This window comes from Myxine glutinosa, chromosome 1 (assembly GCF_964187855.1).
Source record: "Myxine glutinosa chromosome 1, kmMyxGlut1.1, whole genome shotgun sequence".
Lineage (NCBI taxonomy): Eukaryota > Metazoa > Chordata > Myxini > Myxiniformes > Myxinidae > Myxine > Myxine glutinosa.
In genome coordinates, this window is record NC_136261.1 from 151,105,500 (window position 1) to 151,359,873 (window position 254,374).

The 254,374-nt window shown below is 38.2% G+C and overlaps 1 protein-coding gene and 77 non-coding genes across 80 annotated transcripts; all 78 read right to left on the minus strand.

Annotated features, from left to right (window-relative positions):
* Window positions 1–2,669: 2,669 nt before the first annotated feature.
* Window positions 2,670–52,274, minus strand: LRRC41 (leucine rich repeat containing 41). Of its 3 annotated transcripts, none has more exons than XM_068119963.2 (9): window positions 51,853–52,274; window positions 46,374–46,460; window positions 45,872–45,942; window positions 33,474–34,344; window positions 33,089–33,328; window positions 30,644–30,811; window positions 25,936–26,148; window positions 10,434–10,509; window positions 2,670–3,381 (listed from the first exon to the last, which is right to left on the minus strand). In XM_068119963.2, exons 1-9 carry the CDS (start codon window positions 51,932–51,934, stop codon window positions 3,162–3,164), a joined length of 2,028 nt encoding a protein of 675 aa, XP_067976064.2. In that variant the 5' UTR covers window positions 51,935–52,274; the 3' UTR covers window positions 2,670–3,161. The 3 variants fall into 3 exon arrangements, with proteins under 3 accessions (XP_067976064.2, XP_067976073.2, XP_078634351.1); XM_068119972.2 differs by having other exon boundaries at window positions 45,872–45,955; window positions 51,853–52,100; XM_078778225.1 differs by lacking the exons at window positions 2,670–3,381; window positions 10,434–10,509; window positions 25,936–26,148; window positions 30,644–30,811 and adding an exon at window positions 31,890–32,624 and having other exon boundaries at window positions 51,853–52,080.
* Window positions 52,275–72,247: 19,973 nt separating this feature from the next.
* TRNAC-GCA (transfer RNA cysteine (anticodon GCA)) lies at window positions 72,248–72,319 on the minus strand. Its single transcript has one exon. It is a non-coding gene; the product is annotated as a tRNA-Cys (tRNA).
* Window positions 72,320–73,208: 889 nt separating this feature from the next.
* TRNAC-GCA (transfer RNA cysteine (anticodon GCA)) lies at window positions 73,209–73,280 on the minus strand. Its single transcript has one exon. It is a non-coding gene; the product is annotated as a tRNA-Cys (tRNA).
* Window positions 73,281–74,172: 892 nt separating this feature from the next.
* On the minus strand, window positions 74,173–74,244 carry TRNAC-GCA (transfer RNA cysteine (anticodon GCA)). Its single transcript has one exon. It is a non-coding gene; the product is annotated as a tRNA-Cys (tRNA).
* An 890-nt stretch (window positions 74,245–75,134) lies between these two features.
* Window positions 75,135–75,206, minus strand: TRNAC-GCA (transfer RNA cysteine (anticodon GCA)). Its single transcript has one exon. It is a non-coding gene; the product is annotated as a tRNA-Cys (tRNA).
* Window positions 75,207–76,096: 890 nt separating this feature from the next.
* On the minus strand, window positions 76,097–76,168 carry TRNAC-GCA (transfer RNA cysteine (anticodon GCA)). Its single transcript has one exon. It is a non-coding gene; the product is annotated as a tRNA-Cys (tRNA).
* An 889-nt stretch (window positions 76,169–77,057) lies between these two features.
* On the minus strand, window positions 77,058–77,129 carry TRNAC-GCA (transfer RNA cysteine (anticodon GCA)). The gene has a single exon. It is a non-coding gene; the product is annotated as a tRNA-Cys (tRNA).
* An 889-nt stretch (window positions 77,130–78,018) lies between these two features.
* On the minus strand, window positions 78,019–78,090 carry TRNAC-GCA (transfer RNA cysteine (anticodon GCA)). The gene has a single exon. It is a non-coding gene; the product is annotated as a tRNA-Cys (tRNA).
* Window positions 78,091–78,979: 889 nt separating this feature from the next.
* Window positions 78,980–79,051, minus strand: TRNAC-GCA (transfer RNA cysteine (anticodon GCA)). The gene has a single exon. It is a non-coding gene; the product is annotated as a tRNA-Cys (tRNA).
* Window positions 79,052–79,940: 889 nt separating this feature from the next.
* Window positions 79,941–80,012, minus strand: TRNAC-GCA (transfer RNA cysteine (anticodon GCA)). Its single transcript has one exon. It is a non-coding gene; the product is annotated as a tRNA-Cys (tRNA).
* A 1,874-nt stretch (window positions 80,013–81,886) lies between these two features.
* Window positions 81,887–81,958, minus strand: TRNAC-GCA (transfer RNA cysteine (anticodon GCA)). The gene has a single exon. It is a non-coding gene; the product is annotated as a tRNA-Cys (tRNA).
* A 917-nt stretch (window positions 81,959–82,875) lies between these two features.
* On the minus strand, window positions 82,876–82,947 carry TRNAC-ACA (transfer RNA cysteine (anticodon ACA)). The gene has a single exon. It is a non-coding gene; the product is annotated as a tRNA-Cys (tRNA).
* Window positions 82,948–83,837: 890 nt separating this feature from the next.
* On the minus strand, window positions 83,838–83,909 carry TRNAC-GCA (transfer RNA cysteine (anticodon GCA)). The gene has a single exon. It is a non-coding gene; the product is annotated as a tRNA-Cys (tRNA).
* An 890-nt stretch (window positions 83,910–84,799) lies between these two features.
* TRNAC-GCA (transfer RNA cysteine (anticodon GCA)) lies at window positions 84,800–84,871 on the minus strand. The gene has a single exon. It is a non-coding gene; the product is annotated as a tRNA-Cys (tRNA).
* A 14,179-nt stretch (window positions 84,872–99,050) lies between these two features.
* Window positions 99,051–99,123, minus strand: TRNAS-GCU (transfer RNA serine (anticodon GCU)). The gene has a single exon. It is a non-coding gene; the product is annotated as a tRNA-Ser (tRNA).
* An 891-nt stretch (window positions 99,124–100,014) lies between these two features.
* Window positions 100,015–100,086, minus strand: TRNAC-GCA (transfer RNA cysteine (anticodon GCA)). The gene has a single exon. It is a non-coding gene; the product is annotated as a tRNA-Cys (tRNA).
* A 9,044-nt stretch (window positions 100,087–109,130) lies between these two features.
* TRNAC-GCA (transfer RNA cysteine (anticodon GCA)) lies at window positions 109,131–109,202 on the minus strand. Its single transcript has one exon. It is a non-coding gene; the product is annotated as a tRNA-Cys (tRNA).
* An 888-nt stretch (window positions 109,203–110,090) lies between these two features.
* On the minus strand, window positions 110,091–110,162 carry TRNAC-GCA (transfer RNA cysteine (anticodon GCA)). Its single transcript has one exon. It is a non-coding gene; the product is annotated as a tRNA-Cys (tRNA).
* Window positions 110,163–111,076: 914 nt separating this feature from the next.
* On the minus strand, window positions 111,077–111,148 carry TRNAC-GCA (transfer RNA cysteine (anticodon GCA)). The gene has a single exon. It is a non-coding gene; the product is annotated as a tRNA-Cys (tRNA).
* An 888-nt stretch (window positions 111,149–112,036) lies between these two features.
* On the minus strand, window positions 112,037–112,110 carry TRNAC-GCA (transfer RNA cysteine (anticodon GCA)). Its single transcript has one exon. It is a non-coding gene; the product is annotated as a tRNA-Cys (tRNA).
* An 889-nt stretch (window positions 112,111–112,999) lies between these two features.
* Window positions 113,000–113,073, minus strand: TRNAC-GCA (transfer RNA cysteine (anticodon GCA)). Its single transcript has one exon. It is a non-coding gene; the product is annotated as a tRNA-Cys (tRNA).
* A 2,933-nt stretch (window positions 113,074–116,006) lies between these two features.
* On the minus strand, window positions 116,007–116,078 carry TRNAS-GGA (transfer RNA serine (anticodon GGA)). Its single transcript has one exon. It is a non-coding gene; the product is annotated as a tRNA-Ser (tRNA).
* An 890-nt stretch (window positions 116,079–116,968) lies between these two features.
* Window positions 116,969–117,040, minus strand: TRNAC-GCA (transfer RNA cysteine (anticodon GCA)). Its single transcript has one exon. It is a non-coding gene; the product is annotated as a tRNA-Cys (tRNA).
* A 3,779-nt stretch (window positions 117,041–120,819) lies between these two features.
* TRNAC-GCA (transfer RNA cysteine (anticodon GCA)) lies at window positions 120,820–120,891 on the minus strand. Its single transcript has one exon. It is a non-coding gene; the product is annotated as a tRNA-Cys (tRNA).
* Window positions 120,892–121,781: 890 nt separating this feature from the next.
* TRNAC-GCA (transfer RNA cysteine (anticodon GCA)) lies at window positions 121,782–121,853 on the minus strand. The gene has a single exon. It is a non-coding gene; the product is annotated as a tRNA-Cys (tRNA).
* A 2,819-nt stretch (window positions 121,854–124,672) lies between these two features.
* On the minus strand, window positions 124,673–124,744 carry TRNAS-GGA (transfer RNA serine (anticodon GGA)). Its single transcript has one exon. It is a non-coding gene; the product is annotated as a tRNA-Ser (tRNA).
* An 893-nt stretch (window positions 124,745–125,637) lies between these two features.
* Window positions 125,638–125,709, minus strand: TRNAC-GCA (transfer RNA cysteine (anticodon GCA)). Its single transcript has one exon. It is a non-coding gene; the product is annotated as a tRNA-Cys (tRNA).
* Window positions 125,710–128,530: 2,821 nt separating this feature from the next.
* On the minus strand, window positions 128,531–128,602 carry TRNAC-GCA (transfer RNA cysteine (anticodon GCA)). Its single transcript has one exon. It is a non-coding gene; the product is annotated as a tRNA-Cys (tRNA).
* An 887-nt stretch (window positions 128,603–129,489) lies between these two features.
* On the minus strand, window positions 129,490–129,563 carry TRNAC-GCA (transfer RNA cysteine (anticodon GCA)). The gene has a single exon. It is a non-coding gene; the product is annotated as a tRNA-Cys (tRNA).
* Window positions 129,564–133,348: 3,785 nt separating this feature from the next.
* TRNAC-GCA (transfer RNA cysteine (anticodon GCA)) lies at window positions 133,349–133,420 on the minus strand. The gene has a single exon. It is a non-coding gene; the product is annotated as a tRNA-Cys (tRNA).
* An 893-nt stretch (window positions 133,421–134,313) lies between these two features.
* Window positions 134,314–134,385, minus strand: TRNAC-GCA (transfer RNA cysteine (anticodon GCA)). The gene has a single exon. It is a non-coding gene; the product is annotated as a tRNA-Cys (tRNA).
* A 3,778-nt stretch (window positions 134,386–138,163) lies between these two features.
* Window positions 138,164–138,235, minus strand: TRNAC-GCA (transfer RNA cysteine (anticodon GCA)). The gene has a single exon. It is a non-coding gene; the product is annotated as a tRNA-Cys (tRNA).
* A 2,815-nt stretch (window positions 138,236–141,050) lies between these two features.
* TRNAC-GCA (transfer RNA cysteine (anticodon GCA)) lies at window positions 141,051–141,122 on the minus strand. The gene has a single exon. It is a non-coding gene; the product is annotated as a tRNA-Cys (tRNA).
* An 891-nt stretch (window positions 141,123–142,013) lies between these two features.
* Window positions 142,014–142,085, minus strand: TRNAC-GCA (transfer RNA cysteine (anticodon GCA)). Its single transcript has one exon. It is a non-coding gene; the product is annotated as a tRNA-Cys (tRNA).
* An 892-nt stretch (window positions 142,086–142,977) lies between these two features.
* On the minus strand, window positions 142,978–143,049 carry TRNAC-GCA (transfer RNA cysteine (anticodon GCA)). The gene has a single exon. It is a non-coding gene; the product is annotated as a tRNA-Cys (tRNA).
* A 1,850-nt stretch (window positions 143,050–144,899) lies between these two features.
* Window positions 144,900–144,971, minus strand: TRNAC-GCA (transfer RNA cysteine (anticodon GCA)). Its single transcript has one exon. It is a non-coding gene; the product is annotated as a tRNA-Cys (tRNA).
* Window positions 144,972–145,884: 913 nt separating this feature from the next.
* TRNAC-GCA (transfer RNA cysteine (anticodon GCA)) lies at window positions 145,885–145,956 on the minus strand. The gene has a single exon. It is a non-coding gene; the product is annotated as a tRNA-Cys (tRNA).
* A 1,852-nt stretch (window positions 145,957–147,808) lies between these two features.
* TRNAC-GCA (transfer RNA cysteine (anticodon GCA)) lies at window positions 147,809–147,880 on the minus strand. The gene has a single exon. It is a non-coding gene; the product is annotated as a tRNA-Cys (tRNA).
* Window positions 147,881–149,737: 1,857 nt separating this feature from the next.
* Window positions 149,738–149,809, minus strand: TRNAC-GCA (transfer RNA cysteine (anticodon GCA)). Its single transcript has one exon. It is a non-coding gene; the product is annotated as a tRNA-Cys (tRNA).
* Window positions 149,810–152,624: 2,815 nt separating this feature from the next.
* TRNAC-GCA (transfer RNA cysteine (anticodon GCA)) lies at window positions 152,625–152,696 on the minus strand. Its single transcript has one exon. It is a non-coding gene; the product is annotated as a tRNA-Cys (tRNA).
* Window positions 152,697–153,587: 891 nt separating this feature from the next.
* TRNAC-GCA (transfer RNA cysteine (anticodon GCA)) lies at window positions 153,588–153,659 on the minus strand. Its single transcript has one exon. It is a non-coding gene; the product is annotated as a tRNA-Cys (tRNA).
* An 892-nt stretch (window positions 153,660–154,551) lies between these two features.
* TRNAC-GCA (transfer RNA cysteine (anticodon GCA)) lies at window positions 154,552–154,623 on the minus strand. Its single transcript has one exon. It is a non-coding gene; the product is annotated as a tRNA-Cys (tRNA).
* A 1,850-nt stretch (window positions 154,624–156,473) lies between these two features.
* TRNAC-GCA (transfer RNA cysteine (anticodon GCA)) lies at window positions 156,474–156,545 on the minus strand. The gene has a single exon. It is a non-coding gene; the product is annotated as a tRNA-Cys (tRNA).
* A 913-nt stretch (window positions 156,546–157,458) lies between these two features.
* TRNAC-GCA (transfer RNA cysteine (anticodon GCA)) lies at window positions 157,459–157,530 on the minus strand. The gene has a single exon. It is a non-coding gene; the product is annotated as a tRNA-Cys (tRNA).
* Window positions 157,531–159,382: 1,852 nt separating this feature from the next.
* On the minus strand, window positions 159,383–159,454 carry TRNAC-GCA (transfer RNA cysteine (anticodon GCA)). Its single transcript has one exon. It is a non-coding gene; the product is annotated as a tRNA-Cys (tRNA).
* Window positions 159,455–162,274: 2,820 nt separating this feature from the next.
* TRNAC-GCA (transfer RNA cysteine (anticodon GCA)) lies at window positions 162,275–162,346 on the minus strand. The gene has a single exon. It is a non-coding gene; the product is annotated as a tRNA-Cys (tRNA).
* A 913-nt stretch (window positions 162,347–163,259) lies between these two features.
* Window positions 163,260–163,331, minus strand: TRNAC-GCA (transfer RNA cysteine (anticodon GCA)). The gene has a single exon. It is a non-coding gene; the product is annotated as a tRNA-Cys (tRNA).
* Window positions 163,332–165,183: 1,852 nt separating this feature from the next.
* Window positions 165,184–165,255, minus strand: TRNAC-GCA (transfer RNA cysteine (anticodon GCA)). The gene has a single exon. It is a non-coding gene; the product is annotated as a tRNA-Cys (tRNA).
* A 1,858-nt stretch (window positions 165,256–167,113) lies between these two features.
* Window positions 167,114–167,185, minus strand: TRNAC-GCA (transfer RNA cysteine (anticodon GCA)). The gene has a single exon. It is a non-coding gene; the product is annotated as a tRNA-Cys (tRNA).
* Window positions 167,186–168,073: 888 nt separating this feature from the next.
* Window positions 168,074–168,145, minus strand: TRNAC-GCA (transfer RNA cysteine (anticodon GCA)). Its single transcript has one exon. It is a non-coding gene; the product is annotated as a tRNA-Cys (tRNA).
* A 2,818-nt stretch (window positions 168,146–170,963) lies between these two features.
* Window positions 170,964–171,035, minus strand: TRNAC-GCA (transfer RNA cysteine (anticodon GCA)). Its single transcript has one exon. It is a non-coding gene; the product is annotated as a tRNA-Cys (tRNA).
* An 893-nt stretch (window positions 171,036–171,928) lies between these two features.
* TRNAC-GCA (transfer RNA cysteine (anticodon GCA)) lies at window positions 171,929–172,000 on the minus strand. Its single transcript has one exon. It is a non-coding gene; the product is annotated as a tRNA-Cys (tRNA).
* A 28-nt stretch (window positions 172,001–172,028) lies between these two features.
* TRNAC-GCA (transfer RNA cysteine (anticodon GCA)) lies at window positions 172,029–172,100 on the minus strand. Its single transcript has one exon. It is a non-coding gene; the product is annotated as a tRNA-Cys (tRNA).
* A 7,627-nt stretch (window positions 172,101–179,727) lies between these two features.
* Window positions 179,728–179,799, minus strand: TRNAC-GCA (transfer RNA cysteine (anticodon GCA)). Its single transcript has one exon. It is a non-coding gene; the product is annotated as a tRNA-Cys (tRNA).
* Window positions 179,800–180,692: 893 nt separating this feature from the next.
* On the minus strand, window positions 180,693–180,765 carry TRNAC-GCA (transfer RNA cysteine (anticodon GCA)). Its single transcript has one exon. It is a non-coding gene; the product is annotated as a tRNA-Cys (tRNA).
* A 1,853-nt stretch (window positions 180,766–182,618) lies between these two features.
* On the minus strand, window positions 182,619–182,690 carry TRNAC-GCA (transfer RNA cysteine (anticodon GCA)). Its single transcript has one exon. It is a non-coding gene; the product is annotated as a tRNA-Cys (tRNA).
* An 894-nt stretch (window positions 182,691–183,584) lies between these two features.
* On the minus strand, window positions 183,585–183,656 carry TRNAC-GCA (transfer RNA cysteine (anticodon GCA)). The gene has a single exon. It is a non-coding gene; the product is annotated as a tRNA-Cys (tRNA).
* Window positions 183,657–184,549: 893 nt separating this feature from the next.
* Window positions 184,550–184,621, minus strand: TRNAC-GCA (transfer RNA cysteine (anticodon GCA)). Its single transcript has one exon. It is a non-coding gene; the product is annotated as a tRNA-Cys (tRNA).
* An 893-nt stretch (window positions 184,622–185,514) lies between these two features.
* Window positions 185,515–185,586, minus strand: TRNAC-GCA (transfer RNA cysteine (anticodon GCA)). The gene has a single exon. It is a non-coding gene; the product is annotated as a tRNA-Cys (tRNA).
* A 3,787-nt stretch (window positions 185,587–189,373) lies between these two features.
* On the minus strand, window positions 189,374–189,445 carry TRNAC-GCA (transfer RNA cysteine (anticodon GCA)). Its single transcript has one exon. It is a non-coding gene; the product is annotated as a tRNA-Cys (tRNA).
* Window positions 189,446–192,263: 2,818 nt separating this feature from the next.
* Window positions 192,264–192,335, minus strand: TRNAC-GCA (transfer RNA cysteine (anticodon GCA)). The gene has a single exon. It is a non-coding gene; the product is annotated as a tRNA-Cys (tRNA).
* An 893-nt stretch (window positions 192,336–193,228) lies between these two features.
* TRNAC-GCA (transfer RNA cysteine (anticodon GCA)) lies at window positions 193,229–193,301 on the minus strand. Its single transcript has one exon. It is a non-coding gene; the product is annotated as a tRNA-Cys (tRNA).
* A 1,853-nt stretch (window positions 193,302–195,154) lies between these two features.
* TRNAC-GCA (transfer RNA cysteine (anticodon GCA)) lies at window positions 195,155–195,226 on the minus strand. Its single transcript has one exon. It is a non-coding gene; the product is annotated as a tRNA-Cys (tRNA).
* An 893-nt stretch (window positions 195,227–196,119) lies between these two features.
* On the minus strand, window positions 196,120–196,191 carry TRNAC-GCA (transfer RNA cysteine (anticodon GCA)). Its single transcript has one exon. It is a non-coding gene; the product is annotated as a tRNA-Cys (tRNA).
* An 893-nt stretch (window positions 196,192–197,084) lies between these two features.
* TRNAC-GCA (transfer RNA cysteine (anticodon GCA)) lies at window positions 197,085–197,156 on the minus strand. Its single transcript has one exon. It is a non-coding gene; the product is annotated as a tRNA-Cys (tRNA).
* Window positions 197,157–198,049: 893 nt separating this feature from the next.
* Window positions 198,050–198,121, minus strand: TRNAC-GCA (transfer RNA cysteine (anticodon GCA)). Its single transcript has one exon. It is a non-coding gene; the product is annotated as a tRNA-Cys (tRNA).
* A 2,821-nt stretch (window positions 198,122–200,942) lies between these two features.
* On the minus strand, window positions 200,943–201,015 carry TRNAC-GCA (transfer RNA cysteine (anticodon GCA)). The gene has a single exon. It is a non-coding gene; the product is annotated as a tRNA-Cys (tRNA).
* Window positions 201,016–202,873: 1,858 nt separating this feature from the next.
* TRNAC-GCA (transfer RNA cysteine (anticodon GCA)) lies at window positions 202,874–202,945 on the minus strand. Its single transcript has one exon. It is a non-coding gene; the product is annotated as a tRNA-Cys (tRNA).
* Window positions 202,946–205,769: 2,824 nt separating this feature from the next.
* Window positions 205,770–205,842, minus strand: TRNAC-GCA (transfer RNA cysteine (anticodon GCA)). Its single transcript has one exon. It is a non-coding gene; the product is annotated as a tRNA-Cys (tRNA).
* Window positions 205,843–207,700: 1,858 nt separating this feature from the next.
* Window positions 207,701–207,772, minus strand: TRNAC-GCA (transfer RNA cysteine (anticodon GCA)). Its single transcript has one exon. It is a non-coding gene; the product is annotated as a tRNA-Cys (tRNA).
* Window positions 207,773–208,665: 893 nt separating this feature from the next.
* TRNAC-GCA (transfer RNA cysteine (anticodon GCA)) lies at window positions 208,666–208,738 on the minus strand. The gene has a single exon. It is a non-coding gene; the product is annotated as a tRNA-Cys (tRNA).
* Window positions 208,739–210,596: 1,858 nt separating this feature from the next.
* TRNAC-GCA (transfer RNA cysteine (anticodon GCA)) lies at window positions 210,597–210,668 on the minus strand. The gene has a single exon. It is a non-coding gene; the product is annotated as a tRNA-Cys (tRNA).
* A 1,857-nt stretch (window positions 210,669–212,525) lies between these two features.
* On the minus strand, window positions 212,526–212,597 carry TRNAC-GCA (transfer RNA cysteine (anticodon GCA)). The gene has a single exon. It is a non-coding gene; the product is annotated as a tRNA-Cys (tRNA).
* Window positions 212,598–214,454: 1,857 nt separating this feature from the next.
* Window positions 214,455–214,526, minus strand: TRNAC-GCA (transfer RNA cysteine (anticodon GCA)). The gene has a single exon. It is a non-coding gene; the product is annotated as a tRNA-Cys (tRNA).
* An 893-nt stretch (window positions 214,527–215,419) lies between these two features.
* TRNAC-GCA (transfer RNA cysteine (anticodon GCA)) lies at window positions 215,420–215,491 on the minus strand. Its single transcript has one exon. It is a non-coding gene; the product is annotated as a tRNA-Cys (tRNA).
* Window positions 215,492–217,347: 1,856 nt separating this feature from the next.
* TRNAC-GCA (transfer RNA cysteine (anticodon GCA)) lies at window positions 217,348–217,419 on the minus strand. Its single transcript has one exon. It is a non-coding gene; the product is annotated as a tRNA-Cys (tRNA).
* Window positions 217,420–219,273: 1,854 nt separating this feature from the next.
* TRNAC-GCA (transfer RNA cysteine (anticodon GCA)) lies at window positions 219,274–219,345 on the minus strand. Its single transcript has one exon. It is a non-coding gene; the product is annotated as a tRNA-Cys (tRNA).
* An 893-nt stretch (window positions 219,346–220,238) lies between these two features.
* On the minus strand, window positions 220,239–220,310 carry TRNAC-GCA (transfer RNA cysteine (anticodon GCA)). The gene has a single exon. It is a non-coding gene; the product is annotated as a tRNA-Cys (tRNA).
* Window positions 220,311–254,374: the final 34,064 nt, after the last annotated feature.

A 254,374-nucleotide genomic window follows, 5' to 3' on the forward strand; every position in this document is an offset into this window, starting at 1 on the left:
TTATGTAATTTAAAGATCCACATCATAAACACATTATCACAGGTGATCTCAGAACAGTGAATATATAGAAAGTTACAATGCCTTCAGAAAGTATTCACACCCCTCAACTTTTGTTCACATTTTGTTGTGGTGCAGCCTGAATTTAAAATGGATTAAACTGAGATTTTTTTGTCACTGATCTGCACACAATACCCCATAATGTCAAAGTGGAATTTTTGTTTCAAAATATGTACATATTAATTAAAAATGAAAAGCTGAAATGTCTTGAGTCAATAAGTATCCAACCCCTTTGCTATGACACTCCAAATTGAGCACAGGTGCATCCAATTTTCTTTGGTCATCATTGAGATGTCTACAACTTGATTGGAGTCCACTTGTGGCCAATTCAATTGATTGGACATGATTTAGAAAGAAACACACCTTTCTATATAAGGTCCCACAGTTGACAGTGCATTTCAGAGCAGAAACTCTACCATGAAGTCCAAGGAACTGTCCGTAGAAATACGAGATAGAATTGTGATGAGGCATAGATCTGGGGAAGGGTATAAAACAATTTATAGAGTGTTGAAAGTTCCCTAGAGCACAGTGAGCTCCATCATTAGAAATGGAAAAAATATGAAACTACCCAGACTTTTCCTAGAGCTGGCCATCCGACCAAACTGAGCAACCGGGCAAGAAATCCCTGGGTCAGAGAAGCGAACAAGACCCCAATGACCAATCTGACAGAACTACAGAGTTCCTTGACTGAGATGGGAGAACCTGCCGGAAAGACAACAGTCTCTACAGCACTTCAGAAATCTAGGTTTTATAGGAGAGTGGCCAGACAGAAGCTACTCCTGGGAAAAAGGAACATGACAGCACTCCTGCAGTTTGCAAAAAGGCATGTGAAAGACTCCGAGCATGAGGCAATGGATTATTTTGTCTGATGAGATGAAAATTGAACTCTTTGGCCTGAATGCAAAACGTTACATCTGGCGGAAACAGTGCACAGCTCATCACCCATCTAACACCTTCCCTACTGTGAAGCATGGTGGTGGCAGCATCATGTTATGGGGATGCCTTTCAGTGGCAGCAACTGGGAGAATTGTAAGGATAGAGCGAACAATGAATGGAGACAAATCCTTCAGGAGAACCTACTTCAGAGTCCAAAAGACCTTAGACTGCGACAAAGATTTACGTTCCAACAGGACAATGACCCCAAACATACAGCCAAAGCAACAGGGGATTGGCTTCAAAACAAGAACGTGAAAGTACTTGAGTGGCCCAGCCACAGCCCAGACTTGAATCCCATTGATAATCTGTGGAAAGACTTGAAGATTGCTGTTCACCGAGGCTCCCCATCCAACTTGGCTCCCCATTTGTGAAGTGTTCTGTATGCCGTATTCACAGAACTGTAAGATCGGTCTCAAGATATACATGAATATATACGATATTCATATATCTCTACTACAAGAGAGATGTGTGTCTGTGTGTGTTTAGCGTGGAAGAAAAGATGTTCGGACCCCGAGTTAATTCTCTGAATTCAAACCGCCACAACTGACCCACTCGTTCACTTCCGGTTAACCAGGTACCAGAAATCTCTCGATCAACCAGAACTCAGGCATATTTACATCTTACTATAATTCACCAAATGTCCGTCCGTCCGTTCGAAGGTACCGCAAAAACGGCCAAACCGATCGCAACGATATTTTGGGTGCGTATTCCTGGGACCCCTGGGAGTAAAATCGGCTATATTGTTTTTCCAATTTTTCCAATTTTCCAGTTTTTCCAAACACAATGGAATAATATTTACCGATATGAACAGTGATGTGGCTTTTGTTGAAATTCTACATACCAGGAGAGAGTAGATAGACTCCTAAAGAACTCTTCCTATAATAGAAACGTGCGGCTCCGAAGTAACACGGCAGTGTGTGCAAAGCGAATGAGAAACAGGTGTAGCGGCCACTTCCGTGTTACAGATTTGGCGCGCACTCTTCACACATAAACGTGCGACTGAGAAAGACGTGTAGCGGCCGCTTCCGTTTTGCAGAATTCAATCTTTTTTCAAAATGGGCGCCATGTACTGTTTAGATTTTGATGATTTGCATGTGATATGATTCAATGGATGTTTATATGAATCGTTTAAAATAAAAAAAGCCTTCTGATATTTTGCCGTTTCATTTTGGCCTCCCAATTGAAGCTCCGCCTGTAGGGCGGGTACCATTGCTAGTATTAAAAATCCAAGGTAAAATGATGCCGCTACAGTACTCCCCCTCCAAATGCGTTAATCGAACGGAAGATACAAAGGCAATTCATGATGTTATGGAATAAGAGATGTTGACTGTCCATGTAAAAATAAAAGTCAACAGCAAAATGCTCTGTCGTAAATATCATGCTGGGAAGTGTACAATAAAAACCGGGCATGATGAAGGCGAATGTGTTTGTGTTGCCCTGCACATACATTACAATTGAGCATGATAAACCACACGAAGTTGGTTGGCATAGTTGCTGGCGACGGGCATTGGCAAGGTATAAATTAGATTGATATTGAAAAAAAACAACTACATAGGGTTAACTATTTTGTGTAGTGCAATAACAATGAAAATTGTATTAGCCATTCCCAGATCTTGCTTTGATAGAAGAGCTATTTATTTTCAACAACAGCAAAGCTCATGAAATAATCAACAAAACCATGTCTGGAGTGGTTTTATTTGTAAAATTCACAGCAAAAGTTAAAATTCATCTTGAAAAAGAAATAATAATTAATCAAGAAACAATTTTATTTACAACTTTACTGTGGGCAACCAGACTTGGTGGCATAATGGTTAGAGAGCAGCCGCTCCGAGTCTGGGATGTTGGCAGTTCGAACCCTGGCTTAGTCATACTGAAGACTAAAAATAGTGCATGGTGCTTCATTGCTTGATGCTCAGCATCCAAAAAGGATAGAGCATTGACAAACAACCATAGGTTGTCAATCATTCAGTTGGCTTGATGGGTCAAATGGCCTCCTCCTGCATTGAAGTTCCTTGTCAGGGAATATATTATATATTTACACACATATGCATTATGCATCACTTTTTATGACTGTTAATGTTTTAATGTGCTGCTGGCAAATTAACTGTCAGACAAGAGAACTATGCAAATGATTGGCAAACTGGGATCAGACATCGTGAAGAAAATTGTCACATGGCTGCAACATGATCAACAAGGGGGCTTTCTGCACTCCAAACATTTGAACGAACACACCGCACATGGCGCCTCAGCGTGGCAAGAGCAGCAAGTGTGGGTGAGGCTGATGGAGAAATAGGGTTTCCGGTGATGTCCAAAAGGAGTAAGGAGGTGTGTGTCACAGGCAGGTTTGTGGCAAATTTTTGCAAACCATCTGAGTGGATGCAATTAAGGCTGGAAGGAGTAGGTAAAAAGAAGGACATTAGAGTGCGAGGAAAAAAGATGAAATGATGATCACCACAGCAATTTAAAAGCAAAGTGTACATTCATCTATTTTTTAAGTGGGTTGGAGGAGGGGGGTGGGGAGGAAGGGTTAGGGGTGAAGGAATGAAAATAAGATTAAGGAAGTGGCCATCTATTAATTATTGATGGCTCCGAACATGATGGAATATTTGATCTCCCCCTATAAGTGTGTGAGTATGTATACATATATCTGTCAAACATGCATACATGCAACCAGGTATCGTCTCCATCTAATACAGTCACGTGAAAAAGTAAGAACACCCCATGTAAAGTTTTGACTTTTTCAACATATTTCAACATACAGCTATTTGATCTTCATTTCAACAATATTGATAGATAAAGGTGATATAATATAACAAATATCATGAAACATTTACATTTTGTAGTCCTGGTAACTGGTAATTCCCTGTTTATCGTAAAAAGGCGACAAACAGGGTTGGCGGCAGGAAGGGCATCCGGCCGTAAAACATTGCTTCAAAAAGGGGACCAAAAAACAACAACAACCACAGTCCCCAAAAAGGCCAACCCCGGCTTTGCGGGGAAAAATGGCCTCTAAACGGTGGTTTATTTACATTTTGTAGTCCATTGTATAATTTAAATAAACATAAATGCAAATTTCGCATGTGGAAAAAGTAAGTACACCCCATGAAATGTTTTTTTTCTTTTTAACATATGTGGACATATCAATATTTGATCTTCATTTAAACAGTATCTATAGATAAAGGTGATCTAATTGAACAAAAAACAATGAAAAGTTGACTTTGCAATAATTTATTCAACAAAAAATTAACAGAGATGCCATTTCCTTCTGTGGAAAAAGTAAGTACACCCTTGGCTCTAATAGGTGGTATTGCCCCCTTTGGCAGAAACAACCTCAAGTGGGCGTTTCTTATAACTGTCTACCAGTCTCTAACATCGACTGGGAGAAATTTTTGCCCACTCCTCCATGCATAATTCTTTCAGCTGTGCAATGTTTGAGGGGTTTCTTGCATGCACAGCTCGTTTCAAATCCCCCCACAACATCTCGATGGGATTTAGATCCGGGCTTTGACTTGGCCATTCCAGAACCCTCTATTTCTTTCTTTTCAGCCATTCCTTGGTGGATTTACTGGTATGTTTAGGGTCATTGTCATGTTGCAAGGTCCACGTTCGGTTGAGCTTCAACTTTCTGACAGATGGCCTCACATTATCCTCAAGCACCCTCTGGTACAATGAAGAATTCATCGTGGATTCTACGATGGTGGGCTGCCCAGGCCCTGATGCAGCAAAGCTGCCCTAAACCATAATATTTCCACCACCATGCTTTACAGTTGGTATCAGGTTCTTGTGGTCAAATGCTGTCTTTGGTTTTTGCCAAACATGTCTTCTGGTACTGTGGCCAAATAGCTCTACCTTTGACTCATCTGTCCAGAGCACATTATTCCAGAAGTGCTGGTCTTTGCCTAGGTGTTCATTGGCAAACTTTAGTCTTGCCCTGATGTTCTTTCTGGACAGCAAAGGTTTCCACCTGGCACATCTCCCATGTAGATCAAATTTGTGCAGCCTCTTTTTAATGGTAGACTCGTGCACTTTGACATCAACAGTGGCAAGAGCTACCTGTTAGTCCCGTGATGACATTCTGGGGTTCTTCGAGACTTCTTTCAGCATCTTGCGGTCTGCTCTCGGGCTGAACTTGCTGGGGCGGCCTGGCCTGAACAAGTTGGCAGTTGTTTGGAATCTTCTCCACTTGTAGATGATCTTCCGGACAGTCGAATGATTGATTTCAATTTGTTTAGAGATCTTTTAAAATCCCTTCCCAGACTTGTAGGCATCTATAACCTTCTTTCTGAAGGCCTCAGAGAGCTCTTTTGATCTTGGCATGGTGACGCCGCACACTTCAACAACAAAGAGCAAACCAAACGAAATGTCTGAGGTTTAAATAAGACAGGTTCCTCCAAGATCCTCTCTAACGATGTTCTAATCATTTGCACCTGAGCTGGTGCACCTGATTCTAATTTTAGGTATTTGAAGTAGTGATAAATGTAAGGGTGTACTTACTTTTTCCACGTGCGAAATTTGCATTTATGTTTATTTAAATTATCCAATGGACTACAAAATGTAAATGTTTCATGTTATTTGTTATATTATATCACCTTTATCTCTCAATATTGTTGAAATGAAGATCAAATAGCTGTATGTTGAAATATGTTGAAAAAGTCAAAACTTTACATGGGGTGTACTTACTTTTTCACGTGACTGTATATAAAGCTCGTTCAAACCATTGACCGATTGAACGACTCACTCATTCACTGATATAAATGTTTAGTACTTTATAGGAGGCCTAGAGCGTTGATATTTGGCATACTCTTGTAACTCGAAGCCACGTTTCCAGTAGAAAAACAGAATCACAAAAAAGTCTGTAAATGAAAATATCCGTTAACAAAAGTCTGCCGATGGAGCCTTGCTCCAATTCATGAAGGGCCATGTGACCAAAGATAATGGCCCATCACAATCGATTGAGCATGATAGGGAGTGGGTGTTTCTAGGTTTTATGTCGGTATGATTTAAGAAGTGTCTGTGGGTTTTATTGTTTGCAGATTGTTACAGTGGGAGTAAATAGTAAACATTTATTGTTTATGGATGGTAAACAGTAAGTGCAGAGTGGTAAGTGTTCCAGTGCATAATTTTAAGTATTGCCTGTTTACATATATTTCGTTATTTATATAAACTATATCTACTAATGTTATTATTTTTAATTAAGCTAATTAATGGATAACCAACATTTACAGCTTAAAGTTTCTGGTGATAGGTAGGTGTCTGGAACCGAACCTATTTTTCCCATAATGAAATGAAGTTTGCAAATTGCAAGTTTACTAGGTTGTTTGGAGAGCAACTCTGGCATGCATGCCCAGGATGTGCTCAATTGATCATTGCTACTTGTCAGGGCGACTTTACATGGAAGAGGGAGAGAGTAATCTCTCTCTCCCTCTTATCTTCTGCTCCACACGTGGCTTGCTCTTTGCCTCGGATCGACAAAGGACAGACATGGCGTAGCTCGCTCATGCTCACCATCGCCGGTCTGTTTCTTAATATACAGAGCCATGCCAAAGACCTCGAGCTGCATGCCAGTAGCTGACGTACCACCACCCAGTGGGCTCTCATACGCAACCTGGTTCGATTTGTATGAGTGAGTAAACATGGCACATATTGTCCCTTACTTTTATTCGATGGATTATTAAGTGTATTTATTTTTGTTGCCAGGCTTTCTTTCATGTGGCATCTCCATTTATGTTGTCCTGTGTCTCAATAAACCTTATTATTTTCTGGCAAAGGTACTCGGTGTTGCCAATCAATGCAGGGTCGCTTCACTGCTGGGAATATTAAGAGGGGGGAGAGGAGGGGAGGGGCGAGAGAATAGAGGAGGGGAGGGGGAGGGGAGAGGGAGAGAAGGGGGGAGGGAGGAAGGGGGAGGGAGGAGGAGTGGGAGAGAGAGGAGGGTAGGGGGAGAGAGAGGAGGGGAAGGCAGGGTGAGAGATGAGGGGGGGGGGGGGGAGGGGAGGGGCGGGGGTTGCGTTGCCATGGAGCAGGAGTGGGTGGCAGTTTTGACTGTGTAACAATTGTCTTTCTTCTATCTGGGTTCCATTCTGTGTACTTATGTGTGAATTAATTACTTATTTCTCAAGACGGTATGCACATAGTGTTCCCACCATTGTGCTGTACCAACATTTTGGTTCATTCTTGGAGAGCGAAATTAAACACAATCCTGATTTATAACAAGTGAGGTATTCGACCCCGACAGACAATGGGATGATGTTCAACCGTTCAGGCATTGGTCTTTGTAAAACCTTAATAATAATAATAATAATAATAATAATGCATTTATTTTGTATAGCGCTTTTCAGGAAGCCCAAAGACGCTTTGACAGAGTGCAAAACATAACGCATAGCAAAACATAAAGACAATTGCAAAAAAAGAAGAATCAATAGGGAAATATTCAAAGCACAAAGGAGGGAGAAGGAGAGGAGATAGTCAGGGGTTAGATGCTGTGGGTTAAATGTTGAATGCAGTGTTGAACAGGTGGGTCTTGAGTGATGTTTTGAATGTGGTGAGTGAGGAGGAGTCTCTGATGGTGTGAGGTAGCGAGTTCCAGAGGGTGGGAGCAGCGATGGAGAAGGCCCTGTCCCCCCAGGATCTAAATTTGGTCCGGATGGGGGGGGTCAGGAGGTTGGTACCAGCAGAGCGGAGGTTGCGGGTGGGAGTGTGTCTGGAGAGGAGGTCAGCCAGGTAGGATGGGGCCAGGTTATGGAGGGCTTTGTAGGTCAAGAGGAGGATTTTGTACTGGATTCTCTGGGAGATGGGGAGCCAGTGAAGCTTGTAAAGGACGGGGGTGATGTGGTCACGGGTCCGGGAATGGGTGAGTAGACGGGCAGCGGAGTTCTGAATGTATTGGAGTTTATTGGTGATTGTTGAGGGTGAACCATAAAGGAGGCTATTGCAGTAGTCCAGACGGGAAGTGATGAAGGCGTGGATGAGGGTTTCTGCAGCCACAGAGGAGAGGGATGGACGGAGACGGGCGATGTTTTTCAGGTGGAAGAAGGCTGTCTTTGTGATCTGTTTAGTGTATTTGTCGAAGGAGAGGGTTTGGTCAAAGATGATGCCAAGATTCCGGATGTGAGGGGAGGTGGACACTGGGAAACCGTCGATGTTGAGGGCAAAGTTATGGGTGGACTTGGTGAGCGTTTTTGGGCCAATGATGATTATTTCAGATTTATCACAGTTAAGTTTGAGGAAGTTGATTTGAAGCCAGGATTTTATTTCAGTGATGCAGTTTGTCAGGATAGAGTGGGTGGCGGTGGAGATGGACTTGGTGGAGATGAAAAGCTGGATGTCATCGGCGAAGCAGTGGAATTGGAGACCATGACGGCGGATTAAGTGACCGAGGGGGGACAGGTAAAGGATAAAGAGGAGGGGGCCAAGAACTGAACCTTGGGGGACACCTTGGGGGAGGGGAGCAGTGGGGGATTTGCAGTTATTGATGGAGATGAACTGACGTCTGTCAGAGAGGTATGATTTAATCCAAGAGAGGGCAGTGCCGGTAATGTTAAAGGTGGTTTCAAGTCGGGTGAGGAGGATGGTGTGATCGATGGTGTCAAAGGCAGCGCTGAGGTCGAGGAGGATGAGAATGTTGAGGTTGCCAGCATCAGAGGAGAGGAGAAGGTCGTTGGTGATTTTGAGGAGAGCAGTTTCAGTACTGTGGTTGGACCGGAATCCGGATTGGAATGTTTCATACAGGTTATTGGCAGAGAGGTGATGCTTGAGTTGAGTGGCTACAGCGCGTTCCAAAACCTTTGACAGAAAGGGTAGGTTGGAGATGGGTCTGAAGTTATTTAGGGTGTCAGGGTTTAGTCCAGGTTTTTTCAGAATGGGGGTAACAGCAGCAATTTTGAGGGATGGTGGGACGATGCCTGTAGACAGGGAGGAGTTTATTGTTGCAATGATAAGTGGAGAAAGAGCAGGAAGGGAGGCCTTGACAAAGCTGGAGGGGATGGGGTCAAGAGTGCAGGTGGCAGTTTTCATTCCGATGAGGAGTTCAGAGAGGTCAGTAGGGGAGACTGGGGAGAATTGAGACAGGGGATGGCAGGATAAGGGGGGGCAGGTGGTTTGAGGGGGAGCGGGTGCGGCGGTGGTCAAGCTGTTGTAGATGTTTTCAATTTTGCGTTGGAAGAATGAAAGGAAGGAGATGCAGTTGTCTATTGTGAATGACTGGGTGGTGGTGTTCAGGGGGCTGAGGAGTTTGTTTATTGTAGAGAAGAGTGCTTTTGGGTTTCCGGAGCCAGAGTGGATAATTTGAGAGTAGTAGGCGGAGCGGGCGCGGGAGAGGGCATCTTTATAGTGTTGTATGTGGTCCTTGTAGGCCTGGGAGTGAACTGTGAGACCTGTTTTATTGCGGAGTCTTTCAAGTTGGCGAGCACGAGTTTTCATTAGGCGGAGCTCAGGGGTAAACCAGGGAGCAGAATGGGTGAAAGAAACTGTTTTGGTTTTTATAGGCGCAATTTGGTCAAGGCAGGAAGAGAGAGTGTGGTTGTAGTAGTCAGTGAGGTCAGAAGGGGTGTGGAGGTCAACGAAGGGAGAAGTGGACATTTTTTCAGAGAGGGTCGATGAGAATGAGGCAGGTGAAAAAGCGTTTAGCTTACGGAAGTTGATAGTGCGATAATGCCTTGGTGCTGGGGTGGGGATGTTGATGGTCAGAGTGATGGCTAGGTGGTCAGAGAGAGTGAGGTCGGAGCCAGAGAGATGGTGCAAAATTAGTCCAGTAGAGCAGACAAGGTCCAAAATGTGACCACGGTTATGGGTAGGAAAGTTGACATGTTGAGTGAGGTTAAAGCAGGTGAGTAAATCAGTGAAGTCAGTGGTTAGCGTGGAGTCAGTGGAGTCCATGTGGATATTGAAATCACCAAGGAGGAGGATTGAGGGGGAGAGGGAACATAGCTGGGTCAGAAAGTAGGAGAAGTCAGACAGGAATGATGGGTGTGGTTTGGGAGGGCGGTAGACAACAGCCATGACTGACTGTGTGTGACCAGAGAGTTTAAAAGCCAGGTGTTCAAATGATGGAGCAGATGAGATGGAGATGAGGTTGGTCTTGATGTCTTGTCGGATGTAATAGCTTGATTATTCTTGGAACTAGCCTCCAGTGTGGTTGGTAACTGTTTTAATTGGGGTTATCAGATGGTTTCCATCCACACCACAATATAATAATACCAAAAAAAGAAATTTCTGTGGCAATGAAGGTGATCAGCTTCCCACCATTGGTTGCTGTCCAATTGGTTGCATTGGTTGCAATCCAATGATGGATTCCATGACGATGGATTCCTAATCACCTCAAACATTACCTAAAGGTGGTAATGAAGGTGATCAGCTACGCTTGCTCAAACGTCAAATGAAAACCATGAAAAAAGAACACCAACACCAATCAGCTTTGGTGTCTTTTTCATATTATTATTTACCTGACATCGAGGTGTGTGAGGAAGCACAAAGAATCATGTAAAAACAGCTCAGCCAGCATCAGCAAGCCCTCGTCTCCTGCAAGACATTAATTTGCATACCTATCACTAGCAACCACAAAAGATATTGCTGTAAAGCTGGATAGTTTGAATAATAATCAACCAATTCGTCAAGTTGGTCTAAAAACAAACAAAAAACAACAGGCTGTTGAGGTTATTGTTAAAGCAAGAACTTTCAACACCAAAAGACAGAACCACAAATACACACACACACACACACACACACACACACACACACACACACACACACACACACACACACACACACACACACACACACACACACACACACACACAGAGAAATATATATCCTTTTAATCCGGGATAATTACAAAGCAGATTTACTATGCAAAGGCTATTTTATTTCCTCCACCACTGTTTTCACCCTTGTCTGTCTGGTTGTGAACAGGATATCTCAAAAAGTTGTGGACGAATGCACACGAATTTTGGTGTCGAGGTTGGGTATGCGACATGGCCGAAATAATTAGATTTTAGTGAAGATCTGGAGCCGGAGCCGGATATTGGAATTTTTTTAGGTGAATCTTTACCATTGAGAGAAAGGGCCAAAAATGATATAGAGGATATCTCAAAAAGTTGTGGACAGATAGATTCGGATGAAACTTGGTGAACAGGTTGGGTGGTTGATAAGGAAGATTCAATTTTGGTGAAGATTCGAATCTGGATCCAGATCAGAGAATTTTAAAGTGATTCCTCACCATTGAGTGATCGGGCTAAAACCGATAAATAGCACGATATCTCAAAAAGTTATGGCCGGATTCGGACAAAAACTTGGTGAACTGGTTGGGTGTGTGGCATAGATTAATTGATTCGATTTTGGGGAAGATCCGAATGAGAGAATTTTTCATAAATTTTAAGTGATTCTTCACCATTGAGTGATTTATTTATTTATTTATTTTTGAATACAAAATCGAGGCTCGTGAAAGAGCTAACATTAATCACCATTAATCACACAAAATCACACACACAAATCACACAAATCACCATTAATCCATTAATCACACAAAAAGTCAAACAGACACATAAAACACAAAATAAGGGGAGCGGTAGACAAGATGGGGAGAGAGGGGGACAGCCACAAACACAACATTTGAGAGCAGGGACATTGAGAGAACTGTGGGAGGGAGAGGGCTTGGGGGGAGGTGGGAGAGGTATAAAACATATGGACACTGCAAGGACTTCCAGGAAAGAAGTTGGAATTTCAAAAAAGTGTATCTGGGGTGAATTAGCAAGGGCAGAAAAGATCAAGGTTTTGGATGGGGGAAGATAAGAGATGGTGGTGAACAGCTGTTTTCTGAACAGAAAATACCTGGAGGGAGGACTGGGGTTGAAGGGAGTGGGGGAGTTTGTTCCAGAGGCGGGAGGAAAGGGGAATGAAAGAGTGAAGGTGAGCAGAGAGCCTAGATTTTGGCAATTTAACCATAAGAGGGTTGTTGGCAGATCTTGTGCAACCTGTAGGACTATTTGGGGGACAGAGCACAGAGAGAGCTGGGGGAGCAAGGCCGGAGAGGAGTCGGTAGGAGACAGAAAGACCACTGTGGAAGTGTAATTCAGTGTAACTTATTGATTGGAACTGGTAACTTATTGATTAAGACTGGTAACGAAGCAGATACATTTTACCTGCAACCTCTGTGAAAGCCGAGTTCGTAAATGAGTGTCAGGAATGTGCCCGAACATGGTAATCTCTTGTCCACCTGGTCACAGCCCCAGGCTGGAGCACCCTCCTACTGTGTAAATGGAAATCACAGCAGGAGGGGAGCGAGTTGATGCCAGGGCTTGGTGCAATACATGACCTCGGGGCATCAGCGGAAGAAGGATTAACGTTTCAGCGGACAGAGGATTAAGTCCAGTTCGTCCATATAAACTAGAGCAAATGTGGAGTCGACAGGACTTGCTACGTGAAGCGCTGACCGAACGGGAGTGTCGGATGAACGAGAAGGACCAGCGAAAAGAGTTAACCTGATCCATTATATTATGCGGTATCATTTTGGTAATTGGAAATGAAATAAATACAGTTAATAAACCAGACATTTTGTAAACCTGTGTGCGGTCATTGGAGTCCTGTGAGTCATACACAAAATTCTTCCACAATCTTGGAGGCACCGCTGGGATCAATTGTACAAGCAAGTAAAAGGTGAGTGTGTCTTGTCTTGTCCAATATGATTTACGAACTTGGAAGTTATGTGTACATACATGGGGGAGCAGGTGGTCTGGGGCTTCTTTGCGCACCGATGCCGCGATATAGGTGGCGTGAGCCATCACGAATGGGATTTCGATAAACGACTGTAGCAATTTATTCGTTTTTTTTTCTAAATGATTTCTGTAAATACGTATTTTTGCGCTGGTTATTAAAGGGCCTTACTGTGACCTGGAAGCAAACGGAGCAAGTGTGCACCTTGCGACCGCTTGCTTCCAGGACGTGTAAGGCCGGTACACTCGTTTACCCACCCGCACACGTATAAAGTACTACTTTTTTTTTGCACTTGTTCGAAGCACTTGACTTGCTCGGCGCTCGGCGAGCGACAGGGAACCGGGAAACGGAATTATATTTATATATATATATATTTCCAATATGGTACACCGGCCACAACGATTTTAGCGATTATCCGAGTTTTTTTTTTAACGATTTCTGTAAATACGTATTTTTCCTGCGCTGTGTAATTCTTCTGACACGCGCCACGAAGAAACGCACCACTGATGTGCATGAAGCGACTTGTTTGCCGGTTCGGTAAGGTCCGTACACGTGTACAATCGTGTACACCCGTTTTAAATAGAGAATTTTTTTCAGTTTTCCCGCCATAACTAAAACTCGTTCGATCAACAAATAAATTCATGACAGACAATCCCACCTCATGCCGGTCCAGAATTACTGTGAAAGATGGCGATTGGGAAAAAAAATTGCATACCAACACTCCCTCACTGTCCCTCATTGTCCCTCATGTCCATTCCGGCACCCTGTCTCTTCCTCCCGCTCTTTTTCCCTCCCTTTACTTCCCGTTGGCGGACGTTTTGCGAGAAGCAAAGCGTTTTGCAGGACGCTTCCACGGAACCAGTGCTGTTGTTTTTTTTTGACGAAATTTGCTAGATAAATAGCATGGGTGACACGGAACCAGTGCTGTTTTTTTTGACGAAATTTGCTAGATAAATAGCATGGGTGACACGGATTAAATGATTTTATGATTATGAATTAATGAGGAAATGATTTTATATTTAAATATAAAAAATTGATCTGCTTGGTGTTAGTTTAAGGGCTGTTCCAAATTTATCTTGATTATGAGACAAAAACAGCAGAATGGGAATCAACAGACAATGGAACAGCTCGCGACGAGTGTTTGTGGGTGACAACCACCCTCTGGTCGAGGCTCATAGAAGGGGTGATGCTTACTGATTCGGCACGCTTACAATAGGTGTTAATGGTGGGATGTCAGAGGTTTTGGTGTGGGTTAATGTTCACACTGTTTTGGAAAATAATGCTCGATGCAACATGATCCTAAAAAAAGAACCCAGCCCTACATCGAAAGATCAGGAAGGGAAGGAATGGAAAATTTGTCAAGGTTTGAAATTAATCGGACAAGGGGGTCCCAAGGTATGGTCACCGTACTCGCAAGCCGTTCGCTTTGGCTCTGCGGATGGACCGAACCATTGCATGTAAATAGAAGGGGGGGTTCTGTGGTCGTTCGCTTTGGCTTTGCGAATGGACCAAACCATTGCATGTAAATAGAAGGGGGGTTCTGTGGTCGTTCGCTTTGGCTTTGCGAATGGACCAAACCATTGCATGTAAATAGAAGGGGGGTTCTGTGGTCGTTCGCTTTGGCTTTGCGAATGGACCAAACCATTGCATGTAAATAGAAGGGGGGGTTCTGTGGTCGTTACTGCCACGTGGTTTCAAAGTTTTGTTGTTGTTGTTTGCACGCATGTTTTTTGCAAGCACGTACGGGCGAGCACGTACGTGCGGGCACGCCCTAGTATATATAAATTGAGGTAATATTAAGTTATGGAATTAATTGCTTTCAACAATGCAAAGGGTGATAAAATATGGGATTTTAATGGGATTTTTTTAATGGGATATTGGTTTAGGAATGTTTAGAGGTCATTGCAATGTGATAATGACTTGTGACCATTTGTTGTTGAAACGTTTGGGACCATTCAAAGGTTGGGTTGTGCTAACGTTTCCACAACGTCGCCACAACGTTTCACTTTCGTTGTGGCAACGTTTTGCTCCAACGTTTTGTGAACATTTAAATGTTGGGTTGTGCTAACGTTTCCACAACGTCGCTACAACGTTTCACTTTCGTTGTTGCAACGTTTTGCTCCAACGTTTTGGGAACATTCAAATGTTGTGTTTTGCTGACGTTTCCACAACGTCGCTACAACGTTTCACTTTCGTTGTGGCAACGTTTTGCTCCAACGTTTTGTGAACATTTAAATGTTGGGTTGTGCTAACGTTTCCACAACGTCGCTACAACGTTTCACTTTCGTTGTGGCAACGTTTTGCTCCAACGTTTTGTGAACATTTAAATGTTGGGTTGTGCTAACGTTTCCACAACGTCGCTACAACGTTTCACTTTCGTTGTTGCAACGTTTTGCTCCAACGTTTTGGGAACATTCAAATGTTGTGTTTTGCCGACGTTTCCACAACGTCGCTACAACGTTTCACTTTCGTTGTTGCAACGTTTTGCTCCAACGTTTTGGGGACATTCGAATGTCAAGTGAATCGAATGAGAACTCAGGAATTATTTCATTATTAACGATTAATGAAGTACTTATTTAATTAATTAGATTGCTTATTAAATTACAGTAATTACATTACAGTAATTACCTGAGGTAATTACAGTAATTACAGTTCCGGTAATTACAGTAATTACAGTAATCATTACAGTAATTGCAGTAATCTTATTACAGTAATTACATTACATTAACTCAGGCACCTTTTGAGTAAGGAAGCTGATATTTGGACATAACACTGACCAAGGGATGTGGCTGTCAAGGAAAATATTAATTTATTGATTAATCATTTAATAAATTAACTCGTTGATTTATAAATGACTTATTTAATCAAAAGTCCTCAGAAATACATCTTCGGATGAAATACTTACAGATTGGTTATGCTATGAGCCAATTGATTAAGGAAAATATTTTGTGATGGCCATATTGGCAATTTCGTGGCCATATTCGTGGCAACTCAGTTAGTGCCACTGCACCTTTAAAATGCATCCCTGCGTTCATTTTTCGATCGATTGAGTTAAAATTTTGAACAATCGGATCTGGACTGTCGTTATTAACGACTCTAGCACGCACCCGTCCAATCAGGATGGAGCGGTATGGTCCCCGGATTATCACTGCCCGCAGTTTTAATTAATTTTACTTTTTCTCTTGGGCATATAATTTTGAAGACATGCATGTCATGATAGAGGAAATGTTTGTTCTGTTAAACGGAATAAATGTTGTTTATTTGTGTGGGTGTGTATTTTTGTGTATTTGGATATATTTTCACGACTAATTCCAGTTATCGTCCTGCAAAAGGTCTGCTCGTTCTTTTCCTTTGAGTCGTAAATTCCTGTTGAACTCTCATTAAAAAGCGGAATTAAGTACGCTGTGTGATGATGGAGATCCTTGATGACGAATCAGGAATAGTGAATGAGCAGACAAATATCACGGATGGTACACCAGATAGGGAAAATGTAGATGAAACCCCTTTTGCTCAGGTGCTGTGTAGCGCTGCACAAAGATCCATATGAGCGGGGCCTGGGTGCTGTGTAATTAGTACACAAAGAACCAATTACTAGGGTGCTGAATAAACACAAAGATCCATTTTTGGAGCTGGTTCTCCCGGTGCTGTGATTTATTCAAAGAACCAAAATCTTGTAAGAATTAAGATATGATTTGTCGACATCATAAATACTTTAATATATGTAACGATTTTTGTAACGATCATCCTGCAAAAGGTCTGCTCGTTCTTTTCCTTTGAGTCGTAAAATCCTGTTGAATTCTCATTAGAATGCGGAATTAAGTACGCTGTGTGATGATGGAGATCCTTGATGACGAATCAGGAATAGTGAATGAGCAAACAAATATCACGGATGCTGCGGCTGGAGCAGGGGAAGCGATTTTTGAATTGTTCAATGATTATTCGATATTGTTATGACTTATTGTCAATAGGTATACTAAGTGGCCATGAGGTAGCCTGTTGCTATGTACAGTTTTATTCTATTGTTGATTATACCACATAGCTGTGGTGATAAAGGAAATGTTCGTTTTAAATAGATGATTATGATAGGACCATGACTATAAAATCATGATGATTATTATGAATGATATCATAGGGTTCAAATGCAGAATGCTGCATGAACTTGGGAAAGAACTTTCAAGCCCTATGGGATAAATTGGGTATTACAAGCGATGGAGTTTCAAAATTTAGCATGATTGAAGAAATTTTACAGTCTTATTTCAGGAGTTTTACGAAATTTATATTGCCAAGAGATTTTGGATACTATTAAAAGAAAAATGATGAGATATTTTTCCCAATGAACTTTAATATCTGCCATCCATTTTGGCTGTCTCACGAATGAAGGATGAGTTGCCTTTAGTGGTTGCAAAGAAAATTTGTGGAGACCAGGCAAAATGGGGAAATATGTCAGATATGACCCTAGGACAGGACGGTGATTCATCAATTAACATGAGGTACGAACCAGAGGTGACGGTCAATGGATGGACCTGTCCTGACATCATTGGGGAAAGGGCTTATGCAAGGAGTCATCCAGAATGATTAATTTAATTTATTGATGAATATTGATGAATTAATTGAGATTGAATCTAATTGATTGAATTTAATAGAATAAATTTAACTGAATAAATTGAATTGAATATATTGATTGTTTGATTGATGAAAATGCGGTCTCAAGAAAGAATCTTTGATATCTTTGCGTGATATTAACAATGTGGAGACAACCTGGGAATATTGAGCAAGGTGGTGAGTTTATATACAGATATATATGTGCGGTTACCATTGTGTGATTTCCCCGTCAACAGAGCGGACACCTGAGGATTCACCCATTTCATACTGACCCTCCGGCTCATCTGCAAATACTGATCTGTGAGATTGGATTGTGCAAAAGCCACGGCTGAGGGAGATTCTCTGGAAATCACCGTGCGAACAGGTGGAGAGACCCTTCCTGGAGGTACGAGTGAAGCTTTAGAGGAACAAACTACAACACATCCAACGCTACTTTGATAAAAGGCAGAATGGGAAATGGAGCCTGCAAGAATACACAAGGACAACCAGAGATTCCAAAAAAAGGTACTTGTACACATCATATGTACGACCGTTATGGTGCAGAAGCTATAAGGCAGGTCGAGAATTGGTATTTGTGGACAAAGGGACATGATGAGGAGTTTCCAAGAGATGGTACATTTGAGCGAAGTCGATTGGAAAGATTGGAACAAAGATTGAAAGTCAGGAAGAGACAGAATCTAACGGTAGACTGGCTTGCATTCCATCTTTGGGATGGTGAATCCAGACAACGGGAACAGCAAGAAAGGATAACGGAACTAGAACTTAAAATAAAAAGGATACAGGATACAGTGGAGGAGACAAATGCACAACTGCCCTCGAAATTAGGAATGAAAGTCACAGTTGTCCCATCTGATTTCCAGTTGTCTCCCCAAAAAGGACGGTACAGAGAATTTTTTCGTGTTTCAGGAGATAACGAGAGATTGCAGTGGCAACTCAGGGATGTAGAGATGCAGCCCAGCAATACAAGTGCACAGGTGCACAGATCAGACAACGACAGAAACAGGTGTTTCGAGTGTGGAAAGATGGGACATTGGAGAAGAAGATGTCCGTATGTCAACAGGAAGACAAGGTCATGGGGCAAACCAAGATCAAGGGTACCAGTGCTTACCGGTACCTCAGACAATGATTAGGCCTTCATTGCTGCAAATCCCAAATGATGATTGGCCTCAACAGATTCGATTACTGGACAAACATGAATAACTGTCGATGATTCTTGTGTCTGAAAAGTTTTCAGAGCAAGAATGATTCATTTTTTCTTTTTGCTTGTTAACAAATTAATAATTAATTGATCAAATGCCAAAATTGGATCTTCTATTTTGGGCACAGCAATTTTAAATTTACAAAGTTTGGAACAATTGCGTTGCAATTTTTGGCAAACCAAGTAACAAGAGTCACATGATGATCAGGTGGGAATTTCGGACTATTGTTCCGCACGATTGATAGGTCAATGGTCGACTGACATGCAAATGGGTGTGTAGTCAAAATTTGGATAGATTATTGTGAAGGCAGAAAGGGTAATTTCAATGTGACATCATAAGGGTTTTCTAAGAATGGACTTTTGGTTTATTTGTCTATAAGCATTTTGAATTTGATTGACAAATTTTATGAAATTGAAATAAAATTGACACCCATCTGATCTGTAAATAATGGTTCCAACGCAAACAAATATGCATAATGCATGTGTGTGTGTGTTTTTGTGTATCAATCTTACAAGATTGTTGACACCGACAGTGTGCCTGTCTGGAAATGGATAGTTATATGTGGATGGGATTGGGATATGTGGATGGGATTGAATATCCAGAGAATCCGTAAAATAAAATAGAAATATAATTTGATTATGAACATTATCTCTTTTGTCAAGGGAAATGGAATATAAAAATTTGATGTGCTGGGTTATGAGCAGCCATTAATTAATAGTAAAATTGTGAGTAATTTTGGGATTCCATTTTTGATAGAATGTATATGAGAATAACATCTATTTATGGATATGAGCTTCATAAAAGGAAATGAGGAAGTACAAAATCATCCAAATTTGGGAGAGGTCTTACACTGACTTCCCAGAATACTCTGCTCATGGATTTTATATATATAAACTTGAATTTTATCAGCATATAAATTGTGCTGTATGTATGGATGTGTTTTAGGCATAGATGATATGGGAAAAGAGTAAAGAAAATTTTGCTGGTTTGAACTATTGTGGGTTTTCAGTTCTGGAGTTTAAACAAAGTCACTGGTTAACAGATGAGAAAGGATAGTAAATAAATTATTCTCTGCTGGGCAAATTAAGTACGATATTACTAAGACTTATGAGAGCTATTGTTCCGCCTTACAGCAGTGGAAAATTATTGGAAAAAATTAGATCCAACATAATGAATCTATAAAAGAATGTGATAGGGATAATATCCTCAATTTGTACTAATTATTTGATTGTGGGTAAAGGAATTAAGTCATCGTAGTGGATTGTTAACAGCAGCCTGAAAATGTCCTGAGAGTGTGCATCCATGTAATCAGAAATCCCAGATTTGTTTTTTACAAACAAAATTTTGGTAGAGGTCTTGTGTGGAACACTTCCTTGGTAGATAAAAAACGGTACTGCATGCTGGCAGCCACTTTTGCGGCCAGTTAGGCCAAACAAATTGAGAGGAAATTGTAGTTAAATACGTAAGTTACCAATGGCTATTTGTAAAAAAGGAAATTTGTTGAGATGGGAAACATTTTTTCGAAGGTTTATTAAGGTGTTATAATATGACATGTGGCAAGGCAAACTATTGGATGGGAAAATTAGATCTGGCTATAGAATAAATTTATTGACCCCTTGAAGTTAATCCTTCGAATCATTGTTTCACTGGCATTTTTGTTCAAATTGGAAATAGTTTGGTAGAGCTTTGGTTAAAACCTTTGGTTGCGGTATCTTGGAACGAATTGATAAACCATAGGAGATTGATAAGAATAGAAACAAATATGGACCCAAAATAGAAAGTTGGATTCATGCCTCTCATTGCAAGCAAGCACATGGGGCTAAGGTGGACGATCCCACAGAAAATGAGGCTGCACCTAGCAGCCCAGCAGAACATTCAGTGGTAGAAAAATGATAGTCGTGATTTACAGTCATTTGAATTACATTTTAACACCCCTTGCATTGATAAACATTACATTTTCAACATGCGATATTCCTACTTGGAATAGTGACATTTATTTGCCTACATGACATACAATTACCTGCTGATATTAATACAGCATGAGTGAAAAAAAAAAAAAAAAATGTATCACAACTACACTCATGATCAGGGGATTGAGTTCAACCCCGGGAGATAGGGGGATCAGGGTAAGACAAATAATCTGATTATGTTACATATTAAGGGATTTTCTTTATTTACCTTTTAGGAAGCTTGTTAGTTTGGTATATAATGTGAAATGTCATCGACATATAACTATGTCATAGGTATGAATATATACAAGGAGTAGCAGACTTGTTTGTTGGTTTTGTAGTTATATTGGCAATTGTTTTAGTGGTGGCTTGCTTGAAAGCCTTAGTGACGGTGTGTTTGAATAAGGTAACCAACAACACGATGATAACGCATGAAGTGACAAATGAGGAAAGAAATGTGGAACCAGAAAAGGAAGACTTTTATGGCGACATAAACAGTAGAATTAAGATAATGGCATAACGACAATGTTATGAGTTGTGTCAATTACAATATCAATGAACTCATATCACCACGAGTGACACACTGTTAGGGAAAAAAAGAGGGAAAAGAAAAAGTGGAGAGGAATTATGGTAATAATACATTATGCTTAATTTGTTGGTTTGGGAAAATTGTTGTTGGGAATTAGGTATTCCCGTTTGTGATTGTAATCATATACAATGCTATTCTTAGTTTAGTAATAAAATACATACCTGATTGAATATTATTTGTGTGACGCATATAAATGAATATAACTTTTTGAGTTAAGGAAAAACAACAAATTGTTGAATGTGAAACTGTCGGAAGATATACATGATTATGCTGATTTCATGGTAAGATGTACCCTATCTGATTCAGTGTGTGCGGAAAGCAGATTCAGATATGACTGAGCATAAGGATAAGACGAGATCACATTTTGGAGGGATTGCTAACGGAATTGGGAAGAAGAAAGAAAGAAAATTTGTGGCTAAAAAATGAAGTTAATCGTGGCATACACCCTCTTTCTCAAAGAATGATGAAGACATTCTCCCGTGTAACTTGGAGATGAATGCTTACCTTCACCAAGGAAATTTATGTGACCATTTGCCTGGATCACACTGCAACATATGAAAGAAAGGCGATCACTTACTCTTGTTCGAAGACTTCGAACATTCACCACATCAGAAGTTGCAGGACAACGACATTTTACCTGCAACCTCTGTGAAATGCGGGGACATATGTTATTACTTCACCAACGTCCGGGGAACCAGCATGGAGCTGCAAAAAAACGGCTGTGCCCTTGTCACAACAGCTGTGCACGATTCTGCTGGTTGCTCCTGGTAAGGACCATGAATGACCTGAACACCATGGTCCCAACATCAGTGTGGATGCATCCGGCATCCCTGTTCCACATCTTGCTGGCCAATCAACGTCACACCAATACTTGCTGCCCACTCACAATGAGGGAGGAGGCAAGTCGACTACAACTGGGTGAAGGCCTTGTTCAAGGAATCATTATGGTTCACAGCAAAAAAGTGGCAAGAATGCTACATGGAGAGAAGGGTCAGTCTATGACTCCGCAGTGTTACCACAACAGCGAAATCCTACACGAAGTAGTGCAGGAGCTATGAAGACATTAGGAGAAAATGTTTCATACCTGGATTCAAACACAAGTGATCAGCCCTTCCTTTCAAACAAAGTCAACATTTGTGTGGAGGCAAACGTTTTTTGCCAGATGGTGCAGATGCTTTACAAAACTTGAAAATGAAGTGAAATTGTTGTATCTTGGTGATGGTGAAGTGTTGTTTTGAAAATATATTTGTGATGCAAATGCAATAGATTGAACAATATGGAAGGAGTCAATGACCAACGAAATGTTTTGTGATTCTTGCAGGATGACGGTGTATGCCTAAGGGAATTTGATTACCAAAGTTATGATTATTTACTTATACTTGTAATGATGTTTACTTGCAGTGATTGATTATTTACTTATACTTGTAATGATGTTTACTTGCAGTGATTGATTATTTACTTATACTTGTAATGATGTTTACTTGTAGTGATTGATTGTTTACTTATATTGATGTTTAGATTAATGGTTAATATAAACAAAAACAAAAAGATGAGGGAATTGTGGAAGTGTAATTCAGTGTAACTTATTGATTGGCACTGGTAACTTATTGATTAAGACTGGTAACGAAGCAGATACATTTTACCTGCAACCTCTGTGAAAGCCGAGTTCGTAAATGAGTGTCAGGAATGTGCCCGAACATGGTAATCTCTTGTCCACCTGGTCACAGCCCCAGGCTGGAGCACCCTCCTACTGTGTAAATGGAAATCACAGCAGGAGGGGAGCGAGTTGATGCCAGGGCTTGGTGCAATACATGACCTCGGGGCATCAGCGGAAGAAGGATTAACGTTTCAGCGGACAGAGGATTAAGTCCAGTTCGTCCATATAAACTAGAGCAAACGTGGAGTCGACAGGACTTGCTACGTGAAGCGCTGACCGAACGGGAGTGTCGGATGAACGAGAAGGACCAGCGAAAAGAATTAACCTGATCCATTATATTATGCGGTATCATTTTGGTAATTGGAAATGAAATAAATACAGTTAATAAACCAGACATTTTGTAAACCTGTGTGCGGTCATTGGAGTCCTGTGAGTCATACACAAAATTCTTCCACACCACCAACCTGCCTGCGGTGAGTGAGTGAAAGGCCCTCGGAGTTAGCTTCATCGCAGGAGATTCCAATGATTCTGAAAGCTTTTCTTTCAACAGCGTGAAGCCGAGCTAGGTGTGAGGCAGAAGCACCGGCCCAGAGGGGGGGGGGGGGGGGGGGGGGAACAGTATTCCATTGAGCTGCAGATGAAAGCCTGGTATGTGGTGAGGAGCTCAGGTGTGCCAAGGAAGGACTTCGCACGACGGAGGATGCCCAGTCGGCGACTGGCTTTGAAGGCCAGCTTGGAAATGTGGTTTTCCCAAGAAAGATCATGGCAGATAGTGAGACCCAAAAGCTTGAGTGACAGAACTTCTTGGAGAGGATTGTTGAGAAAGTAGATGGGAAGGTTTTCCAGTCGGTCCTTTCGGAGTGACATTGTAAGAGTGTGAGATTTGACAGGATTGAAAGACATGTTCCACTTGTTTGACCAGTCTGTGATTTTGTCCAGGTCTGCAGAGAGTGAGGAGGCTGCAGACTGCCAATCTGAGGGAGGAGGAATGGAGCGGCAGAAAGTGGAGTAATCAGCAAAGAGATAGAGAGGATTTTCCAGAGAGTCGGAGAGATCATTAATGAAGACCAGAAAAAGCACAGGGCCCAAAACACTACCTTGGGGAACTCCAACCAGAACAGGAAGGGGAGATGAGAGAAATCTATTCAGGGCCACACGTTGACTACGACCAGAGAGGAAGACCGCAAGCCATGCGTGAAGATTTCCATGGATACCACAGGAGGAGGGTTTGGTGAGCAGAGCTGGGTGCCAGACCGTATCGAAGGCACGTGATATGTCAAGGATAACAGCTCTGATTTCCTGTTTGGCATTGAGGACCTCCATCCATTATTGAGACAGCAGAAGCAAAATGTCCAGAGTAGAATGACCTGATCTGCATCCAAATTGATGATCGGAGATCAAGCCATTGGAGAAGAGGAAGGATTAGACATCCGAAGCAATGATGGATTCCATGACTTTGCTGATAATTGGGAGCAGGCTGATTGGTCTGTAGTTGCAAGGATCTGTTTTTGCTCCTTTTTTGTGTAAAGCGGCAATGTTTGCTGATTTCCAAGATGCTGGCAGATGACCTTGAGCAAAGGAGAGGGTGAAAAGAACAGAGAGAGGGTGAGATAGAGTAGCAGAGCAGGATTTTAGGACCCGTGGGCTGATGGCGTCTGGTCCAGTTGCAGAATCAGAGTCGAGGTTTGACAAAAACTTCTCCACCTTGTCAGGAGAGAAGGACACAGAGTCCAGGAGCAGTTGGGTTTGACTGGGTAAGGTGGGAACAGAGAGAGATGGGTTTGGGACACAAGATTTTGAGGCAAACATAGAGTTGAGGCATTCGGCTTTGTCACGTGCGGTGTCAACTGTGTAGCCATTTGAGATAAGGGAGGGGATGGAGGGGGAACAAACACCAGAAACAGATTTGACCAGATGCCACCAGGATTTGGAGGAAGGAGACAGGTTTGAGAGTTAATTCTTGAGTGTGGAGAGGTAGTGCTTCCTGGCACTCCTGAGGGTAGACACACACTTGTTCCGAGTTTGGTGGAAGGAACTGAGATTGCCTTCAGTTGGATTTGCCTTCCAAGAGGCAGAGGCAAAGGCAAGTCGTTTCAGGGCAACTGCCTAACCACAAGATTCAGTGTACCATGGACGGGAGGAAGGGTAGGACAAATGAAGACGAGATGGGATAAATCTGTGCATGAGAGAGAGCAGTTTGCTCTGGAAGAATTCCCAGGAAGAATTGATGTCAGAGGCAGTAGAGATGGGATACCAGTCCAGATGATTGATGGCTGCTTGCAGACCGTGCCAGTTGGCCTGAGTGAAATGCCAGACTCGTCGATGCTGAGGAGGCTCTCTGAGAATGGCCAGAGAGATGTCCACTTGAACAAGCACATGATCAGAAGAACCGATTGGAGCAGAAGAAGGGCAGCAGACATTTGCAGGGAAGTTAGTCATAACCAAGTCTAGAAGAGAAGATACTCCATTGACTGAGATCCGGGTCGGAAAATTGACAGATTGTGTCAGTCCCAATGAGTCGCAGAAGTCCTTTGCTGAGGTGCCATGGCTGGTGAGAGAGGACGAGGGTTAAATGTTAAAAGGTGATTGGGTTAAATACTAAATATAGCATGATATTTCAAAATGTTGTGGACGGATTATGACAAAACTAGGTGGAGGAGTTGGTTAGGCAACAATAACAGGCCGATTAGATTTTGGTTTAAGTCCGAATCCAGATCCGGCTTATCAGTGGGATACAAAACGTAAACTGTTCAACATGGCGGAGGTATGCTCTCCACTGAGTGCCCTTCTAGTTTTCTCCATATAATGTCAAAATACATTTCAGAGATGGATGGGGACTCAAAAGAAAAATATGGCTGACTTGCAGAAAGTACTGACAAATTTCCAGAAGTACCATCTTTTTCTTATTATTATTTTATTTTTTAAAGTTTCTTTTTAGTATTATTATTATTTTTATTTTTAACACATGGCCATGTCGAGTGCAGACATATAGAATATCTAGTAATTTTTCGTTGTAGTTGGAGTTTAGTCTTTCTTTAAAGGTTGCTACTGACGTATGTAAAATATATCGAACAACAATGTAGCTGTGCTAAAAGTACTCATTCTTCCAGCTGACTGAGCTGTAAGTTATAGGTTAAGGAGGGTTAGGGTTTCGGGGTGAGACAGAGAGAGAGAAATGCTATTACTTATCAACTCAGCTTTCAACAATAACTACAATAATTTAAGGACCCGATTTCTCACCTAGCCGGTTTCCAGACAATGCAAGCTGTTTTAATGCCCGCAAGCCCCTCAACTCTTGCACCAATATCCAGAGCTTATCCATATGCCCAATTCCTATGTTACAGTGTCCCAAATCCAGGTGCTGCAAGGAAGAGAGGCGATGGAGGCAATCAGATAGTAGGCCCAAGGAAGATGTCAGATCAACTCGAGTCAATGCCAGGTTGTGCAGCCCATCTAGAGAAAGAGAAAGAGAGGTAATTCTCAAGATTACGCAATAGCAATGAGTATAAAAAGGGAAACATTCATGGTAAACATTTACAAGTTAAAAAGAAACCTGGAAAAAGATATACCGGCATCAAATCTAAGATAACATATCCATTAAACAAATACCAAATTTTCGTTGTATAATTTTCAGATCATCATTTGAAGATTTGAAATTCAACTCAAGCAAATTGACCTGAAAATAGTCCGTCCTTCGATCATGATCATCTATCTATCTATAATTCCAGTAATCTCTGTGTGTGTGTGTGTGTGTATGTGTGTGTGTATGTGTGTGTGTATGTGTGTGTGTCTGTGTGTTTGTCTGTGACCGCTGTTTCTCGACAACCACGGGTCCGATATACTTGAAACTTGCCAGGTATATTGCTGGGGACCCGAGGATGTGCCTTTTCAAGGTTTCATATTAATCGGAGAAGTAGTTACCGAGCTATGGCGATTTCTTTACCAAACTCCGCAAGCCGTTCGCTTTGGACCAAACCATTTCATGTAAATAGAGGGGGGGGATTGTCACCGTACTCGCAAGCCGTTCGCTTTGGCTTTGCGAATGGACCAAACCATTTCATGTAAATAGAGGGGGGGGATTGTCACCGTACTCGCAAGCCGTTCGCTTTGGCTTTGCGAATGGACCAAACCATTTCATGTAAATAGAGGGGGGGGATATAATTTTAGATATATATATAGTACGGGCATGCCCTAGTAATATACACAAAGAATTAAGTTAAGCACCCCTACACAACGAATTAAGGTAAGCACCCCCTAATATATATTCTTTGTGTATATGTATACATTGGCATATATTCTAAGGTATGTGAGATCAAATAATGATCGGTATGACATTAGCAATTATCCATTGATGAAATTGAGTGATCAAAGTGAAAAAAAGTGATTGGTTGAGTCAGTGATCCGATCACGTGGGTCCTACACACGTTATTGACGCAAAGATCGCTAGAGGTCTTCTCAGAACAATGACTGTACGTTAGAAAACATAAACGTCATCCACACTGTCCGTGATGGACCTATAGCTCCATACTTAAATTGAGGTGAAAATATGCCTAAAATTCCCAAAAAATTTCACCTTAAATTATTCAGAATAAAATATTGAAAACGGCATGATTGTTATGTTTTTATGTGACCATAATATCACTTCTCCAGAAAATATAGCAATATCATGGGTATATTACACTGTTTTGACGACAACAAACTTGTAATGTGCGAGGTTGTAAAAGAACGGGGGGGGGGGGGTGCTTAACTTAATTCTTTGTGTATATAAACAAGAGCAATCAGAGATTGCAGACCTTCGCCAGGATGTGTTTTTAGTGGTTTTTAGGCTTTTGAGTTTAAACAAATATGGCGGCCGAACCACGTGACCGATGACGTCATCATTTTTTTTCTCCACCAATTTATCCCTAGATGATGCTCAAAAAATTTCATTTTGATTGGATGAAGTTTTGTACTTGTCGAATTATGACATCATAATGGAGGCACTTATGACATCCTCATTACAATATGTTATTCCCCATGGAGAGTTCTTTACAATCAGCCAAGTCTCAATTTTTTCTATGCAGCACTTTCAGAGATATGGAGGTGCAAAGTTTTTCGGTTTTTCAAAGATGGCGACCCTATCACGTCATAATTGTCATTCAAAAATTATACAGGAGCATTTGCACCTATGGTGAAAATTTCCTGTCAATCAGACCAACGGTTGCAGGGAAAATCATATTTATTCTGTGCGGACAGACAGACAGACAAACAAAGAAATGGACTCAAATGCAATACCCTTTCCTCTGGCGAAAGTAAATATTGGCCTGAGGATGACGTAGTCTGGTAAACATTGTTCAGAAATAATTGGTGGTTGAATTCAATGACCTGGTATGCAAATCCTCTTAAAATTTCAAGTCAATCGGATGAAAATTGAGGATTTTAGAAATTTGGCCGATGTTGACCTCAAACATAGTTGGTGGTTTAATTCAGTGACCATATATGCAAATCCTCTTAAAATTTCAAGTCAATCGGATAAAAATTGAGGATTTTAGAAATTTGACAAAGTTGGTGACCTTTAGCCTATGTTGACCTATTCACTTTTTGACCCCAAAAACAATAGGCTTCTTGCTTATGACCAACTCTACCATTTGGTGAAGTTTGGTGAAGATCGGTTGAAAATTGTGACCTGTAGGCGACTGACATACAGACAAACAGACAAACAGACAGAGTAACGTACAAGACCAACCAATATACTTGGAAAATCTTCGATTTTCGCAAGTAAAACACACACACAAAAGTCAACAAAATGCTTGCACTGTGAGCACAGCAACCCTTGTGCTGTGGTCTCATCAATGGAAATTCCAATAATGTTGAAAATTTTAGATTCCACAGATGAGAGGCTGGTGCCCCAGCCCATGAGTGAGAGCAGGACTCCATTGAGCTATGCACATAGGCCCGGTTGCATAAAGCATCTTAAAGGAAAGATTTGAGGATTTATTTAAGTATTTCCTAAAGTTTCCCCTTAACGACACCCTTAATCTGAGGGTGGTTGCACATACAAATATTCCATAAGTTTTTCCTTAAACTCAAGGAAGCAAATCCTCCCTCCCCACCCCTCCCCACTTTCTCCCTTCCCCCTTCCCCCCTCCACCTGCCCCTCTCCCCTCCGTCCTTAAACACCAACCTTTTTGAGTTTCCAAAAGGCAACCTTCATGCAAATTGGTCATAAAGACGATGATTATCGCAGCGTGACGCCAGAGGCTGATACAACAACACTTCCGCAATTGAGAAATGATTGTACATTGCAAAACACGCTCTGAGCAGCGGCACAGTGACTTGGATAACACTTTCACTCGATCATGACATCCAGAATATGTTGTTTGTTGTTTCGCACTTGTATTTTACTTTAATAATTTCACACTTTTACCATTCTTGGAAAGTTTCCAAACATTTTTGCACACATTTACAATAAAATGCTCAATGCGAATCAAATAAATTTTACCCAAGAATCATTTCATTCCTCCTTCATCTGGTAGCACGTTTTCCCCATGAAACATATATCAAGCGTCATTTAAAATCACGTGTTCATTACATCTCCTCGCTTTCAAACACCTCTTACTATCCCTAATCTGATTGGTTGCCTAGCATAGCAACGTCTCAAAAGGATTTCCTCAATTGTAAGGAAATCTTTACTTAAGGATTTCCTTAAGGATTCTTTAGGCAACAGCCCTTAAGGAAATCCTTTGCTAAGGAATCACAGTGTACCTCAAGGAAAATCTTTCCTTCAGGATAAAGGAATTTTATGCAACCGGGCCAAAGGCGCCTAATAGACTTTAGGTTGTTCCTCTTTTCTCAAAAAAATACTTGGAATGCCAGAGGATTCCCAGTCTGTGGGAGGGTTTGTGGGGCAAGTTTGCTCCATGAGTGGGCTAAAAGAGTGCATGGCTGATGGTGCGGCCTATAGGTTCAGACACTGAACCCCTTTCGAAGTGGCTGACCACATAAATGGATAGGATTGGTGCGTTTGGCTATCCTTCCGAGGTGATAGAGTGACACTGAGACTTTCTATGGTTGAAAGAAATCTTTCTATTTTACGAAACAAACATCTAATAACTAACACACACGTCTGTGTGTGTGTGTGTGTGTGTGTGTGTGTGTGTGTGTGTTTACGGAGATGGATTCATTGAGACTTGGAAGGTCTGCGTTCCACCTCCTGAAACCCACCACGTGTGGAGATAGCAGCCAACAACAGCAACTTGTGCATGGTAAGATTTGAAATTGAACAGAGGGAATAAATAGACAAACCTTTATGATGATAGATTTCTAAAAAACAACGCCCATGCACAATGAGTAAGTATGGTAAGAGGCACACCAGAGGCCTTGTGGCCTCATTCAATATCACTTTACAGGAGATCAAATGTGCATTAAAATAGTGACATCATTCATGGTATGATGGGAGTAGATTAGGCCTTGCACTATGGATGAGTTAGGGGGGAAGCATGAAAAAGGAAAAATTAACTTAGCTAAAATAATACAATTTTCCCATACATTATTCTTATATTAGACCATTACAATCCATTGCTCGAGAGGATGGCGCTAGGGTCATGAAGTCTTTCTGCAGAATTGAGAAATACTTCTAATATTACAAATAAATTTATTGATAATCACTACTGCCAGCAAAGACGTAAAGTGGCAATTGTGTCTGAGGTCAGTTAACAGAGACAAAAATGTTGATAATAATAGGTTTGTTACTTATTCTATTACACCAAATTCAACATAAATATTTTCACAATGCATATGCACATTTATTTCTAAAACCAAAGGAATACAAAAAACATGCCACATGGCTTTTAAAATACTTGCTATAGCAACTATAGTTTGTGTATGGTTTGGCACAAAATGTATGGAAAGGATGAGAAGTAACCAATATAGGATGTGCTGAAGTTGCCATGTTCTGAATACTTCATACCTGGGATTGCTGACAGCACAAGTCCAAGATCTGTGGGTAGGGCTGTGTCAAGGCCTGAGAGCTGCAGCTCTTGAAGGTACTGTGAGGCACGAAGCAACAGAGCTTGCAGCAGGCTGGCATTGACAGGATGATGTAAAAGGCAAAGTTTCAGGCACTGCAGGCTCAGGGCTGGAGTCGGAGATTTGAGGTGAGGAGGATTGGGCATTGCAAAAGGCAAATCAAATTAAAACTATTTAACCAGGTAGATGGCACATTGATACAACAACAACAATACAACATTTCTGTCTTCTACCGACTCCTCTCCGGCCTTGCTCCCCCAGCTCTCTCTGTGCTTTGTCCCCCAAATATTCCTACAGGTCGCACAAGATCTGCCAGCAACCCTCTTATGGTTAAACTGCCAAAATCTCGGCTCTCTGCTCACCTTCACTCCTTCATTCCTCTTTTCTCCCGCCTCTGGAACAAACTCCCACACTCCCTTCAATCCCACTCCTCCCTCCAGGTCTTTAAAACAGCTGTTCACCACCATCTCTTATCTTCCCCCATCCAAAACCTTGATCTTTTCTACCCCCACTAATTCACCCCAGATCCACCTTGTTTGTAATTCCAACTTCTTTCCTGGTAGTCCTGGCAGTGTCCATATGTTTTATGCCTCTCCCACCCCCTTTCCCATGCCTCCCCCCCAAAGCCCTCTCCCTCCCACAGTTCTCTCGATGTCTCCATGTCTCTCGGTTCCTGCTCTCAAATGTTGTGTTTGTGTCCTTCCCCCTCTCTCCCCATCTTGTCTACCGCTCCCGATGCTTTTTGTTTTATGTGTCGGTTTGTCGGTTATGTGTCGGTTTGTCGGTTTGTCTTTCTGTGTGATAAATGTTCGCTCCTTCACGAGCCTCGATCTTGTATACAAAAAAAAACAAAAACAAAAAACAAAAAACAAAAACACAACAACAGGCATTTTAAGGCCATTTTCCCTGCAAGAGCGGGGGTTAGCCTTGCGGTCCCCATGACAATGTTCTCCATTTTGCCCTATTTTCTGCATCTCCCCTTGTTAAACCCCTTGCCCGCATTTCTTCATCGACCATCTTTAGCCAAGTCTTTCTCGGTCTTCCCCATCCTCTACTTCCTTCTACATTAATTCCCATCACTCTTTTCAACCAGTCACTTTCATCCTTCCTCAACACATGACCAAACCATCTCAACCTGTTCCTCTTCACAGCATCAATCACAGGCTCTATTCCCATCATCTTTCGCAATTCATCATTTGTCTTCCTCTCTCTCAACGATACTCCACACATCCACCGAACCATTCACATTTCCACCCTTTCCAACCTTCGTTGCTGCTCTACGTTCATTACCCATGTCTCACTCCCATAAATCATAACACTTCTCACACATGCAGCATACACCTTTCCCTTCAGCTTCAATGACACTCCCCTCCTCGTCAGCACGCCACTCAGTTCCCGAAACGTCTTCCATGCACATCTCACTCGAGCAACCGTTGCCGAGTCTGATCCACCTTCTGCATTCAGCATGTCTCCAAGGTAACAAAATGTTTTCACACCTTCCAGCTTCACGCCATCTCCAAGATCAAACTCAACATTTCCTCCATCTGCAGCTCCCACAGTGCACACCTTACACTTGAATGTAGCTGCCACACTGGTAAATGACCCTCTCAAACCACTACATTTTTGATGAACCCACTCAACGCACATTGTACATTGAATGGAATTCACTCCGACACCCTTCCTGCACACAGCACAGGGCCACTTCCCAGTTCTTTCCACCTCACCACATGCTTTACCACTTGCCATCACCTTCGTTTTTCCGATATTCACCTTCAGACCTTTTGTCTCCATACATTCCTTCCACTTGTTCATCTTCTCCTTCAGTCCATCCATACTTTCTGCAATCAACACCAGATCATCTGCATACAACAACTCCCACGGTAAACCCTCCTTTACGTTCTGAGCCAGCACCTCCATGACAGCTACAAACACATGATGCACCAAACACACAGCACCTCCATGATGGCGCATTGATACCTGTGACTATATTTTACATACCAAATTAAAACGTGAATTTCAGAATACAGATTAGAAAATATATGCAGCTTGGTACATTGAGAAAAAAAAAATGAGAAAAGGAAGGGAAGAGGGGGGAAATGAAAAAGAGGGCAGGACAATGTGTGAGGGTGAGAATAAAAGGGAAAGGAAGTTGTAAAGAGACCTAATTAAGGATAAAGAATGAAAAATGGAGCGGATATTCTCCCATTTTGCATATCGAATGAAGTGATGGCCACATGCATTAAAGAACAACAAACATTGAAAACATTAATAAGTATATTCGCAAACCAACCGATTCCCACCCAGAATGACAGAGTATGTCAGATCAACATTTAATCTAGCCAATGAAAAGGTTTTAAAAATCAATATATAAAATAAAAATACTCACCACAAGTGAATGGACACAGTTGGTGTATAGGAGGCATGTGAATGATCCCAGGCAAAAAATCTATACCTATATCTAATTTGCGCAATTGTGGCTGAGCCACAAGGACAGGCACAGCCAGGGATAAGCTTGGTAGGGGCAGTGGCGACTCAGCAATAGTGAGAGAGTCAAAGTGGTTGGTTGGATGTCGACAAAGATGCACCACACCATGCAGAACCACAAGAAGCTGGTCATCTGTTAGTGCTTGGGGTTTATGGGGTAGTTAGGTAAATAAACAACCACAAGTCAGTAATGAAGTCGGAATTGTTGTGCTTTCAGAATATAGATATGAAATAGCATCACTTGCATGTTCTCATCTATATCTCCTATTGAACAGGAGGAATCTTACCATTGTAAGTCAAGATGAGAGACTCGAGGGAAAACCACCGAAGAAGCACCATCTCCAGGAGGTGACACGTTTCATCAGTAAATCCCACATGACTCAGCTCCAAAATGGACACATGGCTCAACTTCAGCTCAGGAATCTCAAAAGCTAATTTTCCACTATCACGGTGACACTTAAAGTGACAGCCGTTTGGCTGGTTGAACTCCTCTCCTGCTGTACTGAGACCCAGACAATAGAGCAAGCGTGAAGCATACTCTTCTGATGGAACTGTCTCTTGAGTAACTGTTTGAGTAAAAACAAAGTCAAATAGGTCACCAAATGCATCAGTATTTGAGCTGTTGCAATCTACAACCTCTGACCATGACTTCCCTTCCGCAGGTGTTGTTTCAGAGTTTGAATCAGAGTCTTCCACAAAAATTCCGCCAGAATCCTCAACAGGCTCTGGTGTAGTCGTTTCTTTAAAGCCACACCCGCAAGCTGTGAAAATTGCCTGGAGTAGGGAGGGGTTGGCATTTGGACATTGGGCTATTGACACTTCTTGAAGAATCCCATTGTATGCCAGGGCTTTCAGGAGGCAATGGAGATCTGGAGAAAACTGCACCTCACCACATCTTAGGTGGCGGAATTGCACTCTTCGGACACATGTTGTGAGGCGGGCAAGCACAAATTCGCCTTGGCTGATTGAGGTTAAACGAGCCACTACGGAGAGATCATGACGGAGAATAAGACTGTTGATGTAACAAGAAGCCGTAAGGAATGCAGTAAGAAAGGATTCTTTGGTGATAGATAACAAGTGGTGCTGATGATTGGGATTATAGAGTGCGTTGTGAAAAAATGCCTCCATGTATCTCTGTCGCCAACAGCCATTATTGCTCTAAAATACAAAAGAAAAACTATTACCTGCAAGATATGCCATTTACATTATTTACATTCAATAGGAAAGTGAATACATAATTAATTAGCAGCAGGTTGTTTCTGGGCAATTAGTTCTAGGGACAAATAAAAAAATATGGCAATAGAAAAGGATTAATGGGTATTCAAACAGAGCAAATCAGGCCTTCAAGCATCTGCAAAAATTCAAAGCTTTCTGGCTCAAAATTCAAATAAAAAAAACAACTCAAAGTTGGCAAAGGTATACGAGCTTGTGCTCCGACGATGTGCTAACACTTGAAATGCCAGCGCTACTTTGCTTCTGGCTATTTAGGATACTTTTGCCAATTTTCGGTTGATAAAACATAGCATTCAAGCGAATAATGTGGGCCAAAAAAATTGGACTGGTGCACCACTGACCTGCATGTGATGTGAGAGCAACAGACTAGGCTTGGGCGAAATAATCGATTACCTGATTAGAATCGATTCCCTCCATCGGAACCGGGAATCAAACATAAATTATACAGAGAGAATTACCTGCCTGTAAAAGTTCCAAGTCCCTGAAGTTAATTCCTACTATCCCTCATTTCAATTCGTATGCTGAGAATCTGTTCATTGGTTCAGCAAATTATATCAAAAGCTTCTCCTGTCATTCTTTACAAACAGACAAAGACAAGTCCGTTTTTCTGTGTCTAGTTTGTTCAAGTTGTGAAGAAAATTAGCAGACATGTACTTGCCAACTGTGTGCATGAGTGTCAGACTTTTCCTTCTGGGATCCGACAGACAGCATTCGTCTATTATATCTGTATAGAGTGTTGTGAAATTCGAAAATCATCATATTTCTTAACAGCAAAGATATTGCTGGGGAGCGATTGAGGAGTGGTCTGTTGCCTTATACACCACCCGGATAAACCAGGTTCAATTTTTTATCCAAATGAAAAAAATTACAATTTTCCCAGAGGCTTGAATTAATTTGAAGCAACTTTAACTTCATTTCCCCCCCCCCCCCCCCCCCCCAGGAGCATTTCCGTATTTCAGAGTGGGGCAGAGACAGACCACGGCATTAGCTTTTTCTCTGTGCGGCAAAAATATAATGATTCAGACGAAACTAGTTGAGCAGGTTGGGTGTGTGACAAGGACGAATTGATTCAATTTAGTTAAATAATCGGAATTGATTCCTTTTGGAATCGAGACAGCTGGTCGGAGTCTGAATCAATTCTCAAATTTTAAGAATCGCCCAAGCCTACAACAGACCTTGTGCTTCGGCATCATCACGGGAGAGTCCAATAATTTTGAGAGCTTTAGATTGCACAGACTCCAGGAGATAGACGTGATGCTGGGGCACCAGCCTTTCTCGTTATGCAGCCTTGCACGAGTGGCTTCAGTGTCATGAAGTTGGGCTGCAACTTGCCCTCAACTTCAATCCATCCATATCTGAGAGGGGATGGGAGATTTAGAGTCCCCCTCAATGGCTTGTCTCCATACCATCGTCTGGTAGTTAATCCGATGTATATGCGGTTTTGCTGCGTCGCTTGTTGGGTGCAAAAGGCCAGTTGCCCTACACTTTTCAAAAAGCACTACACAGAGGCCATCACAAGTCTCTGCAGCACAACTGCTGTACATCTTGAGAGGAACTACTCACTGAGTACTCAGTCACTTCGATTGTGCCCTGGTCAATATCACCTTCTCTAAGGTTGCAAGTAGGTCATGACTCTCAAGAAATGTTCTCCATGCAGTCTTCTTTCCTTGCCCATATAGATAAGACAGTGTTGTCACAGCCTGTTAAGGCATGAAAGCCAAAAATTCTGCTGGGTGTGATGTGAAGGTAAGATAGTGTGAACTTAGTCCAGATTCCATGAATAGGTACATACTTTGGCTACTTCTCAGTCCCACATAGTCTGTCACGGTGCAGGTTCTCATAATGAGCCAGTAGGAGCACGAACACATCAGTACCCTGAGAAGAATCTCAAAATCGGCCATTTTGGACATGAAAAAAAAGAGGTCGGAGAGTCTGGCAACTGGGATCGTCGGATTCAGCAGGTCAAAATCCTTTAGAAAAAGTGGTTGCCAGATTTTGGCAAAGAATGCCTACTACTTGAATTGCTAGTCGACTTATACCAGAGTAGGAACTAGTCTATATAGTTGGCAGGTTCTGTTTTTACACCCTTCTTATGGATGGGAGTGATGTTTGCCGATTTCCATGGAGAGGGAGTTAGCTTAAGGAGAAGGACAAACTTAAGAGGGCAGATAGAGGGGGAGCAAAAATGGCAAAGCAAGATTTTAAAACATGGGCAAAGATGCCATATGGGTCTATTGCCAAAGCAAGGTCAAGGTTGGACAGAACTTCCTTTTCCTTCTCAGGTGTAAATAACACAGAGTCCAGTAGACAGTGGGTACCTTGGGGCGAGATTGGGACAGAACAGGATGGGTTTGGTACATGAGATTTCGAGGAAAGCACAGAGTTGATATTGTTATAGATCGCGGTTAGATGTTATAGACCGAGCGGTGGTGTAAGACCGCGACCTAACAAAACTCACCCGATTCACCCAGACTTTGGCCGTATCGCACCGTAGCTGCCCAATGGGGAAAAGACAAAGGCGACGAATGCAAAGAGGAAAAAGAAGGCAAAGAAAGGTTTGGAAATACGACTGAATTTATTGGCTATTTACACACAAGCAAAAAGAAAGCAATCACGTTTATTTACAAGCACATAAGACGCAGGTGACACAGGGAAAATACTAGCTTATACAGACTTAATTAACCCAGGACAGAACAAACAAAAGACGACTCACACGGGGAATTGCAGGAGGTGGATGGCTGGAGGTGAACGCTTGGTGGAGCCAACGCGGAGCTTGGTGGAGCCAACGCGGAGCTTGGTGGAGCCAACGCGGAGCTTGGTGGAGCTGAACGCTTGGTGGAGCCAACGCGGAGCTTGGTGGAGCCAACGTGGAGCTTGGGGGATTGGTGTGACGGGTTCTCTCTCCTTCCTTAGTCCCACCCAGTCCAACAACTTCCTCTCTTGCTTCAGGACTCTTTCTCTCTCTTTCTTGGTCCCTCACTCTTTACCACCGACTCATCACCGCAACCAACGCAACCACTTGACCACCACCTCTACTGACTGACTCTTCACCACTCTGCACTTGACGACCGACTCCCAACCAACTCAGACCAACTCAAAGTCCAACTCCAGGCCTTTCTGTCTTCTGCTCAGTGCTCTCCTCTGTAAAAACGCATCTCCCTCTGGTCCTCTCCACGGCTTGGGCTCCCTTGTGTCTGCCGGTAAAAACTCATCTCCTTTGGCCACACCCCTGCCTTGGGTTATATAGGCCCCCGCCCCTCAACCTTTGCGAACCTCCCCGACCGCTCTTCCTCCGCCCTCTGTAGCCAAACCCCTGGCTCATGGTTGGTCGAGCGGGGCTGGTTCACTCCTCCCCCTCTATGACGAGGTGGAGACACGCCTTTCTTCCCTGACTCGAGCCTCGTGGTCAATGGCGGTTATTGGAGGGGAGGTAATATGGGCAATCGAGGCTCGGCAATGACGAGAGGGGATGTAATATTGGATGGAGATTTTGGGGATGGGAAGGAAAGGGGATCTATTCTCTTTCACTGGTGCAATGGAGTACTTTCAATTAATGGGAGACACAGCCTTATCCTAAAACACAGAATAAGAGATAACTATCGACAGGTATATTCTATTACTTGGCTGACGTGTATGCTTGTGGACTATGGGACGCCCTTTTGGTCTTTACACAGCTCCGGAGGCAGGAGGCACAGAATAAACAATAATCACAATAGTACAGCACACAATCAAAAAATATACAGTCCTCATATCCACAACACTGCACCCTCCTCCTCTTAGGCACTTCCCGGGCCTACAACTTTTATTTAGTGTGACACGTAGGTGTAGTTCCCTCTACTTTTAACCTGACCCTGAGTGCGACAGTTTTAAAACATAAATAAATGTGTCCCGCTGCTCCATTGCACCCTGCCTAACAGACTTACGCCCACAGTTAACCGAATTGCGGAATGGTCTTCAAACTATACACTGACGGTGGGAAGCATTATTTACACTGACGCTATTTTTATTTACAAAACTAACCCAGGACCTGTAATTGTTCTTTCTGGGGGGAGACAGTCTGCTCTGCATCGACGCACCATGAACGCACCCAATAACGCACCAATACACACCCAAGCACCAATCGGTGCAGTCACCATAGTTCATCAGTGTTCCATAAAAATAAACCAACAACCCCTAACCCTGCAGGTGATCTCTTGCTCTTCGGCTCCCTCTGCTGGTTATTATTATTTGTCTTCCAGATGTTGTCATTCTCTTTTGCTTTGCTTACTGGCGGCCTATTTGCAATAAAGTGTGCCCAATGTGTCCTTCTTATTTATTTTATTTATGGCCCACAGGGCCGACTAGTGTGGTTCACCTGGGGGGCATCGGTGCCCTGTGGCCAAGGTCCGCCAGCAAGATTTCGGGCCCTCATGGCCGGTTCCAGCAGAGGGGCCATGCCCCAACCCATGGGGTCCATAAGTGGTGCTCGGCCACAGGCATGTGGTCCATAATGTGGTGCATCGATGCAGACAGCTGGTTCTGGGAATTTCGGGCGCACAATGGCCGACCCACGCACGCTCCCCTCGGCGCCCAACGGCGCTCAGGTCCTCATGTGGGAGACAAAAGAAAGACAATTGAGCGAGGGGTAAGGTCACAAGGGTACACGTCAAAAAGGCAATGCAAGGCGAAATGCGTACGGAGGGCGAAGTGAGAAAGCTCGTCCCTACCGTACGTCACCCCCCTGTTACCTAGCCCACCCTTGCCCTTACCCCATATGTACAAAATCTACACATTACCAAATTCGTCACTACTGTCACGTCTTCCCCATATTTCCCCTATATCAAATTCGTCTCCACAATCCCTCTACTTCAAAAATTTGCCATCATCAATTCATCATCAATCCTCATAAGGAGGCAGAGATGGAACATCAAAGCACAATGTCACACCCACGTCATGATGCGTCTCACAATCCAAACATTTGCATCATAAAAAATAATCAAAACATGGCATGGTGTGGAGTACCTGTCACCTCAGGTGAGTGGATGCAGATGGTGCGAGGAGATCCTTCATCCTAACTATTTCCTAAATGACTTTAACACACTTTACACTACCCGGGGTCTTTCTCCTGCCAAACCATTGGCCCTCTTACACTATGGGTTCTAAAAAACCAATTCCCATTGGCCAAACTGTGGTGCTCTTCAATTTGGGGTCTCACTCCCCCGATTCATCTCCCGGTGCCCTCGCACAATTTCTGGGCCGCGACGTGTAGCTCTCCCAACAGGTCTACCCACCTGCACACCTCCACCACTGTAGTTGCCACCCGAGCTTACCTAGCTCCTCACCCTAACCTATCTAACTGGGGGCAGCCCCTCTCCTGGCTCTGTCACCCCATGGTGCCCTCTGGCACTGGGCTACCCGGGTCCGTCCTCCGGATCCTCGGGCCCCATTCACACAACTACTACCGGCTCCCAGAGCCCACCTGCGGCCTCACCTGGCCTGGCCGACATCCTTACAGTGGTGGAGTGCCCAAACCAACTACACACACTAACAGGCTACACGCCCAGCCATTTCCACAACACTAATGCACCCATCCAAATACCATTCTTTCACCTGCACCACAGATGCCAATATCCAACCACAATTTACCTATACCCTCTACCTAACACTTGCACTACCCGCCCCGGGTATCCGTGATGGGGGTCCACTCTTCCCCCATTCACACCTTCGCACCATCCACTCCACTCCACAATTTCCACCATACTCACTCCACGACCATCCATTCCAATACTCCATACCATTTATTCCATACACCTGTCTTTCATTCACCTGTCGTTGCACACCTGTGCAATCCTACCTGGTGCCACCTGCACCCTCCTCCTCTTCCTGGACCATTTGGTCAACACAACACGCAATCACCACTACTTCCTCATACACTGCTCCATTCACCTGTCAGTTGCACACCTGTGCAATCACACCTGTTCCATTCTCACCTGTCCAATCCTCACACACACGGCATCATCTCAGCTAACTACTCCCCTCTGAAACTTGCGCTTCCCAGTCGTCCCTTTAAACTATTGCGCTCCCACGTCATTATAATCCACACTAAGCTACCTGCGTCCCCACTACAGGTATCAGTCACTAACTACCCTTATCGTCACCTAATGTCATCTTCTAGAGCCCTATCAATATAACCTAACCCACCCGGGCTAGTTTTCACTGCCATACACCCCATAATCTATTGCTCCTTTGCCCCCACCTGTGAGGGATGGTGGATTTGCCATCCCACCACATCGGGGGTCTCTCACTACCAATTTCGCTCGTCCAAATCCAACAATTCAAAAATTTTCCATTTACTGCCAATTCTATTCACTTTTCTAAATTTCGTTTTAAATCACTATCACTATCACCATCACCCGTCTACTTATTACATCCTCTCGGTGCGCCAATTTCCTTCGAAAGCTCGGCTTCGTACAGCCGAGCCATGAACGCGGGTTCTTTTGTGCCAGCGGCTGGATACGTCCCGCATTCGTGGCAGGGATGGGGGCTTACCCGGGCCGAGATCCCACGCACCACCTCGGCGTGGAGCCATCCAATGTCCCGATCTCGACCTGCCGGCACGTCTCAATAGAAAGTGGTCGCCATGACGACCCTTCCTATCGGGCGGCCCGCTCCGTCTAGTGGAGCCCGGACGCGGCCGTTCCACGCGAGGCCCAGCGTGGATCGCGCACGGCAGTTCTTTCGAAACCGCCGTGGTTCGGATCCCCGCTGGTTCTCGCGGCACGCGAAGCCCGGCACGCACCGAGGGCCCGATTCGGCTATAAGTCGTTCTAAACTCTACCCCGTCTAACGTCGATGCTTCACCTGGACGCTTACACCCCGCAGCCCGTTCCTTGCTCACACATCCAGCCGTGCCCATGCTCCTCGTACCTTTCCTTACACACCCAGGTACACCCATTCCACTCACAGCCTTGGTCACACACCTGACCACCGAACACTTTGGCACACATTCGTTGCTCGCACACCTCACCAATACACCGCTTCGCGCCCCCTCCTCGGTCACCTCCTCTGTGACAATCACAGGTGTGCCCTCATTCGCACACCCAACCACGTGCCTCACCACCAACTCCAGCGTGCATTCCCACTCACGCTCTACCATTCCAGGTGTGCATCCTTCCATCCCAGGTGTACATCCTCGCTCACCTGTCACAACCAACTCACTCTCCTTGTCACTCTCAATACTCTCACCTCCATTCTTGCCAGCGCACTCACCCTTACTCTTGACAGCACACTCTTTCCCCATGCACCTGTCCGTCACACACCTTTCTCGCGCACACTCTCCCGTTACACCCTCTGTAACACTCACCACAGGTGGACACTCTTCCTTACTTCTGACAGCGCACTCTTTCCTCATGCACCTGTCCGTCACACACCTTTCTCGCGCACACTCCTGCGCACACTCTCCCGTCACACCCTCTGTAACACTTACCACACCGCGCTTCCATGTGCTCCCTCGCACACGCGCTACGACCGACTCACTCTCGCCAGCACCCTCACTCCTTGGCACACACTTTTTCCTCACACACCCCAGAGTCGGACTTTCTCGCACACCTCCTCTTTCGCACACCAGACCTGTCGCACACTTCACCAACGGCCTTTCACGAACACCCGGATCCAAACCAATCCCCAAGCCGACTGAAGCTTTCCTCACATCATATACATTGCCACTCACCTCCGTACCTTGTCTCCGCACCTCCTTTGCCACCTGCAAACTTTTTATTTGGTTAGTGAGCATCTCATCATGATTTGAACACAGACTTTGTACATTATCCATTTCTCCCTGCAATTCCCGGGCTACCTCCGTCATCTCTTCAATTTCAATGCCCACTTCCGCTTTTTCTGTACTCACCACGACGACCGTTGGCTTTAATAAAATTCCCTCTACCTCATCGGTCGCAGCCCCGGGTCGCGATTTCTACCCCCGTCATTGTACCCGTGCTTTCCTCCGCTTCGCTCAACCAGCGCTTTTCGACTCGCGTTACCTCCTCGTGCACCCCTGGGACCCTTTCGCCCAACTTGCGGTCTCTGTCCCTCTGCTCCCTTTCCTCCCTATCGGCCCTCATTCCGTTCGTTATTTCTTCAATTTGGTTTCCCAATTTGTTCGTTATTGCTTCCATTTGGTTTCCCAATTTGTTCGTTATTGCTTCCATTTGGTTTCCCAATTTGTTTAACAATCGCTCACTGTTCCGCTTCAAATGGGCTTCCATTTCAGCCATAATTAATTGCATGTCTTCCACCGTTGGTACAAAGGGCGCGGCAAAATTTGGTGCCGCTACACCCACATGCGTGAGGACGCCATTTTGTGCACCTGATACACCCTCAACCACACCTTCTTTACTCTCCTCCACCATTTTTTTTCCTAAGTCCTGGGTCGATTCTACCCCGTCTATCTCTCCCACCGGCATCCCGTCGCCTTGAACAGCCATGGCGCGATTTCAAAATTCAGGTTTTGTAAAACAAAACAAATTTCGGCCGCTCCAAATTTTGACCAAATTTTTTTTTTTCCTCTATTCGTTTTTTTTTAAAAAATTTGGTCGGGCCTCGAATCTCACTCCCAGACACCAATTGTTATAGATCGCGGTTAGATGTTATAGACCGAGCGGTGGTGTAAGACCGCGACCTAACAAAACTCACCCGATTCACCCAGACTTTGGCCGTATCGCACCGTAGCTGCCCAATGGGGAAAAGACAAAGGCGACGAATGCAAAGAGGAAAAAGAAGGCAAAGAAAGGTTTGGAAATACGACTGAATTTATTGGCTATTTACACACAAGCAAAAAGAAAGCAATCACGTTTATTTACAAGCACATAAGACGCAGGTGACACAGGGAAAATACTAGCTTATACAGACTTAATTAACCCAGGACAGAACAAACAAAAGACGACTCACACGGGGAATTGCAGGAGGTGGATGGCTGGAGGTGAACGCTTGGTGGAGCCAACGCGGAGCTTGGTGGAGCCAACGCGGAGCTTGGTGGAGCTGAACGCTTGGTGGAGCCAACGCAGAGCTTGGTGGAGCCAACGCGGAGCTTGGGGGATTGGTGTGACGGGTTCTCTCTCCTTCCTTAGTCCCACCCAGTCCAACAACTTCCTCTCTTGCTTCAGGACTCTTTCTCTCTCTTTCTTGGTCCCTCACTCTTTACCACCGACTCCTCACCGCAACCAACGCAACCACTTGACCACCACCTCTACTGACTGACTCTTCACCACTCTGCACTTGACGACCGACTCCCAACCAACTCAGACCAACTCAAAGTCCAACTCCAGGCCTTTCTGTCTTCTGCTCAGTGCTCTCCTCTGTAAAAACGCATCTCCCTCTGGTCCTCTCCACGGCTTGGGCTCCCTTGTGTCTGCCGGTAAAAACTCATCTCCTTTGGCCACACCCCTGCCTTGGGTTATATAGGCCCCCGCCCCTCAACCTTTGCGAACCTCCCCGACCGCTCTTCCTCCGCCCTCTGTAGCCAAACCCCTGGCTCATGGTTGGTCGAGCGGGGCTGGTTCACTCCTCCCCCTCTATGACGAGGTGGAGACACGCCTTTCTTCCCTGACTCGAGCCTCGTGGTCAATGGCGGTTATTGGAGGGGAGGTAATATGGGCAATCGAGGCTCGGCAATGACGAGAGGGGATGTAATATTGGATGGAGATTTTGGGGATGGGAAGGAAAGGGGATCTATTCTCTTTCACTGGTGCAATGGAGTACTTTCAATTAATGGGAGACACAGCCTTATCCTAAAACACAGAATAAGAGATAACTATCGACAGGTATATTCTATTACTTGGCTGACGTGTATGCTTGTGGACTATGGGACGCCCTTTTGGTCTTTACACAGCTCCGGAGGCAGGAGGCACAGAATAAACAATAATCACAATAGTACAGCACACAATCAAAAAATATACAGTCCTCATATCCACAACAATATATTCTGCCTCAGTACTTCCATTTGAGGTGAGATTGCGGGATGGAGAGTGAGCATCGACTTCACAAGGTGCCACCATGACTTGAAGGAAGGGAACTGGTTTGAGAGTTTCGCCTTGAGATGTGCATGATGATGTGTTCTGGCTTGCCTCAAGATGGACGCACGCTTGTTTGCAAGCCTTACGGAATGAACAAAAGTTAACCTCAGTCAGATTAGCTTTCCAAGTTGAGAAAGCAAACTGCTTGACTGCAACTTCCTCCCTACAGGAATCAGAGTACCTGGTCGAGAGGATGGATTGAGAAGTCACAGGTGGAATGGGATTAACTGGTGCATAAGACAAAGTAGACTTTTGTGAAAGTATTCAAATATGAAATCATTATCAGATGATGTGAAGATGGTGGTCCAATAGTTTTGAGACAGGGCAGATTAAAGTCCTTGCCAGATGGCCTATGCAAACAACCATAACCTGTATTGGTGACATTGCACTTTACAATAACCAGAGAGATATTCCCTTGACAAGGAAATTATCAGAAGAGCCCATGAGAGCAGAGGAGGAACAGAGATTGGATGGAAAGTTTGTCATTACAAGGTCCAGGAGGGATGGCGTCCCAGTAGGTTGAGAAGTTTGGGCAGGGTTGGGAAACCAGTCGGTGAAATTTACCGATAGGGTCAAATCCATGGAGTCGCAGAACGCCTTTGCTGCAATACCATGGCTGGTTGTTGCCATGCCAACACCCGGCAGGCTAGAAAGGTGGAAGTTGAAGTCGCCATAGATGAGAAACAGACAGTTGGGATGGCTTATTACGAGTTGATCCATGTTTGAGAAAATAGAGGTATACATAGAGTCATCATCATCGAGTCGATGGTATACCAGACAAACATTAGGTGGATGCAGAGAGGTATACACAGCCATAGGCATTCCAGAGGGCTTGGATGGGGTTAGTGAGGACAATGGAGTTATTGACATATAGCACCTCTAGAGTGGGGGAGAGCAACATCACCTCTAGAGTGGGGGAGAGGCCTGTAAAAGTAGAACAGAGAATAGCTAGGGAGAGACCACAGAGGTATTGGAAACATCCCAGGTGATGTTTCGATTCATCCGTGTTTGAAGACATTTAGCTCCAATGACTCCCGAAGGAACGGGAGAAGCCGTTGTAATGGGTATGTGTGTCAATGTACGTGTGTCTGTATGCATAAAAGCTTTGTTATGGCACCCTCGAGCGGTGTACTTAAATATAGCATGCCCTGATGTGTGAAGGGGTCGCTGAAACAAATACCTGATGAGCTCTGCATTGTTAAATGTTTGTCTTGTTGGAAATCAAGTTGCTGTACAAGGTAAAAGACATTATGGATACCATTTTGCGTGGAGGTGAAACTCCCTTTAATCCCTCGCAGTATACTTTAGTTAGAAGGAATGAGCTGTTTTTTTGCTCATTAGAATTCAAAATCTGAAAAGCAAAGACATCAAAAACTTTTGTTTTTAGGAGAAGTAAATCCTACCTCACACTCCTCAGAATTCCAGCCAACCAGTTTAGTCCAATGGTCCTTCCATACTGATTCGGTAGACACACCTGGCAAAAAAAACTGCATCTCCATTATTAAGCTCCAGTAATTGCTGGCAAAGTTGGTGATACAAATTTGGCAAGGACATTTTAAGCAGTGAAAAACAAATTGGCCAAGGTATTGGCAAGCAATGGCCTACTCTTTTTGAAAGGTACCGACCATCGTATGTATAACATTGCATAAGTAATTGCTAGCAGAAAGGTTAAACACCTTAATGTACTCTCCCGATAGACTGTATGTTCATTGATTGATACAACGTGCTGCCTGTAAATCACCAGGTTGACGGTTGCTCATCAGGCAGAGAAGTTAATCTACACCAGGTAGCTATAGGCAAGGTACCTCAAAGCTATTATGCCAGCCCATTTAAGTACCTGATGCATTTCTGGAAATAAGTCGATGCAAATATCAGATCAAATTCAGAATTTTCTTACGAACTCACCTCTCCTTAAAAAAGTGTTCTCCAGCCTTTCCAGGTGAAAGGCATCCAGCAGTGGCATAAGCTTCCGCAGTAGAGATGTGGGCAACTCTATGCACACACACAATATCGTAGCTATCATATTGCAGCAATGGACCCATGCAACAAGGGGCACAACAGTATTTCTTAGCCAGACCAGGTCGGAGCAGCATGAAGTATAAATGATTGTTTATCGACATTTACGAGCAGAACATGTCACAAGATACAGCTTTGCTTGTTTACTTTCTGGGGCATCACTGCACTATCAGAAACTTTTATTCCATTGTCCTGTACAGCGCAAGGTGAGTGGTCAAGAAATACATGGCACAGCAGTCTCCGGAAGACTTATTCACTCTCAGGACAATGCATATGCTCAAACCTCCATCTAGGAAGTGGGCTGCTGTGTCACATAGGGTGGGGGAGGTTGCCAGACAAACTCTTTGGAGAGAGATAGTGAGATTTGTCAGGATTGGAGGACATATTCGTTTGACGAGCTTGTCACTTTGTCAAGATCTGGAAGACAGGGAAGAGGCTGAAGCCTGTCTTACTGAAGGATGAGGGATGTCATGGCAGAGGTTGGGGTCGTCAGCAAATTGATAGAGGATTTTCCAGAGAGTCGGAGAGATTGTTAATGAAAATCAGGAATAGGACTGGGCCCAGAACATTGCCTTGGGGCATTGAAACTAATGGTGGGGTGAAATACCAATTAATTGCAACTAGGGCATTGCCCGTACTATATCTATATCTAAAATTATATCCCCCCCCTCTATTTACATGAAATGGTTTGGTCCAAAGCGAACGGCTTGCGAGTACGGTGACAATCCCCCCCCTCTATTTACATGCAATGGTTTGGTCCAAAGCGAACGGCTTCCGGAGTTTGGTAAAGAAATCGCCATCGCGTGCACAAACGCGCAGGAAAGCGAATGAATCGCAAATTCGGTTTTATTAGTTTTAAAACATAGTTTAACGCCAACATAGTTTGCAAACGTGAAATAAATGAATACGCTCTCAAATGTGCCGTCCGAGGCAGAGTGTGTCCTCCACGTTCGGCACACGCGATCGTTCGCTGCTCTCTGATTGGTTGAATCGTTTTTTGGACATAGCTCGGTAAGTAATTGTCCGATTAATATGAAACCTTGAAAAGGCACATCCTCGGGTCCCCAGCAATATACCTGGCAAGTTTCAAGTATATCGGACCGGTAGTTGTCGAGAAACAGCGGTCACAGACAAACAAACAAACGTACAGACGTACAGAGATTACTGGAATTATAGATAGACTAGGGCATGCCCGTACTATATCTATATCTAAAATTATATCCCCCCCTCTATTTACATGAAATGGTTTGGTCCATGAAATGTTTTGGTCCATTCGCAACGCCAAAGCGAACGGCGAACGCTTTACATGAAATGGTTTGGTGCATGAAATGTTTTGGTTCATTCGCAACGCCAAAGCGAACGGCGAACGGCTTGCGAGTACAGTGACAATCCCCCCGGGGTTTTTATTAGTTTTAAAACATCGTTTAACGCCAACATAGCGCCAACATAGTTTGCCGACGGGAAATAAATGAATACGCTCTCAAATGTGCCATCCGAGGCAGAGTGTGTCCGCCACGTTCGGCACACGCGATAGCTCGCTGCTCTCTGATTGGTTGAATCGTTTTTTGGACATAGCTCGGTAAGTAATTGTCCGATTAATATGAAACCTTGAAAAGGCACATCCTCGGGTCCCCAGCAATATACCTGGCAAGTTTAAAGTATATCGGACCCGTGGTTGTCGAGAAACAGCGGTCACAGACAAACGTACAGACGTACAGACAGACAGACAGAGATTACTGGAATTATAGATAGATGGTGGAGATTTCCATCACCTATCCAAAAGCAAACTACCTACAAGTCCTACCAATATTGATGTGGCATATACCCCTCTTTTCATATGAAAATAAATAACCCTCCCCTACCCCTGCACCCCCAACACCCTCCTGGTCTAAACAGCATTCAGCAGGGAAACAACATTCCGTTTTTTTAAAATTATTTGGTCTTCTAAGTCAAGGCTTGTACAAGAGCACATATAACATATTGTTGCGGTTTTGCGAAGCCCGTTCCCTTACAAAGGGGAGATGAAGCCCCTTTTTCTCCTTGGGTCTTCGAACCGCGAGACTGAGTCACCACTTCCGGGCAGACGTGGGAAAGAGTCTCGGGACAATTTTTGCACGTACCTTAAGTACCCACGCCGCAACGGAGGCGGGGATCGAGTTTCGCACGAGCCACGCGTAATTGAGTACACCCGAGCGGATGGCGTACCACGTTACCTTGCTATTGGAACCCGATCAGAGAGATCTAATTCGTACCATGCTAAGCCAATGATGGAGAGACAAAAGCAGTCGAATGAAAGGAATAACAGATTTAATTATTATTTACACAATGTACAATGGTAGAAGAAGAGAAAGAGACACAGGGCAGTCTTAAACAGTCTTACTTATGTTACGTGCTCCTCCCCGACCCCCTGGTCACGGTGTACCTCCGAGCCCCGAGAGGAGTCACGGCAGAAAAATGTGTTATTCTGTATGTCAAAGATCAATGGAGAAGCCACCCCAATTGTTACTCACAAACAAATATTGTATTAAGATCACACAAGAATAACAGTACAACAATAATATGAATCAAAAGTACAATCAATATCCTATGATGGTACCATCAGTTTTGTAATATATAACTCACTGTGCTCCAAGTGAGTGAAACAAGAACATTCCCAATGTCTCTTTCCCAAAGTCGATCCCGGCTTCAAGCCAAAGTCGATCCGCTCCAGCGATCGCCAGAACGATGTCCGATCGAGACCAGAATCCCGTTCGGATGGCAAGTACAGTCATACAGCCAAAGCTGCACAAAGGCGCCCTCAAGGCGACTGGGAAATCCAAAGGTGCCCTCCAGGCGACTGAGAGATCACACCCTCGGGTATGGACTTTCACGGCTCACAGTCGGCGAACCGCAAATTAATCGTCAAAAGCCACGGTGCACACACACACCAGATACGTCTGAAAGCGGTGAAAATGGCTGACGAAGCAAAGAAACCTTGCTATACGCGCAAAGCGCATGAGTCAAAATGGCCGACGGCACGTTCTCGAGATGTCACAGCCCTTCGATGATTATCTTCGGAATCCACCGCCAAAAACCTGACACGCAGGTTGATCGGTCACAGCAATGACAACTCTGTCGCTGGAATCCCTTTCCCGGGAAACCCGAAAGTTCGCTAGTGACTCCCGTTCGACAACGTTCGCTTCCGAACTCGGAGCAACTCGGCTTTCTTGTCCGACTCACTCTCTCCGCCTTCTTTCTCTCCTCTTCCTCTTCGTCGCCGTCCGGTTCCTGTTTCATTTAAAACATTAAACTTTTTACCTTTTGACAATAATAATTGCTATTTCCCTCAAACAACAATAATAATAAATAATAATACATGGAACCAGAAATGTTTCAAGTGGATGAAAACCACAACAACGGAAGTGACGAATCCGTAACACATATTTCCCCAGACAATGGGCCCACGCACACACACAGGGAGTTGAAGGAAGAATGTTCACGCGCCGGCTTTGGTCCTCCAGGAACAGCTCACCCGGCGTGGCCCTCTGGCGGTCACCGCACGTATCCCGGCGAAGGCAGGCGGGAAAATCCTCGCGGCGCGTATCTCGGCAAAGGCAGGCAGAAGGTAATATACGCGCGTCTGTGGCCCGGCACGGCTGTCTTTCACAGCGCGATTAATACAACTGCGCGGAGCGCGGGGAGCAGGGCAAAGTTCGTATCCCAACGTTCGTACCAACTCAGAACTCACGTATTCGGCCCCGACTGATAACTCGTCTGCCTCCCTTCTCATAACTGCCGTGGGGGCTCCGGGCACAGGGTTATATTGCCCCGCCCTGGCCCGTATAGAATGTTCCAAGCCCCGCCTTTTGCCGTAGTGGTAAGTCACTCCCCTCGAGCCCTGATTGGCGGCTCGTGCTTACCGTCGGCTCCTCCTTCGCCTTCCTTTGGCCTTGATCGACTTGGTCAGGCCTGCCTCGTGGTATTTCACGCCAACACCAAAAGCATCGAAGCATCGTAAAGGACCTAATTATCATTATTCTACTCAACGCAAAACTAAACACAGGAAAGGTCTACGCTTACATTTACTATGAAATAACTGAGCTTTAAACGAGACTACGTGTTGTAGTGCAACTAAACTAGGAGGGGAAATTAACCTTTATTATAAAAACACAAAACCGCAACAATATAATAATAGCTTGGTTTGTTTTTTAGAGTGAAATGACCGGGCTCATGAGGTATGAGTGCCAAAGGAGTGAATCTCTGTGAGAGGAGGTCCAGGCGTATCTGGGTATGTCCCCCTTTCTTGCCCACCCATCCACCGGAGTTTTTTTTATGGCTTTTGGAATATTCAATGATAAAATCTAGGCCAATCTGAACTGTATCGAAGAACATTAACAGTTGCACAAACAATAAGCATCGATTGTGCATTTTTCTGCAGTACATGTGAAGTTTTGGATATGAAATTCAGCAATAGCAGCAGTAGAAACAGCAGCAACAAAATTGCAGCAGCAGCAACAGTAGCAACAGCATCAGTAGCAACAGCAGCAGCTTTAATTTATATTAAATTATTATTAAACTTAAATTATTATTGAATAAAATTATTATTAATTTTAATTAATTTTAATTTTTATTATTAATTAAAATTATTAATTATCATTATTAAATAAATTATTATTAAATTATTAAATTAATTAAATTTATATTAAACAGCAGCAGCAACCATACCAACAATAGCAGCAGCAACAATAGCAGTAGCAACAGCATCGGCAACAATAGCAACAGCAGTAGCAACAGCATCGGCAACAGCATCGGCAACAACAATAGCATAGGCAACAACAATAGCATCGGCAACAACAATAGCATCGGCAACAACAATAGCATCGGCAACAACAATAGCATCGGCAACAACAATAGCATCGGCAACAACAATAGCATCGGCAACAACAATAGCATCAGCAGTAGCAACAATAATAGCAGCAGTAGCAACAACAATAGCAGCAGTAGCAACAACAATAGCAGCAGTAGCAACAATAGCAGCAGCAGCAACAATAGCAGCAGCAGCAACAATAGCAGCAGCAACAATAGCAGCAGCAGCAACAATAGCGGCAGCAACAATAGCGGCAACAACAATAGCGGCAACAACAATAGCGGCAACAACAATAGCAGCAACAACAATAGCAGCAACAACAATAGCAGCAACAACACACAAGCCAAGGCAATATCGGTCACGGCGGCAGCAACAGTATCAACAGAAGCCGCACGTCACACCGTTAAATATTAGCGCTATCATAACAGCGTCACACTAACTATATACCCCGGCATTATGATTTTCCTCCATACAAGTCCCAATTATCCCTTCCCCCCCCAACAGCCTCCAGTCCATTCCCACCATCCAGGCGATGCTGCACGGTCACCACGTGCCGACTGGCGACTCCCAGAGCGAGGTCACACAACGCAAAGGTTTCTGTCATGTCCGGCGAATCTGGATGCCACTGAACCAAGCAACAAACATCCTTTTGTTTTGATTTGAACAGCGCATGCAGAGCTGCAGATCGCTACACACACAAAACTCAAGAGAGAAACCAACGCAAGCCAAATCTTCTTCCTGTCTTGTGTGGGAAGTTCAATCAGAAGGTCTCGCGAGGATTGTTTCCGTCCGAGATTTCAGAGAAATCTTGGCTTACTCAGGATTAAAACACAAAAAGTACTCGAGCGGATTCTGTTGAGCACAGGTATATCAGTAAAGGTGACTGCTTCGAGCTACAGTCTCCTAGGAATCGTTTGACTGCACAACCACATCAAACTGACGTCACGGATCACGTGATCGCCAGGGGACACCATTGAACTGTATAATAAGACCAGAAGGATTATGACAATTGACGTTACCCGCACCGTTGTGTCACCACTGAACGCCGCCATGTTACTAGGCCCAGTGGATGATTCAACCGCGGCCCGCGTTGCGTTGTTTTATGTTAGAAATGTTCATATCGACTTTGAATTTCAACTCACAATTAACAGTCAGTAGTAACTAATTGTTTTTTTTTGTCAAATATCACTACATGGCCCATATACTTCACCTTGCTTCTCAGGCGCCGTGCCCGACTGATGGTGCGCACAGCGGTCATGTGACCAACGTCTGCTTCTCTCGTGATGACGTCACGGCGCGCTCTTTTTTACCTGAGGAGAGGTCATTGCATTTTCGGCCCGTTTGTCTGTTTGTCCGCAAAGAACACGAGTATGTTTATTAATTACACTAGCCGAAACCCGTGGAACATCCACGGAAGGGAGGATGTGGTGTATGGATAGAGTGTACCATTATGGATGGCATAGGCGATTTACTTGTCCGAGTAAGAGTTAGGAAGAAAGATGAGAATGAGGAGTGCGTATATGAACAACGTATTTATTGCAATCTACATAAATGACAACGCTACGATATACTTTTGACAAATGAATGGATTCGTAATAGGAATCGGCATAGCACCACTCTGGGATTGTCCACTCAGCGGACGGCTTGCTTCGCCTTCGCCCAGCAGACGCCAATACGATGGCGTCGTAAGATGGCGTCGTATCGGCAGTTAATCGGATGCTTTTGGGCCCCAACGTCGGTTAATTCATATTTTTCGAGTATGTCTGTATGTGATAAACAAAGAGCGCGGTTCGTAGATCGTAAATCCATTAGTGCCGTGGGCATCGGGTCACTGGGTGCGGCGTAAAAGGGATAACAAAGTCGAGTCCTTACGCTATTATTATATAGATAGACCCTTTAGAACCCCAAATCCCTTTAGACCCTTTACAAACTCAAGACCCTTTGAGACCAGAAAGACCTCTGAAAGTCCGAAGACCCCTAAAACACTCAAAAGCCCTCAGAACCCAAAGACACTCCAGACTCTTTATATCCCTAAGACCCTTTAAGACCTCTAAGATTCTTTAGAACCCTAACACCCTTAAATACCCTGAAGACCAAGAAGACTCAGAGGACCGGAAGACCCAGAGGAATCAAAAGACCCACAGGACCCAAAATATATCAATGACCCAGACAACCCCAAAGACCCTGAAGACCCAAAATACCCAAAAGATTGTGAGGACCCAAACGACACATAAGACCCTGAGGACCCAAAGGACAAAACCAAACAATAACACATCCTGGCGAGGGTCTGTCTGCAATCTCTGATTGCTTCTTGTGAACAATACGAGCAATACATGTGAACAATACGAGCTTGTACATGTGCACAAAACGAGCTTGTACATGTGGACAATGCGAGCTTGTACATGTGCACAAAACGAGCTTGTACATGTGGACAATGCGAGCTTGTACATGTGCCCAATGCGAGCTTGTACATGTGCACAATGCGAGCTTGTACATGTGCACAAAACGAGCTTGTACATGTGAACAATATGAGCTTGTACATGTGCACAATATGAGCTTGTACATGTGTACAATACGTGCTTGTACATGTGCACAAAACGAGCTTGTACATGTGAACAATACGAGCTTGTACATGTGAACAACACGAGCTTGTATAACTTGTACATGTGCACATGTGCACAAAAAGGAAAAAACTTTTATTTCCTTTTCTCCTCGTGTGCTTTTGTCCCATCGTGTGCTTTTGCCTCTGCCCACATGCGCTGTCTCGCCCCGCCCCCATTATCCCCTTGCCTTGCACCTTTTGCCCTGTTCAAGGGGCTCGTGGTCATCCCTCTAGCCTAGGCTCCCTCTCCACATTGGTATTTTTGTGAATATAAGATTGTTCTTCACGGTTCTGTTTAAATATGTTTAAACTTTCCCCTGGAATGTTTTATTCAGTCGTATGTTACAACAGGCTGTTTTTCTTCCTATTTAAAAGGCTCCTTTCGATTTCCTCTTCAACTCATTCCATTTCAAAAAAATATTCAGTCTCTTATAATTCTTTCTCACTACATGCTCTAAATTCTCATTCATTCCACCCCTCCTCCATCGTTCTTAAACAGATCTCTAACTTGAAAATCACAACAAACCCAATTTGTTATAAATGTTCACCTTTCATTAATCATCCACTTTCTAAACTCCCCCCTTGCTCCTCCCCTCCAAATCTCCCCCTTGCTCCTCCCCTCCTAAACTCCCCCCTTGCCCCTCCCCTCCTAAACTCCCCCCTTGCCCCTCCCCTCCAAATCTCCCCCCTTGTCCCTCCCCTCCAAATCTCCCCCCTTGCCCCTCCCCTCCAAATATCTCCCCTTGCTCCTCCCCTCCTAAACCCCCCTTGCCCCTCCCCTCCTAAACTCCCCCTTGCCCCTCCCCTCCTAAACTCCCCCCTTGCCCCTCCCCTCCTAAACTCCCCCCTTGCCCCTCCCCTCCAAATCTCCCCCCTTGCCCCTCCCCTCCAAATCTCCCCCCTTGCCCCTCCCCTCCTAAACTCCCCCCTTGCCCATCCCCTCCTAAACTCCCCCCTTGCCCTTCCCCTCATAAACTCCCCCCTTGCCCCTCCCATTCAAAACTCCCCCCCAACCCCTCCCCTTCAAATCTCCCCCCCAACCATCCCTCCCAAATTCTCCCTCCTCCCACCTCCTTCAAAAAGCTGCCTCCTCCCCACTTCGTCTCCCTTCTATCTCATACCTCCACCTCCCCAACCTTCTACTTTCCTCTGCTCCCCCTCAAACAACCCCTCACTGTGCCTCATCCCATCACCATCAAACCTTTCGTCTTCCTCATCCTTCCCTTTCTTGTAACTCTTCTATAACCTCTGACACACTGTCAACTGCTCTTCCTACCTCCCACTCTCACCCTTCATCTGACCCTACCCCTCCCCTCCCCTGTCCTGCACCCGATTCTCCCCCTCTCTCCTCATTAACGGTATGGACCTCAAACATCCGGGGCCTTCGCTCAAACCTGATTGATCTCTCCATTCAGGTTGCTTCTGACAATCCAGACTTGATCTGCTTAACAGAAGCCTTCCTCCTTCAAGATGTCCTGATTCCTTAATATCTCTTCCTGGTTACTCCCTCCTCCGGTACGATAGACCTGAGCCTCGTTCTGGTGGTGGGGTTGCTATCTTTATCAAAAACTCTATTCCTCACTCTCCCTGCACTGCCCTCTCTCCACCCACCCCCAGGAGCAGCTCTGGCTACGGCTTCCTCTCCGCTCCCACCTTTTGTTCATATGTGTTCTGTACCATCCTCTAAAGTCTAAACAGTGATGACTCCATTTACATTTCGCTGTCGGACAACATGGACCAACTTCTATCAACACATCCAAACTCTCTCTTCCTCATATGTGGCGACTTCAACTGTCATCATGCCAGCTGGCTGGGTGTGGGTTCATCTCTCACCAGCCATGGCACCTCAGCAAAGACTTCTGCGACTCATTGGGACTGACACAATCTGTAAATTTCCTGACCCGGATCTCAGTCAATGGAGTATCTTCTCTTCTGGACTTGGTTATGACTAACTTCCCTGCAAATGTTAGCTGCTCTTCTTCTGCTCCAATCGGTTCTTCTGATCATGTGCTTGTTAAAGTGGACATCTCTCTGGCCATTCTCAGAGAGTCTCCTCAGCGCCGACGAGTCTGGCATTTCACTCAGGCCGACTGGCATGGGCTCCAAGCAGCCATCAATCACCTGGACTGGTCTCCCATCTCTACTGCCTCTGACATCAATTCTTCCTGGGAATTCTTCCAAAGCAACCTGCTCTCTCTCATGCACAGATTTATCCCATCTCGTCTTCAGTTGTCTTACCCTTCCTCCCGTCCATGGTACACTGAATCTTGTGGTGAGGCAGTTGCCCTGAAACAACTTGCCTTTGCCTCTTGGAAGGCAAATCGAACTGAAGGCAATCTCAGTTCCTTCCACCAAGCTCGAAACAAGTGTGTGTCTACCCTCAGGTGTGCCAAGAAGCACTATCTCTCCACACTCAAGATTGAACTCTCAAACCTGTCTCCTTCCTCCAAATCCTGGTGGCGTCTGGTCAAATCCGTTTCTGGTGTTTGTTCCCCCTCCATCCCCTCCCTTACCTCAAATGGCTACACAGTTGACACCGCACGCGACAAAGCCGAATGCCTCAACTCTGTGTTTGTCTCAAAATCTTGTGTCCCAAACCCATCTCTCTCTGTTCCCACCTTTCCCAGTCGAACCCAACTGCTCCTGGACTCTGTTTCCTTCTCTCCTGACAAGGTGGAGAAGTTTTTATCAAACCTCGACTCTGATTCTGCAACTGGACCAGACGGCATCAGCCCACGGGTCCTAAAATCCTGCTCTGCCGCTCTATCTCACCCTCTCTCTGTTCTTTTCACCTTCTCTTTTGCTCAAGGTCATCTGCCAGCATATTGGAAATCAGCAAACATTAGTGCTTTACACAACAAAGGTGCAAAAACAGATCCCTGCAACTACAGACCAATCAGCCTGCTTCCAATTATCAGCAAAGTCATGGAATCCATCATTGCTTCGGATATCAAATCCTTCCTCTGCTCCAATGGCTTGATCTCTCATCATCAATTTGGATTTAGACCAGGTCATTCCACTCTGGACATATTGCTTCTGCTGTCTCAACAATGGATGGAGGTCCTCAATGCCAAACAGGAAATCAGAGCTGTCTCACTTGACATATCACATGCCTTCGATATGGTCTGGCACCCAGCTCTGCTCACCAAACTCTCCTCCTATGGTATCCATGGAAATCTCCACTCATGGCTTGCGGACTTCCTCTCTGGTCATAGGCAACGTGTGGCCCTGAATGGATTTCTCTCATCTCCCCTCCCTGTTCTGGCTGGAGTTCCCCAAGGTAGTGTTCTGGGCCCTGTGCTATTTCTGGTCTTCATCAATGATCTCTCCGACTTTCTGGAAAATCCTCTCTATCTCTTTGCTGATGACTCTACTATGTGCCGCTCCATTCCTCATCCCTCAGATCGGCAGTCTGCAGCCTCCTCACTCTCTGCAGACCTGGACAAAATCACAGACTGGTCAAACAAGTGGACCATGTCTTTCAATCCTGACAAATCTCACACTCTTACAATGTCTCTCCGAAAGGACTGACTTTTAAACCCTCCCATCTACTTTCTCAACAATCATCTCCAAGAAGACCTGTCGCTCAAGCTTTTGGGTCTCACTATCTGCCATGATCTTTCTTGGGAAAACCACATTTCCAAGCTGGCCTCCAAAGCCAGTCGCCGACTGGGCATCCTCCGTTGTGCGAAGTCCTTCCTTGGCACACCTGAGCTCCTCACCACATACAAGGCTTTCATCCGCAGCTCAATGGAATACTGTTCCTCCCTCTGGGCCGGTGCTCCTGCCTCACACCTAGCTCGGCTTCACGCTGTTGAGGCCAAAGCTTTCAGAATCATTGGAATCTCCTGCGATGAAGTTAACTCCGAGGGCCTTTCACTCACTCACCGCAGGCAGGTTGGTGGTCTTTCTGTCTTCTGCCGAATCCTCTCCGGCCTTGCTCCCCCAGCTCTCTCTGTGCTCTGTCCCCCCAATATTCCTTCAGGTCGCACAAGATCTGCCTGCAACCCTCTTATGGTTAAACTGCCAAAATCGAGGCTCTCTGCTCACCTTCACTCTTTCAATCCCCTTTTCTCCCGCCTCTGGAACAAACTCCCCCCACTCCCTTCAATCCCACTCCTCCCTCCAGGTCTTTAAAACAGCTGTTCACCACCATCTCTTATCTTCCCCCATCCAAAACCTTGATCTTTTCTTCCCCCGCTAATTCACCCCAGAGCCCTTGCAGTGTTCATCTGTTTTATACCTCTCCCACCTCCCCCCAAGCCCCCCCCCCTCCCACATTTCTCCCGATGTCCCTGCTCTCAAATGTTGTGTTTGTGTCCTTCCCCCTCTCTCCCCCATCTTGTCTGCCGCTCCCCTTGTTTTTTGTGTGTCGGTTTGACTTTTTGTGTGATTAATGGTAGCTCTTTCACGAGCCTCGATCTTGTATACAAAAAAAAAAAAAAAATACGAGCCTGTAACTTGAAATGTGCACATTACGACCTTGTAACTTGTGCATGTGCAAAATACGAGCTTGTAACTTGCACACGTGCACAATACGAGCTTGTAACTGGTACATGTGCACAATACGACCTTGTATAACTTGTACATGTGCACAATACGAGCTTGTAACTTGTACATGTGCATAATACGAGCTTAAGCAATTGTAACTTGTACATGTGAACAATATACGAGCTTGTACCTGTGCATAATACTGTACAGGCTTGTACATGTGCACAATACAAGCTTGTACATGTGCACAATACGAGCTTGTAACTTATACAGGTGCACAATACGAGCTTGTAACTTGTACATGTGAACAATATACGAGCTTGGACCTGTGCACAATACTATACAAGCTTGTATATGTGAACAATACAAGCTTGTACATGTGCACAATACAAGCTTGTACAGGTGCACAATACGAGCTTGTACATGTCAACAATATGAGCCTGTTCAGGTGAACAATACAAGTTTGTGCAGGTGCACAATATGAGTTTATATATATGCACAATACAAGCTTGTACATATGCACAATGCAAGCTTGTACATGTGAACAATACAAGCTTGTGCATGTGCACAATACAAGCTTGTACATGTGAACAATACAAGCTTGTACATGTGCACAATGCAAGCTTGTACATGTGAACAATACGAGCTTGTACATGTGCACAATACGAGCTTGCACATGTGCACAAAACGAGCTTGTGCATGTGAACAATATAGGCTTGCACATGTGCACAATACGAGCTTGTACATGTGCACAATACCAGCTTGTACATGTGCACAATGCGAGCTTGTACATGTGCACAATGCGAGCTTGTACATGTGCACAAAACGAGCTTGTACATGTGCACAATATGAGCTTGTACATGTGAACAATACGAGCTTGTACATGTGCATATTATGAGCTTGTACATGTGAACAATGTGAGCTTGCACATGTGCACAATACGAGCTTGAACATGTGAACAATACAAGCTTGTACATGTGCACAATACCAGCTTGTTCATGTGCACAATACGAGCTTGTACATGTGCACAAAACGAGCTTGTACATGTGAACAACATGTGAACAATACGAGCTTGTACATGTGCACAAAACGAGCTTGTACATGTGCACAATGCGAGCTTGTACATGTGCACAAAACGAGCTTGTACATGTGATCTATATGAGCTTGTACATGTGCCCAATCCGAGCTTGTACATGCGAACAATACGAGCTTGTACATGTGCACAAAACGAGCTTGTGCATGTGCACAATGCGAGCTTGTACATGTGCACAAAACGAGCTTGTACATGTGAACAATATGAGCTTGTACATGTGCAGAATCCGAGCTTGTACATGTGAACAATACGAGCTTGTACATGTGCACAAAACGAGGTTACATGTGCACAAAACGAGCTTGTACATGTGCACAATATGAGCTTGTATATGTGAACAATACGAGCTTGTAGATTTGCACAATGCGAGCTTGTACATGTGCACAAAACGAGCTTGTACATGTGAACAATATGAGCTTGTACATGTGCACAATACGAGCTTGTACATGTGAACAATACGAGCTTGTACCTGTGCACAAAATGAGGTTACATGTGCACAAAACGAGCTTGTACATGTGCACAATACGAGCTTGTACATGTGAACAATACGAGCTTGTACATGTGCACAAAACGAGGTTGCATGTGCACAAAACGAGCTTGTACATGTGCACAATACGAGCTTGTACATGTGAACAATATACGAGCTTGTACCTGTGCATAATACGACACAAGCTTGAAGATGTGCACAATACAAGCTTGTACATGTGCACAATACGAGCCTGTTCAAGTGAACAATACAAGTTTGTGCAGGTACAGAATACGAGTTTATACATGTGCACAATAAAAGCTTGTGCAGGTGCACAATACAAGCTTGTACATGTGAACAATATAAGCTTGTACATGTGCACAATGCAAGCTTGTACATGTGAACAACACAAGCTTGTGCATGTGCACAATACAAGCTTGTACATGTGAACAATACAAGCTTGTGCATGTGCACAATACAAGCTTGTACATGTGAACAATACAAGCTTGTACATGTGCACAATACGAGCTTGTACATGTGCACAATGCAAGCTTGTACATGTGCACAATACGAGGTTGTACATGTGCACAATGCGAGCTTGTACATGTGCACAAAACGAGCTTGTACATGTGCACAATATGAGCTTGTACATGTGAACAATACGAGCTTGTACATGTGCAAAATATGAGCTTGTACATGTGAACAATATGAGCTTGCACATGTGCACAATACGAGCTTGTTCATGTGAACAATACAAGCTTGTACATGTGCACAATACCAGCTTGTACATGTGCACAATGCGAGCTTGTACATGTGCACAAAAGGAGCTTGTACATGTGAACAACATGTGAACAATACGAGCTTGTACATTTGCATTTTTTGAGCTTGTACATGTGAACAATACGAGCTTGTACATGTGCACAAAACGAGCTGGTACATGTGCGCAATGCGAGCTTGTACATGTGCACAAAACGAGCTTGACCATGTGAACAATATGAGCTTGTACATGTGCACAATCCGAGCTTGTACATGTGAACAATACGAGCTTGTACATGTGCACAAAACGAGGTTACATGTGCACAAAATGAGCTTGTGCATGTGCACAATATGAGCTTGTACATGTGAACAATACGAGCTTGTACATGTGCACAAAACGAGCTTGTACATGTGCACAATGCGAGCTTGTACATGTGCACAAAACGAGCTTGTACATGTGAACAATATGAGCTTATACATGTGCACAAAACGAGCTTGTACATGTGCACAATACGAGCTTGTACATGTGAACAATCCAAGCTTGTACATGTGCACAATATGAGCTTGCACATTTGCACAAAACGGGCTTGTACATGTGCACAATAGGAGCTTGTACATGTGAACAATACGAGCTTGTACACGTGCACAAAACGAGGTTACATGTGCACAAAACGAGCTTGTACATGTGAACAATACGAGGTTGTACATGTGCACAAAAGGAGCTTGTACATGTGAACAATATGAGCTTGTGCATGTGCACAAAACGAGCTTGTACATGTGCACAATACGAGCTTGTACATGTGAACAATCCAAGCTTGTACATGTGCACAATATGAGATTGTACATTTGCACAAAACAAGCTTGTACATGTGCACAATACGAGTTTGTACATGTGAACAATACGAGCTTGTACATGTGCACAAAACGAGGTTACATGTGCACAAAACGAGCTTGTACATGTGCACAATACGAGCTTGTATATGTGAACAATACGAGGTTGTACATGTGCACAAAACGAGCTTGTGCATGTGCACAATGCAAGCTTGTACATGTGCACAAAACGAGCTTGTACATGTGAACAATATGAGCTTGTACATGTGCACAATACGAGCTTGTACATGTGAACAATACGAGCTTGTACATGCGCACAAAGCGAGTTTACATGTGCACAAAACGAGCTTGTACATGTGAACAATACGAGCTTGTACATGTGCACAAAACGAGGTTGCATGTGCACAATACGAGCTTGTGCATGTGAACAAAACGCGCTTGTACATGTGCACAAAACGAGTTTGTACATGTGCACAATATGAGCTTGTACATGTGTACAATACGTGCTTGTACATATGAACAATATGAGCTTGTACATGTGAACAATATGAGCTTGTACATGTGCACAATATGAGCTTGTACATGTGTGCAATACGTACTTGTACATGTGCACAAAACGAGCTTGTACATGTGAACAATATGAGCTTGTACATGTGAAAAATATGAGCTTGTACATGTGCACAATATGAGCTTGTACATGTGTACAATACGTGCTTGTACATGTGCACAAAACGAGCTTGTACATGTGAACAATACGAGCTTGTACATGTGCACAAAACGAGCTTGTACATGTGCACAATACGAGCTTGTACATGTGAACAATATGAGCTTGCACATGTGCACAATACGGGCTTGTACATGTGCACAAAACGAGCTTGTACATGTGAACAATACGAGCTTGTACATGTGCACAAAACGAGCTTGTACATGTGCACAATACGAGCTTGTACATGTGAACAATATGAGCTTGTACATGTGCACAATACGGGCTTGTACATGTGCACAATATGAGCTTGTACATGTGCACAATATGAGCTTGTACATGTGCACAAGACGAGCTTGTACATGTGAACAATACGAGCTTGTACATGTGAACAATATTCCGTGCACCAAGAGGGTGTCGGCCACGCCCGAGGGGTAGGCGTGGCCTCGGGATATACACGGGGCGCGCAGCCCCGAGCACCTCAGTGCTATAGTTGAGCTTTGCAAATAAAGACTCTTTTTTGGTTACCTGCGTTGTTGCTTCTCTTCTTGGCTAACAAGTCGTGCGCATAGCACCGCACTTCACTGGTGACCTCGACGCTGGTTCAGCCGCCGCTGACCAACAGAACGCGCCATGGCCAACAACGCGGTAGCAGTGAAGCTCCCCGAGTTTTGGGAAGCTCAGGCCGAAGTATGGTTTGTGCAGGCCGAGGCACAGTTCCGACTTCGAGGCATAACGGCAGATGAGACGCGGTATTACCACGTCATCGCCGCCCTCGGGCCCGGCACAGCCGCCCGAGTCGTGTCCGTCCTGCGGAACCCACCGGCCGACCACAGGTACGAGGCGCTCAAGCGCCTCCTCATCGCCACATTCGGCCTCACGGAGTGCGAGCGGGCCGACCGCCTCCTGGACCTTCCCGAACTCGGCGACACACGACCATCGGTCCGGATGGACCACATGCTTTCACTACTGGGTGACAAAGCCCCGGATTTTTTATTCCGGGCGCTCTTTCTACGCCAGCTGCCGGCACAGGTACGCCTCGCGTTGGCCAGTTCCAAAATAAAGGAACCCCGCGCTCTGGCCATCGAGGCCGACAAGTTTTTCGCGGCTTGTGAGACGCGGGCGAGCTTCGGTGCGGCGTCGCAGATCTCGAGGCTGATGCACAGGCACACCTCGTGGTTCCCGAGGCTGATGCCGATGCACACCGCGTGGCCGCCGCCACGCCCCACCCACCACCACCGCGAAAACCGCGGCCTCCGCCTTCGCCGCAAACCTGGTGCCATTTCCATGCCAGGTTTGGCCACAAGGCGAGGAATTGTTGCCCGCCGTGCTCATTCGGCAAGTCGGGAAACTGCTAAGCCGGCGCTCGGTAGCGGCCCTGAGCGTCGGTCATTCCGGCAGCCTCCTGTTTGTCACGGACACCTTGTCCGGGCATCACTTGCTCTGGGACACAGGCGCACAGGTGAGCGTTATCCCCGCCTCCACATCCGACAAGCGAACCGCGGGCCGGGGCCCCGCATTGCTTGCAGCCAACGGTACGCCCATTCACACATTCGGGAAGCGCTGCCTCTCCCTGCAGTTCGGAGGGCAACGCTTTCAATGGACGTTCGTAACCACCAGCGTGCCCTTGGCATTGCTCAGTGCGGATTTCCTGTGTGCAAATGGGCTGTTGGTGGATGTAAAGAACAGGCGCCTCGTCCAGGCGGAAACGTTCAGCTCGCTTGCTTGCACGCTGAGCAGTTCGTTGGGCAGCTCCCTGAGCGGCTCACCGAGCGGCTCGCAAAGCGGCTTGCTGAGCGGTTCGATCCCGGCGAGGTTGTTTGTACGCTCCCGGCAGCGGACGAGTTCACCCACCTCCTCGCCAGCTTCCCGGCCCTCATGCAGCCCACCTTCTCGGCGGTGGCCGTCAAGCACGGGGTGGAACATCACATCCCCACCGCCGGGCCACCGGTCTACGCCCGGGCACGCCGCCTCGAGCCGACGAAGCTCGCGGTGGCAAAGGTGGAGTTCGCTACGCTGGAGCGGCTGGGCATCGTACGGCGCTCCAATAGTGCTTGGGCGTCGCCACTGCACATCGTGCCGAAGCCCGGTGGAGGATGGCGGCCGTGCGGGGACTACCGCCGCCTCAACGATGCCACCACCCCCGACCGCTACCCGGTCCCTCACATTCAGGACTTTTCCGCCCGGTTGGCGAAAATGTCCTTCTTTTCTAAGGTGGACCTCATCCGCGGGTAACACCAGGTCCCCGTTAGGCCGGAAGACGTACCGAAGACGGCCGTCATTACACCATTCGGCCTCTTCGAGTTTCTTCGGATGCCCTTCGGTTTGAAGAATGCGGCTCAGGCATTCCAACGATTGATGGACAGCGTCTTGCGCGACTTGGATTGCGTGTACGTCTACCTGGACGACATCCTCATCGCAAGCGCGTCCCGCGAAGAGCACCTCCGCCACCCCCGCACGCCCTTCGAACGCCTGGGCCAGCATGGCCTGATCGTAAACCCCGCCAAGTGCCGGTTCGGCGTCGCCGAAATCGACTTTTTGGGGCACCGCGTCACCAGGCACGGGGCCACCCCCTTGCCGGCAAAGGCGGAGGCGGTCAAGGAGTTTCCGCGCCCCTGCACGATCAGGGGGCTCCAGGAGTTCCTGGGCATGGTAAACTTTTACCACCGTTTCCTGCTCCGCATCGCCCAGCTCCTGCGCCCCCTGCACGAGGCCCTCCGGGAGAAGCTGGGCAAAGGTGACGTTGTTTGGACCAAGCAGATGGACGCGGCGTTCGCGGGCACGAAGCTCGCCTTGGCTAACGCCACCATGCTCGCGCACCCGGCGCTCGATGCACCGATCGCCCTCACCACCGACGCGTCAGACTACGTGGTGGGTGCGGTACACGAGCAATGGGTGCGTGGTGCTTGGCAACCGCTGGCGTTTTTCAGCCGGCAGCTTCGCCCGCACGAACGCCGGTACAGCACCTTTGACCGCGAGTTGCTCGGGCTCCACCTGGCGGTCCGGCACTTCCGCCATCTGCTCGAGGGCCGTTCGTTCACGGCCTTCGTCGACCACAAACCCCTGGTTTTCGCGATGGCCAAGGTCGCCGAGCCATGGTCGGCCCGGCAGCAGCGTCACCTCTCGGCCGTGTCCGAGTACACGATGGACATCCGGCACATCGCGGGAAAGGACAACCCAGTGGCGGATTGCCTTTCCCGGTCTGTCGCCCACGCGGTCCACCTCGGGATCGACTACGCCCGGATGGCGGCGGACCAGACTGCCGACCCCGATGTCCAGGCCTTGCGGACCGCCGTCACGGGCCTTCGCGTCACCAAGGTGCCGTTCGACGGTGCAGGCACGGCTCTCTTGTGCGACGTCTCCCTCGGGCGGCCTCGCCCCATTGTGCCCGCGGGCGGGTTTTTGACGCCATCCACGGCCTGTCCCACCCGGGCACGAAGGCCTCCCAGAGGCTGGTCGCCGACAAGTTCGTCTGGCATGGCCTCCGGAAGGCCCTCCGCGATTGGACCAGGATGTGCCTCGCGTGCCAGCGCGCGAAGGTGCACCGCCACACCCAGGCCCCGTTGGCCCCGTTCACGGTGCCCGAACGTCGGTTCGACCACGTTCACGTGGACTTGGTGGGACCTCTGCCCCCCTCGCGGGGTTTCACCCACGTCCTCACCATGGTGGACCGCACCACCCGGTGGCCGGAGGTCGTGCCTTTGGCGGCGACGACGGCGGCGGACGTCACGCAGGCGTTCATCGCCACCTGGGTTGCCCAGTTCGGCGCCCCCTCGGACATCTCGTCCGACCGCGGCCCCCAGTTCACCTCGGAGCTCTGGGGGGCGGCCGCGCGGGGGCTCGGCATCCAGTTGCACCGCACCACGGCCTACCACCCTCAGGCCAACGGCCTGTCCGAGCGCTTCCACCGCTCCTTGAAGGCCGCGCTCCGGGCCTCCCTCCGCGACTGCGGCTGGGACGACAGGCTCCCCTGGGTCCTGCTGGGCCTCCGGACGGCGCCCAAGGACGACCTGCGTGCATCCGCGGCAGAGTTGGTCTTCGGACAACCGCTGCGGGTGCCGGGCGAGTTCCTCCCCGACTCCACCGCACCATGGTCCGCGGCGCAGCAGCGCTCCGCACTGCAGGAGAACGCCCGGAGGTTCGCCCCGGTGCTGACGGCGCAACATGGGTGCCCGCCAACGCACGTCACCCCGGAGCTTCGCACGGTGGAGTACGTGTTTGTCCGCCACGACGCCCACCGGACACCGCTGCGGCCCCCGTACGACGTGCCCTTCCGCGTGCTGGAGACCGGAGCGAAACACTTCACCCTCGACATCGGCCGTACTCCTGACCGCGTTTCTGTGGACCGCCTCAAGCCGGCCCACCTCGACGTGGACCACCCCCCGCCAGTGGCTCGGCCCCCGTGGCGGGGCCGCCCCCCGGCGGGTGGACCGCCGGCACCGCCCGGCCCCGCAGGCACGCCCCCCCCCCCCCGGTCCTGCACCCATCCCAGGTGCCGCCGGAGGCATCCCAGATGACATCCCGGCCATCCCAGACGCCGCCAGCCGCCAGAGGGCGCTTCGGCCGGGTCATCCATTTGCCCCGCAAACTGACCCTTCAGGTGCGTGGGAATTCTGGGGGGGCGCGTGTGGCGGACTCGATGGCGCTGGCGCGGTGTCATCATTCCGCGCACCAAGAGGGTGTCGGCCACGCCCGAGGGGTAGGCGTGGCCTCGGGATATACACGGGGCACGCAGCCCCGAGCACCTCAGTGCTATAGTTGAGCTTTGCAAATAAAGACTCTTTTTTGGTTACCTGCGTTGTTGCTTCTCTTCTTGGCTAACAAGTCGTGCGCATAGCACCGCACTTCAGGTTCACCTTTTGCCATTCTCCGTTTTTTTAACCCAAGTCATTCACGAACCGGCTCTCCATGTCTGAAGTCAATTTTTAAAAATACTGAAATCACTTGCTAACTTGTGACAACTATCCCCTCCCCATCCAGGTCATACGACAACTAAAGTATCAAACAAGCCCGGTTAATCCATTGGTACTCTATCAGACCTACCGCTTTGACAGGCCCCACCGTTTTGGAGAGGGGGTGGGAGGATGGTTTTGGGGTGGGGAAGAAGGGAAGAAGGGAAGGTGGACAAATTGAAACGGTAAAAAAGAAAGAATTTGTAATACCCCTACCACCACCACCAGGTGGCGATGCATGGTACACATTGACATATAATTTACGGTCCACTCCCCTGCATGAGGCAGTGGCCACGCAGCCCATGCTACCTCCACACGATGTTGTATTTTGTACCCAGAGGTTGGAGTTTCCAACTTAAATGATGCGGCCGAGCATAAGGAACAAAGCCACAGAAAGAGAGAGAGAGACAGACAATGGCATATATATATATTGATATTTTGATGAGTCCAATTTGCATCCGTGAACACCAATTAAGGTTAACTAATTTTAAATTGCCACTCCTTCGTTTAAATGCGGAACATTATGTTTAAATGATGATTTTAATTCCGGATTTCCCTGAGCAACCGAAGATTAAAAGTTCCCCTGCCAGCAGAATCAAACGGCAGGCTAGATACTGCATTGGCGTCATGAGAAAGAACCAGAATAAGCAAATAGCAAAGATGGAGTCATCAGGAGGAACCTGGAAAGAATCCTCTCCTTTCTTTTTCGTGTTTATTTTTGCCTTTTTGCTGGTTTCTTTGTTGGACTTTCCTCACGATACTTTTCTTCCATTTTAGTTGCTTAAAGTGCATTCTAATGTTTATTCATTTTCGTGAAATCATTTCCATTGTAAGATTTGGAGTTTGATTTTCATATTTTTTTTTAACTCCACAGCTCTCAAAATCTATTTTTATGTTCCCTTCATGGGAGATGAGTTTCTGAAAATTCCTTCGTTTATCCAAACAAATATGTGTTTTGGAAAATGTTTTTTATGATGATAGAAACACGAAAAGATAAGACACCAGAGATACAGAATTACATCCACAGCAGTCACATTCTGTTTCTTTAACTGAAAATAAAATGTTGTGCTGCAAATGTGTTTTTGAGGAAGAAGTTGGCCAAACAATGACAAATTATTTCAAAAAGTGGACTCCTCTGTTTTGTTTTTTCTTCCCTTCTCCATCGTTGTCATTCAAAAATAATTGTTCTTCAAAATGCACACCAGTCTTTTGATGGACACATTGGCAATAATGAGTGACATTTTCATGAAGAATACAAAAGTCTCCATTTAAAAATAAGCTGCTGTTGATCTCTCAGCAAAAAAGTCAAGTTGTCGACATCAGTCTTTTAATCATTTGCATAAAATTTGTTTGTTTTTAATCATTTGCAAATACAAAGCCACATTGAAATTCCAATTCTAGCCTGGTTTTGGCTTTGCGGTTTGGTTGCTGGCTTGGTATCCAAGGATCCTGGGTTTGAGTCCTGGTCATTGCTGAATTAATGCCAGGGGGGTTGAACTCAACCTGTTCATCCTTCTGAGGTCGGCCAATTGAGTATCAGCTTGCTGGGATGAATGATCCTGGTGTGTACCCTGATTTAGAATAGGTACACTGCATCCCTGTGCATCGCAAGAGGTGATTAAGGGTTTGTGTTGGAAAGGGCATCTGGCCATAAAAACATTGCCTCAAACAGGGAACCATGATTGTCATGGGGCCTGCAAGGCCAACCCCTGCTCTAGCAGGGAGAAATGGCCCCAAAACGATCATTCATTCATTCATTCATTGCAATTCCAATTCTGCATATTCTTTCATTATTTATTTTGAAAAGGTCTTAAATGAAGCTAGTGGGGCGGCTTAGCCCAAATATTCAAAAGAATTGTGCATTTTGTGATACAAGCACCAAATTTGGCACAAATGTACATTAATATGTTGCGAACATTTTCAGATATTGGGCCACTTGAAATTCTCTCTTTATGTCCGCCATATTGGATTTCAAAATGGCCGCCACTTGAAATCTACATTTGCTATTATCTCTGGACGTAATGCAGCTATTGACTTGATTCTGGTATCTAAATGTATGTTTTTGGGGGCAAGGAATCCAATGGTACCAATTTCAACTTAATATTATCTATCACAGTCTGTTATATAATTTTATTTGGAAATTATCTAGGCAAATATTGGATTCAACACAATACTTTGAAAAGAATGTCTTAGTTCTGTAAATGTCTTAGGTATAATACTGACATGCTACATGGTCTAGTATTTGAGGCTAGGTGTACTGGTATCTGAGGCTAGGTATATACCGGTACTGAAGATACGTGTACATAAACAGTGTCATGTTAACAAGTTCAGCATTGCCACAAGTACATGTATGTTGTTGACTCATCGTCATGTGCAGTCCCCTTCACACACACAGAGGGCTGTGCACTGAAGGGCAGCCTTTTTGCACTTGCAGCGCCTCACACACCCTTTCTTGCACTTGCAAGAAACCAGCTCAATGCAGCTGTGAGCTGCCTCAGTTAGCCTGGTCCAGTAAGGTGTGTACTGTCCTTCTCCAGTCCTTGACCAACCCCAGTTGGTTGCTGGAGGGAGCTCTGGTGCTGGCAGCAGTATCTGACCCCACACATGTCCACCTTGATACACTGCCCTCTTGACATGTTCCTCCAGAGCTGCCTTCGTTGGAGGGATGAGCTGCACATTGTTCTTCCTTGCGAAGAGTTTCCTCCTGGCCTTGTCAATGTCTGTGCATTTGCTGGTTCGATCATACAACAGGATCACGAACCTCTCGATGATGCGCATTGCATCGTCTGGTATGTCACGAGGTGCAGAGGACAGCAGCAGCAGCGCCTCAGTGAGTTCTGGCAGTACCGTCCAGACTGCCCACGCAGTGTTCTTGCCATGTCTATGAAAACTAGACACAGTGTCGCATCCAGTTAGAGCGTGGAACATTGGCAGTGCACGAGCCTTCTCTCGTCCCAATCCAGCTGCTATTTCGTGTGCTGCTAGGTATCGGAAACTCTGGCCTGTTCCGAATGCCAGCCACAGTTTGTCTTCTGGTTGCAACTCCTGTGCCAGGGACACTGCCAGCACCACAACATCGGTGTCTACAGTCCGGATGAGTATTGCATGGTGTCCATGCTGGACTGCGTGAGATGCATGCAGCAACATCCGACTGTCAGCCTCTTCATGGTTACATGGGGCGAGTGAGGTCAGATCTGGCAGTAGTGGCTTGCTGAGCACTGCCTCTCCATCAGTAATGACGAGTTGCTTGTCCTCCTGGTCAAACCATTCCATGAGAGCTGCTGAGAGGAACCTGAACAGCTCGGTCTTGTTGCTGTCCACTCGTAGGAAGTTCTGCCAGTTTCCTGGTATGGCTGCGGCAGCCACCACACGTCTCCGCACACCTTGTCCCCACTTTGCACGTGTACTACCTTTCAGTGAATCAGCAAGGTAAATATCCCAGACCAGATCCAGGCGTGACACTGTTTGCAGCTTCGTGGACATATATGGGATGAAGATCTGTTGTGCATACTCTTCAAAGGTCTTTGATGCAGCCGGCTTCAGCATCTGGACGATGGCTGCTCCATCAAGCACAATACAGGTCGTGACAGGAGTCTCTGTCTTTGCGTCCGAGACTTCTTCCAAGCATGTGAGGAGATCACTCTTGGTACCAGTGCAGAGGCTTCCACCATCAGACAATGCAGGAGGACATGCCTGATTCTCGTGACAAAAGAACTCCTCAAGGTTTCCATCCCTCATCTGGCAGCCAATGTACAGGCGTGCGAAGAGTTCACGGTCATTCTTGATGGAGGCGAGCTGTTGCTGACCTTTGCTCTGGCTTCTTGGAGTGGAAGTGCTGAACACCTTCAGCTTGTTACGAGGAATGGGTGCGTCCACTGCCTTTGTTCTGTCCAACAGACACTCTCTGGTGAAAGGCTCGAACTGCTCTTGGCCAATCCTCTTGGCATTCATCACGGTCTCCACAGCAGCAGGATCTGCGATCTCCTTTGTGTCCAGTTTGACTACATCCTGACTCTCCTCCTCGAATGGGTTGCCCATCTCCTCTATGACACCGACGAGAGAGCGAACATCTTTCACAAATGAGGCCTGTACACTTGGCGTCTGATCATGATGACGTGTGTCTGCTGTTTGCCGTCTCCAGTGTTGGTTCCCATCCTGGAATTCTTCGATCACCCTGGCAACTTCTGGTCCCGCAACCATCCAGCAACCAACTGGGGTTGGTCAAGGACTGGAGAAGGACAGTACACACCTTACTGGACCAGGCTAACTGAGGCAGCTCACAGCTGCATTGAGCTGGTTTCTTGCAAGTGCAAGAAAGGGTGTGTGAGGCGCTGCAAGTGCAAAAAGGCTGCCCTTCAGTGCACAGCCCTCTGTGTGTGTGAAGGGGACTGCACATGACGATGAGTCAACAACATACATGTACTTGTGGCAATGCTGAACTTGTTAACATGACACTGTTTATGTACACGTATCTTCAGTACCGGTATATACCTAGCCTCAGATACCAGTACACCTAGCCTCAAATACTAGACCATGTAGCATGTCAGTATTATACCTAAGACATTTACAGAACTAAGACATTCTTTTCAAAGTATTGTGTTGAATCCAATATTTGCCTAGATAATTTCCAAATAAAATTATATAACAGACTGTGATAGATAATATTAAGTTGAAATTGGTACCATTGGATTCCTTGCCCCCAAAAACATACATTTAGATACCAGAATCAAGTCAATAGCTGCATTACGTCCAGAGATAATAGCAAATGTAGATTTCAAGTGGCGGCCATTTTGAAATCCAATATGGCGGACATAAAGAGAGAATTTCAAGTGGCCCAATATCTGAAAATGTTCGCAACATATTAATGTACATTTGTGCCAAATTTGGTGCTTGTATCACAAAATGCACAACAGGTTTGCTATGCTGCTACACGAAGCCAACATCAACATTCATCAAAGATTTCACAAATACTCCTTTGAATTTGTTGAATTCCATGAGAATATTGTTATCAAAAAGTTGAGAATGAAGTGGACACTCAGATTCGAACTGAGGACATTTTAAACTGCAGTCAAATACTCTACCACTGAGCTATATCCCCCTCTTGATAAAAGAAAGTTCTACAAGCTTTTCATGAAGCAATCAGTGTGTACTTTCCTTTCTTTTGATTGTTTATTTTTTCCTTTTTGCTGGTTTCTTTGTTTCGCTTTCCCCATGATACTTTTCTTCCCTTTCAGTTGCTGAAAGTGCATTCTAAAGTTTATGCATTTCATTGAAATCATTTCCATTGCAAGATTTGGAGTTTAATGTTCATATTACTTTCATCTCCACAGCTGTCAAATTCTATTTTTATGTTCCCTTCATGGGAGATGAGTTTCTGAAAATTCCCACATTTATCCAAACAAATATGTGTTTTGGAAAATGTTTTCCTGATGAAAAAAAACGAGAAAAGATTTTACACCAGATACAGAATTACATCCACAGCAGTCACATTCTGTTTCTTTAACTGAAAATAAAATGTTGTGCTGCAAATGTGTTTTTGAGGAAGAAGTTCGCCAAACAATGACAAATTATTTCAATAAGCAGACTCCTCTGTTTTTTGTTTTTTTCCTTCTCCATCGTTGTCATTCAAAAATAACTGTTCTTCAAAATGCACACCAGTCTTTTGATGGACACATTGGCAATAAAGAGTGACATTTTCATGAAGAATACAAAAGTCTCGATTTAAAAATAAGCTGCTGTTGATATCTCAGCAAAAAAAAAGTCAAGTTGTCGACGTAAGAGTCTTTTAATAATTTGCATACAATTTGTTTTTAAATTATTTGCAAATACAAAGCTGCATTGCAATTCCAATTCTGCATATTCTTTCATTATTTATTTTGAAAAGGTGTTAAATGAAGCCAACATCAACATTCATCAAAGATTTCACAAATACTCCTTTGAATTTGTTGAATTTCATGAAAATATTGTTGTAATAAAGTTGAGAATGAAGGGGACACTCAGATTCGAACTGAGGACATTTTGAACTGCAGTCAAATACTCTACCACTGAGCTATATCCCTCATTATTAAAAAAAAATTTCTACAAGCTTTTCATGAAGCAATCAGTGTGTACTTTCCTTTCTTTTGATTGTTTATTTTTGCCTTTTTGCTGGTTTCTTTGTTTCGCTTTCCTCATGATACTTTTCTTCCCTTTCAGTTGCTGAAAGTGCATTCTAATGTGTATTCATTTCATTGAAATCATTTCCATTGCAAGATTTGGAGTTTAATGTTCATATTACTTTTATCTCCACAGCTGTCAAATTATATTATTATGTTCCCTGGATGGGAGATGAGTTTCTGAAAATTCCTTCCTTTATCCAAACAAATATGTGTTTTGGAAAATGTTTTCCTGATGAACAAAACCGAGGAAAGATGACACACCAGAGATACAGAATTACATCCACAGCAGTCACATTCTGTTTCTTTAACTCAAAATAAAATGTTGTGCTGCAAATGTGTTTTTGAGGAAGAAGTTCGCCAAACAATGACAAATTATTTCAATAAGCGGACTCATCTGTTTTGTTTTTTCTTCCCTTCTCCATCGTTGTCATTCAAAAATAATTGTTCTTCAAAATGCACACCAGTCTTTTGATGGACACATTGGCAATAATGAGTGACATTTTCAGGAAGAATACAAAAGTCTCGATTTAAAAATAAGCTGGTGTTGATATCTCATCAAAAAAAAGTCAAGTTGTCGACGTAAGAGTCTTTTAATAATTTGCATGCAATTTGTTTTTAAATTATTTGCAAATACAAAGCTGCATTGCAATTCAAATTCTGCATATTCTTTCATTATTTAATTTGAAAAGGTGTTAAATGAAGCCAACATCAACATTCATCACAGATTTCACAAATACTCCTTTGAATTTGTTGAATTCCATGAGAATATTGTTATCAAAAAAGTTGAGAATGAAGGGGACACTCAGATTCGAACTGAGGACATTTTGAACTGCAGTCAAATACTCTACCACTGAGCTATATCCCCTCATTAAAAAACGAAGAAGTTCTACAAGCTTTTCATGAAGCAATCAGTGTGTACTTTCCTTTCTTTTGATTGTTTATTTTTTCCTTTTTGCTGGTTTCTTTGTTTCGCTTTCCTCATGATACTTTTCTTCCCTTTCAGTTGCTGAAAGTGCATCTTAATGTGTATTCATTTCATTGAAATCATTTCCATTGCAAGACTTGGAGTTTTATGTTCATATTACTTTTATCTCCACAGCTGTCAAATTCTATTTTTATGTTCCCTGAATGGGAGATGAGTTTCTGAAAATTCCCACCTTTATCCAAACAAATATGTGTTTTGGAGAAATTTTTCCTGATGAAAAAAAACGAGAAAAGATTTTACACCAGATACAGAATTACATCCACAGCAGTCACATTCTGTTTCTTTAACTGAAAATAAAATGTTGTGCTGCAAATGTGTTTTTGAGGAAGAAGTTCGCCAAACAATGACAAATTATTTCAATAAGCGGACTCCTCTGTTTTGTTTTTTCTTCCCTTCTCCATCGATGTCATTCAAAAATAATTGCTCTTCAAAATGCACACCAGTCTTTTGATGGACACATTGGCAATAATGAGTGACATTTTCAGGAAGAATACAAAAGTCTCGATTTAAAAATAAGCTGCTGTTGATATCTCAGCAAAAAAAGTCAAGTTGTCGACGTAAGAGTCTTTGAATAATTTGCATAAAATTTGTTTTTAAATTATTTGCATAGACAAAGCTACATTGAAATTCATATTCTGCATATTCTTTCATTATTTATTTTGAAAAGGTGTTAAATGAAGCCAACATCAACATTCATCACAGATTTCACAAATACTCCTTTGAATTTGTTGAATTTCATGAAAATATTGTTCTCAAAAAGTTGAGAATGAAGGGGACACTCAGATTCGAACTGAGGACATTTTGAACTGCAGTCAAATGCTCTACCACTGAGCTATATCCCCTCATTATAAAGCTAAAAGTTGTATAAGCTTTTCATGAAGCAATCAGTGTGTACTTTCCTTTCTTTTTATTGTTTATTTTTGCCTTTTGGCTGGTTTCTTTGTTTCGCTTTCCTCATGATACTTTTCTTCCCTTTCAGTTGCTGAAAGTGCATTCTAATGTTTGTGCATTTCATTGCAATCATTTCCATTGCAAGATTTCGAGTTTAATGTTCATATTACTTTTATCTCCACAGCTGTCAAATTCTATTTTTATGTTCCCTTCACGGGAGATGAGTTTCTGAAAATTCCCACCTTTATCCAAACAAATATGTGTTTTGGAAAATGTTTTCCTGATGAAAAACAACGAGAAAAGATGATACACCAGAGATATAGAATTACATCCACAGCAGTCACATTCTGTTTTTTTAACTGAAAATAAAATGTTGTGCTGCAAATGTGTTTTTGAGGAAGAAGTTCGCCAAACAATGACAAATTATTTCAACAAGCGGACTCCTCTGTTTGTTTTTTCTTCCCTTCTCCATCGTTGTCATTCAAAAATAATTGCTCTTCAAAATGCACACCAGTCTTTTGATGGACACATTGGCAATAATGAGTGACATTTTCATGAAGAATACAAAAGTCTCCATTTAAAAATAAGCTGCTGTTGATATCTCAGCAAAAAAAAGTCAAGTTGTCGACGTAAGAGTCTTTTAATAATTTGCATACAATTTGTTTTTAAATTATTTGCAAATACAAAGCTACATTTCAATTCCAATTCTGCATATTCTTTCATTATTTATTTTGAAAAGGTGTTAAATGAAGCCAACATCAACATTCACCAAAGATTTCACAAACACTCCTTTGAATTTTTGAATTTCATGAAAATGTTGTTGTCAAGAAGTTGAAAATGGAGGGAACACTCAGATTCGAACCGAGGACATTTTAAACTGCAGTCAAATGCTCTACCACTGAGCTATATCCCCCTCTTGATAAAAGAAAGTTCTACAAGCTTTTCATGAAGCAATCAGTTTCTACTTTCCTTTTTTTTTCGTGTTTATTTTTGCCTTTTTGCTGGTTTCTTTGTTTCGTTTTCCTCATGATACTTTTCTTCCCTTTCAGTTGCTGAAAGTGCATTCTAATGTTTGTGCATTTCATTGAAATCATTTCCATTGCAAGATTTGGAGTTTAATGTTCATATTACTTTTATCTCCACAGCTGTCAAATTCTATTTTTATGTTAACTTCAAGGGAGATGAGTTTCTGAAAATTCCCACCTTTATCCAAACAAATATCTGTTTTGGAAAATGTTTTCCTGATGAAAAAAACCGAGAAAAGATGATACACCAGAGATACAAAATTACATCCACAGCAGTCACATTCTGTTTCTTTAACTCAAAATAAAATGTTGTGCTGCAAATGTGTTTTTGAGGAAGTTGGCCAAACAATGACAAATTATTTCAAAAAGCGGACTCTTCTGTTTTGTTTTTTCTTCCCTTCTCCATCGTTGTCATTCAAAAATAATTGTTCTTCAAAATGCACACCAGTCTTTTGATGGACACATTGGCAATAATGAGTGATATTTTCATGAAGAATATAAAAGTCTCGATTTAAAAATAAGCTGATGTTGATATCTCAGCAAAAAAAAAGTCAAGTTGTCGACGTAAGAGTCTTTTAATAATTTGCATGCAATTTGTTTTTAAATTATTTGCAAACACAAAGCTACATTGCAATTCATATTCTGCATATTCTTTCATTATTTATTTTGAAAAGGTGTTTAATGAAGCCAACATCACCATTCATCACAGATTTCACAAATACTCTTTTGAATTTGTTGAATTTCATGAAAATATTGTTGTCAAAAAGTTGAGAATGAAGGGGACACTCAGATTCGAACTGAGGACATTTTGAACTGCAGTCAAATGCTCCACCACTGAGCTATATCCCCTCTGCATAAAAATAAAATTTCTCAAGCTTTTTATGAAGCAATCAGTGTGTACTTTCTTTTCTCTTTATTGTTTATTTTTGCCTTTTGGCTGGTTTCTTTGTTTCGCTTTCCTCATGATACTTTTCTTCCCTTTCAGTTGCTGAAAGTGCATTCTAATGTTTGTGCATTTCATTGCAATCATTTCCATTGCAAGATTTCGAGTTTAATGTTCATATTACTTTTATCTCCACAGCTGTCAAATTCTATTTTTATGTTAACTTCACGGGAGATGAGTTTCTGAAAATTCCCACCTTTATCCAAACAAATATGTGTTTTGGAAAATGTTTTCCTGATGAAAAACAACGAGAAAAGATGATACACCAGAGATATAGAATTACATCCACAGCAGTCACATTCTGTTTTTTTAACTGAAAATAAAATGTTGTGCTGCAAATGTGTTTTTGAGGAAGAAGTCCACCAAACAATAACAAATTATTTCAACAAGCGGACTCCTCTGTTTGTTTTTTCTTCCCTTCTCCATCGTTGTCATTCAAAAATAATTGCTCTTCAAAATGCACACCAGTCTTTTGATGGACACATTGGCAATAATGAGTGACATTTTCATGAAGAATACAAAAGTCTCCATTTAAAAATAAGCTGCTGTTGATATCTCAGCAAAAAAAAGTCAAGTTGTCGACGTAAGAGTCTTTTAATAATTTGCATACAATTTGTTTTTAAATTATTTGCAAATACAAAGCTACATTTCAATTCCAATTCTGCATATTCTTTCATTATTTATTTTGAAAAGGTGTTAAATGAAGCCAACATCAACATTCACCAAAGATTTCACAAACACTCCTTTGAATTTTTGAATTTCATGAAAATATTGTTGTCAAGAAGTTGAAAATGGAGGGAACACTCAGATTCGAACCGAGGACATTTTAAACTGCAGTCAAATGCTCTACCACTGAGCTATATCCCCCTCTTGATAAAAGAAAGTTCTACAAGCTTTTCATGAAGCAATCAGTTTCTACTTTCCTTTTTTTTTCGTGTTTATTTTTGCCTTTTTGCTGGTTTCTTTGTTTCGTTTTCCTCATGATACTTTTCTTCCCTTTCAGTTGCTGAAAGTGCATTCTAATGTTTGTGCATTTCATTGAAATCATTTCCATTGCAAGATTTGGAGTTTAATGTTCATATTACTTTTATCTCCACAGCTGTCAAATTCTATTTTTATGTTCCCTGGATGGGAGATGAGTTTCTGAAAATTCCCACCTTTATCCAAACAAATATCTGTTTTGGAAAATGTTTTCCTGATGAAAAAAACCGAGAAAAGATGATACACCAGAGATACAAAATTACATCCACAGCAGTCACATTCTGTTTCTTTAACTCAAAATAAAATGTTGTGCTGCAAATGTGTTTTTGAGGAAGTTGGCCAAACAATGACAAATTATTTCAAAAAGCGGACTCTTCTGTTTTGTTTTTTCTTCCCTTCTCCATCGTTGTCATTCAAAAATAATTGTTCTTCAAAATGCACACCAGTCTTTTGATGGACACATTGGCAATAATGAGTGATATTTTCATGAAGAATATAAAAGTCTCGATTTAAAAATAAGCTGATGTTGATATCTCAGCAAAAAAAAAGTCAAGTTGTCGACGTAAGAGTCTTTTAATAATTTGCATGCAATTTGTTTTTAAATTATTTGCAAACACAAAGCTACATTGCAATTCATATTCTGCATATTCTTTCATTATTTATTTTGAAAAGGTGTTTAATGAAGCCAACATCACCATTCATCACAGATTTCACAAATACTCTTTTGAATTTGTTGAATTTCATGAAAATATTGTTGTCAAAAAGTTGAGAATGAAGGGGACACTCAGATTCGAACTGAGGACATTTTGAACTGCAGTCAAATGCTCCACCACTGAGCTATATCCCCTCTGCATAAAAATAAAATTTCTCAAGCTTTTTATGAAGCAATCAGTGTGTACTTTCTTTTCTCTTTATTGTTTATTTTTGCCTTTTGGCTGGTTTCTTTGTTTCGCTTTCCTCATGATACTTTTCTTCCCTTTCAGTTGCTGAAAGTGCATTCTAATGTTTGTGCATTTCATTGCAATCATTTCCATTGCAAGATTTCGAGTTTAATGTTCATATTACTTTTATCTCCACAGCTGTCAAATTCTATTTTTATGTTAACTTCACGGGAGATGAGTTTCTGAAAATTCCCACCTTTATCCAAACAAATATGTGTTTTGGAAAATGTTTTCCTGATGAAAAACAACGAGAAAAGATGATACACCAGAGATATAGAATTACATCCACAGCAGTCACATTCTGTTTTTTTAACTGAAAATAAAATGTTGTGCTGCAAATGTGTTTTTGAGGAAGAAGTCCACCAAACAATAACAAATTATTTCAACAAGCGGACTCCTCTGTTTGTTTTTTCTTCCCTTCTCCATCGTTGTCATTCAAAAATAATTGCTCTTCAAAATGCACACCAGTCTTTTGATGGACACATTGGCAATAATGAGTGACATTTTCATGAAGAATACAAAAGTCTCCATTTAAAAATAAGCTGCTGTTGATATCTCAGCAAAAAAAAGTCAAGTTGTCGACGTAAGAGTCTTTTAATAATTTGCATACAATTTGTTTTTAAATTATTTGCAAATACAAAGCTACATTTCAATTCCAATTCTGCATATTCTTTCATTATTTATTTTGAAAAGGTGTTAAATGAAGCCAACATCAACATTCACCAAAGATTTCACAAACACTCCTTTGAATTTTTGAATTTCATGAAAATATTGTTGTCAAGAAGTTGAAAATGGAGGGAACACTCAGATTCGAACCGAGGACATTTTAAACTGCAGTCAAATGCTCTACCACTGAGCTATATCCCCCTCTTGATAAAAGAAAGTTCTACAAGCTTTTCATGAAGCAATCAGTTTCTACTTTCCTTTTTTTTTCGTGTTTATTTTTGCCTTTTTGCTGGTTTCTTTGTTTCGTTTTCCTCATGATACTTTTCTTCCCTTTCAGTTGCTGAAAGTGCATTCTAATGTTTGTGCATTTCATTGAAATCATTTCCATTGCAAGATTTGGAGTTTAATGTTCATATTACTTTTATCTCCACAGCTGTCAAATTCTATTTTTATGTTAACTTCAAGGGAGATGAGTTTCTGAAAATTCCCACCTTTATCCAAACAAATATCTGTTTTGGAAAATGTTTTCCTGATGAAAAAAACCGAGAAAAGATGATACACCAGAGATACAAAATTACATCCACAGCAGTCACATTCTGTTTCTTTAACTCAAAATAAAATGTTGTGCTGCAAATGTGTTTTTGAGGAAGTTGGCCAAACAATGACAAATTATTTCAAAAAGCGGACTCTTCTGTTTTGTTTTTTCTTCCCTTCTCCATCGTTGTCATTCAAAAATAATTGTTCTTCAAAATGCACACCAGTCTTTTGATGGACACATTGGCAATAATGAGTGATATTTTCATGAAGAATATAAAAGTCTCGATTTAAAAATAAGCTGATGTTGATATCTCAGCAAAAAAAAAGTCAAGTTGTCGACGTAAGAGTCTTTTAATAATTTGCATGCAATTTGTTTTTAAATTATTTGCAAACACAAAGCTACATTGCAATTCATATTCTGCATATTCTTTCATTATTTATTTTGAAAAGGTGTTTAATGAAGCCAACATCAACATTCATCACAGATTTCACAAATACTCTTTTGAATTTGTTGAATTTCATGAAAATATTGTTGTCAAAAAGTTGAGAATGAAGGGGACACTCAGATTCGAACTGAGGACATTTTGAACTGCAGTCAAATGCTCCACCACTTAGCAAAATCCCCTCTGCATAAAAATAAAATTTCTCAAGCTTTTTATGAAGCAATCAGTGTGTACTTTCCTTTCTCTTTATTGTTTATTTTTGCCTTTTGGCTGGTTTCTTTGTTTCGCTTTCCTCATGATACTTTTCTTCCCTTTCAGTTGCTGAAAGTGCATTCTCATGTTTGTGCATTTCATTGAAATCATTTCCATTGCAAGATTTGGAGTTTAATGTCCATATTACTTTTATCTCCGCAGCTGTCAAATACTATTTTTATGTTTCCTTAATGGGAGATGAGTTTTTGAAAATTCCTTCCTTTGTCCAAACAAATATGTGTTTTGGAAAATGTTTTCCTGATGAAAAACAATGAGAAAGGATTACACACTGTGGATACACACTGTGGATGCTGTGGATGCAGCATGACATCCACAGCAGTCACATTCTGTTTCTTTAACTGAAAATAAAATGTTGTGCTGCAAATGTGTTTTTGAGGAAGAAGTTCGCCAAACAATGACAAATTATTTCAATAAGCGGACTCCTCTGTTTTTTTTTTTTTTCCTTCTCCATCGTTGTCATTCAAAAATAATTGTTCTTCAAAATGCACACCAGTCTTTTGATGGACACATTGGCAATAAAGAGTGACATTTTCATGAAGAATACAAAAGTCTCGATTTAAAAATAAGCTGCTGTTGATATCTCAGCAAAAAAAAAGTCAAGTTGTCGACGTAAGAGTCTTTTAATAATTTGCATACAATTTGTTTTTAAATTATTTGCAAATACAAAGCCACATTGCACTTCATATTCTGCATATTCTTTCATTATTTATTTTGAAAAGGTGTTAAATGAAGCCAACATCAACATTCATCAAAGATTTCACAAATACTCCTTTGAATTTGTTGAATTTCATGAAAATATTGTTGTAATAAAGTTGAGAATGAAGGGGACACTCAGATTCGAACTGAGGACATTTTGAACTGCAGTCAAATGCTCCACCACTGAGCTATATCCCTCATTATTAAAAAAATGTTTCTACAAGCTTTTCATGAAGCAATCAGTGTGTACTTTCCTTTCTTTTGATTGTTTATTTTTGCCTTTTTGCTGGTTTCTTTGTTTCGCTTTCCTCATGATACTTTTCTTCCCTTTCAGTTGCAGAAAGTGCATTCTAATGTGTCTTCATTTCATTGAAATCATTTCCATTGCAAGATTTGGAGTTTAATGTTCATATTACTTTTATCTCCACAGCTGTCAAAATCTATTATTATGTTCCCTGGATGGGAGATGAGTTTCTGAAAATTCCTTCCTTTATCCAAACAAATATGTGTTTTGGAAAATGTTTTCCTGATGAACAAAACCGAGGAAAGATGATACACCAGAGATACAGAATTACATCCACAGCAGTCACATTCTGTTTCTTTAACTCAAAATAAAATGTTGTGCTGCAAATGTGTTTTTGAGGAAGAAGTTCGCCAAACAATGACAAATTATTTCAATAAGCGGACTCATCTGTTTTGTTTTTTCTTCCCTTCTCCATCGTTGTCATTCAAAAATAATTGTTCTTCAAAATGCACACCAGTCTTTTGATGGACACATTGGCAATAACTAGGGCATGCCCGTACTATATATATGAGTGACATTTTCAGGAAGAATACAAAAGTCTCGATTTAAAAATAAGCTGGTGTTGATATCTCATCAAAAAAAAGTCAAGTTGTCGACGTAAGAGTCTTTTAATAATTTGCATGCAATTTGTTTTTAAATTATTTGCAAATACAAAGCTGCATTGCAATTCAAATTCTGCATATTCTTTCATTATTTAATTTGAAAAGGTGTTAAATGAAGCCAACATCAACATTCATCAAAGATTTCACAAATACTCCTTTGAATTTGTTGAATTCCATGAGAATATTGTTATCAAAAAAGTTGAGAACGAAGGGGACACTCAGATTCGAACTGAGGACATTTTGAACTGTAGTCAAATACTCTACCACTGAGCTATATCCCCTCATTAAAAAACGAAGAAGTTCTACAAGCTTTTCATGAAGCAATCAGTGTGTACTTTCCTTTCTTTTGATTGTTTATTTTTTCCTTTTTGCTGGTTTCTTTGTTTCGCTTTCCTCATGATACTTTTCTTCCCTTTCAGTTGCTGAAAGTGCATCTTAATGTGTATTCATTTCATTGAAATCATTTCCATTGCAAGACTTGGAGTTTTATGTTCATATTACTTTTATCTCCACAGCTGTCAAATTCTATTTTTATGTTCCCTGAATGGGAGATGAGTTTCTGAAAATTCCCACCTTTATCCAAACAAATATGTGTTTTGGAGAAATTTTTCCTGATGAAAAAAAACGAGAAAAGATTTTACACCAGATACAGAATTACATCCACAGCAGTCACATTCTGTTTCTTTAACTGAAAATAAAATGTTGTGCTGCAAATGTGTTTTTGAGGAAGAAGTTCGCCAAACAATGACAAATTATTTCAATAAGCGGACTCCTCTGTTTTGTTTTTTCTTCCCTTCTCCATCGATGTCATTCAAAAATAATTGCTCTTCAAAATGCACACCAGTCTTTTGATGGACACATTGGCAATAATGAGTGACATTTTCAGGAAGAATACAAAAGTCTCGATTTAAAAATAAGCTGCTGTTGATATCTCAGCAAAAAAAGTCAAGTTGTCGACATAAGAGTCTTTGAATAATTTGCATAAAATTTGTTTTTAAATTATTTGCATAGACAAAGCTACATTGAAATTCATATTCTGCATATTCTTTCATTATTTATTTTGAAAAGGTGTTAAATGAAGCCAACATCAACATTCATCACAGATTTCACAAATTCTCCTTTGAATTTGTTGAATTTCATGAAAATATTGTTCTCAAAAAGTTGAGAATGAAGGGGACACTCAGATTCGAACTGAGGACATTTTGAACTGCAGTCAAATGCTCTACCACTGAGCTATATCCCCTCATTATAAAACTAAAAGTTGTATAAGCTTTTCATGAAGCAATCAGTGTGTACTTTCCTTTCTTTTTATTGTTTATTTTTGCCTTTTGGCTGGTTTCTTTGTTTCGCTTTCCTCATGATACTTTTCTTCCCTTTCAGTTGCTGAAAGTGCATTCTAATGTTTGTGCATTTCATTGCAATCATTTCCATTGCAAGATTTCGAGTTTAATGTTCATATTACTTTTATCTCCACAGCTGTCAAATTCTATTTTTATGTTAACTTCACGGGAGATGAGTTTCTGAAAATTCCCACCTTTATCCAAACAAATATGTGTTTTGGAAAATGTTTTCCTGATGAAAAACAACGAGAAAAGATGATACACCAGAGATATAGAATTACATCCACAGCAGTCACATTCTGTTTTTTTAACTGAAAATAAAATGTTGTGCTGCAAATGTGTTTTTGAGGAAGAAGTCCACCAAACAATAACAAATTATTTCAACAAGCGGACTCCTCTGTTTGTTTTTTCTTCCCTTCTCCATCGTTGTCATTCAAAAATAATTGCTCTTCAAAATGCACACCAGTCTTTTGATGGACACATTGGCACTAATGAGTGACATTTTCATGAAGAATACAAAAGTCTCCATTTAAAAATAAGCTGCTGTTGATATCTCAGCAAAAAAAAGTCAAGTTGTCGACGTAAGAGTCTTTTAATAATTTGCATACAATTTGTTTTTAAATTATTTGCAAATACAAAGCTACATTTCAATTCCAATTCTGCATATTCTTTCATTATTTATTTTGAAAAGGTGTTAAATGAAGCCAACATCAACATTCACCAAAGATTTCACAAACACTCCTTTGAATTTTTGAATTTCATGAAAATGTTGTTGTCAAGAAGTTGAAAATGGAGGGAACACTCAGATTCGAACCGAGGACATTTTAAACTGCAGTCAAATGCTCTACCACTGAGCTATATCCCCCTCTTGATAAAAGAAAGTTCTACAAGCTTTTCATGAAGCAATCAGTTTCTACTTTCCTTTTTTTTTCGTGTTTATTTTTGCCTTTTTGCTGGTTTCTTTGTTTCGTTTTCCTCATGATACTTTTCTTCCCTTTCAGTTGCTGAAAGTGCATTCTAATGTTTGTGCATTTCATTGAAATCATTTCCATTGCAAGATTTGGAGTTTAATGTTCATATTACTTTTATCTCCACAGCTGTCAAATTCTATTTTTATGTTAACTTCAAGGGAGATGAGTTTCTGAAAATTCCCACCTTTATCCAAACAAATATCTGTTTTTGAAAATGTTTTCCTGATGAAAAAAACCGAGAAAAGATGATGCACCAGAGATACAAAATTACATCCGCAGCAGTCACATTCTGTTTCTTTAACTCAAAATAAAATGTTGTGCTGCAAATGTGTTTTTGAGGAAGTTGGCCAAACAATGACAAATTATTTCAAAAAGCGGACTCTTCTGTTTTGTTTTTTCTTCCCTTCTCCATCGTTGTCATTCAAAAATAATTGTTCTTCAAAATGCACACCAGTCTTTTGATGGACACATTGGCAATAATGAGTGATATTTTCATGAAGAATATAAAAGTCTCGATTTAAAAATAAGCTGATGTTGATATCTCAGCAAAAAAAAAGTCAAGTTGTCGACGTAAGAGTCTTTTAATAATTTGCATGCAATTTGTTTTTAAATTATTTGCAAACACAAAGCTACATTGCAATTCATATTCTGCATATTCTTTCATTATTTATTTTGAAAAGGTGTTTAATGAAGCTGTTGTAGAATTTGTGTATGACTCACAGGACTCCAATGACCGGACACAGGTTACAAAAGGTCTAGTTTATTAAACTGTATTCACTTCATCCAATTACCAAAATGATACCGCATAATATAATGGATCAGGTTAACTCTTTTCGCTGGTCCTTCTCGTTCATCCGACACTCCCGTTCGGTCAGCGCTTCACGTAGCAAGTACTCGTTCATTCCATCGTTCCGTCGGGCAGGGCTTCTGAGGACAAGTCTACTTTACTCAACGTTTGCTCTCGTTATATCGCCAAACTGGACTTAATCTCCTCTCCGCTAATGTCCCGAGGTCATGCATCGCACCGAGTCCTGGCATCAGCTCGCTCCCCTCCTGCTGTGATTTCCATTTACACAGCAGGGGGGGGGGGTGCTCTAGCCTGGGGCCTTGACCAGGTGTTTCAAGAGATTACATTGTTCATACACATTCTGACACTCATTTACAAACTCGTCTTTAACAGAGTTTGCATGTACAATGTATCTGCTTTGTTACCAGGTTAATTAATAAGTTACCAGGGCCAATCAATATGTTACACTGAGTTACACTTCCACAATTCCCTCATCTTTTTGTTTTTGTTTATATTAACCATTAATCTAAACATCAATATAAGTAAACAATCAATCACTACTAGTAAACATCATTACAAGTATAAGTAAATAATCAATCACTTTGGTAATCAAATTCCCTTAGGCATACACCGTCATCCTGCAAGAATCACAAAACATTTCGTTGGTCATTGACTTCTTCCATATCGTTCAATCTATTGCATTTGCATCACAAATATATTTTCAAAACAACACTTCACCATCACCAAGATACAACAATTTCACTTCATTTTCAAGTTTTGTACAGCATCTGCACCATCTGGCAAAAAACGTTTGCCTCCACACAAATGTTGACTTTGTTTGAAAGGAAGGGCTGATCACTTGTGTTTGAATCCAGGTATGAAACATTTTCTCCTAATGTCTTCATAGCTCCTGCACTACTTCGTGTAGGATTTCGCTGTTGTGGTAACACTGCGGAGTCATAGACTGACCCTTCTCTCCATGTAGCATTCTTGCCACTTTTTGCTGTGAACCATAATGATTCCTTGAACAAGGCCTTCACCCAGTTGTAGTCGACTTGCCTCCTCCCTCATTGTGAGTGGGCAGCAAGTATTGGTGTGACGTTGATTGGCCAGCAAGATGTGGAACAGGGATGCCGGATGCATCCACACTGATGTTGGGACCATGGTGTTCAGGTCATTCATGGTCCTTACCAGGAGCAACCAGCAGAATCGTGCACAGCTGTTGTGACAAGGGCACAGCCGTTTTTGCAGCTCCATGCTGGTTCCCCGGACGTTGGTGAAGTAATAACATATGTCCCCGCATTTCACAGAGGTTGCAGGTAAAATGTCGTTGTCCTGCAACTTCTGATGTGGTGAATGTTCGAAGTCTTCGAACAAGAGTAAGTGATCGCCTTTCTTTCATATGTTGCAGTGTGATCAGGCAAATGGTCACATAAATTTCCTTGGTGAAGGTAAGCATTCATCTCCAAGTTACACGGGAGAATGTCTTCATCATTCTTTGAGAAAGAGGGTGTATGCCACGATTAACTTCATTTTTTAGCCACAAATTTTCTTTCTCGAACTTCTTCCCAATTCCGTTAGCAATCCCTCCAAAATGTGATCTCGTCTTATCTTTATGCTCAGTCATATCTGAATCTGCTTTCCGCACACACTGAATCAGATAGGGTACATCTTACCATGAAATCAGCATAATCATGTATATCTTCCGACAGTTTCACATTCAACAATTTGTTGTTTTTCCTTAACTCAAAAAGTTATATTCATTTATATGCGTCACACAAATAATATTCAATCAGGTATGTATTTTATTACTAAACTAAGAATAGCATTGTATATGATTACAATCACAAACGGGAATACCTAATTCCCAACAACAATTTTCCCAAACCAACAAATTAAGCATAATGTATTATTACCATAATTCCTCTCCACTTTTTCTTTTCCCTCTTTTTTTTTTTTTTTTTTAACAGTGTGTCACTCGTGGTGATATGAGTTCATTGATATTGTAATTGACACAACTCATAACATTGTCGTTATGCCATTATCTTAATTCTACTGTTTATGTTGCCATAAAAGTCTTCCTTTTCTGGTTCCACATTTCTTTCCTCATTTGTCACTTCATGCGTTATCATCGTGTTGTTGGTTACCTTATTCAAACACACCGTCACTAAGGCTTTCAAGCAAGCCACCACTAAAACAATTGCCAATATAACTACTAAACCAACAAACAAGTCTGCTACTCCTTGTATATGTTCATACCTATGACATAGTTATATGTCGATGACATTTAACATTATATACCAAACTAACAAGCTTCCTAAAAGGTAAATAAAGAAAATCCCTTAATATGTAACATAATCAGATTATTTGTCTTACCCTGATCCCCCTATCTCCCGGGGTTGAACTCAATCCCCTGATCATGAGTGTAGTTGTGATACATTTTTTTTTTTTTTTTTTTCACTCATGCTGTATTAATATCAGTAGATAATTGTATGTCATGTAGGCAAATAAATGTCACTATTCCAAGTAGGAATATCACATGTTGAAAATGTAATGTTTATCAATGCAAGGGGTGTTAAAATGTAATTCAAATGACTGTAAATCACGACTATCATTTTTCTACCACTGAATGTTCTGCTGGGCTGCTAGGTGCAGCCTCATTTTCTGTGGGATCGTCCACCTTAGCCCCATGTGCTTGCTTGCAATGAGAGGCATGAATCCAACTTTCTATTTTGGGTCCATATTTGTTTCTATTCTTATCAATCTCCTATGGTTTATCAATTCGTTCCAAGATACCGCAACCAAAGGTTTTAACCAAAGCTCTACCAAACTATTTCCAATTTGAACAAAAATGCCAGTGAAACAATGATTCGAAGGATTAACTTCAAGGGGTCAATAAATTTATTCTATAGCCAGATCTAATTTTCCCATCCAATAGTTTGCCTTGCCACATGTCATATTATAACACCTTAATAAACCTTCGAAAAAATGTTTCCCATCTCAACAAATTTCCTTTTTTACAATTAGCCATGTGTAACTTACGTATTTAACTACAATTTCCTCTCAATTTGTTTGGCCTAACTGGCCGCAAAAGTGGCTGCCAGCATGCAGTACCGTTTTTTATCTACCAAGGAAGTGTTCCACACAAGACCTCTACCAAAATGTTGTTTGTAAAAACAAATCTGGGATTTCTGATTACATGGATGCACACTCTCAGGACATTTTCAGGCTGCTGTTAACAATCCACTACGATGACTTAATTCCTTTACCCACAATCAAATAATTAGTACAAATTGAGGATATTATCCCTATCACATTCTTTTATAGATTCATTATGTTGGATCTAATTTTTTCCAATAATTTTCCACTGCTGTAAGGCGGAACAATAGCTCTCATAAGTCTTAGTAATATCGTACTTAATTTGCCCAGCAGAGAATAATTTATTTACTATCCTTTCTCATCTGTTAACCAGTGACTTTGTTTAAACTCCAGAACTGAAAACCCACAATAGTTCAAACCAGCAAAATTTTCTTTACTCTTTTCCCATATCATCTATGCCTAAAACACATCCATACATACAGCACAATTTATATGCTGATAAAATTCAAGTTTATATATATAAAATCCATGAGCAGAGTATTCTGGGAAGTCAGTGTAAGACCTCTCCCAAATTTGGATGATTTTGTACTTCCTCATTTCCTTTTATGAAGCTCATATCCATAAATAGATGTTATTCTCATATACATTCTATCAAAAATGGAATCCCAAAATTACTCACAATTTTACTATTAATTAATGGCTGCTCATAACCCAGCACATCAAATTTTTTATATTCCATTTCCCTTGACAAAAGAGATAATGTTCATAATCAAATTATATTTCTATTTTATTTTACGGATTCTCTGGATATTCAATCCCATCCACATATCCCAATCCCATCCACATATAACTATCCATTTCCAGACAGGCACACTGTCGGTGTCAACAATCTTGTAAGATTGATACACAAAAACACACACACACATGCATTATGCATATTTGTTTGCGTTGGAACCATTATTTACAGATCAGATGGGTGTCAATTTTATTTCAATTTCATAAAATTTGTCAATCAAATTCAAAATGCTTATAGACAAATGAACCAAAAGTCCATTCTTAGAAAACCTTTATGATGTCAAATTGAAATTACCCTTTCTGCCTTCACAATAATCTATCCAAATTTTGACTACACACCCATTTGCATGTCAGTCGACCATTGACCTATCAATTGTGCGGAACAATAGTCCGAAATTCCCACCTGATCATCATGTGACTCTTGTTACTTGGTTTGCCAACAATTGCAACGCAATTGTTCCAAACTTTGTAAATTTAAAATTGCTGTGCCCAAAATAGAAGATCCAATTTTGGCATTTGATCAATTAATTATTAATTTGTTAACAAGCAAAAAGAAAAATGAATCATTCTTGCTCTGAAAACTTTTCAGACACAAGAATCATCGACAGTTATTCATGTTTGTCCAGTAATCTAATTTGTTGAGGCCAATCGTCATTTGGGATTTGTCGCAATGAAGGCCTAATCATTGTCTGAGGTATCGGTCAGCACTGGTACCCTTGATCTTGGTTTCTTTGTCCTTGGTTTCTTTGTCCTTGGTTTCCCTGTCGAAATTGTCTTCTGCTCAGATATGGGCATCTCCTTATCCAGTGTCCCATCTCTCCACAGTTGAAGCACCGGCTTCTGTCGTTACCTGGGCTGTGCACCTGTGCACTTGTATTGCTGGGCTGCATCTCTACATCCCTGAGTTGCCACTGCAATCTCTCGTTATCTCCTGAAACACGAAAAAATTCTCTGTACCGTCCTTTTTGGGGAGACAACTGGAAATCAGATGGGACAACTGTCACTTTCATTCCTAATTTCGAGGGCAGTTGTGCATTTGTCTCCTCCACTGTATCCTGTATCCTTTTTATTTTAAATTCTACATCCGTTATCTGTTCTTGCTGTTCCCGTTGTCTGGATTCACCATCCCAAAGATGGAATGCAAGCCAGTCTACCGTTAGATTCTGTCTCTTCCTGGCTTTCAATCTTTGTTCCAATCTTTCCAATCGACTTCGCTCGAATGTACCATCTCTTGGAAACTCCTCATCATGTCCCTTTGTCCACAAATACCAATTCTCGACCTGCCTTATAGCTTCGGCACCATAACGGTCGTACATATGATGTGTACAAGTACCTTTTTGTGGAATTTCTGGTTGTCCTTGTGTATTCTTGCAGGCTCCATTTCCCATTCTGCCTTTTATCAAAGTAGCGTTGGATGTGTTGTAGCTTGTTCCAGGTTCCTCTAAAGCTTCACTCGTACCTCCAGGAAGGATCTCTCCACCTGTTCACACGGTGATTTCCAGAGAATCTCCCTCAGCTGTGGCTTTTGCACAATCCAATCTCACAGATCAGTATTTGCAAATGAGCCGGAGGGTCAGTATGAAATGGGTGAATCCTCAGGTGTCCGCTCTGTTTGACGGGGAAATCACACAATGGTAACCGCACATATATATCTGTATATAAACTCACCACCTTGCTCAATTTTCCCAGGTTGTCTCCACATTGATAATATCTCGCAAATATATCAAAGCTTCTTTCTTGAGACCGCATTTTCATCAATCAAACAATCAATATATTCAATTCAATTTATTCAGTTCAATTTATGCAATTAAATTCAATCAATTAGATTCAATCAATTAACAATTCAATCAATTATTCAATTTCAATTAATTCATCAATATTCATCAATAAATCAAATTAATCATTTTGGATGTCTCCTTGCATAAGCCCTTTCCCCAATGATGTCAGGACAGGTCCATCCATTGACTGAGATCGAATTTCATCGGTCGTCACCTCAGATTCGTACCTCATGTCAATTGATGAATCACCGTCCTGTCCTAGGGTCATATCTGACATATTTTCCCATTTTGCCTGGTCTCCACAAATTTTCTTTGCAACCACTAAAGGCAACTCATCCTTCATTCGTGAGACAGCCAAAATGGATGGCAGATATTAAAGTTCTTTGGGAAAAATATCTCATCATTTTCCTTTTAATAGTACCCAAAATCTCTTGGCAATTTAAATTTCGTAAAACTCCTGAAATAAGACTGTAAAATTCCTTCAATCATGCTAAATTTTGAAGCTCCATCGCTTGTAACACCCAATTTATCCCATAGGGCTTGAAAGTTCTTTCCCAAGTTCATGCAATCATTCTGCATTTGAACCCTATGATATCATTCATAATAATCATCATGATTTTATAGTCATGGTCATATCATAATCATCTATTTAAAACGAACATTTCCTTTATCACCACAGTTATGTGGTATAATCAACAATAGAATAAAACTGTACATAGCAACAGGCTACCTCATGGCCACTTAGTATACCTATTGACAATAAGTCATAACAGTATCGAATAATCATTGAACAATTCAAAAATCGCTTCCACTGCTCCAGCCGCAGCATTCGTCATTTTGTCTGCTCATCCGCATGACCAAAACGAAATAAAAGGAGCTCAACCATTACACAGCGCTTTTAATGGCGCATGCCATAGAAACTCAACGCAATTTCGACTCGGCCAGAAAACGAGCAAATTTTGCAGGATGTTAACTGGAATTAGTCGTGAAAATATATCCAAAATACACAAAAATACACACCCACAAAAATAAACAACAAACCCAAACAAACCCAAGGTCGACCCTCTTACACAGTAAATTACATCATTTCAGCATCGTATTGATTGCTGAAATATTCCAGGGTTTATACATACCTTAAAAGAGGTATGCGTGGTGTTGCCCCCTCCCACGTTTATTCCAGGGTTTATACACACCTTAAAAGAGGTATGCGTGGTGTTGCCCCCTCCCACTTTTAATTCCTCATTAAATTCCTTATTAAATTACTTATTAAATTACTCATTAAATTACTCATTAAATTACTCATTAAATTACTCATTAAATTACTCATTAAATTACTCATTAAATTACTCATTAAATTACTCATTAAATTACTCATTAAATTACTCATTAAATTACTCATTAAATTACTCACATAGTTTCAGCATTGTATTGATTGCTGAAATATTCCAGGGTTTATACACACCTTAAAAGAGGTATGCGTGGTGTTGCCCCCTCCCACGTTTATTCCAGGGTTTATACACACCTTAAAAGAGGTATGCGTGGTGTTGCCCCCTCCCACTTTTAATTACTCATTACATCGTTTCCATTAAAAAAAACATCGCTTCTACTGCTCCAGCTGCAGCATTTGTCACTTTGTTTGCTCATCCGCATGACCAAACCGAAATAAAAGGAGCTCAACCATTACACAGCGCTTTTAATGGCGCATGCCATAGAAACTCAACGCAATTTCGACTCGGCCAGCAAACGAGCAAATTTTGCAGGATGTTAACTGGAATTAGTCGTGAAAATATATCCAAAATACACAAAAATACACACCCACACAAATAAACAACATTTATTCCGTTCAACAGAACAAACATTTCCTCTATCATGACATGCATGTCTTCAACATTATATGACCAAGAGAAAAAGTAAAATTAATTAAAAACTGCGGGCAGTGATGATCCGGGGACCATACCGCTCCATCCTGATTGGACGAGTGCGTGCTAGAGTCGTTAACAACGACAGTCCAGATCCGATTGTTCAAAATTTCAACTCAATCGATCGAAAAATGAACGCAGGGATGCATTTTAAAGGTGCAGTGGCACTAACTGAGTTGCCACGAATATGGCCACGAAATTGCCAATATGGCCATCACAAAATATTTTCCTTAATCAATTGGCTCATAGCATAACCAATCTGCAAGTATTTCATCCGAAGATGTATCTCTCAGGAATTTTAATTAAATAAGTCATTTATAAATCAACGAGTTAATTTATTAAATGATTAATCAATAAATCAATATTTTCCTTGACAGCCACATCACTTGGTCAGTGTCATGTCCAAATATCAGCTTCCTTACTCAAAAGGTGCCTGAGTTAATGTAATGTAATTACTGTAATAAGATTACTGCAATTACTGTAATGATTACTGTAATTACTGTAATTACCGGAACTGTAATTACTGTAATTACCTCAGGTAATTACTGTAATGTAATTACTGTAATGTAATAAGAAATGTAATTAATTAAATAAGTACGGGTTCCAACAACAAGTTCCAACAACAAGTTCCAACAACAAGTTCCAACAGCAAGTTCCAACAACAAGTTCCAACAAGTTCCAACAGCAAGTTCCAACAGCAAGTTCCAACAACAAGTTCCAACAAGTTCCAACAACAAGTTCCAACAGCAAGTTCCAACAACAAGTTCCAACAACAAGTTCCAACAGCAAGTTCCAACAGCAAGTTCCAACAACAAGTTCCAACAAGTTCCAACAGCAAGTTCCAACAGCAAGTTCCAACAACAAGTTCCAACAACAAGTTCCAACAGCAAGTTCCAACAGCAAGTTCCAACAACAAGTTCCAACAACAAGTTCCAACAAGTTCCAACAAGTGCCAACAGCAAGTTCCAACAACAAGTTCCAACAACAAGTTCCAACAAGTTCCAACAGCAAGTTCCAACAGCAAGTTCCAACAACAAGTTCCAACAACAAGTTCCAACAACAAGTTCCAACAAGTTCCAACAACAAGTTCCAACAGCAAGTTCCAACAACAAGTTCCAGCAACAAGTTCCAACAACAAGTTCCAACAAGTTCCAACAGCAAGTTCCAACAACAAGTTCCAACAACAAGTTCCAACAGCAAGTTCCAACAACAAGTTCCAACAGCAAGTTCCAACAGCAAGTTCCAACAACAAGTTCCAACAACAAGTTCCAACAACAAGTTCCAACAAGTTCCAACAGCAAGTTCCAACAACAAGTTCCAACAGCAAGTTCCAACAGCAAGTTCCAACAACAAGTTCCAACAGCAAGTTCCAACAGCAAGTTCCAACAACAAGTTCCAACAACAAGTTCCAACAAGTTCCAACAAGTGCCAACAGCAAGTTCCAACAACAAGTTCCAACAACAAGTTCCAACAAGTTCCAACAGCAAGTTCCAACAGCAAGTTCCAACAACAAGTTCCAACAACAAGTTCCAACAAGTTCCAACAACAAGTTCCAACAGCAAGTTCCAACAACAAGTTCCAACAACAAGTTCCAACAACAAGTTCCAACAAGTTCCAACAGCAAGTTCCAACAGCAAGTTCCAACAACAAGTTCCAACAACAAGTTCCAACAAGTTCCAACAAGTGCCAACAGCAAGTTCCAACAACAAGTTCCAACAACAAGTTCCAACAAGTTCCAACAGCAAGTTCCAACAACAAGTTCCAACAAGTTCCAACAAGTTCCAACAGCAAGTTCCAACAACAAGTTCCAACAGCAAGTTCCAACAGCAAGTTCCAACAACAAGTTCCAACAACAAGTTCCAACAACAAGTTCCAACAAGTTCCAACAGCAAGTTCCAACAACAAGTTCCAACAGCAAGTTCCAACAGCAAGTTCCAACAACAAGTTCCAACAGCAAGTTCCAACAGCAAGTTCCAACAACAAGTTCCAACAACAAGTTCCAACAAGTGCCAACAGCAAGTTCCAACAACAAGTTCCAACAACAAGTTCCAACAAGTTCCAACAGCAAGTTCCAACAGCAAGTTCCAACAACAAGTTCCAACAACAAGTTCCAACAACAAGTTCCAACAAGTTCCAACAACAAGTTCCAACAGCAAGTTCCAACAACAAGTTCCAACAACAAGTTCCAACAGCAAGTTCCAACAGCAAGTTCCAACAACAAGTTCCAACAAGTTCCAACAGCAAGTTCCAACAGCAAGTTCCAACAACAAGTTCCAACAACAAGTTCCAACAGCAAGTTCCAACAGCAAGTTCCAACAACAAGTTCCAACAACAAGTTCCAACAAGTTCCAACAAGTGCCAACAGCAAGTTCCAACAACAAGTTCCAACAACAAGTTCCAACAAGTTCCAACAGCAAGTTCCAACAGCAAGTTCCAACAACAAGTTCCAACAACAAGTTCCAACAACAAGTTCCAACAAGTTCCAACAACAAGTTCCAACAGCAAGTTCCAACAACAAGTTCCAACAACAAGTTCCAACAACAAGTTCCAACAAGTTCCAACAGCAAGTTCCAACAACAAGTTCCAACAGCAAGTTCCAACAGCAAGTTCCAACAACAAGTTCCAACAGCAAGTTCCAACAGCAAGTTCCAACAACAAGTTCCAACAACAAGTTCCAACAAGTTCCAACAAGTGCCAACAGCAAGTTCCAACAACAAGTTCCAACAACAAGTTCCAACAACAAGTTCCAACAAGTTCCAACAACAAGTTCCAACAGCAAGTTCCAACAACAAGTTCCAACAACAAGTTCCAACAACAAGTTCCAACAAGTTCCAACAGCAAGTTCCAACAACAAGTTCCAACAGCAAGTTCCAACAGCAAGTTCCAACAACAAGTTCCAACAACAAGTTCCAACAACAAGTTCCAACAAGTTCCAACAGCAAGTTCCAACAACAAGTTCCAACAGCAAGTTCCAACAGCAAGTTCCAACAACAAGTTCCAACAGCAAGTTCCAACAGCAAGTTCCAACAACAAGTTCCAACAACAAGTTCCAACAAGTTCCAACAAGTGCCAACAGCAAGTTCCAACAACAAGTTCCAACAACAAGTTCCAACAAGTTCCAACAAGTTCCATTCCTTCCCTTCCTTATCCTTCGATGTAGGGATGGGTTCTTTTTAGGATCATGTTGCATCGAGCATTATTTTTCAAACAGTGTGACTATTAAGCCCACGCCAAAACCTCTGACATCCCACCATTAACACCTATTTTAAGCGTGCCGAATCAGTAAGCATCACCCCTTCTATGAGCCTCGACCAGAGGGTGGTTGTCACCCACAAACACTCGTCGCGAGCTGTTCCATTGTCTGTTGATTCCCATTCTGCTGTTTTTGTCTCATAATCAAGATAAATTTGGAACAGCCCTTAAACTAACGCCAAGCAGATCAATTTTTATATTTAAATATAAAATCATTTTCTCATTAATTCATAATCATAAAATCATTTAATCCGTGTCACCCATGCTATTTATCTAGCAAATTTCGTCAAAAAAAAAACACAACAGCACTGGTTCCGTGTCACCCATGCTATTTATCTAGCAAATTTCGTCAAAAAAAATCGAACGAGTTTTAGTTATGGCGGGAAAACTGAAAAAAAATTCTCTATTTAAAACGGGTGTACACGATTGTACACGTGTACGGACCTTACCGAACCTTACCGACCCGGCAAACAAATCGCCTCATGGTGCACTTCATGAGCCGACTTGCCCGCAGACCAGAGTAAGGCTCTTAACACCCAGCGTATACCGTACGCATATGCAAGCACACGAATAATAGAATCATTTAAACCGTTCCATCCGTGACTTTTACCTTGGACGGTCGTGACAAAAATACTTTTACACTCCTTGGATTACCTACGGAATGCAAGTCCCACACACCAAATCCTCCATCTTCAGAATTCATATTTCATAATGGACAGATCCCCAAGACGTCATGCTTACATGCTCACCTTGGCGACGTCCACTCGAAATTTCAGCGGTGCCTCCATATTGTTGTAGAATTTGCGTATGACTCACAGGACTCCAATGACCGGACACAGGTTACAAAAGGTCTAGTTTATTAAACTGTATTCACTTCATCCAATTACCAAAATGATACCGCATAATATAATGGATCAGGTTAACTCTTTTCGCTGGTCCTTCTCGTTCATCCGACACTCCCGTTCGGTCAGCGCTTCACGTAGCAAGTACTCGTTCATTCCATCGTTCCGTCGGGCAGGGCTTCTGAGGACAAGTCTACTTTACTCAACGTTTGCTCTCGTTATATCGCCAAACTGGACTTAATCTCCTCTCCGCTAATGTCCCGAGGTCATGCATCGCACCGAGTCCTGGCATCAGCTCGCTCCCCTCCTGCTGTGATTTCCATTTACACAGCAGGGGGGGGTGCTCTAGCCTGGGGCCTTGACCAGGTGTTTCAAGAGATTACATTGTTCATACACATTCTGACACTCATTTACAAACTCGTCTTTAACAGAGTTTGCATGTACAATGTATCTGCTTTGTTACCAGGTTAATTAATAAGTTACCAGGGCCAATCAATATGTTACACTGAGTTACACTTCCACAAAGCCAACATCAACATTCATCACAGATTTCACAAATACTCTTTTGAATTTGTTGAATTTCATGAAAATATTGTTGTCAAAAAGTTGAGAATGAAGGGGACACTCAGATTCGAACTGAGGACATTTTGAACTGCAGTCAAATGCTCCACCACTGAGCAAAATCCCCTCTGCATAAAAATAAAATTTCTCAAGCTTTTTATGAAGCAATCAGTGTGTACTTTCCTTTCTCTTTATTGTTTATTTTTGCCTTTTGGCTGGTTTCTTTGTTTCGCTTTCCTCATGATACTTTTCTTCCCTTTCAGTTGCTGAAAGTGCATTCTCATGTTTGTGCATTTCATTGAAATCATTTCCATTGCAAGATTTGGAGTTTAATGTCCATATTACTTTTATCTCCACAGTTGTCAAATACTATTTTTATGTTTCCTTAATGGGAGATGAGTTTTTGAAAATTCCTTCCTTCGTCCAAACAAATATGTGTTTTGGAAAATGTTTTCCTGATGAAAAACAATGAGAAAGGATTACACACTGTGGATACACACTGTGGATGCTGTGGATGCAGCATGACATCCACAGCAGTCACATTCTGTTTCTTTAACTGAAAATAAAATGTTGTGCTGCAAATGTGTTTTTGAGGAAGAAGTTCGCCAAACAATGACAAATTATTTCAATAAGCGGACTCCTCTGTTTTTTTTTTTTTTCCTTCTCCATCGTTGTCATTCAAAAATAATTGTTCTTCAAAATGCACACCAGTCTTTTGATGGACACATTGGCAATAAAGAGTGACATTTTCATGAAGAATACAAAAGTCTCGATTTAAAAATAAGCTGCTGTTGATATCTCAGCAAAAAAAAAGTCAAGTTGTCGACGTAAGAGTCTTTTAATAATTTGCATACAATTTGTTTTTAAATTATTTGCAAATACAAAGCCACATTGCACTTCATATTCTGCATATTCTTTCATTATTTATTTTGAAAAGGTGTTAAATGAAGCCAACATCAACATTCATCAAAGATTTCACAAATACTCCTTTGAATTTGTTGAATTTCATGAAAATATTGTTGTAATAAAGTTGAGAATGAAGGGGACACTCAGATTCGAACTAAGGACATTTTGAACTAGCAGTCAAATGCTCTACCACTGAGCTATATCCCTCATTATTAAAAAAATATTTCTACAAGCTTTTCATGAAGCAATCAGTGTGTACTTTCCTTTCTTTTGATTGTTTATTTTTGCCTTTTTGCTGGTTTCTTTGTTTCGCTTTCCTCATGATACTTTTCTTCCCTTTCAGTTGCTGAAAGTGCATTCTAATGTGTCTTCATTTCATTGAAATCATTTCCATTGCAAGATTTGGAGTTTAATGTTCATATTACTTTTATCTCCACAGCTGTCAAAATCTATTATTATGTTCCCTGGATGGGAGATGAGTTTCTGAAAATTCCTTCCTTTATCCAAACAAATATGTGTTTTGGAAAATGTTTTCCTGATGAACAAAAACGAGGAAAGATGATACACCAGAGATACAGAATTACATCCACAGCAGTCACATTCTGTTTCTTTAACTCAAAATAAAATGTTGTGCTGCAAATGTGTTTTTGAGGAAGAAGTTCGCCAAACAATGACAAATTATTTCAATAAGCGGACTCATCTGTTTTGTTTTTTCTTCCCTTCTCCATCGTTGTCATTCAAAAATAATTGTTCTTCAAAATGCACACCAGTCTTTTGATGGACACATTGGCAATAATGAGTGACATTTTCAGGAAGAATACAAAAGTCTCGATTTAAAAATAAGCTGGTGTTGATATCTCATCAAAAAAAAGTCAAGTTGTCGACGTAAGAGTCTTTTAATAATTTGCATGCAATTTGTTTTTAAATTATTTGCAAATACAAAGCTGCATTGCAATTCCAATTCTGCATATTCTTTCATTATTTAATTTGAAAAGGTGTTAAATGAAGCCAACATCAACATTCATCAAAGATTTCACAAATACTCCTATGAATTTGTTGAATTCCATGAGAATATTGTTATCAAAGAGTTGAGAATGAAGGGGACACTCAGATTCGAACTGAGGACATTTTGAACTGCAGTCAAATACTCTACCACTGAGCTATATCCCCTCATTATAAAAACCAAGAAGTTCTACAAGCTTTTCATGAAGCAATCAGTGTGTACTTTCCTTTCTTTTGATTGTTTATTTTTTCCTTTTTGCTGGTTTCTTTGTTTCGCTTTCCTCATGATACTTTTCTTCCCTTTCAGTTGCTGAAAGTGCATTCTAATGTTTATTCATTTCATTGAAATCATTTCCATTGCAAGATTTGGAGTTTTATGTTCATATTACTTTTATCTCCACAGCTGTCAAATTCTATTTTTATGTTCCCTGAATGGGAGATGAGTTTCTGAAAATTCCCACCTTTATCCAAACAAATATGTGTTTTGGAAAAATTTTCCTGATGAAAAAAAACGAGAAAAGATTTTACACCAGATACAGAATTACATCCACAGCAGTCACATTCTGTTTCTTTAACTGAAAATAAAATGTTGTGCTGCAAATGTGTTTTTGAAGAAGAAGTTCGCCAAACAATAACAAATTATTTCAAGAGGCGGACTCCTCTGTTTTGGTTTTTCTTCCCTTCTCCATCGTTGTCATTCAAAAATAATTGTTCTTCAAAATGCACACCAGTCTTTTGATGGACACATTGGCAATAATGAGTGACATTTTCATAAAGAATACAAAAGTCTCGATTTAAAAATAAGCTGCTGTTGATATCTCAGCAAAAAAAAAGTCAAGTTGTCGACGTAAGAATCTTTTAATAATTTGCATTCAATTTGTTTTCAAATCATTTACAAATACAAAGCTACATTGCAATTCATATTCTGCATATTCTTTCATTATTTATTTTGAAAAGTTTTGATTTTGAAAATCCTCCTCCTTGGTGATTTCAATATCCACATGGACTCCACTGACTCCACAATAACCACTGACTTCACTGATTTACTCACCTGCTTTAACCTCACTCAACATGTCGACTTTCCTACCCATAACCGTGGTCACATTTTGGACCTTGTCTGCTCCACTGGATTAAATTTGCACCACCTCTCTGGCTCCGACCTCACCCTCTCTGACCACTTAGCTATCACTATGACCATCAACATCCCCACCCCAACACCAAGACATTATCGCACTATCACCTTCCGTCAGCTAAACGCTCTTTCACCTACCTCATTCTCATCCACCCTCTCTGAAAAAATGTCCACTTCTCCCTTCGTTGACCTCCACACCCCTTCCGACCTCACTGACTACTACAACCACACTCTCTCCTCCTGCCTTGACCAGCTTGCGCCTGTAAAAACCAAAACAGTTTCTTTCACCCATTCTGCTCCCTGGTTTACCCCCGAACTCCGCCTGATGAAAACTCGTGCTCGCCAACTTGAAAGACTCCGCAATAAAACAGGTCTCACAGTTCACTCCCAAGCCTACAAGGACCACCTACAACACTACAAAGATGCCCTCTCCCGCGCCCGCTCCGCCTACTACTCTCAAATTATCCACTCTGGCTCCGGAAACCCAAAAGCACTCTTCTCGACAATAAACAAACTCCTCCGCCCCCTGAACACCACCACCCAGTCATTCACAGTAGACAATTGCATCTCCTTCCTCTCTTTCTTCCAACGCAAAATTGACAACATCTACAACAGCTTGACCACCGCCGCACCCGCTCCCCCTCCAACCACCTACCCCCCCTTGTCCTGCCATCCCCTGTCTCGGTTCTCCCCAATCTCCCCTACTGACCTCTCTGAACTCCTCATAGGAATGAAAACTGCCACCTGCACTCTTGACCCCATCCCCTCCAGCTTTGTCAAGACCTCCCTCCCTGCTCTCTCTCCACTTATCATTGCAACAATAAACTCCTCCCTGTCTACAGGCATCGTCCCACCTTCCCTCAAAATTGCTACTGTTACCCCCATTCTAAAAAAACCTGGTCTAAACCCTGACAACCTAAACAACTTCAGACCCATCTCCAACCTACCCTTTCTGTCAAAAGTTTTGGAACGCGCTGTAGCCACTCAACTCAAACATCACCTCTCTGCCAATAACCTGTATGAAACATTCCAATCCGGATTCCGCTCCAACCACAGTACTGAAACTGCTCTCCTCAAAATCACCAACGACCTTCTCCTCTCCTCTGATGCTGGCAACCTCAACATTCTCGTCCTCCTCGACCTCAGCGCTGCCTTTGACACCATCGATCACACCATCCTCCTCACCCGACTTGAATCCACCTTTAACATTACCGGCACTGCCCTCTCTTGGATTAAATCATACCTCTCTCACAGACGCCAGTTCATCGCCATCAATAACTGCAAATCCCCCACTGCTCCCCTCCCCCAAGGTGTCCCCCAAGGTTCAGTTCTTGGCCCCCTCCTCTTCATCCTTTACCTGTCCCCCCTCGGTCACTTGATCCGCCGTCATGGTCTCCAATTCCACTGCTTCACCGATGACATCCAGCTTCATCTCCACCAAGTCCGTCTCCACCGACACCCACTCTATCCTGACAAACTGCATCACTGAAATAAAATCCTGGCTTCAAATCAACTTCCTCAAGCTTAACTGTGATAAATCTGAAATAATCATCATTGGCCCAAAAACGCTCACAAAATCCACCCATAACTTTGCCCTCAACATCGACAGTATCCCAGTATCCACATCCCCTCACATCCGGAATCTTGGCATCATCTTTGACCAAACCCTCTCCTTCGACAAATACACTAAACAGATCACAAAGTCAGCCTTCTTTCACCTGAAAAACATTGCCCGTCTCCGCTCATCCCTCTCCTCCACGGCTGCAGAAACCCTCATCCACGCCTTCATCACCTCCCGTCTGGACTACTGCAATAGCCTCCTCTATGGTTCACCCTCAAAAATCACCAATAAACTCCAATACATTCAGAACTCCGCTGCCCGTCTACTCACCCATTCCCGGACCCGTGGCCACATCACCCCCGTCCTTTACAAGCTTCACTGGCTCCCCATCCCCCAGAGAATCCAGCACAAAATCCTCCTCTTGACATACAAAGCCCTCCATAACCTGGCCCCATCCTACCTGGCTGACCTCCTCTCCAGACACACTCCCACCCGCAACCTCCGCTCTGCTGGTACCAACCTCTTGACCCCCTCCATCCGGACCAAATTCAGATCCTGGGGGGACAGGGCCTTCTCCATCGCTGCTCCCACCCTCTGGAACTCACTACCTCACACCATCAGAGACTCCTCCTCACTCACCGCATTCAAAACATCACTAAAGACCCACCTGTTCAACATTGCATTCAACATTCAACCCACAGCATTTAACCCCTGACTATCTCTTCTCATTCTCCCTCCTTTTGCTTTAAATATTTCCCTATTGATTCTTGTCTTTTTGCAATTGTGGTTTTCACGTATTGTTATGCATTATGTTTTCCACTCTGTCAAAGCGCCTTTGGGCTACTTGAAAAGCGCAATACAAAATAAATGAATTATTATTATTATTATTAAAAAGTGTTAAATGAAGTCAACATCAACATTCATCACAGATTTCACAAACACTCCTTTGAAATTGTTGAATTTCATGAAAATATTGTTATCAAAAAGTTGAGAATGATGGGGACATTCAGATTTCAACTGAGGACATTTTGAACTGAAGTCAGATGCTCTACCACTGAGCGAAATCCCCTCTTGATAAAATAAAAAGTTCTGCAAGCTTTTCATGAACCAATCAGTGTGTACTTTCCTTTCTTTTTCGTGTTTATTTTTTCCTTTTTGCTGGTTTCTTTATTGCACTTTCCTCACGATACTTTTCTGCCCTTTCAGTTGCGGAAAGTGCATTCTAATGTTTATGCATTTCATTGAAATCATTTCCATTGCAAGAAATGGAGTTTAATGTTCATTTTACTTTTATCTTCACAGCTGTCAAATACTATTTTTTATGTTCCCTTCATGGGAGATGAGTTCCTGAAAATTCCCACCTTTATCCAAACATATATGTGTTTTGGAAAAAATTTTCCTGATGAAAAAAAACGAGAAAGATTGCACACCAGAGATATAGAATTACATCCACAGCAGTCACATTCTGTTTCTTTAACTGAAAATAAAATGTTGTGCTGCAAATGTGTTTTTGAAGAAGAAGTTCGCCAAACAATAACAAATTATTTCAAGAAGCGGACTCCTCTGTTTTGGTTTTTCTTCCCTTCTCCATCGTTGTCATTCAAAAATAATTGTTCTTCAAAATGCACACCAGTCTTTTGATGGACACATTGGCAATAATGAGTGACATTTTCATAAAGAATACAAAAGTCTCGATTTAAAAATAAGCTGCTGTTGATATCTCAGCAAAAAAAAAGTCAAGTTGTCGACGTAAGAATCTTTTAATAATTTGCATACAATTTGTTTTCAAATCATTTACAAATACAAAGCTACATTGCAATTCATATTCTGCATATTCTTTCATTATTTATTTTGAAAAGTTTTGATTTTGAAAATCCTCCTCCTTGGTGATTTCAATATCCACATGGACTCCACTGACTCCACAATAACCACTGACTTCACTGATTTACTCACCTGCTTTAACCTCACTCAACATGTCGACTTTCCTACCCATAACCGTGGTCACATTTTGGACCTTGTCTGCTCCACTGGATTAAATTTGCACCACCTCTCTGGCTCCGACCTCACCCTCTCTGACCACTTAGCTATCACTATGACCATCAACATCCCCACCCCAACACCAAGACATTATCGCACTATCACCTTCCGTCAGCTAAACGCTCTTTCACCTACCTCATTCTCATCCACCCTCTCTGAAAAAATGTCCACTTCTCCCTTCGTTGACCTCCACACCCCTTCCGACCTCACTGACTACTACAACCACACTCTCTCCTCCTGCCTTGACCAGCTTGCGCCTGTAAAAACCAAAACAGTTTCTTTCACCCATTCTGCTCCCTGGTTTACCCCCGAACTCCGCCTGATGAAAACTCGTGCTCGCCAACTTGAAAGACTCCGCAATAAAACAGGTCTCACAGTTCACTCCCAAGCCTACAAGGACCACCTACAACACTACAAAGATGCCCTCTCCGCGCCCGCTCCGCCTACTACTCTCAAATTATCCACTCTGGCTCCGGAAACCCAAAAGCACTCTTCTCGACAATAAACAAACTCCTCCGCCCCCTGAACACCACCACCCAGTCATTCACAGTAGACAACTGCATCTCCTTCCTCTCTTTCTTCCAACGCAAAATTGACAACATCTACAACAGCTTGACCACCGCCGCACCCGCTCCCCTCCAACCACCTGCCCCCCCTTGTCCTGCCATCCCCTGTCTCGGTTCTCCCCAATCTCCCCTACTGGCCTCTCTGAACTCCTCATAGGAATGAAAACTGCCACCTGCACTCTTGACCCCATCCCCTCCAGCTTTGTCAAGACCTCCCTCCCTGCTCTCTCTCCACTTATCATTGCAACAATAAACTCCTCCCTGTCTACAGGCATCGTCCCACCTTCCCTCAAAATTGCTACTGTTACCCCCATTCTAAAAAAACCTGGTCTAAACCCTGACAACCTAAACAACTTCAGACCCATCTCCAACCTACCCTTTCTGTCAAAAGTTTTGGAACGCGCTGTAGCCACTCAACTCAAACATCACCTCTCTGCCAATAACCTGTATGAAACATTCCAATCCGGATTCCGCTCCAACCACAGTACTGAAACTGCTCTCCTCAAAATCACCAACGACCTTCTCCTCTCCTCTGATGCTGGCAACCTCAACATTCTCGTCCTCCTCGACCTCAGCGCTGCCTTTGACACCATCGATCACACCATCCTCCTCACCCGACTTGAATCCACCTTTAACGTTACCGGCACTGCCCTCTCTTGGATTAAATCATACCTCTCTCACAGACGCCAGTTCATCGCCATCAATAACTGCAAATCCCCCACTGCTCCCCTCCCCCAAGGTGTCCCCCAAGGTTCAGTTCTTGGCCCCCTCCTCTTCATCCTTTACCTGTCCCCCCTCGGTCACTTGATCCGCCGTCATGGTCTCCAATTCCACTGCTTCACCGATGACATCCAGCTTCATCTCCACCAAGTCCGTCTCCACCGACACCCACTCTATCCTGACAAACTGCATCACTGAAATAAAATCCTGGCTTCAAATCAACTTCCTCAAGCTTAACTGTGATAAATCTGAAATAATCATCATTGGCCCAAAAACGCTCACAAAATCCACCCATAACTTTGCCCTCAACATCGACGGTATCCCAGTATCCACATCCCCTCACATCCGGAATCTTGGCATCATCTTTGACCAAACCCTCTGCTTCGACAAATACACTAAACAGATAACAAAGTCAGCCTTCTTTCACCTGAAAAACATTGCCCGTCTCCGCTCATCCCTCTCCTCCACGGCTGCAGAAACCCTCATCCACGCCTTCATCACCTCCCGTCTGGACTACTGCAATAGCCTCCTCTATGGTTCACCCTCAAAAATCACCAATAAACTCCAATACATTCAGAACTCCGCTGCCCGTCTACTCACCCATTCCCGGACCCGTGACCACATCACCCCCGTCCTTTACAAGCTTCACTGGCTCCCCATCCCCCAGAGAATCCAGCACAAAATCCTCCTCTTGACATACAAAGCCCTCCATAACCTGGCCCCATCCTACCTGGCTGACCTCCTCTCCAGACACACTCCCACCCGCAACCTCCGCTCTGCTGGTACCAACCTCTTGACCCCCTCCATCCGGACCAAGTTCAGATCCTGGGGGGACAGGGCCTTCTCCATCGCTGCTCCCACCCTCTGGAACTCACTACCTCACACCATCAGAGACTCCTCCTCACTCACCGCATTCAAAACATCACTAAAGACCCACCTGTTCAACACTGCATTCAACATTCAACCCACAGCATTTAACCCCTGACTATCTCTTCTCGTTCTCCCTCCTTTTGCTTTAAATATTTCCCTATTGATTCTTGTCTTTTTGCAATTGTGGTTTTCATGTATTGTTATGCATTATGTTTTCCACTCTGTCAAAGCGCCTTTGGGCTACTTGAAAAGCGCAATACAAAATAAATGAATTATTATTATTATTATTAAAAAGTGTTAAATGAAGCCAACATCAACATTCATCACAGATTTCACAAACACTCCTTTGAAATTGTTGAATTTCATGAAAATATTGTTATCAAAAAGTTGAGAATGATGGGGACATTCAGATTTCAACTGAGGACATTTTGAACTGAAGTCAGATGCTCTACCACTGAGCGAAATCCCCTCTTGATAAAATAAAAAGTTCTGCAAGCTTTTCATGAACCAATCAGTGTGTACTTTCCTTTCTTTTTCGTGTTTATTTTTTCCTTTTTGCTGGTTTCTTTATTGCACTTTCCTCACGATACTTTTCTGCCCTTTCAGTTGCGGAAAGTGCATTCTAATGTTTATGCATTTCATTGAAATCATTTCCATTGCAAGAAATGGAGTTTAATGTTCATTTTACTTTTATCTCCACAGCTGTCAAATACTATTTTTTATGTTCCCTTCATGGGAGATGAGTTTCTGAAAATTCCCACCTTTATCCAAACATATATGTGTTTTGGAAAAAATTTTCCTGATGAAAAAAAACGAGAAAGATTGCACACCAGAGATATAGAATTACATCCACAGCAGTCACATTCTGTTTCTTTAACTGAAAATAAAATGTTGTGCTGCAAATGTGTTTTTGAGGAAGAAGTTCGCCAAACAATGACAAATTATTTCAATAAGCGGACTCCTCTGTTTGTTTTTTCTTCCCTTCTCCATCGTTGTCATTCAAAAATAATTGTTCTTCAAAATGCACACCAGTCTTTTGATGGACACATTGGCAAAAAAGAGTGACATTTTCATGAAGAATACAAAAGTCTCGATTTAAAAATAAGCTGCTGTTGATATCTCAGCAAAAAAAAAGTCAAGTTGTCGACGTAAGAGTCTTTTAATAATTTGCATACAATTTGTTTTTAAATTATTTGCAAATACAAAGCAACATTGCAATTCATATTCTGCATATTCTTTCATTATTTATTTTGAAAAGGTGTTCAATGAAGCCAACATCAACATTCATCACAAATTTCACAAATACTCCTTTGAATTTGTTGAATTCTCATGAAAATATTGCTATTGAAAAGTTGAGAATGAAGTGGACACTCAGATTCGAACTGAGGACATTTCTGAACTGCAGTCGAATACTCTACCACTGAGCTATATCCCATCATTATAAAAAAAAAAAGTTCTACAAGCTTTTCATGAAGCAATCAGTGTGTACTTTCCTTTCTCTTTATTGTTTATTTTTGCCTTTTGGCTGGTTTCTTTGTTTCGCTTTCCTCACGATACTTTTCTTCCCTTTCAGTTGCTGAAAGTGCATTCTCATATTTGTGCATTTCATTGAAATCATTTCCATTACAAGATTTGGAGTTTAATGTTCATATTACTTTTATCTCCACAGCTGTCAAATTCTATTTTTATGTTCACTTCATGGGAGATGAGTTCCTGAAAATTCCTTCCTTTATCCAAACAAATATGTGTTTTTGAAAATGTTTTCCTGATGAAAAACAACGAGAAAAGATTATACACCAGAGATATATAATTACATCCACAGCAGTCACATTCTGTTTCTTTAACTGAAAATAAAATGTTGTGCTGCAAATGTGTTTTTGAGGAAGAAGGCCGCCAAACAATAACAAATTATTTCAACAAGCGGACTCCTCTGTTTGTTTTTTCTTCCCTTCTCCATCGTTGTCATTCAAAAATAATTGCTCTTCAAAATGCACACCAGTCTTTTGATGGACACATTGGCAATAATGAGTGACATTTTCATGAAGAATACAAAAGTCTCCATTTAAAAATAAGCTGCTGTTGATATCTCAGCAAAAAAAAGTCAAGTTGTCGACGTAAGAGTCTTTTAATAATTTGCATACAATTTGTTTTCAAATTATTTGCAAATACAAAGCTACATTTCAATTCCAATTCTGCATATTCTTTCATTATTTATTTTGAAAAGGTGTTTAATGAAGCCAAAATCAACATTCACCAAAGATTTCACAAATACACCTTTAAATTTTTGAATTTCATGAAAATATTGTTGTCAAAAGGTTGAAAATGGAGGGAACACTCAGATTCGAACCGAGGACATTTTAAACTGCAGTCAAATGCTCTACCACTGAGCTATAACCCCTCTTGATAAAAGAAAGTTCTTCAAGCTTTTCATGAAGCAATCAGTTTCTACTTTCCTTTTTTTTCGTGTTTATTTTTGCCTTTTTGCTGGTTTCTTTGTTTCGTTTTCCTCATGATACTTTTCTTTCCCTTTCAGTTGCTGAAAGTGCATTCTAATGTTTGTGCATTTCATTGAAATCATTTCCATTGCAAGATTTGGAGTTTAATGTTCATATTACTTTTATCTCCACAGCTGTCAAATTCTATTTTTATGTTAACTTCACGGGAGATGAGTTTCTGAAAAATTCCCACCTTTATCCAAACAAATATCTGTTTTGGAAAATGTTTTCCTGATGAAAAAAACCGAGAAAAGATGATACACCAGAGATACAAAATTACATCCACAGCAGTCATATTCTGTTTCTTTAACTCAAAATAAAATGTTGTGCTGCAAATGTGTTTTTGAGGAAGTTCGCCAAACAATGACAAATTATTTCAAAAAGCGGACTCCTCTGTTTTGTTTTTTCTTCCCTTCTCCATCGTTGTCATTCAAAAATAATTGTTCTTCAAAATGCACACCAGTCTTTTGATGGACACATTGGCAATAATGAGTGACATTTTCATGAAGAATATAAAAGTCTCGATTTAAAAATAAGCTGATGTTGATATCTCAGCAAAAAAAAAGTCAAGTTGTCGACGTAAGAGTCTTTTAATAATTTGCATGCAATTTGTTTTTAAATTATTTGCAAACACAAAGCTACATTGCAATTCATATTCTGCATATTCTTTCATTATTTATTTTGAAAAGGTGTTTAATGAAGCCAACATCAACATTCATCACAGATTTCACAAATACTCCTTTGAATTTGTTGAATTTCATGAAATATTGCTGTCAAAAAGTTGAGAATGAAGGGGACACTCAGATTCGAACTGAGGACATTTTGAACTGCAGTCAAATGCTCTACCACTGAGCTATATCCCCTCTGCATAAAAACAAAATTTCTCAAGCTTTTTATGAAGCAATCAGTGTGTACTTTTCCTTTCTCTTTATTGTTTATTTTTGCCTTTTGGCTGGTTTCTTTGTTTCGCTTTCCTCATGATACTTTTCTTCCCTTTCAGTTGCTGAAAGTGCATTCTCATGTTTGTGCATTTCATAGAAATCATTTCCATTGCAAGATTTGGAGTTTAATGTCCATATTACTTTTATATCCACAGCTGTCAAATACTATTTTTATGTTCCCTTAATGGGAGATGAGTTTCTGAAAATTCCTTCCTTTGTCCAAACAAATATGTGTTTTGGAAAATGTTTTCCTGATGAAAAACAATGAGAAAAGATTACACACTGTGGATACACACTGTGGATGCTGTGGATGCAGAATAGCATCCACAGCAGTCACATTCTGTTTCTTTAACTGAAAATAAAATGTTGTGCTGCAAATGTGTTTTTGAGGAAGAAGTTCGCCAAACAATGACAAATTATTTCAATAAGCGGCCTCCTCTGTTTGTTTTTTCTTCCCTTCTCCATCGTTGTCATTCAAATATAATTGTTCTTCAAAATGCACACCAGTCTTTTGATGGACACATTGGCAATAAAGAGTGACATTTTCATGAAGAATACAAAAGTCTCGATTTAAAAATAAGCTGCTGTTGATATCTCAGCAAAAAAAAAGTCAAGTTGTCGACGTAAGAGTCTTTTAATAATTTGCATACAATTTGTTTTTAAATTATTTGCAAATACAAAGCCACATTGCACTTCATATTCTGCATATTCTTTCATTATTTATTTTGAAAAGGTGTTAAATGAAGCCAACATCAACATTCATCAAAGATTTCACAAATACTCCTTTGAATTTGTTGAATTTCATGAAAATATTGTTGTAAAAAAGTTGAGAATGAAGGGGACACTCAGATTCGAACTGAGGACATTTTGAACTGCAGTCAAATGCTCCACCACTGAGCTATATCCCTCATTACAAAAAAAAAATTTCTACAAGCTTTTAATGAAGCAATCAGTGTGTGCTTTCCTTTCTTTTGATTGTTTATTTTTGCCTTTTTGCTGGTTTCTTTGTTTCGCTTTCCTCATGATACTTTTCTTCCCTTTCAGTTGCTAAAAGTGCATTCTAATGTGTATTCATTTCATTGAAATCATTTCCATTGCAAGATTTGGAGTTTAATGTTCATATTACTTTTATCTCCACAGCTGTCAAATTCTATTTTTATGTTCCCTGGATGGGAGATGAGTTTCTGAAAATTCCTTCCTTTATCGAAACAAATATGTGTTTTGGAAAATGTTTTCCTGATGAACAAAAACGAGGAAAGATGATACACCAGAGATACAGAATTACATCCACAGCAGTCACATTCTGTTTCTTTAACTCAAAATAAAATGTTGTGCTGCAAATGTGTTTTTGAGGGAGAAGTTCGCCAAACAATGACAAATTATTTCAATAAGCGGCCCCATCTGTTTTGTTTTTTCTTCCCTTCTCCATCGTTGTCATTCAAAAATAATTGTTCTTCAAAATGCACACCAGTCTTTTGATGGACACATTGGTAATAATGAGTGACATTTTCAGGAAGAATACAAAAGTCTCGATTTAAAAATAAGCTGCTGTTGATATCTCAGCAAAAAAAAGTCAAGTTGTCGACGTAAGAGTCTTTTAATAATTTGCATACAATTTGTTTTCAAATTATTTGCAAATACAAAGCTGCATTGCAATTCCAATACTGCATATTCTTTCATTATTTATTTTGAAAAGGTGTTAAATGAAGCCAACATCAACATTCATCACAGATTTCACAAATACTCCTTTGAATTTGTTGAATTTCATGAAAATATTGCTATTGAAAAGTTGAGAATGAAGTGGACACTCAGATTCGAACTGAGGACATTTTGAACTGCAGTCAAATGCTCTACCACTGAGCTATATCCCTCATTATAAAAAAAAAATTTCTACAAGCTTTTCATGAAGCAATCAGTGTGTACTTTCCTTTCTTTTGATTGTTTATTTTTGCCTTTTTGCTGGTTTCTTTGTTTCGCTTTCCTCATGATACTTTTCTTCCCTTTCAGTTGCTGAAAGTGCATTCTAATGTGTATTCATTTCATTGAAATCATTTCCATTGCAAGATTTGGAGTTTAATGTTCATATTACTTTTATCTCCACAGCTGTCAAATTCTATTTTTATGTTCCCTGGATGGGAGATGAGTTTCTGAAAATTCCTTCCTTTATCGAAACAAATATGTGTTTTGGAAAATGTTTTCCTGATGAACAAAAACGAGGAAAGATGATACACCAGAGATACAGAATTACATCCACAGCAGTCACATTCTGTTTCTTTAACTCAAAATAAAATGTTGTGCTGCAAATGTGTTTTTGAGGGAGAAGTTCGCCAAACAATGACAAATTATTTCAATAAGCGGCCCCATCTGTTTTGTTTTTTCTTCCCTTCTCCATCGTTGTCATTCAAAAATAATTGTTCTTCAAAATGCACACCAGTCTTTTGATGGACACATTGGTAATAATGAGTGACATTTTCAGGAAGAATACAAAAGTCTCGATTTAAAAATAAGCTGCTGTTGATATCTCAGCAAAAAAAAGTCAAGTTGTCGACGTAAGAGTCTTTTAATAATTTGCATACAATTTGTTTTCAAATTATTTGCAAATACAAAGCTGCATTGCAATTCCAATACTGCATATTCTTTCATTATTTATTTTGAAAAGGTGTTAAATGAAGCCAACATCAACATTCATCACAGATTTCACAAATACTCCTTTGAATTTGTTGAATTTCATGAAAATATTGCTATTGAAAAGTTGAGAATGAAGTGGACACTCAGATTCGAACTGAGGACATTTTGAACTGCAGTCAAATGCTCTACCACTGAGCTATATCCCTCATTATAAAAAAAAAATTTCTACAAGCTTTTCATGAAGCAATCAGTGTGTACTTTCCTTTCTTTTGATTGTTTATTTTTGCCTTTTTGCTGGTTTCTTTGTTTCGCTTTCCTCATGATACTTTTCTTCCCTTTCAGTTGCTGAAAGTGCATTCTAATGTGTATTCATTTCATTGAAATCATTTCCATTGCAAGATTTGGAGTTTAATGTTCATATTACTTTTATCTCCACAGCTGTCAAATTCTATTTTTATGTTCCCTGGATGGGAGATGAGTTTCTGAAAATTCCTTCCTTTATCGAAACAAATATGTGTTTTGGAAAATGTTTTCCTGATGAACAAAAACGAGGAAAGATGATACACCAGAGATACAGAATTACATCCACAGCAGTCACATTCTGTTTCTTTAACTCAAAATAAAATGTTGTGCTGCAAATGTGTTTTTGAGGGAGAAGTTCGCCAAACAATGACAAATTATTTCAATAAGCGGCCCCATCTGTTTTGTTTTTTCTTCCCTTCTCCATCGTTGTCATTCAAAAATAATTGTTCTTCAAAATGCACACCAGTCTTTTGATGGACACATTGGCAATAATGAGTGACATTTTCAGGAAGAATACAAAAGTCTCGATTTAAAAATAAGCTGCTGTTGATATCTCAGCAAAAAAAAGTCAAGTTGTCGACTTAAGTCTTTTAATAATTTGCATACAATTTGTTTTCAAATTATTTGCAAATACAAAGCTGCATTGCAATCCCAATACTGCATATTCTTTCATTATTTATTTTGAAAAGGTGTTAAATGAAGCCAACATCAACATTCATCACAGATTTCACAAATACTCCTTTGAATTTGTTGAATTTCATGAAAATATTGCTATCGAAAAGTTGAGAATGAAGTGGACATTCATATTCGAACTGAGGACATTTTGAACTCCAGTCAAATGCTCCACCACTGAGCTATATCCCCTCATTATGAAAAAAAAAGTTCTACAAGCTTTTCATGAAGCAATCAGTGTGTACTTACCTTTCTTTTTACCTTCGCAAAAGCGGAAGGTTATGTTTTGATCGCTGTGTATTTATTTGTATGTCTGTGTGTGTGTGTGTGTGTGTGTATGTTATTCGCATAACTCAAAAAGTATTCAACCGAATTGCATGAAATTTGGTGGGATGATTGGTTATTATACGGGACACATTTGATTAGATTTTGGGAGCAATCGGGTCAAAGGTCAAGGTCAAGGTCACGAAAAGGTCAAAATCGTATTTTTACCATAGCGCGGTCAATTTTTATTTGTCATAACTCGGTCAATTCTTTTCCGATTTGCATGAAATCAGCACCAAACTGTTCACTGTTCTGTTCCCTACACTCCCATGCCAAGTACAGAACAGTAGCTGCGGCGAAGGTATGCGCTCTACCGAGTGCCCGTTCTAGTTATTGTTTATTTTTGCCTTTTGGCTGGTATCTTTCTTTCGCTTTCCTCATGATACTTTTCTTCCCTTTCAGTTGCTGAAAGTGCATTCTCATGTTTGTGCATTTCATTGAAATCATTTCCATTGCAAGATTTGGAGTTTAATGTTCATATTACTTTTATCTCCACAGCTGTCATATTCTATTTTTATATTCCCTTCACGGGAGATGAGTTTCTGAAAATTCCTTCCTTTATCCAAACAAATATGTGTTTTTGAAAATGTTTTCCTAATGAAAAACAACGAGAAAAGATGATACACCAGAGATTTCGAATTACATCCACAGCAGTCACATTCTGTTTCTTTAACTGAAAATAAAACGTTGTTCTGCAAATGTGTTTTTGAGGAAGAAGTTCGCCAAACAATAACAAATTATTTCAATAAGCGGACTCCTCTGTTTGTTTTTTCTTCCCTTCTCCATCGTTGTCATTCAAAAATAATTGTTCTTCAAAATGCACACAAGTCTTTTTAATGGACACATTGGCAATAATGAGTGACATTTTCATAAATAATACAAAAGTCTCGATTTAAAAATAAGCTGCTGTTGATATCTCAGCAAAAAAAAAATCAAGTTGTCGATGTAAGAATCTTTTAATCATTTGCATACAATTTGTTTTCAAATCATTTGCAAATACAAAGCTACATTGCAATTCCAATTCTGCATATTCTTTCATTATTACCTTCGCAAAAGCGGAAGGTTATGTTTTGATCGCTGTGTATTTATTTGTATGTCTGTGTGTGTGTATGTTAATCGCATAACTCAAAAAGTATTCAACCGAATTGCATGAAATTTGGTGGGATGATTGGTTATTATACGGGACACATTTGATTAGATTTTGGGAAACAGATTTGCTCAAATTCTGACTATTTTTAACTCGATCGTATTTCACTCAAAGTTATGAGCGACTGAAGAAGAAGATGTCCATCCAGGACGTCATCACTATAACGCGATCTCCCGCGATCATTTCAACCTCAAAAAAAATTATAATTGCAGATTTGTCAAGAGATGAGGCATATTAACAAACGAATGAAACAGATTTGCTCAAATTCTGACTATTTTTAACTCGATCGTATTTCACTCAAAGTTATGAGCGACTGAAGAAGAGGATGTCCATCCAAGACGTCATCACTATAACGCGATCTCCCGCAATCATTTCAACCTCAAATGAAATTCAAATTGCAGATTTGTCAATCGGGGAGGCATATTAACAGACGAATGAAACAGATTTGCTCAAATTCTGATTTTTAAAAATCGATCGCATTTCACATAAAGTTTCACATCGCATACACTCCCATGCCAAGTACAGAACAGTAGCTGCGGCGAAGGTATGCGCTCTACCGAGTGCCCGGATTCTAGTTTATTTTGAAAAGGTGTAAAATGAAGCCAACATCAACATTCATCACAGATTTCACAAACACTCCTTTGAAATTGTTGAATTTCATGAAAATATTGTTGTAAAAAAGTTGAGAATGAAGGGGACACTCAGATTCGAACTGAGGACATTTTGAACTCCAGTCAAATGCTCTACCACTGAGCTATATCCCCTCATTGTAAAAAAAAAAAGTTCTACAAGCTTTTCATGAAGCAATCAGTGTGTACTTTCCTTTCTTTTGATTGTTTATTTTTGCCTTTTTGCTGGTTTCTTTGTTTCGCTTTCCTCATGATACTTTTCTTCCCTTTCAGTTGCTGAAAGTGCATTCTAATGTGTATTCATTTCATTGAAATCATTTCCATTGCAAGATTTGGAGTTTAATGTTCATATTACTTTCATCTCCACAGCTGTCAAATTCTATTTTTATGTTCCCTGGATGGGAGATGAGTTTCTGAAAATTCCCACCTTTATCCAAACAAATATCTGTTTTGGAAAATGTTTTCCTGATGAAAAAAACCGAGAAAAGATGATACACCAGAGATACAAAATTACATCCACAGCAGTCACATTCTGTTTCTTTAACTCAAAATAAAATGTTGTGCTGCAAATGTGTTTTTGAGGAAGTTTGCCAAACAATGACAAATTATTTCAAAAAGCGGACTCCTCTGTTTTGTTTTTTCTTCCCTTCTCCATCGTTGTCATTCAAAAATAATTGTTCTTCAAAATGCACACCAGTCTTTTGATGGACACATTGGCAATAATGAGTGACATTTTCAGGAAGAATACAAAAGTCTCGATTTAAAAATAAGCTGCTGTTGATATCTCATCAAAAAAAAGTCAAGTTGTCGACGTAAGAATCTTTTAATAATTTGCATACAATTTGTTTTTAAATTATTTGCAAATACAAAGCTGCATTGCAATTCCAATACTGCATATTCTTTCATTACTTATTTTGAAAAGGTGTTAAATGAAGCCAACATCAACATTCATCACAGATTTCACAAATACTCCTTTGAATTTGTTGAATTTCATGACAATATTGCTATCGAAAAGTTGAGAATGAAGTGGACACTCAGATTCGAACTGAGGACATTTTGAACTGCAGTCAAATACTCTACCACTGAGCTATATCCCCTCATTATAATAAAAAAAAGTTCTACAAGCTTTTCATGAAGCAATCAGTGTGTACTTTCCTTTCTTTTTATTGTTATTTTTGCCTTTTGGCTGGTTTCTTTCTTTCACTTTCCTCATGATACTTTTCTTCCCTTTCAGTTGCTGAAAGTGCATTCTCATGTTTGTGCATTTCATTGAAATCATTTCCATTGCAAGATTTGGAGTTTAATGTTCATATTACTTTTATCGACACAGCTGTCAAATTCTATTTTTATGTTCCCTTCATGGGAGATGAGTTTCTGAAAATTCCTTCCTTTATCGAAACAAATATGTGTTTTGGAAAATGTTTTCCTGATGAACAAAAACGAGGAAAGATGATACACCAGAGATACAGAATTACATCCACAGCAGTCACATTCTGTTTCTTTAACTCAAAATAAAATGTTGTGCTGCAAATGTGTTTTTGAGGGAGAAGTTCGCCAAACAATGACAAATTATTTCAATAAGCGGCCCCATCTGTTTTGTTTTTTCTTCCCTTCTCCATCGTTGTCATTCAAAAATAATTGTTCTTCAAAATGCACACCAGTCTTTTGATGGACACATTGGCAATAATGAGTGACATTTTCAGGAAGAATACAAAAGTCTCGATTTAAAAATAAGCTGCTGTTGATATCTCAGCAAAAAAAAGTCAAGTTGTCGACTTAAGTCTTTTAATAATTTGCATGCAATTTGTTTTTAAATTATTTGCAAATACAAAGCTGCATTGCAATTCCAATTCTGCATATTCTTTCATTATTTAATTTGAAAAGGTGTTAAATGAAGCCAACATCAACATTCATCACAGATTTCACAAATTCTCCTTTGAATTTGTTGAATTTCATGAAAATATTGCTATCGAAAAGTTGAGAATGAAGTGGACATTCATATTCGAACTGAGGACATTTTGAACTCCAGTCAAATGCTCCACCACTGAGCTATATCCCCTCATTATAAAAAAAAAAGTTCTACAAGCTTTTCATGAAGCAATCAGTGTGTACTTACCTTTCTTTTTATTGTTTATTTTTGCCTTTTGGCTGGTATCTTTCTTTCGCTTTCCTCATGATACTTTTCTTCCCTTTCAGTTGCTGAAAGTGCATTCTCATGTTTGTGCATTTCATTGAAATCATTTCCATTGCAAGATTTGGAGTTTAATGTTCATATTACTTTTATCTCCACAGCTGTCATATTCTATTTTTATGTTCCCTTCACGGGAGATGAGTTTCTGAAAATTCCTTCCTTTATCCAAACAAAGATGTGTTTTTGAAAATGTTTTCCTGATGAAAAACAACGAGAAAAGATGATACACCAGAGATTTCGAATTACATCCACAGCAGTCACATTCTGTTTCTTTAACTGAAAATAAAACGTTGTTCTGCAAATGTGTTTTTGAGGAAGAAGTTCGCCAAACAATGACAAATTATTTCAATAAGCGGACTCCTCTGTTTGTTTTTTCTTCCCTTCTCCATCGTTGTCATTCAAAAATAATTGTTCTTCAAAATGCACACCAGTCTTTTGATGGACACATTGGCAATAATGAGTGACATTTTCAGGAACAATACAAAAGTCTCGATTTAAAAATAAGCTGCTGTTGATATCTCATCAAAAAAAAGTCAACCTGTCGACGTAAGAGTCTTTTAATAATTTGCATGCAATTTGTTTTTAAATTATTTGCAAATACAAAGCTGCATTGCAATTCCAATTCTGCATATTCTTTCATCATTTAATTTGAAAAGGTGTTAAATGAAGCCAACATCAACATTCATCACAGATTTCACAAATTCTCCTTTGAATTTGTTGAATTTCATGAAAATATTGCTATCGAAAAGTTGAGAATGAAGTGGACATTCATATTCGAACTGAGGACATTTTGAACTCAAGTTAAATGCTCCACCACTGAGCTATATCCCCTCATTATAAAAAAAAAAGTTCTACAAGCTTTTCATGAAGCAATCAGTGTGTACTTACCTTTCTTTTTATTGTTTATTTTTGCCTTTTGGCTGGTATCTTTCTTTCGCTTTCCTCATGATACTTTTCTTCCCTTTCAGTTGCTGAAAGTGCATTCTCATGTTTGTGCATTTCATTGAAATCATTTCCATTGCAAGATTTGGAGTTTAATGTTCATATTACTTTTATCTCCACAGCTGTCATATTCTATTTTTATGTTCCCTTCACGGGAGATGAGTTTCTGAAAATTCCTTCCTTTATCCAAACAAAGATGTGTTTTTGAAAATGTTTTCCTGATGAAAAACAACGAGAAAAGATGATACACCAGAGATTTCGAATTACATCCACAGCAGTCACATTCTGTTTCTTTAACTGAAAATAAAACGTTGTTCTGCAAATGTGTTTTTGAGGAAGAAGTTCGCCAAACAATGACAAATTATTTCAATAAGCGGACTCCTCTGTTTGTTTTTTCTTCCCTTCTCCATCGTTGTCATTCAAAAATAATTGTTCTTCAAAATGCACACCAGTCTTTTGATGGACACATTGGCAATAATGAGTGACATTTTCAGGAACAATACAAAAGTCTCGATTTAAAAATAAGCTGCTGTTGATATCTCATCAAAAAAAAGTCAACTTGTCGACGTAAGAGTCTTTTAATAATTTGCATGCAATTTGTTTTTAAATTATTTGCAAATACAAAGCTGCATTGCAATTCCAATTCTGCATATTCTTTCATTATTTAATTTGAAAAGGTGTTAAATGAAGCCAACATCAACATTCATCACAGATTTCACAAATTCTCCTTTGAATTTGTTGCATTTCATGAAAATATTGCTATCGAAAAGTTGAGAATGAAGTGGACACTCATATTCGAACTGACGACATTTTGAACTCAAGTTAAATGCTCCACCACTGAGCTATATCCCCTCATTATAAAAAAAAAAGTTCTACAAGCTTTTCATGAAGCAATCAGTGTGTACTTACCTTTCTTTTTATTGTTTATTTTTGCCTTTTGGCTGGTATCTTTCTTTCGCTTTCCTCATGATACTTTTCTTCCCTTTCAGTTGCTGAAAGTGCATTCTCATGTTTGTGCATTTCATTGAAATCATTTCCATTGCAAGATTTGGAGTTTAATGTTCATATTACTTTTATCTCCACAGCTGTCATATTCTATTTTTATGTTCCCTTCACGGGAGATGAGTTTCTGAAAATTCCTTCCTTTATCCAAACAAATATGTGTTTTTGAAAATGTTTTCCTAATGAAAAACAACGAGAAAAGATGATACACCAGAGATTTCGAATTACATCCACAGCAGTCACATTCTGTTTCTTTAACTGAAAATAAAACGTTGTTCTGCAAATGTGTTTTTGAGGAAGAAGTTCGCCAAACAATAACAAATTATTTCAATAAGCGGACTCCGCTGTTTGTTTTTTCTTCCCTTCTCCATCGTTGTCATTCAAAAATAATTGTTCTTCAAAATGCACACCAGTCTTTTGATGGACACATTGGCAATAATGAGTGACATTTTCAGGAACAATACAAAAGTCTCGATTTAAAAATAAGCTGCTGTTCATATCTCATCAAAAAAAAGTCAACTTGTCGACGTAAGAGTCTTTTAATAATTTGCATGCAATTTGTTTTTAAATTATTTGCAAATACAAAGCTGCATTGCAATTCCAATTCTGCATATTCTTTCATTATTTAATTTGAAAAGGTGTTAAATGAAGCCAACATCAACATTCATCACAGATTTCACAAATTCTCCTTTGAATTTGTTGAATTTCATGAAAATATTGCTATCGAAAAGTTGAGAATGAAGTGGACACTCAGATTCGAACTGAGGACATTTTGAACTGCAGTCAAATACTCTACCACTGAGCTATATCCCCTCATTGTAAAAAAAAAAAGTTCTACAAGCTTTTCATGAAGCAATCAGTGTGTACTTTCCTTTCTTTTGATTGTTTATTTTTGCCTTTTTGCTGGTTTCTTTGTTTCGCTTTCCCCATGATACTTTTCTTCCCTTTCAGTTGCTGAAAGTGCATTCTAATGTGTATTCATTTCATTGAAATCATTTCCATTGCAAGATTTGGAGTTTAATGTTCATATTACTTTCATCTCCACAGCTGTCAAATTCAATTTTTATGTTCCCTGGATGGGAGATGAGTTTCTGAAAATTCCCACCTTTATCCAAACAAATATCTGTTTTGGAAAATGTTTTCCTGATGAAAAAAACCGAGAAAAGATGATACACCAGAGATACAAAATTACATCCACAGCAGTCACATTCTGTTTCTTTAACTCAAAATAAAATGTTGTGCTGCAAATGTGTTTTTGAGGAAGTTTGCCAAACAATGACAAATTATTTCAAAAAGCGGACTCCTCTGTTTTGTTTTTTCTTCCCTTCTCCATCGTTGTCATTCAAAAATAATTGTTCTTCAAAATGCACACCAGTCTTTTGATGGACACATTGGCAATAATGAGTGACATTTTCAGGAAGAATACAAAAGTCTCGATTTAAAAATAAGCTGCTGTTGATATCTCATCAAAAAAAAGTCAAGTTGTCGACGTAAGAATCTTTTAATAATTTGCATACAATTTGTTTTTAAATTATTTGCAAATACAAAGCTGCATTGCAATTCCAATACTGCATATTCTTTCATTATTTATTTTGAAAAGGTGTTAAATGAAGCCAACATCAACATTCATCACAGATTTCACAAATACTCCTTTGAATTTGTTGAATTTCATGACAATATTGCTATCGAAAAGTTGAGAATGAAGTGGACACTCAGATTCGAACTGAGGACATTTTGAACTGCAGTCAAATACTCTACCACTGAGCTATATCCCCTCATTATAATAAAAAAAAGTTCTACAAGCTTTTCATGAAGCAATCAGTGTGTACTTTCCTTTCTTTTTATTGTTATTTTTGCCTTTTGGCTGGTTTCTTTCTTTCACTTTCCTCATGATACTTTTCTTCCCTTTCAGTTGCTGAAAGTGCATTCTCATGTTTGTGCATTTCATTGAAATCATTTCCATTGCAAGATTTGGAGTTTAATGTTCATATTACTTTTATCGACACAGCTGTCAAATTCTATTTTTTTGTTCCCTTCACGGGACATGAGTTTCTGAAAATTCCTTCCTTTATCCAAACAAATATGTGTTTTGGAAAATGTTTTCCTGATGAAAAACAACGAGAAAAGATGATACACCAGAGATATAGAATTACATCCACAGCCGTCACATTCTGTTTCTTTAACTGAAAATAAAACGTTGTTCTGCAAATGTGTTTTTGAGGAAGAAGTTCGCCAAACAATAACAAATTATTTCAATAAGCGGACTCCTCTGTTTGTTTTTTCTTCCCTTCTCCATCGTTGTCATTCAAAAATAATTGTTCTTCAAAATGCACACTAGTCTTTTTAATGGACACATTGGCAATAATGAGTGACATTTTCATAAATAATACAAAAGTCTCGATTTAAAAATAAGCTGCTGTTGATATCTCAGCAAAAAAAAAGTCAAGTTGTCGACGTAAGAATCTTTTAATCATTTGCATACAATTTGTTTTCAAATCATTTGCAAATACAAAGCTACATTGCAAATCCAATTCTGCATATTCTTTCATTATTTATTTTGAAAAGGTGTTAAATGAAGCCAACATCAACATTCATCACAGATTTCACAAACACTCCTTTGAATTTGTTGAATTTCATGAAAATATTATTATCAAAAAGTTGAGAACGATAGGGACACTCAGATTTGAACTGACGACATTTTGAACTGCGATCAAATGCTCTACCACTGAGCTGTATCCCCTCTTGATAAAACAAAGTTCTACAAGCTTTTCATGAAGCAATCAGTGTGTACTTTCCTTTCTTTTTATTGTTTATTTTTGCCTTTTTGCTGGTTTCTTTGTTTCGCTTTCCTCATGATACTTTTCATCCCTTTCAGTTGCTGAAAGTGCATTCTAAAGTTTATGCATTTCATTGAAATCATTTCCATTGCAAGATGTGGAGTTTAATGTCCATATTACTTTTATTTCCACAGCTGTCAAATACTATTTTTATGTTCCCTTCATCAGAGATGAGTTTCTGAAAATTCCCACCTTTATCCAAACAAATATGTGTTTTGGAAAATGTTTTCCTGATGAAAAAAAACGAGAAACGATTACATACCAGAGATACAGAATTACATCCACAGCAGTCACATTCTGTTTCTTTAACTCAAAATAAAATGTTGTGCTGCAAATGTGTTTTTCAGGACGAAGTTCGCCAAACAATGACAAATTATTTCAATGAGCGGACTCCTCTGTTTGTTTTTTCTTCCCTTCTCCATCGTTGTCATTCAAAAATAATTGTTCTTCAAAATGCACACCAGTCTTTTGATGGACACATTGGCAATAAAGAGTGACATTTTCATGAAGAATACAAAAGTCTCGATTTAAAAATAAGCTGCTGTTGATATCTCAGCAAAAAAAAGTCAAGTTGTCGACGTAAGAGTCTTTTAATAATTTGCATACAATTTGTTTTTAAATTATTTGCAAATACAAAGCGACATTGCAATTCCAATTCTGCATATTCTTTCATTATTTATTTTGACAAGGTGTTCAATGAAGCCAACATCAACATTCATCAAATATTTCACAAATACTCCTTTGAATTTGTTGAATTTCATGAAAATATTGCTGTCAAAAAGTTGAGAATGAAGGGGACATTCAGATTCGAACTGAGAACATTTTGAACTGCAGTCAAATGCTCTACCACTGAGCGATATCCCCTCTTCATAAAAATAAAATTTCTACAAGCTTTCCATGAAGCAATCAGTGTGTACTTTCCTTTCTTTTTATTGTTTATTTTTGCCTTTTGGCTGGTTTCTTTGTTTCGCTTTCCTTATGATACTTTTCTTCCCTTTCAGTTGCTGAAAGTGCATTCTCATGTTTGTGCATTTCATTGAAATCATTTCCATTCCAAGATTTGGAGTTTAATGTTCATATTACTTTTATCTCCACAGCTGTCAAATTCTATTTTTATGTTCCCCGAATGGGAGATGAGTTTCTGAAAATTCCCACCTTTATCCAAACAAATATGTGTTTTGGACAATGTTTTCCTGATGAAAAAAAACGAGAAAAGATTACACACCAGAGATATAGAATTACATCCACAGCAGTCACATTCTGTTTTTTTAACTGAAAATAAAATGTTGTGCTGCAAATGTGTTTTTGAGGAAGAAGTTCGCCAAACAATGACAAATTATTTCAAAAAGCGGACTCCTCTGTTTTGTTTTTTCTTCCCTTCTCCATCGTTGTCATTCAAAAATAATTGTTCTTCAAAATGCACACCAGTCTTTTGATGGACACATTGGCAATAATGAGTGACATTTTCATAAAGAAAAGAAAAGTCTCGATTTAAAAATAAGCTGATGTTGACATCTCAGCAAAAAAAAAGTCAAGTTGTCGACGTAAGAGTGTTTTAATAATTTGCATGCAATTTGTTTTTAAATTATTTGCAAATACAAAGCTGCATTGCAATTCCAATTGCGCATATTCTTTCATTATTTAATTTGAAAAGGTGTTAAATGAAGCCAACATCAACATTCATCACAGATTTCACAAATTCTCCTTTGAATTTGTTGAATTTCATGAAAATATTGCTATCGAAAAGTTGAGAATGAAGTGGACACTCATATTCGAACTGAGGACATTTTGAACTCCAGTCAAATGCTCCACCACTGAGCTATATCCACTCACTATAAAAAAAAAAGTTCTACAAGCTTTTCATGAAGCAATCAGTGTGTACTTACCTTTCTTTTTATTGTTTATTTTTGCCTTTTGGCTGGTATCTTTCTTTCGCTTTCCTCATGATACTTTTCTTCCCTTTCAGTTGCTGAAAGTGCATTCTCATGTTTGTGCATTTCATTGAAATCATTTCCATTGCAAGATTTGGAGTTTAATGTTCATATTACTTTTATCTCCACAGTTGTCATATTCTATTTTTATGTTCCCTTCACGGGAGATGAGTTTCTGAAAATTCCTTCCTTTATCCAAACAAATATGTGTTTTTGAAAATGTTTTCCTGATGAAAAACAACGAGAAAAGATGATACACCAGAGATTTCGAATTACATCCACAGCAGTCACATTCTGTTTCTTTAACTGAAAATAAAACGTTGTTCTGCAAATGTGTTTTTGAGGAAGAAGTTCGCCAAACAATAACAAATTATTTCAATAAGCGGTCTCCTCTGTTTGTTTTTTCTTCCCTTCTCCATCGTTGTCATTCAAAAATAATTGTTCTTCAAAATGCACACAAGTCTTTTTAATGGACACATTGGCAATAATGAGTGACATTTTCATAAATAATACAAAAGTCTCGATTTAAAAATAAGCTGCTGTTGATATCTCAGCAAAAAAAAAGTCAAGTTGTCGACGTAAGAATCTTTTAATCATTTGCATACAATTTGTTTTCAAATCATTTGTAAATACAAAGCTACATTGCAATTCCAATTCTGCATATTCTTTCATTATTTATTTTGAAAAGGTGTTAAATGAAGCCAACATCAACATTCATCACAGATTTCACAAACACTCCTTTGAAATTGTTGAATTGCATTAAAATATTATTATCAAAAAGTTGAGAACGATGGGGACACTCAGATTTCAACTGAGGACATGTTGAGCTGCAGTCAAATGCTCTACCACTGAGCTATATCCCCTTCTTGATAAAAATTAACGTTCTACAAGCTTTTCATGAAGCAATCAGTGTGTACTTTCCTTTCTTTTTCGTGTTTATTTTTGCCTTTTTGCTGGTTTCTTTGTTTCGCTTTCCTCATGATACTTTTCTTCCCTTTCAGTTGCTGAAAGTGCATTCTAATGTTTATTCATTTCATTGAAATCATTTCCATTGCAAGATTTGGAGTTTAATGGTCATATTACTTTTATCTCCACAGCTGTCAAATTCTATTTTTATGTTCCCTTCATGGGAGATGAGTTTCTGAAAATTCCTTCCTTTATCCAAACAAATATGTGTTTTGGAAAATGTATTCCTGATGAAAAAAAACGAGAAACGATTACATACCAGAGATACAGAATTACATCCACAGCAGTCACATTCTGTTTCTTTAACTGAAAATAAAATGTTGTGCTGCAAATGTGTTTTTGAGGAAGAAGTTCGCCAAACAATAACAAATTATTTCAATAAGCGGACTCCTCTGTTTGTTTTTTCTTCCCTTCTCCATCGTTGTCATTCAAAAATAATTGTTCTTCAAAATGCACACCAGTCTTTTGATGGACACATTGGCAATAATGAGTGACATTTTCAGGAACAATACAAAAGTCTCGATTTAAAAATAAGCTGCTGTTGATATCTCATCAAAAAAAAGTCAACTTGTCGACGTAAGAGTCTTTTAATAATTTGCATGCAATTTGTTTTTAAATTATTTGCAAATACAAAGCTGCATTGCAATTCCAATTCTGCATATTCTTTCATTATTTAATTTGAAAAGGTGTTAAATGAAGCCAACATCAACATTCATCACAGATTTCACAAATTCTCCTTTGAATTTGTTGAATTTCATGAAAATATTGCTATCGAAAAGTTGAGAATGAAGTGGACATTCATATTCGAACTGAGGACATTTTGAACTCCAGTCAAATGCTCCACCACTGAGCTATATCCCCTCATTATAAAAAAAAAAGTTCTACAAGCTTTTCATGAAGCAATCAGTGTGTACTTACCTTTCTTTTTATTGTTTATTTTTGCCTTTTGGCTGGTATCTTTCTTTCGCTTTCCTCATGATATTTTTCTTCCCTTTCAGTTGCTGAAAGTGCATTCTCATGTTTGTGCATTTCATTGAAATCATTTCCATTGCAAGATTTGGAGTTTAATGTTCATATTACTTTTATCTCCACAGCTGTCATATTCTATTTTTATGTTCCCTTCACGGGAGATGAGTTTCTGAAAATTCCTTCCTTTATCCAAACAAAGATGTGTTTTTGAAAATGTTTTCCTGATGAAAAACAACGAGAAAAGATGATACACCAGAGATTTCGAATTACATCCACAGCAGTCACATTCTGTTTCTTTAACTGAAAATAAAACGTTGTTCTGCAAATGTGTTTTTGAGGAAGAAGTTCGCCAAACAATGACAAATTATTTCAATAAGCGGACTCCTCTGTTTGTTTTTTCTTCCCTTCTCCATCGTTGTCATTCAAAAATAATTGTTCTTCAAAATGCACACCAGTCTTTTGATGGACACATTGGCAATAATGAGTGACATTTTCAGGAACAATACAAAAGTCTCGATTTAAAAATAAGCTGCTGTTGATATCTCATCAAAAAAAAGTCAACTTGTCGACGTAAGAGTCTTTTAATAATTTGCATGCAATTTGTTTTTAAATTATTTGCAAATACAAAGCTGCATTGCAATTCCAATTCTGCATATTCTTTCATTATTTAATTTGAAAAGGTGTTAAATGAAGCCAACATCAACATTCATCACAGATTTCACAAATTCTCCTTTGAATTTGTTGCATTTCATGAAAATATTGCTATTGAAAAGTTGAGAATGAAGTGGACATTCTATATTCGAACTGACGACATTTTGAACTCCAGTCAAATGCTCCAACACTGAGCTATATCCCCTCATTATAAAACAAAAAGTTCTACAAGCTTTTCATGAAGCAATCAGTGTGTACTTACCTTTCTTTTTATTGTTTATTTTTGCCTTTTGGCTGGTATCTTTCTTTCGCTTTCCTCATGATACTTTTCTTCCCTTTCAGTTGCTGAAAGTGCATTCTCATGTTTGTGCATTTCATTGAAATCATTTCCATTGCAAGATTTGGAGTTTAATGTTCATATTACTTTTATCTCCACAGCTGTCATATTCTATTTTTATGTTCCCTTCACGGGAGATGAGTTTCTGAAAATTCCTTCCTTTATCCAAACAAATATGTGTTTTTGAAAATGTTTTCCTAATGAAAAACAACGAGAAAAGATGATACACCAGAGATTTCGAATTACATCCACAGCAGTCACATTCTGTTTCTTTAACTGAAAATAAAACGTTGTTCTGCAAATGTGTTTTTGAGGAAGAAGTTCGCCAAACAATAACAAATTATTTCAATAAGCGGACTCCTCTGTTTGTTTTTTCTTCCCTTCTCCATCGTTGTCATTCAAAAATAATTGTTCTTCAAAATGCACACAAGTCTTTTTAATGGACACATTGGCAATAATGAGTGACATTTTCATAAATAATACAAAAGTCTCGATTTAAAAATAAGCTGCTGTTGATATCTCAGCAAAAAAAAAATCAAGTTGTCGACGTAAGAATCTTTTAATCATTTGCATACAATTTGTTTTCAAATCATTTGCAAATACAAAGCTACATTGCAATTCCAATTCTGCATATTCTTTCATTATTTATTTTGAAAAGGTGTTAAATGAAGCCAACATCAACATTCATCACAGATTTCACAAACACTCCTTTGAAATTGTTGAATTGCATTAAAATATTATTATCAAAAACTTGAGAATGATGGGGACACTCAGATTTCAACTGAGGACATGTTGAGTTGCAGTCAAATGCTCTACCACTGAGCTATATCCCCTTCTAGATAAAAATTAACGTTCTACAAGCTTTTCATGAAGCAATCAGTGTGTACTTTCCTTTCTTTTTCGTGTTTATTTTTGCCTTTTTGCTGGTTTCTTTGTTTCGCTTTCCTCATGATACTTTTCTTCCCTTTCAGTTGCTGAAAGTGCATTCTAATGTTTATTCATTTCATTGAAATCATTTCCATTGCAAGATTTGGAGTTTAATGTTCATATTACTTTTATCTCCACAGCTGTCAAATTCTATTTTTATGTTCCCTTCATGGGAGATGAGTTTCTGAAAATTCCCACCTTTATCCAAACAAATATCTGTTTTGGAAAATGTTTTCCTGATGAAAAAAACCGAGAAAAGATGATACACCAGAGATACAAAATTACATCCACAGCAGTCACATTCTGTTTCTTTAACTCAAAATAAAATGTTGTGCTGCAAATGTGTTTTTGAGGAAGTTTGCCAAACAATGACAAATTATTTCAAAAAGCGGACTCCTCTGTTTTGTTTTTTCTTCCCTTCTCCATCGTTGTCATTCAAAAATAATTGTTCTTCAAAATGCACACCAGTCTTTTGATGGACACATTGGCAATAATGAGTGACATTTTCAGGAAGAATACAAAAGTCTCGATTTAAAAATAAGCTGCTGTTGATATCTCATCAAAAAAAAGTCAAGTTGTCGACGTAAGAATCTTTTAATAATTTGCATACAATTTGTTTTTAAGTTATTTGCAAATACAAAGCTGCATTGCAATTCCAATACTGCATATTCTTTCATTATTTATTTTGAAAAGGTGTTAAATGAAGCCAACATCAACATTCATCACAGATTTCACAAATACTCCTTTGAATTTGTTGAATTTCATGAAAATATTGCTATCGAAAACTTGAGAATGAAGTGGACACTCAGATTCGAACTGAGGACATTTTGAACTGCAGTCAAATACTCTACCACTGAGCTATATCCCTCATTATATTAAAAAAAGTTCTACAAGCTTTTCATGAAGCAATCAGTGTGTACTTTCCTTTCTTTTTATTGTTTATTTTTGCCTTTTGGCTGGTTTCTTTCTTTCACTTTCCTCATGATACTTTTCTTCCCTTTCAGTTGCTGAAAGTGCATTCTCATGTTTGTGCATTTCATTGAAATCATTTCCATTGCAAGATTTGGAGTTTAATGTTCATATTACTTTTATCGACACAGCTGTCAAATTCTATTTTTTTGTTCCCTTCACGGGACATGAGTTTCTGAAAATTCCTTCCTTTATCCAAACAAATATGTGTTTTGGAAAATGTTTTCCTGATGAAAAACAACGAGAAAAGATGATACACCAGAGATATAGAATTACATCCACAGCCGTCACATTCTGTTTCTTTAACTGAAAATAAAACGTTGTTCTGCAAATGTGTTTTTGAGGAAGAAGTTCGCCAAACAATAACAAATTATTTCAATAAGCGGACTCCTCTGTTTGTTTTTTCTTCCCTTCTCCATCGTTGTCATTCAAAAATAATTGTTCTTCAAAATGCACACTAGTCTTTTTAATGGACACATTGGCAATAATGAGTGACATTTTCATAAATAATACAAAAGTCTCGATTTAAAAATAAGCTGCTGTTGATATCTCAGCAAAAAAAAAGTCAAGTTGTCGACGTAAGAATCTTTTAATCATTTGCATACAATTTGTTTTCAAATCATTTGCAAATACAAAGCTACATTGCAAATCCAATTCTGCATATTCTTTCATTATTTATTTTGAAAAGGTGTTAAATGAAGCCAACATCAACATTCATCACAGATTTCACAAACACTCCTTTGAATTTGTTGAATTTCATGAAAATATTATTATCAAAAAGTTGAGAATGATGGGGACACTCAGATTTGAACTGACGACATTTTGAACTGCGATCAAATGCTCTACCACTGAGCTGTATCCCCTCTTGATAACACAAAGTTCTACAAGCTTTTCATGAAGCAATCAGTGTGTACTTTCCTTTCTTTTTATTGTTTATTTTTGCCTTTTTGCTGGTTTCTTTGTTTCGCTTTCCTCATGATACTTTTCATCCCTTTCAGTTGCTGAAAGTGCATTCTAAAGTTTATGCATTTCATTGAAATCATTTCCATTGCAAGATGTGGAGTTTAATGTCCATATTACTTTTATTTCCACAGCTGTCAAATACTATTTTTATGTTCCCTTCATCAGAGATGAGTTTCTGAAAATTCCCACCTTTATCCAAACAAATATGTGTTTTCGAAAATGTTTTCCTGATGAAAAAAAACGAGAAACGATTACATACCAGAGATACAGAATTACATCCACAGCAGTCACATTCTGTTTCTTTAACTCAAAATAAAATGTTGTGCTGCAAATGTGTTTTTCAGGAAGAAGTTCGCCAAACAATGACAAATTATTTCAATGAGCGGACTCCTCTGTTTGTTTTTTCTTCCCTTCTCCATCGTTGTCATTCAAAAATAATTGTTCTTCAAAATGCACACCAGTCTTTTGATGGACACATTGGCAATAAAGAGTGACATTTTCATGAAGAATACAAAAGTCTCGATTTAAAAATAAGCTGCTGTTGATATCTCAGCAAAAAAAAAGTCAAGTTGTCGACGTAAGAGTCTTTTAATAATTTGCATACAATTTGTTTTTAAATTATTTGCAAATACAAAGCGACATTGCAATTCCAATTCTGCATATTCTTTCATTATTTATTTTGACAAGGTGTTCAATGAAGCCAACATCAACATTCATTAAATATTTCACAAATATTCCTTTGAATTTGTTGAATTTCATGAAAATATTGCTGTCAAAAAGTTGAGAATGAAGGGGACATTCAGATTCGAACTGAGAACATTTTGAACTGCAGTCAAATGCTCTACCACTGAGCGATATCCCCTCTTCATAAAAATAAAATTTCTACAAGCTTTCCATGAAGCAATCAGTGTGTACTTTCCTTTCTTTTTATTGTTTATTTTTGCCTTTTGGCTGGTTTCTTTGTTTCGCTTTCCTCATGATACTTTTCTTCCCTTTCAGTTGCTGAAAGTGCATTCTCATGTTTGTGCATTTCATTGAAATCATTTCCATTCCAAGATTTGGAGTTTAATGTTCATATTACTTTTATCTCCACAGCTGTCAAATTCTATTTTTATGTTCCCCGAATGGGAGATGAGTTTCTGAAAATTCCCACCTTTATCCAAACAAATATGTGTTTTGGACAATGTTTTCCTGATGAAAAAAAACGAGAAAAGATTACACACCAGAGATATAGAATTACATCCACAGCAGTCACATTCTGTTTTTTTAACTGAAAATAAAATGTTGTGCTGCAAATGTGTTTTTGAGGAAGAAGTTCACCAAACAATGACAAATTATTTCAAAAAGCGGACTCCTCTGTTTTGTTTTTTCTTCCCTTCTCTATCGTTGTCATTCAAAAATAATTGTTCTTCAAAATGCACACCAGTCTTTTGATGGACACATTGGCAATAATGAGTGACATTTTCATAAAGAAAAGAAAAGTCTCGATTTAAAAATAAGCTGATGTTGACATCTCAGCAAAAAAAAAGTCAAGTTGTCGACGTAAGAGTGTTTTAATAATTTGCATGCAATTTGTTTTTAAATTATTTGCAAATACAAAGCTGCATTGCAATTCCAATTGTGCATATTCTTTCATTATTTAATTTGAAAAGGTGTTAAATGAAGCCAACATCAACATTCATCACAGATTTCACAAATTCTCCTTTGAATTTGTTGAATTTCATGAAAATATTGCTATCGAAAAGTTGAGAATGAAGTGGACACTCATATTCGAACTGAGGACATTTTGAACTCCAGTCAAATGCTCCACCACTGAGCTATATCCCCTCACTACAAAAAAAAAAGTTCTACAAGCTTTTCATGAAGCAATCAGTGTGTACTTACCTTTCTTTTTATTGTTTATTTTTGCCTTTTGGCTGGTATCTTTCTTTCGCTTTCCTCATGATACTTTTCTTCCCTTTCAGTTGCTGAAAGTGCATTCTCATGTTTGTGCATTTCATTGAAATCATTTCCATTGCAAGATTTGGAGTTTAATGTTCATATTACTTTTATCTCCACAGTTGTCATATTCTATTTTTATGTTCCCTTCACGGGAGATGAGTTTCTGAAAATTCCTTCCTTTATCCAAACAAATATGTGTTTTTGAAAATGTTTTCCTGATGAAAAACAACGAGAAAAGATGATACACCAGAGATTTCGAATTACATCCACAGCAGTCACATTCTGTTTCTTTAACTGAAAATAAAACGTTGTTCTGCAAATGTGTTTTTGAGGAAGAAGTTCGCCAAACAATAACAAATTATTTCAATAAGCGGACTCCTCTGTTTGTTTTTTCTTCCCTTCTCCATCGTTGTCATTCAAAAATAATTGTTCTTCAAAATGCACACAAGTCTTTTTAATGGACACATTGGCAATAATGAGTGACATTTTCATAAATAATACAAAAGTCTCGATTTAAAAATAAGCTGCTGTTGGTATCTCAGCAAAAAAAAAGTCAAGTTGTCGACGTAAGAATCTTTTAATCATTTGCATACAATTTGTTTTCAAATCATTTGCAAATACAAAGCTACATTGCAATTCCAATTCTGCATATTCTTTCATTATTTATTTTGAAAAGGTGTTAAATGAAGCCAACATCAACATTCATCACAGATTTCACAAACACTCCTTTGAAATTGTTGAATTGCATTAAAATATTATTATCAAAAAGTTGAGAATGATGGGGACACTCAGATTTCAACTGAGGACATGTTGAGCTGCAGTCAAATGCTCTACCACTGAGCTATATCCCCTTCTTGATAAAAATTAACGTTCTACAAGCTTTTCATGAAGCAATCAGTGTGTACTTTCCTTTCTTTTTCGTGTTTATTTTTGCCTTTTTGCTGGTTTCTTTGTTTTGCTTTCCTCATGATACTTTTCTTCCCTTTCAGTTGCTGAAAGTGCATTCTAATGTTTATTCATTTCATTGAAATCATTTCCATTGCAAGATTTGGAGTTTAATGGTCATATTACTTTTATCTCCACAGCTGTCAAATTCTATTTTTATGTTCCCTTCATGGGAGATGAGTTTCTGAAAATTCCCACATTTATCCAAACAAATATGTGTTTTGGAAAATGTATTCCTGATGAAAAAAAACGAGAAACGATTACATACCAGAGATACAGAATTACATCCACAGCAGTCACATTCTGTTTCTTTAACTCAAAAGAAAATGTTGTGCTGCAAATGTGTTTTTGAGGAAGAAGTTCGCCAAACAATGACAAATTATTTCAATAAGTGGACTCCTCTGTTTGTTTTTTCTTCCCTTCTCCATCGTTGTCATTCAAAAATAATTGTTCTTCAAAATGCACACCAGTCTTTTGATGGACACATTGGCAAAAAAGAGTGACATTTTCATGAAGAATACAAAAGTCTCGATTTAAAAATAAGCTGCTGTTGATATCTCAGCAAAAAAAAAGTAAAGTTGTCCACGTAAGAGTCTTTTAATAATTTGCATACAATTTGTTTTTAAATTATTTGCAAATACAAAGCTACATTGCAATTAATATTCTGCATATTCTTTCATTATTTATTTTGAAAAGGTGTTAAATGAAGTCAACATCAACATTCATCAATTATTTCACAAATACTCCTTTGAATTTGCTGAATTTCATGAAAATATTGTTGTAAAAAAGTTGAGAATGAAGGGGACACTCAGATTCGAACTGAGGACATTTTGAACTGCAGTCAAATACTCTACCACTGAGCTATATCCCCTCATTATAAACAAAAAAGTTCTACAAGCTTTTCATGAAGCAATCAGTGTGTACTTTCCTTTCTTTTGATTGTTTATTTTTGCCTTTTTGCTGGTTTCTTTGTTTCGCTTTCCTCATGATACTTTTCTTCCCTTTCAGTTGCTGAAAGTGCATTCTAATGTGTATTCATTTCATTGAAATCATTTCCATTGCAAGATTTGGAGTTTAATGTTCATATTACTTTCATCTCCACAGCTGTCAAATTCTATTTTTATGTTCCCTTCATGGGATATGAGTTTCTGAAAATTCCCACCTTTATCCAAACAAATATCTGTTTTGGAAAATGTTTTCCTGATGAAAAAAACCCAGAAAAGATGATACACCAGAGATACAAAATTACATCCACAGCAGTCACATTCTGTTTCTTTAACTCAAAATAAAATGTTGTGCTGCAAATGTGTTTTTGAGGAAGTTTGCCAAACAATGACAAATTATTTCAAAAAGCGGACTCCTCTGTTTTGTTTTTTCTTCCCTTCTCCATCGTTGTCATTCAAAAATAATTGTTCTTCAAAATGCACACCAGTCTTTTGATGGACACATTGGCAATAATGAGTGACATTTTCATAAATAATACAAAAGTCTCGATTTAAAAATAAGCTGCTGTTGATATCTCAGCAAAAAAAAGTCAAGTTGTCGACATAAGAATCTTTTAATCATTTGCATACAATTTGTTTTCAAATCATTTGCAAATACAAAGCTACATTGCAAATCCAATTCTGCATATTCTTTCATTATTTATTTTGAAAAGGTGTTAAATGAAGCCAACATCAACATTCATTACAGATTTCACAAACACTCCTTTGAAATTGTTGAATTGCATTAAAATATTATTATCAAAAAGTTGAGAATGATGGGGACACTCAGATTTCAACTGAGGACATGTTGAACTGCAGTCAAATGCTCTACCACTGAGCTATATCCCCTTCTTGATAAAAATAAACGTTCTACAAGCTTTTCATGAAGCAATCAGTGTGTACTTTCCTTTCTTTTTCGTGTTTATTTTTGCCTTTTTGCTGGTTTCTTTGTTTCGCTTTCCTCATGATACTTTTCTTCCCTTTCAGTTGCTGAAAGTGCATTCTAATGTTTATTCATTTCATTGAAATCATTTCCATTGCAAGATTTGGAGTTTAATGTTCATATTGCTTTTATCTCCACAGCTGTCAAATTCTATTTTTATGTTCCCTTCATGGGAGATGAGTTTCTGAAAATTCCCACATTTATCCAAACAAATATGTGTTTTGGAAAATGTTTTCCTGATGAAAAAAAACGAGAAACGATTACACACCAGAGATACAGAATTACATCCACAGCAGTCACATTCTGTTTCTTTAACTCAAAATAAAATGTTGTGCTGCAAATGTGTTTTTGAGGAAGAAGTTCACCAAACAATGACAAATTATCTCAATAAGCGGACTCCTCTGTTTGTTTTTTCTTCCCTTCTCCATCGTTGTCATTCAAAAATAATTGTTCTTCAAAATGCACACCAGTCTTTTGATGGACACATTGGCAATAATGAGTGACATTTTCAGGAAGAATACAAAAGTCTTGTTTTAAAAATAAGCTGCTGTTGATATCTCATCCAGAAAAGTCAAGTTGTCGACGTAAGAGTCTTTTAATAATTTGCATACAATTTGTTTTTAAATTATTTGCAAATACAAAGCGACATTGCAATTCCAATTCTGCATATTCTTTCATTATTTATTTTGACAAGGTGTTCAATGAAGCCAACATCAACATTCATCAAAATTTCACAAATACTCCTTTGAATTTGTTGAATTTCATGAAAATATTGCTGTCAAAAAGTTGAGAATGAAGGGGACACTCAGATTCGAATTGAGAACATTTTGAACTGCAGTCAAATGCTCTACCACTGAGCGATATCCCCTCTTCATAAAAATAAAATTTCTACAAGCTTTCCATGAAGCAATCAGTGTGTACTTTCCTTTCTTTTTATTGTTTATTTTTGCCTTTTGGCTGGTTTCTTTGTTTCGCTTTCCTCATGATACTTTTCTTCCCTTTCAGTTGCTGAAAGTGCATTCTCATGTTTGTGCATTTCATTGAAATCATTTCCATTCCAAGATTTGGAGTTTAATGTTCATATTACTTTTATCTCCACAGCTGTCAAATTCTATTTTTATGTTCCCCGAATGGGAGATGAGTTTCTGAAAATTCCCACCTTTATCCAAACAAATATGTGTTTTGGACAATGTTTTCCTGATGAAAAAAAACGAGAAAAGATTACACACCAGAGATATAGAATTACATCCACAGCAGTCACATTCTGTTTTTTTAACTGAAAATAAAATGTTGTGCTGCAAATGTGTTTTTGAGGAAGAAGTTCGCCAAACAATGACAAATTATTTCAAAAAGCGGACTCCTCTGTTTTGTTTTTTCTTCCCTTCTCCATCGTTGTCATTCAAAAATAATTGTTCTTCAAAATGCACACCAGTCTTTTGATGGACACATTGGCAATAATGAGTGACATTTTCATAAAGAAAAGAAAGTCTCGATTTAAAAATAAGCTGATGTTGACATCTCAGCAAAAAAAAAGTCAAGTTGTCGACGTAAGTGTTTTAATAATTTGCATGCAATTTGTTTTTAAATTATTTGCAAATACAAAGCTGCATTGCAATTCCAATTGTGCATATTCTTTCATTATTTAATTTGAAAAGGTGTTAAATGAAGCCAACATCAACATTCATCACAGATTTCACAAATTCTCCTTTGAATTTGTTGAATTTCATGAAAATATTGCTATCGAAAAGTTGAGAATGAAGTGGACACTCATATTCGAACTGAGGACATTTTGAACTCCAGTCAAATGCTCCACCACTGAGCTATATCCCCTCACTATAAAAAAAAAAGTTCTACAAGCTTTTCATGAAGCAATCAGTGTGTACTTACCTTTCTTTTTATTGTTTATTTTTGCCTTTTGGCTGGTATCTTTCTTTCGCTTTCCTCATGATACTTTTCTTCCCTTTCAGTTGCTGAAAGTGCATTCTCATGTTTGTGCATTTCATTGAAATCATTTCCATTGCAAGATTTGGAGTTTAATGTTCATATTACTTTTATCTCCACAGTTGTCATATTCTATTTTTATGTTCCCTTCACGGGAGATGAGTTTCTGAAAATTCCTTCCTTTATCCAAACAAATATGTGTTTTTGAAAATGTTTTCCTGATGAAAAACAACGAGAAAAGATGATACACCAGAGATTTCGAATTACATCCACAGCAGTCACATTCTGTTTCTTTAACTGAAAATAAAACGTTGTTCTGCAAATGTGTTTTTGAGGAAGAAGTTCGCCAAACAATAACAAATTATTTCAATAAGCGGACTCCTCTGTTTGTTTTTTCTTCCCTTCTCCATCGTTGTCATTCAAAAATAATTGTTCTTCAAAATGCACACAAGTCTTTTTAATGGACACATTGGCAATAATGAGTGACATTTTCATAAATAATACAAAAGTCTCGATTTAAAAATAAGCTGCTGTTGATATCTCAGCAAAAAAAAAGTCAAGTTGTCGACGTAAGAATCTTTTAATCATTTGCATACAATTTGTTTTCAAATCATTTGTAAATACAAAGCTACATTGCAATTCCAATTCTGCATATTCTTTCATTATTTATTTTGAAAAGGTGTTAAATGAAGCCAACATCAACATTCATCAATTATTTCACAAATACTCCTTTGAATTTGCTGAATTTCATGAAAATATTGTTGTAAAAAAGTTGAGAATGAAGGGGAGACTCAGATTTGAACTGAGGACATTTTGAACTGCAGTCAAACACTCTACCACTGAGCTATATCCCCTCATTATAAAAAAAAAAGTTCTACAAGCTTTTCATGAAGCAATCAGTGTGTACTTTCCTTTCTTTTGATTGTTTATTTTTGCCTTTTTGCTGGTTTCTTTGTTTCGCTTTCCTCATGATACTTTTCTTCCCTTTCAGTTGCTGAAAGTGCATTCTAATGTGTATTCATTTCATTGAAATCATTTCCATTGCAAGATTTGGAGTTTAATGTTCATATTACTTTCATCTCCACAGCTGTCAAATTCTATTTTTATGTTCCCTGGATGGGAGATGAGTTTCTGAAAATTCCCACCTTTATCCAAACAAATATCTGTTTTGGAAAATGTTTTCCTGATGAAAAAAACCCAGAAAAGATGATACACCAGAGATACAAAATTACATCCACAGCAGTCACATTCTGTTTCTTTAACTCAAAATAAAATGTTGTGCTGCAAATGTGTTTTTGAGGAAGTTTGCCAAACAATGACAAATTATTTCAAAAAGCGGCCTCCTCTGTTTTGTTTTTTCTTCCCTTCTCCATCGTTGTCATTCAAAAATAATTGTTCTTCAAAATGCACACCAGTCTTTTGATGGACACATTGGCAATAATGAGTGACATTTTCAGGAACAATACAAAAGTCTCGATTTAAAAATAAGCTGCTGTTGATATCTCATCAAAAAAAGTCAAGTTGTCGACGTAAGAATCTTTTAATAATTTGCATACAATTTGTTTTTAAATTATTTGCAAATACAAAGCTGCATTGCAATTCCAATACTGCATATTCTTTCATTATTTATTTTGAAAAGGTGTTAAATGAAGCCAACATCCACATTCATCACAGATTTCACAAATACTTCTTTGAATTTGTTGAATTTCATGAAAATATTGCTATTGAAAAGTTGAGAATGAAGTGAGACACTCAGATTCGAACTGAGGACATTTATGAACTTGCAGTCAAATACTCTACCACTGAGCTATATCCCCTCATTATAATAAAAAAAAGTTCTACAAGCTTTTCATGAAGCAATCAGTGTGTACTTTCCTTTCTTTTTATTGTTTATTTTTGCCTTTTGGCTGGTTTCTTTCTTTCACTTTCCTCATGATACTTTTCTTCCCTTTCAGTTGCTGAAAGTGCATTCTCATGTTTGTGCATTTCATTGAAATCATTTCCATTGCAAGATTTGGAGTTTAATGTTCATATTACTTTTATCGACACAGCTGTCAAATTCTATTTTTTTGTTCCCTTCACGGGAGATGAGTTTCTGAAAATTCCTTCCTTTATCCAAACAAATATGTGTTTTGGAAAATGTTTTCCTGATGAAAAACAACGAGAAAAGATTATACACCAGAGATATATAATTGCATCCACAGCAGTCACATTCTGTTTCTTTAACTGAAAATAAAATGTTGTGCTGCAAATGTGTTTTTGAGGAAGAAGTCCGCCAAACAATAACAAATTATTTCAACAAGCGGACTCCTCTGTTTGTTTTTTCTTCCCTTCTCCATCGTTGTCATTCAAAAATAATTGCTCTTCAAAATGCACACCAGTCTTTTGATGGACACATTGGCAATAATGAGTGACATTTTCATGAAGAATACAAAAGTCTCCATTTAAAAATAAGCTGCTGTTGATATCTCAGCAAAAAAAGTCAAGTTGTCGACGTAAGAGTCTTTTAATAATTTGCATACAATTTGTTTTTAAATTATTTGCAAATACAAAGCTACATTGCAATTCCAATTCTGCATATTCTTTCATTATTTAATTTGAAAAGGTGTTAAATGAAGCCAACATCAACATTCATCACAGATTTCACAAATTCTCCTTTGAATTTGTTGAATTTCATGAAAATATTGCTATCGAAAAGTTGAGAATGAAGTGGACACTCATATTCGAACTGAGGACATTTTGAACTCCAGTCAAATGCTCCACCACTGAGCTATATCCCCTCATTATAAAAAAAAAAGTTCTACAAGCTTTTCATGAAGCAATCAGTGTGTACTTTCCTTTCTTTTGATTGTTTATTTTTGCCTTTTTGCTGGTTTCTTTGTTTCGCTTTCCTCATGATACTTTTCTTCCCTTTCAGTTGCTGAAAGTGCATTATAATGTTTATTCATTTCATTGAATTCATTTCCATTGCAAGATTTGGAGTTTAATGTTCATATTACTTTCATCTCCACAGCTGTCAAATTCTATTTTTATGTTCCCTGGATGGGAGATGAGTTTCTGAAAATTCCCACCTTTATCCAAACAAATATCTGTTTTGGAAAATGTTTTCCTGATGAAAAAAACCCAGAAAAGATGATACACCAGAGATACAAAATTACATCCACAGCAGTCACATTCTGTTTCTTTAACTCAAAATTAAATGTTGTGCTGCAAATGTGTTTTTGAGGAAGTTTGCCAAACAATGACAAATTATTTCAAAAAGCGGACTCCTCTGTTTTGTTTTTTCTTCCCTTCTCCATCGTTGTCATTCAAAAATAATTGTTCTTCAAAATGCACACCAGTCTTTTGATGGACACATTGGCAATAATGAGTGACATTTTCATGAACAATACAAAAGTCTCGATTTAAAAATAAGCTGCTGTTGATATCTCATCAAAAAAAAGTCAAGTTGTCGACGTAAGAATCTTTTAATAATTTGCATACAATTTGTTTTTAAATTATTTGCAAATACAAAGCTGCATTGCAATTCCAATACTGCATATTCTTTCATTATTTATTTTGAAAAGGTGTTAAATGAAGCCAACATCAACATTCATCACAGATTTCACAAATACTCCTTTGAATTTGTTGAATTTCATGAAAATATTGCTATCGAAAAGTTGAGAATGAAGTGGACACTCAGATTCGAACTGAGGACATTTTAAACTGCAGTCAAATACTCTACCACTGAGCTATATCCCCTCATTATAATAAAAAAAAGTTCTACAAGCTTTTCATGAAGCAATCAGTGTGTACTTTCCTTTCTTTTTATTGTTTATTTTTGCCTTTTGGCTGGTTTCTTTCTTTCACTTTCCTCATGATACTTTTCTTCCCTTTCAGTTGCTGAAAGTGCATTCTCATGTTTGTGCATTTCATTGAAATCATTTCCATTGCAAGATTTGGAGTTTAATGTTCATATTACTTTTATCTCCACAGCTGTCAAATTCTATTTTTATGTTAACTTCATGGGAGATGAGTTTCTGAAAATTCTCACCTTTATCCAAACAAATATCTGTTTTGGAAAATGTTTTCCTGATGAAAAAAACCGAGAAAAGATTATACACCAGAGATACAAAATTACATCCACAGCAGTCACATTCTGTTTCTTTAACTCAAAATAAAATGTTGTGCTGCAAATGTGTTTTTGAGGAAGTTCGCCAAACAATGACAAATTATTTCAAAAAGCGGACTCCTCTGTTTTGTTTTTTCTTCCCTTCTCCATCGTTGTCATTCAAAAATAATTGTTCTTCAAAATGCACACCAGTCTTTTGATGGACACATTGGCAATAATGAGTGACATTTTCATGAAGAATATAAAAGTCTCGATTTAAAAATAAGCTGATGTTGATATCTCAGCAAAAAAAAAGTCAAGTTGTCGACGTAAGAGTCTTTTAATAATTTGCATGCAATTTGTTTTTAAATTATTTGCAAACACAAAGCTACATTGCAATTCATATTCTGCATATTCTTTCATTATTTATTTTGAAAAGGTGTTTAATGAAGCCAACATCAACATTCATCACAGATTTCACAAATGCTCCTTTGAATTTGTTGAATTTCATGAAAATGTTGCTGTCAAGAAGTTGAGAATGAAGGGGACACTCAGATTCGAACTGAGGACATTTTGAACTGCAGTCAAATGCTCTACCACTGAGCTATATCCCCTCTTCATAAAAATAAAAGTTCTACAAGCTTTTCATGAAGCAATCAGTGTGTACTTTCCTTTCTTTCTATTGTTTATTTTTGCCTTTTGGCTGGTTTCTTTGTTTCGCTTTCCTCACGATACTTTTCTTCCCTTTCAGTTGCTGAAAGTGCATTCTCATATTTGTGCATTTCATTGAAAACATTTCCATTGCAAGATTTGGAGTTTAATCTTCATATTACTTTTATCTCCACAGCTGTCAAATTCTATTTTTATGTTCACTTCATGGGAGATGAGTTCCTGAAAATTCCTTCCTTTATCCAAACAAATATGTGTTTTTGAAAATGTTTTCCTGATGAAAAACAACGAGAAAAGATTATACACCAGAGATATATAATTACATCCACAGCAGTCACATTCTGTTTCTTTAACTGAAAATAAAATGTTGTGCTGCAAATGTGTTTTTGAGGAGGAAGTCCGCCAAACAATAACAAATTATTTCAACAAGCGGACTCCTCTGTTTGTTTTTTCTTCCCTTCTCCATCGTTGTCATTCAAAAATAATTGCTCTTCAAAATGCACACCAGTCTTTTGATGGACACATTGGCAATAATGAGTGACATTTTCATGAAGAATACAAAAGTCTCTATTTAAAAATAAGCTGCTGTTGATATCTCAGCAAAAAAAAAGTCAAGTTGTCGACGTAAGAGTCTTTTAATAATTTGCATACAATTTATTTTTAAATTATTTGCAAATACAAAGCTACATTGCAATTCATATTCTGCATATTCTTTCATTATTTATTTTGAAAAGGTGTTAAATGAAGCCAACATCAACATTCATCAAATATTTCACAAATACTCCTTTGAATTTGCTGAATTTCATGAAAATATTGTTGTAAAAAAGTTGAGAATGAAGGGGACACTCAGATTCGAACTGAGGACATCTTGAACTGCAGTCAAATACTCTACCACTGAGCTATATCCCCTCATTACAAAAAGAAAAGTTCTACAAGCTTTTCATGAAGCAATCAGTGTGTACTTTCCTTTCTTTTGATTGTTTATTTTTGCCTTTTTGCTGGTTTCTTTGTTTCGCTTTCCTCATGATACTTTTCTTCCCTTTCAGTTGCTGAAAGTGCATTCTAATGTTTGTGCATTTCATTGAAATCATTTCCATTGCAAGATTTGGAGTTTAATGTTCATATTACTTTTATCTCCACAGCTGTCAAATTCTATTTTTATGTTAACTTCACGGGAGATGAGTTTCTGAAAATTCCCACCTTTATCCAAACAAATATCTGTTTTGGAAAATGTTTTTCTGATGAAAAAAACCGAGAAAAGATGATACACCAGAGATACAAAATTACATCCACAGCAGTCACATTCTGTTTCTTTAACTCAAAATAAAATGTTGTACTGCAAATGTGTTTTTGAGGAAGTTCGCCAAACAATGACAAATTATTTCAAAAAGCGGACTCCTCTGTTTTGTTTTTTCTTCCCTTCTCCATCGTTGTCATTCAAAAATAATTGTTCTTCAAAATGCACACCAGTCTTTTGATGGACACATTGGCAATAAAGAGTGACATTTTCATGAAGAATACAAAAGTCTCGATTTAAAAATAAGCTGCTGTTGATATCTCAGGAAAAAAAAAGTCAAGTTGGCGACGTAAGAGTCTTAATAATTTGCATACAATTTGTTTTTAAATTATTTGCAAATACAAAGCTGCATTGCAATTCCAATTCTGCATATTCTTTCATTATTTAATTTGAAAAGGTGTTAAATGAAGCCAACATCCTCATTCATCACAGATTTCACAAATTCTCCTTTGAATTTGTTGCATTTCATGAAAATATTGCTATCGAAAAGTTGAGAATGAAGTGGACACTCATATTCGAACTGAGGACATTTTGAACTCCATTCAAATGCTCCACCACTGAGCTATATCCCCTCATTATAAAAAAAAAAGTTCTACAAGCTTTTCATGAAGCAATCAGTGTGTACTTACCTTTCTTTTTATTGTTTATTTTTGCCTTTTGGCTGGTATCTTTCTTTCGCTTTCCTCATGATACTTTTCTTCCCTTTCAGTTGCTGAAAGTGCATTCTAATGTTTATTCATTTCATTGAAATCATTTCCATTGCAAGATTTGGAGTTTAATGTTCATATTACTTTTATCTCCACAGCTGTCAAATTCTATTTTTATGTTCCCTTCATGGGAGATGAGTTTCTGAAAATTCTCACCTTTATCCAAACAAATATCTGTTTTGGAAAATGTTTTCCTGATGAAAAAAACCGAGAAAAGATTATACACCAGAGATACAAAATTACATCCACAGCAGTCACATTCTGTTTCTTTAACTCAAAATAAAATGTTGTGCTGCAAATGTGTTTTTGAGGAAGTTCGCCAAACAATGACAAATTATTTCAAAAAGCGGACTCCTCTGTTTTGTTTTTTCTTCCCTTCTCCATCGTTGTCATTCAAAAATAATTGTTCTTCAAAATGCACACCAGTCTTTTGATGGACACATTGGCAATAATGAGTGACATTTTCATGAAGAATATAAAAGTCTCGATTTAAAAATAAGCTGATGTTGATATCTCAGCAAAAAAAAAGTCAAGTTGTCGACGTAAGAGTCTTTTAATAATTTGCATGCAATTTGTTTTTAAATTATTTGCAAACACAAAGCTACATTGCAATTCATATTCTGCATATTCTTTCATTATTTATTTTGAAAAGGTGTTTAATGAAGCCAACATCAACATTCATCACAGATTTCACAAATGCTCCTTTGAATTTGTTGAATTTCATGAAAATGTTGCTGTCAAGAAGTTGAGAATGAAGGGGACACTCAGATTCGAACTGAGGACATTTTGAACTGCAGTCAAATGCTCTACCACTGAGCTATATCCCCTCTGCATAAAAATAAAATTTCTCAAGCTTTTTATGAAGCAATCAGTGTGTACTTTCCTTTCTCTTTATTGTTTATTTTTGCCTTTTGGCTGGTTTCTTTGTTTCGCTTTCCTCATGATACTTTTCTTCCCTTTCAGTTGCTGAAAGTGCATTCTCATGTTTGTGCATTTCATAGAAATCATTTCCATTGCAAGATTTGGAGTTTAATGTCCATATTACTTTTATATCCACAGCTGTCAAATACTATTTTTATGTTCCCTTAATGGGAGATGAGTTTCTGAAAATTCCTTCCTTTGTCCAAACAAATATGTGTTTTGGAAAATGTTTTCCTGATGAAAAACAATGAGAAAAGATTACACACTGTGGATACACACTGTGGATGCTGTGGATGCAGAATGACATCCACAGCAGTCACATTCTGTTTCTTTAACTGAAAATAAAATGTTGTGCTGCAAATGTGTTTTTGAGGAAGAAGTTCGCCAAACAATGACAAATTATTTCAATAAGCGGACTCCTCTGTTTGTTTTTTCTTCCCTTCTCCATCGTTGTCATTCAAATATAATTGTTCTTCAAAATGCACACCAGTCTTTTGATGGACACATTGGCAATAAAGAGTGACATTTTCATGAAGAATACAAAAGTCTCGATTTAAAAATAAGCTGCTGTTGATATCTCAGCAAAAAAAAAGTCAAGTTGTCGACGTAAGAGTCTTTTAATAATTTGCATACAATTTGTTTTTAAATTATTTGCAAATACAAAGCCACATTGCACTTCATATTCTGCATATTCTTTCATTATTTATTTTGAAAAGGTGTTAAATGAAGCCAACATCAACATTCATCAAAGATTTCACAAATACTCCTTTGAATTTGTTGAATTTCATGAAAATATTGTTGTAAAAAAGTTGAGAATGAAGGGGACACTCAGATTCGAACTGAGGACATTTTGAACTGCAGTCAAATGCTCTACCACTGAGCTATATCCCTCATTATTAAAAAAAAATTTCTACAAGCTTTTCATGAAGCAATCAGTGTGTACTTTCCTTTCTTTTGATTGTTTATTTTTGCCTTTTTGCTGGTTTCTTTGTTTCGCTTTCCTCATGATACTTTTCTTCCCTTTCAGTTGCTGAAAGTGCATTCTAATGTGTATTCATTTCATTGAAATCATTTCCATTGCAAGATTTGGAGTTTAATGTTCATATTACTTTTATCTCCACAGCTGTCAAATTCTATTTTTATGTTCCCTGGATGGGAGATGAGTTTCTGAAAATTCCTTCCTTTATCGAAACAAATATGTGTTTTGGAAAATGTTTTCCTGATGAACAAAAACGAGGAAAGATGATACACCAGAGATACAGAATTACATCCACAGCAGTCACATTCTGTTTCTTTAACTCAAAATAAAATGTTGTGCTGCAAATGTGTTTTTGAGGGAGAAGTTCGCCAAACAATGACAAATTATTTCAATAAGCGGCCCCATCTGTTTTGTTTTTTCTTCCCTTCTCCATCGTTGTCATTCAAAAATAATTGTTCTTCAAAATGCACACCAGTCTTTTGATGGACACATTGGCAATAATGAGTGACATTTTCAGGAAGAATACAAAAGTCTCGATTTAAAAATAAGCTGCTGTTGATATCTCAGCAAAAAAAAGTCAAGTTGTCGACTTAAGTCTTTTAATAATTTGCATACAATTTGTTTTCAAATTATTTGCAAATACAAAGCTGCATTGCAATCCCAATACTGCATATTCTTTCATTATTTATTTTGAAAAGGTGTTAAATGAAGCCAACATCAACATTCAGCACAGATTTCACAAATACTCCTTTGAATTTGTTGAATTTCATGAAAATATTGCTATCGAAAAGTTGAGAATGAAGTGGACACTCAGATTCGAACTGAGGACATTTATAAACTGCGGTCAAATGCTCTACCACTGAGCTATATCCCCTCTTGATAAAATAAAGTTCTACAAGCTTTTCATGAAGCAATCAGTTTCTACTTTCCTTTTTTTTTCGTGTTTATTTTTGCCTTTTTGCTGGTTTCTTTGTTTCGTTTTCCTCATGATACTTTTCTTCCCTTTCAGTTGCTGAAAGTGCATTCTAATGTTTGTGCATTTCATTGAAATCATTTCCATTGCAAGATTTGGAGTTTAATGTTCATATTACTTTTATCGACACAGCTGTCAAATTCTATTTTTTTGTTCCCTTCACGGGAGATGAGTTTCTGAAAATTCCTTCCTTTATCCAAACAAATATGTGTTTTTGAAAATGTTTTCCTGATGAAAAACAACGAGAAAAGATGACACACCAGAGATTTCGAATTACATCCACAGCAGTCACATTCTGTTTCTTTAACTGAAAATAAAACGTTGTTCTGCAAATGTGTTTTTGAGGAAGAAGTTCGCCAAACAATAACAAATTATTTTAATAAGCGGACTCCTCTGTTTGTTTTTTCTTCCCTTCTCCATCGTTGTCATTCAAAAATAATTGTTCTTCAAAATGCACACAAGTCTTTTTAATGGACACATTGGCAATAATGAGTGACATTTTCATAAATAATACAAAAGTCTCGATTTAAAAATAAGCTGCAGTTGATATCTCAGCAAAAAAAAGGTCAAGTTGTCGACGTAAGAATCTTTTAATCATTTGCATACAATTTGTTTTCAAATCATTTGCAAATACAAAGCTACATTGCAATTCCAATTCTGCATATTCTTTCATTATTTATTTTGAAAAGGTGTTAAATGAAGCCAACATCAACATTCATCACAGATTTCACAAACACTCCTTGGAATTGTTGAATTGCATTAAAATATTATTATCAAAAAGTTGAGAATGATGGGGACACTCAGATTTCAACTGAGGACATGTTGAGCTGCAGTCAAATGCTCTACCACTGAGCTATATCCCCTTCTTGATAAAAATTAACGTTCTACAAGCTTTTCATGAAGCAATCAGTTTGTACTTTCCTTTCTTTTTCGTGTTTATTTTTGCCTTTTTGCTGGTTTCTTTGTTTCGCTTTCCTCATGATACTTTTCTTCCCTTTCAGTTGCTGAAAGTGCATTCTAATGTGTATTCATTTCATTGAAATCATTTCCATTGCAAGATTTGGAGTTTAATGTTCATATTACTTTCATCTCCACAGCTGTCAAATTCTATTTTTATGTTCCCTGGATGGGAGATGAGTTTCTGAAAATTCCCACCTTTATCCAAACAAATATGTGTTTTGTAAAATGTTTTCCTGATGAACAAAAACGAGAAAAGATGATACACCAGAGATACAGAATTACATCCACAGCAGTCACATTCTGTTTCTTTAACTCAAAATAAAATGTTGTGCTGCAAATGTGTTTTTGAGGAAGAAGTTCGCCAAACAATGACAAATTATTTCAATAAGCGGACTCCTCTGTTTTGTTTTTTCTTCCCTTCTCAATCGTTGTCATTCAAAAATAATTGTTCTTCAAAATGCACACCAGTCTTTTGATGGACACATTGGCAATAATGAGTGACATTTTCAGGAACAATACAAAAGTCTCGATTTAAAAATAAGCTGATGTTGACATCTCAGCAAAAAAAAAGTCAAGTTGTCGACGTAAGTGTTTTAATAATTTGCATGCAATTTGTTTTTAAATTATTTGCAAATACAAAGCTGCATTGCAATTCCAATTGTGCATATTCTTTCATTATTTAATTTGAAAAGGTGTTAAATGAAGCCAACATCAACATTCATCACAGATTTCACAAATTCTCCTTTGAATTTGTTGAATTTCATGAAAATATTGCTATCGAAAAGTTGAGAATGAAGTGGACACTCATATTCGAACTGAGGACATTTTGAACTCCAGTCAAATGCTCCACCACTGAGCTATATCCCCTCACTATAAAAAAAAAAGTTCTACAAGCTTTTCATGAAGCAATCAGTGTGTACTTACCTTTCTTTTTATTGTTTATTTTTGCCTTTTGGCTGGTATCTTTCTTTCGCTTTCCTCATGATACTTTTCTTCCCTTTCAGTTGCTGAAAGTGCATTCTCATGTTTGTGCATTTCATTGAAATCATTTCCATTGCAAGATTTGGAGTTTAATGTTCATATTACTTTTATCTCCACAGTTGTCATATTCTATTTTTATGTTCCCTTCACGGGAGATGAGTTTCTGAAAATTCCTTCCTTTATCCAAACAAATATGTGTTTTTGAAAATGTTTTCCTGATGAAAAACAACGAGAAAAGATGATACACCAGAGATTTCGAATTACATCCACAGCAGTCACATTCTGTTTCTTTAACTGAAAATAAAACGTTGTTCTGCAAATGTGTTTTTGAGGAAGAAGTTCGCCAAACAATAACAAATTATTTCAATAAGCGGACTCCTCTGTTTGTTTTTTCTTCCCTTCTCCATCGTTGTCATTCAAAAATAATTGTTCTTCAAAATGCACACAAGTCTTTTTAATGGACACATTGGCAATAATGAGTGACATTTTCATAAATAATACAAAAGTCTCGATTTAAAAATAAGCTGCTGTTGATATCTCAGCAAAAAAAAAGTCAAGTTGTCGACGTAAGAATCTTTTAATCATTTGCATACAATTTGTTTTCAAATCATTTGTAAATACAAAGCTACATTGCAATTCCAATTCTGCATATTCTTTCATTATTTATTTTGAAAAGGTGTTAAATGAAGCCAACATCAACATTCATCAATTATTTCACAAATACTCCTTTGAATTTGCTGAATTTCATGAAAATATTGTTGTAAAAAAGTTGAGAATGAAGGGGAGACTCAGATTTGAACTGAGGACATTTTGAACTGCAGTCAAACACTCTACCACTGAGCTATATCCCCTCATTATAAAAAAAAAAGTTCTACAAGCTTTTCATGAAGCAATCAGTGTGTACTTTCCTTTCTTTTGATTGTTTATTTTTGCCTTTTTGCTGGTTTCTTTGTTTCGCTTTCCTCATGATACTTTTCTTCCCTTTCAGTTGCTGAAAGTGCATTCTAATGTGTATTCATTTCATTGAAATCATTTCCATTGCAAGATTTGGAGTTTAATGTTCATATTACTTTCATCTCCACAGCTGTCAAATTCTATTTTTATGTTCCCTGGATGGGAGATGAGTTTCTGAAAATTCCCACCTTTATCCAAACAAATATCTGTTTTGGAAAATGTTTTCCTGATGAAAAAAACCCAGAAAAGATGATACACCAGAGATACAAAATTACATCCACAGCAGTCACATTCTGTTTCTTTAACTCAAAATAAAATGTTGTGCTGCAAATGTGTTTTTGAGGAAGTTTGCCAAACAATGACAAATTATTTCAAAAAGCGGCCTCCTCTGTTTTGTTTTTTCTTCCCTTCTCCATCGTTGTCATTCAAAAATAATTGTTCTTCAAAATGCACACCAGTCTTTTGATGGACACATTGGCAATAATGAGTGACATTTTCAGGAACAATACAAAAGTCTCGATTTAAAAATAAGCTGCTGTTGATATCTCATCAAAAAAAGTCAAGTTGTCGACGTAAGAATCTTTTAATAATTTGCATACAATTTGTTTTTAAATTATTTGCAAATACAAAGCTGCATTGCAATTCCAATACTGCATATTCTTTCATTATTTATTTTGAAAAGGTGTTAAATGAAGCCAACATCCACATTCATCACAGATTTCACAAATACTTCTTTGAATTTGTTGAATTTCATGAAAATATTGCTATTGAAAAGTTGAGAATGAAGTGAGACACTCAGATTCGAACTGAGGACATTTATGAACTTGCAGTCAAATACTCTACCACTGAGCTATATCCCCTCATTATAATAAAAAAAAGTTCTACAAGCTTTTCATGAAGCAATCAGTGTGTACTTTCCTTTCTTTTTATTGTTTATTTTTGCCTTTTGGCTGGTTTCTTTCTTTCACTTTCCTCATGATACTTTTCTTCCCTTTCAGTTGCTGAAAGTGCATTCTCATGTTTGTGCATTTCATTGAAATCATTTCCATTGCAAGATTTGGAGTTTAATGTTCATATTACTTTTATCGACACAGCTGTCAAATTCTATTTTTTTGTTCCCTTCACGGGAGATGAGTTTCTGAAAATTCCTTCCTTTATCCAAACAAATATGTGTTTTGGAAAATGTTTTCCTGATGAAAAACAACGAGAAAAGATTATACACCAGAGATATATAATTGCATCCACAGCAGTCACATTCTGTTTCTTTAACTGAAAATAAAATGTTGTGCTGCAAATGTGTTTTTGAGGAAGAAGTCCGCCAAACAATAACAAATTATTTCAACAAGCGGACTCCTCTGTTTGTTTTTTCTTCCCTTCTCCATCGTTGTCATTCAAAAATAATTGCTCTTCAAAATGCACACCAGTCTTTTGATGGACACATTGGCAATAATGAGTGACATTTTCATGAAGAATACAAAAGTCTCCATTTAAAAATAAGCTGCTGTTGATATCTCAGCAAAAAAAGTCAAGTTGTCGACGTAAGAGTCTTTTAATAATTTGCATACAATTTGTTTTTAAATTATTTGCAAATACAAAGCTACATTGCAATTCCAATTCTGCATATTCTTTCATTATTTAATTTGAAAAGGTGTTAAATGAAGCCAACATCAACATTCATCACAGATTTCACAAATTCTCCTTTGAATTTGTTGAATTTCATGAAAATATTGCTATCGAAAAGTTGAGAATGAAGTGGACACTCATATTCGAACTGAGGACATTTTGAACTCCAGTCAAATGCTCCACCACTGAGCTATATCCCCTCATTATAAAAAAAAAAGTTCTACAAGCTTTTCATGAAGCAATCAGTGTGTACTTTCCTTTCTTTTGATTGTTTATTTTTGCCTTTTTGCTGGTTTCTTTGTTTCGCTTTCCTCATGATACTTTTCTTCCCTTTCAGTTGCTGAAAGTGCATTATAATGTTTATTCATTTCATTGAATTCATTTCCATTGCAAGATTTGGAGTTTAATGTTCATATTACTTTCATCTCCACAGCTGTCAAATTCTATTTTTATGTTCCCTGGATGGGAGATGAGTTTCTGAAAATTCCCACCTTTATCCAAACAAATATCTGTTTTGGAAAATGTTTTCCTGATGAAAAAAACCCAGAAAAGATGATACACCAGAGATACAAAATTACATCCACAGCAGTCACATTCTGTTTCTTTAACTCAAAATTAAATGTTGTGCTGCAAATGTGTTTTTGAGGAAGTTTGCCAAACAATGACAAATTATTTCAAAAAGCGGACTCCTCTGTTTTGTTTTTTCTTCCCTTCTCCATCGTTGTCATTCAAAAATAATTGTTCTTCAAAATGCACACCAGTCTTTTGATGGACACATTGGCAATAATGAGTGACATTTTCATGAACAATACAAAAGTCTCGATTTAAAAATAAGCTGCTGTTGATATCTCATCAAAAAAAAGTCAAGTTGTCGACGTAAGAATCTTTTAATAATTTGCATACAATTTGTTTTTAAATTATTTGCAAATACAAAGCTGCATTGCAATTCCAATACTGCATATTCTTTCATTATTTATTTTGAAAAGGTGTTAAATGAAGCCAACATCAACATTCATCACAGATTTCACAAATACTCCTTTGAATTTGTTGAATTTCATGAAAATATTGCTATCGAAAAGTTGAGAATGAAGTGGACACTCAGATTCGAACTGAGGACATTTTAAACTGCAGTCAAATACTCTACCACTGAGCTATATCCCCTCATTATAATAAAAAAAAGTTCTACAAGCTTTTCATGAAGCAATCAGTGTGTACTTTCCTTTCTTTTTATTGTTTATTTTTGCCTTTTGGCTGGTTTCTTTCTTTCACTTTCCTCATGATACTTTTCTTCCCTTTCAGTTGCTGAAAGTGCATTCTCATGTTTGTGCATTTCATTGAAATCATTTCCATTGCAAGATTTGGAGTTTAATGTTCATATTACTTTTATCTCCACAGCTGTCAAATTCTATTTTTATGTTAACTTCATGGGAGATGAGTTTCTGAAAATTCTCACCTTTATCCAAACAAATATCTGTTTTGGAAAATGTTTTCCTGATGAAAAAAACCGAGAAAAGATTATACACCAGAGATACAAAATTACATCCACAGCAGTCACATTCTGTTTCTTTAACTCAAAATAAAATGTTGTGCTGCAAATGTGTTTTTGAGGAAGTTCGCCAAACAATGACAAATTATTTCAAAAAGCGGACTCCTCTGTTTTGTTTTTTCTTCCCTTCTCCATCGTTGTCATTCAAAAATAATTGTTCTTCAAAATGCACACCAGTCTTTTGATGGACACATTGGCAATAATGAGTGACATTTTCATGAAGAATATAAAAGTCTCGATTTAAAAATAAGCTGATGTTGATATCTCAGCAAAAAAAAAGTCAAGTTGTCGACGTAAGAGTCTTTTAATAATTTGCATGCAATTTGTTTTTAAATTATTTGCAAACACAAAGCTACATTGCAATTCATATTCTGCATATTCTTTCATTATTTATTTTGAAAAGGTGTTTAATGAAGCCAACATCAACATTCATCACAGATTTCACAAATGCTCCTTTGAATTTGTTGAATTTCATGAAAATGTTGCTGTCAAGAAGTTGAGAATGAAGGGGACACTCAGATTCGAACTGAGGACATTTTGAACTGCAGTCAAATGCTCTACCACTGAGCTATATCCCCTCTTCATAAAAATAAAAGTTCTACAAGCTTTTCATGAAGCAATCAGTGTGTACTTTCCTTTCTTTCTATTGTTTATTTTTGCCTTTTGGCTGGTTTCTTTGTTTCGCTTTCCTCACGATACTTTTCTTCCCTTTCAGTTGCTGAAAGTGCATTCTCATATTTGTGCATTTCATTGAAAACATTTCCATTGCAAGATTTGGAGTTTAATCTTCATATTACTTTTATCTCCACAGCTGTCAAATTCTATTTTTATGTTCACTTCATGGGAGATGAGTTCCTGAAAATTCCTTCCTTTATCCAAACAAATATGTGTTTTTGAAAATGTTTTCCTGATGAAAAACAACGAGAAAAGATTATACACCAGAGATATATAATTACATCCACAGCAGTCACATTCTGTTTCTTTAACTGAAAATAAAATGTTGTGCTGCAAATGTGTTTTTGAGGAGGAAGTCCGCCAAACAATAACAAATTATTTCAACAAGCGGACTCCTCTGTTTGTTTTTTCTTCCCTTCTCCATCGTTGTCATTCAAAAATAATTGCTCTTCAAAATGCACACCAGTCTTTTGATGGACACATTGGCAATAATGAGTGACATTTTCATGAAGAATACAAAAGTCTCTATTTAAAAATAAGCTGCTGTTGATATCTCAGCAAAAAAAAAGTCAAGTTGTCGACGTAAGAGTCTTTTAATAATTTGCATACAATTTATTTTTAAATTATTTGCAAATACAAAGCTACATTGCAATTCATATTCTGCATATTCTTTCATTATTTATTTTGAAAAGGTGTTAAATGAAGCCAACATCAACATTCATCAAATATTTCACAAATACTCCTTTGAATTTGCTGAATTTCATGAAAATATTGTTGTAAAAAAGTTGAGAATGAAGGGGACACTCAGATTCGAACTGAGGACATCTTGAACTGCAGTCAAATACTCTACCACTGAGCTATATCCCCTCATTACAAAAAGAAAAGTTCTACAAGCTTTTCATGAAGCAATCAGTGTGTACTTTCCTTTCTTTTGATTGTTTATTTTTGCCTTTTTGCTGGTTTCTTTGTTTCGCTTTCCTCATGATACTTTTCTTCCCTTTCAGTTGCTGAAAGTGCATTCTAATGTTTGTGCATTTCATTGAAATCATTTCCATTGCAAGATTTGGAGTTTAATGTTCATATTACTTTTATCTCCACAGCTGTCAAATTCTATTTTTATGTTAACTTCACGGGAGATGAGTTTCTGAAAATTCCCACCTTTATCCAAACAAATATCTGTTTTGGAAAATGTTTTTCTGATGAAAAAAACCGAGAAAAGATGATACACCAGAGATACAAAATTACATCCACAGCAGTCACATTCTGTTTCTTTAACTCAAAATAAAATGTTGTACTGCAAATGTGTTTTTGAGGAAGTTCGCCAAACAATGACAAATTATTTCAAAAAGCGGACTCCTCTGTTTTGTTTTTTCTTCCCTTCTCCATCGTTGTCATTCAAAAATAATTGTTCTTCAAAATGCACACCAGTCTTTTGATGGACACATTGGCAATAAAGAGTGACATTTTCATGAAGAATACAAAAGTCTCGATTTAAAAATAAGCTGCTGTTGATATCTCAGGAAAAAAAAAGTCAAGTTGGCGACGTAAGAGTCTTAATAATTTGCATACAATTTGTTTTTAAATTATTTGCAAATACAAAGCTGCATTGCAATTCCAATTCTGCATATTCTTTCATTATTTAATTTGAAAAGGTGTTAAATGAAGCCAACATCCTCATTCATCACAGATTTCACAAATTCTCCTTTGAATTTGTTGCATTTCATGAAAATATTGCTATCGAAAAGTTGAGAATGAAGTGGACACTCATATTCGAACTGAGGACATTTTGAACTCCATTCAAATGCTCCACCACTGAGCTATATCCCCTCATTATAAAAAAAAAAGTTCTACAAGCTTTTCATGAAGCAATCAGTGTGTACTTACCTTTCTTTTTATTGTTTATTTTTGCCTTTTGGCTGGTATCTTTCTTTCGCTTTCCTCATGATACTTTTCTTCCCTTTCAGTTGCTGAAAGTGCATTCTAATGTTTATTCATTTCATTGAAATCATTTCCATTGCAAGATTTGGAGTTTAATGTTCATATTACTTTTATCTCCACAGCTGTCAAATTCTATTTTTATGTTCCCTTCATGGGAGATGAGTTTCTGAAAATTCTCACCTTTATCCAAACAAATATCTGTTTTGGAAAATGTTTTCCTGATGAAAAAAACCGAGAAAAGATTATACACCAGAGATACAAAATTACATCCACAGCAGTCACATTCTGTTTCTTTAACTCAAAATAAAATGTTGTGCTGCAAATGTGTTTTTGAGGAAGTTCGCCAAACAATGACAAATTATTTCAAAAAGCGGACTCCTCTGTTTTGTTTTTTCTTCCCTTCTCCATCGTTGTCATTCAAAAATAATTGTTCTTCAAAATGCACACCAGTCTTTTGATGGACACATTGGCAATAATGAGTGACATTTTCATGAAGAATATAAAAGTCTCGATTTAAAAATAAGCTGATGTTGATATCTCAGCAAAAAAAAAGTCAAGTTGTCGACGTAAGAGTCTTTTAATAATTTGCATGCAATTTGTTTTTAAATTATTTGCAAACACAAAGCTACATTGCAATTCATATTCTGCATATTCTTTCATTATTTATTTTGAAAAGGTGTTTAATGAAGCCAACATCAACATTCATCACAGATTTCACAAATGCTCCTTTGAATTTGTTGAATTTCATGAAAATGTTGCTGTCAAGAAGTTGAGAATGAAGGGGACACTCAGATTCGAACTGAGGACATTTTGAACTGCAGTCAAATGCTCTACCACTGAGCTATATCCCCTCTGCATAAAAATAAAATTTCTCAAGCTTTTTATGAAGCAATCAGTGTGTACTTTCCTTTCTCTTTATTGTTTATTTTTGCCTTTTGGCTGGTTTCTTTGTTTCGCTTTCCTCATGATACTTTTCTTCCCTTTCAGTTGCTGAAAGTGCATTCTCATGTTTGTGCATTTCATAGAAATCATTTCCATTGCAAGATTTGGAGTTTAATGTCCATATTACTTTTATATCCACAGCTGTCAAATACTATTTTTATGTTCCCTTAATGGGAGATGAGTTTCTGAAAATTCCTTCCTTTGTCCAAACAAATATGTGTTTTGGAAAATGTTTTCCTGATGAAAAACAATGAGAAAAGATTACACACTGTGGATACACACTGTGGATGCTGTGGATGCAGAATGACATCCACAGCAGTCACATTCTGTTTCTTTAACTGAAAATAAAATGTTGTGCTGCAAATGTGTTTTTGAGGAAGAAGTTCGCCAAACAATGACAAATTATTTCAATAAGCGGACTCCTCTGTTTGTTTTTTCTTCCCTTCTCCATCGTTGTCATTCAAATATAATTGTTCTTCAAAATGCACACCAGTCTTTTGATGGACACATTGGCAATAAAGAGTGACATTTTCATGAAGAATACAAAAGTCTCGATTTAAAAATAAGCTGCTGTTGATATCTCAGCAAAAAAAAAGTCAAGTTGTCGACGTAAGAGTCTTTTAATAATTTGCATACAATTTGTTTTTAAATTATTTGCAAATACAAAGCCACATTGCACTTCATATTCTGCATATTCTTTCATTATTTATTTTGAAAAGGTGTTAAATGAAGCCAACATCAACATTCATCAAAGATTTCACAAATACTCCTTTGAATTTGTTGAATTTCATGAAAATATTGTTGTAAAAAAGTTGAGAATGAAGGGGACACTCAGATTCGAACTGAGGACATTTTGAACTGCAGTCAAATGCTCTACCACTGAGCTATATCCCTCATTATTAAAAAAAAATTTCTACAAGCTTTTCATGAAGCAATCAGTGTGTACTTTCCTTTCTTTTGATTGTTTATTTTTGCCTTTTTGCTGGTTTCTTTGTTTCGCTTTCCTCATGATACTTTTCTTCCCTTTCAGTTGCTGAAAGTGCATTCTAATGTGTATTCATTTCATTGAAATCATTTCCATTGCAAGATTTGGAGTTTAATGTTCATATTACTTTTATCTCCACAGCTGTCAAATTCTATTTTTATGTTCCCTGGATGGGAGATGAGTTTCTGAAAATTCCTTCCTTTATCGAAACAAATATGTGTTTTGGAAAATGTTTTCCTGATGAACAAAAACGAGGAAAGATGATACACCAGAGATACAGAATTACATCCACAGCAGTCACATTCTGTTTCTTTAACTCAAAATAAAATGTTGTGCTGCAAATGTGTTTTTGAGGGAGAAGTTCGCCAAACAATGACAAATTATTTCAATAAGCGGCCCCATCTGTTTTGTTTTTTCTTCCCTTCTCCATCGTTGTCATTCAAAAATAATTGTTCTTCAAAATGCACACCAGTCTTTTGATGGACACATTGGCAATAATGAGTGACATTTTCAGGAAGAATACAAAAGTCTCGATTTAAAAATAAGCTGCTGTTGATATCTCAGCAAAAAAAAGTCAAGTTGTCGACTTAAGTCTTTTAATAATTTGCATACAATTTGTTTTCAAATTATTTGCAAATACAAAGCTGCATTGCAATCCCAATACTGCATATTCTTTCATTATTTATTTTGAAAAGGTGTTAAATGAAGCCAACATCAACATTCAGCACAGATTTCACAAATACTCCTTTGAATTTGTTGAATTTCATGAAAATATTGCTATCGAAAAGTTGAGAATGAAGTGGACACTCAGATTCGAACTGAGGACATTTATAAACTGCGGTCAAATGCTCTACCACTGAGCTATATCCCCTCTTGATAAAATAAAGTTCTACAAGCTTTTCATGAAGCAATCAGTTTCTACTTTCCTTTTTTTTTCGTGTTTATTTTTGCCTTTTTGCTGGTTTCTTTGTTTCGTTTTCCTCATGATACTTTTCTTCCCTTTCAGTTGCTGAAAGTGCATTCTAATGTTTGTGCATTTCATTGAAATCATTTCCATTGCAAGATTTGGAGTTTAATGTTCATATTACTTTTATCGACACAGCTGTCAAATTCTATTTTTTTGTTCCCTTCACGGGAGATGAGTTTCTGAAAATTCCTTCCTTTATCCAAACAAATATGTGTTTTTGAAAATGTTTTCCTGATGAAAAACAACGAGAAAAGATGACACACCAGAGATTTCGAATTACATCCACAGCAGTCACATTCTGTTTCTTTAACTGAAAATAAAACGTTGTTCTGCAAATGTGTTTTTGAGGAAGAAGTTCGCCAAACAATAACAAATTATTTTAATAAGCGGACTCCTCTGTTTGTTTTTTCTTCCCTTCTCCATCGTTGTCATTCAAAAATAATTGTTCTTCAAAATGCACACAAGTCTTTTTAATGGACACATTGGCAATAATGAGTGACATTTTCATAAATAATACAAAAGTCTCGATTTAAAAATAAGCTGCAGTTGATATCTCAGCAAAAAAAAGGTCAAGTTGTCGACGTAAGAATCTTTTAATCATTTGCATACAATTTGTTTTCAAATCATTTGCAAATACAAAGCTACATTGCAATTCCAATTCTGCATATTCTTTCATTATTTATTTTGAAAAGGTGTTAAATGAAGCCAACATCAACATTCATCACAGATTTCACAAACACTCCTTGGAATTGTTGAATTGCATTAAAATATTATTATCAAAAAGTTGAGAATGATGGGGACACTCAGATTTCAACTGAGGACATGTTGAGCTGCAGTCAAATGCTCTACCACTGAGCTATATCCCCTTCTTGATAAAAATTAACGTTCTACAAGCTTTTCATGAAGCAATCAGTTTGTACTTTCCTTTCTTTTTCGTGTTTATTTTTGCCTTTTTGCTGGTTTCTTTGTTTCGCTTTCCTCATGATACTTTTCTTCCCTTTCAGTTGCTGAAAGTGCATTCTAATGTGTATTCATTTCATTGAAATCATTTCCATTGCAAGATTTGGAGTTTAATGTTCATATTACTTTCATCTCCACAGCTGTCAAATTCTATTTTTATGTTCCCTGGATGGGAGATGAGTTTCTGAAAATTCCCACCTTTATCCAAACAAATATGTGTTTTGTAAAATGTTTTCCTGATGAACAAAAACGAGAAAAGATGATACACCAGAGATACAGAATTACATCCACAGCAGTCACATTCTGTTTCTTTAACTCAAAATAAAATGTTGTGCTGCAAATGTGTTTTTGAGGAAGAAGTTCGCCAAACAATGACAAATTATTTCAATAAGCGGACTCCTCTGTTTTGTTTTTTCTTCCCTTCTCAATCGTTGTCATTCAAAAATAATTGTTCTTCAAAATGCACACCAGTCTTTTGATGGACACATTGGCAATAATGAGTGACATTTTCAGGAACAATACAAAAGTCTCGATTTAAAAATAAGCTGCTGTTGATATCTCATCAAAAAAAGTCAACTTGTCGACGTAAGAGTCTTTTAATAATTTGCATGCAATTTGTTTTTAAATTATTTGCAAATACAAAGCTGCATTGCAATTCCAATTCTGCATATTCTTTCATTATTTAATTTGAAAAGGTGTTAAATGAAGCCAACATCCTCATTCATCACAGATTTCACAAATTCTCCTTTGAATTTGTTGCATTTCATGAAAATATTGCTATCGAAAAGTTGAGAATGAAGTGGACACTCATATTCGAACTGAGGACATTTTGAACTCCATTCAAATGCTCCACCACTGAGCTATATCCCCTCATTATAAAAAAAAAAGTTCTACAAGCTTTTCATGAAGCAATCAGTGTGTACTTACCTTTCTTTTTATTGTTTATTTTTGCCTTTTGGCTGGTATCTTTCTTTCGCTTTCCTCATGATACTTTTCTTCCCTTTCAGTTGCTGAAAGTGCATTCTCATGTTTGTGCATTTCATTGAAATCATTTCCATTGCAAGATTTGGAGTTTAATGTTCATATTACTTTTATCTCCACAGCTGTCATATTCTATTTTTATGTTCCCTTCACGGGAGATGAGTTTCTGAAAATTCCTTCCTTTATCCAAACAAATATGTGTTTTTGAAAATGTTTTCCTGATGAAAAACAACGAGAAAAGATGATACACCAGAGATTTCGAATTACATCCACAGCAGTCACATTCTGTTTCTTTAACTGAAAATAAAACGTTGTTCTGCAAATGTGTTTTTGAGGAAGAAGTTCGCCAAACAATAACAAATTATTTCAATAAGCGGACTCCTCTGTTTGTTTTTTCTTCCCTTCTCCATCGTTGTCATTCAAAAATAATTGTTCTTCAAAATGCACACAAGTCTTTTTAATGGACACATTGGCAATAATGAGTGACATTTTCATAAATAATACAAAAGTCTCGATTTAAAAATAAGCTGCTGTTGATATCTCAGCAAAAAAAAAGTCAAGTTGTCGACGTAAGAATCTTTTAATCATTTGCATACAATTTGTTTTCAAATCATTTGCAAATACAAAGCTACATTGCAATTCCAATTCTGCATATTCTTTCATTATTTATTTTGAAAAGGTGTTAAATGAAGCCAACATCAACATTCATCACAGATTTCACAAACACTCCTTTGAAATTGTTGAATTGCATTAAAATATTATTATCAAAAAGTTGAGAATGATGGGGACACTCAGATTTCGACTGAGGACATGTTGAGCTGCAGTCAAATGCTCTACCACTGAGCTATATCCCCTTCTTGATAAAAATTAACGTTCTACAAGCTTTTCATGAAGCAATCAGTGTGTACTTTCCTTTCTTTTTCGTGTTTATTTTTGCCTTTTTGCTGGTTTCTTTGTTTCGCTTTCCTCATGATACTTTTCTTCCCTTTCAGTTGCTGAAAGTGCATTCTAATGTTTATTCATTTCATTGAAATCATTTCCATTGCAAGATTTGGAGTTTAATGTTCATATTACTTTTATCTCCACAGCTGTCAAATTCTATTTTTATGTTCCCTTCATGGGAGATGAGTTTCTGAAAATTCTCACCTTTATCCAAACAAATATCTGTTTTGGAAAATGTTTTCCTGATGAAAAAAACCGAGAAAAGATTATACACCAGAGATACAAAATTACATCCACAGCAGTCACATTCTGTTTCTTTAACTCAAAATAAAATGTTGTGCTGCAAATGTGTTTTTGAGGAAGTTCGCCAAACAATGACAAATTATTTCAAAAAGCGGACTCCTCTGTTTTGTTTTTTCTTCCCTTCTCCATCGTTGTCATTCAAAAATAATTGTTCTTCAAAATGCACACCAGTCTTTTGATGGACACATTGGCAATAATGAGTGACATTTTCATGAAGAATATAAAAGTCTCGATTTAAAAATAAGCTGATGTTGATATCTCAGCAAAAAAAAAGTCAAGTTGTCGACGTAAGAGTCTTTTAATAATTTGCATGCAATTTGTTTTTAAATTATTTGCAAACACAAAGCTACATTGCAATTCATATTCTGCATATTCTTTCATTATTTATTTTGAAAAGGTGTTTAATGAAGCCAACATCAACATTCATCACAGATTTCACAAATGCTCCTTTGAATTTGTTGAATTTCATGAAAATGTTGCTGTCAAGAAGTTGAGAATGAAGGGGACACTCAGATTCGAACTGAGGACATTTTGAACTGCAGTCAAATGCTCTACCACTGAGCTATATCCCCTCTGCATAAAAATAAAATTTCTCAAGCTTTTTATGAAGCAATCAGTGTGTACTTTCCTTTCTCTTTATTGTTTATTTTTGCCTTTTGGCTGGTTTCTTTGTTTCGCTTTCCTCATGATACTTTTCTTCCCTTTCAGTTGCTGAAAGTGCATTCTCATGTTTGTGCATTTCATAGAAATCATTTCCATTGCAAGATTTGGAGTTTAATGTCCATATTACTTTTATATCCACAGCTGTCAAATACTATTTTTATGTTCCCTTAATGGGAGATGAGTTTCTGAAAATTCCTTCCTTTGTCCAAACAAATATGTGTTTTGGAAAATGTTTTCCTGATGAAAAACAATGAGAAAAGATTACACACTGTGGATACACACTGTGGATGCTGTGGATGCAGAATGACATCCACAGCAGTCACATTCTGTTTCTTTAACTGAAAATAAAATGTTGTGCTGCAAATGTGTTTTTGAGGAAGAAGTTCGCCAAACAATGACAAATTATTTCAATAAGCGGACTCCTCTGTTTGTTTTTTCTTCCCTTCTCCATCGTTGTCATTCAAATATAATTGTTCTTCAAAATGCACACCAGTCTTTTGATGGACACATTGGCAATAAAGAGTGACATTTTCATGAAGAATACAAAAGTCTCGATTTAAAAATAAGCTGCTGTTGATATCTCAGCAAAAAAAAAGTCAAGTTGTCGACGTAAGAGTCTTTTAATAATTTGCATACAATTTGTTTTTAAATTATTTGCAAATACAAAGCCACATTGCACTTCATATTCTGCATATTCTTTCATTATTTATTTTGAAAAGGTGTTAAATGAAGCCAACATCAACATTCATCAAAGATTTCACAAATACTCCTTTGAATTTGTTGAATTTCATGAAAATATTGTTGTAAAAAAGTTGAGAATGAAGGGGACACTCAGATTCGAACTGAGGACATTTTGAACTGCAGTCAAATGCTCTACCACTGAGCTATATCCCTCATTATTAAAAAAAAATTTCTACAAGCTTTTCATGAAGCAATCAGTGTGTACTTTCCTTTCTTTTGATTGTTTATTTTTGCCTTTTTGCTGGTTTCTTTGTTTCGCTTTCCTCATGATACTTTTCTTCCCTTTCAGTTGCTGAAAGTGCATTCTAATGTGTATTCATTTCATTGAAATCATTTCCATTGCAAGATTTGGAGTTTAATGTTCATATTACTTTTATCTCCACAGCTGTCAAATTCTATTTTTATGTTCCCTGGATGGGAGATGAGTTTCTGAAAATTCCTTCCTTTATCGAAACAAATATGTGTTTTGGAAAATGTTTTCCTGATGAACAAAAACGAGGAAAGATGATACACCAGAGATACAGAATTACATCCACAGCAGTCACATTCTGTTTCTTTAACTCAAAATAAAATGTTGTGCTGCAAATGTGTTTTTGAGGGAGAAGTTCGCCAAACAATGACAAATTATTTCAATAAGCGGCCCCATCTGTTTTGTTTTTTCTTCCCTTCTCCATCGTTGTCATTCAAAAATAATTGTTCTTCAAAATGCACACCAGTCTTTTGATGGACACATTGGCAATAATGAGTGACATTTTCAGGAAGAATACAAAAGTCTCGATTTAAAAATAAGCTGCTGTTGATATCTCAGCAAAAAAAAGTCAAGTTGTCGACTTAAGTCTTTTAATAATTTGCATACAATTTGTTTTCAAATTATTTGCAAATACAAAGCTGCATTGCAATCCCAATACTGCATATTCTTTCATTATTTATTTTGAAAAGGTGTTAAATGAAGCCAACATCAACATTCAGCACAGATTTCACAAATACTCCTTTGAATTTGTTGAATTTCATGAAAATATTGCTATCGAAAAGTTGAGAATGAAGTGGACACTCAGATTCGAACTGAGGACATTTATAAACTGCGGTCAAATGCTCTACCACTGAGCTATATCCCCTCTTGATAAAATAAAGTTCTACAAGCTTTTCATGAAGCAATCAGTTTCTACTTTCCTTTTTTTTTCGTGTTTATTTTTGCCTTTTTGCTGGTTTCTTTGTTTCGTTTTCCTCATGATACTTTTCTTCCCTTTCAGTTGCTGAAAGTGCATTCTAATGTTTGTGCATTTCATTGAAATCATTTCCATTGCAAGATTTGGAGTTTAATGTTCATATTACTTTTATCGACACAGCTGTCAAATTCTATTTTTTTGTTCCCTTCACGGGAGATGAGTTTCTGAAAATTCCTTCCTTTATCCAAACAAATATGTGTTTTTGAAAATGTTTTCCTGATGAAAAACAACGAGAAAAGATGACACACCAGAGATTTCGAATTACATCCACAGCAGTCACATTCTGTTTCTTTAACTGAAAATAAAACGTTGTTCTGCAAATGTGTTTTTGAGGAAGAAGTTCGCCAAACAATAACAAATTATTTTAATAAGCGGACTCCTCTGTTTGTTTTTTCTTCCCTTCTCCATCGTTGTCATTCAAAAATAATTGTTCTTCAAAATGCACACAAGTCTTTTTAATGGACACATTGGCAATAATGAGTGACATTTTCATAAATAATACAAAAGTCTCGATTTAAAAATAAGCTGCAGTTGATATCTCAGCAAAAAAAAGGTCAAGTTGTCGACGTAAGAATCTTTTAATCATTTGCATACAATTTGTTTTCAAATCATTTGCAAATACAAAGCTACATTGCAATTCCAATTCTGCATATTCTTTCATTATTTATTTTGAAAAGGTGTTAAATGAAGCCAACATCAACATTCATCACAGATTTCACAAACACTCCTTGGAATTGTTGAATTGCATTAAAATATTATTATCAAAAAGTTGAGAATGATGGGGACACTCAGATTTCAACTGAGGACATGTTGAGCTGCAGTCAAATGCTCTACCACTGAGCTATATCCCCTTCTTGATAAAAATTAACGTTCTACAAGCTTTTCATGAAGCAATCAGTTTGTACTTTCCTTTCTTTTTCGTGTTTATTTTTGCCTTTTTGCTGGTTTCTTTGTTTCGCTTTCCTCATGATACTTTTCTTCCCTTTCAGTTGCTGAAAGTGCATTCTAATGTGTATTCATTTCATTGAAATCATTTCCATTGCAAGATTTGGAGTTTAATGTTCATATTACTTTCATCTCCACAGCTGTCAAATTCTATTTTTATGTTCCCTGGATGGGAGATGAGTTTCTGAAAATTCCCACCTTTATCCAAACAAATATGTGTTTTGGAAAATGTTTTCCTGATGAACAAAAACGAGAAAAGATGATACACCAGAGATACAGAATTACATCCACAGCAGTCACATTCTGTTTCTTTAACTCAAAATAAAATGTTGTGCTGCAAATGTGTTTTTGAGGAAGAAGTTCGCCAAACAATGACAAATTATTTCAATAAGCGGACTCCTCTGTTTTGTTTTTTCTTCCCTTCTCAATCGTTGTCATTCAAAAATAATTGTTCTTCAAAATGCACACCAGTCTTTTGATGGACACATTGGCAATAATGAGTGACATTTTCAGGAACAATACAAAAGTCTCGATTTAAAAATAAGCTGCTGTTGATATCTCATCAAAAAAAAGTCAACTTGTCGACGTAAGAGTCTTTTAATAATTTGCATGCAATTTGTTTTTAAATTATTTGCAAATACAAAGCTGCATTGCAATTCCAATTCTGCATATTCTTTCATTATTTAATTTGAAAAGGTGTTAAATGAAGCCAACATCCTCATTCATCACAGATTTCAAAAATTCTCCTTTGAATTTGTTGCATTTCATGAAAATATTGCTATCGAAAAGTTGAGAATGAAGTGGACACTCATATTCGAACTGAGGACATTTTGAACTCCATTCAAATGCTCCACCACTGAGCTATATCCCCTCATTATAAAAAAAAAAGTTCTACAAGCTTTTCATGAAGCAATCAGTGTGTACTTACCTTTCTTTTTATTGTTTATTTTTGCCTTTTGGCTGGTATCTTTCTTTCGCTTTCCTCATGATACTTTTCTTCCCTTTCAGTTGCTGAAAGTGCATTCTCATGTTTGTGCATTTCATTGAAATCATTTCCATTGCAAGATTTGGAGTTTAATGTTCATATTACTTTTATCTCCACAGCTGTCATATTCTATTTTTATGTTCCCTTCACGGGAGATGAGTTTCTGAAAATTCCTTCCTTTATCCAAACAAATATGTGTTTTTGAAAATGTTTTCCTGATGAAAAACAACGAGAAAAGATGATACACCAGAGATTTCGAATTACATCCACAGCAGTCACATTCTGTTTCTTTAACTGAAAATAAAACGTTGTTCTGCAAATGTGTTTTTGAGGAAGAAGTTCGCCAAACAATAACAAATTATTTCAATAAGCGGACTCCTCTGTTTGTTTTTTCTTCCCTTCTCCATCGTTGTCATTCAAAAATAATTGTTCTTCAAAATGCACACAAGTCTTTTTAATGGACACATTGGCAATAATGAGTGACATTTTCATAAATAATACAAAAGTCTCGATTTAAAAATAAGCTGCTGTTGATATCTCAGCAAAAAAAAAGTCAAGTTGTCGACGTAAGAATCTTTTAATCATTTGCATACAATTTGTTTTCAAATCATTTGCAAATACAAAGCTACATTGCAATTCCAATTCTGCATATTCTTTCATTATTTATTTTGAAAAGGTGTTAAATGAAGCCAACATCAACATTCATCACAGATTTCACAAACACTCCTTTGAATTTGTTGAATTTCATGAAAATATTATTATCAAAAAGTTGAGAATGATGGGGACACTCAGATTTGAACTGATGACATTTTGAACTGCGATCAAATGCTCTACCACTGAGCTATATCCCCTCTTGATAAAAGAAAGTTCTACAAGCTTTTCATGAAGCAATCAGTTTCTACTTTCCTTTTTTTTTCGTGTTTATTTTTGCCTTTTTGCTGGTTTCTTTGTTTCGTTTTCCTCATGATACTTTTCTTCCCTTTCAGTTGCTGAAAGTGCATTCTAATGTTTGTGCATTTCATTGAAATCATTTCCATTGCAAGATTTGGAGTTTAATGTTCATATTACTTTTATCTCCACAGCTGTCAAATTCTATTTTTATGTTAACTTCACGGGAGATGAGTTTCTGAAAATTCTCACCTTTATCCAAACAAATATCTGTTTTGGAAAATGTTTTCCTGATGAAAAAAACCGAGAAAAGATTATACACCAGAGATACAAAATTACATCCACAGCAGTCACATTCTGTTTCTTTAACTCAAAATAAAATGTTGTGCTGCAAATGTGTTTTTGAGGAAGTTCGCCAAACAATGACAAATTATTTCAAAAAGCGGACTCCTCTGTTTTGTTTTTTCTTCCCTTCTCCATCGTTGTCATTCAAAAATAATTGTTCTTCAAAATGCACACCAGTCTTTTGATGGACACATTGGCAATAATGAGTGACATTTTCATGAAGAATATAAAAGTCTCGATTTAAAAATAAGCTGATGTTGATATCTCAGCAAAAAAAAAGTCAAGTTGTCGACGTAAGAGTCTTTTAATAATTTGCATGCAATTTGTTTTTAAATTATTTGCAAACACAAAGCTACATTGCAATTCATATTCTGCATATTCTTTCATTATTTATTTTGAAAAGGTGTTTAATGAAGCCAACATCAACATTCATCACAGATTTCACAAATGCTCCTTTGAATTTGTTGAATTTCATGAAAATGTTGCTGTCAAGAAGTTGAGAATGAAGGGGACACTCAGATTCGAACTGAGGACATTTTGAACTGCAGTCAAATGCTCTACCACTGAGCTATATCCCCTCTGCATAAAAATAAAATTTCTCAAGCTTTTTATGAAGCAATCAGTGTGTACTTTCCTTTCTCTTTATTGTTTATTTTTGCCTTTTGGCTGGTTTCTTTGTTTCGCTTTCCTCATGATACTTTTCTTCCCTTTCAGTTGCTGAAAGTGCATTCTCATGTTTGTGCATTTCATAGAAATCATTTCCATTGCAAGATTTGGAGTTTAATGTCCATATTACTTTTATATCCACAGCTGTCAAATACTATTTTTATGTTCCCTTAATGGGAGATGAGTTTCTGAAAATTCCTTCCTTTGTCCAAACAAATATGTGTTTTTGAAAATGTTTTCCTGATGAAAAACAACGAGAAAAGATGATACACCAGAGATTTCGAATTACATCCACAGCAGTCACATTCTGTTTCTTTAACTGAAAATAAAACGTTGTTCTGCAAATGTGTTTTTGAGGAAGAAGTTCGCCAAACAATGACAAATTATTTCAATAAGCGGACTCCTCTGTTTGTTTTTTCTTCCCTTCTCCATCGTTGTCATTCAAAAATAATTGTTCTTCAAAATGCACACCAGTCTTTTGATGGACACATTGGCAATAATGAGTGACATTTTCAGGAACAATACAAAAGTCTCGATTTAAAAATAAGCTGCTGTTGATATCTCATCAAAAAAAAGTCAACTTGTCGACGTAAGAGTCTTTTAATAATTTGCATGCAATTTGTTTTTAAATTATTTGCAAATACAAAGCTGCATTGCAATTCCAATTCTGCATATTCTTTCATTATTTAATTTGAAAAGGTGTTAAATGAAGCCAACATCAACATTCATCACAGATTTCACAAATTCTCCTTTGAATTTGTTGCATTTCATGAAAATATTGCTATCGAAAAGTTGAGAATGAAGTGGACACTCATATTCGAACTGACGACATTTTGAACTCAAGTTAAATGCTCCACCACTGAGCTATATCCCCTCATTATAAAAAAAAAAGTTCTACAAGCTTTTCATGAAGCAATCAGTGTGTACTTACCTTTCTTTTTATTGTTTATTTTTGCCTTTTGGCTGGTATCTTTCTTTCGCTTTCCTCATGATACTTTTCTTCCCTTTCAGTTGCTGAAAGTGCATTCTCATGTTTGTGCATTTCATTGAAATCATTTCCATTGCAAGATTTGGAGTTTAATGTTCATATTACTTTTATCTCCACAGCTGTCATATTCTATTTTTATGTTCCCTTCACGGGAGATGAGTTTCTGAAAATTCCTTCCTTTATCCAAACAAATATGTGTTTTTGAAAATGTTTTCCTGATGAAAAACAACGAGAAAAGATGATACACCAGAGATTTCGAATTACATCCACAGCAGTCACATTCTGTTTCTTTAACTGAAAATAAAACGTTGTTCTGCAAATGTGTTTTTGAGGAAGAAGTTCGCCAAACAATAACAAATTATTTCAATAAGCGGACTCCTCTGTTTGTTTTTTCTTCCCTTCTCCATCGTTGTCATTCAAAAATAATTGTTCTTCAAAATGCACACCAGTCTTTTGATGGACACATTGGCAATAATGAGTGACATTTTCAGGAACAATACAAAAGTCTCGATTTAAAAATAAGCTGCTGTTGATATCTCAGCAAAAAAAAAGTCAAGTTGTCGACGTAAGAGTGTTTTAATAATTTGCATGCAATTTGTTTTTAAATTATTTGCAAATACAAAGCTGCATTGCAATTCCAATTGTGCATATTCTTTCATTATTTAATTTGAAAAGGTGTTAAATGAAGCCAACATCAACATTCATCACAGATTTCACAAATTCTCCTTTGAATTTGTTGAATTTCATGAAAATATTGCTATCGAAAAGTTCAGAATGAAGTGGACACTCATATTCGAACTGAGGACATTTTGAACTCCAGTCAAATGCTCCACCACTGAGCTATATCCCCTCACTATAAAAAAAAAGTTCTACAAGCTTTTCATGAAGCAATCAGTGTGTACTTACCTTTCTTTTTATTGTTTATTTTTGCCTTTTGGCTGGTATCTTTCTTTCGCTTTCCTCATGATACTTTTCTTCCCTTTCAGTTGCTGAAAGTGCATTCTCATGTTTGTGCATTTCATTGAAATCATTTCCATTGCAAGATTTGGAGTTTAATGTTCATATTACTTTTATCTCCACAGTTGTCATATTCTATTTTTATGTTCCCTTCACGGGAGATGAGTTTCTGAAAATTCCTTCCTTTATCCAAACAAATATGTGTTTTTGAAAATGTTTTCCTGATGAAAAACAACGAGAAAAGATGATACACCAGAGATTTCGAATTACATCCACAGCAGTCACATTCTGTTTCTTTAACTGAAAATAAAACGTTGTTCTGCAAATGTGTTTTTGAGGAAGAAGTTCGCCAAACAATAACAAATTATTTCAATAAGCGGACTCCTCTGTTTGTTTTTTCTTCCCTTCTCCATCGTTGTCATTCAAAAATAATTGTTCTTCAAAATGCACACAAGTCTTTTTAATGGACACATTGGCAATAATGAGTGACATTTTCATAAATAATACAAAAGTCTCGATTTAAAAATAAGCTGCTGTTGGTATCTCAGCAAAAAAAAAGTCAAGTTGTCGACGTAAGAATCTTTTAATCATTTGCATACAATTTGTTTTCAAATCATTTGCAAATACAAAGCTACATTGCAATTCCAATTCTGCATATTCTTTCATTATTTATTTTGAAAAGGTGTTAAATGAAGCCAACATCAACATTCATCACAGATTTCACAAACACTCCTTTGAAATTGTTGAATTGCATTAAAATATTATTATCAAAAAGTTGAGAATGATGGGGACACTCAGATTTCAACTGAGGACATGTTGAGCTGCAGTCAAATGCTCTACCACTGAGCTATATCCCCTTCTTGATAAAAATTAACGTTCTACAAGCTTTTCATGAAGCAATCAGTGTGTACTTTCCTTTCTTTTTCGTGTTTATTTTTGCCTTTTTGCTGGTTTCTTTGTTTCGCTTTCCTCATGATACTTTTCTTCCCTTTCAGTTGCTGAAAGTGCATTCTAATGTTTATTCATTTCATTGAAATCATTTCCATTGCAAGATTTGGAGTTTAATGGTCATATTACTTTTATCTCCACAGCTGTCAAATTCTATTTTTATGTTCCCTTCATGGGAGATGAGTTTCTGAAAATTCCCACATTTATCCAAACAAATATGTGTTTTGGAAAATGTATTCCTGATGAAAAAAAACGAGAAACGATTACATACCAGAGATACAGAATTACATCCACAGCAGTCACATTCTGTTTCTTTAACTCAAAAGAAAATGTTGTGCTGCAAATGTGTTTTTGAGGAAGAAGTTCGCCAAACAATGACAAATTATTTCAATAAGTGGACTCCTCTGTTTGTTTTTTCTTCCCTTCTCCATCGTTGTCATTCAAAAATAATTGTTCTTCAAAATGCACACCAGTCTTTTGATGGACACATTGGCAAAAAAGAGTGACATTTTCATGAAGAATACAAAAGTCTCGATTTAAAAATAAGCTGCTGTTGATATCTCAGCAAAAAAAAAGTAAAGTTGTCCACGTAAGAGTCTTTTAATAATTTGCATACAATTTGTTTTTAAATTATTTGCAAATACAAAGCTACATTGCAATTCATATTCTGCATATTCTTTCATTATTTATTTTGAAAAGGTGTTAAATGAAGTCAACATCAACATTCATCAATTATTTCACAAATACTCCTTTGAATTTGCTGAATTTCATGAAAATATTGTTGTAAAAAAGTTGAGAATGAAGGGAACACTCAGATTCGAACTGAGGACATTTTGAACTGTAGTCAAATACTCTACCACTGAGCTATATCCCCTCATTATAAAAAAAAAAGTTGAGAATGAAGGGGACACTCAGATTTGAACTGAGGACATTTTGAACTGCAGTCAAATACTCTACCACTAAGCTATATCCCCTCATTATAAAAAAAAAAGTTCTACAAGCTTTTCATGAAGCAATCAGTGTGTACTTTCCTTTCTTTTGATTGTTTATTTTTGCCTTTTTGCTGGTTTCTTTGTTTCGCTTTCCTCATGATACTTTTCTTCCCTTTCAGTTGCTGAAAGTGCATTCTAATGTGTATTCATTTCATTGAAATCATTTCCATTGCAAGATTTGGAGTTTAATGTTCATATTACTTTCATCTCCACAGCTGTCAAATTCTATTTTTATGTTCCCTGGATGGGAGATGAGTTTCTGAAAATTCCCACCTTTATCCAAACAAATATCTGTTTTGGAAAATGTTTTCCTGATGAAAAAAACCCAGAAAAGATGATACACCAGAGATACAAAATTACATCCACAGCAGTCACATTCTGTTTCTTTAACTCAAAATAAAATGTTGTGCTGCAAATGTGTTTTTGAGGAAGTTTGCCAAACAATGACAAATTATTTCAAAAAGCGGACTCCTCTGTTTTGTTTTTTCTTCCCTTCTCCATCGTTGTCATTCAAAAATAATTGTTCTTCAAAATGCACACCAGTCTTTTGATGGACACATTGGCAATAATGAGTGACATTTTCAGGAAGAATACAAAAGTCTTGATTTAAAAATAAGCTGCTGTTGATATCTCATCCAGAAAAGTCAAGTTGTCGACGTAAGAGTCTTTTAATAATTTGCATACAATTTGTTTTTAAATTATTTGCAAATACAAAGCGACATTGCAATTCCAATTCTGCATATTCTTTCATTATTTATTTTGACAAGGTGTTCAATGAAGCCAACATCAACATTCATCAAATATTTCACAAATACTCCTTTGAATTTGTTGAATTTCATGAAAATATTGCTGTCAAAATGTTGAGAATGAAGGGGACACTCAGATTCGAATTGAGAACATTTTGAACTGCAGTCAAATGCTCTACCACTGAGCGATATCCCCTCTTCATAAAAATAAAATTTCTACAAGCTTTCCATGAAGCAATCAGTGTGTACTTTCCTTTCTTTTTATTGTTTATTTTTGCCTTTTGGCTGGTTTCTTTGTTTCGCTTTCCTCATGATACTTTTCTTCCCTTTCAGTTGCTGAAAGTGCATTCTCATGTTTGTGCATTTCATTGAAATCATTTCCATTCCAAGATTTGGAGTTTAATGTTCATATTAATTTTATCTCCACAGCTGTCAAATTCTATTTTTATGTTCCCCGAATGGGAGATGAGTTTCTGAAAATTCCCACCTTTATCCAAACAAATATGTGTTTTGGACAATGTTTTCCTGATGAAAAAAAACGAGAAAAGATTACACACCAGAGATATAGAATTACATCCACAGCAGTCACATTCTGTTTTTTTAACTGAAAATAAAATGTTGTGCTGCAAATGTGTTTTTGAGGAAGAAGTTCGCCAAACAATGACAAATTATTTCAAAAAGCGGACTCCTCTGTTTTGTTTTTTCTTCCCTTCTCCATCGTTGTCATTCAAAAATAATTGTTCTTCAAAATGCACACCAGTCTTTTGATGGACACATTGGCAATAATGAGTGACATTTTCATAAAGAAAAGAAAAGTCTCGATTTAAAAATAAGCTGATGTTGACATCTCAGCAAAAAAAAAGTCAAGTTGTCGACGTAAGTGTTTTAATAATTTGCATGCAATTTGTTTTTAAATTATTTGCAAATACAAAGCGACATTGCAATTCCAATTCTGCATATTCTTTCATTATTTATTTTGACAAGGTGTTCAATGAAGCCAACATCAACATTCATCAAATATTTCACAAATACTCCTTTGAATTTGTTGAATTTCATGAAAATATTGCTGTCAAAAAGTTGAGAATGAAGGGGACACTCAGATTCGAATTGAGAACATTTTGAACTGCAGTCAAATGCTCTACCACTGAGCGATATCCCCTCTTCATAAAAATAAAATTTCTACAAGCTTTCCATGAAGCAATCAGTGTGTACTTTCCTTTCTTTTTATTGTTTATTTTTGCCTTTTGGCTGGTTTCTTTGTTTCGCTTTCCTCATGATACTTTTCTTCCCTTTCAGTTGCTGAAAGTGCATTCTCATGTTTGTGCATTTCATTGAAATCATTTCCATTCCAAGATTTGGAGTTTAATGTTCATATTACTTTTATCTCCACAGCTGTCAAATTCTATTTTTATGTTCCCCGAATGGGAGATGAGTTTCTGAAAATTCCCACCTTTATCCAAACAAATATGTGTTTTGGACAATGTTTTCCTGATGAAAAAAAACGAGAAAAGATTACACACCAGAGATATAGAATTACATCCACAGCAGTCACATTCTGTTTTTTTAACTGAAAATAAAATGTTGTGCTGCAAATGTGTTTTTGAGGAAGAAGTTCGCCAAACAATGACAAATTATTTCAAAAAGCGGACTCCTCTGTTTTGTTTTTTCTTCCCTTCTCCATCGTTGTCATTCAAAAATAATTGTTCTTCAAAATGCACACCAGTCTTTTGATGGACACATTGGCAATAATGAGTGACATTTTCATAAAGAAAAGAAAAGTCTCGATTTAAAAATAAGCTGATGTTGACATCTCAGCAAAAAAAAAGTCAAGTTGTCGACGTAAGTGTTTTAATAATTTGCATGCAATTTGTTTTTAAATTATTTGCAAATACAAAGCTGCATTGCAATTCCAATTGTGCATATTCTTTCATTATTTAATTTGAAAAGGTGTTAAATGAAGCCAACATCAACATTCATCACAGATTTCACAAATTCTCCTTTGAATTTGTTGAATTTCATGAAAATATTGCTATCGAAAAGTTGAGAATGAAGTGGACACTCATATTCGAACTGAGGACATTTTGAACTCCAGTCAAATGCTCCACCACTGAGCTATATCCCCTCACTATAAAAAAAAAGTTCTACAAGCTTTTCATGAAGCAATCAGTGTGTACTTACCTTTCTTTTTATTGTTTATTTTTGCCTTTTGGCTGGTATCTTTCTTTCGCTTTCCTCATGATACTTTTCTTCCCTTTCAGTTGCTGAAAGTGCATTCTCATGTTTATTCATTTCATTGAAATCATTTCCATTGCAACATTTGGAGTTTAATGTTCATATTACTTTTATCTCCACAGCTGTCAAATTCTATTTTTATGTTCCCTTCATGGGAGATGAGTTTCTGAAAATTCCCACATTTATCCAAACAAATATGTGTTTTGGAAAATGTTTTCCTGATGAAAAAAAACGAGAAACGATTACACACCAGAGATACAGAATTACATCCACAGCAGTCACATTCTGTTTCTTTAACTCAAAATAAAATGTTGTGCTGCAAATGTGTTTTTGAGGAAGAAGTTCACCAAACAATGACAAATTATCTCAATAAGCGGACTCCTCTGTTTGTTTTTTCTTCCCTTCTCCATCGTTGTCATTCAAAAATAATTGTTCTTCAAAATGCACACCAGTCTTTTGATGGACACATTGGCAATAATGAGTGACATTTTCAGGAAGAATACAAAAGTCTTGATTTAAAAATAAGCTGCTGTTGATATCTCATCCAGAAAAGTCAAGTTGTCGACGTAAGAGTCTTTTAATAATTTGCATACAATTTGTTTTTAAATTATTTGCAAATACAAAGCGACATTGCAATTCCAATTCTGCATATTCTTTCATTATTTATTTTGACAAGGTGTTCAATGAAGCCAACATCAACATTCATCAAATATTTCACAAATACTCCTTTGAATTTGTTGAATTTCATGAAAATATTGCTGTCAAAAAGTTGAGAATGAAGGGGACACTCAGATTCGAATTGAGAACATTTTGAACTGCAGTCAAATGCTCTACCACTGAGCGATATCCCCTCTTCATAAAAATAAAATTTCTACAAGCTTTCCATGAAGCAATCAGTGTGTACTTTCCTTTCTTTTTATTGTTTATTTTTGCCTTTTGGCTGGTTTCTTTGTTTCGCTTTCCTCATGATACTTTTCTTCCCTTTCAGTTGCTGAAAGTGCATTCTCATGTTTGTGCATTTCATTGAAATCATTTCCATTCCAAGATTTGGAGTTTAATGTTCATATTACTTTTATCTCCACAGCTGTCAAATTCTATTTTTATGTTCCCCGAATGGGAGATGAGTTTCTGAAAATTCCCACCTTTATCCAAACAAATATGTGTTTTGGACAATGTTTTCCTGATGAAAAAAAACGAGAAAAGATTACACACCAGAGATATAGAATTACATCCACAGCAGTCACATTCTGTTTTTTTAACTGAAAATAAAATGTTGTGCTGCAAATGTGTTTTTGAGGAAGAAGTTCGCCAAACAATGACAAATTATTTCAAAAAGCGGACTCCTCTGTTTTGTTTTTTCTTCCCTTCTCCATCGTTGTCATTCAAAAATAATTGTTCTTCAAAATGCACACCAGTCTTTTGATGGACACATTGGCAATAATGAGTGACATTTTCATAAAGAAAAGAAAAGTCTCGATTTAAAAATAAGCTGATGTTGACATCTCAGCAAAAAAAAAGTCAAGTTGTCGACGTAAGTGTTTTAATAATTTGCATGCAATTTGTTTTTAAATTATTTGCAAATACAAAGCTGCATTGCAATTCCAATTGTGCATATTCTTTCATTATTTAATTTGAAAAGGTGTTAAATGAAGCCAACATCAACATTCATCACAGATTTCACAAATTCTCCTTTGAATTTGTTGAATTTCATGAAAATATTGCTATCGAAAAGTTGAGAATGAAGTGGACACTCATATTCGAACTGAGGACATTTTGAACTCCAGTCAAATGCTCCACCACTGAGCTATATCCCCTCACTATAAAAAAAAAGTTCTACAAGCTTTTCATGAAGCAATCAGTGTGTACTTACCTTTCTTTTTATTGTTTATTTTTGCCTTTTGGCTGGTATCTTTCTTTCGCTTTCCTCATGATACTTTTCTTCCCTTTCAGTTGCTGAAAGTGCATTCTCATGTTTATTCATTTCATTGAAATCATTTCCATTGCAACATTTGGAGTTTAATGTTCATATTACTTTTATCTCCACAGCTGTCAAATTCTATTTTTATGTTCCCTTCATGGGAGATGAGTTTCTGAAAATTCCCACATTTATCCAAACAAATATGTGTTTTGGAAAATGTTTTCCTGATGAAAAAAAACGAGAAACGATTACACACCAGAGATACAGAATTACATCCACAGCAGTCACATTCTGTTTCTTTAACTCAAAATAAAATGTTGTGCTGCAAATGTGTTTTTGAGGAAGAAGTTCACCAAACAATGACAAATTATCTCAATAAGCGGACTCCTCTGTTTGTTTTTTCTTCCCTTCTCCATCGTTGTCATTCAAAAATAATTGTTCTTCAAAATGCACACCAGTCTTTTGATGGACACATTGGCAATAATGAGTGACATTTTCAGGAAGAATACAAAAGTCTTGATTTAAAAATAAGCTGCTGTTGATATCTCATCCAGAAAAGTCAAGTTGTCGACGTAAGAGTCTTTTAATAATTTGCATACAATTTGTTTTTAAATTATTTGCAAATACAAAGCGACATTGCAATTCCAATTCTGCATATTCTTTCATTATTTATTTTGACAAGGTGTTCAATGAAGCCAACATCAACATTCATCAAATATTTCACAAATACTCCTTTGAATTTGTTGAATTTCATGAAAATATTGCTGTCAAAAAGTTGAGAATGAAGGGGACACTCAGATTCGAATTGAGAACATTTTGAACTGCAGTCAAATGCTCTACCACTGAGCGATATCCCCTCTTCATAAAAAATAAAATTTCTACAAGCTTTCCATGAAGCAATCAGTGTGTACTTTCCTTTCTTTTTATTGTTTATTTTTGCCTTTTGGCTGGTTTCTTTGTTTCGCTTTCCTCATGATACTTTTCTTCCCTTTCAGTTGCTGAAAGTGCATTCTCATGTTTGTGCATTTCATTGAAATCATTTCCATTCCAAGATTTGGAGTTTAATGTTCATATTACTTTTATCTCCACAGCTGTCAAATTCTATTTTTATGTTCCCCGAATGGGAGATGAGTTTCTGAAAATTCCCACCTTTATCCAAACAAATATGTGTTTTGGACAATGTTTTCCTGATGAAAAAAAACGAGAAAAGATTACACACCAGAGATATAGAATTACATCCACAGCAGTCACATTCTGTTTTTTTAACTGAAAATAAAATGTTGTGCTGCAAATGTGTTTTTGAGGAAGAAGTTCGCCAAACAATGACAAATTATTTCAAAAAGCGGACTCCTCTGTTTTGTTTTTTCTTCCCTACTCCATCGTTGTCATTCAAAAATAATTGTTCTTCAAAATGCACACCAGTCTTTTGATGGACACATTGGCAATAATGAGTGACATTTTCATAAAGAAAAGAAAAGTCTCGATTTAAAAATAAGCTGATGTTGACATCTCAGCAAAAAAAAAGTCAAGTTGTCGACGTAAGTGTTTTAATAATTTGCATGCAATTTGTTTTTAAATTATTTGCAAATACAAAGCTGCATTGCAATTCCAATTGTGCATATTCTTTCATTATTTAATTTGAAAAGGTGTTAAATGAAGCCAACATCAACATTCATCACAGATTTCACAAATTCTCCTTTGAATTTGTTGAATTTCATGAAAATATTGCTATCGAAAAGTTGAGAATGAAGTGGACACTCATATTCGAACTGAGGACATTTTGAACTCCAGTCAAATGCTCCACCACTGAGCTATATCCCCTCACTATAAAAAAAAAGTTCTACAAGCTTTTCATGAAGCAATCAGTGTGTACTTACCTTTCTTTTTATTGTTTATTTTTGCCTTTTGGCTGGTATCTTTCTTTCGCTTTCCTCATGATACTTTTCTTCCCTTTCAGTTGCTGAAAGTGCATTCTCATGTTTGTGCATTTCATTGAAATCATTTCCATTGCAAGATTTGGAGTTTAATGTTCATATTACTTTTATCTCCACAGTTGTCATATTCTATTTTTATGTTCCCTTCACGGGAGATGAGTTTCTGAAAATTCCTTCCTTTATCCAAACAAATATGTGTTTTTGAAAATGTTTTCCTGATGAAAAACAACGAGAAAAGATGATACACCAGAGATTTCGAATTACATCCACAGCAGTCACATTCTGTTTCTTTAACTGAAAATAAAACGTTGTTCTGCAAATGTGTTTTTGAGGAAGAAGTTCGCCAAACAATAACAAATTATTTCAATAAGCGGACTCCTCTGTTTGTTTTTTCTTCCCTTCTCCATCGTTGTCATTCAAAAATAATTGTTCTTCAAAATGCACACAAGTCTTTTTAATGGACACATTGGCAATAATGAGTGACATTTTCATAAATAATACAAAAGTCTCGATTTAAAAATAAGCTGCTGTTGATATCTCAGCAAAAAAAAAGTCAAGTTGTCGACGTAAGAATCTTTTAATCATTTGCATACAATTTGTTTTCAAATCATTTGTAAATACAAAGCTACATTGCAATTCCAATTCTGCATATTCTTTCATTATTTATTTTGAAAAGGTGTTAAATGAAGCCAACATCAACATTCATCACAGATTTCACAAACACTCCTTTGAAATTGTTGAATTGCATTAAAATATTATTATCAAAAAGTTGAGAATGATGGGGACACTCAGATTTCAACTGAGGACATGTTGAGCTGCAGTCAAATGCTCTACCACTGAGCTATATCCCCTTCTTGATAAAAATTAACGTTCTACAAGCTTTTCATGAAGCAATCAGTGTGTACTTTCCTTTCTTTTTCGTGTTTATTTTTGCCTTTTTGCTGGTTTCTTTGTTTCGCTTTCCTCATGATACTTTTCTTCCCTTTCAGTTGCTGAAAGTGCATTCTAATGTTTATTCATTTCATTGAAATCATTTCCATTGCAAGATTTGGAGTTTAATGGTCATATTACTTTTATCTCCACAGCTGTCAAATTCTATTTTTATGTTCCCTTCATGGGAGATGAGTTTCTGAAAATTCCCACATTTATCCAAACAAATATGTGTTTTGGAAAATGTATTCCTGATGAAAAAAAACGAGAAACGATTACATACCAGAGATACAGAATTACATCCACAGCAGTCACATTCTGTTTCTTTAACTCAAAAGAAAATGTTGTGCTGCAAATGTGTTTTTGAGGAAGAAGTTCGCCAAACAATGACAAATTATTTCAATAAGCGGACTCCTCTGTTTGTTTTTTCTTCCCTTCTCCATCGTTGTCATTCAAAAATAATTGTTCTTCAAAATGCACACCAGTCTTTTGATGGACACATTGGCAATAAAGAGTGACATTTTCATGAAGAATACAAAAGTCTCGATTTAAAAATAAGCTGCTGTTGATATCTCAGCAAAAAAAAAGTAAAGTTGTCCACGTAAGAGTCTTTTAATAATTTGCATACAATTTGTTTTTAAATTATTTGCAAATACAAAGCTACATTGCAATTCATATTCTGCATATTCTTTCATTATTTATTTTGAAAAGGTGTTAAATGAAGCCAACATCAACATTCATCACAGATTTCACAAATACTCCTTTGAATTTGTTGAATTTCATGAAAATATTGCTATTGAAAAGTTGAGAATGAAGTGAGACACTCAGATTCGAACTGAGGACATTTTGAACTGCAGTCAAATACTCTACCACTAAGCTATATCCCCTCATTATAATAAAAAAAAGTTCTACAAGCTTTTCATGAAGCAATCAGTGTGTACTTTCCTTTCTTTTTATTGTTTATTTTTGCCTTTTGGCTGGTTTCTTTCTTTCACTTTCCTCATGATACTTTTCTTCCCTTTCAGTTGATGAAAGTGCATTCTCATGTTTGTGCATTTCATTGAAATCATTTCCATTGCAAGATTTCGAGTTTAATGTTCATATTACTTTTATCGACACAGCTGTCAAATTCTATTTTTTTGTTCCCTTCACGGGAGATGAGTTTCTGAAAATTCCCACCTTTATCCAAACAAATATGTGTTTTGGAAAATGTTTTCCTGATGAAAAACAACGAGAAAAGATTATACACCAGAGATATATAATTGCATCCACAGCAGTCACATTCTGTTTCTTTAACTGAAAATAAAATGTTGTGCTGCAAATGTGTTTTTGAGGAAGAAGTCCGCCAAACAATAACAAATTATTTCAACAAGCGGACTCCTCTGTTTGTTTTTCCTTCCCTTCTCCATCGTTGTCATTCAAAAATAATTGCTCTTCAAAATGCACACCAGTCTTTTGATGGACACATTGGCAATAATGAGTGACATTTTCATGAAGAATACAAAAGTCTCCATTTAAAAATAAGCTGCTGTTGATATCTCAGCAAAAAAAGTCAAGTTGTCGACGTAAGAGTCTTTTAATAATTTGCATACAATTTGTTTTTAAATTATTTGCAAATACAAAGCTACATTGCAATTCCAATTCTGCATATTCTTTCATTATTTAATTTGAAAAGGTGTTAAATGAAGCCAACATCAACATTCATCACAGATTTCACAAATTCTCCTTTGAATTTGTTGAATTTCATGAAAATATTGCTATCGAAAAGTTGAGAATGAAGTGGACACTCATATTCGAACTGAGGATATTTTGAACTCCAGTCAAATGCTCCACCACTGAGCTATATCCCCTCATTATAAAAAAAAAAGTTCTACAAGCTTTTCATGAAGCAATCAGTGTGTACTTTCCTTTCTTTTGATTGTTTATTTTTGCCTTTTTGCTGGTTTCTTTGTTTCGTTTTCCTCATGATACTTTTCTTCCCTTTCAGTTGCTGAAAGTGCATTCTAATGTTTGTGCATTTCATTGAAATCATTTCCATTGCAAGATTTGGAGTTTAATGTTCATATTACTTTTATCTCCACAGCTGTCAAATTCTATTTTTATGTTAACTTCACGGGAGATGAGTTTCTGAAAATTCTCACCTTTATCCAAACAAATATCTGTTTTGGAAAATGTTTTCCTGATGAAAAAAACCGAGAAAAGATTATACACCAGAGATACAAAATTACATCCACAGCAGTCACATTCTGTTTCTTTAACTCAAAATAAAATGTTGTGCTGCAAATGTGTTTTTGAGGAAGTTCGCCAAACAATGACAAATTATTTCAAAAAGCGGACTCCTCTGTTTTGTTTTTTCTTCCCTTCTCCATCGTTGTCATTCAAAAATAATTGTTCTTCAAAATGCACACCAGTCTTTTGATGGACACATTGGCAATAATGAGTGACATTTTCATGAAGAATATAAAAGTCTCGATTTAAAAATAAGCTGATGTTGATATCTCAGCAAAAAAAAAGTCAAGTTGTCGACATAAGAGTCTTTTAATAATTTGCATGCAATTTGTTTTTAAATTATTTGCAAACACAAAGCAACATTGCAATTCATATTCTGCATATTCTTTCATTATTTATTTTGAAAAGGTGTTAAATGAAGCCAACATCAACATTCATCACAGATTTCACAAATGCTCCTTTGAATTTGTTGAATTTCATGAAAATGTTGCTGTCAAGAAGTTGAGAATGAAGGGGACACTCAGATTCGAACTGAGGACATTTCGAACTGCAGTCAAATGCTCTACCACTGAGCTATATCCCCTCTTCATAAAAATAAAAGTTCTACAAGCTTTTCATGAAGCAATCAGTGTGTACTTTCCTTTCTTTCTATTGTTTATTTTTTGCCTTTTGGCTGGTTTCTTTGTTTCGCTTTCCTCACGATACTTTTCTTCCCTTTCAGTTGCTGAAAGTGCATTCTCATATTTGTGCATTTCATTGAAATCATTTCCATTGCAAGATTTGGAGTTTAATGTTCATATTACTTTTATCTCCACAGCTGTCAAATTCTATTTTTATGTTCACTTCATGGGAGATGAGTTCCTGAAAATTCCTTCCTTTATCCAAACAAATATGTGTTTTTGAAAATGTTTTCCTGATGAAAAACAACGAGAAAAGATTATACACCAGAGATATATAATTACATCCACAGCAGTCACATTCTGTTTCTTTAACTGAAAATAAAATGTTGTGCTGCAAATGTGTTTTTGAGGAGGAAGTCCGCCAAACAATAACAAATTATTTCAACAAGCGGACTCCTCTGTTTTGTTTTTTCTTCCCTTCTCCATCGTTGTCATTCAAAAATAATTGCTCTTCAAAATGCACACCAGTCTTTTGATGGACACATTGGCAATAATGAGTGACATTTTCATGAAGAATACAAAAGTCTCTATTTAAAAATAAGCTGCTGTTGATATCTCAGCAAAAAAAAAGTCAAGTTGTCGACGTAAGAGTCTTTTAATAATTTGCATACAATTTGTTTTTAAATTATTTGCAAATACAAAGCTACATTGCAATTCATATTCTGCATATTCTTTCATTATTTATTTTGAAAAGGTGTTAAATGAAGCCAACATCAACATTCATCAAATATTTCACAAATACTCCTTTGAATTTGCTGAATTTCATGAAAATATTGTTGTAAAAAAGTTGAGAACGAAGGGGACACTCAGATTCGAACTGAGGACATTTTGAACTGCAGTCAAATACTCTACCACTGAGCTATATCCCCTCATTACAAAAAAAAAAGTTCTACAAGCTTTTCATGAAGCAATCAGTGTGTACTTTCCTTTCTTTTCATTGTTTATTTTTGCCTTTTTGCTGGTTTCTTTGTTTCGCTTTCCTCATGATACTTTTCTTCCCTTTCAGTTGCTGAAAGTGCATTCTCATGTTTGTGCATTTCATTGAAATCATTTCCATTGCAAGATTTGGAGTTTAATGTTCATATTACTTTTATCTCCACAGCTGTCATATTCTATTTTTATGTTCCCTTCACGGGAGATGAGTTTCTGAAAATTCCTTCCTTTATCCAAACAAATATGTGTTTTTGAAAATGTTTTCCTGATGAAAAACAACGAGAAAAGATGATACACCAGAGATTTCGAATTACATCCACAGCAGTCACATTCTGTTTCTTTAACTGAAAATAAAACGTTGTTCTGCAAATGTGTTTTTGAGGAAGAAGTTCGCCAAACAATAACAAATTATTTCAATAAGCGGACTCCTCTGTTTGTTTTTTCTTCCCTTCTCCATCGTTGTCATTCAAAAATAATTGTTCTTCAAAATGCACACAAGTCTTTTTAATGGACACATTGGCAATAATGAGTGACATTTTCATAAATAATACAAAAGTCTCGATTTAAAAATAAGCTGCTGTTGATATCTCAGCAAAAAAAAAGTCAAGTTGTCGACGTAAGAATCTTTTAATCATTTGCATACAATTTGTTTTCAAATCATTTGCAAATACAAAGCTACATTGCAATTCCAATTCTGCATATTCTTTCATTATTTATTTTGAAAAGGTGTTAAATGAAGCCAACATCAACATTCATCACAGATTTCACAAACACTCCTTTGAAATTGTTGAATTGCATTAAAATATTATTATCAAAAAGTTGAGAATGATGGGGACACTCAGATTTCAACTGAGGACATGTTGAGCTGCAGTCAAATGCTCTACCACTGAGCTATATCCCCTTCTTGATAAAAATTAACGTTCTACAAGCTTTTCATGAAGCAATCAGTGTGTACTTTCCTTTCTTTTTCGTGTTTATTTTTGCCTTTTTGCTGGTTTCTTTGTTTCGCTTTCCTCATGATACTTTTCTTCCCTTTCAGTTGCTGAAAGTGCATTCTAATGTTTAATCATTTCATTGAAATCATTTCCATTGCAAGATTTGGAGTTTAATGTTCATATTACTTTTATCTCCACAGCTGTCAAATTCTATTTTTATGTTCCCTTCATGGGAGATGAGTTTCTGAAAATTCGCACATTTATCCAAACAAATATGTGTTTTGGAAAATGTTTTCCTGATGAAAAAAAACGAGAAACGATTACACACCAGAGATACAGAATTACATCCACAGCAGTCACATTCTGTTTCTTTAACTCAAAATAAAATGTTGTGCTGCAAATGTGTTTTTGAGGAAGAAGTTCGCCAAACAATGACAAATTATTTCAATAAGCGGACTCCTCTGTTTGTTTTTTCTTCCCTTCTCCATCGTTGTCATTCAAAAATAATTGTTCTTCAAAATGCACACCAGTCTTTTGATGGACACATTGGCAATAAAGAGTGACATTTTCATGAAGAATACAAAAGTCTCGATTTAAAAATAAGCTGCTGTTGATATCTCAGGAAAAAAAAAGTCAAGTTGTCGACGTAAGAGTCTTTTAATAATTTGCATACAATTTGTTTTTAAATTATTTGCAAATACAAAGCTACATTGCAATTCATATTCTGCATATTCTTTCATTATTTATTTTGAAAAGGTGTTAAATGAAGCCAACATCAACATTCATCAAATATTTCACAAATACTCCTTTGAATTTGCTGAATTTCATGAAAATATTGTTGTAAAAAAGTTGAGAATGAAGGGGACACTCAGATTCGAACTGAGGACATTTTGAACTGCAGTCAAATACTCTACCACTGAGCTATATCCCCTCATTATAAAAAAAAAAGTTCTACAAGCTTTTCATGAAGCAATCAGTGTGTACTTTCCTTTCTTTTCATTGTTTATTTTTGCCTTTTTGCTGGTTTCTTTGTTTCGCTTTCCTCATGATACTTTTCTTCCCTTTCAGTTGCTGAAAGTGCATTCTAATGTGTATTCATTTCATTGAAATCATTTCCATTGCAAGATTTGGAGTTTAATGTTCATATTACTTTCATCTCCATAGCTGTCAAATTCTATTTTTATGTTCCCTGGATGGGAGATGAGTTTCTGAAAATTCCCACCTTTATCCAAACAAAGATGTGTTTTGTAAAATGTTTTCCTGATGAACAAAAACGAGAAAAGATTATACACCAGAGATACAAAATTACATCCACAGCAGTCACATTCTGTTTCTTTAACTCAAAATAAAACGTTGTTCTGCAAATGTGTTTTTGAGGAAGAAGTTCGCCAAACAATAACAAATTATTTCAATAAGCGGACTCCTCTGTTTGTTTTTTCTTCCCTTCTCCATCGTTGTCATTCAAAAATAATTGTTCTTCAAAATGCACACCAGTCTTTTGATGGACACATTGGCAATAATGAGTGACATTTTCAGGAACAATACAAAAGTCTCGATTTAAAAATAAGCTGCTGTTGATATCTCATCAAAAAAAAGTCAACTTGTCGACGTAAGAGTCTTTTAATAATTTGCATGCAATTTGTTTTTAAATTATTTGCAAATACAAAGCTGCATTGCAATTCCAATTCTGCATATTCTTTCATTATTTAATTTGAAAAGGTGTTAAATGAAGCCAACATCAACATTCATCACAGATTTCACAAATTCTCCTTTGAATTTGTTGCATTTCATGAAAATATTGCTATCGAAAAGTTGAGAATGAAGTGGACACTCATATTCGAACTGAGGACATTTTGAACTCCAGTCAAATGCTCCACCACTGAGCTATATCCCCTCATTATATAAAAAAAAGTTCTACAAGCTTTTCATGAAGCAATCAGTGTGTACTTACCTTTCTTTTTATTGTTTATTTTTGCCTTTTGGCTGGTTTCTTTGTTTCGCTTTCCTCACGATACTTTTCTTCCCTTTCAGTTGCTGAAAGTGCATTCTCATGTTTGTGCATTTCATTGAAATCATTTCCATTGCAAGATTTGGAGTTTAATGTTCATATTACTTTTATCTCCACAGCTGTCATATTCTATTTTTATGTTCCCTTCACGGGAGATGACTTTCTGAAAATTCCTTCCTTTATCCAAACAAATATGTGTTTTTGAAAATGTTTTCCTGATTAAAAACAACGAGAAAAGATGATACACCAGAGATTTCGAATTACATCCACAGCAGTCACATTCTGTTTCTTTAACTGAAAATAAAACGTTGTTCTGCAAATGTGTTTTTGGGGAAGAAGTTCGCCAAACAATAACAAATTATTTCAATAAGCGGACTCCTCTGTTTGTTTTTTCTTCCCTTCTCCATCGTTGTCATTCAAAAATAATTGTTCTTCAAAATGCACACAAGTCTTTTTAATGGACACATTGGCAATAATGAGTGACATTTTCATAAATAATACAAAAGTCTCGATTTAAAAATAAGCTGCTGTTGATATCTCAGCAAAAAAAAAGTCAAGTTGTCGACGTAAGAATCTTTTAATCATTTGCATACAATTTGTTTTCAAATCATTTGCAAATACAAAGCTACATTGCAATTCCAATTCTGCATATTCTTTCATTATTTATTTTGAAAAGGTGTTAAATGAAGCCAACATCAACATTCATCACAGATTTCACAAACACTCATTTGAAATTGTTGAATTGCATTAAAATATTATTATCAAAAAGTTGAGAATGATGGGGACACTCAGATTTCAACTGAGGACATGTTGAGCTGCAGGCAAATGCTCTACCACTGAGCTATATCCCCTTCTAGATAAAAATTAACGTTCTACAAGCTTTTCATGAAGCAATCAGTGTGTACTTTCCTTTCTTTTTCGTGTTTATTTTTGCCTTTTTGCTGGTTTCTTTGTTTCGCTTTCCTCATGATACTTTTCTTCCCTTTCAGTTGCTGAAAGTGCATTCTAATGTTTATTCATTTCATTGAAATCATTTCCATTGCAAGATTTCGAGTTTAATGTTCATATTACTTTTATCTCCACAGCTGTCAAATTCTATTTTTATGTTCCCTGGATGGGAGATGAGTTTCTGAAAATTCCTTCCTTTATCAAAACAAATATGTGTTTTGGAAACATGTTTTCCTGATGAACAAAAACGAGGAAAGATGATACACCAGAGATACAGAATTACATCCACAGCAGTCACATTCTGTTTCTTTAACTCAAAATAAAATGTTGTGCTGCAAATGTGTTTTTGAGGAAGAAGTTCGCCAAACAATGACAAATTATTTCAATAAGCGGACTCCTCTGTTTGTTTTTTCTTCCCTTCTCCATCGTTGTCATTCAAAAATAATTGTTCTTCAAAATGCACACCAGTCTTCTGATGGACACATTGGCAATAATGAGTGACATTTTCAGGAACAATACAAAAGTCTCGATTTAAAAATAAGCTGCTGTTGATATCTCATCAAAAAAAAGTCAACTTGTCGACGTAAGAGTCTTTTAATAATTTGCATGCAATTTGTTTTTAAATTATTTGCAAATACAAAGCTGCATTGCAATTCCAATTCTGCATATTCTTTAATTATTTAATTTGAAAAGGTGTTAAATGAAGCCAACATCAACATTCATCACAGATTTCACAAATTCTCCTTTGAATTTGTTGCATTTCATGAAAATATTGCTATCGAAAAGTTGAGAATGAAGTGGACACTCATATTCGAACTGAGGACATTTATGAACTCCAGTCAAATGCTCCACCACTGAGCTATATCCCCTCATTATAAAAAAAAAAGTTCTACAAGCTTTTCATGAAGCAATCAGTGTGTACTTACCTTTCTTTTTATTGTTTATTTTAGCCTTTTGGCTGGTTTCTTTGTTTCGCTTTCCTCACGATACTTTTCTTCCCTTTCAGTTGCTGAAAGTGCATTCTCATGTTTGTGCATTTCATTGAAATCATTTCCATTGCAAGATTTGGAGTTTAATGTTCATATTACTTTTATCTCCACAGCTGTCATATTCTATTTTTATGTTCCCTTCACGGGAGATGAGTTTCTGAAAATTCCTTCCTTTATCCAAACAAATATGTGTTTTTGAAAATGTTTTCCTGATTAAAAACAACGAGAAAAGATGATACACCAGAGATTTCGAATTACATCCACAGCAGTCACATTCTGTTTCTTTAACTGAAAATAAAACGTTGTTCTGCAAATGTGTTTTTGAGGAAGAAGTTCACCAAACAATAACAAATTATTTCAATAAGCGGACTCCTCTGTTTGTTTTTTCTTCCCTTCTCCATCGTTGTCATTCAAAAATAATTGTTCTTCAAAATGCACACAAGTCTTTTTAATGGACACATTGGCAATAATGAGTGACATTTTCATAAATAATACAAAAGTCTCGATTTAAAAATAAGCTGCTGTTGATATCTCAGCAAAAAAAAAGTCAAGTTGTCGACGTAAGAATCTTTTAATCATTTGCATACAATTTGTTTTCAAATCATTTGCAAATACAAAGCTACATTGCAATTCCAATTCTGCATATTCTTTCATTATTTATTTTGAAAAGGTGTTAAATGAAGCCAACATCAACATTCATCACAGATTTCACAAACACTCCTTTGAAATTGTTGAATTGCATTAAAATATTATTATCAAAAAGTTGAGAATGATGGGGACACTCAGATTTCAACTGAGGACATGTTGAGCTGCAGTCAAATGCTCTACCACTGAGCTATATCCCCTTCTAGATAAAAATTAACGTTCTACAAGCTTTTCATGAAGCAATCAGTGTGTACTTTCCTTTCTTTTTCGTGTTTATTTTTGCCTTTTTGCTGGTTTCTTTGTTTCGCTTTCCTCATGATACTTTTCTTCCCTTTCAGTTGCTGAAAGTGCATTCTAATGTTTATTCATTTCATTGAAATCATTTCCATTGCAACATTTGGAGTTTAATGTTCATATTACTTTTATCTCCACAGCTGTCAAATTCTATTTTTATGTTCCCTTCATGGGAGATGAGTTTCTGAAAATTCCCACATTTATCCAAACAAATATGTGTTTTGGAAAATGTTTTCCTGATGAAAAAAAACGAGAAACGATTACACACCAGAGATACAGAATTACATCCACAGCAGTCACATTCTGTTTCTTTAACTCAAAATAAAATGTTGTGCTGCAAATGTGTTTTTGAGGAAGAAGTTCACCAAACAATGACAAATTATCTCAATAAGCGGACTCCTCTGTTTGTTTTTTCTTCCCTTCTCCATCGTTGTCATTCAAAAATAATTGTTCTTCAAAATGCACACCAGTCTTTTGATGGACACATTGGCAATAATGAGTGACATTTTCAGGAAGAATACAAAAGTCTTGATTTAAAAATAAGCTGCTGTTGATATCTCATCCAGAAAAGTCAAGTTGTCGACGTAAGAGTCTTTTAATAATTTGCATACAATTTGTTTTTAAATTATTTGCAAATACAAAGCGACATTGCAATTCCAATTCTGCATATTCTTTCATTATTTATTTTGACAAGGTGTTCAATGAAGCCAACATCAACATTCATCAAATATTTCACAAATACTCCTTTGAATTTGTTGAATTTCATGAAAATATTGCTGTCAAAAAGTTGAGAATGAAGGGGACACTCAGATTCGAATTGAGAACATTTTGAACTGCAGTCAAATGCTCTACCACTGAGCGATATCCCCTCTTCATAAAAATAAAATTTCTACAAGCTTTCCATGAAGCAATCAGTGTGTACTTTCCTTTCTTTTTATTGTTTATTTTTGCCTTTTGGCTGGTTTCTTTGTTTCGCTTTCCTCATGATACTTTTCTTCCCTTTCAGTTGCTGAAAGTGCATTCTCATGTTTGTGCATTTCATTGAAATCATTTCCATTCCAAGATTTGGAGTTTAATGTTCATATTACTTTTATCTCCACAGCTGTCAAATTCTATTTTTATGTTCCCCGAATGGGAGATGAGTTTCTGAAAATTCCCACCTTTATCCAAACAAATATGTGTTTTGGACAATGTTTTCCTGATGAAAAAAAACGAGAAAAGATTACACACCAGAGATATAGAATTACATCCACAGCAGTCACATTCTGTTTTTTTAACTGAAAATAAAATGTTGTGCTGCAAATGTGTTTTTGAGGAAGAAGTTCGCCAAACAATGACAAATTATTTCAAAAAGCGGACTCCTCTGTTTTGTTTTTTCTTCCCTTCTCCATCGTTGTCATTCAAAAATAATTGTTCTTCAAAATGCACACCAGTCTTTTGATGGACACATTGGCAATAATGAGTGACATTTTCATAAAGAAAAGAAAAGTCTCGATTTAAAAATAAGCTGATGTTGACATCTCAGCAAAAAAAAAGTCAAGTTGTCGACGTAAGTGTTTTAATAATTTGCATGCAATTTGTTTTTAAATTATTTGCAAATACAAAGCTGCATTGCAATTCCAATTGTGCATATTCTTTCATTATTTAATTTGAAAAGGTGTTAAATGAAGCCAACATCAACATTCATCACAGATTTCACAAATTCTCCTTTGAATTTGTTGAATTTCATGAAAATATTGCTATCGAAAAGTTGAGAATGAAGTGGACACTCATATTCGAACTGAGGACATTTTGAACTCCAGTCAAATGCTCCACCACTGAGCTATATCCCCTCACTATAAAAAAAAAGTTCTACAAGCTTTTCATGAAGCAATCAGTGTGTACTTACCTTTCTTTTTATTGTTTATTTTTGCCTTTTGGCTGGTATCTTTCTTTCGCTTTCCTCATGATACTTTTCTTCCCTTTCAGTTGCTGAAAGTGCATTCTCATGTTTGTGCATTTCATTGAAATCATTTCCATTGCAAGATTTGGAGTTTAATGTTCATATTACTTTTATCTCCACAGTTGTCATATTCTATTTTTATGTTCCCTTCACGGGAGATGAGTTTCTGAAAATTCCTTCCTTTATCCAAACAAATATGTGTTTTTGAAAATGTTTTCCTGATGAAAAACAACGAGAAAAGATGATACACCAGAGATTTCGAATTACATCCACAGCAGTCACATTCTGTTTCTTTAACTGAAAATAAAACGTTGTTCTGCAAATGTGTTTTTGAGGAAGAAGTTCGCCAAACAATAACAAATTATTTCAATAAGCGGACTCCTCTGTTTGTTTTTTCTTCCCTTCTCCATCGTTGTCATTCAAAAATAATTGTTCTTCAAAATGCACACAAGTCTTTTTAATGGACACATTGGCAATAATGAGTGACATTTTCATAAATAATACAAAAGTCTCGATTTAAAAATAAGCTGCTGTTGATATCTCAGCAAAAAAAAAGTCAAGTTGTCGACGTAAGAATCTTTTAATCATTTGCATACAATTTGTTTTCAAATCATTTGTAAATACAAAGCTACATTGCAATTCCAATTCTGCATATTCTTTCATTATTTATTTTGAAAAGGTGTTAAATGAAGCCAACATCAACATTCATCACAGATTTCACAAACACTCCTTTGAAATTGTTGAATTGCATTAAAATATTATTATCAAAAAGTTGAGAATGATGGGGACACTCAGATTTCAACTGAGGACATGTTGAGCTGCAGTCAAATGCTCTACCACTGAGCTATATCCCCTTCTTGATAAAAATTAACGTTCTACAAGCTTTTCATGAAGCAATCAGTGTGTACTTTCCTTTCTTTTTCGTGTTTATTTTTGCCTTTTTGCTGGTTTCTTTGTTTCGCTTTCCTCATGATACTTTTCTTCCCTTTCAGTTGCTGAAAGTGCATTCTAATGTTTATTCATTTCATTGAAATCATTTCCATTGCAAGATTTGGAGTTTAATGGTCATATTACTTTTATCTCCACAGCTGTCAAATTCTATTTTTATGTTCCCTTCATGGGAGATGAGTTTCTGAAAATTCCCACATTTATCCAAACAAATATGTGTTTTGGAAAATGTATTCCTGATGAAAAAAAACGAGAAACGATTACATACCAGAGATACAGAATTACATCCACAGCAGTCACATTCTGTTTCTTTAACTCAAAAGAAAATGTTGTGCTGCAAATGTGTTTTTGAGGAAGAAGTTCGCCAAACAATGACAAATTATTTCAATAAGCGGACTCCTCTGTTTGTTTTTTCTTCCCTTCTCCATCGTTGTCATTCAAAAATAATTGTTCTTCAAAATGCACACCAGTCTTTTGATGGACACATTGGCAATAAAGAGTGACATTTTCATGAAGAATACAAAAGTCTCGATTTAAAAATAAGCTGCTGTTGATATCTCAGCAAAAAAAAAGTAAAGTTGTCCACGTAAGAGTCTTTTAATAATTTGCATACAATTTGTTTTTAAATTATTTGCAAATACAAAGCTACATTGCAATTCATATTCTGCATATTCTTTCATTATTTATTTTGAAAAGGTGTTAAATGAAGCCAACATCAACATTCATCACAGATTTCACAAATACTCCTTTGAATTTGTTGAATTTCATGAAAATATTGCTATTGAAAAGTTGAGAATGAAGTGAGACACTCAGATTCGAACTGAGGACATTTTGAACTGCAGTCAAATACTCTACCACTAAGCTATATCCCCTCATTATAATAAAAAAAAGTTCTACAAGCTTTTCATGAAGCAATCAGTGTGTACTTTCCTTTCTTTTTATTGTTTATTTTTGCCTTTTGGCTGGTTTCTTTCTTTCACTTTCCTCATGATACTTTTCTTCCCTTTCAGTTGCTGAAAGTGCATTCTCATGTTTGTGCATTTCATTGAAATCATTTCCATTGCAAGATTTGGAGTTTAATGTTCATATTACTTTTATCGACACAGCTGTCAAATTCTATTTTTTTGTTCCCTTCACGGGAGATGAGTTTCTGAAAATTCCCACCTTTATCCAAACAAATATGTGTTTTGGAAAATGTTTTCCTGATGAAAAACAACGAGAAAAGATTATACACCAGAGATATATAATTGCATCCACAGCAGTCACATTCTGTTTCTTTAACTGAAAATAAAATGTTGTGCTGCAAATGTGTTTTTGAGGAAGAAGTCCGCCAAACAATAACAAATTATTTCAACAAGCGGACTCCTCTGTTTGTTTTTCCTTCCCTTCTCCATCGTTGTCATTCAAAAATAATTGCTCTTCAAAATGCACACCAGTCTTTTGATGGACACATTGGCAATAATGAGTGACATTTTCATGAAGAATACAAAAGTCTCCATTTAAAAATAAGCTGCTGTTGATATCTCAGCAAAAAAAGTCAAGTTGTCGACGTAAGAGTCTTTTAATAATTTGCATACAATTTGTTTTTAAATTATTTGCAAATACAAAGCTACATTGCAATTCCAATTCTGCATATTCTTTCATTATTTAATTTGAAAAGGTGTTAAATGAAGCCAACATCAACATTCATCACAGATTTCACAAATTCTCCTTTGAATTTGTTGAATTTCATGAAAATATTGCTATCGAAAAGTTGAGAATGAAGTGGACACTCATATTCGAACTGAGGATATTTTGAACTCCAGTCAAATGCTCCACCACTGAGCTATATCCCCTCATTATAAAAAAAAAAGTTCTACAAGCTTTTGATGAAGCAATCAGTGTGTACTTTCCTTTCTTTTGATTGTTTATTTTTGCCTTTTTGCTGGTTTCTTTGTTTCGTTTTCCTCATGATACTTTTCTTCCCTTTCAGTTGCTGAAAGTGCATTCTAATGTTTGTGCATTTCATTGAAATCATTTCCATTGCAAGATTTGGAGTTTAATGTTCATATTACTTTTATCTCCACAGCTGTCAAATTCTATTTTTATGTTAACTTCACGGGAGATGAGTTTCTGAAAATTCTCACCTTTATCCAAACAAATATCTGTTTTGGAAAATGTTTTCCTGATGAAAAAAACCGAGAAAAGATTATACACCAGAGATACAAAATTACATCCACAGCAGTCACATTCTGTTTCTTTAACTCAAAATAAAATGTTGTGCTGCAAATGTGTTTTTGAGGAAGTTCGCCAAACAATGACAAATTATTTCAAAAAGCGGACTCCTCTGTTTTGTTTTTTCTTCCCTTCTCCATCGTTGTCATTCAAAAATAATTGTTCTTCAAAATGCACACCAGTCTTTTGATGGACACATTGGCAATAATGAGTGACATTTTCATGAAGAATATAAAAGTCTCGATTTAAAAATAAGCTGATGTTGATATCTCAGCAAAAAAAAAGTCAAGTTGTCGACGTAAGAGTCTTTTAATAATTTGCATGCAATTTGTTTTTAAATTATTTGCAAACACAAAGCAACATTGCAATTCATATTCTGCATATTCTTTCATTATTTATTTTGAAAAGGTGTTTAATGAAGCCAACATCAACATTCATCACAGATTTCACAAATGCTCCTTTGAATTTGTTGAATTTCATGAAAATGTTGCTGTCAAGAAGTTGAGAATGAAGGGGACACTCAGATTCGAACTGAGGACATTTCGAACTGCAGTCAAATGCTCTACCACTGAGCTATATCCCCTCTTCATAAAAATAAAAGTTCTACAAGCTTTTCATGAAGCAATCAGTGTGTACTTTCCTTTCTTTCTATTGTTTATTTTTGCCTTTTGGCTGGTTTCTTTGTTTCGCTTTCCTCACGATACTTTTCTTCCCTTTCAGTTGCTGAAAGTGCATTCTCATATTTGTGCATTTCATTGAAATCATTTCCATTGCAAGATTTGGAGTTTAATGTTCATATTACTTTTATCTCCACAGCTGTCAAATTCTATTTTTATGTTCACTTCATGGGAGATGAGTTCCTGAAAATTCCTTCCTTTATCCAAACAAATATGTGTTTTTGAAAATGTTTTCCTGATGAAAAACAACGAGAAAAGATTATACACCAGAGATATATAATTACATCCACAGCAGTCACATTCTGTTTCTTTAACTGAAAATAAAATGTTGTGCTGCAAATGTGTTTTTGAGGAGGAAGTCCGCCAAACAATAACAAATTATTTCAACAAGCGGACTCCTCTGTTTTGTTTTTTCTTCCCTTCTCCATCGTTGTCATTCAAAAATAATTGCTCTTCAAAATGCACACCAGTCTTTTGATGGACACATTGGCAATAATGAGTGACATTTTCATGAAGAATACAAAAGTCTCTATTTAAAAATAAGCTGCTGTTGATATCTCAGCAAAAAAAAAGTCAAGTTGTCGACGTAAGAGTCTTTTAATAATTTGCATACAATTTGTTTTTAAATTATTTGCAAATACAAAGCTACATTGCAATTCATATTCTGCATATTCTTTCATTATTTATTTTGAAAAGGTGTTAAATGAAGCCAACATCAACATTCATCAAATATTTCACAAATACTCCTTTGAATTTGCTGAATTTCATGAAAATATTGTTGTAAAAAAGTTGAGAACGAAGGGGACACTCAGATTCGAACTGAGGACATTTTGAACTGCAGTCAAATACTCTACCACTGAGCTATATCCCCTCATTACAAAAAAAAAAGTTCTACAAGCTTTTCATGAAGCAATCAGTGTGTACTTTCCTTTCTTTTCATTGTTTATTTTTGCCTTTTTGCTGGTTTCTTTGTTTCGCTTTCCTCATGATACTTTTCTTCCCTTTCAGTTGCTGAAAGTGCATTCTCATGTTTGTGCATTTCATTGAAATCATTTCCATTGCAAGATTTGGAGTTTAATGTTCATATTACTTTTATCTCCACAGCTGTCATATTCTATTTTTATGTTCCCTTCACGGGAGATGAGTTTCTGAAAATTCCTTCCTTTATCCAAACAAATATGTGTTTTTGAAAATGTTTTCCTGATGAAAAACAACGAGAAAAGATGATACACCAGAGATTTCGAATTACATCCACAGCAGTCACATTCTGTTTCTTTAACTGAAAATAAAACGTTGTTCTGCAAATGTGTTTTTGAGGAAGAAGTTCGCCAAACAATAACAAATTATTTCAATAAGCGGACTCCTCTGTTTGTTTTTTCTTCCCTTCTCCATCGTTGTCATTCAAAAATAATTGTTCTTCAAAATGCACACAAGTCTTTTTAATGGACACATTGGCAATAATGAGTGACATTTTCATAAATAATACAAAAGTCTCGATTTAAAAATAAGCTGCTGTTGATATCTCAGCAAAAAAAAAGTCAAGTTGTCGACGTAAGAATCTTTTAATCATTTGCATACAATTTGTTTTCAAATCATTTGCAAATACAAAGCTACATTGCAATTCCAATTCTGCATATTCTTTCATTATTTATTTTGAAAAGGTGTTAAATGAAGCCAACATCAACATTCATCACAGATTTCACAAACACTCCTTTGAAATTGTTGAATTGCATTAAAATATTATTATCAAAAAGTTGAGAATGATGGGGACACTCAGATTTCAACTGAGGACATGTTGAGCTGCAGTCAAATGCTCTACCACTGAGCTATATCCCCTTCTTGATAAAAATTAACGTTCTACAAGCTTTTCATGAAGCAATCAGTGTGTACTTTCCTTTCTTTTTCGTGTTTATTTTTGCCTTTTTGCTGGTTTCTTTGTTTCGCTTTCCTCATGATACTTTTCTTCCCTTTCAGTTGCTGAAAGTGCATTCTAATGTTTAATCATTTCATTGAAATCATTTCCATTGCAAGATTTGGAGTTTAATGTTCATATTACTTTTATCTCCACAGCTGTCAAATTCTATTTTTATGTTCCCTTCATGGGAGATGAGTTTCTGAAAATTCGCACATTTATCCAAACAAATATGTGTTTTGGAAAATGTTTTCCTGATGAAAAAAAACGAGAAACGATTACACACCAGAGATACAGAATTACATCCACAGCAGTCACATTCTGTTTCTTTAACTCAAAATAAAATGTTGTGCTGCAAATGTGTTTTTGAGGAAGAAGTTCGCCAAACAATGACAAATTATTTCAATAAGCGGACTCCTCTGTTTGTTTTTTCTTCCCTTCTCCATCGTTGTCATTCAAAAATAATTGTTCTTCAAAATGCACACCAGTCTTTTGATGGACACATTGGCAATAAAGAGTGACATTTTCATGAAGAATACAAAAGTCTCGATTTAAAAATAAGCTGCTGTTGATATCTCAGGAAAAAAAAAGTCAAGTTGTCGACGTAAGAGTCTTTTAATAATTTGCATACAATTTGTTTTTAAATTATTTGCAAATACAAAGCTACATTGCAATTCATATTCTGCATATTCTTTCATTATTTATTTTGAAAAGGTGTTAAATGAAGCCAACATCAACATTCATCAAATATTTCACAAATACTCCTTTGAATTTGCTGAATTTCATGAAAATATTGTTGTAAAAAAGTTGAGAATGAAGGGGACACTCAGATTCGAACTGAGGACATTTTGAACTGCAGTCAAATACTCTACCACTGAGCTATATCCCCTCATTATAAAAAAAAAAGTTCTACAAGCTTTTCATGAAGCAATCAGTGTGTACTTTCCTTTCTTTTCATTGTTTATTTTTGCCTTTTTGCTGGTTTCTTTGTTTCGCTTTCCTCATGATACTTTTCTTCCCTTTCAGTTGCTGAAAGTGCATTCTAATGTGTATTCATTTCATTGAAATCATTTCCATTGCAAGATTTGGAGTTTAATGTTCATATTACTTTCATCTCCACAGCTGTCAAATTCTATTTTTATGTTCCCTGGATGGGAGATGAGTTTCTGAAAATTCCCACCTTTATCCAAACAAAGATGTGTTTTGTAAAATGTTTTCCTGATGAACAAAAACGAGAAAAGATTATACACCAGAGATACAAAATTACATCCACAGCAGTCACATTCTGTTTCTTTAACTCAAAATAAAACGTTGTTCTGCAAATGTGTTTTTGAGGAAGAAGTTCGCCAAACAATAACAAATTATTTCAATAAGCGGACTCCTCTGTTTGTTTTTTCTTCCCTTCTCAATCGTTGTCATTCAAAAATAATTGTTCTTCAAAATGCACACCAGTCTTTTGATGGACACATTGGCAATAATGAGTGACATTTTCAGGAACAATACAAAAGTCTCGATTTAAAAATAAGCTGCTGTTGATATCTCATCAAAAAAAAGTCAACTTGTCGACGTAAGAGTCTTTTAATAATTTGCATGCAATTTGTTTTTAAATTATTTGCAAATACAAAGCTGCATTGCAATTCCAATTCTGCATATTCTTTCATTATTTAATTTGAAAAGGTGTTAAATGAAGCCAACATCAACATTCATCACAGATTTCACAAATTCTCCTTTGAATTTGTTGCATTTCATGAAAATATTGCTATCGAAAAGTTGAGAATGAAGTGGACACTCATATTCGAACTGAGGACATTTTGAACTCCAGTCAAATGCTCCACCACTGAGCTATATCCCCTCATTATAAAAAAAAAAGTTCTACAAGCTTTTCATGAAGCAATCAGTGTGTACTTACCTTTCTTTTTATTGTTTATTTTTGCCTTTTGGCTGGTTTCTTTGTTTCGCTTTCCTCACGATACTTTTCTTCCCTTTCAGTTGCTGAAAGTGCATTCTCATGTTTGTGCATTTCATTGAAATCATTTCCATTGCAAGATTTGGAGTTTAATGTTCATATTACTTTTATCTCCACAGCTGTCATATTCTATTTTTATGTTCCCTTCACGGGAGATGAGTTTCTGAAAATTCCTTCCTTTATCCAAACAAATATGTGTTTTTGAAAATGTTTTCCTGATTAAAAACAACGAGAAAAGATGATACACCAGAGATTTCGAATTACATCCACAGCAGTCACATTCTGTTTCTTTAACTGAAAATAAAACGTTGTTCTGCAAATGTGTTTTTGGGGAAGAAGTTCGCCAAACAATAACAAATTATTTCAATAAGCGGACTCCTCTGTTTGTTTTTTCTTCCCTTCTCCATCGTTGTCATTCAAAAATAATTGTTCTTCAAAATGCACACAAGTCTTTTTAATGGACACATTGGCAATAATGAGTGACATTTTCATAAATAATACAAAAGTCTCGATTTAAAAATAAGCTGCTGTTGATATCTCAGCAAAAAAAAAGTCAAGTTGTCGACGTAAGAATCTTTTAATCATTTGCATACAATTTGTTTTCAAATCATTTGCAAATACAAAGCTACATTGCAATTCCAATTCTGCATATTCTTTCATTATTTATTTTGAAAAGGTGTTAAATGAAGCCAACATCAACATTCATCACAGATTTCACAAACACTCATTTGAAATTGTTGAATTGCATTAAAATATTATTATCAAAAAGTTGAGAATGATGGGGACACTCAGATTTCAACTGAGGACATGTTGAGCTGCAGGCAAATGCTCTACCACTGAGCTATATCCCCTTCTAGATAAAAATTAACGTTCTACAAGCTTTTCATGAAGCAATCAGTGTGTACTTTCCTTTCTTTTTCGTGTTTATTTTTGCCTTTTTGCTGGTTTCTTTGTTTCGCTTTCCTCATGATACTTTTCTTCCCTTTCAGTTGCTGAAAGTGCATTCTAATGTTTATTCATTTCATTGAAATCATTTCCATTGCAAGATTTCGAGTTTAATGTTCATATTACTTTTATCTCCACAGCTGTCAAATTCTATTTTTATGTTCCCTGGATGGGAGATGAGTTTCTGAAAATTCCTTCCTTTATCAAAACAAATATGTGTTTTGGAAACATGTTTTCCTGATGAACAAAAACGAGGAAAGATGATACACCAGAGATACAGAATTACATCCACAGCAGTCACATTCTGTTTCTTTAACTCAAAATAAAATGTTGTGCTGCAAATGTGTTTTTGAGGAAGAAGTTCGCCAAACAATGACAAATTATTTCAATAAGCGGACTCCTCTGTTTGTTTTTTCTTCCCTTCTCCATCGTTGTCATTCAAAAATAATTGTTCTTCAAAATGCACACCAGTCTTTTGATGGACACATTGGCAATAAAGAGTGACATTTTCATGAAGAATACAAAAGTCTCGATTTAAAAATAAGCTGCTGTTGATATCTCAGGAAAAAAAAGTCAAGTTGTCGACGTAAGAGTCTTTTAATAATTTGCATACAATTTGTTTTTAAATTATTTGCAAATACAAAGCTACATTGCAATTCATATTCTGCATATTCTTTCATTATTTATTTTGAAAAGGTGTTAAATGAAGCCAACATCAACATTCATCACAGATTTCACAAATACTCCTTTGAATTTGTTGAATTTCATGAAAATATTGCTATTGAAAAGTTGAGAATGAAGTGAGACACTCAGATTCGAACTGAGGACATTTTGAACTGCAGTCAAATACTCTACCACTAAGCTATATCCCCTCATTATAATAAAAAAAAGTTCTACAAGCTTTTCATGAAGCAATCAGTGTGTACTTTCCTTTCTTTTTATTGTTTATTTTTGCCTTTTGGCTGGTTTCTTTCTTTCACTTTCCTCATGATACTTTTCTTCCCTTTCAGTTGCTGAAAGTGCATTCTCATGTTTGTGCATTTCATTGAAATCATTTCCATTGCAAGATCTGGAGTTTAATGTTCATATTACTTTTATCGACACAGCTGTCAAATTCTATTTTTTTGTTCCCTTCACGGGAGATGAGTTTCTGAAAATTCCTTCCTTTATCCAAACAAATATGTGTTTTGGAAAATGTTTTCCTGATGAAAAACAACGAGAAAAGATGATACACCAGAGATATAGAATTACATCCACAGCCGTCACATTCTGTTTCTTTAACTGAAAATAAAACGTTGTTCTGAAAATGTGTTTTTGAGGAAGAAGTTCGCCAAACAATAACAAATTATTTCAATAAGCGGACTCCTCTGTTTGTTTTTTCTTCCCTTCTCCATCGTTGTCATTCAAAAATAATTGTTCTTCAAAATGCACACTAGTCTTTTTAATGGACACATTGGCAATAATGAGTGACATTTTCATAAATAATACAAAAGTCTCGATTTAAAAATAAGCTGCTGTTGATATCTCAGCAAAAAAAAAGTCAAGTTGTCGACGTAAGAATCTTTTAATCATTTGCATACAATTTGTTTTCAAATCATTTGCAAATACAAAGCTACATTGCAAAATCCAATTCTGCATATTCTTTCATTATTTATTTTGAAAAGGTGTTAAATGAAGCCAACATCAACATTCATCACAGATTTCACAAACACTCCTTTGAATTTGTTGAATTTCATGAAAATATTATTATCAAAAAGTTGAGAATGATGGGAACACTCAGATTTGAACTGACGACATTTTGAACTGTGATCAAATGCTCTACCACTGAGCTGTATCCCCTCTTGATACAACAAAGTTCTACAAGCTTTTCATGAAGCAATCAGTGTGTACTTTCCATTCTTTTTATTGTTTATTTTTGCCTTTTTGCTGGTTTCTTTGTTTCGCTTTCCTCATGATACTTTTCATCCCTTTCAGTTGCTGAAAGTGCATTCTAAAGTTTATGCATTTCATTGAAATCTTTTCCATTGCAAGATGTGGAGTTTAATGTCCATATTACTTTTATTTCCACAGCTGTCAAATACTATTTTTATGTTCCCTTCATCAGAGATGAGTTTCTGAAAATTCCCACCTTTATCCAAACAAATATGTGTTTTGGAAAATGTTTTCCTGATGAACAAAAACGAGAAAAGATTACACACCAGAGATATAGAATTACATCCACAGCAGTCACATTCTGTTTCTTTAACTGAAAATAAAATGTTGTGCTGCAAATGTGTTTTTGAGGAAGAAGTCCGCCAAACAATAACAAATTATTTCAACAAGCGGACTCCTCTGTTTGTTTTTTCTTCCCTTCTCCATCGTTGTCATTCAAAAATAATTGTGCTTCAAAATGCATACAAGTCTTTTTAATGGACACATTGGCAATAATGAGTGACATTTTCATAAATAATACAAAAGTCTCGATTTAAAAATAAGCTGCTGTTGATATCTCAGCAAAAAAAAAGTCAAGTTGTCGACGTAAGAATCTTTTAATCATTTGCATACAATTTGTTTTCAAATCATTTGCAAATACAAAGCTACATTGCAATTCCAATTCTGCATATTCTTTCATTATTTATTTTGAAAAGGTGTTAAATGAAGCCAACATCAACATTCATCACAGATTTCACAAACACTCATTTGAAATTGTTGAATTGCATTAAAATATTATTATCAAAAAGTTGAGAATGATGGGGACACTCAGATTTCAACTGAGGACATGTTGAGCTGCAGTCAAATGCTCTACCACTGAGCTATATCCCCTTCTAGATAAAAATTAACGTTCTACAAGCTTTTCATGAAGCAATCAGTGTGTACTTTCCTTTCTTTTTCGTGTTTATTTTTGCCTTTTTGCTGGTTTCTTTGTTTCGCTTTCCTCATGATACTTTTCTTCCCTTTCAGTTGCTGAAAGTGCATTCTAATGTTTATTCATTTCATTGAAATCATTTCCATTGCAAGATTTCGAGTTTAATGTTCATATTACTTTTATCTCCACAGCTGTCAAATTCTATTTTTATGTTCCCTGGATGGGAGATGAGTTTCTGAAAATTCCTTCCTTTATCAAAACAAATATGTGTTTTGGAAACATGTTTTCCTGATGAACAAAAACGAGGAAAGATGATACACCAGAGATACAGAATTACATCCACAGCAGTCACATTCTGTTTCTTTAACTCAAAATAAAATGTTGTGCTGCAAATGTGTTTTTGAGGAAGAAGTTCGCCAAACAATGACAAATTATTTCAATAAGCGGACTCCTCTGTTTGTTTTTTCTTCCCTTCTCCATCGTTGTCATTCAAAAATAATTGTTCTTCAAAATGCACACCAGTCTTCTGATGGACACATTGGCAATAATGAGTGACATTTTCAGGAACAATACAAAAGTCTCGATTTAAAAATAAGCTGCTGTTGATATCTCATCAAAAAAAAGTCAACTTGTCGACGTAAGAGTCTTTTAATAATTTGCATGCAATTTGTTTTTAAATTATTTGCAAATACAAAGCTGCATTGCAATTCCAATTCTGCATATTCTTTCATTATTTAATTTGAAAAGGTGTTAAATGAAGCCAACATCAACATTCATCACAGATTTCACAAATTCTCCTTTGAATTTGTTGCATTTCATGAAAATATTGCTATCGAAAAGTTGAGAATGAAGTGGACACCCATATTCGAACTGAGGACATTTATGAACTCCAGTCAAATGCTCCACCACTGAGCTATATCCCCTCATTATAAAAAAAAAAGTTCTACAAGCTTTTCATGAAGCAATCAGTGTGTACTTACCTTTCTTTTTATTGTTTATTTTAGCCTTTTGGCTGGTTTCTTTGTTTCGCTTTCCTCACGATACTTTTCTTCCCTTTCAGTTGCTGAAAGTGCATTCTCATGTTTGTGCATTTCATTGAAATCATTTCCATTGCAAGATTTGGAGTTTAATGTTCATATTACTTTTATCTCCACAGCTGTCATATTCTATTTTTATGTTCCCTTCACGGGAGATGAGTTTCTGAAAATTCCTTCCTTTATCCAAACAAATATGTGTTTTTGAAAATGTTTTCCTGATTAAAAACAACGAGAAAAGATGATACACCAGAGATTTCGAATTACATACACAGCAGTCACATTCTGTTTCTTTAACTGAAAATAAAACGTTGTTCTGCAAATGTGTTTTTGAGGAAGAAGTTCACCAAACAATAACAAATTATTTCAATAAGCGGACTCCTCTGTTTGTTTTTTCTTCCCTTCTCCATCGTTGTCATTCAAAAATAATTGTTCTTCAAAATGCACACAAGTCTTTTTAATGGACACATTGGCAATAATGAGTGACATTTTCATAAATAATACAAAAGTCTCGATTTAAAAATAAGCTGCTGTTGATATCTCAGCAAAAAAAAAGTCAAGTTGTCGACGTAAGAATCTTTTAATCATTTGCATACAATTTGTTTTCAAATCATTTGCAAATACAAAGCTACATTGCAATTCCAATTCTGCATATTCTTTCATTATTTATTTTGAAAAGGTGTTAAATGAAGCCAACATCAACATTCATCACAGATTTCACAAACACTCCTTTGAAATTGTTGAATTGCATTAAAATATTATTATCAAAAAGTTGAGAATGATGGGGACACTCAGATTTCAACTGAGGACATGTTCAGCTGCAGTCAAATGCTCTACCACTGAGCTATATCCCCTTCTAGATAAAAATTAACGTTCTACAAGCTTTTCATGAAGCAATCAGTGTGTACTTTCCTTTCTTTTTCGTGTTTATTTTTGCCTTTTTGCTGGTTTCTTTGTTTCGCTTTCCTCATGATACTTTTCTTCCCTTTCAGTTGCTGAAAGTGCATTCTAATGTTTATTCATTTCATTGAAATCATTTCCATTGCAAGATTTCGAGTTTAATGTTCATATTACTTTTATCTCCACAGCTGTCAAATTCTATTTTTATGTTCCCTGGATGGGAGATGAGTTTCTGAAAATTCCTTCCTTTATCAAAACAAATATGTGTTTTGGAAACATGTTTTCCTGATGAACAAAAACGAGGAAAGATGATACACCAGAGATACAGAATTACATCCACAGCAGTCACATTCTGTTTCTTTAACTCAAAATAAAATGTTGTGCTGCAAATGTGTTTTTGAGGAAGAAGTTCGCCAAACAATGACAAATTATTTCAATAAGCGGACTCCTCTGTTTGTTTTTTCTTCCCTTCTCCATCGTTGTCATTCAAAAATAATTGTTCTTCAAAATGCACACCAGTCTTTTGATGGACACATTGGCAATAAAGAGTGACATTTTCATGAAGAATACAAAAGTCTCGATTTAAAAATAAGCTGCTGTTGATATCTCAGGAAAAAAAAGTCAAGTTGTCGACGTAAGAGTCTTTTAATAATTTGCATACAATTTGTTTTTAAATTATTTGCAAATACAAAGCTACATTGCAATTCATATTCTGCATATTCTTTCATTATTTATTTTGAAAAGGTGTTAAATGAAGCCAACATCAACATTCATCACAGATTTCACAAATACTCCTTTGAATTTGTTGAATTTCATGAAAATATTGCTATTGAAAAGTTGAGAATGAAGTGAGACACTCAGATTCGAACTGAGGACATTTTGAACTGCAGTCAAATACTCTACCACTAAGCTATATCCCCTCATTATAATAAAAAAAAGTTCTACAAGCTTTTCATGAAGCAATCAGTGTGTACTTTCCTTTCTTTTTATTGTTTATTTTTGCCTTTTGGCTGGTTTCTTTCTTTCACTTTCCTCATGATACTTTTCTTCCCTTTCAGTTGCTGAAAGTGCATTCTCATGTTTGTGCATTTCATTGAAATCATTTCCATTGCAAGATCTGGAGTTTAATGTTCATATTACTTTTATCGACACAGCTGTCAAATTCTATTTTTTTGTTCCCTTCACGGGAGATGAGTTTCTGAAAATTCCTTCCTTTATCCAAACAAATATGTGTTTTGGAAAATGTTTTCCTGATGAAAAACAACGAGAAAAGATGATACACCAGAGATATAGAATTACATCCACAGCCGTCACATTCTGTTTCTTTAACTGAAAATAAAACGTTGTTCTGAAAATGTGTTTTTGAGGAAGAAGTTCGCCAAACAATAACAAATTATTTCAATAAGCGGACTCCTCTGTTTGTTTTTTCTTCCCTTCTCCATCGTTGTCATTCAAAAATAATTGTTCTTCAAAATGCACACTAGTCTTTTTAATGGACACATTGGCAATAATGAGTGACATTTTCATAAATAATACAAAAGTCTCGATTTAAAAATAAGCTGCTGTTGATATCTCAGCAAAAAAAAAGTCAAGTTGTCGACGTAAGAATCTTTTAATCATTTGCATACAATTTGTTTTCAAATCATTTGCAAATACAAAGCTACATTGCAAAATCCAATTCTGCATATTCTTTCATTATTTATTTTGAAAAGGTGTTAAATGAAGCCAACATCAACATTCATCACAGATTTCACAAACACTCCTTTGAATTTGTTGAATTTCATGAAAATATTATTATCAAAAAGTTGAGAATGATGGGGACACTCAGATTTGAACTGACGACATTTTGAACTGTGATCAAATGCTCTACCACTGAGCTGTATCCCCTCTTGATACAACAAAGTTCTACAAGCTTTTCATGAAGCAATCAGTGTGTACTTTCCATTCTTTTTATTGTTTATTTTTGCCTTTTTGCTGGTTTCTTTGTTTCGCTTTCCTCATGATACTTTTCATCCCTTTCAGTTGCTGAAAGTGCATTCTAAAGTTTATGCATTTCATTGAAATCTTTTCCATTGCAAGATGTGGAGTTTAATGTCCATATTACTTTTATTTCCACAGCTGTCAAATACTATTTTTATGTTCCCTTCATCAGAGATGAGTTTCTGAAAATTCCCACCTTTATCCAAACAAATATGTGTTTTGGAAAATGTTTTCCTGATGAACAAAAACGAGAAAAGATTACACACCAGAGATATAGAATTACATCCACAGCAGTCACATTCTGTTTCTTTAACTGAAAATAAAATGTTGTGCTGCAAATGTGTTTTTGAGGAAGAAGTCCGCCAAACAATAACAAATTATTTCAACAAGCGGACTCCTCTGTTTGTTTTTTCTTCCCTTCTCCATCGTTGTCATTCAAAAATAATTGTTCTTCAAAATGCACACAAGTCTTTTTAATGGACACATTGGCAATAATGAGTGACATTTTCATAAATAATACAAAAGTCTCGATTTAAAAATAAGCTGCTGTTGATATCTCAGCAAAAAAAAAGTCAAGTTGTCGACGTAAGAATCTTTTAATCATTTGCATACAATTTGTTTTCAAATCATTTGCAAATACAAAGCTACATTGCAATTCCAATTCTGCATATTCTTTCATTATTTATTTTGAAAAGGTGTTAAATGAAGCCAACATCAACATTCATCACAGATTTCACAAACACTCATTTGAAATTGTTGAATTGCATTAAAATATTATTATCAAAAAGTTGAGAATGATGGGGACACTCAGATTTCAACTGAGGACATGTTGAGCTGCAGTCAAATGCTCTACCACTGAGCTATATCCCCTTCTAGATAAAAATTAACGTTCTACAAGCTTTTCATGAAGCAATCAGTGTGTACTTTCCTTTCTTTTTCGTGTTTATTTTTGCCTTTTTGCTGGTTTCTTTGTTTCGCTTTCCTCATGATACTTTTCTTCCCTTTCAGTTGCTGAAAGTGCATTCTAATGTTTATTCATTTCATTGAAATCATTTCCATTGCAAGATTTCGAGTTTAATGTTCATATTACTTTTATCTCCACAGCTGTCAAATTCTATTTTTATGTTCCCTGGATGGGAGATGAGTTTCTGAAAATTCCTTCCTTTATCAAAACAAATATGTGTTTTGGAAACATGTTTTCCTGATGAACAAAAACGAGGAAAGATGATACACCAGAGATACAGAATTACATCCACAGCAGTCACATTCTGTTTCTTTAACTCAAAATAAAATGTTGTGCTGCAAATGTGTTTTTGAGGAAGAAGTTCGCCAAACAATGACAAATTATTTCAATAAGCGGACTCCTCTGTTTGTTTTTTCTTCCCTTCTCCATCGTTGTCATTCAAAAATAATTGTTCTTCAAAATGCACACCAGTCTTCTGATGGACACATTGGCAATAATGAGTGACATTTTCAGGAACAATACAAAAGTCTCGATTTAAAAATAAGCTGCTGTTGATATCTCATCAAAAAAAAGTCAACTTGTCGACGTAAGAGTCTTTTAATAATTTGCATGCAATTTGTTTTTAAATTATTTGCAAATACAAAGCTGCATTGCAATTCCAATTCTGCATATTCTTTCATTATTTAATTTGAAAAGGTGTTAAATGAAGCCAACATCAACATTCATCACAGATTTCACAAATACTCCTTTGAATTTGTTGAATTTCATGAAAATATTGCTATTGAAAAGTTGAGAATGAAGTGAGACACTCAGATTCGAACTGAGGACATTTTGAACTGCAGTCAAATACTCTACCACTAAGCTATATCCCCTCATTATAATAAAAAAAAGTTCTACAAGCTTTTCATGAAGCAATCAGTGTGTACTTTCCTTTCTTTTTATTGTTTATTTTTGCCTTTTGGCTGGTTTCTTTCTTTCACTTTCCTCATGATACTTTTCTTCCCTTTCAGTTGCTGAAAGTGCATTCTCATGTTTGTGCATTTCATTGAAATCATTTCCATTGCAAGATCTGGAGTTTAATGTTCATATTACTTTTATCGACACAGCTGTCAAATTCTATTTTTTTGTTCCCTTCACGGGAGATGAGTTTCTGAAAATTCCTTCCTTTATCCAAACAAATATGTGTTTTGGAAAATGTTTTCCTGATGAAAAACAACGAGAAAAGATGATACACCAGAGATATAGAATTACATCCACAGCCGTCACATTCTGTTTCTTTAACTGAAAATAAAACGTTGTTCTGAAAATGTGTTTTTGAGGAAGAAGTTCGCCAAACAATAACAAATTATTTCAATAAGCGGACTCCTCTGTTTGTTTTTTCTTCCCTTCTCCATCGTTGTCATTCAAAAATAATTGTTCTTCAAAATGCACACTAGTCTTTTTAATGGACACATTGGCAATAATGAGTGACATTTTCATAAATAATACAAAAGTCTCGATTTAAAAATAAGCTGCTGTTGATATCTCAGCAAAAAAAAAGTCAAGTTGTCGACGTAAGAATCTTTTAATCATTTGCATACAATTTGTTTTCAAATCATTTGCAAATACAAAGCTACATTGCAAAATCCAATTCTGCATATTCTTTCATTATTTATTTTGAAAAGGTGTTAAATGAAGCCAACATCAACATTCATCACAGATTTCACAAACACTCCTTTGAATTTGTTGAATTTCATGAAAATATTATTATCAAAAAGTTGAGAATGATGGGGACACTCAGATTTGAACTGACGACATTTTGAACTGTGATCAAATGCTCTACCACTGAGCTGTATCCCCTCTTGATACAACAAAGTTCTACAAGCTTTTCATGAAGCAATCAGTGTGTACTTTCCATTCTTTTTATTGTTTATTTTTGCCTTTTTGCTGGTTTCTTTGTTTCGCTTTCCTCATGATACTTTTCATCCCTTTCAGTTGCTGAAAGTGCATTCTAAAGTTTATGCATTTCATTGAAATCTTTTCCATTGCAAGATGTGGAGTTTAATGTCCATATTACTTTTATTTCCACAGCTGTCAAATACTATTTTTATGTTCCCTTCATCAGAGATGAGTTTCTGAAAATTCCCACCTTTATCCAAACAAATATGTGTTTTGGAAAATGTTTTCCTGATGAACAAAAACGAGAAAAGATTACACACCAGAGATATAGAATTACATCCACAGCAGTCACATTCTGTTACTTTAACTGAAAATAAAATGTTGTGCTGCAAATGTGTTTTTGAGGAAGAAGTCCGCCAAACAATAACAAATTATTTCAACAAGCGGACTCCTCTGTTTGTTTTTTCTTCCCTTCTCCATCGTTGTCATTCAAAAATAATTGTTCTTCAAAATGCACACAAGTCTTTTTAATGGACACATTGGCAATAATGAGTGACATTTTCATAAATAATACAAAAGTCTCGATTTAAAAATAAGCTGCTGTTGATATCTCAGCAAAAAAAAAGTCAAGTTGTCGACGTAAGAATCTTTTAATCATTTGCATACAATTTGTTTTCAAATCATTTGCAAATACAAAGCTACATTGCAATTCCAATTCTGCATATTCTTTCATTATTTATTTTGAAAAGGTGTTAAATGAAGCCAACATCAACATTCATCACAGATTTCACAAACACTCATTTGAAATTGTTGAATTGCATTAAAATATTATTATCAAAAAGTTGAGAATGATGGGGACACTCAGATTTCAACTGAGGACATGTTGAGCTGCAGTCAAATGCTCTACCACTGAGCTATATCCCCTTCTAGATAAAAATTAACGTTCTACAAGCTTTTCATGAAGCAATCAGTGTGTACTTTCCTTTCTTTTTCGTGTTTATTTTTGCCTTTTTGCTGGTTTCTTTGTTTCGCTTTCCTCATGATACTTTTCTTCCCTTTCAGTTGCTGAAAGTGCATTCTAATGTTTATTCATTTCATTGAAATCATTTCCATTGCAAGATTTCGAGTTTAATGTTCATATTACTTTTATCTCCACAGCTGTCAAATTCTATTTTTATGTTCCCTGGATGGGAGATGAGTTTCTGAAAATTCCTTCCTTTATCAAAACAAATATGTGTTTTGGAAACATGTTTTCCTGATGAACAAAAACGAGGAAAGATGATACACCAGAGATACAGAATTACATCCACAGCAGTCACATTCTGTTTCTTTAACTCAAAATAAAATGTTGTGCTGCAAATGTGTTTTTGAGGAAGAAGTTCGCCAAACAATGACAAATTATTTCAATAAGCGGACTCCTCTGTTTGTTTTTTCTTCCCTTCTCCATCGTTGTCATTCAAAAATAATTGTTCTTCAAAATGCACACCAGTCTTCTGATGGACACATTGGCAATAATGAGTGACATTTTCAGGAACAATACAAAAGTCTCGATTTAAAAATAAGCTGCTGTTGATATCTCATCAAAAAAAAGTCAACTTGTCGACGTAAGTCTTTTAATAATTTGCATGCAATTTGTTTTTAAATTATTTGCAAATACAAAGCTGCATTGCAATTCCAATTCTGCATATTCTTTCATTATTTAATTTGAAAAGGTGTTAAATGAAGCCAACATCAACATTCATCACAGATTTCACAAATTCTCCTTTGAATTTGTTGCATTTCATGAAAATATTGCTATCGAAAAGTTGAGAATGAAGTGGACACTCATATTCGAACTGAGGACATTTATGAACTCCAGTCAAATGCTCCACCACTGAGCTATATCCCCTCATTATAAAAAAAAAAGTTCTACAAGCTTTTCATGAAGCAATCAGTGTGTACTTACCTTTCTTTTTATTGTTTATTTTAGCCTTTTGGCTGGTTTCTTTGTTTCGCTTTCCTCACGATACTTTTCTTCCCTTTCAGTTGCTGAAAGTGCATTCTCATGTTTGTGCATTTCATTGAAATCATTTCCATTGCAAGATTTGGAGTTTAATGTTCATATTACTTTTATCTCCACAGCTGTCATATTCTATTTTTTTGTTCCCTTCACGGGAGATGAGTTTCTGAAAATTCCCACCTTTATCCAAACAAATATGTGTTTTGGAAAATGTTTTCCTGATGAACAAAAACGAGAAAAGATTACACACCAGAGATATAGAATTACATCCACAGCAGTCACATTCTGTTTCTTTAACTGAAAATAAAATGTTGTGCTGCAAATGTGTTTTTGAGGAAGAAGTCCGCCAAACAATAACAAATTATTTCAACAAGCGGACTCCTCTGTTTGTTTTTTCTTCCCTTCTCCATCGTTGTCATTCAAAAATAATTGTTCTTCAAAATGCACACAAGTCTTTTTAATGGACACATTGGCAATAATGAGTGACATTTTCATAAATAATACAAAAGTCTCGATTTAAAAATAAGCTGCTGTTGATATCTCAGCAAAAAAAAAGTCAAGTTGTCGACGTAAGAATCTTTTAATCATTTGCATACAATTTGTTTTCAAATCATTTGCAAATACAAAGCTACATTGCAATTCCAATTCTGCATATTCTTTCATTATTTATTTTGAAAAGGTGTTAAATGAAGCCAACATCAACATTCATCACAGATTTCACAAACACTCATTTGAAATTGTTGAATTGCATTAAAATATTATTATCAAAAAGTTGAGAATGATGGGGACACTCAGATTTCAACTGAGGACATGTTGAGCTGCAGTCAAATGCTCTACCACTGAGCTATATCCCCTTCTAGATAAAAATTAACGTTCTACAAGCTTTTCATGAAGCAATCAGTGTGTACTTTCCTTTCTTTTTCGTGTTTATTTTTGCCTTTTTGCTGGTTTCTTTGTTTCGCTTTCCTCATGATACTTTTCTTCCCTTTCAGTTGCTGAAAGTGCATTCTAATGTTTATTCATTTCATTGAAATCATTTCCATTGCAAGATTTCGAGTTTAATGTTCATATTACTTTTATCTCCACAGCTGTCAAATTCTATTTTTATGTTCCCTGGATGGGAGATGAGTTTCTGAAAATTCCTTCCTTTATCAAAACAAATATGTGTTTTGGAAACATGTTTTCCTGATGAACAAAAACGAGGAAAGATGATACACCAGAGATACAGAATTACATCCACAGCAGTCACATTCTGTTTCTTTAACTCAAAATAAAATGTTGTGCTGCAAATGTGTTTTTGAGGAAGAAGTTCGCCAAACAATGACAAATTATTTCAATAAGCGGACTCCTCTGTTTGTTTGTTCTTCCCTTCTCCATCGTTGTCATTCAAAAATAATTGTTCTTCAAAATGCACACCAGTCTTCTGATGGACACATTGGCAATAATGAGTGACATTTTCAGGAACAATACAAAAGTCTCGATTTAAAAATAAGCTGCTGTTGATATCTCATCAAAAAAAAGTCAACTTGTCGACGTAAGTCTTTTAATAATTTGCATGCAATTTGTTTTTAAATTATTTGCAAATACAAAGCTGCATTGCAATTCCAATTCTGCATATTCTTTCATTATTTAATTTGAAAAGGTGTTAAATGAAGCCAACATCAACATTCATCACAGATTTCACAAATTCTCCTTTGAATTTGTTGCATTTCATGAAAATATTGCTATCGAAAAGTTGAGAATGAAGTGGACACTCATATTCGAACTGAGGACATTTATGAACTCCAGTCAAATGCTCCACCACTGAGCTATATCCCCTCATTATAAAAAAAAAAGTTCTACAAGCTTTTCATGAAGCAATCAGTGTGTACTTACCTTTCTTTTTATTGTTTATTTTAGCCTTTTGGCTGGTTTCTTTGTTTCGCTTTCCTCACGATACTTTTCTTCCCTTTCAGTTGCTGAAAGTGCATTCTCATGTTTGTGCATTTCATTGAAATCATTTCCATTGCAAGATTTGGAGTTTAATGTTCATATTACTTTTATCTCCACAGCTGTCATATTCTATTTTTATGTTCCCTTCACGGGAGATGAGTTTCTGAAAATTCCTTCCTTTATCCAAACAAATATGTGTTTTTGAAAATGTTTTCCTGATTAAAAACAACGAGAAAAGATGATACACCAGAGATTTCGAATTACATACACAGCAGTCACATTCTGTTTCTTTAACTGAAAATAAAACGTTGTTCTGCAAATGTGTTTTTGAGGAAGAAGTTCACCAAACAATAACAAATTATTTCAATAAGCGGACTCCTCTGTTTGTTTTTTCTTCCCTTCTCCATCGTTGTCATTCAAAAATAATTGTTCTTCAAAATGCACACAAGTCTTTTTAATGGACACATTGGCAATAATGAGTGACATTTTCATAAATAATACAAAAGTCTCGATTTAAAAATAAGCTGCTGTTGATATCTCAGCAAAAAAAAAGTCAAGTTGTCGACGTAAGAATCTTTTAATCATTTGCATACAATTTGTTTTCAAATCATTTGCAAATACAAAGCTACATTGCAATTCCAATTCTGCATATTCTTTCATTATTTATTTTGAAAAGGTGTTAAATGAAGCCAACATCAACATTCATCACAGATTTCACAAACACTCCTTTGAAATTGTTGAATTGCATTAAAATATTATTATCAAAAAGTTGAGAATGATGGGGACACTCAGATTTCAACTGAGGACATGTTGAGCTGCAGTCAAATGCTCTACCACTGAGCTATATCCCCTTCTAGATAAAAATTAACGTTCTACAAGCTTTTCATGAAGCAATCAGTGTGTACTTTCCTTTCTTTTTCGTGTTTATTTTTGCCTTTTTGCTGGTTTCTTTGTTTCGCTTTCCTCATGATACTTTTCTTCCCTTTCAGTTGCTGAAAGTGCATTCTAATGTTTATTCATTTCATTGAAATCATTTCCATTGCAAGATTTCGAGTTTAATGTTCATATTACTTTTATCTCCACAGCTGTCAAATTCTATTTTTATGTTCCCTGGATGGGAGATGAGTTTCTGAAAATTCCTTCCTTTATCAAAACAAATATGTGTTTTGGAAACATGTTTTCCTGATGAACAAAAACGAGGAAAGATGATACACCAGAGATACAGAATTACATCCACAGCAGTCACATTCTGTTTCTTTAACTCAAAATAAAATGTTGTGCTGCAAATGTGTTTTTGAGGAAGAAGTTCGCCAAACAATGACAAATTATTTCAATAAGCGGACTCCTCTGTTTGTTTTTTCTTCCCTTCTCCATCGTTGTCATTCAAAAATAATTGTTCTTCAAAATGCACACCAGTCTTTTGATGGACACATTGGCAATAAAGAGTGACATTTTCATGAAGAATACAAAAGTCTCGATTTAAAAATAAGCTGCTGTTGATATCTCAGGAAAAAAAAGTCAAGTTGTCGACGTAAGAGTCTTTTAATAATTTGCATACAATTTGTTTTTAAATTATTTGCAAATACAAAGCTACATTGCAATTCATATTCTGCATATTCTTTCATTATTTATTTTGAAAAGGTGTTAAATGAAGCCAACATCAACATTCATCACAGATTTCACAAATACTCCTTTGAATTTGTTGAATTTCATGAAAATATTGCTATCGAAAAGTTGAGAATGAAGTGGACACTCAGATTCGAACTGAGGACATTTTGAACTGCAGTCAAATACTCTACCACTAAGCTATATCCCCTCATTATAATAAAAAAAAGTTCTACAAGCTTTTCATGAAGCAATCAGTGTGTACTTTCCTTTCTTTTTATTGTTTATTTTTGCCTTTTGGCTGGTTTCTTTCTTTCACTTTCCTCATGATACTTTTCTTCCCTTTCAGTTGCTGAAAGTGCATTCTCATGTTTGTGCATTTCATTGAAATCATTTCCATTGCAAGATCTGGAGTTTAATGTTCATATTACTTTTATCGACACAGCTGTCAAATTCTATTTTTTTGTTCCCTTCACGGGAGATGAGTTTCTGAAAATTCCTTCCTTTATCCAAACAAATATGTGTTTTGGAAAATGTTTTCCTGATGAAAAACAACGAGAAAAGATGATACACCAGAGATATAGAATTACATCCACAGCCGTCACATTCTGTTTCTTTAACTGAAAATAAAACGTTGTTCTGAAAATGTGTTTTTGAGGAAGAAGTTCGCCAAACAATAACAAATTATTTCAATAAGCGGACTCCTCTGTTTGTTTTTTCTTCCCTTCTCCATCGTTGTCATTCAAAAATAATTGTTCTTCAAAATGCACACTAGTCTTTTTAATGGACACATTGGCAATAATGAGTGACATTTTCATAAATAATACAAAAGTCTCGATTTAAAAATAAGCTGCTGTTGATATCTCAGCAAAAAAAAAGTCAAGTTGTCGACGTAAGAATCTTTTAATCATTTGCATACAATTTGTTTTCAAATCATTTGCAAATACAAAGCTACATTGCAAAATCCAATTCTGCATATTCTTTCATTATTTATTTTGAAAAGGTGTTAAATGAAGCCAACATCAACATTCATCACAGATTTCACAAACACTCCTTTGAATTTGTTGAATTTCATGAAAATATTATTATCAAAAAGTTGAGAATGATGGGGACACTCAGATTTGAACTGACGACATTTTGAACTGTGATCAAATGCTCTACCACTGAGCTGTATCCCCTCTTGATACAACAAAGTTCTACAAGCTTTTCATGAAGCAATCAGTGTGTACTTTCCATTCTTTTTATTGTTTATTTTTGCCTTTTTGCTGGTTTCTTTGTTTCGCTTTCCTCATGATACTTTTCATCCCTTTCAGTTGCTGAAAGTGCATTCTAAAGTTTATGCATTTCATTGAAATCTTTTCCATTGCAAGATGTGGAGTTTAATGTCCATATTACTTTTATTTCCACAGCTGTCAAATACTATTTTTATGTTCCCTTCATCAGAGATGAGTTTCTGAAAATTCCCACCTTTATCCAAACAAATATGTGTTTTGGAAAATGTTTTCCTGATGAACAAAAACGAGAAAAGATTACACACCAGAGATATAGAATTACATCCACAGCAGTCACATTCTGTTTCTTTAACTGAAAATAAAATGTTGTGCTGCAAATGTGTTTTTGAGGAAGAAGTCCGCCAAACAATAACAAATTATTTCAACAAGCGGACTCCTCTGTTTGTTTTTTCTTCCCTTCTCCATCGTTGTCATTCAAAAATAATTGCTCTTCAAAATGCACACCAGTCTTTTGATGGACACATTGGCAATAATGAGTGACATTTTCATGAAGAATACAAAAGTCTCCATTTAAAAATAAGCTGCTGTTGATATCTCAGCAAAAAAAAGTCAAGTTGTCGACGTAAGAATCTTTTAATCATTTGCATACAATTTGTTTTCAAATCATTTGCAAATACAAAGCTACATTGCAATTCCAATTCTGCATATTCTTTCATTATTTATTTTGAAAAGGTGTTAAATGAAGCCAACATCAACATTCATCACAGATTTCACAAACACTCCTTTGAAATTGTTGAATTGCATTAAAATATTATTATCAAAAAGTTGAGAATGATGGGGACACTCAGATTTCAACTGAGGACATGTTGAGCTGCAGTCAAATGCTCTACCACTGAGCTATATCCCCTTCTAGATAAAAATTAACGTTCTACAAGCTTTTCATGAAGCAATCAGTGTGTACTTTCCTTTCTTTTTCGTGTTTATTTTTGCCTTTTTGCTGGTTTCTTTGTTTCGCTTTCCTCATGATACTTTTCTTCCCTTTCAGTTGCTGAAAGTGCATTCTAATGTGTATTCATTTCATTGAAATCATTTCCATTGCAAGATTTCGAGTTTAATGTTCATATTACTTTTATCTCCACAGCTGTCAAATTCTATTTTTATGTTAACTTCACGGGAGATGAGTTTCTGAAAATTCCCACCTTTATCCAAACAAATATCTGTTTTGGAAAATGTTTTCCTGATGAAAAAAACCGAGAAAAGATGATACACCAGAGATACAAAATTACATCCACAGCAGTCACATTCTGTTTCTTTAACTCAAAATAAAATGTTGTGCTGCAAATGTGTTTTTGAGGAAGTTCGCCAAACAATGACAAATTATTTCAAAAAGTGGACTCCTCTGTTTTGTTTTTTCTTCCCTTCTCCATCGTTGTCATTCAAAAATAATTGTTCTTCAAAATGCACACCAGTCTTTTGATGGACACATTGGCAATAATGAGTGACATTTTCATAAAGAATACAAAAGTCTCGATTTAAAAATAAGCTGATGTTGACATCTCAGCAAAAAAAAAGTCAAGTTGTCGACGTAAGAGTGTTTTAATAATTTGCATGCAATTTGTTTTTAAATTATTTGCAAATACAAAGCTGCATTGCAATTCCAATTCTGCATATTCTTTCATTATTTAATTTGAAAAGGTGTTAAATGAAGCCAACATCAACATTCATCACAGATTTCACAAATTCTCCTTTGAATTTGTTGCATTTCATGAAAATATTGCTATCGAAAAGTTGAGAATGAAGTGGACACTCATATTCGAACTGAGGACATTTTGAACTCCAGTCAAATGCTCCACCACTGAGCTATATCCCCTCTTTATAAAAAAAAAAGTTCTACAAGCTTTTCATGAAGCAATCAGTGTGTACTTACCTTTCTTTTTATTGTTTATTTTTGCCTTTTGGCTGGTATCTTTCTTTCGCTTTCCTCATGATACTTTTCTTCCCTTTCAGTTGCTGAAAGTGCATTCTCATGTTTGTGCATTTCATTGAAATCATTTCCATTGCAAGATTTGGAGTTTAATGTTCATATTACTTTTATCTCCACAGCTGTCATATTCTATTTTTATATTCCCTTCATGGGAGATGAGTTTCTGAAAATTCCTTCCTTTATCCAAACAAATATGTGTTTTTGAAAATGTTTTCCTGATGAAAAACAACGAGAAAAGATGATACACCAGAGATTTCGAATTACATCCACAGCAGTCACATTCTGTTTCTTTAACTGAAAATAAAACGTCGTTCTGCAAATGTGTTTTTGAGGAAGAAGTTCGCCAAACAATAACAAATTATTTCAATAAGCGGACTCCTCTGTTTGTTTTTTCTTCCCTTCTCCATTGTTGTCATTCAAAAATAATTGTTCTTCAAAATGCACACAAGTCTTTTTCATGGACACATTGGCAATAATGAGACATTTTCATAAATAATACAAAAGTCTCGATTTAAAAATAAGCTGCTGTTGATATCTCAGCAAAAAAAAAGTCAAGTTGTCGACGTAAGAATCTTTTAATCATTTGCATACAATTTGTTTTCAAATCATTTGCAAATACAAAGCTACATTGCAATTCCAATTCTGCATATTCTTTCATTATTTATTTTGAAAAGGTGTTAAATGAAGCCAACATCAACATTCATCACAGATTTCACAAACACTCCTTTGAATTTGTTGAATTTCATGAAAATATTATTATCAAAAAGTTGAGAATGATGGGGACACTCAGATTTCAACTGAGGACATGTTGAGCTGCAGTCAAATGCTCTACCACTGAGCTATATCCCCTTCTAGATAAAAATTAACGTTCTACAAGCTTTTCATGAAGCAATCAGTGTGTACTTTCCTTTCTTTTTCGTGTTTATTTTTGCCTTTTTGCTGGTTTCTTTGTTTCGCTTTCCTCATGATACTTTTCTTCCCTTTCAGTTGCTGAAAGTGCATTCTAATGTTTATTCATTTCATTGAAATCATTTCCATTGCAAGATTTGGAGTTTAATGTTCATATTACTTTTATCTCCACAGCTGTCAAATTCTATTTTTATGTTCCCTTCATGGGAGATGAGTTTCTGAAAATTCCCACATTTATCCAAACAAATATGTGTTTTGGAAAATGTTTTCCTGATGAAAAAAAACGAGAAACGATTACACACCAGAGATACAGAATTACATCCACAGCAGTCACATTCTGTTTCTTTAACTCAAAATAAAATGTTGTGCTGCAAATGTGTTTTTCAGGAAGAAGTTCGCCAAACAATGACAAATTATTTCAATAAGCGGACTCCTCTGTTTGTTTTTTCTTCCCTTCTCCATCGTTGTCATTCAAAAATAATTGTTCTTCAAAATGCACACCAGTCTTTTGATGGACACATTGGCAATAAAGAGTGACATTTTCATGAAGAATACAAAAGTCTCGATTTAAAAATAAGCTGCTGTTGATATCTCAGCAAAAAAAAAGTCAAGTTGTCGACGTAAGAGTCTTTTAATAATTTGCATACAATTTGTTTTTAAATTATTTGCAAATACAAAGCTACATTGCAATTCATATTCTGCATATTCTTCCATTATTTATTTTGAAAAGGTGTTAAATGAAGCCAACATCAACATTCATCAAAGATTTCACAAATACTCCTTTGAATTTGTTGAATTTCATGAAAATATTGTTGTAAAAAAGTTGAGAATGAAGGGGACACTCAGATTCGAACTGAGGACATTTTGAACTGCAGTCAAATGCTCTACCACTGAGCTATATCCCCTCATTACAAAAAGAAAAGTTCTACAAGCTTTTCATGAAGCAATCAGTGTGTACTTTCCTTTCTTTTTATTGTTTATTTTTGCCTTTTTGCTGGTTTCTTTGTTTCGCTTTCCTCATGATACTTTTCTTCCCTTTCAGTTGCTGAAAGTGCATTCTAATGTGTATTCATTTCATTGAAATCATTTCCATTGCAAGATTTGGAGTTTAATGTTCATATTACTTTCATCTCCACAGCTGTCAAATTCTATTTTTATGTTCCCTGGATGGGAGATGAGTTTCTGAAAATTCCCACCTTTATCCAAACAAATATGTGTTTTGAAAAATGTTTTCCTGATGAACAAAAACGAGAAAAGATGATACACCAGAGATACAGAATTACATCCACAGCAGTCACATTCTGTTTCTTTAACTCAAAATAAAATGTTGTGCTGCAAATGTGTTTTTGAGGAAGAAGTTCGCCAAACAATGACAAATTATTTCAATAAGCGGACTCCTCTGTTTTGTTTTTTCTTCCCTTCTCCATCGTTGTCATTCAAAAATAATTGTTCTTCAAAATGCACACCAGTCTTTTGATGGACACATTGGCAATAATGAGTGACATTTTCAGGAACAATACAAAAGTCTCAATTTAAAAATAAGCTGCTGTTGATATCTCATCAAAAAAAAGTCAAGTTGTTGACGTAGAGTCTTTTAATAATTTGCATGCAATTTGTTTTTAAATTATTAAAACACAGCAATGCAATTAGCAATGCAAAAAGTCAAGTTGTTGACGTAAGAGTCTTTTAATAATTTGCATGCAATTTGTTTTTAAGTTATTAAAACACAGCAATGCAATTAAAACACAGCACAGCAATGCAAAACACAGCAATTAAAACAACCCTAACACATGCAATTAAAGAGAAACACAAATGATCTGGAGTACAAGGCTGGCCATGAGATGATGCTATCAGACACACTGTCGATGCTACCGAACCCAGAGAACAATCAGGAACTGCAGTTGGACACACGTGTAGATGGTATTGAGCTTGATGATGTGGATGATCATCATCGCTTTGACCTCATTGATTTCAGCTCAAAGAAACAGAACCAACTCAGAGAGTGTGTTAAGGCTGATAGAACCTTTCGAGCATTGCAGCAGGTTGTTCATCGAGGTTGGCCTACTAGGATTGCAGAGCTGCCTGTGCACCTATGTCCGTACTGGCCATACCGTGATGAAATTGGTATTTGTGACGGGGTTCTATTCAAAGGTCGACAGGTACTAATTCCAGAGTAGCTACCTAAGGATATCCTCAACCAGCTCCATGAGGCGCACATGGGGATCGAAAAGACAAAACGTCTAGCACGCGAATGTGTGAATGTGATGACCCACAAAATATCAGGAACGATTGAAGGAACGTGGAGACCGGATGGTGAAGCAATACAACAGAACACCAAGCATATATCTGGACATTGATAGAGTTGTCAGAACATGTAAGGCATGTCAAGAGAACCAACCAGAACAAAAGCGTGAGGCCATGATAGCTCATGATATACAAGCGGTGCCATGGACAAAGGTAGCCAGTGATATGTGTGAGCTACACGGGCAGACCTACCACTTGGTGATGGATTATTACACCAAGTATCCAGTTGTGAAGAGAATGGAATACACGACGAGCAGTGCAGTAGCCAAGGTCACATCTGAATGTTTCAGTATGTTCGGCCCACCTCTGGAGATCATATCGGACAATGGCCCTCAATATGTGGGTAAGCCGTACCATGATATGTGTACCAAATGGAATGTAAAACACACGACAACATCGCCGAGGTATTCACGCAGTAATGGATTGGTTGAGAGACAAGTTCAAACAGTGAAGAACATGATCAAAAAGTGTATTAGATCAGGGAATGTCATAGATATTGCACTGCAACACCTGAGGGCACACCTGTAGATTCCCACCTCCCAAATCCAAGCAAAGTGCTGTTCAACCAGCCTATTCGCACCAACCTACCAAGCCGTCTGTTGGTTCCTGCACAGCAACAGCATCAGGAAATTCAGGAACGATTGAAGGAACGTGGAGACCGGATGGTGAAGCAATACAACAGAACGGCTGGGCCGGAATTACCTGAATTGGCTATTGGACATCGGGTTCGGATTTTGAACAAGGACACGCACCAGTGGTACCCCGGGAAAGTTGTGGCTCGCTGTAATGAACCCCGCTCTTATATAGTACAGACGCCGAACGGGACGCGTCTTCGAAGAACCAGGGCACACTTGCGTGAACTTCATTCACCCGATTGTGGCGCCAATTGGAAGGACGAACCGACCCAACCAACACATCAAAGTCTACCAACTGCTCGACGTGTACATTTCAACAACGACGCTTCAGCAATGGACACTAATGGTTGCTCCAGCTCCAAGGGTGACAATAGTGCTGAGAGAACAAGGCCGAGCCAACTCAGCTGAGCCAACTAGGCCGAGACAACAAGGCCGAGACAACTAGGCGGAGACAACAAGGCCGGACAACTCTCCGTACTCGACCAGATCAGGCCGCGTGATTCCAAAACCAATAGATATTGTGATGGTGAATAACGACCATCAGAAGTCAGCTCATGTAATGTTGGTGCACAGACAATCCGTTGATTGAAATGGCGGACATTGGAATGATTCTGTGTTTTCTGTGTTTGAATGATTCTGTGTTTTAGCTAATCATACTGAGCAGTAATTACATTTTGGTTAAGAGTTATAACAGTAACCCCAGATCCCATCTATGTGTGGTTCAACATGCGTCTGATTGTGTTTATTATTTTGATTTAGTTTAGTAGTGTTTTGTTGCATACAAACATAATAATTTCAATGAAAGGGAGATGTTGTGATTTGTACTACGTACTGCGTAGTGACGTCAGGGGGCGTGGCTTTGGTGGTTGCTGCTCGTCATGTGGCTGTCTGTTCTGTGAGAGCTTGGTCTCGTCTTTAATAAACAACTTGATTGAAGGAGAGTCCTGAACTTACGACAAATGGGCTGAGTCAACCCACCTAGTGTTATTCAATGGCACAACAAGGCCTCAAACCCAAGACCTTAAGATCTCAAGCCAACCACCTTAACCGTTATGTGGGCGGACACCGGGCTTCATAAGATATATGATTGAAGACCACAAGATCTTTCATTCTTTTTCTTTGATTTGTAGCCTTCTTTCGGTGTAAACTGCTCAAGATGTAAAAGTAAAAAAAAAAAAAAAAAAAGGCCAACTGCCTGGTAGAACCAGGGAACCACTGGTAGGCGTAGATGACCCACAAAGTATATAAATTAGCCGATGGGGTGAACAAACCTGTGAAAGCACGAGGCAGAGATGATTCCTACTAAGTTACATCTAAATCGAGAGAATACTTTTTGAGAAGTCAAAAGGAGCGACCCTCGAAACGTATTGACCTTCAAATTGACTTACATAATATGCAAGTTTTTATGGGGATTGCAAGGCATCAGGAGGCCTTTGTCTTCAGAAGTTCTACAAAGTTCGGTGAAAATAGGACTATTAGTTTTAGCATCACTGGTGATGAAGGTTGTGGTCAAGTTTCATCAGAATTGTGTGTATAGTTTCGGAGAAGAAAGCAAATACCTATTTCAGAGATCAAACCTCGATCCACTTTGACCCCCCATACTCCCTTCAGATCCTGATCTTTTTGATGCCGTGAAAAACCCTTCGTACATCACTGGTGATGAAGGTTGTGGTCAAGTTTCATCGGAATTTTGTGTGTAGTTTCGGAGAAGTTCCGAGTGTTTACTGACTGGCGGACGGACGGACGGACAGACACCGCATGATGCTAATACCTCACCTGAACTGTGTTTCAGATGAGCTAAAACAAAACAAACAACACAGTGTATATATATCTCATCTTTAATAGAACTACACTTAATAGTGAGAGACAAAACGACGTATTTATGATACATTTAAACAGTGAGCCAATTCTCCATACAAAGACTTGTCGCCATTGAATATATGGCAGAAAACCAAACAGAAGTGTTCAAGTTCCAAACGGATAAAGCAAAATAAAGCGAATAAACGGTCTCTGTTACACGTTCCGTCTATGCATTTACACAACCAACTTAACGGATAAGATCTTTTTAACGATACAAAGACAAAAATGAAATGGCATTCAGCCAAAGGAACAAATCAAGCTCTTTCGGTAGGAAATATACAAAGTTAAGAAAATACTTGCACATTTCAATAACATTTCAGACCAAGGTGCCCTAATCTCAGAAGGTACACATTCATAAAAACAATACAAATTTCAAGCCACATGCCCTTTAAATCTTTTGCAACAAAGTATAATTGCAGACACTCTAATAGGGCCTTTACAGATCTTCAGCAACATACTGTTGAGCATTGAAATGTGAACGCAATCAATCACACATCTTATGCACATGAGAAACATGACTTTTACTGTTATACAAACAAGTATTGTTATTTTACTTTTTATTATTATTATCATACTCAATGTTGACAATTCAGTTAGCATCCTTTGACGTATTTACTGTGCAGTTTGGAACATCCAGGAACCTTTCGGTAAGCAACGTCGTTACATATACATGTTATAACTTAAGAATTTGAGCTACACCATGTCAAAAACAAGTTCCTGTTTGTCACCCTGAATACTATTATTGGTTAAAGGGATATCAACTTCCTGTACTGTGTACGAACCCTCAAACCCCTGCTTTCCTCCCTGTGCTTTCATGATCAATGTGATCAATGACATGCAGTACTTACATACACTTTACTTTTCATCAGTATATCCATGGATTCAAACTGAGGACCCAAATGGAACAATCCTCAATGATTATAAAATCTGAATGACTCCAATAGAAATGTATTCAAGACCGCTACAAAGCTCACATCTTTTTCACCCATTTATTTGCACAAATGTACCTACTATATATTTTCCTATATCCAAAAGGATGGTGTAGAGCACCGACATATCTTTAAGCTGTCTCATCTGGGTTTCATTTTTCACCTGATTATAGATTGGTGTTTCTACCTTAAGCTGAGTGTTCCGTCTAGTGATCACACTGGACCACAGACAAGAGAGATCCCACAATGCCCTTCGATAAAGAGTAGTTGAGCAATTGCTGCAAACCTGAACAAATTGCAAACTCCTGCCTGAAACCTTGGATAGCAAGTGGTTTGGTCTTCTCAGATATTCCCTGACACCAGATTACACTGTTGTGTGGTAGCCGTGCGGTCTTCAGCCCCTAAATTACAGGGTGTCCCAAAAGTATCGGAATGATTTTGAATATTTTGTCAATGCCAATGCCTAACGATGTGATTTTCTTTCCCCCAGATTGATGCTCAAACCCTAGAGATTTGCCATGAATGGATGGACGAATCAAGAACATGCTGCAATTGTTGAACTGTACTTTACAAATGGAAATTCAATTGTTCAAGCACAGTGAGCCTACAGACAGATCACTACAATACTTTAGGGACACCATGTACCAACAATGAATGAGCCCAGGTCTGTTCCCATATTATGTGTTAGTTAACCTGCGGTCCATCGAATCGACATCTCCTTCCATCATACTTTGTCATAGATTTGAGTTCAAAAAGAAAGTCCTTAACAGTTGTATTTTCTGTCACAAATCCCTTTTTTGCTCCAATGATAACCAATTTATTACACTTAGTTTCTTCATTTTTACCTCTATGAGGTCATTATTTTAATGACATTCGAGATAAATAATCAACAGCTGTATGACCTAACGTGCTTCTCCAATTTAAGAGCCATACATGTCAGTGTACGGGAAACAGACGGGAAGGTTTGAGGCAAAGAAAGAGTAATTCAGGTACACACTCAGAGAGGTTGATGGGAATGGTTGAGCTGAAACCAATGATGTGCATCACAGATGCCTTCAATGCACATTTGAGAATCGTAGAGCTGTGTGAAGAGGAGTCTGGTGGTAGATTTGAATGGGGAATAAGAAATGTGGTCAACATCTGGTGCCAAGAATGGTCCAGCTGTAGCTGGTTAATTTTCTTCAGAAGCGAGAGAGCCACAAGATTACATACGGGAATGGACAGTACAAAACAGAATTGGATTTGTTGAGAGTAGGGAAGCAACAGTTGTGGGACATTAAGGATGAAGGTGCATGTCACAACTCTAACACAAGTCTGTGGTGTTTGTTTGTGCATATACAGAAAAGAGGGGAAGCAAAGAACGTAGGCTGGAAGACTATCAAGTGGTGGAAGACTACGTCGTAGAATACAGGAGTGGGATGAGGGTGAAATATGAGGAACTTAGCAAAGAAGCCAGGGGCCTAGATGAAGAGTGGAAGTACAGAGAAGCATTTATAGGAGCTGCAGAAGATTTGTGTGGAAGAATATTGGGAAAAGGCACAATGACAATGAATAAAAACGATTTGTGGTGGATGGAGGAGGTAGCTCAGGTAGTCTATGAGGAGGAGGAGATTTGGAAGAGGATAGAGAAGATCAAGGATAGGGAAGAACAACCTGATGCAGGGTTGTTCCACTTGTACGGACATAAGAAGAAAGCAGCAAAGAGCTGTGGATAAAGCAAGGAACGATATGGAAGCGGCTTTATACAAAAGCTAGATTAGGATGGTGGGAAGAATAGGATCTATAAAATAGCTTGAGAAAGGCATGAGGATGGTAAGAATATGATACGGGAAGGGGTGATAATAATTAAGGATGGGGATGGGAAGTTAGTGACAGAGAGATGAGCAGCATTGAAGGTACAGGAAGGCTATTTCAAGGAGTTGCTGAACCAGGGAGGAAACAAAAAAGTTACCGACCTATTTAGAGGGGAAACTAGAGGTTGTGAAAATTATGGAGGCATAAGTGCAGACAGCATTAAAATGATGAAGAAGGGGAGAGTTCCAGACATTGATGAGGTATGTGCAGAGATGCTAATTGCAGTGGGAGAGATTTGAGTAAGATGGACAAAGAGGCTGTTGAATATATATTATTACATTGGAGGGGGTAGGGTTAGCTAGTATGTTAAGTTAGCATGGTCTGTGTAGTTTAGAATATTTGCTGAAACGAGGGACCTGCAAGAATCAAGTTGTCGTGTTTTTACGTATGCCGTGAGAGGCAGCATAGTGGACATAGGAAAGTGTAATTTGTACACTTAAAACCAGGCAAGGCAATGGGAAGGGTTGATTTGGATGTGTCGGCAGTTTGTTTGTGGGCGATAACCCCCCACTATCCCCTCTTCTCCCCTCCACCTCTTAGTACAAGCAGTCGGGCATGGCACCGGCCATCACGAGGACCCTGAAGGTACGACGCCATTGTTGGGCTGCAAAATATTGTGTAATTGGTTCGGGCAGCACCAGTGGCAACATTCCATCCGTACATGTGACGATCGGTGTCTCATCGATCGGTGCCGGACCATAATTGAAGAGCATCCGAAGGGCGCGGTCTCAGTGGAGGAGATTTTTAAAAAGGCTAGACAGACAATTTACTTTTTCAAGAGGGTGCCAGTCATAGGCTCTATGACATTGAGGTGCGGTGAGCTCGTCATTTGGTGCTGTGGCAGGAGAGCCGACTCATGCCTCCCTGGAATCTTCACCTGTGCTCTCCCTCAAATTGGAGCCTGCCCATCTGTATCCTTCATGACCTTGCCTGGTTTCTCCCCTTTGTGCGCGAGTGGATGAGTGCATGATATGCCTTGTTTCTACATTAAGAATTACTGGGTAAGTGTGTATTTATTTATGTCTCTTTATTCATCTATTTCAGTCTACTTTTCATCCTGAGATTCTCCATTTGTGTCCTCCTGTGTATCTTTGTTATTTTTAAAGAATACATATCGCTTGGTTCTTGCCTTCTCATGCGCGCAAACCAATTGGGTGTTTGGAAAATCCCTGCGGGAGGTACAAATTGGTTAAAAAAAAACTCGTTTTAAGAAATCGCCAGGATACAGATCGCCTGAGGAAAGAAACTGCGTTTCCACTTGAATGGAGTTTCATTTAATTCAGCCATTTGCGAAGCATACTGCTTCGGCACGGCAGGACCACGTTACATTTACCATGGATGACAGGCTGTTTATTTGGCGTAGCAGGAAAGATTCTGGAGGAGTGATTGACTGGTCTAATTGTACCAGTATCTAAAAGGAAGGGAGACGTGTAAGATCCAGAGATGTACCAAGACATCACTTCTAAATCATGTGATGAGACTCCTCAAGAGGATTCTGAATAGGAAGATATGGAAAAGTATGGAACAAAAGAGGTGAAGAATAACAAGGGTTCAAAAAGGGAAGAGAGATGACGGGATGGGATGTTTATGCTGAGACAGTTGGTAGAGAGAGGTTGTAGATGCAAAGGGAGGAGGGGGTGGCACTTGGATTTGTGGAACTTGAGAAGGCTCATGACATGGCTCAGAGAGATATTGTGATGTTGACGCTGAGATGGATGGGAGTACCTGAAGCAGAAGTTAGGACGATGGAAGACATGTATGAAAGGGAAGAGTTTTCATTGTACCTGGAATGTCAAAGGAGTTCTGCATCAACATCAGTTTGAGACAGGGAAGCATACTTAGCCCACTAATGTTCAGTATGGTGATGGAACTGGTCAGTATGAAAGATAATCTCAGGAAGCTACCGCATGCAGACGACCTGGCGACAGTAGCGGAGAGCAAGCAGGAGATGCAATAAGCACTGGCGAAGTGGAAGGAGGTGTCCGAGAAGCATAGACTGAAGAAGAGCCTGGAGAAGGCAGAAGTAATGTGGATCAGACAACAGAGAGAGGAATTGAACATCAGGTTAGAGAGTAGAGAGATTATGGCAGGGAAATAGATTTGGGTACCTCAGTGGAAGTGTCCAGTAATGGAAGTTATAAGACATATATACGGAGGAGGATAGGGGTGGGTGCAAATGCATGTTGGAAAGTAGAGTATTTGATGGTAGACATGAAGATACAAGGAAGTTCAAAGGGAAAGTCCTGTTAGTATATAATGCCGGCATTTTATCAATATGCATGATCTGGAGACTATGGTACTGACAGAGCAGCACAACATCATAAGATGCTGGTCTGTGAGAACAACTGGATCAGAAGAATTGTGGGAATGATGAGGGATAGAAACAATATAGTTGAATTGAGGGAGGAGATTAGTGTGCAGATGAGCTTGACAGGGTGGTTGGTAAAGAGCTGGCAGAAACGGGAAGGGTACCTGGTGTTGATGGAGATGGATAGACTTAAGAGCAATGGTGTTAAAATAATGAGGCAGGAGAAGACAAGATAGACCGCGGTTGAGATCGGAGGATTGTGTGACGAGGGAGGGATGCCAGAGAGGTGGGGAGAGATGGCTGGTGAAAAAGGCTGGTGGATGAGTGTTGTGGACTGTTACATATTTATATGAATGTATGTGAATTACCATTCAGGTCTTTGCTTATCCGTGTGTAGTATATTAAGTTGTTGTGTAGTTGTTGTGGTTGGAGGGTCAGGAGCCCTTCGGAGGGAGTGGCCGGAAACGGAAGTGACCGGAAACGGAAGAAGAAAAGACACGAGGAAAAAAGGACGAGTATTATTCTCTCTCGCCCCGCTCCGACAAAAGGTGGGATCGACCTTGCGCTGCGTGAAACAGCGGCGTTCCGAAGCCTGTCTGGCGAGAGGAATTACCGGAACGTGTACCGGCCCGGTGGAGACGTCAAGTTGACGTGGGGCCGTGCATCGAACCCGCGTCTGGCCTCGTTCGAGGCACCGTCCAAACAGACGCATGCGGGTCGCACGTTGGGGCCTAACGCGCCTTGCAAGCGGCGTGGGGTTTGGTTTGCTCTCCCGTATCCGCTTCGCGTGGCCACGAGGGGCTGCAGCCTCGGTGCCTGGTACGATACCTGCCCGGTGGAAAAACGTCCACCCGGGGTTCGTTCTACCGCCCGAGGGCGGTGACGGCGACCATCATCTTGGTCAGGAGGGGCCCAGAGACATTGTGCGGGACCGAGACCAAAAGGGTGTCGTGAGTACTCACCGGGACACACGTATATAAGATGGCCATCTTACTCATAGGAAAGTGCTTGTGAATTGGGAATTGTTGATGATTGTATATGGTTGATTGCTCGGGGAAAATCTCCGTGGTTGTGTCATTGCAATCGTATGGTCATTCCCATTGAAATATATCCTTGAACGTCAGTTGTCTCCTGGGGTGAAATTCATATGGATTGCGTGGCGAAAGCGCATAGTTAATACAGCTTTCTGGCGAAGTTCCTCTCACGGTCCGGGGGTCACCGAGACCAGGTATTCACCGAGGGGACCACGTAACATGGACAGAGCAGAGGAGCAGTTCTGTACCAGTTGGCCTCACCCTATATATAAAAGGATTTTGAGGAAGAACATATATGACACACAGATGGCGTCACAGAAAGCGACATTAAATCTTATTCTTGCAGCAATGTTTGGGAATTATTGGTCGTCGGAAACTCAAGGTCACAACTAATGACCAGCCAATGTCTTGCCAAATTAGGAGAAGCTCATCAATACCTGATCTTACATCCAGTTTACATTTAAATTTTACATGCAGTTCATATGGAGGTGTTTTGTAAAGTGCAAAATGGGGAAATTGTTGGCTTCAAGATGTATTTTTAATTCCATTAAAGAGAAAAAATTAATAATAATACTATTCTCACAATTTATTAGGTTTCCCTGGTGAGGGGAAGACCAACTGAAAAGCAGTTGCATCATACAAACACTTGATTGATAAAATATTAATTGCAAATTAGAATCTTTAAAAAGTGTAATGAAAATGCAGCAAAGCATGTTTTTACGTATAATTTAATTTTGGAATTGAAAAGGATACATGCACGAGAAATTGAAGTTGCAATAACTTCTTGGAGTTGAAAGCGATTACAGTAAGAAATAAAACCAGGCTATCCTAAAGAAAATGAAGAACCTGCACTGCTCATTTCACTTGGGTGATGGAGACGTCTATATATTACATACACAAATGACGATTTTTCACGTTTGTGAAAATGAAAGAGATTGCAGAAAGAAACAGTCTTTATAAATGAAAATGAAGATCTGATATTGCAGAACATAATAAATCTCACTTCACTTAGCCCGAGTCATCTAGTTATGTAGGCAAATTAAGTGAAATGTTGCCTCCCTCCTGAAATTATAGGTCCCCTAACCACCTGCCAGTGAAAGCCTCAAAATATTGGGTCTTTAATCTTGCAAGTTAAAAAAAAACCCCCCCCAAAAAACATTAAAGCAGGTCACCTGTTCTCATTCTCGATAATTTTTTCACCTCCCTTTACATTTGTCATCCCCAAATCTGCTCTAGTTTGAGTCCTGTCCAGCAGTAGAAACATTAACTACATGTTGTATCAGTTGTCTGTGTCTAAAATTGTATGTTAGATTACATGTGTGTATTTTCTTACAATAAAAAAAATGCACAAATGCAATGTCTTGTTGCATATATTAAAGCAAATAAACAGATGTACGTGTATCGTTTTTATTACAGTCGGTGATATATTTTATTGTTATTTTATTAATTACGGTCTGTGTACTAGGAAAGGAATGGATGGTAACGGGTAGATAGTTAGGGATGGAGTTGGGGGGGGGGGGGAGGGGCAGGGAGGGGGCGGGGAAGAAGGAACATAGGTGAGATGATGATAAGGTTGGTGGAGTTGTGTAGGAGAGGTGCGATGCTTGTTGCAGATAGGATGCTTGTTCCATCAATACGCAAATAAACAATGTGATCGTGAAAATGTCTTGTCTGCACAGAAGGCTCATATATGAAAAAGTTCTATTTTATCACCGCTCAAAAGTTTATTTTGTGACAAAAATATTGCAAGACCATTCTTGATCTGTGAAATGCACAGCTAGATTATTTAAAAACCAAAACATTAAGATGTACAAGGATCATTAAGGTTTCTTTTTTTTGTTGTTATTTTGAGGATTATTTTTCAAAAAAAAAACCTATCTGAAACACTTTCTAATTAATAATGGCAAGAATAATGAAATCAACTAATGGCAAAAAAAAAAAATCATACAGTAGCATCTTGGTATAATGTCTATGAGGTACGAGGGCATTAAAAAGGTTCAAGAAGCAAGGTCTGGCACTCAGAGCCACAAATAATTATTTGCTCAATATATGGGCAAGTCAAAGATAATTCCATTTAGTTGTAACACTGTCACGTGTGGTATCAATATGCAGATAAAAACATCCCGTGTATGATTCTAGTAGAAAAATCAACAAACTATGCATATTAATGAGGTAATATGATGGACAATTTGCATAATTCAGGATTGAATGGTGTGGGATGATTAAAAAATAATTGTACAAAAATTAAATGCAGTTTTGGTGATTTTGTTATGTGGATATGTGCAACCAGCTATACAGTTTGATGAATATATGTACATTGTTTTTTTTTTAATCAATTGACTCCACAAATGAGGTCCCGTCTAATCCAATGTGTCCCATACCTAACAATTTGACATGCATTTTCCCCAAAAATTTCAATTACTTTCTAATGTCATTGATAGAAGTTCTAATTTATCCACGTCAGGTCTTTAATAACCTCAATGTATGTCAAAATGTCATTTGGTCTTCATGACATAACCAACTACAATGGCACTCGGTAGAGCGTATACAGTGGCTTGCAAAAGTATTCATCCCATACTAGTGAACATTTACCACATTTAGATGAATTACAAATAATGTAGAAACAATTTTTGCAAATGAACTTTTTTATTCACAACTGAAGATATCAAACTAAACACTTATATTTGAAAGAGATTACATGTCAGGTATATCTGCAAAAACATGTACAAATCAAAATTCACTCGTTGCAAAAGTATTCAGCCCCTTAGGTCAGTACTTGGTGGAAGCACCTTTTACAGCAATGACTGCTATGAGTCTTTCTGGGTAGCATAGGTCTCTACAGGCTTTGCACAATGAGATGGTGAAATCTTTGCCCATTCATGTGAAAATTGCTCCAATTTTGCCAAGATTATTGGGGATCGTAGATGGACTGCAATCTTCAAGTCTCACCAGAAATGCTCAATTAGGATCAAGTCACAACTTCGACTGGGCCAATCATGAAAGTTCCTTGGTCTTCAGGTTTGCCTTGTTGGTTGAACAAGTGAGTTGCACCTTAAACTAATTAGGAGCTTTGAAACACCTTAAAAGTCTAGATAAAGTGGGGGAGATTAAATTTTTAAGTTAAACCACTGATTATATACAGATTAAAACTATTACACTTATTTTTTTAACCTTTCAAACAAATAATTTGCTCCTGAAGTGACTTGGGGTTAACAAGCGTTACGCCTAGATCCCCCGTCGTTGAAGCGATGCGAGTTGACAAAGTGGAAGACGCAAGGTGGCCATCTTGGATTTTGACGTGGCGACCCAATTTTCAATAGCGTTCTCCCTTATGTGTAGGTACACCCACACACCAGATTAGAAGTTAGTAGTTCGTTTATTTTTCAAGATATTTCGCTCACAAGGTTCAGACATATATATGGTGGCGGCCATCTTGGATTTTGACGTGGCGACCCAATTTTCAATAGTGTTATTCCTTATGCCTAGGTACACCCACACACCAGATTAGAAGTTGGTACTTCGCTTATTTTTCAAGATATTCCGCTCACAAGGTTCAGACATACATGGTGTCAGACATACATGGTGGTGGCCATCTTGGATTTTGACGTGGGTTGCACCCACACACCAAATTCGAATGCGGTCCTTCGCTTACGCACGCACGGACGGACGGACGGACACACGGACGGAGGGGAAAACCATAGTCCCCCTTTCGCTCCGCGGTGCGACGGGGGACAATAAGGCAAAGGGGTTGAATACTTATACAATTGATAATTATCTGACATTCTGTTTTAACCGAACTTATTCACATTCTATCTATTTTTAACTTTAACACTTTGGAGTATTTGTGAAGACTGCATGTTAACTTTGATTTGAAAGGTCAGGTGGCATCAATGTGAAAACTTTGGAGGGGATGAATACTTTTGCAGGCCTCTGTACCTCCACCAGGCTGAACAGTTTACATTTTGTATCCCACCGATAGGCCAGATCTGCATTCAGACCTTAACCAAAACATAATCAGCTTGTTCTTGTCACCTACTTAACTCATCCACCAGGTTTTGTCATAATCTGTCCACAACCTTTTGGGATATCATGTTATATATACTTTTTGGCCCTAAATCTCAATGGTGAAGAATCATTCAAAAAAATTATCATATCAAAATCTGGATTTTCACTAAAATCGAATCAATTCGTCCTTGCCACACACCTAACCTAGCCACCAAGTTTTGTCTGAATCCATCCATAACATTTTGAGATATCCTGCTCACAGACAGACAAACAAGCAGACAGGGATGAAAACATAACCTCCATCTACCTTTGGTGGCAAAGGTAATTAAAAAATTGTAACATGTGGGACAAGTGTGTTAGGTATGGGACATCACAGGTAGAGTGAATATACACAGCCTGCCATCCACAGTCACTTTTTACACGAAAGGTCCCTAGTATGCCTTTTGAGCATAATTAAATGGCTACAAGATACATATTTCGATCATTTTTTCTAAATTTTCTACAGGCTTAACATAGTATATACTCAAATATTATGTCTATATTTGTGCTGCAGGCACAACATGAATACAAGTGCGTAGCAGCGCACATGTTAAGAAAAAGGGAGCGTTAAGAAAAAGGGAGCATAAAGAAAAGCATGAAGCATACAAGATATCAGAAGCAGAACGGTAAAAGATAAAATACAAGCAAATAAGTAGTCAGTCTTAAGTGTCAAGAGATTCAGCACAGATGGTATGAAAGGGCACAACAAAAGAAAGCAGAGACAACAGAAGCATGAAGAAGAGCTGGGAAATGGTCAGCTGACAACTACTGGAAAGAAGAAAGCGGTATACAGCAGTAAACAAAGCAAAGGTAAAGCTGTAGCGAGAGCCAACAAGGGACTGCCAGCAAATGAGGTCGAGAGAAATGTAGTACCGCAACAAGTTGTGAAGGAGTATTCAGTCACTCACGCCAAGGAATAAAGTAAAATTTGAGCAAAAGGAATTATGCTTTGACGATAGAAAGAAGAGATATGATGCCATATCTGAAGAAGTGAAAAAACATGCTGGAGAGTACAGTATTACGAATGTGATGATGTGAGTCGAATGCTTCCAGGCAAGAAAGATGTCAAACGTGTCACTGTCAATGGAAAAACAGCGACGAAGCGAAAACGGCTGCTACTGATGACAGGACGTGAAGCTTACGCTCTGTACACCAAAGAGTTCTGAAACAACAAAATTGCAACACCTAAATTTCAGTAAATTCGGCCAGCATGGGTACTACCAACTACCGGTGAAGACCAGGGTGTGTGCATGTGTAAATGTCATGAAAATGTGGAACTCCATTTGAGACCAATGAGAAATCATATTAAAGACCTACATTTGCATGGAGAAAAGGCAGTTAACTGTAGGTTCTATGGACAATGAAAGATGCATTGGCAGGGCATGTGATGATTGTGGGGTGGATACATTTCATGAGACCCTCACTCTGCAAATACATGATGAAGCACTATCCAATAGTATAGTGTATTACCAGTGGTCCTATGTTGATGAAAAAGTTGTCAAACAGCAGATCAATATAGATGTGGCATCAGCTCTTGATGACCTGGAACAGCTGTTGGTACCACTGGTAAGACATGTGTACAATGTCTTCAGGCAACATATGGAAATGAAACAACTAAAATCAAGCCTGAAAACAGGATAGTGCATGTAGCTTTCTCTGAAAACTATAATACAAAGCAACAAGGGAGGATAATAGCAGCTCACTGGAATTCAGAACTTCGTACAATTTATTTACTGCGATGATGAGGATGTCAACATCAACATGAGGATGAACTTAAACACCTTTGATACATTAGAGTTCAGTAAATCGAGTCCATTTTCGGGTTTAACCTCAAATAAATTGCCAAAAAATAATAATAAAAATTCACTTGTATGCATTTCCAATGCATTTCCGAGGTCCACAGAACAACATACGAAATATCTACCAAAATCCCTTCAGTGGAGATTTGGAAAACCCATCAGATTGGAAAACCTTCTAACCCCATCAGATCTTCAGCGATGGAGGTAAAGGATTGCTGGTGATAGAATGACGCCAGTGGTGGAATTTCCCATGCATCTCCAAAGCTAAACAAGCGTTACGCCTAGGTCCCCCGTTGTTGAAGTGATGAGTTGACAAAGTGGAAGACGCAAGGCGGCCATCTTGGATTTTGACGTGGCGACCCAATTTTCAATAGCGTTCTTCCTTATGCGTAGATACACCCACACACCAGATTAGAAGTTAGTAGTTCGTTTATTTTTCAAGATATTTCGCTCACAAAGTTCAGACATATATATGGTGGCGGCCATCTTGGATTTTGACGTGGCGACCCAATTTTCAATAGCGTTCTTCCTTATGCCTAGATACACCCACACACCAGATTAGAAGTTGGTACTTTGCTTATTTTTCAAGATATTCTGCTCACAAGGTTCAGACATACATGGCGTCAGACATACATGGCGGCGGCCATCTTGGATTTTGACGTGGGTTGCACCCACACCAAATTAGAATTCGGTCCTTCGCTTACGCAAGCACGCACGCACACACGGATGCACGCACGAATGAACGGAGGGGAAAACCATAGTCCCCCTTTCGCTCCGCGGTGCGACGGGGGACAATAATAACTACGAGCTGAAAACTTCACGTCATTGTAGCTCATTCTATAGTACAATTTTGAATTGGGTTTTTTGGTAAGACTAGAAGGAAAGCATCATGAGTAAATTTAAAATGACGTCTAATGGAAGCAAGGACAATGCGTTGCATACACTTTACGGACAATTTGAACATTTACCTCAAGGATGCATTTGATTTATTCAAACCAAATAATCGTTTTCCAGTACATTGCTATAAATAATTAGAATAGAAGTAAAAACTCGAGAGAGCAGGTTTTATAAGGTTAAAAGGAAAAACAATTAACTTTTATATTTAAAAGTTCATTCCCAGACGTTTGTGCAATGCACAGGTATGCTGCATAACACAGAATTATTACCCCCGTCACCGAAGGTGGATGGAGATTATGCTGTCACCCTGGTCTGCATGTCTGTGAGCAGGATATCTGAAAAACTTATGGACGGATTCGGACATAATTTGGTGGGCAGGTTGGGTGTGTGACAAGGAAGAATTGATTCAATTTTGTTGAAGATCCAAATCCGATAATGTTTGAAGTGATTCTTCACCATCGAGTGATATGGCAAAAAACGATATACAAGATGATATCTCAAAAAGTTGTGGACAAGTTAAGACAAAACTAGGTGGATAGTTGTGTAGGTGACAAGTACAAGCCGATTAGATTTTGGTTAAGGTCTGGATTTTTGAAGGACGACCAGTGGCATTTGCTCTGAAGTATAAGACTGACTGAACTTAACTGCTTGGAGTCTGAGGGCCTGGTTGAGATGGTCAAGTATTCAAAGTGGACCTCTCCAATTGTGCCCATTTTGAAGCCAGATGGTTCAGTGAGGATATGTGTTGACTGCAAATCTACCTTTAATGAGGCAGCAGTGGTTGACTAGTATCGCATTCAAATGGTGGAGGATCTTCTAGTGAAGAATGAAGATGAGTGGTGGGAAACAGTGGTCTAAGTTGGACCTCATATGAGCTTACATGCAGCTGGAGTTGGATGAGGATTCGAAGGACTATACAATGATCAAATACTCATCGTGGTCTGTACCACTACAACAGTTTACCATTTGGTACATCATCGGCCCCAGCTATTTTTCAGAACTTTCTTGAAAAGTTGCTGAAGTCCATTCCTTTTGTGGTTGTTTGACTGGATGATATACTTGTGTCTGGCAAAGACCAAGCAGATCACCTGTGCCACCTACAGGAAGTGTTCCGTCAGTTGAGGCCGGCAGGGATTCATCTAAAAAAGGCCAAATGTGCCTTCTTGGCTGATTTGTTGTGAATTGTGGCTATTGCGTTGATGCGACCAGTATACAGCCACTGAAAGAGTCCATCCCGGCCATCGTGGAGGCATGGCACCTCAGAATACAACGCAGCTCAAAAGCTTCCTCGGAATGTTGAATTATTACCATTGGTTCTTGCCGAGAGTGGCCACTGTTCTTGAAACACTTCACAAGTTGATGTGCAAAGGTGTAGTATGGAAGTGGGGTGTGGAGGTGTGTGTGTGGAGCAGAGTAAGGCTTTCCAGGAGGAAAAGAGCTTGCTCACATCTGTTGACGTTTTGATTCACTACAGTAGTGAGAAACCTCAGGTCATACTGGTGGATGCTTCTTATGTGAGGCTATGTGAGGACAACCTCACATATGGAGTTGGGGCTGTACTATCCTCACATCATGGAGGACAGTAGTCAATGACCTATGGAGTTTGCATCGAGAACTCTTAAGGCGGCAGAGTGTAATTACACACAGATAGAGAAAGACTTGCATTTTTGGAATGAAACATTTCCACTAGTACGTTTGGCGACGTAAGGTTGAAATCCATACTGACCACAAGCCTTTGCTTGGATTGTTGGGTGAAAACAAGCCTGTGCCACAGTTGGCTACACCGAGGGTTATTCGTTGGTGTATTACTCTCAGTGCATATTCGTATACTTCGAGGTTCAAACCCCATAACGCGAATGGTAATTGCGACGCTTTAAATCATTTACCTCTACCCGAGTGGAGGTTACCAGATGCCCCAGAGGTACCTGAGTTTGAGTTTGTCTGGCAGTTGATAGACAACCTTCCAGAACCCATCACAACCTCACAAATATGTGACTGGACGAGGAAGGACCCCATATTGTGCAAGGTGTACTGTTATGTAGACAGTTGGCCAGAGAAATCACCCTACGATGAGCTGTTACCATTTGTATGTAGACAAACAAAACGAAGCTTTGATACAAATGGGGAATGTACAGTCGTGGCCAGAAATATTGGCACCCTTGCAGTTTTTTCAAATAATGCACCATTTCTTCCAGAAAATTGTTGAAATTTAAAAATCTTTTGGTATCCACATATGTATTTCTTTGGTTTGCAGTGGAACAATAAAAAAAGCAGAAATAATTACTAAATCTTAGCTTATTCCACACAGAACTCCAAAAATGGCCCGGACAATATTGTTGCGGTTTTGAGAACCCAGCACAGGTAACATCATTAAAAGGTTAAAGGTTGCACCCCATAGATAGGCCACATGCAACACGTAGGTCACCTTAGGATGGTAGTTATTTCTTAGTATGTGTTTAGCATAAGGCCATTCCCAATAGTTGCATCTGCGTTGCGTAAAACAAATAAGAGTAGGCCCCTCGTCCATTTTTGCAGCCCCCCTTCCATCGGCGCCATTAAGCGCTAGCCAGTCTGTACTCGCCCTCGTCCTTTAGGTTGCCAGCAGCCTTCGCAGCCTCGCTGGGCTTCCGCCCAAACCAGCCCAAAAGCCACGAGGTAATAGTCAGGCTCACTATGTTTTTTCGTTCAAAATCATGGTAGATTAGCAAACCTATACATTTTTGGAAACGTTATTACATGGAAAATCTGAAAATCAATGTTTACATTTGCCAATTCTGACCAATTCGATTCGACCAATTCGACCAATTCGATTCGACCAATTCGACCATTCGACCATTCGACCAATCGTTTCGATCGACCATTCGACCAATTCGATCGATTCGATCGACCATTCGACCAATTCGATTTGCCAATCAATTTGACCGACCATTGCTTGTGTGGAACGGACTGTGAAAACGATGCGGACTATATTGTCGGATACGACACACAGGACAGTGATGACGAACTCTAAATGGAATATTCTGCAATCGTGTATGTTTGATGCCATTGTCTGCCTGTGTAGATGTGAAGTTATACTGACTGCATGTGTATATATGATTTTGCTGACTGCCTGTGTATGTTTGGTGATATGAATTATTGTGACACATTTTGATGTTATTAACTGCCTGTACAAAATGATAACATGTATTTGATTATGCAACTTATCGCGAATATAAAGACAGTATTTTGCAATTCAAAACCTTTGATTTACCATTCCCCATAGCACTAATTTGATACTTTCATTGGATTCCTTGTCCCTGAAAATATAGGTTTAGTATATTTTTAAAAGTTTTTAGGGTAATTAGAGGCAGAAATAGAACAAAATATGTATTTTACAGTGGCCATTTTGAAAATCCAAAATGGCCGCCATACAGGTATCTCTCCAAATGTAAACATTGATTTTTAGTTTCCTTCTGCTATAACCTTTCCAAAAATGTATAGGTTTGCTAATCTACCATGATTTTGAACGAAATATAATTTATTGACATAATGAACCTGACTATAAGGCCCGAAAAGGGGGCGGAGCGCAAGGGTGGAGGTGCGGCCACGTCAAGCGGTCATCAAGGCGGAGCCGGTAAGACCACACCAGCCAATCAGGGCTAAGGTGAGATCACCTGACAGGGCGTGGTTGGGGCTTCCAGAGCGTTCGCTGGCTTGTCTTATAAAAGCGCGCACGCAAAGCCCTCGAGAGGCGTTGTTGAGTGATGAGCAAGAGTTATGAACCAGAAGGACTGATTGGAAGGAGCGCATTCAGAAGGACTTGAGGGGGCCAGCGCGTTGTGCGAAAGAATTCGTACGATTGGCGTTGAAGGACATTGGTTGGAGGAACGCGCCATTGTGAAGGGTTTGTCGGGGATCACCGGTTGAGAATTCGGCTTGGGCTTGCGGTGCGCAAATATCCAAACGCCCGTCTTCCTATTACATAAGCGGCCAAGAGCCATGAAGTCGCCGATAGCCCAGCTTACCATTTCCCCGATATAATTGTCCGCTCGCGCCTACGCCACACGGGAAGGGCTGCCTGCCGTACACCACACCATCTGCACGGACGAGTGGGGGACCGGGACGAGCTGTGGACGCCATCACCGGACCCTCAACCCGACCATCTGCATCCCCGCGTGAGTCTGAGTCTGAGACCGAGTCTGAGAGCGAGTGGGCCCGAGTCCAAGGGATAAGTTAAGACTGAATAAGGCTGCCCTGTGTCCTTTTTCTTCCTCTTTCTTGTACATTCTTTCTTTTCCTCTTCTTGTACAAATTGTGATAAATTACCTTGTTCTTCCTGGTTTCTTCCTAAATTCGATCATCCTAGTCTTTTCTCAATTGGGTAAGCATGGCACGATTCGGAACTGCTATAATTGGGTCTAGTCATTGGTTAACAGCTCGGATCGCGGGTTGCTATCCGCTCGGCATATTCCATCAATATCCATGATTCAGGCAGGAGTTATTTCCTTGTTTCCGGTCAGCGTTAGTACTTAGGTAATAGCGAATCCCTAGTCCTAAAAACCCTACCTTACGCTGCCCGAGAAGGACGTTATAACCCCCAGGATCGCATCGGCCAGATAAAGGACAAGGGGATTAATCCCCCCTTGATAAGGGGAAGGCCGACGTCTGAGATCCGCAACAATTGGTGTCTGGGAGTGGGATTTGGAACCCGAACCAAATTTTTTATCTTTTGGACAAATTTGGTCAAAATTACGAGCGGCCGAAATTTTATTAGAAACCTAAATTAAATCGTGCCATGGATAGCCAAGGCGGTCGGATGCCGGTGGGGGTAGATGAGGAGGAATTAGAATTGACCCAGGACCCCCGGGAAGAATTGGGACCATTGGGAGAAATGGAAGAGGAGATTTGAGAGGGTGCAGCAGTAGGGGTTGCAGGCGAGCAAAATGGTGGCGCCTCGCACATGGCGGCGAGGGCCGCGCTCGCTGCACAAATGGGGGTGGGTGACATGCAAGCCTTCATGGCACAAATCATGAATGGATTAAAAAAGATAAATGGCAAATTAGACACCCAAAAGGACGAGACGAAAGGCCTTGGAAACCAAATTGGGGAATTGAGAAATGATATGAGAAATTGAATAAAAGAGGTGGGGAAAGACATTGATCGCATGTTGAGCGAGGAGGTCGCATTTGTACACGACGGGGTAGCACGACTTGAGAAGCGCGGGGAAAGCGAGGTTGAGCAAAGCACAGCCGGGTGGACCGGGGTAGAAATCGCGACACGGGGTATGGAAAGGCCGACGACCGCCGAAGTAGAAGAGAATTTATTAGCGCCGGTGGTCGTCGAGGAAAAAGAAAATGAAATAATTATAGTGGAAATTGGGGTTGAAGAGACGGCGGACTTAGAAAAGCAATCACGGGAGGAAAAGATGGAATTTGCACAAAGTCCGTGTTCGCATTGTGATGCCGTAATTGCTAATCCCAATAAAGATTTGCAGGGTCGTGAGGAGAAAAGGATCCCGAAGGTAAGTCGGGCTGTATATGGCGCGAAAAGGTTTGGCGCGAAAGGATTTTCCGCGCGCTTGGGATCCCGACGTCACCCGGGCGCTTGTGGAAGGTCCGTGGTGCGCTGTACGAGAGTGAATGACGCGTATGTGCAAACGCGCCGAAGCGCGAGTGTGAAACAGAGTGTGGAAGTGAGAGTGAGTGCGACACAGTGAGTGCTCGATACACCCACACACCAGATTAGAAGTTAGTAGTTCGTTTATTTTTCAAGATATTTCGCTCACAAGGTTCAGACATATATATGGTAGCGGCCATCTTGGATTTTGACATGGCGACCCAATTTTCAATAGCGTTCTTCCTTATGCCAAGATACACCCACACACCAGATTAGAAGTTGGTACTTCGCTTATTTTTCAAGATATTCCGCTCACAAGGTTCAGACATACATGGCATCAGACATACATGGGGCGGCCATCTTGGATTTTGACGTGGCGACCTAATTTTCAATAGGGTTCTTCCATATGCCTAGTTGCACCCACACACCAAAATTGAATTCTGTCCTTCGCTTATACACGCACGCACACACGGACGGAGGGGAAAACCATAGTCCCCCTCTCGCTACGCGGTGCGACGGGGGACAAAAAGGGGGTTCTATGGTACGATACCCAGAAAATCCCCACTTCTGAGAGAGAGAGACATAAGAGAGCCTGACTGGTGTTTGCCAAAACACACCTGAACAAGCCAAAATCCTTCTGGGAGAATGTCCTGTGGACAGATTAGAGCTTTTTATTATTAGATTAGAGCTTCCAAATTCGAGCTTTTTGGTAAAGCACATCACCTCGATGTTTACAGAAAACAAAATGAAGCCTTCAAAGATAAGAACACCTTCCCTACAGTCAAACATGGAGGAGGTTCAGTGATGTTTTGGGGTTGCTGTGTCGCCTCTGGCACTGGGTGCCTTGAATGTGTGGATGGCATCATGAAATCAGGAGATTACCAAGGCATTTTGGAGCACAATGTTCAACCCAGTGTCAGAAAACTGGGTCTCCGTCGAAGGTCTTGCAGCAGGACAATGACCCCAAACACTTCAAAAAGCACCCAGGAATGGTTCAAGACAAAACGCTGGACTGTTCTGAAGTGGCCAGCAATGAATCCAGATCTAAATCCCATTAAACACATGTGGGGAGATCTGAAAACAGCAGTTGGGAGAAGGCACAATTAAAATCTGGGAGAACTGGAGCAGTTTGCACAAGAAGAGTGGGCAAAACCGCCAGTAGAGAGGTGTAGGAAGCTCATTCATGGCGAGAGGAAACACTTGACTGCAGTTATTTTGGTCAAAGGCTGAGCTACCAAATATTAAGTCTTGGGTGTCAATAATTTTGTCAATGCCATTTCTTTTTATTTTCTGATTTAAAAGGATGTATTAAGTTCTGAATCAAAAACAAAGGTTCAGTAATATTAACAGTGAAATAAAGAATTGTGAAGACCAAATACTTTCAACTTATTTTTCGAGGAAATTGTGAGTTATTTGAAAAAGGTGCAAGGGTACCAATATTTTTGGCCACGACTATTATTTGGGGTGACAGTGTGATTGCACACAAACCAGGCCGGGCTCTGTTGTTTGAGGAATTACATGAGACATCCTGGAGTAGTATGCATGAAAGGGTTCGCTCGTACATATTTCTGGTGGTCGAATTTATTTATAAGGACATTGACAGCATTGTACATACTAGGGCATGCCCGTACTATATATAAGCTAGGACGTGCCCGTACGTGGGTGCCCGTTCCTTGCCAAAAAAAAAAAAAAAAAAAAATTTGTGTAGGGGTGTGTGTGTGTAAACATCCTAGGGCGTGCCCGTACGTGGGTGCAAAAAAACATGCGTGCAAACAACAACAACAAAAAAAAACTTTGAAACCACGTGGCAGTAACGACCACAGAACCCCCCCCCCCCCTCTATTTACATGAATGGTTTGGTCCATTCGCAACGACCACAGAACCCCCCCCCTCTATTTACATGCAATGGTTTGGTCCAAAGCGAACGGTTTGGTCCATTCGATGTGATTCGATGATTCGATGTGAATGGTTTGGTCCATTCGCAACGACCACAGAACCCCCCCCCTCTATTTACATGAATGGTTTGGTCCATTCGCAAAGCCAAAGCGAACGACCACAGAACCCCCCCCCCCTCTATTTACATGAATGGTTTGGTCCATTCGCAAAGCCAAAGCGAACGACCACAGAACCCCCCCCCCCCCTCTATTTACATGAATGGTTTGGTCCATTCGCAACGCCAAAGCGAACGGCGAACGGCTAAATCGCCATAGCTCGGTAAGTACTTGTCCGATTAATTACAAACCTTGAAAAGGCACATCCTCGGGTCCCCAGCAATATACCTGGCAAGTTTCAAGTATATCGGACCCGTGGTTGTCGAGAAACAGCGGTCACAGACACACAGACACACAGACACACAGACACACAGACACACAGACACACAGAGATTGCTGGAATTATAGATAGATGTGTAATGAATGTCAGATGAATGTGAAGAATCCTCCTATTGCTATGCTACATCCGAGGGAATTGCCTGCAACATCCTGGCAGAGACGGCATGTGGATTATGGAGGTCCATTTATGGGATGGATCTTTTTTGTTGCAGTGGATGCTTTCACTAAATTTGGAGAGATTAACATCGTGGCCTCAAATTCAGCATCGACAAAGGCAACTATTAAGTGCCTCATGGATGTGTTCAAAACTGATGGGTTAGTTGAACATTTGGTATCGGATAACGGCACCTGTTTTGCTTCTGCCAAATTCAGGGCATTTTGTCATCGTAATGGAATCTATCATTCCACCTCGACTCCAGTACATCCAGCTAGTAACGGGTTAGCAGAACATTTGGTTAACGTTTAAACAGTCCATAAAAAATATGTCAGCGGACATGGATGAGTTGTCTAACAAAGTAGCTCGATTTCAGCTAAGGTACAATGCTACACCTCATGCAGTCATTGGAGTTTCTCCGGCCGAGTTGTTATTTCAAAGAAATGTACCATTGAGTCTTGATTTGATCAAACCCAGGTTGTGTGTCTAGGTGGGAAAGTACCAGGATAAGCAGAAGGAGTATCGGGATGGAACATCAAGAAAAATTGAGGAAGAAGAAACTGTGTATTCCAAGAATATGGGGTTAGGGACACAATGGATACCAGCATTTACTTCTAAGCAAACGGGGCCTGTATCATATCATGTTGTAAATGAGTCGGGCCAAACACATGAATGTCGTGTTGATCAAATGTGTACTCGGGAATTTGATAGAGTAGACCCATGTATGGCAGAATCTGTTGTTCATGCACAGCCAACAACAATGGTAGCAACCACAGCAAATGTAACACCTCCAGTGGAGGTTGACTCCTCTAACACCGGTGACATTTGGAGCAGATATCAAAACCGCCAGATTACTTGAAGGATTATGTTGTGTAACTTGAGGGGAAGGTATGTAATGTATGAGCTAGTCGATACAGTGAGGGGAGGTGGGGGCATGGTCTATACAGTGAGGCCGAGTGTGTACTGTACGGGCCCATGGCCTGGAATAAAGATGTGTTGACCGTTTCTGGAGACATTCTGTCGTTCTGATTTCTTTTCTCTCTTTGGACTTAAATTTAAATGGAAAACTATCATCTGTGATCAGTCGTTGCTCGATGGTAAGCCTGCACTTGTTATGCACCAAAAAGGACATGATGGAATAAATCAGGTCAGCAAATAATGTGGAAGCAATATACTGTAGCATATGCTGGTGAACGTGTCAACCACAAATATTGCAGTCTTTTATAATCCACCAAACATTTTAAGCAACAAAGGAAAATGTGCTGTCACTTCTCCATCTTATCATGTAGTTTTACACTCCAAGAAAGGGCAGTTTGCTTTCAAGGAACATTGTCTGTTCTCTAAGCCAGCTGCAAAAGTGTGACTGAAGAAAGAAAGCTTTTGACGTCTTCCCAGTTATGACTAAAGACTTCCAGGACTAAATTCCTAAGTTGTGCAAAGCCAGAAATGATGACTGGACAAGGGTTGTTGGGGGTAGATTTGCATATACACAAGATCTACATGCTGCAGATGCAGTTTACCATCAAACATCCAACTCCGATGGAGAAATCAATAGAGTTTACCAACAATTAATTATACATTGGAAGAGTTATCTGACAAGAAAGTAGACCTGAGTTCCACTCGATGAAATTTCTTCATAAACCATCAAGGGATATTCAGCTATGCTGAGGTCTACCTGGGGAACATCTTCTATGGGCCTCTCAGACTTGCGGGATGTGCTGACTTCACCATTCCAAACCTCGTGGAACGACAGTTCAGGAATTTGAATCCCTATAGAGGCATCCCACATAATTGAACTTTGGACATGCCACATCAGTTATGACACTTTTTCATCAATAAGAAAATTTGTGTTGAATTATTATTTTATCTTTTGTTTTGAAGTACAATGCGTCTTGTTGTTATCCAAAAGTATTATGAAAGAACATGATTACAATTTTTTTTTTTTTTTTTTTTGTATACAAGATCGAGGCTCGTGAAAGAGCGAACATTAATCACACAGAAAGACAAACCGACACATAAAACATATAACATCGGGAGCGGGAGACAAGATGGGGAGAGAGGGGGAAGGACACAAACACAACATTTGAGAGCAGGGACCGAGAGACATGGAGACATCGAGAGATCTGAGAGAGGGCGAGGGCTTTGGGGGGGGGGGGGGGGCATGGGAAGGGGGCGGTGGGAGAGGTATAAAACATATGGACACTGCCAGGACTTCCAGGAAAGAAGTTGGAATTTCAAACAAGGTGGATCTGGGGTGAATTAGCGGGGGTAGAAAAGATCAAGGTTTTGGATGGGGGAAGATAAGAGATGGTGGTGAACAGCTGTTTTAAAGACCTGGAGGGAGGAGTGGGATTGAAGGGAGTGAGGGAGTTTGTTCCAGAGGCGGGAGAAAAGAGGAATGAAAGAGTGAAGGTGAGCAGACAGCCGAGATTTCGGCAGTTTAACCATCAGAGGGTTGCTGGCAGATCTTGTGCGACCTGTAGGAATATTTGGGGGACAGAGCACAGAGAGAGCTGGGGGTGCAAGGCCGGAGAGGAGTCGGTAGAAGACAGAAAGACCACCTACCTGCCTGCGGTGAGTGAGTGAAAGGCCCTCAGAGATAGCTTCATCGCGGGAGATTCCAATAATTCTGAAAGCTTTGGTTTCAACAGCGTGAAGCCGAGCTAGGTGTGAGGCAGGAGCACCGGCCCATAGGGGAGAACAGTATTCCATTGAGCTGCGGATGAAAGCCTTGTATGTGGTGAGGAGCTCAGGTGTGCCGAGGAAGGACTTCGCACGACGGAGGATGCCCAGTCGGCGACTGGCTTTGGAGGCCAGCTTGGAAATGTGGTTTTCCCAAGAAAGATCATGGCAGATAGTGAGACCCAAAAGCTTGAGCGACAGAACTTCTTGGAGAGGATTGTTGAGAAAGTAGATGGGAGGGTTGTCCAGTCGATCTTTTCGGAGAGACATAGTAAGAGTGTGAGATTTGTCAGGATTGAAAGACATGTTCCACTTGTTTGACCAGTCTGTGATTTTGTCCAGGTCTTCAGAGAGTGAGGAGGCTGCAGACTGCCGATCTGAGGGAAGAGGAATGGAGCGGCATCCTCTATGGAGTGGAGTGGAGTCATCAGCAAAGAGATAGAGAGGATTTTCAAGAGAGTCAGAGAGATCATTGATGAAGACCAGAAAAAGCACGGGGCCCAGAACACTGCCTTGGGGAACTCCAGCCTGAACAGGAAGAGGAGATGAGAGAAACCCATTCAGGGCCACACGTTGACGACGACTAGAGAGGAAGTCCGCCAGCCATGCGTGGAGATTTCCATGGATACCAAAGAAGGAGAGTTTGGTGAGCAGAGCGGGGTGCCAGACCGTGTCGAAGGCACGTGATATGTCGAGGGAGACAGCTCTAATTTCCTGTTTGGCATTGAGGACCTCCATCCATTGTTGAGACAGCAGAAGCAGCATGTCCAGAGTAGAGTGACCTGGTCTGAAACCAAATTGATGATCAGAGATCAAGCCATTGGAGAAGAGGAAAGATTTCATATCCGAAGCAATGATGGATTCCATGACTTTGCTGATAATTGGGAGAAGGCTGATTGGTCTGTAGTTGCTAGGATCTGTTTTTGCACCTTTTTTGTGCAAAGCGGTGATGTTGGCTGATTTCCAAGCAGATGGCAGTTGACCTTGAGCAAAAGAGAGGGTGAAGAGAACAGAGAGAGGGTGAGATAGAGCGGCAGAGCAGGATTTTAGGACCCGTGGGCTGATGCCGTTGCAGAATTGTCGTTGCCGTCCAGTTGCAGAATCAGAGTCTTGGGTTGACAGAAACTTTTCCACCTTGTCAGGAGGAAAGGACACGGAGTCCAGGAGCAGCAGGGTACGACTGGGTATGGTGGGTACAGAGAGGGATGGGTTTGGGACACAAGATTTAGAGGCAAACACAGAGTTGAGGCATTCAGCTTTTTCACGTGCGGAGTCAGCTGTGTAGCCGTTTGAGGTAAGGGAGGGGATGGAGGGGGAACAAACACCAGAAACGGATTTGACCAGACGCCACCAGGATTTGGAAGAGGGAGACAGATAAGAGAGTTCGGTCTTGAGAACGGAGAGATATTGTTTCCTGGCTCTCCTGAGGGTGGACACACACTTGTTTCGGGCTTTGTGAAAGGAAATGAGATTTCCTTCCGTTGGATTTGCTTTCCAGGAGACAAAGGCAAGTTGTTTCTGGGCAACAGCCTCACCACAATATTCCGTGTACCATGGACGGGAGGAAGGGTATGACAACTGAAGACGAGATGGGATAAATCTGTGCATGAGAGAGAGCAATTTACTTTGGAAGAATTCCCAGGATGAGTTGATGTCAGAGGTGGTAGAGATGGGAGACCAGTCCAGATGATTGATGGCTGCTTGAAGACCGTGCCAGTTGGCCTGAGTGAAATGCCAGACTCGTCGACGCTGAGCAGGCTCCCTGAGGATGGTCAGAGAGATGTCCACTTTAACAAGGACATGATCAGATGATCCGATTGGAGCAGAAGAAGAGCAGCAGACATTTTCAGGGAAGTTAGTCATAACCAAGTCCAGAAGAGAAGATGTTCCGTTGACTGAGATCCGGGTCGGGAAATTGACAGATTGTGTCAGTCCCAGTGAGTCGCAGAAGTCCTTTGCTGAGGAGCCATGGCTGGTGAGAGAGGTACCCACACCCAGCCAACTGGCATGATGACAGTTGAAATCACCACATATGAGGAAGAGAGAGTTGGGATGAGTAGATAGAAGTTGGTCCATATTATCAGACAGCGAGATGTAGATGGAGTCATCACTGTTTGGTGGACGGTACAACACACATATGAACAAGAGGTGGGAGCGAAGGGGAAGCCGTAGCCAGAGGTATTCCTGGGGGTGAGGTGGAGAGAGTGCAGTGCAGGGCGAGTGAGGAAGAGAGTTTTTGATAAAGATAGCAACCCCGCCTCCAGGACGAGGCTCTGGTCTATCATACCGGAGGAGGGAGTAGCCCGGGAGAGATACTAAGGAATCAGAGACATCATAAAGGAGGAAAGTTTCTGTTGAGCAGATCACGTCTGGTTTGACAGAAGCAACCTGTATGGAGAGATCAGTTAAGTTTGAACGAAGGCCCCGGATGTTTGAGGTCCATACCGTTAATGAAGAGGAAGGGGGAGCATCAGATACAGAACAGGGGGGAGGAGGGGTAGGGTAAGATGTGGAAGAGGTGGAAGAGGTAGGGAGAGCTGTTGAAGGTGTGTCAGAGATTTCAGAATAGCTCGGAGAAAGGGAAGGATGGGGCGGACAAAAGGTTTGATGGTGATTGGGTGTGGCACAATGAGGTGTTATTTGAGGAGGGGGAAGAGCGAGGCAGAAGGTTGGGGGAGATGGAGGTGAGAGTTGGAAGGGGGAAGAAGCGGGGAGGACGCTTTGAGGAGGGGGAGTGAGAGGGGGGAAATTGAGAAGCAATGAGGGTGGGGAGATTTGAAGGGGAGGGGTGAGGGGGGAGTTTGGGAGGGAAGGGACAAGGGGAGGGATTTGAAAGGGATGGGATATCGGGGAGATTTGGAGGGGAGGGGTGAGGGAGGAGTCTAGGAGGGGAGGGGCGAGTGGGCGTCTTGGCGGGGAGGGGTGAGGGGGTAGTTTAGGAGGGAGGGGGCAAGGGGGGAGATTTGAAAGGGATGGGTGATGGGGAAGATTTGGAGGGGAGGGGTGATGGGGAAGATTTGGAGGGGAGGGGTTATGGGGAAGATTTGGAGGGGAGGGGTGAGATTGGATTTTAGAAAGTGTACGATTTATGGGAAACGAACATTTATTGCAAAATGAGTTTCTTGTGACCTTCGAGTTAAAAATACGTTTAAGGACGCTGGATGGAGGATGGAGTGCAGGAGAGTTTAGGGAATGTAGAAAAAAGGCACTATAGAAGATGGATATTTTTTTGGGGATGAATTGATTTGGTGAGCAAGTCGAAAGCAGCCTTTTAAAGAAGAAGAAGAAAAAGGTGTTATAAAATATGACGGAATACATAACTTGAGGGGAAACTGTAAACATTGAAGGTTAATAACAGTGAAAACTATCTGGGGAAATGGGGGAGAAACACGTGGTCGAAGAACGAACGAACGAATAAGAATGAATAAACGAATGAGAACAGAGAAGGGATTTTTTTTTTTTTTTTTTGAGTTGAGGTTTACACAAGGAAGTAGGCTATGGGTGAAAAGACAGGGAATACAGAGAACGAAAGTTATTGGATCACAAACGACGGACCGCTGAGAGAAAAAGAAAGCCTCAAGGTTGTACAGTGTACACTGTACAAGGCCTCAAGACACGACACAAATTAACACGATTTTCAATACAGGTATGAAAGATTTGCACCGAAAAATCTTCGTCGGGACACAATATACGTACAACACCATAAATAAATACAGTTTTAACGAAAATACAAATGGGAACAATCACTTAACTTCGATTTCAAATCGTTCGCGACGCGGCAAAGGCCTTGCTCGCGACACGGCAAACAGACGATCAATTTATGAAAGATAAAAACCGAGAAACAACCAAAGTTGCACAGAATAACTTCACACACCGAAAGATAAATACAGTTTCGACAAAATACAATTGTGAACAGACTTAACTTCGAAAAACGTGGAGACCGTGTGGAGCTTCGAAATCCCTCCCACCGTAGTTTAGGAGGGAGGGAGCAAGGGTAGTTTCACCGTATTTCACCGTAAAATCCACCGTAGTTTAGGAGGGAGGGGGCAAGGGGGGAGATTTGAAAGGGATGGGTGATGGGGAAGATTTGGAGGGGAGGGGTGATGGGGAAGATTTGGAGGGGAGGGGTTATGGAGAAGATTTGGAGGGGAGGGCTGAGATTGGATTTTAGAAAGTGTACGATTTATGGGAAACGAACATTTATTGCAAAATGAGTTTCTTGTGACCTTCGAGTTAAAAATACGTTTAAGGACGCTGGATGGAGGATGGAGTGCAGGAGAGTTTAGGGAATGTAGAAAAAAGGCACTATAGGAGATGGATATTTTTTTTGGGATGAATTGATTTGGTGAGCAAGTTGAAAGCAGCCTTTTAAAGAAGAAGAAGAAAAAGGTGTTATAAAATATGACGGAATACATAACTTGAGGGGAAAGTGTAAACATTGAAGGTTAATCACAGTGAAAACTATCTGGGGAAATGGGGGAGAAACACGTGGTCAAAGAACGAACGAACGAATAAGAATGAATAAACGAATGAGAACAGAGAAGGAAATGTTTTTTTTTTTTTGTTTGTTTTTTTTGAGTTGAGATTTACACAAGGAAGTAGGCTATGGGTGAAAAGACAAGGAATACAGAGAACGAAAGTTATTGGATCACAAACGACGGACGGCTGAGAGAAAAACAAAGCCTCAAGGTTGTACAGTGTACACTGTACAAGGCCTCAAGACACGACACGAATTAACACGATTTTCAATACAGGTATGAAAGATTTGCACCGAAAAATCTTCGTCGGGACACAATATACGTACAACACCATAAATAAATACAGTTTTAACGAAAATACAAATGGGAACAATCACTTAACTTCGATTTCAAATCGTTCGCGACGCGGCAAAGGCCTTGCTCACGACACGGCAAACAGACGATCAATTTATGAAAGATAAACACCGAGAAACAACCAAAGTTGCACACAATAACTTCACACACCGAAAGATAAATACAGTTTCGACAAAATACAATTGTGAACAGACTTAACTTCGAAAAACGTGGAGACCGTGTGGAGCTTCGAAAATCCCTCCCACCGTCTCCGAGATCTCGCGAGATCAATCCGAGATCAATTGACAGGAATAATTAATTGACAGGAAAATAATTAATTGACAGGATCAATTGACAGGAAAATAAATCAATTGACAGGAATAATTAATTGTTCCTTTTGCACGAGTGAAAATTTTGAACGCCAGTTACATTTTTTTTTTTTTAATTGGAATGAAATCCATTTACATGTTTCCAACATTTAAAATTTGTAACAAGAGAAAATGGGACATTTTGGAAAGCTTTGTGGTATTTTGTATTCGCTAAAGTTTCTTTGAAGTTCATTTTGGAGTGCTTTTTTGACCAATTTATTGTTTAAATGCCACATCAGTTATGCTGGAATTCCCCTCGAGCAAGTTGAGAATTTATTTGAAGCAAAATAAATCAATTGCATCTTTGCGGTAAAAACAGTGATGAAATTATCCGAAATGTAAGAAATTCCATATCTTAAAGGGTTTCATTGGCCGCCATTTTGAATTTACCCATGATGTTTTGCTTCTCGAATAAAAAAAAGTGCTCTCAGAATATGTGCTATAGAATGAACTGTAAGGACATGAAATTTCAGCTTGTAATTATTTTTAGATCTGGAAATACAACAGAAAGTTCACATTAGGGTCACTTTGTCACTTGCAATCCTTTACGTCCATCACCCAAGGTGTGACAGGTTTGAAAAGAGTCAAATCTCCACTGAACAGATTGTGGTAGATTTTTAGTATGTTGTTGTGTGGACCACAGAAATGCATACAGTTGAAAAAAAGCTGTTGCAATTTGTTTGAGGTTAAACTACTGTTTTACTGAACTATTGCGGTCTCAGATGAGCTGTCGCATACTAAGGATTCAGATGTTGCATTCAACAGAGTTCTCATTGGTGACCTGGAGAAACGTCTTCCATCCAGAGTAGACCATGTACACTAAAGGTCAGATGGAGAAGAGGCAGCCAGTTCAAGAGCCGATATTTCTTCACAAATATGATGGTTCATGAGCAAGATTATGGTGCTAGAATGGACTGGTAAGACCTGCTTGAGTCTTCGGATTAAACGGTTGTTCAAGATGTTCCCTGGAGTTATGGGTGGCTCTCCTGCTTCCTTCGTGCTGTATCAACACAACAGTTGGCGACGACGATACTCCCCGGATAAACTGCCTACAATTATATGACGGCAGCTACTGCTTTAGCCACACCCGTTCCATTTTTCGACCCCAGGATGGCCGTGCATTCCGTGGAAAACAATGGTGTTGAATGTTCCGTGTACAGTACTACAATCTTGCCGCAGGTCTTCAAGGAGCAAGTTTGGATTGAAAAGGAGCTAATCTCCAACATTCACTTGATGCAGAAGGTCAGATAATTTTCTATACCTTGCCAGATGTCCAAGGTGATGATAGTGCATATGAAAAAGCCTTGACTGTACTTTAACATCGTTTCCACCCTGCTATAAACGTTGTGGCAGAGAGCTATCGAT

Coding starts and splice junctions, on each gene's coding strand:
- LRRC41 (XM_078778225.1), bottom strand. CDS start 51,934: ATGACAGAAACCTTTGCGTTGTGTGACCTCGCTCTGGGAGTCGCCAGT. Junction 46,461..51,852: donor CGTGCAGCATCGCCTGGATG/GTGGGAATGGAC, acceptor GTGTGTGCATAG/AGTTGCCCACATCTCTACTG. Junction 32,625..33,088: donor ACTGTGTCCATTCACTTGTG/GTGAGTATTTTT, acceptor ATGTGTTTGTAG/CTGTCATGGAGGTGCTGGCT.